We start from the raw sequence: 286131 nt of genomic DNA, 5'->3' as shown, positions 1-286131 counted from the left end.
AGATGGGCACAACGTCCTGCCGGGAGGCGTTTGGCAGGAGCCGTGTCACCCCGGCCCAGGCACAGCCCTGCCTCTGTGTCCCCGCTCCGAGCTGCCCCCAGCTCCGCTCCCAAGCCCTCCCACCCGCAGGTGGCCCCGGCACCGAAAGCCACCCGCCACCTCACCGGCGGGGCCGCAGGGACACCCGCGCACTCCGCGCACTCCCGGTCGGCGCTGACAGCCAGCCCCTTGTCCTGGCTGCCACTTCAACGGGGACAGTGGCTAATGCAGGGGCAGTGGCTGATGCCACCGCGGCAACGGCAGGGACAGTGGCCGATGCCACCGTGGCAACGGCAGGGGCAGTGGCCGATGCCACCGTGGCAACGGCAGGGACGCGGAGAGGCACAGCAGAGGGCTGCAGGGATGCTCAGCACCCAGCCGGCTCCCACCCAGCCTCTGCCAGCCCAGGGGGACCCACAAACAGGAGCCCAGCTGTGCCCAGCTACCACACCAGCTCACGGCTTCAGCAGGGAGCTCCCACTTACCCCTGCCCCAGGGCAACTGGAACCAGCCGCGCTTCCCTGCACTTGCTGGGCACAGGCACTGCAGGTGCCTGGCTAGCACAGCCTGCTCTCCAAGCACCAACAGCAGCTCAGGGAACGCGTGCAACGCCCACAGCAAGCATGCAGCCACACTGCCTCCAACACACCCTCCCAGCTTCAGCACAGCCACAGCCCTGCCCGTCTCAGCACAAAACACGGCGGCAGCCCTTAGAGAAATTCATGGCAGGACCCACAGGGTTTCCCCCGGGGCTAAGAAAGCAAGCCAGCACTCCAGACTCATCATCCAAGAGCCACACGCCATCTGGAAACACCCACTATGACAACAGATCCTAAAAATCAAGCCACACAACCCACAGAGGTGCCAGCACTGCCCTCAGAAGGGACCAGCTGCTCTTCTGGCCTGCTCACTTTGGGATAACTTGGAGCCCAGCTCAAGCAGCTCACCTGCTGCGCTGCCACCGCGCCCCTCGCAGCCTGCCTGCGGCAGGGCTCTCGGCGCAGGCTCACACCCGGGCACAAACCAGCACAACTGACCTGTCCTCGGGGAAGCACCGCAGCCAGCAAACCCTGCTAAGCACAGCATCACACACAGCTCTCAACTCTTGACAGAGCCCACAGGTGCCCTTACGCCCTCGCTGAGGAGCTCGGGCACCAGGCACACCGGTGGTCCATTCAGACAGATGCACTTCACCTGGGCGCCTCTGCCCTGCCCTTGTGCAGGGTCTGACACAGGGCTCGAGGGAGGTCACTGCTTGCTGAGTGTTGTTTGAATCCCTCACGTTCCTTTCAAGGACACAGAGGCTCCTCCAGCTAGGAGGACAGAACTGCTTCTTTGGCTGGTGAGACCACAGGGGAAACATGGAGCTGCGTAAGATGGCAAATGAGAGCACTTCCAAATCAGACAGCTGGAGACTTATTCCCACTTCAGAGTGAGCATCGCTGGTATTTCATCAAGAAGCCAAGCAGGACACCTCAAAGCCTGAGCCTTGGGCATATGCCATGGGATCGCAGAGTGTGAAATAATCATCCAAAAAGAATTTGTGTTGTATATTAGTCTTCCCCATACTTCCTTCTCAAAAAGGCTTCTGCCCAAGTAACTGGACCTCAGAAGGCCCACAGCCATTATCGCACTGCACCTGGGAACACGAGCATTGCAATCCTGGGTAACTGCAGCCCTTCAGGCAAGGCTCAGCCTGGCACAGGAAAGGGACACGGGGCCACGTCTGATCCTCAGCACAGTCTTTTCCAAGGACTGAGCAACAAAACACGAAGGCATGCAATAAAAAGGCACCCCGATGTGCAGCACATCACCCTCCGGTGCCTTGCACAGCCAGGGCTCACCCTCCTCCCTCCGGACTTTGATCTCAGAGTTACACGCTACCCGTGGGCCACTTCACTTTTAGCCTGTGCTCCCTGCACTGCCACCGAGATGAGCCAGTCATTACTTGGCAGAGGCAAACGCAGGGCAGGGAAGCAGGGAAGGCAGGACCCACCATTCTTCCCAGCCAGCGCCTTCCTTCGTCAGCCTCCGATCACAGGTCAGCTTGCTCACCCCCATTTTACCACGTGGACATTGCAATAGGGTTAGTTCACTCTGTTTTCTCGTATAGGTTAAGACCCATCGGGATCTTAGAGTTTTCTGCACAAAGTTTAGCCAGTTTATTTTTTTTTCTTAGACAGGTTCAACCTAAAGTAAAGCAGAGTTCACAGTACAAGAGAAGCCTGGGACAGGGGAGTTCAAGCGTGCTGGACAGAGAGAAACATGCTCAGTTTTGGGGGGCTTTTTTTTTGTTTGTTTGTTTTTTTAATGCATACACCTTGACTTCAAAGCCTTTTTCTCCTTTGCTCCTCTTCCCACATCCCAACTCTCACATGTAATGGAGGCAAATCTATCTGCTGTTGCCAGACCCTGGGCTGGACATACCCACGCCCATCAACTGGAGGGCAACTACACCAGCGCACCCACAGCAGCACAGCTTGTCGCTGTGGAAATCCCAACTTACAGCACTGAAGAGGTCATCGCTCGGCAAGAGCACGCCAAGATGGTCTGCAGGAGCTACTTCCAGCCACCCAGGCTAGAGAAGCACAGCACCCAGAGGGCCCCAGCTCAGACAGGCTCTTCAGCCTCCCTGCAGTGCCTGTCACTGGAGGGAGAGCGTGGGTCCCCCTTGCACAACCCGCTCCCAGCCCCACGGGAGGCAAACTCCCTTTGCCAGGGCCTTTAAACACCCAGACAAAAACCCTGGCAGGCAGCAGGGAAGAGATGATGCAGCCCCGTGCAAGGGGAGCTGCAGAGACCCTGGTGATCCAGCAGAAGGGGACCCACGCTCTCTGCTAAAGGCAGCTTGATTTGATTCGCTCGTGTTTTGCACGCAAAGCCCTTGGGGTGCTCCAGCATTTTGCAAAACACGCACGTTCTGCCAAAGCTGCTTCATTTCTGAGGGCAGGGAAGGTGAACAGTGCAGACTATTCTTTTTTTCTAGCTCACGGGGACTTTGAGGGATAGGAATACACTGCATTCCCAGAGAGCAGGCTGGGGAGATGGCACGGCTGGTGTGTGCTGTCAGCCAGCCTGCTGGCAGACGACAAGAGGGAGGCCACAGCCAGCTGGTCTTGCAGCTTTTTCACCAGAGCCACGGCTCCTGATGGCTACAGACACCAGACAGCCCTGCCAAGCTGCCATTTTCGAGCAGCCACGGACCTGAAGTTACAGTCGGTATGGGTGCCCACACTTGGCGAGCCTACACACATGGTTCAGGATGCCCTGCAGGATGTAGAAGACTGCAGCCACCGCTTTCTGACCCAGTTCTGGGCTTCGCCATGCTTGGAGATGGAAATGTAAGGCAGACCACCCCTGTCACAGAGCTGGACGCCCAGACACACAGGCGGAGCTGAGACAGGGAAGGGGAAGGACAACCAAGTCTCTTCCAGGCTTCTTCCCCGGGACAGGGCTTAGCCACCTCCCCTGGGGGAGACGCACACTTTCAGGAAGAGCCCAGAGGCTGAAAATCACAGCACCATCCAAGCTCACGACCATGGACTTGGGGGTACAGGGTTTATATCACTGCCCCCTCTCCGTTCTGTTCCTGGGGTCCTACACAGCCAGCTCTGCTCCCGCAGGGACCAAGCCCCTCCTCCCCTGCCAACACCCCCCCTGCCCCAGCAGCTCACCTCTGCTCTCCTTCACAGCATCCAGCTGCCACCATCCAGTTCAGCTGGGAGCCATCCCTCCCGGTTCACACTTGGCTCCCAGCTGGCTGCCTGCGCTCCTGACAGACACATGCCCAGCAGCACAGGCTGCAGCTAGTCCCAAGGAAGCAGACAGGGGATCACACTCGTGCACAGCGCAGCGCACAAGCGAGCCACCCTGCTCCATCCTAGCGGGGTCTGACCAAACCAGGCTGGTGGCCCTGCTCTCTTTTAGAGGCACAGAGAACTTGGTTCATGCAGGGAGCTGCTCCACCCAGGCTGAAAATCCTTCCCCCCAGCCCCGGGGAAACACTGTTTACACAGCTCTTCTCCTCCTGCAGAAACAAAGGAGCCTACAGCCGCGGGCAAGAGCAGGCACCTTGCATTATTAACCTCTCCTTTGCTGCAGCGTTAGAAGGACACAGAGCACCGTCAGCCAGCACCCCCCAGAAGCCCTGCTGCGGGCTCCGAGGTCAACCCTGACAGCACAGGCACTCTCCAGCTTCTGAACACCAAAACCCCTGCACAGGGTCTGAAACAGGCACATCAGAAGCACCTTTCCTGTCATCATTGCTGCACCCACGCCATCAAACCCACAGAATAACTGGACACGGCTGCTGTCTTGCAGAGGACACAGAGCTGCAGCAAAGGCAAAGAGCTGCAGTGAGGATCCAGGGAGGGGGGGGAAGTGCTGCCACAGGCAGCTTATACGAGGGGGTGCAGAAGGAGCCTTCACTACCCCCATTTTAACCCATGGAGGAAGAACTCCAGCGCTCGGTTCAAGAAAGGACTGACTGCAACACTCAATCATTTTAGATGCTATCAAAACATCCTCTAACAAATAACTGCAGTCAGATCACTTACCCACTGACACCTGATGAAGTCCCAAATAGGCAGCTCAGTCTTCTTGAGCCAGAACAGGCTTCGTATTTGTTTCCCGATGAGAAAGAAGGAAAATCAAGGTGGCTCCTTTTGTCCGTGTTTCCCCTGCCGCGTTCTGAGCAATGCAGCCCCCCACTGTAGGGGAGAACAACGATTTCATTTTGGTTTTGGTAGCACAGACCTGAACGCACAACCCTGGCTTTGCTGTCCCCCTTTTTATACCCATGCTGGGAACCCATTTCGTTTTCTCACTTTGTTTAGTTTACATCTCACTTCCAAACTCTGAACTGCTTCTCTACTTCTTCTCTGAAGCAAGACAGCATTTCAAATGCCTGCATTTTTGAGACATTAACTGTGCAGTTACTTGCAGAGTAAGTTGTTCTCCTCCCATTGCTTTTTTAAAACAAAGCAAAATCTTTGGCCCTAACAAGTGTGATGCCTCCTAGCTTTTCTTTTTCCTTAATACTATGACACCCTTTAATGCAGACAGCTGTCTCTGTGTACATGCAGAAGAAAATTTACAAGCCTCAAGAAGTTAATCACAGTTCAAGGGGAATCTCTGACATGGAAGTCAACAAGGCAGTATCCAAGGCTGCGACTGCCAGAAGACAGTGCCACAGGGATGGATAGATTCCGGATAGAGGTTCAGACCTGACTCTGCAAGGTATCGGCACAACATCTCAACCTAGACAAGAAAGGGTACAGCTGTCAAGGACACCCATATCTATGCAGTTACAGGATCGGTCAAGTAGTTGTTCCTGGGGCTGACGCTGCCTTAACCCCAGCCCTCTTGGCCTCCTGTTTCCTCTGGGCAGCTAAGAGCCATCTAAGCCCCCACGACACCGAGGACAGAACCATGCTGCAGTACCACCACGCTGTAGGAGCGGGGCTTAGTGGTCTGTCACAGATGCAGAGCAGGAGCAGTCCCTCCTCCCTCACACCCAGCTCTTTTCCTCAGCTAGCAGGGTCCTGCCAGGGCATCTCCCATCCCGCCCCATACTGCGGGGCACCACAGGCTGGGGACTACCAGCCCCTCCTCTCCTCCACCCGACATACCCGACCTCCCTCAGAGCCTAAGCACATGGCAGCTCTCTACTGCTTGGCATCACGTGCATTTAAAACCATGGCAATACCCAAGCACCCACGGCCCAGCAAGATCCTCCCACGGTCGGCTCCAGAGACCACGTTAAACGCCACAGACGGTCCTTCCTCCAACTTCTCCAGGCCAAGAAAAAACCCACACGGCCTTAACCCAGTCCACAACAGCTGGGTTGGCATTTGCAGCTTCTGGCACCACTTGGCAGTTCCATTTGCAGTAGGACTGCTCTCCTCGGCTTCACAGCAAGCTGGTCATCCACAGCCCCAGCCGATCCTAACCTCTCCTGCAAGGCACTTTCAAACACCAGCATCTGCTTCTGTGATCTGAAGCAAGCGAGAGGGAAAAATCAGACAACACAGTGGGACACAGGGAAGGGACAATCCCAGCCCATGACACATGTTTCAGCCTGAGCCCACAGGAGCACCTGGCACCATCACAGCAGCTACAAAGCACCATCGGGTGTTCAGAAGCGGTGCTGTGAAAGGAGTAGCTTCTTTTATTTGTCACTTGTGAAGCGCTGAAGGGACAAGCTCATCTCCTGGCTGCTGCCGGGCCAGCTGGCGCAGCTCCCTGCAGCACACAGGGCTGCGCTAAGAGGTGCTGGGGCACTCGGCAGGCGCCACCGCTGCTGTGCAAGGAAGTTAACCTGAAGCAGGCACCAAGGAAATAAAAGCAAAGCTGAATGTGGCCTCACCTGCTCTGGGCAGTTGCCTTCACAGGCCCAACACAACCACAAAGGCACACTTTGAACTCAAGCAAAATCCCAAAGCAATTGCCGGTTTGCTCAGGGAGGGACTGCTGGGTTACCTTTTGCTTAGACAAATATTTGACTGCATTTGTAGCGGAAAGTCTTTTGCCAAAAAGACACAGTTTTGTTAACGAGCAGCCACGCAGAGGCTGCCCTGCGCTGGAACCCGGGCCAGGGCTTTCTGATTTTTAAACAGGGCACCTAGTGCATCCCTTAAAAGAGCCTCTGGTCTCTGCCACGGAGGCGCTGTCAGACTCTACAGCTTTTAGGGGATCAAGGTCTCCGTGCCGACTCCCAGCACATCACGTTTTGGCAGTGGCAGCACAAGGGCAGGTTTTCATTTTCCATATAGAGACTGTTGAAGCTGAACTGCTGAAATGAGCTCCCCGGGTTCTTCCTTTGAACCTCTTCCCACCCTTCACACGTCCCAAGAGCTCTCATGAACCGAAGAGCCAGCAGCAAAAGCAGCCCCTGCAGATCTGCAGGAGCGGGCTGGAAACTAGGACCACGCGTGGCAATCAGTTAGCTGAGGGGAATGTGCTGGGGCTTGTCTAGACAACAATTAACATGATGAGGCATGTTTGCAGAGCACAGGGGAGTGGGAGACGGAAGGCGCCAAGGAAAGGTAACACCTTGTGGTTAATTGCTGGTAGTTAACCACCAATCAGGGATTGCCTAGTATGCAATGCTTAGCTTCAAGAACCAATTAGTTTAAAACGCGCAGCTTCTGAAAGTGTATAAAAACGCGTGCTTCTGTACAATAAATTGACATTTGCTTGCATCAAGCTGTGTCCCGTCTCTTCATTCGCCGCAGAGCAACCTCAAAACCATTTGTGGGTCTCTAAGACCAGGAAAGACCGACTGAGTCAGCTACTAGTAAGCAACAAGTTACAGGGTTTTTTCCGCACCACCTCACACTGCATTGTGCCCTGGGAAGCAAAGACACCATTCCGAAAAGCAAACCCCCACCTGCCTCCTGCTCAACTCGTGCCTGAGACAGGCTTCAGGGGGTGACCTTGGGCAAGGCCAACTGCACAGAGCTGTTCCGAGTGATGGTGGCATTACTCCCCTCTCTTCCGAGAGGGAATGCATCTGTCGGAGCCCGACGATGCTGCCACGGCCTCAAGCTGCAGCCAGGCCTGTGCTGGGCCTTCACTGCTCTCAGCCCTGACCCTCACCCATGGACGTGACGGCCCAGTAGAACTGCAGACCTGCCCATCCCTATGGACCGGCCTGGTGATCTGCACTCTTGGCGCACTCTGCTTACTGTCCCCAGAACTGTCCCCAGAACTCTTCTGCTCTTCTTGGTGAGGGCCTGTGGGGCTGATCCCTGGCCTGTGTGGTCACAGACCCTGCCAGCCTTGCTGTGGCTCTTGCTTTGCCCTTCCTCTGCAGGACAGCCTACCCCTGATGTGCCCTCGCAGATACTGCTGTGTACGTAACACTTCCATCTTTACCCCTAAGAGCTACATCAGTATTACAGTCGCCTACTACTGTGACCATAGAAGGAACATCAAAACCCAGCCAAATAATTTCAGAAATACAGCCAAGAAAAAAGTAGTCAAAATCAACAACATGAAAAGAAGTATAAAGAAAGAACAAAGGTTACAAAAGAAAAACCACCACAATAACCTAAACAAAATAAAGCTCACCTTTGTTCTTAATCTGCCGATTTCATTGACCATTTCAGAATACCTGTTCTTCACTTCTCCCTGCAAATTAGGCTGGGACAGTCCCCCTCTCTCCTCATACACCCTTAGTTCCTTCGTAGCTCTGCTCAGCAGCCTCTTCAACCTGCACTGCAAACTAGTCATGAAAACAATGAAGCAAAGGAACAAAACTGGACTTTTTCACATACTCTCATGTAAACAGCACAGACACCGCTTGCTTTATCTTTAATGTACTTGACACACCAGGAATCACCAGGAAAAAACAGTATTCCTGTGCCACATACACTTGGAGAGTCCAGATTTCACCTGAAAAGAGGAATGAAAGACTCCCTTCTTCCCAGGAGAACTGCAGGGCAACCTGCATCTGCAGTTGTTTTGGCAGCTATTGAAAACTAGGGGCTGGTGTACAGAAGTACCTTGCAAGAACTAACACGAGGCTGGCATCTGCTCACAGTTAGGTACACCTATTTTTACACTAAAGTTTAATAAAACATGACTTCTACGCAGGGATACCTCTTCACCACGCTAAAAAGCCGTACCTCTTACAGTCTTTCTGCAGCGGAGGTTTATTTTCTTTTCTTGGTCCAGACATAGTTCAGCTGGGCGTTTCAACTCTACCAGCTTCTTCACTTCCTTTCTTTCACTCTCACACTTTCAAAAGAGAAAAGAAAGATGTATCACACACACAGAGCACGGGAAAAATACCTACGTACAGTCTGTGCATCTAGCGCTCTCCACAGAGAAGCTGCTGGACGTCTCTATCTGTTAGCCACGTCCCACAGAATGCCATGGGACGGAATTCCTGAGGATATTCCATCCCTTCAGGTTTCACATCAAACAGACCAATATGTAACTACAGAAACAGATGCCCTCGCTGAAGCAAAGGCCATCCTCTTCTAGACATAACAGGTGGAAAAGATGCTGGAGAACACTTTTGGCAGTGCCTCTGCTCATAGTAGGGATTACGTAGGTATGCACTTCATGGGAGAACACGGATTCATCCAAAGCTTTCATGGGATCTTCCAGCAACCAGCAGGCAGGGGCTTGTGGAGGAATCTGATCTTTTGGAGTTCTTCAACATTTTATTCCCCTCAGCCATTACCTCCACCTCTTCTGTGTGGGCATTTACTTAGCCACATGCTGGTTTTCCTCCTCTTGGTGTTTTCTCAGCCACACCAGAGGAGAGCCGGCAGCTGTTTTGACTTTGTACTTCCATTTTCCCTCTACAGAAAAGGAGAAAAGGGGAAGGCTGTCCCTTGGCAACTGGCAGGCGCTGCTTGTTTCCCAAGCACTCGTTCATTTACCCAGCATTCCTTCAGTATGTTTTCCTGCAAGGCTTTTAAGCTCCCGCTACGCTGAAAACATACAGCAGCTCCTCCACACACGCACTGGAAACATCACGCATTTTAAACCTGCCCAGAAACCAAGGGGTCAGAAGATGACCACACAAAATCCAAGGAAGAACTGGGAACTGTGGCCTTGCTCGATGTGCTCAACTGATAGCAAACCACACTGGGAACTCTTCCCAACAGAGCCACTCCAGAACTTACACAAAGACACCCATCTAGCTTTTATTTGCTTCCTCCATGACCCCCAAACGATAAGGTACTCGCAGCCTGAATGGCAGGGATAACAGAAAATGATATGTAAGAACCTGACCAGAAGGTGCATGTGGTTCTCCTGGGTATTGGCTCGGTGCCTGGAGAATTTTCTGGGCTCACCTGTTGCAACAGTTCAGCCTTCTCCTCGTCCAGCTGAGCAACGCGCTCTTCAAGGTGGGATCTTGACTTCAAGTGCTCCTCCCATGTGCTGTGCAAGTCCTTGGATGTCAGAGCCAGCATGTTCTGCTTCTGCGTCTGTGAAAGCAACAGTGGCAGAAGAAAAAGTAAGGTGGCCGGAAAAGACAAGAGCGCAGGAGAATGCAGTAACTTACACAGAAACAGGCCTAAGCTCTCTTCTCCCCGTCCAAGACCTATGGCCAAGGTTGATGTGGAGTGTAAAACACACCTTAGGAACCATAACCAAGAACAGCAGCTGGAGCTGGTGGGAAGAAGGAATACTCTAGAAGCGACAGGATGAGGTTACAACTTTGGGGGATAAGATGACATGCACACACACACAGAATCACCCTACAGCTTTCCTGCAAAGCTCCTCTGGTTCCCTCTATACTTCAGTTTTCGTAAGAACACTGCAAAAGGTGGTGCAAAAGGACAACATTCGCTCCTACTTTCAACAGCTACACTCAGATTTATTCATATAGTTACAGACATTAAGTACCTTAGTTTTCAACTTTTTTTCCAACTCCTTTTGCAAGCGCAGCTTGTCTCTCTCCAGGTCACTGTGGTAGCGCGTAGTAACTTCAAGTGAAGCTTCTGGCATAGATTGCTTTTTAAGTGCATCAGCAAGCTCCTGCTGCAGTTGTCCAAACATGCCCTAACGAAACAGTTAAATGAGCATGAAGAAAGTTCTAAGAACATGAAATACGCCTTTAACTTATTTTGTTATACAGTTAGACCTGTCTAGATTGAACCCAAAAGTATGAAATTTTGCCTGCCACCAGCAGGCATCTGCACAGATGATGACCTCTCATCATCTTTCTCAGCTGAGCACCTTTGACTATCAGCAGCTGTTCATGAGGATTTCTGTTTCCTAACACATAAAAAAGGCTCAGGTATTGTTCTTCCTTGAACAATACACAGGAACACACTGCAATCGGGTATTTTTTCCTAACAAAACCCAAAGAAATCTGTTGTGATCCAAGAGCCACAGTTTGACTGCAAATATTACTCCGGTGACTGAAGGCAGGACTTTGTGTTAGATTGTTCTTTGTTCTGTTTCTTCACTATACAAATACAATTAAATGAATACAAATATCTGAAAGCTCCTTTGAGATACACTTTAAGGGTATGTTGAATCACATCCTCTTGTAGTCTTCTTACTCAGCTCGTTTTAGAAATACTGATAGATTAGGTTTACAAAAATCTGGATAGCTCATATATATATATAGCTATATACATATACACACACACACTCTCTCACATGATCTTCAAAAGGAACCCATTATTTTGGTAGTAAGAATACAAAGCAAGTCACAGTTCACAATGATTGACAGTACTGCTGGAGTGTGGCTACACATCATAAAAGAGAAAGCTTAAGGTCACCGTCTGACATGAACTTTGAGGAACAGGCAGGCCCCTCAGAACCCTCAAAACACATACAGAAATCAACAGCTGGACATTACTAATACTCTTCAATCTTGATAGCAGCTTACAGAGAACCTATTTTTTCCCCTCTATAGAAGCTTCATATAAATCTATCCCCAACCACTTCACTTCTCTGTATCTTCATTTCTCAGCCCTCGTGTATTGGATGGTTCCTCCTTTTATACCACTCTCATTCATGTCATCAGTGCAATACTTACATCAAAACCATCCAATACTTAAGACTATTCTATAGGGCATAACATGGACTAAGGAAAATAGATGGAAAAAAGTTCTAGAGAAGAATCACCTTTCTTGATCAAAGCTTAGACTTGGATACCTTTTTTCTGTTCTCTGCTTAGATCTGAGGACTAATATCCCCGCTGCCAAAACTTTCCGCAATTCCGAGGGAAACATAACAAACCAGAACAAATCAGTATTCTTTGGTCCCATGCATGTAACTTGCACCGGATACATTGTAGGAACAAACTGATTTCAAGAACGGACAAACTTTAAATTGTTCTTTCTACGCATATACTTTACCTGTCTTTCTACTACGTCAGTCTCATATTTAAAGACTTGTTCCCTTAAATCAGTACACTTGGCATTTAAATCCTTGTTTCACTCTTCTATTAGATAAACTTGCTTTTCTGTATCAGCTCTAAGTTTGTTGAAAATGTCATTAAAACGGTCCTGCCCATAATCCACTATTTTTTCTTTCATGATCCTCTTGTTCTGCATCTCTTCCCATTGCTGATGGAGTAAAAAGGTTTTCACTCTGGAGCTGGGCCAATCGCTCCTGCAAGGACTCCTGTTTTATTACAGGTTCGCTTACTGGATCTTTCTCAAGTTGTCGAGCATGATCACATTCCTGTGCCCGACACTGGCCTTGACTTAATTCTTTTTTGTCATTTCTAAAAGCAAAGCTTTTTCTCTGAGCATTTGCTTCAACTGGTGAAGCTCATTTTCTAGCCTGTTAGCTTTGCTTTTAGCTTTACACAGCTGCAGAGACAAGCTCTTGTTGGTTTCTTGCACGTCAGAGAGGTCACGATGGAGCTCGACTTGCAAGCAAAGGCATTCATCACGTTCTCTGGGAAATCTTCGTTCAGCATTGCTTTTTGATGACAAATGAAGTTCAAGTTCTTGAACTGCAGCGTTCAGGGAGGAACGAAATGATTCAATTTCTGTCTCTAGTCTGTCTTTGCTTTTGTTTGTCTGCTCAAGTTTGGAAGTCAGCACTGCAGATTCTGTCTTTACTAAGTCCAGCTCCGCGTTGAACTGAAAAAACATTTGTCTTAATGCTTCCTTGTTCAGTTTAAGTTCCTTTTTGAGAGCTTCATTTTTTTCTTTCAAGGTCTCATTTTCCTTTAAATATTTTCCTTGTTCCTCCTGGTGCCTAAGTCTTACTTGAGTGAGTTCTAGCCTTAGCATAGCAATCTCATCTTGTAGTAACTGATTCTTGTACAACAGATCCTGTTCTCTATCAGTGCTGGATTCCTGAATGACAGGGAAAATGAATAAAGAGCCAATTGGGAAATGAATCTACAAAAAACCTGCAGCAATAAACTGCATTTTAACATTTCTAGTACTGAAGCATGACTTCAAAGATGAAGTTTCAGGCAATAAGCTACTCTGTGAACCCATGCACATGTACAATGTACGTACACAACGGAAGTGCAACATATCCTTAAAACCTAAATGAACATCCCAAATACACAGTTTCGTTTTTTTCCCCCCCTTAAACCAGCAACCAAAGCTTTTAAAATGACAGCGCTTTCTTGTATGTGCATGCCTTTATAATACTGCCTTTAAGGTTGAATTAGTTGTGCTACAGATCTGGTAAAAACAAGGCTAGAAAGGGTAATTTCCTTCTCAAATGTCTTCTGAACACTTATCCTTTTGTATTACTGAAAGTTAGCTATAAGACTCAATCACCCCCGGAATGCAATAGTCCTGTATATTTCCTCTTTATTGTATGTATAACTTTTTTCCACTTAAACACATTCACCCTACATTTATTGGGCAGCACAGCCAAGAACAAAAAGGCTTCCAGGCACTGCACATTCTTTAGGAAATTCAGTAAACTCTTTTCAAGATCTTTTTTAATACAGTGTTTATGATTGCTTTTTCTCCTCCAGTTACTCTGACTCTTACAGAGAGTTGAATTCATTGCTGATAGTCGATCATAAAATTTTAGTTATGTGGAGGTGGCAAAGAAAGGCATACTTGAAGTAAGTTCAATAAGGGAATAACTAATTTAAAAAAAAAAAGCAATGGAAACACAAACACTGTCAAACAACTTTCTTCCTGGTCAACCTTGCCATAGGTAGCTAGGTGTTTCACTGCTAGAAAGCCTAAAAAGCGATGACAAAATGTCTATGAAATGGAAAATAACAGATAGGTTAAGAAACGGGGTAAATAGTGTCTTCTATTAGTTTCCTACTTGCACAAGTAATTCAGGTACATACAGGAGTGATGCTGCTTTCCAGAACTTTTAGACATAAGAGAAAACAAGAAAGGTATTTACCCAGGTAAGTTACACGGGTAAACAGTAAATAAACCATCAAGAAACAGAAAAAGCTATGTAAGATTTATTATGACTTTAAAACAAACATGGTGAAATTTGATTTATTAGAAAAAAAATCTGCTTACCTCTGATTTTTTTCCTATAGATCTTCTTGTCTCTTCTTCTAGTTCCGTTTGTCTCCCAAGGTGGTTGTTCAAAATTCCTTCTTGAAGGGCTCTGGCCCTCTTTTCCTGAGAGAGCTGTCTCTGTGTTTCATCACGTTCCTCTTCAGCCTACAGTAATACAATAAAACTGCTTGCATCTTAAGAAAAAACAGAGCTAGCAATACATCTTCCCATTCTCCCTTGCATACTTGAAAACATTTTTGATTCCCCACCGTTATGATAATCCACCTATAAATAAAAAAATTTAAATTTTCTTAGGAAAATTTAAGAAGGCAAAATACAGGATGTTTTGTAGTAATTCAAAAAAAGGTCAGGCTTTGCCTGAAATACAAATGAAACCTAAATTTTGAAAAAGGAAAAAAGGAATAATAAACTGCAAAGCAAAAAAAAAAAAAGAACAACCCAATTGTGAACCAACTGTACTCTACTGTTCTCAAAATTTGACAATTGTTATCCAGCGCCTCTTCCGTGAACAAAGCGCCTCCTTCTCTAGGCATACTGGAATACAATTGAAAAGAAGCAGAAAATAAGACAAAGAGTTTAATTCATTATTTAATATACCTGTTTCAAGAGCTTTCTCAGTGTTCTTAACTCCATTTCTGAATTCCTAGACTGTAACTCAAGTTTCTGTTTCTCCTCCATCTCTTTACAATATTGATCTTCTTTCCTTCGGAGGTCTTCTCTCCTTTTCTCACACAGCACTTCTACTCTGAGCCTCTTTTCTTCTTCTTGTTTCAAAGAACATCTGGGATTTAACGGAGTATTTGAGAAACAAAAGCACTGATATAAAAGTAGATATTCCACATGATGGAGTTGCAGAGACAACTCAAACCATAAAAAATGTTAAACGTTTTCAGAGTTCATATTTTTACTGTACTTTTCAACTTTTTAAAGAATTCTAACTTTATTCCATTGTGCATGGTATCAGTTGTACAAGATACAGAAAAAAAACTTTGAGTGATTTATCAGTTATTTGTAAGTTTGTATAGGGAAACACACACCAGTGTGCACACTTCTATAATAAAATTAAAAAAACCCATCTTCATATTACAGCCATTTTGCTGAAAAAGGAGTTTGTTGTCTCATCAGATCAAAGCATCGCAAACTTTTACTATGGTTAGTATACATTTTCTTAGTATACTGAGCATTGCCTACACATTACGGATTCAGTGACCAGAAGCAACACTGGTGAATCAGCACGCCACTTATCTGTGGCAGACCCAACAATTTTTCAGCAAGCCTTCTGTAAGTCTAAAACAACTGCTGACCACAGGCAGAACAAGCAGCTTCTGTTTACTCCAGAAGGATGTCAGTGTTCAAAACCAGATTCAGAAATGCATGGGGTTTAAGCTGAATACGATTAAAAACAGTTTTAAACCTCAGTTGGATCTACCTCTGGGAGAAACTACAGCAATTCCATTTTGAAGCTGACTTACAAGGAAAGCCTTATGGAAGGTCAGCTTCTTTACCAACTGAAACAATCAGCAATAAGCACTGACATGGTAAAAAACGGTCCATGGTGTGCCCACGGTACCCAAACAAGCAAGCAGCTTTGTGTTTGATCATTATTTTGACTATTTTTTCCCATATACTCGCAACAGTGAACAAAAAAATAAATTTAAAAAAATCGTCAACGTAAGGGAAGAACTGCCAATTGAAAGCCTGCTTTAGAAATTCTGCAAAACAAGAATCAACCACCACTAAAATTACTTGAAAGACTGACAGAAGCATTTGTATTTGAATGGTGTATATTGCAAGGAAAAAGCTTTACATGTAATTTCTAGTGTAATTTCGCAAAAAGTTGCGAATTAAAAATAAATTTAACGCTGCTTGGAGAATTCACTTAGAATGAAAATACTACTTCTTTATACTTGACAGATGCTTGAGGATTTTGAACACCTGCTGAAGTCAAACCCAGGCCAAGCTGGGACCGGCCTCGTCTTCCTCGTACTCCCCTCCCCCGCGCTGGGAGGCCCAACTCCCCCAGGCCCAGCTCCCACAGCCTCCCCTCACAGGGCTGGTGCTCCTGCCCCCGGGCCAGCCCGGCATCTCCCTGCCGACCTCACACGGGCTGGGCAAGATCTCCTGGGCTGGGCGGCCAAAAACCGGACCCCGGGCTCGAGACACAGCTCAGCAAGCCCTGAGGAGGGGTGGGCACTCACTGCCCCCAGTGCCCTGGCACTGCTGCCCCCCAGACAGCCCAGGCCGCTGCGGGCCGCCCCAGCTGCCAGCTCACGGTGGCTCCTGCTGAGCTCGCTCTCTGCCTGGGCCGCCTGGCCCTGCTGGGCCAGCTCCCCAGCCACGCCATCCCACCGGGGATCACCACAAGGAGATCTCCCCTCCCAGGCCAGGGCTCTGCAGTTGTCCTTGCTCAACTGCCTACGGTGCCTGCTGGCCACCCCTGTCGGACGTGATGTCAACAGCGATGAGAAACCTCACGCCTCCGGGTCTAGCTCAGGAGTGTGGGGAAAGGGGCAATCCCAAACTTGACCCTTCCAACAAACAAACAGGTAAGCAAACAAATGCTCTAAGCTCTGGTTTGACTTGCACTGGGTGGAGTTACCAGAAATCCTAGTATTATAGGCCAACTGAAGCTGCAAGGACAAAATGAAAAAAAACCAAACACCCAACCATCTCTCAAATCTCTCTTATAAATCTGATTTCCCTGTATACACTCTCTTGCTCTTTTCTTGCTAGAAAACAAAGTTAGAACAACATCCAGAAGACTGTACATGGAGCTGGTATCCGGACGTTTTTCCCCTCTCACATTATGTACTTCATAGCATAACTGGCCCACGGGATTCAAAAAACCCAAACCCAAAAGCCTGGAAACTTCTCATCCTGTTGCCTGCACCATCAGTGTCTTTCGGAACAAAACCACTACCAAGATAATACATTATCAGACCACAATTTACATACTTAAGGCTTTGGATATCCCTTTTCCATTCTGCTTCTTGGTGAGCCAACACGGATTTCAAATCTTGAGTCTTCTCCGCTCTGAACTGTGACTCCTCCCTTTCGTCTTCCAATTTCCTTACTTCTCTTGAGAGCGCTTTATACTGATTTTTCTGACGTTCTATTCTCCGTTCATATTCAAGAAGTATGTTTTGCATTTTCAACAAAGTAGCAGAACCTGTTTTGAGACAGAAAAGACACAAAGCTGCACAAATACTGCCCAATGTATAAGCTGTTCAGTGCTTTGCTGTATTAGGTGCAGGTGGCAGGTTAGTGGGAAGGTCCCTGTGAGAAGCCAGGGGTCGCCCCGTGCTGGACATGGACGGTTTCAATGGACCCACCGCAGGGCACAGCTGAGCCTCTCAGCCGTGCTGGCAGCTCCTCGGGAAAAACAAATGTAGGAAAGGGCAAAACCACCACACGGGCAGAGAAGGGGAAAAGCATGTGAAAACCAGCCCTGCAAACGAACACCCAGGTCAGCGAAGGAGGAGGGAGAGGTGCTGCTCCAGGTGCCAGAGCAGAGATTCCCCTGCAGCCCCGGAGAGAACCATGCTGGAGCAGATACCCACAGCGCAGTGCTGCGGAGGACCCCGTGCCAGAGCAGGCGGATCCTTCCCGAAGGACCTGCGACCCATGGAGGGCCCAGGCTGGAGGAGATTTTCCCCAAAGGACTGCAGCCTGGGGGAGGACTCACACTGGAGCAGGGAAAAGGGACGAGGAAGGAGCAGCAGAGAAACTGCTACGTCCCGACTGCCGACCGCAGCCTCCCCGCGCTGCCTGGGGAGGTGGCAGGGAAGGAGCGCGGCAGAGCTTGAGCAGGGGGGGTGCCGACGTGTCCTTCTCAGGTTTGGGGTCTTTGTTTCTCACTATCCAAATGTATTTTAATCGGTGGAGTCTGTTTTGCCAGTGACAGTCCCTGGGAAGTGACAGCCCTGCCTTCACACTGACCCACAAGCTTTTTCACCCCATTTTGTCAAGGACGGGCAGTGGCAGCACTGGGGGGGGAGTTTGGCCTTCGGCCAAGGTTAACACTTGCCTAATGAAATTTTAGCATAGTTTAAGAGCCCTAGTAAGTGATGCTTATGTTTATATAATGCCTTGTGCATATATGCAAGCATCTTATGACAGTTGAAATTTGTTATATATATGTACTTACTATTTTTAAGCAAAGCCATTATTTTGCTGTACTCTTTGTCATTAGCTGTTGAGGGGTGTGCTGGTTGTGGCTGGGATAGTGTTAATTTTCTTCGCAGTCGCTGGTACGGGGCCATGTTTTGCAGTTGTGCCGCAAACAGGGTTGGTAGCACGGGGATGTGTTCGTTACGGCCCAGCAGCGCTCACACAGAGCCAAGGCCTTTCCTGCTCCTCACCCCACCCCACCAGCGAGCAGGCTGGGGGTACGCAAGGAGCCGGGCCGGGACACGGCTGGGACAGCTGACCCCAGCTGACCCAAGGGATGTGCCATGCCATGCGGCATCATGCTCAGCATATAAAGCTGGGGGAGGACGAAGGAAGGGAGGGACATCCAGAGTGATGGCACTTTGTCTTCCCAAGTATTTGTTATGCGTGACGGAGCCCTGCTGTCCTGGAGATGGCTGAACACCCGCCTGCCCATGGGATGTGCTGGATGAATTCCTTGCTTTGCTTTGCTTGCGTGCGTGGCTTTTGCTATTAACCTGTTTTCATGCCGACCCATGAGTTTTCTCACTTTTCCCTTTCCGATGCTCTCCCCCACCCCACTGGGGTGGAACAAGTGAGTGGCTGTGTGGTGCTTAGGTGTTTAGGTGTGGCTGGGCGTAAACCACATCAAGGGGATATAAAGAAGAAAAAGCTCTTGCTGACTTTTGATGACCGCATTAGAAGGAGCTGAACTGTACTTTGCAAGAAACTGCTTCTCCAGCTCTGACTAGACAGAGAACCAATGATAACGTAAGGCACATCGGCTGGTAATGCAGGCAACATCTCAGGTCAGGTGACAGTTTCACAGCTTTTGAGGGGGATCTCTAGTCACAAAGAGATACTATATCAAAATATGAAATTAAAATACTTAGGAGCGCATACAAAGAAATCATGTTTTAAGGGGAACTTGTAACAGCTGAAGACAGAGACTTGAAAACATACCCATATGAACCACACCAAGCTCTTCCAACAGCAGCATAGTCTCCTTGTAGGTTGAAGCTTCCAACCGGACATCCTCTGAAGTTGGGTCAGATGAGTGAGTTAAACCAGGGCCATCAGTTACTTCCATTGGTATGCTGACCTACAAAAAATACAGTACTTTCTGTAATTCCACTGTCTAGTATTACAGACCATTACAAATGCATGAATGATTCATTCTCTCCTTCACAGCCCACAGATTTGTCTCAAATACAATAAAGCTGCATACCAGCAGCAATTTGTACATCTGGTTGATCACTACATAAACACTGCTCCCATCTACGTGATTAAAAGCTGATAGAGACTGTTTACCAAGAAACTAGTTTTACAGTACCTCGTTCCTTTCACTCCTGGGTGTTGCTGCAGGTCTAGAAAACAGAAATATATTTCAGTACTGAAATGCTTACTTTGCATTATGAATAATACCTACAGTAGCTTTGAAAACTTAATTGCAGAACTGAATTAAACTAAAATCTGGTATAGTAACTTTGCTAGATATAGTTCAAGACTGAAACAATTATTGTGTACTATTAATGTCTACTGGAAGGCTAATTTTTCCGCAAGATATTAAGCAAATAGTTGAAATAACTGTTCCCTAAACTTCACGCAAAGTGACAGAAATCTTACAGCTACAGACATGTAGCTATACGGTTATGTGCATTCCCTGTTTAATACCAGGGGTTTAGCTCTCTTCAGTACCGAGAATCCTTCTCCTACAGGTCAAAGAACTGTAATTTTGGATTCTCTGGTGTCCTGGGTCTGGCTGGGATGCAGTTTATTTTCTTCACAGCAGCCCACACAGGGCTGTGTGTTAGACTTCTGACCAAAACAGTGTTGATAACACACCAGATTTTTAGCTAGGGCTGAACAGTGTCAACAACTTGCTCTTTCTCACTTTGCCACAACCCACACAAGTAAGTTCAGGGTGGGCAAGAAGTCGGGAGGGTACGCAGCTGCAAGAGAAAAGGTGGAGTGGGGAGCAGGGCAAAAAATCCTGAGATACCTGCCGTGAAAAAACCTGAGATACCTCACCCTTTTTAAACACATGAAATACTTCTATGCCTGTGCACACACACTCATGTAATGAATCAGAATTTGTGCACGTGACCTTATTGTTAACTTGGCCAGCATGTTCAAAAGCACTCTAAACAAAAGTGAACTGTTTGTCAACACAAAGCGCATCAGGTGGTCACAGGAAAGAACAAGAAAGAACATCAGGCAGTCACATGAAAGAACAAGAATCTTCATATGCATCAGGTTTACAAAAAACCAAAACACACAACAAAAACCCAAACTTGCCTCTAGCTCTCAGGCCAATTTTTATCATTAAGTAAGTTTTATTTTCAACATTCCTTACATGCATACCTTCCTTCATCCTCAGATGTTTCACTGGAAGTGCTCTCATCCGGTACTTGACCATGATTGCCACTGGAAGAGCTCATCTGCTGATGAGCCCTCTGCTTTGAAGGCTGTCTTTTACCTTTCTTTGCAACTTTGGCATTCAGGGCAATTTTACTGCATTACACAGAAAGAAAGAAAGAAATCACCAAGTTACTAGGTTTATAAAAAATATTTCTGTGAAACAGACATTAAGATGATGTCCAGAAACAACTGAGACAAAAAATATCTATGATAAAATCACAGACTTGACTGTAAAGATCATGGAATACGCCCAAGTATTTAAAACCCTTCCCCTAGGAGTGCAGGGGACACGTGGAATCTGAGCTAGATCCAGGTTAAGCTGGACTATATCCAATAGCCACGTTACAGAAAGCACCTAGAGCAGAGATTCCTTTGAAGGACAGACAGAAAAAGCTCCTGCTTAGGTCTGCATAAAAATACGTGTGCCTTCTTTAGACTTTTGAGATTGGTTTGGTAATATCATCTTTTCCCCTCTCCTGACAAAGGGCATATTAACTTAATGAAAAGGAAAACACCAACTGCACGGAGATCACTAAAATCACCTAGAAAAGGGAGTAGTAGCAAACCCCAAGTTCCTACTTTTCTTTTCTAGGTGGCCATTTCCTACAAAAATAACTGCTTTTTCCAGTCTTCAGTTCTGGTTTTGAAGATGCATTTTACCTCAGTGTTAACATGGAAATCACAGGAATTTAGGTGGGGGTTTTCTTTTGGTTTCCCCTTTTCTTTTTTTAGAGCAGGCCATAAATTTGAACCTCCATCGTGCGCTTCATTTTGTCAAAAAAGAATTTTTCTTCATTTTTTGAGAAGCAGTGGACTACTCACTATGGCTTTCACCACTGAGGAAACTACTTCAACTACCACAGTATCAGAAAACCTAAGACACTTACATAGTACTACAAATAAGAATTAGAGATTATTTCCTTAGCTTACCCTTTCATTGGCACTTTACTCAATTTTGAGCTCTCCCCAGATGAAAAACTTTTTGTCTTTTTCTTCTATCATGTTTTCATTCTCCATTTTCAAACAGTCATTATTCCTTACAGTAATCTTTTGTTTCATTTGCCGATTAGTGATGTTAATTAATTTATCCACACATTTTTGTTTTGCCACGGTCTGCACTTTTGAACATCTTTGTTTGCTTTTTTCCTTCTTAACCTATAAAAACAAAGTTAAGCTTCACGTATTTCTAGAGGACAGAAACACCACATCCAAGATTGATTAATTCAGGGTTTACCCCTGAAATAATCTAAAAAGATATTTTTAATTCATAGAGAAGCATTTTCACAAAATTACACTACAAAGTGTATTATGCCATTGAAAGTACTTCGAATTCACTCATGATGCAAGACATAACAAAAATACAACCCTTAGAAAGAAAACAATAGTGTATCTCTAAAACAGGAACAAGGAAAAAGTGAAAACATTACTGATGGACAAAGCGTTAGGAGGACTGCACAATGTTCGTTGTAACACCACCAGAAAAAAATCAAGTGGAACTGCGAACAAGGAGAGGAAAGAAAAAAAGATCCCAAACCCACAAACACAACTGGTTTCACAGGAAAGAGGAATTTTAGTGAAAGGCAATGAAGACACACCATGCAGATACCACAGCACATGAATTAGTAGTCAAGACCCTGTTCAGAAGCTATTTTCATTCTTTGATTCAGAATCAGAACTGATAGAATTGTATGGATTTCTTTTTATGGCAATGAAGAGATAACTACTTGCACTGGAACCAAGTGCCACCTGCTGTTAAACTGGAACAATAATGCCTTCCGTTTTGCAAAAATGGGGAAAAAAGACAACTCTCCACTGCCCTCTTTCTTCACCAGTCACCTATTTCCATTAGAACAAACCCCAGTTTGTAGGAAGCATCTTCCCTTCGTGACCAATAGCTCAAGTGAACAGGAAATATTCTGCCTGGCTCCAGAAGGCTGCGGGTCTCCCCAGGCTCTTTTACACACGCTCCATCGCTGCTATCGCTTCAGCAGCGGTTTTACCTCCCAACAGAGACCTCCTTAAAAACATGTTCTGACTTTCCTGAACAGTGGATTGTATCTCACAGTTTCATTGATTTGCGCAGCAGAATCCTGCAGTTTCCGTTGAAGCTAACGAAGACTGTGTGCTTTCAAACCCAAGCACGTTCAGCACCTCCACCATAACTCTGAATTAGAGCTATTGCCTAAACCACTACATGCTGCACACGCTGCCCGTGCCAGCCCTGGCTAGCCCAGCCCTGTTTTACCGATTCATCCAGGCACTTGCATCAGTGCCTCTGACTTGGTGAATTTACACATGAGAAACCAGGCATTTCTGACCAACACCCATGCTCTTTAACCGCACCGGTTATTTTTAAATTAATGACACATTACTAATTAAAGTGACCAAGACAAGTCAGAATTACAGCTTGGTTGTAGTCAAAATCACATGCGCCACAGATTTTCCCTGAATTTCTTCACAGCATCACCTATGATTGCTGTTGTCAAATACATGACTGCTTCTTTCTTTACCTGCAGAAAGCTTGGCACAACACGTACAATAGTGTACAACATACAGCTCCATCTGACAGTCAGACCAGAATGACCTTCCTGCAGTGCAGGCGGGCTGCATGTCTCCAGTAGCACCCACAGCCCCAGCCTGCACTGCTTTAGAGACAGCAAAGATCCACGCTGATGAGAAACGCTCTCACGCACATGGCATTTCACCTTGTCCACGGATTTGAAACACGGGTTGCTTCGCGAAATTTAATTGTATGGTTTCGTTCCAAGGCAAAACAGACTGTCCAACAACTTTTCACTTACACTAAAAACCATAAATATTCACCTTCCATATGAACGGATACATGCCAGGATATGTACGGCTGATGAATTTTTTCGCATGTTGCTGGGGAGCAATACCTGCACGTGTTCATCTTTTTGTCCACCTCTACTGGGATTCCTTCTAGCTGGGTACGTTGCATCTCAGGGTTGTATGGAGGGGATTACCTCCAAGCAGCGGGACAGATCACCCCTGTCGCTCCTAAACTGCCTCTGCTGAGCACCTCAGTGCCTCCCACAGTGGTGGCTTGCTCAGGAAGAGGTGGCCTGTGATGGCTCCTCTCCGGTGCACATGCCCACAGGACCACCGAGCAAAGGACTATCCCACACCATCTTTCCCCTCTCTGAGAAAGAAAGCACGTACGCATCTATGGCTGATCTCCCTTCTGAAGCAGTACAGCTCAGCTGAGACCTCAGACCGCTTTTCTGCAGCACCTGGGATTCTTACCAACACTGTCTCCGTGGACTCTACCCGGACTCAGTTTTGTGCAGAGGAGGTGTTTACTGCCGCATGCGCAACAGCAACGGCAAGGGCAGGCAGCGCAGCGATCTCCTGTTACCGAACGTGCTGCTCTGGGACTCCCAAACAGGCGGTCAGTTATATCCCTGGCAGAGTTCTCCAGCAAAGCCACCCCCGATTTGTACCCACCTCAGCTGTACAAACACGGTGTAAACAGACGCGCAGCGGCTCTTTACCTCCAGCACTGTATGTCCCTTTCCTTCCCATGTCACCACCACCTGCAAAAGCGCTCACGGAAATGAGCAAACCCCACCCGCGAGAAAGAGGCAGGGCTTTCAAAGGGAAGGAGGGTATTCAATGGAAGCTGCAGATGTGCCCTGCCTGGAGAAGGCACCACTGGCAACCCCTCCTCTGTGAGAGCTGGGGAGATGCAGAGGGGGAGGAAGGCAGGCGTCGGGGAGTAACTAGAAGCCCTGGTTTGCTACTGCTGCAGTAGCCCTGGCTGGGGGGACAATAGAGCTCGCCATGAAATGACGATCAACCAAAATATTTCAGAGGCGCACAGCAGGGAGCACAAGCTGCTGGCATCAGCAAAGGGCTGTGCTCAGCTTTTCTGCAGCACGTTGTCACAGGCAAGGTGAACACGAAGCACAGGGAGGATCTGCAGTTCTACCTGCCTTGCAGGGGCTTGGCCTGAGCTCCCCCTTTGCAAACCAAGTCACCCTCCCGCCACACCGCACAATCTCTGCTTAATGTATGTCCCAGCAACTGGGGTACCACATGCAGAGAAATCTGAGAGGTCCCCCCTGGTCACAGCTCTAGTCATCAGTGGTTCCAACAACTTCTGATGCTCAGGGTGTCCCCTGCGCCAGTGGTCCTCCCTCCAGGCGCCCCTCCTCCTCTCCATTTGCCCTGGAGTAGACAACTCAACATCACACCCATTCTGGGGAGATTTAAGCCCCAAAGAGCTCAGAACTGGCTGAAGCCAGCACAAAAGCCTATCTTCTCTCTGAGAGTTGCAATGTCCTTACACCCTCCCTGTCCTTCCCGTCTCGATCAGAAACCAAACAGGGGAAGCGGTGCACGCAGATACACAGAGAATACTGAATGGGACACACTGGCTCCTCTTCCAACTCCTTTATTGTCTCAAAGGTGTTTTCATTCTGTTGGAGGAAAAAAGAGAGAAATATGTAGAGTCCCCAGGTTTATCCCTGGTAAGCACTTTCACATGTTCATTTAGTAAAGCAGATTAGATTGATTCCTCAGATTTATTTTTTTTTGGGGGGGTGGGGTGGGAAGGCGGGGAGGGGGATTATAATGAACTCATTCAGTTTTTAAATCAGGCTTAGGAGCCATGACTCACTGGCTACGAATACATGTACACACATGCATGTACAGGACAGCACAGAATACTCTATTTACTCATATGCCTCTGAAAAGACTTTTTTTTTTCTATTATTTGTTGTTCTCGGCATCATTTATGGCTGGACTGCATGGACAAGATGGTTTTCTTAATTCTGTGAAAACACTTGCATCTATTGATGCCTGCACCTCTAAACATAGTGATATGGTCATACAGCCAAATCTGCAAAGCGGATTACTGTTCTTACACCATTCTGGGCATGGCAGGCATACCCATAGAAACACCCCTGATGGCCTAATGGTCATGCCTATTTACACATTTATTTCTGCTATTTCATCCTCTGTAAAGAACAAGTGCTCCTTTCCTCGACCTGTCTCAGAACAAACCTGAATACTTAAGGAATTAAAACAGATGAGTCGGCCAAAGGAAAATTTAAACAGACTTAATTTAACAATGCCAAGGTGTTATTACTAAAATGCAAGCACTTTGACAGCAGGTATCTTATGAGCGCTGTGCAAAGTGACACAGAAAAGCCTCAAGAAAAATCTACTAGAGTTTGGGTCAATACACTAAATCCCAGCACAATGGTTCAAGGGTAAGGGCACTTTAAAACAGAATGTGTCCCGAATCATGTTAGGAAGAAGACAAAGAACATATCCTGCTGGGAAGATCATTAACGATTAGGAAAACTCGAGCAGGCTACTATAAATTTGTCCCAGGTTAGAAAAGGCCAAGAATCTTTCAAAGGACACCACAAAAAAATAACATTTAAGACAAAAGGCAGTGTAGAAGCAAATGGAATTAAAAGGAGTCCTAGAAAGTAAATCTTTCAGTAATAAGCAAGCAAGGCTAATAACAATCTAGGGCATAGAAAAGATTAGCTCAGCACCAGGATGCACAGCAGATAGGAGAGCAAATTAGTTCTGTCTTACCAAAATGTAAATGGGGGGGGGAATTCAGTACTTAGTGTTTCTCTTTATTTTTCCTGCACCTAATTTTTAACTGTTAAGAGAAATAACACAAAAGCTTTATTTTTGCTAATGCCAGGCAACCAGAATCTGGAATTTAAATTAATCCTTCACACACTGCCATTTGGGGATCATTTCTACCAGATCCAACAAGGATACAAGGGATAGGACAAGAGGAAATGGCCTCAGGTTGCCCCAGGGGAGGTTTAGATTGGACATTAGGAAAAAATTCTTCATTGAAAGGGTTGTCAAGGACTGGAACCAGCTGCCCAGGGAAGTTTCAGGGTGGCCTCACCATCCCTGGAGGCATTTCAAAGATGTGTAGATGTGGTGCTCAGGGACACAGTTTAGTGATGGACTTGGCAGTGTTAGGTTAATGGCTGGACTCAATGATCTTAAAGGACTTTTCCAACCTAAATGATTCTATGATTCTATGCTGTTCAAAATGACCTACAGTCTTCCTTCAAAAAAGAGGGGCTATATTGCTGTTTCAATTGTACTGGTTATCGGGTAATCCAGCCTCATAGCACTCTTTAAATTAAAGCTTACAAGCACCGAGATATTCCCCAGTGACTGCACTTTAGCTAGTTTGATATTAAGCTATACATTTTTCTTAACGTGATTAGCAGCATACCTCAAGCTATGTTTGAACATATATTCTTAGGTGAATGGGAGATACTACCAGCTTTTCATTAGACAGAACATACGAGTATTTTAAAAAGCCAAACTCTAACAGAATACACAGCACAAGCATGTGTTTCTGCCAAGATATTTTCTATTAAGTAAATCAAATGCATATGTTCGTTCTCTCCCTCTTCTGTCCATGCTTAAAATCCAGGCAAATTTGCAGAAGAACAGCGCAGAGAGCAAGGTGTTAGAACTTAGAGAGAAGACCCACAACTTCTCTCGCACATGCTCTTCTGCTACCTGTAGCTACGTGCTTACCTTTGCACTCACATTTGTTACACAGCACACTTTGGTGCCCGGGAATTTGATTGATTTAGATTCGCCCTGACAGAAGGAAACCTTTTTTTTTAACCGTTTGACCTTGTTTCACTTCTAACTGGAAGATCAGTCCTGCCAGGAAGGAGAGCTGAAACCTCACGACAGCTGGAGGGTGAATAATCTCTCTTCAAACTCTAAAACTCTGCGTATGAAGTTTCCTTTACAATTTGTACTCCACCGGGCTATTAAAAATGTACGAAAAGCACAGCAAGAAATCAAGCCGCCCGCCAGTACAGAAGGTGCCAGCAGCTCCTCCTCGTTTCGCGAAAATCCAGCCCTCACCCTGAGGCTGCGAGACAAAATCCTGTGCAGCTGGAAGCGGCAGCGAGCCCTGGCCCCGGGGAAGGGCAGCTCAGCACCCTGCAAGGACGAGGCGCATCGCTCCGCTCCCCGCCACCCCGGGATGCCACACAGCCCCGGCGCCGGGCAGCGGCGGCAGCACGGGCTCGCTGACGGTAACGGCGACCCTCCTGCCTCCCCCGAACGCGTAACGAGAGGCGAAAGCACCGTCCGGGCCGGCGGCCAAAGCACCTGGAGCCGCATCTCCCACCCCGGCAGGCCCGCCACTCGCCGGGCCGCCACCCCCCTCGCACCCAGACGGGGGGCGAGCCCCGGGAAGGGACATGTCGCACCGGGACGTCGCGCAGCCCCTCCGAGCGCCGAGGCCGGCAGCGACCGTCTCCTCGGGACCTGATGCTGCCGGCCAACGGCCGGATCCCATCGCCCGCCGCGCAACGGATCGAGCACCCGCACGGCCGAGGGACCAGCTACGCGTGTCTGCGGGGACGGGAGCTGGGGGGCAAACCCACAAAGCTAGCACAGCTCTTCGCGACAGGAAAATACTTTATACACCTGGAAAAACCGTTTACGATGACCTTTAGTCACACTTAACCCTCACTGGGTCTTACGAGCCTCGTCCCCATTTAAAGGCACAGCGGTCTTTACTTTCACTCAAGTGTTCATGCACAGTTCAAGTAATTTCTGTTTGGTCCCATTAACCAACTGGTTCTCCTTGAGCTTACCTTGTGCCCCAGCTTGCCCCATGGCGTCTGTTCCCCCTCCCGAGGCCGTGTGCTGCCCAGCGCCTGCGACACGCGCTGTCCCCCGGACCCGCTCCGCTGCTTCGCTGCAGACACATCTTTCCTCTACGCTGCCACTTAAGGCGCAGAGCTGCCTTCTGCTGACCACCGACGTGCAAGCCGTCGGTCCGCAACGCTTCCCGGGGCGCCGGGGGCTGCCTGCGGCGCGGCGCGGTGCGGGGCCGGGGGCGGCTCTGCGGGGGCTGCCGGCGGCTGAGGCGGAGCCGCGAGTGCGGAGCCGCGGCGCAGCCCCCGGGTTCGCCCCCTGCGCAGGGCTGCCCGCTCCCTTCCCTGCGCGCTCCCCGGCGCTCGCCGCCTCGCTCCGGCCTCTCCCGGAGAAGGGGTCCGCTCTCCGGCTGGCCAACGCCTGCCCCGAGCCGGGCACGGCCAGCGCCGCCGTCGCAGGAGCGTGTCGGGCCGAGGGGCGGCGGCGAAACGTCTCGAACCTCGGCAGCGACAGCCCCGACCGCGCGGAGACCCGGCAGCGAGCCCGGGCCCCCCGCGGGAGGCGGCTCCGGCTGACCGGCACCTTCACGCCGCACTCGCGGCCTCTGCCGCGGTCGTGCCCGTCCTCCGCAGCCGCTCGGGGGGCGCCCGTCACCCGCAGCTCCCCCGGCTCGCCCGCGCCGCTCCCGCAGCCGCCCCCGGGCAGGGCGGGGGGGGACGGCGGAGCCCTCCCCGGCTGCCGTGCGGGCTCTGCGGCCCGGGCACAGCGGCCCCGCCGGCGCACCCCGCAGCGAGCGCACCGCGGCGCGGGGGGGCGGGGGGCGGCCACCGGCTTCCAGCCGCCGGCTGGCCCCGACGGAGGGGCGGGCGGGGTCGCTCCAGCCCGCGGCACCGGTGCCGGACCGCCCGCCGGCCGGGAGGGGTGTCCCCCCGCCCCGGGTGGCCCCGCGCCCCCCGAGCCGCCCCCCTCTCGCAGCCCGGGCTGCTGCCGAGCTCCGCTGCCGAGAGCCCGAGCGAGATCGCTGCCCCCCGGGCCCCGGTGCCCACCCGGCGCTGGAAAAGCGCAGCCCCCTGCGGCGTGCTTACAGGCACCAGGGGCTGGGGGCTGCCTCTGCCTGCCTGTGCGGGTGTGTACACCGCATAACCCAGCGCTGACCCTACCTGCATGCACACGTGTGTGTGGCGGGCATGCCCGCTCGGCACGCGTGTGCCCACTGGAACACACTTCCTTGGCCGGAGCCGGGGGGGGCTGCAGCAGCCTCCCCTCTCTCCTGGGCTGGTACTGTAATAAGTAACTAAAGGTAATTTGCTGATCAACCAAGGTAAGCAAGAGGAAGGAACCCATCGTGGTGGCCTTAAGAACGTCCTGTTTAACAAGAAGAGACGTTTCCACAATGTTATCTTGCTGCACCAAACATGGGAACGTCCTGTCTGACGAGAAACCACGATAACAGAAGCAGCAGAGGGGCTACTGAAGGTGTCAGAAGCGACCTCGGGGAAGAGAAAAAGAGCTGCTCAGCTTGCTTGAATTTGCGCGCCGCTGGTGGAGCAGGAGACTCCCCAGCCGCCCAGCGCTGTTTTGCTTACTTGTCGCTTGCTTTAATAAATCACATTTTCTAATTGGCCAGTCTCTGTCATTTCATTGGACAGGTAAACTCTAACAATTTTGGTGCCGGGACTCGGATAAGGGCAGTCTGGCCTGAGGTCCGTGGCAGGGGAGGCGCCCCGCTGGATAAGCGGCCCTTGTCAGGGTGCTTCTACGCCAAACCCTTTACCGACGAACCTCAAATGTGACAGTAAGCAAATAAAACCGGTTACCCCATAACCTCTGTGCACGAAGCCCGAATGAAGACGCAGGACGCGTGAGTATAGGCCGGTTAACCATTCGGTTGGGGTTGGGTATCCTGAAGCGTGCTTGTGTGCGACGCCCAGGGAGGGCGAAGTGAGTGCGGACCCTCAGTAGTGCGGTTTCCAGACCCCGCGAGGGGCTGCGCCATGAACCAGGGGAAGCGACTGCGCGAGTGAAAGAAGGCGCCTCGGAAGATGGGACAGAGGAAAAGCAAGCCATCTGATCCCATGGGTGGTTCTGGGGTCCAGATTAGGCTCCCACAGATACCACCGGAGAGTCTGCTAGGACTCATGGTAAAATTTTGGGATGCGTACCCTTCTAGGCAGGGTAAGAGTAAAGTAAGATTGATACACTACTGTATGGAAGTTTGGGGTGGGAAACAAATCAGGGGCGACCACCTCTACCGACCAGTCTTCGGGGCACCTGAAGACTGGATATGCCAGGCTTTGAATAGATATGTGAATTCAAAAGACCCCTTTTGCCCGGAGGAAAGTGAGTATGCTTCCTTATGGGCAGGGTCTGAAACTAGGGCCCTTTTGTTCCCGTTAAAAGAAAACAAAGGGGGGAAAAGAAGAAGAATAGAAGTGAGGATGAGATCCCTACCTCTCCCCCTGCGTATATACCTCCACCGCCCCCCCCTGCCCCCCCCCCCCCCGCAGCAGCCCTTACCACCTCCCTCCCTCCCCTCCCACCGCTATCTAGACCCTGTGAAAGTGTTAAAGTATCGGGGTGAGTTTGTACAAAGCCCCGTCGCCCCTCGAAGGTGCGGCTGAGTCCTGCGGGACGCATGGCAGGGTGTTTGCTGTTTGCCTGCGAAGGCGTGGTATGTAAGAACGCAGACTTAAAGCAACAAGGAGCAGATTTGCATTCAGGGTCAGAAAGAGTCAAAACAGAAGTGCTGTAGCAGAGGCAGGCTTGTGTAACCTGCAGAGCAGGAAGAGCATCTCCTGCCCCGAACCCTTCTGATGGTGGGGAGGAGGGGGTTGCTGTTGCTGACACTTGAGCAGAAGGACCTGACAATGTCACCCCGATTGCTGCAGCATTTGCAGCACAACGGGACCGGTAACGGCCCCTCTAGGGCAGGCAGCGGGTCTGAGGAGAGTGAAGGTGAATCTCGGATGGGGAAATTTAGATGTTGGAAAGTTGGTTGTGAATAGGCCTGGATAAAGGTTTGAGTTGATTTTTACTAAGGTAATCGTGATGTAGAAAAGTTGATAGAAGGAACAGGGGACGTGTACAGAAGGTGAGAGAAGAAGAGCTGGGTCGTGCTAAACTGGTAGAGGAGATGAAGCAGAGACCGAGGAGGAATATCAGGCAGAAGCGAATGAGCATATTGTAGGGAAAGTGGACACTGGAAGCGAGATGGCCCTGAGCTAAAGAACCAACAAGGGGTTCTGGTGAACTAGGGACTAGGAAAAATGAGGTGGAATTTTTAGTGAATACAAAACCAACTTATTTGGTGTTAAACTTCAGTGAAAAGAATTTGTTACAGTTGTGGGAGCTGCTGGCCACCAGGAAAACATCCTGAAACCTTTAAAGTACAAACTAAGAAAACAAGTAAGACTGCCAAATTCACCAAAATCTTTAAGTGGAAAAGAAATCTTTAACCAGGTATATCTGGAAATAAATTCCAGGTAAGGAAAAAATGCTTTACCTGTTACAGTAAAAATGATAAGGGGAAGGCCTGCCTAGTTCAGGTAAAACAATATCCCTTGCTCAGCAAGGCTATGGGGAATATTGGCAGAAAAACTGAAATAAAATACACTCTGTAGTAGTTCTACTAATGTAAATCTGTGTGTTTTACCATGACAGTGACTTGTTATGGGATGTGCAGGTGAAACTCTGCAGCAGCAGAGGAGCTAGGAAAGGAGGAATTATCCTTAATACCAGATGGTAAAATCCAAACTGTAAGTACAGATCAGGAGCCAAACTATTCTAATGATTCTCGATTACCTGCTAGCCGAAGAAGGAAGTGTTTGTGGTAAATGAAATGTTTCCAATTGTTATTTGAAAATTGATGGCAATGGTGAGGGAGTTAAACAAATCACATCAGAGACAGGGAGGTTAGCCCATGTTCCCGTCCGAACTTGGAAAGACTGGAATATTGACTTGTTTTCCTGGCTTCTCGGGAGCCCCTGGGTAAAACGAATCCTATTTTATTTGTTATGTGGATTAGCCACCTTATTGTTTTTGCCATGTGCTGTTCCATGTTTTATAAGATTAATTCAACACGTTATAACTAACATGCAATTTGCTACTATGATTTCACCCAATGGCGTTAAACAAATTCGAGTAGTACGCCGAAATGTACAGTCGACAATACAGATTAGATAGTTAACACAATAACAATTTAATAGCAAACAGGAATCTGGGAATAATTAACTATTAACAATTCATACAACAATGTAGGCTGATGAAGAATACAAGTAGAATACCAAAGAAAACAACCATCAGGAACGCACAGACGAGGATGTGGTAACATCTTTTATACTTTTCCACCTCCACCATAAGTTCTTGATGTGTGACAGCAGAAAAACTCACCCTCTGCCTAACCAACGAGAAAAAAAAAAAAAAGGGGGGGTTTGATTCCCCTTTATAATGAACCATACAGGTTAGACCATCCAGAGCCTTCCTCCCTGGCAGGTGACGTGGCGGTCTGATGGTGAGAAAACATTGCACTGAAAGCAAGGACCTGTCATTTGGCCATAGTGCCATAAATGTTACCATTAACAAACTTACCGGAGTGGTAAGCTCGGGAAATGGGTCCAGGACTTCATCTGGACACCCAGCAGCCATCTTTTATCGTGTATGCCTTTGAACATGCGCATGCGCAATTTTAAACCCCACAGAATGTACTGGAACAATCTGGAAAGACCGCGCATGCGAAATCCCTATAGTCTAGCCATGATAGTGACGCATATGTATTAAAAAAAAAAAAGAATGTTTAAAGAAACTATAGTATTTATAGTTCATTTATTACTTAACTGGAATGTAGAGTTATCAGTGTTGTTTTTAGGTTTTGTTTTTGTAGGTTATTATATGTATTACCCAACCCTTTTGATTTATTTTGAAAACCGTGTGTTAGATGTAAAGTAAATTCAATGAATCATTTGACAACCAGTAAACAACAAATAACAATTTCTTAACAAACATGAACTAGAAGTTGAATAACAGAATGACAGTCCAGCAAAGTCTCATGTGAGGTGGAAAACAGGCTTCTTCACTCGTGAGTCCAGCACGGTCCTGAATAATGTCGGGGTGGTAACTCCATCTGTTCCCTCCACGATAGTCTGTCTGGTCCTTGGTATTTTTCTTCACGAGGTAACGAAAATGAACAGAAACAAATAACAAGTCACATGGTAACTGCTGGAGATCAACAGTTTTCTTTTGTTTATGTAACAGTCTCTCGCACTCTGCTTTGGTATCCCATGGGTTCCACTACTCGGGGCGGATTGCGAGGAAGAGATCCCACTCTTCTGTACCGGCGTGACCAAAAACACTCACAAAAGCACATGCTGATGGTTACTGTAGTCACGATGAGACAAAGGCTGAACAGCAAAACCGTACAGAGTGTGTCGTCTCCTGCTCCCATCTTTTCCAAAATGATAAGGATTGTTTGTGGCGAGACAAACAAATTGGTCCGTGACCCTCCTGGTCAAGATTCAGGCTAATGCCCTGACCAAAACTGCACAATGAAAACGCATGCGCAGCCTAACCTTAAAGGGGCATGAAAATTTACCCCTTTAAATGCCCACCTCTTGGCTCTTGATTCTTAACCCCCACAAACAAACCTTATATATGCTAAGAAATGTTGTATTGTGTTTTGTTATGTAATCCTGTTATGATAATGTTTTGAAATTAGCTTATGACATGTTTGAGTTTTGAGTTGTTAGCTAACGTTTGTTAGGGATTTGTAGTTCTTGTTAGTCATTTGTAGTTATTGCCTGTTACTGTTTATTGATAATGGTAAATGGGTTTAATGCTTAGATAAAGATTGTTAACCTCCTTTGTATAGTTGGCAGAATCTTTTCTCTATCTCTATCTATGCCACCCACGGAGCAGCAATGTTGAGCCACGGGGCGGTGTGAAGGACGTTATTGGGACATCGCTATCTGTCTCACCATTGCTGGCTGACCGCAAAACAACACAGAGACGGAGATACCCGAATCACCCAGAAGAGGAGATCTCCGGGGAATACCCTGCTTAAAACACCCCACTTCCGGACATTCATGTTGGGTTGTTTGCCGATGTCTAAATTGTGATAGGGATTGGTCCTGTGTTTCATTTAAGAGACAACCTTACTGTATGAAATGTCACAATGATTCGATACGTACCAGGGGACCAGAGGATCAAGTGGAAATTTGTAAATTATTTTGTGGATGGGAACTGTCAGTACCTGAACTTTGGGAAGTACATGAAACAGACTGGTGCAGAGTTTTAAGACTGTACTATAAGATTCGCCTGGAAACGGACACAGCAACCAAACAGGTGGAAATATATTTAAGAGATAACTAACTCTTTAGACCTTGGAAATTATTGACAGGATAACAGCAAAATTCCCCTGAAGACTACCTGCTGCTGCCAAGAAGATATTGATATCCCGTTGTTCTCTGCAAAAGAGTGGACGAGGAAGGCAGAGAGGTACTGAACAGTGGGGAAATGAAAGCTAGTATCCTATTAATGGTATTGGTTACCATGACTTTAAAAAAAAAAAAAAAAAAAGAGCATTACCCTTCAATTGGACCTTAGGTTGATGGGAAGATTCAATAGAAGTTCGGTATAACGATATATTTGATCCCCAAAATTCCAAGTTAAATTGGAAGATTTAGTCTTTTATGAACTAGACCTACCCGGTCGACGAGAAAGAACAATAAAACCTTTTTATCTCTGCCCCAGTTCGAATCCAGGGAAAAGCTATTGCAATTTCCCTAATCACTATTACTGTGCATATTGGGGATGTGAAACCATAGCTTCAAACTGGGACGTAGCCATTAAAAATAGATTCTTAAATATAACATGGGGACCCAGAGGATGCAATCCACCAGCTCCTAGCTGGGATAGACACACAGAGGACCCCCATCTTGGCAGCTGTAAGCACGTTATGTACTAGAAATCCTGCAGCCTAATGACCACGGATGGCTATTAGGACGAACCTGGGGAATAAGATATTGGGAACCTGGAGCTGATAGAGGGGTCTTAATATTTATTCAGAAACATGAACTAAAAACGCCACAAGCAGCGGGACCCAACAGAGTTATTAAAGAGCAAAAAGGTAAAAAGGAAAAGAGAGTCATTAAGAGAGTTCAGCCAGCACAGCCATTGCCCTCTATCCATTTTCATGACAGTTAAAGCCTGTACACCTTTTTGTTCAGGAATGCTATTATCTTACAGATTCTTCCATTCATGTAAAGGGGCTCTCAGCTGGGCAGTAGGCAGTAGGTACTATCACAAAATAAGAGATTCATAGGAGCAACGGCCACAAATACCTGACTTTCTAGTATAAAAATCTTGGGTTGTTGAGGCAGCATGGTGATGTTACAACAAAAGGCATAGGGAGAAGCGTAAAGGGAAGCTCTTAAAATCAGTCCAGTTTTAATGAAAACAGAATCCCATCAGGTTGCTTTGTCTTTCTAGCTTTCCTGTTCACTGGAACACTTGAAGCACACATCTCTGTGTTGTCCTCATCAGTATTATAAGCTGTCCTTGTAAATGAAATTGTGCTATTCTCCTCAGGGATGAATCTGAATTTCTCAGTTCATTTGGGTCTGAAAAGAGCTTACTAAGCTTACTCTGCCATTCGTGTCTCCCTTCTGTTGCTCTGCACAAAACAGGGTATGTATTAATGATGCTGGCCCTGATCCTGAATGTCCTTTTTGCTGATGGTGGGACCAGGGGGGAGACCTCGTGTATGCTGAAATAATCACCAAACCCCTTTGATCCACTTCAAAACTCCCAGGTCTTTTTTATCTACTTGTGTTTGAACTAGGAGACATGACAAGTATATACTCACAATTAACACAGTCCATGAGGATTTAGATGGGGAATGCAATTCGTTTGCCTTTTAACTGTCCAATTTTGGACATTTTCATAAGGGAAGTGAGAGAATTACTTTCAGAGGACTGATAACAAGCAATCTGTAGAGTGACAGATGTCAGAAACAGACAGCACCATCCTAAAATGGAGTGGATACAGAGCACCTGCATCTATGTACACCTGTTCCTATACACATATTTCAGGAATGGGATTGCATCAATAGATAAAATAGATATCGCTATGAGACTCTGCATCTCAAAACTCCTTGCAAGTCTGCAGGAGGACTGACCAAAAGTCTAAAGATCAGATTCAAGGCTAAAAAAAATTTGCATGACAGTCAAAGACCAGCACTGATTTAAAAGAACTGCATGTGAGGAGGCCAGTAACAGAGGGAACACAACCTAGAGACAGCACTCCAAGTTTTACAGCCTGTTTCATGGCCACATGTAGGTGTGGCAGTTACCTGGAGGACACGTGCTCTCCTATCACAAAGAGTAAATGCCTCACAAGTTTGTGATCCTGATGGAGGAAAGGCTGTGCTACTGCCCCTTAGCCCCAGCTACCCTTATGCCTTGTCCTGTTTAATGGCTGCTTTGACTGTGTTTTGGAATTGTTAAATAGGTGAAAACATTGTCTGTTTGTTATTTCTGTTATTGCTGTTGTCATTTCATAGAATGCTAAAGGCTACTCTCAAAAATAAAGATGAGGTTTACCTTCCTATTTGATCCTTACACTGATAAACAATTTTAGGTTGCCATAATTTCAGACAACCAAGCTTAAGAAATCCTAAATCAGTCTGTGCAGTGGGAGAGAGGGCACTTACTCAGCCTCTCATGACAATGAAGCAACATTTGAGGACTTACGAATTGGATATGCCAAAAATTTCAGCCTTGAAAACCATTAAGTGACCTGTGGAAATGCAGGCCTCCTTAGGACAACAGAAATACCTCTGTTTCATTTTGCTTTCCAGTTCTAGTGGAAGCAAATCAGCTGTTCTGTAACATGCTGCTACCACCACAATCAGTTCTGGTGCTTAAACTGGAGTCCCACTGTTATAAATGCTGGTGAGCTGCTGGTCAGGCACTCTGCACAACACATTTTTCTTTGGATCTCTCTTGGTGATCTCACCAGTTAACAGCCTAAAAATTGTATGGTTCAGAAGACAGTGGTAAGTTCATGTTTTACCCTAGTAGCTTTGTGAGGAGAAGAATTCTGAATCCTGTTGGTGCTGGGAAGATTAAATTTAACCTCCCATTTTCTGGATTTTGTTGGGTGTGAAGGAGGAAGAAGAGTTTGAGTTTAGTAAACATGAAGAGACTCTTGATGAATGTTCTAGAAGCCAAAGAGCTGTTCTACATTTTTTTTACTTTACCATCAAATGAAGAAACATGGGGTTCTGCTCCCCATAATAACAACTCAAGCATCATATAGCTGTAGAGATGGCATTTGAAGTATTTAAGTAGAGTCTAAAAACTGAGGCAACAGAACAGGAGATAAACTGCAAGCACAAAGAAATCATTGGGACCATGCCCACGCATTTCAGAAGCGTTATCAGCCAAAGGCCAGCCTTAGAAAAGCCTTTAGGTACCTTATACATCTGTTGATGTACACGTAGGAAACATAAATAGAAATAAATTCCCTTCATCTTAGTAAATAAGCAAAGGTATTCTTCAGAAATGCTAAACCCATGTGTTTGTACGCAATGTTGAGGGCTAAGCTGACAATGCCCCAATAGCACTCCGAAGGTTAATTCTATAGATAACCCCTTTTCCAGTCATGCACGGAAACAGCCCAGGAAATTCAGCGCCTCTGCAAACAGTAAGAGTAGATCCCAGGCAATATACAATATACTCTCATTCCAGGTAGCTGAGGTGTCTTTTATTTCACTATACCTATCTGTTCTCTTGTTACATAAGAAAATTGTAATGATAAACCTAAATGTTCCTGTGACCTTAAAGATGTAATAGCAACAACTCTTTGTTTTGACAGAGAGATGACTTCGTGGTTGTAACAAAGAAAACAAAAGTCTGTTCAGCTCATGCGTTGGTATGATAAAGCCTGCTGTACTCAGAGCCAGCTTAATGAACCTTGGACACAATCAGTCTTCACTTAATAGCAGGTCTCCCTTTAGTGTGTTGACAAGAGATGCAAAGTCAACAAGTTTAAATCTTCCCTGAGCAGTGGGTTTTGGTTCATAATTACCTGGTGAATGGAGCCTGGTGGCTGTTACCACTGATCTCTTAGGGGGTGAGACAACAGGCCTGTTAGCATCCTGATCTTTTTGTACTTCTTTCTCCACACCTTTAGGGAAAAAAAAAAAAAAAGGTAGAAAGAAACCTGTTTTATAATTCTGTTTGCAACTGTGCAGAACTATGTCACTAAGATACATACCAGAATGGCGAAATACCAGTATTTCATCCATGCACACCCTGGGCTTTGCACAGAATGATACTACACAGTACTTCTGTGTTGGATGTCAACCTGCCCCTTCTGCAAGCATGACTGTGTGCATGTGGCTGAGCTGACACGCACAGCACTAAAGAAGGTCAGAAGGTGCCTTACACACTATCTGGGTTCTTCAGCCACCTGCACGGTGGCAAATGCCATTAAGGCACAAACAGCTACATAGGTAGCCCATCCTATCTGTTCTGAGCTCTGTGTTCTCTCTCTTTACCTTGCTGTGCATCCTCACCCTGGGCTGGAGGAGAAGCTGAGTAGGACTATGCAAAGCTGACTGAAGTTACCTGCAGGGCCCTGCTCTATCAGCTTCTTCCCCAGGTTGGGAAACGGCCTTTTCTGGTGGCCAGCTTTCCCAAGAGGGTCTCACACAGGCAAGAGACGGGCTTCTGCAGAACCAGAAGCAGGCAGGCTGTGTCGGGGCTGTGCTGGATGTGGCGTGCCAGACAGGAGAGGGGGTCTCTGCCTGTGCACTAACTCAGCCAGGGCCAGAGAGGTGCAGCACAGGCAACGCACAAAACCGACAACACGCTGTGCCAATGCAGGATACAACAGGGCCACATCATTTCCTTGATGTCCACAAGGCCGAACCAAAACCTGGTTCATGCTCATCTATGACCCAGGCATGTTCCAGGCTGTCTGCCCTCCCTCCTCTCCGCTCTGTGTGTGTAGCTCTCCACATTACTCTTGACCTCTGCATTGATCCCTTTTTTCTGCAGCCACTAATTCTTCCCACTGACAGCAGGATGCCCCAGAGCTCTTGGATTATGACCTCCAGAAACTTTGCGCTAGCCTTTCCTCTTCCTTTAGTTTTCCAGAGGGAGGCAACTGGGTGTCTGTTATTATCCCTCCCATGGCTGGAGCTCTCTGGTTAGGGGGCTCAGGGTGGTCTGTCAGTTGTCCAGGCTCTGCAGCCGCCGACTGCCTCTTGTACCAGGGAGATCCAGCTTCATCTGGAAGCCAGAGCGGCCACCCAGGCTCAGCTCACCCCTCCCGCCCACCCACAATTCTCATCAAAATAGCTGTGGGGACCATGCTGAGTGCAGGAACGTGAAAGACTGGCCCTGCTTGTTTTTCCATGGTGTGACAGTCAAGCCACGGGATTTCATGTGGAAAACGCTGAGGAAGTAAGAAGAAAGAGCAAGGAAAAGCAAATCTCCGAGACGGTAAGGGATTTTTCTGTATACTTTCCTTTTTTATCGTTAGTGTTTGTTGGGGGTTGCATTTTGGTCTGCAGGACTGTGTCACAGCCCCCGGACACACAGGAGAAACAGACACTTAAGGCAAACAATGTTTGCCTCATTAGCTTGCCCTTCTCTTGAGTAAGTTCACAGACAGCTTGTAAGAAAATGTCAACGTCCCACAGAATCTGTAGTATCTGAAGCAGGAAAACACACTCCTATTTTCTTGCTGGTGCTTAAAGATGGTGACAGTCCAAAAACTAATGCTCTCTTCCATTTGGCTTAATGCATATGTGGTACGTCTCTTTCAATAGTGGAGAAAAGTGATAATTTTATAGGGAGATCAAAGCTTCAGGCACACTTACTGCATGACTAGTTTTCTGCTCTTTCCAAAGCCACAGCTAGTCACAGCTGCAGTATCAGATGCATCATTCACCCTGCCACTTCCGTCTGCATCGGGACCTGCAAGCAGTGAGCTGCAGACACAGCATTTGCCGAGCACCGAGCTTCATGTCTTCTAGCACCACATCTCAGCATTCGCTTGCAGAGTTCTGCGAAGAACACGTGCACACCCACCAGCCCCGAGCCCAGCCATCTGCAGGAGGATAGCACAAGAGGAAGTCTAAGACCCTCTCTGACTCCCTTCCACCACTCAGAGGCAAATCACACCATCAGTCTTCAGGGGCTGGTAAAGACTGAACTTTTCTTCATACCTTTACTTTGGTCCATCTCCATTTTCTCTGCTGTTTATAAATTTGACATGTTGAGGCTACTGCTCTCATTTGTCATTAATACCTTTCACAGTGAAGTGACTAAGAATATAAATTTCTTGTGTCTGCCACCTACTGCACTGTGCTTTACTACAGAGCAGGACATAAAACAAGTTTATGGTGCCGTTTTATCACTAAGGACCAAGTGAAAGCAACCTGAGATGGGAGCTGTGAGAGAAAAGCAGAGCTTGTTTTATAAGGTATGGTTTATATTCTTACAGATTTGAGCATTACTTTTTCATGGCAATGAGACTTTGGGTTTTTTGTGGTTTCCAAATTAAAAATACGATGCACAAATGGGCCATACACCAAAGTCCTCTGTAAATTTTGCTATGGCAAATGTCAAACAGGGACAATGGTAGGGAAAGTGTGTTTTCCTTTTGCTTTCAGGAGTAACAAGGGGCATATAAATACTTAACTACTTTTGGGTTTGGGACATTTTCAATAAGGAACACCTGGAGAACTAGTTCAGCTTCTTAACCTTAAGCACAAAGCAAGGAACAATTCCCCAGTTAGAGCTCAGGCAGAAGAAAACAGAGCAGAGGCAAAGAAGCCCAGCAAGCCCCACTGTTCCGCAGGGGGCAAGGTGAGGTCTGCGGAGAGCAGCAGGAGCCACAGGCAGGTGCAGGCAGTGGTGCCTGGCAGGGGCGGCTGCATGGGCGACATCGGCCCTGGAAGGTGGGAGATCAGCAGGGCGAAGGTGGAAATAGTATCTCGACAAGGACAGAGGAGCAGGATTAATAGCAAGAGTGGGAAATGAGGATAGCCACCCTCCTTCAGTTTACAACATCAGGAGAGCTCCCAAGGTCTGGTAGGGGCAGTAATGCAGCAACTGGGGAAGCGAGGAGGGGCTGCGTAGCAAGGGAAGAGCCAGCGCACCTGCTGGGAAGGGTACGGAGAGAGGGGCACATGCAGCTAGCAATTACTCAACTTCTCCTTCACAACTAGAAGGGTCCTGGTGGCCTCTCTGTGGCCCTCATTAGCAGGGAGGGATTTGGGAAGCACGCAGCTAGCAAAAGAAAGGACAGTCCGCAGGAGCAAACCGTTCCCGTTCTGCTGAGCTCAGCAGCCACAGGGAAATCTTAGCTGCTGCCAAAGCTTTCAGTGAGCAGGAGCGTGCTGCGGCTGGACTAAGGCTTATAAACAGAAATGACCTTACGTGTTTAAAACCTGTGTCTCAGCCTGAACTTTCTTGGCCTCAATATACAGCTGACGGGTCTTTTTGTAACTTTGCTGACTGGGATATCATCAGTTAGGCACAACATCTGCTGTCGCTTAAGAAGAGAAGCTGTTCCAAGTGTCCTGAGGGGAGCAGACCATAAGAAATGGCTGCACCGTGTCTAACCCTGTGTCCTGTCGCCAGTCGTGGCCACCAGCAGGTGCCTGGGGATGCAAAGCCTCCAGTGACACCTCCTGGTATGCACTCTTCCAAGAATGTGCAGCTTATGGACCTCTCCAGAGGGATTCAGGAAAATCTTTGCATTTAATAGCTCAACAGAATTTCCTGTCCAGGCTTTTACACAGTGTCCTCTTGAGATCGTGTAAATGCTATCATTCATAGCATCCTACAGCAAGGCTTTCCACCAGTTTAACTACATATTGTATAAAGATTCACCCTGTTTTGTTCAGTGTGAACTTGCCTCCTGCGAGCTTCATTGGCTGAACCCTAATTGTCCCACAGGGAAAGAAAATAAACAATAAACTTCTCTGGCTATTTATGGTTTTATATGCCTCTGTCACATATTGGAGCTTTTCTGGGCTGAAGAGTCCTGGTCTGCACAGTCTTCCTTCACATGGAAGATACTCCATACCCGTGATCTTTGCTGTTCTTCTATGAGCTTTTTCCCACTCTGTCTTTATGAGATGAGGCAAATAAAGCAACACATTTAATAACTGGGTGCAAAATACATCTAAACAGTTACTCAGTTTTGTTAGCAGCTTCTTCAGTCCTTGACAGTTGCTGCATCCTGAATAACTTCATACTATTTGTAAAGACTGATACCTCATCTGTCGTTGATACCTACTCCTAAGTTGCTCGTGAAGGCGAAAAACAGCCTTCTGACCACTTATTGAACGTTTACCCTTCTCTTCTGTTCCCTGTCTTTTACCCAGTTATTTAACCATGCAGCTGCCTTCCTCCTTATAATGTCTGAATTTCCGTAAGAGCCTTTGGTGAAGGACCTTGCCAAAAGCCTTCTGGAAAACCAGCAGTCAAGCCCGTATCAATATGCTTGTCAACTCCTAGAACCTGCAGGTTGGTGAGACAGGACTGCTCATCACAAAAGCCACACGACTCTGGCTCAGTATCTTATATAATGGTCCAAATCTGCATTAGATACAAATTAAACTTCTAATACAAAACCAAAAAGTCCCAGACATTTGATGTGCGAAAGGAAGAAGACAGAAACAGTGCAGTCAGTAATACTATTGGAGAAGAGTGCTTCAGCAGAGATGGTGTAAAATTATGGAGGATTAAGAAATATTTCAGAGGGAAATAGAAGTAGCAGTGATGAAATTTAACTTGAAGTAAATAAACACACATTAGCCTGAAATAATCCCATACTTCAATTACTGAGCACAATTACTGTGCTCTGAGTAGGCAGAACCTCTTCATAGGAGCAAACATAAATAGCAATATCAATTTCTGCCCCCCCTCCACCAGAAGTTAACAATACAGATAATGTATTTTTTAAATGAGCAGCGGAAAATCAAACATATGGCATCTTTATATTCTTCAATGCTACTGTTGTATTTGAAATTATTTGCTAAAACAAAGATTTTAAGACAAAGGGACTAGCTGAAATGGTAGCAGGCAGCAGGAAAAACAAGCTTTTACTGTAATATTTAGCAGTGTGAATGGAGAGAAAGAAAAGGAAAGAAGCGGTGTGGTTTACAATTATTGGGAAATATATTTAACATGTGTAAGTAAACTGTGGGATTCACTGCTGCAGGAGGCAAAATGTCTGTGATGACCTTGAATGATTAAATGATACATCCCAAAATATTGTGAAGGAAATCATATGGGCAAGGCCACAAACAGGAGTCAGAAAAAGATATTCCACATTAATCTGTAATATTAGAGAACTGACTAACAACAATAGGAATTATTTGAATTTGAATTTGAAGAACTTTTCACTGGATGGATCAGGACATGGTGGGGGGGTGATTTTCCTTTTGAAGATTGCAAAGTAATAAATATGAAATGTAAAAAAGTTTCTAGTTTTCAAATGCTAACTTAATCCCCCCTAAATTATAGAAGCAGCTAAGCCAAGCAATGTGTGATCAGCCAGCTAGCTGTCTGCAATATTTATGGGTGTCATGGGAATAACAGTAAATGTCAGAACTGAATGTATGCTGTCATGGCCACTAATGCAAAGTCACAGCAACTTAATTCTTCCGGTCTTCTTTTTAGTGATACAAGGCTTAAAATGGTTTTAAATGCATTTAGAGAGTTCTTTGTTAAAAACCATATAAATGTCCAAATGCTGGCATGTTTAAAAGATTTTGGAATAATGTATTATGCTAAACTGTTTGAGAATGGCTATGCATCGTTGTAAGTATCAGTCTGGCTTATTCATCTCCCAGACACTGTGAATTTGGACAATGAAGCCAAATCCAGAATTCTCATTTTGTTGTACCTGCCCTGACTTCAGTGGAGGACCTTCTTGAGCATGATCGCAGGATTAACTGAATATAGGAACTTAAGAACACATTCTGCGTGATGGTGAATGCCTTTAACTTGGATTGATTTCAGAGGAAATTAACTTTAGGAAGAGCTAAGAATCCTCTAGGGATGACCTCTTTAAAAAAAACAACCACCAAACCAACCACGACCCCCTACTCCCCCAAATACAAAATCAGACAAAATTCCTGACAATACGAGTATAGAAGTCCTGATTCGGTCATTCTACAACCTTGGCGAAGAGTGGGCTACCAACTCTTCCTTGAAGATGATCATACTCTGATCTCATAGCCATTGATACATGAGAGTTTCAAAGATGTGTAAAGAGAGCAATGAATTTCACTGCAACAATGATGTAGCCAGGAGATAGCTTTTAAGGACCAGATTATATGAGCATGTAACAAAGCCACTGACTTCCCTATTGTCATATTTTGTTTGCCATTTTACATGTAGTCATATTACAATAACGATAATTTTTCATTTCTGTGATTGATTTGTGAGGAACAAAACTTTGGGTTTATCTTGCCTGAGGTAGTTCAGATATTTACCCACCTGGATCTGAAATATCTATGCTCTTACGATCCAGCCACTTGTCCTACATCTTGGGAACACTTCAAAATTTTGCCAAAGTATGTCAAAAAAGATGATCTGTGTGAATGGATAATTACAAGAGACAGTCATGTAAGGCTTGTCCTACCCTTAAAACTTTTTGTATCCGAAGATGCTTATCTAGCCAAATTGCTTTGCAACTCAGGCTGACCAGAACACACCCGTTGCTGCTGTAGCTCAGCTGACAGATAGTACTTTATTAAGATGCATTAGCTGGGTGGATTAGGACCACCGACTAAATTCCTGCGCTCTGCACCCAAAAATCATGATAGTAGTGCATGAATTTTTGGGAGCATGAATTTATAGAGCACTCATCTTGATAAACATCAAAGTCATAAACCTCTTTCCTCCACAGACAATGGAGTAGAGCCCTATGCTGGGAGCCCTCACCAGCATCTTCTGTTCTGGTTCTCAAATGCTGACTTAGGGGGGCTGCCTGTCCTTGGAGCGAGTGTGCCCTGGGCTTGGGGGGTGTCACCTCGGTACCCTTCCTGCCCGCCCCCCCGCAGACTGCTCACCCACCAGACCCCAATTCACAGCACAGAAGGGTGCTGTCTGCATCCTGCTGACCCCACACCAGGGAACAGCAGGGAGTGAAATGAAACCGGTTTTATAGAGGGTGCAATTAAAGGAAGCAAGGGGCAGAAGTTCATCATCCCCCTTTAACAGGTGCTGAGTTTAGGTAAGCTGCTCTGATGACAGGACTGCTGTGCAGTGGGATAGCCACAGACTTCTGAACTTTGTGGAAGATAGGTCTTTGGTTTACATTTTGGTCACAAAGGATTTTTCTTCCCACTGAAAAAACACCTCAGTTACTTGTAATATTATTTAAATGCAGTCATTTTAGTACTGGCGAACACTGCAACAGACTGACAGCATGATAGTCTTAACAGGTCTATCCTGTAGAAATCTTTCTAATGTCTCAGAACACATTTTACAGTATTTCTTAGTGTAAAAATATCATCTTAAACCTCAGCTTTTAAAAAGGGGTTTTTTTTTGAAAGAAAAAAATTAAAAGAAAAAAAAAATCCTGCCACAAAAATAGAGAATTCTAACATGTTTTATGGCAACGGTTTTAAATTAAACTGTTTCAGAATTAAAAATCCATTAATAGTGGAACAAAACCTCCCAGCATAAAGACATCTATCTAGGGATTCAATTACTGAAACTGCTTGCAATCAACTTACTTCAGTGGAATATCCTTTTTTCAAGCTTACAAGAAAAAAAAAAAATTGAAATAAATCAGAGAAGTCAACACCAAAGTTTCTCTACGTCACAAAGCAATAAGGCAATTTAATGTGGTATTAACACATGAAACAGAAGTTAACTATGCTTTTCAAAGATCACTTAAAACAGAACTGAGAAAAATGGGCTGATGACATGTTCTTAGGCTCCCGTTCTAAAATTGTCATGTTCCATAGTTTCAGATGAGTCAGCTGAGTAGGAAAGTTGGTTGTCTTGTACTATGCTCGTGCTTCCAGACCTAATCCCATCCATAATTAAAAATAGAGATTATTTGTCAAAATTTGTCAAATCTGAAAACAGTTTTGAGTTTCGCCTTATCTGACTTATTAGCAAAGCATCTAGGTCCTTCTTTCCTTCCTAATTAAGATGACATGGATAGAAATATTCAATGTTTACTTATGTTGATTCAGAACAAATTAAAATGTAGTAGTAGGAGACTCTGCCTTAGCTGTGTTACAAGAGGTCTGGAGCTCAAAGATTTGTACTGCTATACATCAATAAGAAAATAATATCCATCCTTCTGCACTAGCTAATTATTTCTTTAACTAGAAAAAAAAATGTAAGAAAAATCACTTTTCTTCCAAAATGTTAATTCTCTAGGGAATGTTTTTCAACTGTTCTTTGTTACCTTCCTAACAAAACTGAAACTAATTACAGCAACACTTCTTACCACTCACAGATCTAACAAGCATATAATCATGGTAAGAACAGTTATTTTCCAGCTTTATAGTATATATGTACATTCCTCTTATGCATTTAGAGGTGGACTTTTTCAGCCCAGGAAGGGTGACTGTACGTAGCGTGTCTGGCCTTCTTCAAATTACAGGCTTGATAACGTAAACTGGTCACTTCCTCAACTAACTGGTAGCTGAACAAAAGCACACATTGATTTAAATTTTCCAGGTGATGAAAATTCCTCCACTTAACCTGGTAAGACCTTCCAGGGATTAAGTGCTGCCTTTACTAACAGTAGTATGTCCTTGGATGGTAGTCAGGGTCAGCACACCGCATGGAAATGCAGCTGTCCTTGCCCTGACATACAGTAGACAAGCTAACAATACCATTTTTGTTCAGCTCTGCAGAATCAGTTTGCAAAATGTGTAATTTACATCGTTCAGTTGGTAGGGGTTTTTACTATATATATATATGTATAAGCAAGGGAAACACAGAAAACTAGGAGGTTATTACAAAAGGTTGGAATGGAGATTAAGCACTGGCAGGAGAAGAGGATTATGAATTTCTGGCAAAGGCCCACCTTCTCGTGTGTAAAATAGGGACATCTCTGGTGTCCCGCAGCAGGGAAGGAGGAAGAAAGCTAGCTGCAGAGAAAGGCACAGCTGTGAGAGAGGCAGACACCAGGGAGTAACTGCCATGGTACATGGCAAATAGGGGCGTGCAGGCTAACAGCAATTTGAGTTCACATGGGTGAAAAAGAAGGAAAGCACTGAGTCCATAACACAAATTAGTAATAAGCTATTTCTTCTTGCAGCTCCCATCACCTTTGGCTAATAACAATCTTTGACAGCAAAGTAACGATTAAAGTCCTCAGGACCAAATTTAACCCACTGACCATGAAGTGGCAAATGAATCCGCTCTTGTGGCTGAAGTCAAGAATGGCCAGTGGTACCAAAGGGACCGCTGTTTCTGTGTGTTAGTTCTAGGGAATCATGCTCTGCATTTCAGTTATGGACTACGTATTGCTGGCTCTGCCCTGAGTTACGGATGATACACTAAAAACCTCACCTGTCCCACCATCAGGTAGTCATGGTCTTCTGGCACTCTCGCTGCACAGGGGGAGAGAAACCCAGATTCATTTCACTGAAGTAATGCAAAAGACAACCTCAGGAATGCCGAGAAGAATTTTTTGTGAAGTGGACATTTTTCTGGATTTTTCAGATTTGCATTCAGTATGCTTTACTTAAGTTTTAGCTGTTTACACTGAGCAACATAATTCTTAATAAATTATTACCGAGGGGAAAAAAAATGCAAAGCCTCTTGGGAAGACGACAGCATGAGGTTACTAGAATCGCAGGCCGTTAATTCCTTGGGTAAAGCAACATCCTTCTGTGGTGCTGGATTTAGCTTTGATGACAACATTGACAAAATTTCTGCTTCTGGTTTAATTTGAAGTGTGAAACTCTGTTAGCCACCCCGCCCAAACACCATTTTCCTCACTTCAGCTATGCGGAAGAGCAGAGGGGTATTACTTTCAGTTTAAAAATAGGAACGGTTTCCCATCAGTTTATTCAATTTTGCCCCCTTTCTGGAACTTACTGCGCTTTTACTTGCCTTGGTGGTTAGGGGCTGTGCTGTAAACCAAAGCAATAAGGACGACTTTAGTTAAAGAAGAGGTTTGGGTTTGTACCTTCTTGCTAAGAAATTTTACGACAACTCCAAGATAATGTATTTGAGGTCACGAAACACACAGGTGCTCAGTCTTCTCGCTACTGTCTTGCTTTGAGGGCAGCCAAGAGAGAGGAATGTCATTTTCTTCCGCCACTGCTGGTGACCTGTGGGCAAGATGCAAGCAGAGAGAGAGATCACCGCACTCTTCCTTCCCCGGCTCCCTGCTCTTCTTTGCCTGTTGGTTCGTAGCAGATTCCTGTTCTGCAGCGGTAAGGATGGTTCTGCTGGTTCCTGCAGTCTGCCTGCAGTCACAGCTGGCAGCACAAGGCTGAGGAGAGGGCAGATCTGCACCAGTGCAGCTCAGGCACCGCCTCAGAGCTGTGCCAGCGCTCAGTGCAAGCACTCGCAGTGACAAAGGTGCCGCTTAAGAGTTCTGGCCTTTGTGAATATAGCTAATCTTGTTCTTTTTCTTTTTTCCTCTCTTTTTTCTTCACACACACGCACACCCCCACACCCTCCCTTAGCCAAGTAACATTGTGGTACCCAAAACATCCTGTGGCAATTAGTTCCCCGGTTTCCCTGTGATTAAGTACCTGATTTGATTTCTCCTATTTGAAAACCTCCAGTAGTCGTGCTTGCCTCCTTTACACTAACTACAACTTTACTACCTATGTTTTTATACAATAACCGCCCCTCTGAAGATTCCTTCTTCAGTATTTCCTTCCGCTGAAGCTAGCTCTTACCCTCGCTGCTGATTTTCTCTGCCCCATTTTAACCCCACCTGATCTGTTCTGGCGTGGGGATCAGAGCTGCACAGGTCTGGGGGGGTTTAGGGCAAATGTGACACAATTCCCGATTTGTTCCGCGTTCCTCTGCGCTCCTCATAAATTTGCTTTTCCTTTTGTGAACTGCCAGTGGTTTTTAAGCCGACACTTTGCAACACCTGCTCTGCCGGCAGCATTCCTCCCGGCGGGGTAAGCACCAGCCCGGTGCACCCCCGGCACATGGAGCAGCTCCCCAGCCCCCCGCTGCCCGCGTCCCCCTCTGTCCCCCCCGTCCCCTCCGTCCCCGCCACCCGCGCCCCCCTCCGTCCCCTCCGTCCCCGCCGCCCGCACCCCGCGACAGCGCAGCGGCCCGGGCAGGTCCGGCTGCTCAGCAGAACCCGCCCCCGCCCCGCCCCTCCCTGGGATGCGAGGTGTCACGTGGCCCTGCGGCCCCGCCCCCTTTCCCGCGCGCGGTCCCGGTGCGGCGGGCAGCCATGGCGGGGCGCGGGGCTGCGGAACGCGTGCTCCCCGCTCTGCCCCGCCTGCAGCCGCTTTCCACGGCCCGGCGCCCGCCCGCGCCGTGGTTCGAGGACCTCCAGGCTGCCGCCGGGACGGCTCCGGGCTGGCGGCGGGGCCGCCCCGAGCGGCAACTTTCGGCCCCGGGCCTCAGCCGCCCGGTCGCTCACGGAAGCTAGGGGAGATGCTGGTGGCAGCGGAGCTGAGGGGCCGGCGGGGTGAGGGGACCGGCGGGGCGGAGGGGGTGGCCGAGGGGACCGGCGGGGCGGAGGGGGATGGCTGAGGGACATGGCCCGGCTGAGGGGACTTGGGGAGCTGAATGGACGGCGGGAGCTGAGGGGGATGGCGGGGCTGAGGGGGGCGGCGGGGCTGAGGGCACCGGCGAGCTGAGGGGCGGCCGGGCTGCGGCCGTGCCGTGCCGAGGGACCGGGGCGCTGCGCGGACCAGCGCCGCGGCGGGGCTGAGGGCCGGGGGCCGCGCGCGGCGGGCGGCGCCTCGCAGGCGGGGCACGTGCCGTTCGGCGCGTGGCGGGGGAAGCGGAGGAGCGGGGCGGCGGTTGAGCGCGGCGTTGGCGCCACCTACCGACACGGACGCGTCGCAGCAGCCCGGCCCCGTCAGTGCCGACACCTTCCCCGCCAGGCTGCGGCGGCTGGTCAACAGCCCGCGCTGCCGCTCCGTTCGCTGGGGCGCCTCCGGCCGGGGGCTGGTCATCAACCGGCCGCGCTGTGAGTGCGAGCTGCTGGGCGCCGGGCCGGCCGTCGCCGCGCAGCCGGGTGGCCGTGGGGCAGCGGCAGCCGCCGGTTTCTTCAAGACCACGAACTTCAGCAGCTTCATGCGACAGCTCAGTCTCTATGGCTTCCGCAAGGTGGGGGTGTTGCCGGGGAGCGGTGTGCTGGGGCCGGGCCCAGAGGGTGGACAAGGCAACGGTGGCAACGGCACCGGGCCCCTGCATCGCTTCCGCAGCCCCCACTTTCGCCGCGACCGCCACGACCTCCTCGTCCACCTGAAGCGCCTGACGAAAGGCAACAAGGCGAAGATGGCAGCGGGCCTGGATGTGACCAGCCGCCCACCCAACCGCTTCCAGCGCTTGCTTGGCACGCCACTGGCCGGGCAACCGCTGCTTCCGCCCTCGACGCTCAGCAATGCCAACAGGCCTGGTGAGTCGGAGTGGGCCGTGTGGGGCCTTGGTGGGTTTTTGAGAAGCGCTGGGTGGCATGGGATTTGGAAATCAGCACTCCCCTGAGGGAGAAGGGTTACCTGTCCTTGCCGGTGGCATCTCAGTTCACCTGGTGTAGGGAAGCTGTCGTTGTTTATGCAGGTAGATCTGCTGCCAGTAAGCATGAGTAGCATGGTTCACATGTATTTCAGGCTGCCTGTAGACTATAGCACAGTCTCCATTGCGTACTACACTAAGAACACCCTTGCCCGATCTCTGTGGAGCTGGCACAGCTCTACCAGATGAACGTTACCGCTTCTTGCCCGTCGGTAAGGATGCCCATCAGTAGGGGTGCTTAATAAGCTGTCATTAATTGTGTGCGAAACAGTGAGTCTTGTGAAGTGATAATTAGAGCATCGTGTTAGTTTTGTGCAAAGGAGGCAAGACCTGGTAGTAAGATTTTTGTCGGTTGTCTCCTGAAAAAGAATTCACAAGCTATGCAGTTTTTAAAACGGATTGCATGAGTAGGTGAGAGCTAATTAGAAAATAATACTGCTGAAAAGCTCTAGAACGTGTTTTCTTTTTTCTAATGCTCTTTGAGAGGATCTGAGTTTTCCCAAGACAAGTCTGAGCCCTCAGGATTATTCCACACGTTTTGTATCGGCCCGAAAGCTTTGTAGCTGGCGCTGTGTAAGGCAGATGTGAATATCTTGCTTTGCAGTGCTCTTGGGCTGCTCTAACTGTGGGCTGCTGCCAGAAGAGCACTCCTGCTTCCCATTCCTTTGGTGGCGTGTTAACTGTCATCTTCCTTGCAGCTGATACAGCAACATGTTGGTTCAGCGCAACGATCGGAGAAGACTTCAACAGCCTTTTTGTGGCTGGCTCCTGGACCCGGGTGATGCACCCCGTGGGTGCAGAGCTGTAAGGCGCGGTGTAGGAGGAGCGGCAGGACTGTAAGGCGCGGTGTAGGAGGAGCGGCAGGACTGTGCGACCAGGGGAAGGGGAGAAGCAGTTGACGGTACTGCTCTCTGCAGCACCGGCTGGCATTTAGAGCAGAGTAGGGTATCACCATGCTCGTGGTTACTGTGTCAGGGTAGGAACTGTCATCTAATTCAAGTGGTGTTTTCCGTGATGTGTGTGGAACTGCACGTGCAATACCAAGAAAACAAAATGAAGCATCGGAGAAGGGATGGAACTTATTTCGGTAGGGAGGCTAGGAAGCATTTAAAGTAATGACTTGATGTTAACGTTGTTAAGGCTAAGGTGAGTCATTGCAGACTTCAGTGACATGTGGTTTGATGTAATGCAGACCATTGGTAAAGGAAATTATTAGAAAGAGATGACCTGTTCATTTTTTGTCCTCTGTTTTGCTGGCTGCAGTTTCAGAGTTTTTGCTCTAGGAGTCTCATTTTCTAGAAAGACGAACAAGGAAAACACTGGGGTTTCTATGCAGTCAAGTTCTGACAGGCTGACAATGCACTGTTGCGCTCTGTACTGACTATTTAGGGACACGTCTTTGCTGTAAATGTGAGGTAATTTGATAGATAAGAGATACTTGTGTTTGCAAAGCGTCAGTCTGTTCCCAATGTCTTGCAGCGTGTAACGCTGTGTTAAACATTCAGGAACAATTCCTGGACAGCAACGGGAGGTGGGTAACTTGGCATCCTGTGGTGTCTTGTGTATGTGTTAGAACTAGATAATCTTCATGTCCCTATCCAAAGGTAAAATATAAACAAAAGGATTTTCATACCCCTGTTCCTTCTCTGTTTATAAATGGTGAAAGTACTGAACAGGAAATAAACGGTCCTATACGTTAAGTCTTAGCAAATCTTCAGGGTCAGCTGGTATTTATTTAGTGATTCTTAATGGTTAAATGTGAACTTGCAGAATAATGACTGTATGTTACTGATTTCTTGAATTAGCTTCCGTCAGAGGAGTGCCAGAGGTAAATGTGAGGCTATTTTTAAAAAAAAATCCTTTTGAGTGAGAATTGGAAACTACAGGTCTGAGAAAGCCTGGCTTCTAGATCAACCCTATTGATGTGAACCATCCTGAAACTTGTAATTCTCATGGCTAAATGCAATCCTGCAGGGGAGTCACAAATGCAGTAGTTCTTAGAGAAATCAATGAGCGCAGGCGTTCGGGGTGTTACTGTCAGTGTTTCAAGAAAGCCACCGAAACAGAAATTGGGCTGTCATGGTATAAAAGCAAATACCATTTCATGAAACAGTACCTGTCTGAGAGAGGAAACTGTAAAATAATAGAGAAGAATAAAAGGACTATCTAGGAAATAACAAAATGGCAAAGTCTGGCATATTTTAGTCTGCACTGAACTAGTTGAGCTGACTGAGGAAAAACTGGCTTTGAATTTTTTTTCTTGACCAAATAAATGACTTGTCATAAAGTACTTGCAAAGTCCTTTGGAGGATTTTGACATTGCCCTTCCCTTAGCTGTTTGTGAGCTGTCAGTAGTGGAGTTTGGTCAAATCTTGCTTTATGATGTCCCTTTTTTAAAATGTATTGTCTGATTTAACACACAGTACTTTCAAATTGCTTTTGTTTGGTTTAGTAAGTTACTACACTTTCCGATGTATGGCACATTTCTAAATATGGGTAACTCGTTACTGCCAGTTTAAGGAGGTTGAATGCTACGCAGACACCTGTGTTGGCGCTTCACTCGTGTGCCGCACAGCAGTTACTGCATGCTCGGGTCTAAGAGTACAGTCTCCTTTCTGGGTTAAGTATGCTGGAGCAAAGGCAGTCTTCCCAAATCATGTTGTAGAGCCTTGGCTCCTCATATTGCCTTTCTTTGCCTGTGAAAACTCCTTTCCTTAACACTTGTTTCGCTTTATTTTGTACCCACTGCAGGACTGCTGACTGTAGGACAGTTTCATCAACTTTACGGTCAAGGTGTTTTCCCTCCTTACTCCTACATGGCAACCTCGTGCCGAGCCCCCAGCACTTCACCAGCACAAAGATTAGGTCCGACTCCAGTCCCTTCCACTTGGATCCAGCAGGGACCACTTGGGTTGCTGCCAGGGCAAGGGGCTTCCCCAGCTTTTCCAGATAAAGGGGCTGCCTTTCCGGTACTCCAGACGCTTCCAACGGGAGCCACGTACACACTCCAGCCTGTGGCTTCTCTTCCGCCACTTCAGCAAGGGACTCAAAGCGTTGCCGCATCCATTGCAAATTGTAGCAGCTCTGCATCTTCAGTGCCGTACTCACAAACCTGCTGTCCAACAGGTATGGAAAAAAATTTCTGCATTTGCTTTTCGAAAATAGATTTTAAAGTGAGACTTTCAAATATTTTTCTATAATACTCTGCCATGTGTATATCTCAAGTGAGAATTAGAAAGTGTCAAGTCTAAAAGGAAGATGGACCTTTAAAGCAAAAGGAGTTTCTGTTTGCTATTCGTGTCCTTCCTCCAGATTTTGCGTGTCCCCTGGTGATTTTCTGGATAGCCTTTCTGTTGAGGTGAAAGGGCGAGGAGAAAAACATTTGTCCAAAACTAGTCGGTGTGAGGCTAACTTTCATTTTTGTTTTTTCAATTAAGCAAAACTTGGACAATGATATTAAAGCACTGAGACCTTGTTAAGAAGTAGTATCCTAGGCCTTGGTCTCATGTTTTTCCAGGTTAAGGTTTTAAACCTTAAAGATCAGTCAAACGTATTGTGTAGAACAGGGGTCCTCAAACTTTCTAAACAGGGGGCCGGCGCGCGGATTAGGTGGCCGGAAGTCATCTGCGGCTGCTTGGTTTCCCCCTCCCACCCCCCGGCAGGGTGGTGGTGGTGTGGGGGTTCTGTAAATACGGGGGGGCGGATTGAGGACCCTGGGGGGCCATATCTGGCCCACGGGTCGTAGTTTGAGGACTCCTGTTGTAGAATATTTCATTCTGCTCGTACTGTTTTTGTATCTAAATTTTTTTTTCTTGCTTAGCTTCTTTATGTTGTATTTTTTTATGCACTGAAGACTAGAAAGTACAAAAGTCTTGGCTCCTTTCTTTTTTCGAAATTATTTCTGCCACAATTGTCAGTCTCACTTAATCACTTGATTACAAAATAAATCAGTCTCACTTCAGTGTTTTTATTCTTCAGAAGAGGAGTTGAAGCAAATTACTGTTCTTTTCCTTGCCCTTACCTTGAATTGGAAAAATCACATGATAGGTTATTTTCTGGGGAGTGGTGGTCTGTTTGTTGTTGTTTTGTGGTGTGTTTGTTTAATTTCCCTAAAACTTCTGAAATTCAGAACAGTGACCCTTTCCTTGAACAAACTAAAGCTCAGTTATTATTCTTTCCTTCTGCCTGCTCCTCCTTTGGCAGCCGCACCTTCACAAAGACAGCTATCTGTCCCTGTTCAGAAATCCTACACAGTGAAATCATTACATCTTTTGTGCATCTCTTCTGAGACCTCTGCTGAGAACATTTCAGGCAATAATCGCTAGTTTCCATAACGTCATTTTTGTCAAGGAAGGGTTCTGAGGAGCTGGGCATTTCTTGTAGACACACTTAAATGTTTAAGAGACAGGCAACTTCTGCCACGTGCTCCTTGCCTTGTGCCCCTTATGCAGAGATTACTGTGGTGGCCAAAGTGTGGAGCCTGCCTTACCAGCTGCTAACTATTAAGTCTTCTCCCAGGAGCAGGTGTCCTGAGAATCACAGAATGGTTTGGGTTGGAAGGGACCTTAAAGATCAGCAAGTTCCCACCCCCCTGCCGTGGGCAGGGACACCTTCTATTAGTTCAGGTTGCTCCAAGCCTCATCCAGAATACTTGCTTCATTAAGGTGGGAGGTGGGAGGTGGTCCCCGCTTTGCGTTTCTATGGTTACAGAGCATAGGCTGAAACTCATCATGATGAATTGTAGTTGTCTCTATCTCAGCTAAGGCCCCAGCCCTCTTCCGTAGTCAAGGGAAGGAAAGGGGCGTCTCGGGTGCGATTCACGTTGCTCGGTTTAGAGTTTGTCTTGGGGTAAGATTCCTGGTGTCCTGGAAGTGCCTGTTTTGAAGTACTGCCTGTAGGGGAGCTGAGGGAGACCAGCGTAGATTTAGACATGAATATGGAGATCTCTCTCACTGGGTGACGCTCGTTGCTTTAAGTTTAAAGGATAACTTGGCTATGTTGCTCAGGTAGAATCTTCTGGGGTGGGAGGTGGGTGTGAGAATGCGGTGAAAACATACCAAATTTTGCAAGGTGTAATCAAAACTAAAATGCAGAAACTTAGGGAATCTGAGGCGTTTGAAACCTCCAGTGAATTAATTAGCGTTTCTGAGAGTGTAAGTGACATTTCACTGGAGTATGATAAATCTTTTAATTTTCACTGTCACTCTAGGACTGTCTCAGCGGTTTTACTTCTGTGCCTGTGTATCTCTTAATCTCTCCGCTATCCTTTCTTCTGTATATTATAACATACAGCATGCTGAAAGCGTGTTTCTTCATATGTCCACATGAAAAAGTCTGGTTTCCTTCATCATGAGAGCACAGCAGCAAGATTAGTTTGTTTGGAAAGTGATAGTTAACCTTAAGATACGTATTTAAAAAGTGAGAGAACTGAAGAATGTATGTTCAATCTTATTCTTGACTCTTCATTTCACTTTTGAAGTCCCATTAAATGAAATCAAAGTAGAACTTTCTGAAAAGATTTCTTTTTATGTGTATTCAAACTTGTTTGTTAACTTCCGTGACAAAAAAATTCCTTGGTTTTTCATTATGATTCTTATTGAAAAGTCAGTAAAATAAAATATGCTCGTCTAAGTCTCTTTTTCCCCACTAGCCTTAGACCATAATTATTGTAAGGATTTAGTTCTGTTTACTTTCGGCTATCTGCAAAACCTTTGACAGTAGTAGAATCGGGTGAAAGAAATGCGTTGAAGCTTCATTATCTGAGAGTGTCTAATAATGAAAAATCAGTCATGGAGACCATGTGAGACATGTTAGTTATTGGTGCCACCTGACAGTGCAAGTCCAATCGCGCCTTTGGCATACATCTGTGCCTGTAGGGTTCATTTACATATGAAAACCTTTCTGGTGAGTGGTAGTTCAGGAGTAGTCATGATATTCTTCGGAATGACACACTCTGGGTTAAGATAATTCATTTTCTTTGTAAGTCTTAAAATTCACATGGTCACAAGTGTGTATGTGTGTATGAACACCTAGGCTCAGCTATGTGAATGCACTTTGTGGTGTATTGTGACAAGAAACTCAAGCAGCCAAGTCAAAAAGGTGATATTAAGACAGAAAAGACTGATGATGAAGTTTCTGCATGTATGTGTGTGTTTTATCAATTTTACAATATATATTTTTAATATATCTATACATATCTTAAAATAAGTATTTTTAAGATTAAGAAATTGGTCTTAAAATGACTTGGGAGGTAACAATAAATTTCTGGAATTTCGCTTACTGTGTGATTATTGAAATGTTTAATCGAAGTAAGCAATAGAACTGCACACCAGACACAAGTTCCGGCAGTCTGATAGCTGTGTTTGAATTCTTGCAGCCACACCAGAGCTGTTCAGCAGCAGCCCACACAGATCCTCTGGCTGGCTGTGCTGGTCCTACTGCTTCAGCGTGCACCCACGACAGCTTTCTCCAGGTGAGCGTAGCCTACTGAAAGGAGGTGAAAGCGAAGGAGACTGTATGAATGAGCTGCAGGTTTATACACTTGTGAAATTAAGGATATAAATTTGAAAATTGATCTGCTTGATAAAGTGAAAGTGATGTGGTTTACAAATACCTATTTCAAAGAACCACTGAATGTTAAACGGGTAGTTTTGTAATTCAGGTTAGGTTTCAGGGTAGCAGCATAGTGGGTGTCCTCATCAGCGGAGTGTTTTTTTGCTTGACTTCACCAGAATCACTTTTAGTTAATGAGCCTGCATTTGTATTGGAAGAATGTTCTTGCCTGGACAAAAAGAGATTCTTTAATATTATGAAAATACTGAGAAGCAGCTCCAGTTCTTTGTCCCGGACAGCTTCCTGCAGTCCTGAGTTTCATTTGTTGAACGAGAAAAACTAAGGTGACTTTGTGGAATGGGCCCCGCCTCAGAGATCTCTTATTAAAGATAACTCCAGTACTTCCTGTAAATGCGTTATGTAATTCTAGTGGAAACTGCACCTTATTTGGAGGGCCTGGCTTATCAGATATCAGAAGATCTTTAGTAAGAATGCAAGGGCTTCCTTTTCTATTACAGCGTAACACATATACTTTTTTCCCCCCTCACAGAGGACAAGCGAAGCAAGTTATGCTTATGTGTGTTGAAAAAGGGTTGACCTACCCAAGCTTGATCATCCGGTTTCCTATCTTGCAAATATCAACCTTTGTCTTTTATTCATGAGTTTTTTTAAAAAATAAGCTTATCCAAGATGGGCAGGTTATGGCCTGGATAACTCCAGCTTCTTGCCAGCAAAGATCAGCCGCTGCTGGTCGGGGGGAATGCCTTCCTTGTCCTGGATCTTGGCCTTCACATTCTCAATGGTGTCACTGGGCTCGACCTCAAGGGTGATGGTCTTGCCAGTCAGGGTCTTCACAAAGATCTGCATGCCGCCCCTCAGACGGAGCACAAGATGGAGGGATGTCCCTGTTCGGGCGCCACATTGACGAGCGAGGGGAAGCACGCAGCCGACTCAATATGAGTGATAGAGCAAGCTTCGATTTATTACGGCGCGATTATGTCATATATACAGTTCCAGTTAATTATGCCTACTAGTCATCTGCTGATTGGCTAAGCTCTAAAGGGTTACATTTTCATACGTCCTCCTACTTGCGGTTTCTGCGGATAGCTAGCTACATATTTTTTTTTCCTCTCTTGTCTACGCGAATTCCTCAAAGTTATTTACAACATTAGGCACAAGGTCAGTGTTTTTCTCAGCTTCCTTATCAGCATGCCTCAGCATAGCTGCAAGGCCTGCTTCAGCTAACTTACGCTAACTTTGTTTCACAAAGATCTTTAAGGGAGTCATGGCCATGATCACACAGCCATTCTGCAACAGATAACACGTTAGTGTAAGGCTATAAATAGCCAACAGCCAGTCATGCCGTCGATATTGTAGTATTTATTTTTCGCGCAGTGCATCTTTGTCCTCTCACTTTGATCGTGAGCTGCTTTTTTCATCCAGGACGCGAGGATCCATCTGAGCGATGGGAAGTCACAATTAAATAGCTTATCTCGGAAGGCCGAGATCAATGGGATAGTAAATCATTCCAAAGGAGTTGTCAAAGGTGGTGTTGTGGCTAGATTGAAGGGTAATATACAGTGTCCAAAGGGTCTAGTAAAACTCAGTTGTTTGGAGAAGCAAGTCCGTGGGCAGTGTGTGGAGTCAGAAGAGCTTTAGGCCACTTGCTAGTGGTTGCTTTGTTTCCTGGAAACCCCCAGCAAAAAGCTGCCGAGCATCTGGGCAGAGACTGTGGGAAGGCGATCCTCTGCGTGAGAAGGCCAAAGGGGAGCAGTGCCCTGTATCAGTTCCACCAGGTCAGTAACCGGCTGTCTCTGAGCAGGGTAACACAGCTATCGTACCGCGTGGATCAACGGGACTTCTAGAGATTTCTGAGTCTTAGCATAGCCTAGGTCATTTCTCCTGGAACGTGGTGACAGGCTGTGCAGGTAGTACAGAAGACAGCAGTTTGCCTGCGGTTCTTGCTGAGCTGTGGGGAATAATCAGTTTGCCTTTTGTGTGTTCTGGGGCATATACTTCCCCAAACTTCTGCTGGGGGATGTGGCAAGCTGCAGTATTGAGCATCCTGCCCGGCTGGCGTATTGATCATCCATCAGTAACCACTTGCACAAATCCTCAAAAGCGGTAAAATTCATCAGCCCTGGCTGACTAAGCATTTTTATTGTTCCTCACAAAAAATAGAACTATTGCATGGTATATTTCCTATCGTTCCACTCAATACCTTCCACCAGTTGCAGGAATTCAGTGCAATGCTGTTGAAGCGTGGTTTGCGGGGCGTTTTAGGCTGTTTGGTCCCGCTGTGCGCTGCTAGATAGGAGTGGCAAAGCCTATACGAAACTGCCGGGCCAGTCCCGAAGACAGCGAACCGTATCGGCGCACTAGCAGTCAGCAAGCTGGTTACCAGCCCCGTTTCTGTTGGATCCAGACGGTGCTTTGTGGTCTCAGAAGGAAAAGCTGGCACTCTCGGACAAGGAAGCTTAAACCTTGTGCTGTTCTTACTGGGTCTTGCAGAGAGCATCACTTTTTAAGTTTAGGAGAGATTAAGACAGGTGGAGTTTCTGGGTCTTGGAGGCCAGCTGCTGGGCTTGTACAGTACGCACCTGAGCTGCTGAAAGTGTTAGGTGACCCTGCCTGGAACACGGGCAGACCAGGCCGGTAACTAACTGGTTGGTTGGCTGCAGTTTGCTCTCCAGGAAAAGCTGCAGAGAATTACTGCGTGGAATGGCAAGGGGGCAGAGGTGGTTATACCCAGACATGGTGGCTGATGATGGTGTATCTCACCAGGTTTCTGAAATCGGGGTTTCAGAGGTTTGTATTACACTCTCATCACGGTTGGTTACAAAACAGGGAGCTCGGGTACAACTTCTTACCCGTTTTCCATTAGGGTTCTCTTAAGCGGGGTTTGGATTAGTGTGATGAATCGGTATCCTTGGGTAGGAATGAGTCTTTTGAGAGACCTCCTGCTATCTTCTGCAGCAGCAGTGCTGGCAGCTCACAACCATTAGCTCAATACTTCCCCACTGCTTTATCATAGATGTGAACTGAGGCTACATGTTGGATTTCAGCGATTATTTTTTTTTTCCTGCCCTCACCTCATTTTTATTTTTTTTTTTTAATAGCAGCCCTGCTGTTTGATTATTGCTATTACCATGGTTATTAAGCTGTCAGTATTTCCTTGTGGAACTGAAGCAAGAGGTAACAGGAAATGGAAGAAATAAACGTGCAAGAAAAAAGAAGAAAAACTTTCTATTTGTAGTAAGGAATGATAATCAGCCATGTTATTTCAAAAAGAAATCAAGTCTGAATTCCGATTGCCCAAGCACTCAAGCCAGATTTGTGTAGTGCTAGCAGTCCCTGAAAAGGTGTGGTTGTGCTTTAATTCCTGCTCACGCTATGCTAATCTTATAGGTGAAATGCCCATCTTCTCTTTCACCACTTTTGCTAAGTCAGACCATTTTTCCTCTTGAGCTTGCATGACCAGCAAGCTATTAGTCTTTCAAGCCCTGACTTCTCAATCTTTTATTGGTTTTCCTTGTTTCATTGCTGCCCCCCCCCCCATCCTCGTCTGTCATATCTTTTCCAGGTGAACTAAAAGGATTTAAATTGTACCTTTGTGTGGCTCCTTTCTCCTGTTGGAAATACATACGAGATCCTGTAGTGCATCCAAGAGGACAATATGTGCTATAACAGCTTCAAGCTGAGGTCCCCTAAGCAGAGGCAGAAAAAGATTCAGTATGGGTGGGTTGGTTGGTCGGTTTTTGGCAGGGATGATCTTATTCCTGGACGGTTTGGTAACCCAGATCTTAATTAAAATCCTGACTACTTACGACAGTAAACAAGCAATGCAACAGAAATGAAACACCTTGTTAACATTTTTAAAAAATAGAACTGAAAAAAAAAATCAAATGAGAGGCATAATGTTTGAACCTATCTCATAAAAACATAAAGGTGGCTTAGCCTTTAATGAAAAGATTTTGCTTAACTTAACCTAAATTTCTCAAATTCCAGGTTTTATTTTCCCCTCTGTTTCCCCCCACCCTCCACAGTTTGTGGCTATCTACAAACTGGCACATCTACACAAATCCACACTAGGACTTGACTTCACACACCCAGAAGACGGGATCTCATCTCTTTGTGGTATCTCCTTCAGGGAGAGACCAAGTCCTTCACTGGCATTTGATCTGATACGGCTTTTCTAGTAGGTGATCCTGTAGCTTCCTGTTTCTAATTGACTCGTCTCTGGAAGTAGCTTTTCATTAACCATGACCTCAGCTAGAAGGTCTAAGGATAGTCAGGCACTAAGGACTAATCCTTCATGCTGGATCTCTTCCAAAAGAAGGCTGTATTTTAAATAGACCTGAGTTTCTGTTCAACATCGTTGTATGACTTGTATTTGTCAGAAGAAATGACCCTTCTAGTGTCCTTTGAGTCACCTCCAGAAGAAGTAGCAGTACAGACACTGGCTGTTAAAATGTCATCTATTATTTCACTTGGGTAGGACTTGATGCTTTGGAAAAACTCTGTCATTGTCTTCGTTCTGTTTTAAAGGTTATTCGATATATATGAATTCTACTAAAAAAATCATCACTGGATTGCTGATTGTGTCCTGTCGTCCTGTGATGTCATTACAGTGAAAAATTTTAGTAGTGTTCAGACCTGATCTGTGATGGCAAAGGCAGTCTCTGTAGGTTCTACAAGAAGGGTTTCTGACCTGAAATTCTGTCGGGTTTTTACGCAGATTGATGCAGACTTCGAGTTGTGCCTCTGTGGGACCCTGTCATGACAGGAGAGTCCAGATGTGAGGCTGTGACAGGCAGGGCAGTTTTACAGTATTTGCTGTCATCGGTATTTGAACTCCCACTCCTCCTGGGACTGGGGCATCCCTGGGGGGCACCCCTTGTGTAGATGTGCCTATGGACAGTCGCTTGAGGAGGAAAATGATATTATTGGTTAAGAAGCGGTGAGTTCCTCAAGTTGTGTTGTCCATATGCACATTTACAGCATATGGACCTTTTTCTTTTGCTTAAAAATGTTGTGGTTTATACTGGGTTTATACACAACAGGAATGCTTGAGTTTTAGAAGGAACTGAAGGCGGGTGGATTTTCTCTCTCATTTTCTATTACATATGTGGCACGTGAAGAGGGTGGTTCTAGTGTACCCCCACAGGTCCTACTAAGACCAGAAGTCTCTGATTTGAATGCTTGGGTATATTTAACACCTGCGGTGCAAAGGGTGTGCAGACAATGCATCTGCAGGCATACACCAGCTCCTCTCCAGGATAGACCATGAATAGAAGAAAGGAAGCGTGCCAAGAGTAAGGTGGTTAATGAAAACCAAGACAAAGCAGTAGCTTTTTTTTTTTTTTCTTCTGGTTAAACTTGCTATTTTAACTGAGAATAACAGACAATCTTTCAAGCTTTTGGATAAATGGATAAACAGAATCAATACACATCCTGTCATGGTAATTTTTTATACAAAAGTTCACTGTATTTTGTTTTTTCCAGAATCCTCCAATGCAGTCATCTTATGAAGCTGAACTGATGCCATCTGACTGGCTATGTAATATATCTGAAGAAAACAAGAAGGCAGAAGTCGGTCTTGAAGCCATGTTTCAGGTTGCCGATGAGGTGCATTCATCATGCAAAGCTGAAAAGTGGAAGTGGCACCTGTAGAGAGCCAGAGTTCAATCCTGGAGCTTAATGGAAATCAGGCACTGCCTGTTAATAGTTACACACCTTCTTCAACTGAGGAAAGCCAGCTGGAACGTCTCACTCCTGTAACTTCAGACACGTAATTTCTGGTGGCAGCAGATCGAACACTGAATTTGTCTCCATTACAGCCTTCTGACATTCTTTGTGCTGCCGATCCCACTCTGTCTATAGAAACTGCTGCTGCTGCTAAAATACTACAAGAACTTCTGACCACACAGGAAGCAGATGAAGAACGGAGCAAAGAACCAGATGACCGCCCAGCTGAGTTCTCCCTCATGATTTTTCAGGAAGAATTGTTCAGTCCAGAGCAGGTAAGGGGTAAAGGGAGGTAAACCAACATCTTTCTTGAGCTAACTATATTTGATAGTAATACTAGGGTCTGGACCGATAGCTTTTTCAATATTCTTGCCTGCTCAAGAACCGAAGGCTTCTTTAATTAAGCTGTTAATGGACAGTGAAGGGTTTGCTTGGTAAAGCAAGATATAAAAAGAAGACGGAATGAAAAAGTATCCCATGTTAATGAGCATGACATGTGTCAGCCTGTTGGCCAAGTTAGGGTGTTCATTTGCATGGGAAACATGTGTAGTGCAGGTGTATTCGTGGTGATGAAGTGGATGCTTTTTTAGGTTGTAACATACCGTCTTTTAATCTCCAACAAAGAAGAGTATTTTGAGAATTGCCACTGGAGGCAGATTTTTGCTTAAATTTAGATAAACGGTTAGATTGTTTCTGATAAATAGTTATTAAGTTCTGTTTTCAGTGGAAAGTATAGTCTTTTGACATTTGAATGGTATAAAGCATCTTCATTGGTTTATACTTTGTGGTGTACAACAAGTTGTAATTGTACTTCAGTCTACCTGGAGCTGGTCTTCCCTGTATGTAAAATTGTAAGTCTCATGAGGGGTGAGGGGCATTCTAGATGTCACTCTGTTAAGGCAGCAAATGCATGCTCTGCGCTTTTTTTGGTTTGTTTTGAAAACAAAGTAAGCTCAGGAGATTGACTGCATCTGTTTCTCCTGCATGAGACCTACCTTGCATGTAGGCACTCAAAATCTCATTTTTGTGTATGCATTGAAGCTACTGTTTTATTGTTCTGTCGGTAGCTTGATGCCTTCACTGAAGTTTCTAGATCGGAAATCATCAGCTGGTGCAAACCTCCCATTGTTGCTTTCAGCCAGCGTTATAAAGATTAGTCATCTTCCTCTTGGGTATCTTTCTAGAAAGGGCTGTGTATTCTGATCAAGCCTCTGCATAGCTCAAGCCTAGACTAGACTGTTCTGCTCCGTACTGTGTAGGGAAGAGCACATCCCTGTGCTAGTGCATAGAGTCGGCAGTACTCCTTAATTGGTGCCCACTCAATATATTAAGCGTTGACCGCACTTTAAATGTTGTCAGTTTCGAGAATTTTTGAACTGCGTTTTTAGAATGATAGGTTGTCCCTTGTTGAAGGCCTTTGGAGTCCGTGACCTGAAATTCCTTGTCAAGAACTGGGGGAATTAAGCGCATGAACCACGTAGTTGTTTGGGAGGGAGGTTTTGTATATTTGTGAGAATCCTGATGTTGGTCCTGGACCGTAACTGGTTAAATAACTGGCCTCATTTTTTGAGCAATTGAAAAGCAATTCAGGGACTGTTCAGCGTTTTGTTTGACAGATTCCCTCTTTCTGTTAGAACTACTCTTTAACTAGTCTCCTCCTCCCAAACTCAGGAGAGGGAAGGTTAACTTAACACCCTGCTTGTCCAGAGCCTGCGGTCATGGCAGGTGCCGAACTCTCCAGAGGAGGCTTCTGTGCCTGTACTCCTCACATCAGGCTCCAGCACAGTTTTCTTCCTCATCCCTGAGTCTGGAAGCACTCAGGCTTTCAGCGGCTGTTGGTACCATGTGTTTTAGAGCAAGCTTGTGACAGAATAGTGGGCGTGCACAGAAGACCGCTCTGTTCCTCTCTATACGAGCAGAGGGGGAGCAAATTCCTCCACTGTTCGTACAAGAGCATCAGAACAGCTCTGCTGGGTCAGATCAAAGGTTTGTCTTGCCCAGTGTCAAGTCTCAAAACAACAGCTGTAATCTGATGTGTAGGGAAGAGCAAGAACAAGGCCCGCAAACAGAGCAGGGCATTCCTGCTTATACTTTCCAGCTACTTTCAGCCCGAGGACTTGCGATGATGCTGTGTACTTCATCTTGGGTTTCTGCTCTGTGGACTGAAGTCAGCCCTTGAAACTGTCGGTTTTAGCCTACGGGACCTTTTGACCAAGCTGGTACTTTGCTCACGGGCTATTCCTGCACGAAGAGCTTCCTTTTGTGCGTGGCTGTTAGTAGTTTCATGTGATGCTTCCCCATTTCCGTCTCAGAAGGGACATTCAGCTGTCATCCCTGGCTGCTTACTGCATGTCACTTGTGACTTTCCGCATCGCTTATCACAGCCGCCTCAGTAGTCGCCTTTCCTGACTGTACAGCCCTGCTGTAGCTTCCTCTGCGTGGCAGCTGCTCTGCACCTCTGGTTAGCATTGGAATTGTTCTCAACTTGTTCTAGTACATCCTCTTCTGAAATGAAGAGAACATTTTTACAGTGACACAAAGATGTTTGCTGTTTTGTTTTCTGTTTCGTTCAGGTATTTCCCAGCATTTAATTACTCTTGTGACCAGCACTGAGCCTTGAACTGTCTTCCTCATAGAAGTAACAGTTTAGTAGAAACCTGCTTTATTCTGCTTTCCCGATTTCCTAAAAGACAGCAAATTAAAGAGCAGTTCTTTACATGAAAAGAGTTAGTACATTCAACAGTTCAGATCCAGTGTTGCCCTCTCAGCCTCAGTGAATTTCTGTCCTAGACTTTTACAGGCTTTGGCCTTTAATGGGCATATTTTATTCCACTCCTACTCCTAAGAAATGTTTTATTTGCTTCTTAAAGTGGAAATAGAACATGTCTGTAATGCTTGATCAAGAGGAATTTGCCTCTATTTCGTTCAGTCTCCTTGGCCGCATACCTATGTGAAGGCTGAAACGCTTGCTTTCTTTGGGGAAGGTGAATCCAGCAAACCCCGTTCATGCGAGTTGCTAGTTTTAGTACCTCAGCTTCCCATCATGGTTCCAGCTGGGTATAGGTATAGTCCAGTCAGTGTCTCGTAAGTCGTGTAAGTAGTGAGTGAGATGAAGCAGTTTTGGCGTTTTTCAGTAACTGAGGTGAAAAGGCAAAACTTTCACGTCTGTCAGCTTTGGTAGCTTTGATTCTCCGCCAAACAATGTTTCGGACTCTGAAGCTGCAGAAGTATCAGACCTGAGTGGAGGGCCTGTCCACAGGTGCGGTGAATCCATGGTCAGAAACATGTTCGCTTAAAAGACCAAACAATAAAAAAAAGGGATAGCTTGGGAACCAGACTTGTGTGGGCTAGGCTGATGCTGTTTGGATGAAAATATTATTACCTATTATATTAGATTACTGAAGAGTTGGTGTGTAAGATTCTATGAACACAGTGATAAAAAGGAATCTGAAAGGGGTGCTGTGCAGTGTGACTGCTCTTCAGTTTCCACACACGCAGCTGTAAGGGTTAAAATTGGACACAGCATTGGAAGTACAGGTTCACCAGTGAGGGGGAATGAAATTTCCCCAGTTTGCTGGCCACGCTCGTCCTGGTGTAGCCCAAGGTGTCATTAGCCTTACTGGGCACTGCAGCACCCCCAGGTCCTTTGCAGAACTGCTAGTTAGAGTGTCAAGACTTCTTTCACCACGTCGGCTAGTAACAGTTTCTTGATAATGGTTATCCCAATATGCATGTTACTTGTTTTTTCTTTATCAAACACTGCAATTTGGTTTTTACATCCCCCACCTGGTATTGCTCTTCATTATTCTCTTCTTTCTGCAAATTTCATTATTTAAAATTGTTTCTAGAGCAGTTGTTCGCTGGAATATCCAGTTTAGAACGCTTACTTGAGAAATCTTCCCTTCTCTCACTGCTTGATTAAGGCTGCTCACTAATTTTCCTGGAAATTTATTATTATGTAAATGTCACCAGGAATAAAGAGGTCATCATCACTCGTGAGACTTGGATTCTAGCTGGTGTAGGTAGTGACCTACAGCCTGCCTGCCGCCTTTGTTTTTGTGCCTGGGAAGGAGTTGTGGTTCAGACATCAGACAAAAGGCACTGCTAGCCACGTGTTTTTCACGTCGCCTTGTTAATAGTACTGAAGCAGTACATCCAGACAGCGCATTTCAAAGATGGAAAAAAGAGTCAAGTGGGTGTCCAGCAAGTGCAGGAGGTGTGTTGGAGGGAACTAGTTCTCCCTGGAGTACTCCATTACTGTATTTGCACAGGTCTTTTTGAATGATATTATACAACTTTGTCAAGTTTCAAAACTAGGTTTTAGGTCACGAATGGCTTGCAACTTTTTTCTACAGTAAATCAGGCATATATTTTTAGTTTTCGTTTTAGGAATGTGTAAGGCATTTTGGTAAGGTGACGGTAAGGTCTAGGTCACAGACTCGTCAGACTGAAGTCCCTTCCTTCAAACTGTCCTCTTCCCCCTGGAGAAGGAAAAGAGAGGTGGGTTACTCAACTGGCTCTCAACCTTATCCTCGTGGCAGCTCAAGCATCAAAGCGTTTCACAGATGGGCCAGGTCCTGCCTTTTGAGAAGGGAGAACCATGGCCACCATCTCCTGTGCTCCCAGAGCTTCCCAAAAGCCACCCAGATGGTTTCTGGCAGCAAGTGCCACCTTGTCTCCGGTTTTCAACCACTGCCTGACACGCGCTTCCCCCTGCCCTCCACCAGCACCAAGGGGAGGGATGGCTGCGGCCACCACAAGTACCGTTTCCTGAAGCTGTTCTTTACACTTCTTCAGTCTCCCTTTGGCCAGTTGGTCCTGGGTAACCTTCAGTCGCTCCTGTAGTTCGCTTGCTGCCTGGCCCCGGTTCTTTCTTTTTTTTTTTTTTCCTAGTTTTTCCTACATGGGAGTCAAAAGAAGGCGTCTGCCTGAGTCTCCCTTGGCCGTCTGGCGACACTCCCCCCTCCAAAACATCTCGGGTCACCTCAGGTCTCCACTGAGCTGCCTCGGCGGCCACAAGCCAGCGATGCGCCACTGCTCCAGCGGCGTGCTCAGAGGCTCTACCTGGGAGGTGTCCTTTAAACACCCCTAAACCCCCAAATCCAGCCACACCCCGGTGACAATAACAAAGCCACAAGCTCTACCTCCTGCACCAAGGGCTTCAGAGTCGAGAGGGAGCACCCACGTCCTCGTGAGCACCCGCTGGCAGGGGCCACTGGGTTTCCTCTCTCACCTGAGGCTACCACCCAGCACGGTGCACCACCTAGGCTTCCCCCCCCACCCTCACACCCGGCGGGAGCAGGTTTGCAGGCGCTTGCCTGACCTGCAGCTGCTCCATCTGCCTCTCCAAGGCCGCCACTTTCATCTTCCAGCTCTTCCTCAGCTGCTCCTCTTGCCGCAGCACCTCTGACTTCTCAGACAGCTCGTTCATCAGCTTGCCGCACCACTCCTGTAACCTGGCCACCTCAGCGTTTTGCCTGCACCAACAGAAGCAGCGTTATTCCAGCCCGCAGGCCAGTCAAGCATCCCTGGCGTTACCCGGGGGGAACACATCCTCCTGGTGGGCCTGGTAACAGGGCTTGAAACATCTCAACGGTTGTGTTGGCCTGTTTCTCGGACACGCCTGGTCCTTCAGGGATGGGGTGGAAGGAGCTGACACATCAATTTCAAAAGCTCCGTTTCCATCACAGGAGACATTTCTTTCTCATGAAGTAGAAGACGCAAGGATCTGTGTTCCCAGACACAGGAGAAAGCACTCTAAGCAGCTGGCGTCTGCTCTGTAATTAACTGACCACTGTTAATCACCAGCCATTTCAGACTTTCTACAAAAAGGAGCGCCAAATTCTTCTCCCTAGCTCCTGGTTGTTCTGTATGCACCAGGCAGGTCTCGCTTCTCTGCAGCACCGCTCCCATCAAAGAGCCAGCGACATTTCTTCTGAAGTTGGTGAGCACAAGCTCTCCGAAGTGTGGAGAAATGCTGCAGTGCCTTCCGGTCCCCTCTGCCCCCTCCGCTAGCATCAGCACAGGTGACTCCAAAGCAGAGAGGGCTTCCCCTGCCCTTCCACTTGGGAAAAGCATCCTTGTTTCCCCTGCCAGGCCCACAGAAGCCATTTGGCAATCTCTTCCTCACTCCCTCCTCTACCTCCAGCTAGCTGGGGCGTCTGTAGAAGCACCCTCCAGAAAGGGGGTGGCCAATCATGATGGACAGCCCCCCCCAGGGCTTGCCAGAGGGCGGCCCCAGGCTCTGCCCCCACCCCCACCCCTAGTCTTACTTGCTCTCCATCTGACTTCTGATCTGGCAGAAGGCATCGCTCAGGATGGAGTTCTCCTGCTGCAGGCGAGCCAGCTGCGTGTCGGGGCCATTCTCCAGCTGCTCCTGCAGGGTGCGGATCTAGGGAGAGACCAACAGGGGTTGATGCCGCTGCTGCCAGCCCCTCGGCTCTCCCCTGAGGAGCCCACTCCATGGGCAAGAGGGACTGGCAAGGAAGCCACAGCGAGGTGTCTGCTGCTGCTGACAGCCCCTGCGGCTGCTGCATCCCGTGAGGATGCTCCCACATCCCTCTTCTAGCGTGAGCACCACGGCTCAGGAGCACTGCGGGGCTCTCGCCCCTCCCCGAGGCTCTGGCCCCCTCGCCCACCTCGGTCTTCTCCAAAAGACCAGGCAGCTGCCACCGAGGGCCAGCCGGCAGCCAGCGGAGGAAGCTGCAGAGCACCGCGTGGGGCTCACCTTGCCCTGCAGCTGCTGCGTTTCGCTGACATGGTCCTGGTAGCTGGCCTGCACGCGTGCCTGCACCGCTGCCATCTCCTGCTCGCGGGCCAGCAGCTGCTCCTTCAGCTTGCCCTCCACGGCCGTCGCCTTGGCCCGCTCGGCCGCCAGCTCCTTCGAGGAGAGAAGCCACCCGGTCAGTTTCAGCGCAGGAACTCCCCTGCTTTAAGGGGACTCGAAACAAGTGGCCTCCTGGCTCAGAAGACTTTAAGAAGTGTAACCCTTTCGGCGCTGCCCCCAGGCCCAGCTACACCCTTCCGCACTTCCATTTCCTCCTGCATTAAGCTTTGGGCTCAGTGGCCACTGGATGCCACTGTTGTTCCACACTGGGCCAGCTAAGAGACAGGAGTGACAGCCTGGAATTTTATTCCCCTCCCCGGCCCCAGGATCAATATCATCACATCAAGTTTGGGGCAAAGCAGGAAAACAAAAAAAAGAAAACACCCCCACAAACCAAACACCCCCCCCCTCCGCCCCCTGCCAAGGCAGGGGTGCTCTCTTGGCCGGCTGGGTGATGCCGTGCCGCTGCCCTGGGCTGCCTGCACAGGCCGGGGCTTAGCACAGCACTCAGTGCACAGGGTGGCTTCGCCCTCTCCTCTCCTGCCTGCAGGCAGATGGACCTGCTGCAGCAGGGTCCTGGCGGCTGCGGGGCAGGAGGTGCTGAGCACGACGCGCCGGGGGTCCCTTCTGACTTCAACACCCAACGAGAGGTGGAGGCAAGGGGCTGAGCCAGGCAAGGGGGCTGTAAATAGCACCAGGCTCCTTAAAAAGGGACTGATCAACACCTTCTCAGCTCAGGGGCTCTGCCAAGAGATGAGAAGGGCTTTACTGTCCTCCGGAAAGCAGCAGAAAGCTGCAGTCTCTTACGGGCACGGCTTTAGCCCCCTCCAGCTGCGGCTGCCCAACAGGGCACGTGCCTCCCCGGGCTGGATCAGGCCCAGGAGAGGAGCTCAGGTGGGCATCTCCTCCCCTTTTGGGGGAGAAAACAGCAAATGGATGAAGGGCCCAGAGAACCCCTGGGCTTCACCTCCAAGGGCGGGTAAGACGCGGGGAGAGGGAGGCACACGGCGAGCCGTGAGGCGCAGAGCCCGTGCCAGGGGTGCCGGGAGGGCTGCGCGGCACTTACCTGGCTCAGCTCCTCCACCTTGTTTCTGGCAGCGGCTGCAGCCTCCTGCTTGGTGGCGAGCTGCTTCTCCTTCTCCTCCAGCTGGCGTTTCAGGACAGTGACAGGGTCACCCTTCTGCTTGGCCTGCCGGCGCAGGGTGGCACATCAGCGGGGACCACCACCTCCGCATCCAACCCCTCCACCCCACACGCACAGGGTCCTGCCCTCTGCCCCAGGGAAAATTCAGCTCCTGTCTCTAAGGCTGCCCCTCGGGGGACAGCCTGCCCGAAAACGGGCTGCCTTCACCCCTCCGCACCCCCGGAGGCTTGGCCCAGCCCTGGTGGACGCGACGCTGCTGGCAGCCCTACCGCGTGCCAGGTGTCCTGGACGATGCCCGCTTTCTCCGTCAGGATCTCGATGAGCCGCTGGGCCTCCCCCTCGCCGAACACCGTGCTGCTGACCGTGGACACGAGCGTCTTGTAGGGCAGGTAGAGGGGCCCATCCGAGTCCGCAGGTGCTGGGGAGGAGAGAGGAGGGGTTGGGAGCGCTCGAGCCAACGGCAGGGCTGAGTAGCATCGCCTCAGTTGACTTCAACCCCATAACTGCCATTTCACGCCAGCAACCGCCCAGATGTCCACAGCCAAGTTTGATACCTCTCTAACTGAAAGCAATGTGACGAGCGCTGGGGACGGCGCTCACCACAGACAAACGTTCCCTGAGCCAGCTGCCACCTCTGCCTGGCTCTGCTACTGCTCCTGCCGCCCTGCCACCGCCCTCCATCACACTGATCGATTCCAGACGGAGCTGGGCACGCTTTGCTAAAGCCAGGGAGCAGAGACGTGGTGGGCATCAGAAGCTGGACTCCATTGTGACACAGCCTCGCTGGGGGACTGTCGCTCCACGCAGCGGTGCCAGTGATGCAGAGCAGCAAGGTCGTCTCCTGCCTTTCACCAGGCAGGTTCGTTCCAGCTCTTTGCTAAGGGAACGAGATGACTCCAGCCCTTCTCTGATCCCTCTGCCGGCTTACCCGACGGGGATATATGCAGAGGAACTTGGCCTTACCTGGCTCGCTCTTCTTCTTGGATGCAGCCACCTTCTTGACAGGTCCATTATGCTTCTGCTCCTCATGGGCTGGAAGAACATTGCTTTTCTTTATGGTGACAGAGCTGACCACTGGAGCACTTTGGTGCGCCTCTGGGACCTGTCCATTAGGTTTCTCTTGATGTTTCTTTCCTTTTCCTTTTTTCTCAACAGCTTCCTCTTTCTTCTTTTTCTCTTTTTCCTTCTGCTGAGTCTTCTTAAGCCCTTTGCCTTGCTTGGCCAAGGCTTCCTCAGAAGGACGGAGGACCTTCTCCATGAAGGTGAACACCAGGAAGATCCCGATGGCTGATACCACCATCAGACCTCCAAAGAGCACGACATTCGGCATCTGAGGGTCATAGACATCCATCCTGCCTTATTCTTCTGTGCCTGCAAGACACCACAACAACAGTTAGTGGGGAAAACAAAGAGGCGCAACAGCCTCTCTGTGAGCAGCGAGTTTCCCATGTCCATCTGTGTTGTGTGGGCAACCTGCTGACACCCCCCGCCCCCTCCCAGGTTTGCGCTCCTCCGCTGCGCTGCCTGCGCACGGTGCTCCAGCCACACCGCAGGGGCTGCTTGCGCTGGCTGCAGCAAGCTCCAGAAGAACCAAAGAGGGGGAAGAAAAAACCAGGGATGCAATCAGAGACAGCCACGAGCAAAGTGCCCATGCCATGTCCAATGGGACGCTTTTGCACGACCCTGGGCAATCCCTGCAGCCCTGCGGCAGTAAGAGAGCCCGTTTCCAGACTGCCTGGTGCAGTTTGGCCAAGACCTGGGCTCTCCCTGGGCCACCTGGCCTTATCTCTGCGCCCAGGCGCAGGTGGAAGTGCATCCAGGGTCTCAGCTCTGGAATAGAACACCCCCCTGGAAGGGGAAAGCATGCACGGGAGAGCTTTCCCCAGCTTTGCAGCAGCCCTGGCCGCCTCCCTTTGCCAGCCGCACCCTGCGGCACTGCTGGCCTCTGCCCAGCCTGGCAGGGAGGACACGCAGTGACCACATCCCACTGGGTCGCTGCTCCCAGCCTCCAGTGACGAGAACCACCCCAGCAATGATGCTACAGACGCCACACAGAGAACCAAGACGCTACCATCTCCTTGCAACGCAAACACCAGGAAAAGGCCCAAGTTCAAGCCAAAAAAAAGCAAAAGCATGGTCATTAACCATCTCATCTCCCCAGCAGATGCCCACAGGAAGAAACGAAACTTGCAAAGGGAGCACTGGATGTGGTGCTTCTCTTTCCACCTCTGCTGTTAACTGGCGGGCATCCGTTCCCACCCTCCTCTCCACGCTCAGGTTCTCCACCCATAACACACGGAGCCGCAAGGGAGACTGTACTGCCTGGTCTGAGACCTGGCCGGCAGGGTGCAGCCCCGCGCGGAGGAAGATGCTGCTGCCTCCACTCTTCTTAATCGCTAACCGAACCCCGTCCCGAGTCTGGAAGCCAGGCTCTTCCCCGCTGTCCCACTCGTGCGTTTCCCCCATGGGCACCACCTCCACGTGGCTCACACCACCCACCCCCCCACCCCCCCGATGCTGCAGCCAGGCAGTTCATCTGCGCAGGGGCACTCCCCAGGAGGTGCCAGGCTGCGCTTTCTCGTGATCAGTGCATCAAGCCCTCAGCTATCAGAAGTTCCCATCCCCGCCCTTAACTGTCAACATCATTGAATTTCCTCTTTAAGAGGTTGTGGGCTGGGGACGGAGGGAGTGGCTGGAAAGGGAGGAGGCAAAAATAAGAATAAAACTAAGGAGATCAGCATCTTTTCAAAACCTCAGTGCTCACAGGGAGAGACCTCAGAGCCTTTCCCTTTCTCACAGCCGACAGCGGCGAACTCACTCCCAGCCGAATCCGCACTGGTGCAGCGAGGGGGTGACAGGGCAATGAAAACGTCGCCTCCAACCCCCAGGGGGGTTGTTGAGGGCTGTTTCAACCAGCAGCCCAGCTCTCCCTGCCCGCCTCGCCAAGCATCCCAGACAAAGCAGCAGAGAGCCGGCAGGCGGGCAGGCTGCCAACGCCAGCTGGAACCAGCCTTCCCCCCGGCAGGACCAACTTTCTACACCAGGGCACCGCGCGAGATCCCAGCTGATACTACAGGCATCGCTATCCCGGCCCGTCCCAGTCGTTTGGGATTTCAGCGGCCTCAGCCGGCTCCATCCCAGCACAGCTGGTGCCAGCCCCCTCCCTCCTGACAGCGCAGCATCACTTTGGGATGGTCCCCATCGGGACAGAGGGATTACTCCTAACCTGCAGGGTGAAAAGGGATGGATTTCCTCTTCCTGGCAGGAAACAGAAACGAGGGTCCAGAGAACATGTACCCACGTCCTTCTGCTGGCTTTAGGGCCAGACCAATGTGCCCCGGAGCTGACCGGGGCGGAGCTGAGCGCCCTGCATTCCTCACCTGGCAACCCCAACAATGCGCTGGTACCAACAGAGCTGCTGACCTCACAGTGCCACCGCGTCAGACTTAGATCAAAATTCGCCACTCCAGCTTAGGGCAAGGGCATCACTGACTGCTGGCAAATGCTCTCCAGCCCCGTCAGCTGCTCCCGCCACCTCCCAGAGCAGCTGGATGCTGGATTGGTTTTTGGTTGTGGATGGCTGGGTTTTTTGAGATACTAGTGAGAGATGAGAACTTCACAAGTGAAATGCCCTGTGATGCAGCTCAAGTGAGCTCTGGCTAAAACTTACACCGTCTGACTGAATTTTAGAGGCACTAGAACTGTGCGCAGGACAAGAGCAGGTTTTGCAGTGTCTGTGACACCACAGCTGTGCCATGCAGAGCAGCACATCTGCACCATACAGGCTAGAAACCATTAGCTTCCTTCTAGAGCTGCTGCTGTGGCAGAGGACGTTCAAGCCTGTGTCTGTTGAAAGACACGATCTCAAACACCCTGTGCAACAGTAGGAATTAACAATGCGCTTGATCTAGAGATGTGGTTGTCATTACTCATTTCAAAAGGCATTGCATCTCCACGTGGAGAAGCAAAGCTCTGTTCAGCCTGTCAGACACCGTTAACCAAGGAGTAAACATCTTGCTGCAGCATTCAGAGATTTCATGCTCAGTCGGCCTGGCTTGTAGCCAGAGAGCGCCGACCCCCTTCAGTTCCTCCTGCTGCACTGGGCCAAAATCTTGCAGCCTGCAAGACAGACAGGATCGTTGTGCAGCAGTGCCAGCCTTCACACGACAGCTGGCCAGTGGACTGCAACTAGCCAGGGAGGCTGTGCTGCACAGGTGGAAGTTAAAAAAAAAAAAGAAAGAAAGAAATCCTGAAGAAATTCAGCTTTTCTCCACATCAGACGGCTTGGGTTGGGCTCCCTGATCTCCAAAAAAAGAATCCATTGTTGATTCCTTGGAGCAGCAAAGCCTTTCTGGTCTCTACAGCCCAGATGCTCACTCTGATTCTTTCACCCACCTCTCCAGAGCCAGCGGGAGCCGAGTCAGCCATTGGAGCCTGCCTGCGTGTAGCTTCCTCACCCGCCATACCCAGGGTAGCCCTAGAAAGGAGAGGTGCGCTCCTGAGAGAGCCTGCAGCGAAAAGGGGAACAGTCTGAGCACGGATGGAGTGAAAACGTTCTCCCCGGTATTTCTGCATTGCTATTTGGCATGTAGCCAGATGTCTGCTCTGACACACGTCAGAGAAAACCATCCAAATGCCTAAGCTAAGGCAGGGCTTACCTGCTTGGTGACCCGATTGCCTCTTCTAATGTTACTACCAAGTACATTTGATTGATTACTAGCATGCTGGAATACCTTCATTAGTATGGATGGAAACGGAGCTTTTGAAATTGATGTGTCAGCTCCTTCCACCCCATCCCTGAAGGACCAGGCGTGTCCGAGAAACAGGCCAACACAACCGTTGAGATGTTTCAAGCCCTGTTACCAGGCCCACCAGGAGGATGTGTTCCCCCTGGGTAACGCCAGGGATGCTTGACTGGCCTGCGGGCTGGAATAACGCTGCTTCTGTTGGTGCAGGCAAAACGCTGAGGTGGCCAGGTTACAGGAGTGGTGCGGCAAGCTGATGAACGAGCTGTCTGAGAAGTCAGAGGTGCTGCGGCAAGAGGAGCAGCTGAGGAAGAGCTGGAAGATGAAAGTGGCGGCCTTGGAGAGGCAGATGGAGCAGCTGCAGGTCAGGCAAGCGCCTGCAAACCTGCTCCCGCCGGGTGTGAGGGTGGGGGGGGAAGCCTAGGTGGTGCACCGTGCTGGGTGGTAGCCTCAGGTGAGAGAGGAAACCCAGTGGCCCCTGCCAGCGGGTGCTCACGAGGACGTGGGTGCTCCCTCTCGACTCTGAAGCCCTTGGTGCAGGAGGTAGAGCTTGTGGCTTTGTTATTGTCACCGGGGTGTGGCTGGATTTGGGGGTTTAGGGGTGTTTAAAGGACACCTCCCAGGTAGAGCCTCTGAGCACGCCGCTGGAGCAGTGGCGCATCGCTGGCTTGTGGCCGCCGAGGCAGCTCAGTGGAGACCTGAGGTGACCCCAGATGTTTTGGAGGGGGGAGTCGCCAGATGGCCAAGGGAGACTCAGGCAGATGCCTTCTTTTGACTCCCATGTAGGAAAAACTAGGAAAAAAAAAAAAAAGAAAGAACCGGGGCCAGGCAGCAAGCGAACTACAGGAGCGACTGAAGGTTACCCAGGACCAACTGGCCAAAGGGAGACTGAAGAAGTGTAAAGAACAGCTTCAGGAAACGGTACTTGTGGTGGCCGCAGCCATCCCTCCCCTTGGTGCTGGTGGAGGGCAGGGGGAAGCGCGTGTCAGGCAGTGGTTGAAAACCGGAGACAAGGTGGCACTTGCTGCCAGAAACCATCTGGGTGGCTTTTGGGAAGCTCTGGGAGCACAGGAGATGGTGGCCATGGTTCTCCCTTCTCAAAAGGCAGGACCTGGCCCATCTGTGAAACGCTTTGATGCTTGAGCTGCCACGAGGATAAGGTTGAGAGCCAGTTGAGTAACCCACCTCTCTTTTCCTTCTCCAGGGGGAAGAGGACAGTTTGAAGGAAGGGACTTCAGTCTGACGAGTCTGTGACCTAGACCTTACCGTCACCTTACCAAAATGCCTTACACATTCCTAAAACGAAAACTAAAAATATATGCCTGATTTACTGTAGAAAAAAGTTGCAAGCCATTCGTGACCTAAAACCTAGTTTTGAAACTTAGAAAAAACCCCAAACACAAAAACCCAACCAGTAAACACTGCAGGCATATGTTTGTAAGAAAATCTTCATACTGTTTTGTACAACTACCGTTTGTTCCCAAGGGCACCGCACCGACCACATCGGGGCAGGCAGAACCCACAAATCTGTGAAAAGGGAAGACTCTGTTTGTACATCAACTGGTGATTTTTTTTTTCCTTTCTTTTTTACTTTTTTTGTTTTGGTTTGGGTTTTTTTGTTTGTTGGAGTGGAAGAAGTGTGAAAGTGAGACCCAGCATGGAAGGAAGCCTCTCTTTGATGGGTGGCTCTTGGCGCGTATCCTTTTGTGTATTTCTGGGTGTCGATGCATTTACAATGATGTAGTGAAAAGAGCTTATTCTTGCTTCATTTTCCGGGTTATTATTTACTAATTTTTTATTAAGTTTGCAAGCCAGCCAGGTGTTTGGGGTCACTGAAGAAGGACCCTGCTGTGGCCGGGAGCAGATCCTTTACTCCCCCGCCTTGCTTGCTGTGCTGCAAACAGCCATCCCCTCTGTTTTTTCTCCAAGATACGCAAAGGAGAGAAGCCTTCCCTTCCAGCCACGAGTGTTCTCACACTGGCGGTGCACCCCGAGGTCCCCTGCCACGGGGTCAGGCTGAGCGTGGGGACAGGGCAGAGCAGCGTGAGCGTGGGGACAGGGCGCAGCAGCACAGCCTCGCCAGCCCAGCGCAGGCTGCTCCTGCTCTCTTAAGCCTCAGCGCACCCCAGAAATTCTGTCCCTGCGGGTGCTGCGTGGTGGTGGTCCTTGGGCACTGCCAGGCTCTTCAGCCTTCTCTCTCCCCTTCTTGTGGCTTTCCTGTTGAAACTCCACACAAACCCACCCTTTTTCCCCCCGAGTTTTCTTCTTTTTAAATAATTTTTCTTTTTTTATTTCAAGTTGGTTTATTGGGAAATGGCAGAGACCACGTCACAGCTTGGTGCCTGCCTCCTCACAATAAAGCTGCTGAGCCCGGCGCTGACATCAGTGGGATTTGAGGAGCTGGTGGGGGGAAAAGGCCCCCAGAGTACTTGGTACCTCTGGGGGGTGTGAAGAACCAAGGCCAGGAAGGGGGATGAAGGCCAGACCCGCCTCCCTTTTGTTCCCAGAGAAGTCTGCGTGTGCTCAGCCTCTATATTAGACACACCAGAGATTCCACGCAGGCAGGACTGGGTAGACACGTGTCCTGTCCCCCCAGCACTGCAGCTTTGGGGGTCACGATGGAGAAGGGATGTGCAAATCACACTTGGGCTCTGGGGTATGTGCGTGACCTGTCTCTGATCAGGCAAGAAAAAGGGGTCCTGCTGAATTCTGGCTGAGGGAATGGCAAGCTGAGAGCCCACCCCCCACCCCCACCCCCACTGCCTGGTGATTAACAGTGGTCAATTCATTACAGAGCAGACTCCAGCTGCTTAGAGTGCTTTCTCCTGTGTCTGGGAACACAGATCCTTGCGTCTTCTACTTCATGAGAAAGGAATGCCTCCTGTGTCTTTGGCTGTACCCTGTTTCATAATAATGCCAATGAAAGTGCCTGAGGCCACTTTAGACTGGTTTCTTGACAAATTCTACTTATTTGTCGTTTTAATGTTTGATTCATCCTTTCCACTTTCCCACTAGATTGTGGCCTCCAAGACGCATGCAAATACCAATTAATACCCAATACTTTGCTAACACTTTGGACTACTTCAGCAACAAAGTGTGGACCTCTGTCAGAGGAAATTCCAATAGGAACTCCAAATCTCGGAATTATTTCTTGTAATAACCACTTCACAACCTCTTTTTGCTTGTGTGGTGCGACAGGGAAGGGCTTCTGGCCATCCTGTAAAAGTATCAACCCTTACCAGGATATACTGGTACCCATTTTGTCTAGGCAGCTCTGAAAAATCTACTTGCCAATAATCTCCAGGTTCTGTACCAGATTTCAGTCTGCCCATTTGAACCTTTTTCTTAATCACTGGATTGGTTTTCAAACGTACTTCACACTTTGCAGTTACCGTATTAGCTATTCCCAACATCTTAACTGATATTACTTGCTTTCCCAAAGATGTTACTAAGGCTTCTGCTCCCCAGTGACATTCTTGATGTCTCGTTTGAATTATCTCTCTCATCACAGGAGGTGGAATTACTACCTGTCCATTAGGAGTTATCCACCATCCCGCTAAGTTTTTCTTAGCATTTAATAACTGACCCGATTTGTCATCTTCCTCTGAATATCTCGGTTTCCCCTGGGAAGGGTTACTGTTTTAGAAGGAATTATTGCCATTTGCAATGCTTGTTTCTTTGCTACCCTTTTTGCTGTTCTATCAGCTAAATTATTCCCAGCTATTATTTTTGTATTGCCAGTCTGGTGTGCCGTACAGTGCATGATTGCTACTTGATCTGGCTTTTGAACTGCTTGTAATAATCGTAAAATCTCTGTTTGATGCTTAATGTTTGATCCTTGAGAGGACAATAACCCCCTCTCTTTCCACAAAGCTCCATGGACATGCACTACCCCAAAGGCATATTTTGAATCAGTCCAGATATTTACTCTCTTGTCGTTGCTTAATTCTAAGGCTCGAATTAAAGCGATGAGTTCCGCCTTTTGGGCTGATGTGGTACCCGCCAATGCTCCTGCTTCTATGACTGTAGTCTCTGTTGTTACCGCATATCTGGCATATCGGACTCCTTGTTCCATAAAGCTGCTTCCATCAGTATACAGTTCCCAGTCTGGTCTCTCCAATGGCACATCCTTCAGATCTTCACGACTGGAATAAACATACTCGATGGTAGCCAAGCAATCATGTTCCAGTCGTCCTTCTTCCTGTATGGAACTTAAAAACACTGCAGGATTTACCAGGTTAGTTGTCTTTAGAATCACATCATCCTGTTCAGTCAATACCACCTGGTACTTCATCATTCGGCTGGGAGACAGCCAGTGTCCCCCCTTCTGTTCTAGGACAGTTATCACCATGTGTGGCACATAGACTGTTATTGTTCTTCCCAAAGTCAATTTCCGAGCTTCTTGTATGAGCATCACTGTTGCGGCCACTGCTCGCAGGCAGTTTGGCCACCCTTTACTCACTGTGTCCAGTTGTTTAGAGAAATATCCGACTGGTCGTTTCCAGCTTCCTATCCTCTGGGTTAACACGCCCGGTGCAAGGTGTTGCCTTTCATGTACAAACAGCTGGAAATCTTTGGTTAGATCCGGCAGTCCCAAGGCAGGTGCAGACATTAAGGCACGCTTCAACTCTACAAAAGCCTTTTGTTGTTGTGGGCCCCATACAAAGGAAGGGTTCTTTTGGGCCTCGTACAGCGGTTTAGCTATTAGCCCATAGTTCATGATCCAAAGGCGACACCACCCAGTCATTCCCCAAAATGCTCTGAGTTCATGAATATTTCTCGGCTCAGGTATACCACAAATAGCTTCTTTGCGATTTTTTCCTAATTGTCGTTGTCCTTTTGAAATCTCAAAGCCCAGATATATCACAGTCTGGCAGGCTATCTGGGCTTTCTTCCTGGATACCTTATACCCATTTAGTCCCAGGAAATTCAAGAGGTCAATAGTCACCTGTATGCAGGTAGGTCTTTCTTCTGTAGCTATCAATATGTCATCCACATATTGTAGGAGTAAATGCCCAGGTCTTGGTTTGTCCTGTTTCCAGATTTCAAGTTCCTTTGCTAAATGATTTCCAAAAATAGTTGGACTGTTTTTAAATCCTTGGGGTAATCTAGTCCATGTCAGCTGCATCTTTTGCCCAGTTTGAGGATTTTCCCATTCGAAAGCAAACAGTTTTCTGCTTTTCTTTTCCAAAGGTATACAAAAGAAAGCATCGTTTAAATCAAGCACTGTAAACCACTGATAATTCTCCCTCAATGCTGTTAACAGTGTATAAGGGTTTGCTACTACAGGATAAATATCCTCAACTATTTGATTTACTGCTCTCAAGTCTTGTACCAGTCTATATTCACCCGAAGGTTTTCTGACTGGTAAAATAGGAGTATTATACTCAGATTCACATTCTTCCAAAATTTTATACTCCAAAAATTTACCAATCAATTTCTTCAATTCCTGTCTCACTTCTGGTTTGATTGAATATTGTTTAATTCTCACTGTTCCTGCGCCTTCCTTCAAATCTATTTTAACCGGTTCTGCTAGCTTCAATTTACCAGGAATATTTGTTTCCCATACAGTAGGGATCACTGCCAAATCCACCTCCGGTGGAATTTCTTGTTCCTTTACCTTTTCTTGTATCATCAGGATTTCTCCCGTTTTTGACTCAGGTATTTTCAAGAAAAGTTCTCCTTCGTCAAAAACAATCTGTGCATTTAATTTAGATAACAAATCTCTTCCTAACAAGGGTACCGGACATACTGGTACATACAAAAAATCATGTGTAATTATCTTATTTCCAAATTTCAAATCCAGGGGTTGCAGGAATGGCCTGTTTTTGTTCCAGTTTTTCCTTTACAGGTATTTAATAAAAAATGTCGCTCCTGTATCCACTCCCAACCTCACAATTTAAACAACATTTTTTCCACTTTCTTATTATCAGAAGTTATAGCCATTACTAAATTATCTCTAATAGTTAGCTTACATTCACCCTGCCAATCCTTTTTTTGTCTTAAGTAAAAGAACAAATCCACATATGGCATTTTATTCCATTTCCCTTCTCTTTTACAATACAGCATTAACTGCAAAATAGTGTTATAATTCAGTGTCCCATTCGTGGGCCACTTTTCCTGATTTTCTAATATATATATAGTGGCCACCAATTATTACAATATTCAATCATCTGGCTCTTTGGCAAATCCTCATATAAATCCCCCCAATGCGCCAGTAAACATCCCAATGGAGAATTTTTCGGGATTTTATCATTTAACACAAGATTACCCAAGCTTTTACTTTTAAACAACCGAGTTAACTTAGTTGCCATGGTGTAATTACCCACAGTACAATACACAATTATTCAACTCTGTCACTCCGATCCGCGGATCCACACTCCACAGTCTCACCCTTACAGCCACGCTCACACTTTCCCACAGTTACTTTAAACAAACATATAACACAATATTATACCTCTTAATTTTCTTCTTAATACACAAACTCACAGAACAACAAAGAAAACAAACATATAACACAATATTATACCTCTTAATTTTCTTCTTAGTACACAAACTCACAAAACAACAAAGAACACCAAAAACTTCTTCTAACTTCTTGTTAGAGGCACTACCTTAGAGAACACTATAGCATATAGTTTCTCTTGTCTCCACTTTTGTCCAACCCTGCAATAGCTTTCGCTTATGTCTTACGGGCAGACGCCTAGGCTTCCACTTCCACAAGGATCCTTTTAGTCCAACCCTGCAATAGCTTTCGCTTATGTCTTACGGGCAGACTCCTAGTCCTACCCTGCGCAGCTCTTTCACCGCGTCTGACAGGCAGACTTACTCAGTGGGGCTCCAACCCACTGGTGGGACTTCCTCCCACTCTTTCCCACACAATTATTACAGTGGGACTCCCCCCCACTTTCTCCAGTGCACTTACTTACTTACTTACTTACTTACTTACTTTAGCGGGACTCCCACCCACTTACTACAATTAAAAAAAGAAGTGTCTTACCAAATATCCAGGGAACGTCGCGAAGAGCCTTATGGATCGGGGATCGATGGGTGTCCCTGAGAAATCCTCGGTGCCGGCCGGAACCGATCAAGTCCCCAACTCCTCCGGTCTCCTTCAGCGAGGTCCCATCTGGGTCGCCAAAACTGTTACCGAAATCTCGGACTGAAGAACTTATCGACACCAATGTGATGTAGATAAGCAGACACTTCTTTATTGACGGCCGGGTGCGTGAGCGAGTCCTCTCACAATCAACGCACACCAGGTCCCAAAATCAGATTCCATAGATATAACTTATTCATACATATTCATTAATTATTCATACATAATCATAACATTTCCCGTAAATCATTTACATATTCTCCTCCTATATCCGATTGTGCGCAGTAAAGCTTAGAAAGGTCTAGAAATGGGTCTGGGGTACGATTTGGGTAGGTGGTGTATGAGTCGGTGGTCGCGATCTCCCCCTGCCGGAATTACCTTTTACTAAAGTTCACAGTTTCTTGGCAGGTAACCACAAGCTGTTCCAGTCGACTCTCCCCAGTTCCCGTTCATCTCATATTCTGACATTTCAATACACCTCTGCGTACAGAAGACTGGTCAAATACAATGGAACCTTCCAACCCTAGAGTTATTACAATAGTTCCAGGCCCTTCTTCTAGCCTTGGTACAAGACGTACAAAAGATTCCATAACGTCTCTTATTGCGTAGATGCAAGTTTCCTATAATTTTTTTTTTCTTAACCTTCTACATTTTAATTCTATTAAATGATTTTATAAAATCAATTAATTAATCAAATAGAATCAATCAATTTTAACTTATTAACTAATCGGTAACACCTGGGGAAACTTATATTCACCATCTATGTTCAAGGTTAATCATAGATTAATAGCAGTATTGTCTAGGTTAAAGTAGCAAGATTAGTTGTTAGCAGCAGTGAAAACACAGGTGCAGCAATAACAATATAACCACATCCGTTGTACAATTCTTTCCGTGATTGATTTAGTCTTCAACTGAATTAATCAGTAGATAAAAATAAATGGGTATGTTAAACAGTAAGTAATAATCAAATAAGCCTGTCAGATGATTATGATTGGATATAAATGACTTTTATGATTTTGAGTCAAGAAGAGAACAGCATGACCTACACGGTCAACAACTGGATTGAATGACGAGGATCAGCTGATGGATGAGAATTCAAAGTACTTTCCGGCTGACCAAGAAGAACAGAACAATCGAAAAGATGATGAAACTTTAAGTGGACTCTTATGACTGGACTTCAGGGATTATGTAATTGCTTTAAGAAATCTACGATGCAAAATGAAAAATTTCAAGTTGCCACTCACTGAGGTGATGCCCAACTCTGTATTGTGATTAAAAGCAAACCTAGAGAAACCCATTCGGCTTGTGGAAATTCTTTAATAATCCATCTATGAAAGCTGAATTCATACCTCTTGCATATACATTCAGTGGCTGATGTTAAACGGCATGAATACTCAGCCAGAGGCTTCTGGTAGTTAAAACTCACAGATATTCAATAGAGGGGGTCAACAGAAACATCTTGTTTTTATAGGAAATACTAAAAACTTTGAATGGTCATTGAACAGAGTTAGAAGCAGAACAATTTCCAGTCCTACTGAAACAGACAAAAATAGGTGTGAAAGTTCACTGAGAAAGATCTATGGACATCTTTAATGACTGTGAGCTAGAGAAAAGAAAATTTCACATTCAGAATTCCAGGCTTCCCTTGAATATGGAAGGGCTTTGCAACATTGCCATGTAACCTCTGTATTTCACCCCAAGAGAAACAATTATTACTAGGAGTGTTCATGTCTTTGTTACATAAATGCCAAGGTAAAAACCCTAAAAGGTTCAGTAACACCAGAAGCGCCCCACAACCCTACCCATTTTGTTGGGCAGTTCTTTCTATTGTGGCCAGGTTTTCCACAACGAAAGCAAATGTTCGATGGTGGAGGTGGATCCCAGGGGTCTTTCATGTAACTAGAAGTTTTTTGAAAAAGAAAAAAAAAAAGGAAAACGTATGCATGTATCTTTCCTCTTAAAACAAACATCTCTACAATGTTCCCATAACCTTCAAAGAACATACCTGACACTTCCTTGACTGGGTTGTATTCACAGCAAGACTGTACCATCATAGCCTGTACTTTATCCTCTTTGGTAGCATTGTCTTCAGCCAGGTTGTCAGTCTGTTTAACAGGTAATGATTATTTGACACTCATGTTAGGCTACAAATAGGCTCCCTTTGTACCTTACATAAAGACTTGTTTAACCAATCCAATTTTCTTCCAAGTGGACTGAAGCTATGTTTAGAAAAAAGTACACCAGCCGGCATTTTGAAGCTGAACTTTAAGCTCCAGACTGGTTGAAGAAGCTAGCCACGGTACATTTAACTGAGATGCATGCAAGTAGCATTAGTTATGTTTTGCAGCATTAAAAGGACACACAGCTTAAGAGTTGTTGCAGATGCTTTTGCTTGCTGAAATTCAGCTTCAGACCCAGAAGCACTAAAAGGAAATCAGCTTTTGATAATCCCTTAGCATGGGATTTAAGAATTTTCTGTTGGTACTGGATTTTCTGTTGGTTTTTGTCTGCCCACAAGCTCTGCTTCTGGCCAGGAAAAGGAGTCCTTAACAGCAGCTATTGCCAAGTGCAGTGGAACTGCAGGTCCAACACATACTCAGAAGCTGCTCTTTGTTGATCTTAAATGATTCCAAAACCATCCTCAGCACTCCTTTTCAAAACAATCGCCCTTTGGCACCCAAAAGGAAACCTTTGGGATCAACATGTCCCCAGGGAGGGCTCGACACAAAACCTCTGCCCAGACCTGCTGCCCTGTGATGCCTGCCAGCAGAGCTGGTGACGCGAGTGCTCCTTCCCTGTCTCCGTTGAGGATACTAAGGTTAGCAAAGCCCTCCTGTTTGTCTTGTTGACAGGCATGCTCAGCCTGAAAGGCGGTGAGGGAGCGCTAACCGGCAGCCCTGCCAGCCAGCCTGAAGGGCAGGGGGGATGTGAAAAGCAGCTTGGGGCCGCCTGAGAACTAGCACAGGCATTTACGGAGGGGAACGCGCGGGAGCAGGGTGTTCTCTCGCTTTCACTCGCTGGGAATGTGCAATCCATTCCTTCCCTCGGAATCTCTCATCTCTAAGTGAGAGACAGTCAACGTTTTAACTAATGTTTTACAAAATGCCTCTTTGTAAATACCTACACATACATACACATACACGTTCTGTTAAAGTAGCAAAGAGTATGTTTCCCAGAAAAGATGTAGCTGAATTTTGAGAAATTTTGAAGACTCTTTGATGGCCATCTGAGTTGTGGATCGCATCATCTGATTTGTGGACCCCATTTTAAACTCTATTTAAGGAAAAGGAGGTATGGGAATGATACCACTATGGAAATAGACAGGCATTTCACAGGAGTCAGAAAATGGTGCGTCAGCCACAGCTGGTGACTACCAGCTCCAATATTTTGAAGATTAGGAAACTATTTCAAAAACTTGTTGACAACTCTTTCCTAGAATTGTAATGCTCTTTCTAAGAAATCATTCGCGCAGTGCATTGCAAGAGTTGAAAAGCCCCTCATTCTTCTTCCTTGCAAAAAAAAAGAAAAAAACTGTTTATAGTTCTCTTCCTCTTCATTGTACTCCTCATTGTCATCTTCACCACTGTAGATGACAGTGGTGAAGACGTTAATCAGTGCAGAGTGTGTTGGTCTTAAAATATTCTCTTGAATTCTGCATGATTGTTTATGATGGGCTGGATGCAGAATCCCTTCCTGGAGACCCCGTTGCAATGGGGCATCTACACCAAAGAACATTCTATTTATTTTGTTAGGAGGGAACTAGAACATGAAATCCAGGTTCAGACCAGCAGGCACAGTTTTTAAATCATTATCAGGCTGATGGAATACTTAAATGGACAGATTGAGCCTTTTAGGAAAACTTGTCTGTGGTGGCTGGCAAAAACACTTCTTCCAGCTACAGAAAATCTGAAAAAAGATGGACATGACCTCCTCTGAACGGACAGGGGAGGCACTGCTGATTAAAGCCTTTAGATAGCATGAAAAGCATGACTAACACCTGATTTCTCAGTTTTTATAAAAAAAGGAGTAATCTAAGGAGTTCTATAAAAAAGAAAGAAATGTTGTGGTTTATCTGTTTTTAAGCTTTTTGTGAGCTTTCCCAATCTTAATGGCTGTCCATTGCACGTTTAGTTAGAGCTCACAAAACAGAAGCCACTCTGTGTAGCTGTACCCTCAGCCCTCTGCACTACTGGCTTCTGCAGAAGCAGCAAAGGTACAAAGAAAAAACCCAAAACTCCATTGGTGAGGGGTGTATGTATTTACTTGACACAATGTTATTATTGTCCAAGGAATTGCATTTTAAAGACCGATCTCCAGTTTTTGAAAATCACAGGCTGTCTTTACACTGCAGGACAGTGAAAATGTCACAGAGGTACCTTGGTGCCAAGAACCCAGCTCAGCAGAGTGGTGGGCTTCTCCTCTGCTTCATTTAACCTGCTACCTCACAGACCTTGGGCTGGCCAAGTTCCGTGGTTCCCAGTGATGATCCCAGATTGACCAGAGCCAGATCAGGAGCTTCCACCCTTTAGGGCTTAGGGTTGAATATTAGGGTTAAGTCTTAAGGTTAGGTCTTTAGGTTAAGACTTATGGTTATGTCTCACGGTTAAGTCTTAGAGATAAGTCTTAGAGACACGCTGTAACTCGCCAGTACACTTTATGTATTGAGAACTAACATCAGAAAGACATGGCAAAACCACAAGTCAATAATATCTACTAATGGTGGAGGAGAGGTCTGTCTTGAAGAAGCCTTGAAAACATGACCATTCAAACCATGCTGATGCAGCTGATACAGAACTGGACTGGACGAATACATCGATGACGGCGATAATGCTGTAGTCAGGCTTACATTTGAGTATCTGCAATTGTAATCAGATTCTCTGTCCTCCATAAATCTGAGGAATACAGCAGTAATACCTGGAGCACAGAGAGCAGCTTAGGCTGAAAACAAACTTAGAAAGGTAACTACTAACATTTGGGAATGTGCTCAACTGCTTTCTGAGCTTCAGGTTTGGAAAAGATCAACTGTTCCTTCACCGTCCTGGCACAAAAGGCAATACGCTTTAGGATGTTGTTCTTTTTCTCTTGCCCGACATAGACATTGTCTTTAGGAATCTAATAGGAAGCACTTAAGAATGAAACTTCTTGTTTGCATGGTTTGCCAGCTGGCCACTCTCAGTCCTTCCTCTGGAGACAGCATGCAGCCCCCACACACACACCCCCCCCTTTGGGGTGTAAGAATACCCTGCCCCCCTCCCCCAGACAAAGGAAGCAGTCAAACACGGAGACTCGGACTGCTGGCAGATGGGAACAAATCACCGGTTCACACTGCAATGGTCTCTCCGTTTACTCTAGAAGCACTAAAAGCAAAAGCATACAATAAGGAATCTCTCTGCATAGAGGAAACAGGATGGAGAACTTGACTCTCAGAAAAACCAAGCCCAAGAACAAACCCAATTCAAACGTCTGAACAGCTACCACTGTTGGACTTTGAATGCCACGTCCCAGCAGGCTGAAAAATCTAAGTCTGCTTTGGGACAGATACCTTCAAATCTGCCCTGTCACAACACAATTTAACAGCAGCTTTAACAAGAAAGATACAACCGGAATGCCTCCGTAAACTAACCGCCACAAAGAAGGTGAACGCACTGAAACCCCTCCCACAGAACACAACGTGTTATGGCTACTTACCCAAGGTCTGTTTTGCCGGTAGCTTTAACTCCTCTGACGGGGACGCCCCTAACAGTTACCGATGAGTTCCCCGGAATCAGGGCATTATCATCTGTGTATTCTGGAAACAACATCAATACAGAGAAAGCATCAGTCAGTTCGTAAGAGTGATATTGACATGTCGTGACGTAGCACTTCAGGGAATCCCTTTACAGATACAAACCCAACATTTGACACACAGCGTCATGCTTTTATCATCTCACGGTACCTTTCCAGAAATCTTCAGGTCTGATAGTCAAACACAAGCAGCAAAATCTTTTCCATTTTTTTGGAATCGTTTCAATGCCAACAGCAAAATGGTCTCTAAAGTCACTAAAGCAGAGTCTGCTAAAGCATGAGGCTCTTTCCTGATCTCACTTACATTGCTTTTGCTCCTGTTAGCTTACAAAACCCTAGAACATGTCTCTATAACAGCGAGCATGGAAGAGGACACCCCCACCCTGCCTCCCACCTTTTCAAACACATCCCAACCATCCATTTTGCCTTCCCACCATCTTCAAAGAGAGTCCACCATCTCTTTCTTTTTTTTCCCCCAGTGATGTTTAAAATCCTGTTTACTTTTAGCTTCTATTAGCATTGCTGCTATTACGAGATTTCCGCGATCACGCGGCCCCGAAAAATCTGAACAAGTTGGCCATCTTCACTCAAGGTTCACTGAAGGGTCTTTCCAAGATCACGTCACCATTTAGTCAGGACTCCTGCACCAAGTTATAAAACCCACGACCGTATCTCCACAGGTAAGATCTCCGAGAACCCCCTTTAGGCAGAACATCCTGGCCGAGTTCTTTCCTTCATCTTCTGAAGGTGACTTTAAGCACGTAGAGGCTGTTCAATAAAAACGGAAATTCACGGTTATGTGTAAAACCCCAAAATCTGGCATACATGTGTATGACACTGAAATGTATTCCTTAGCTTTGCTCTGACAACCACTGGGGGATTTTTGCATTTTCACAGGGAAGACACCCTTACAGAAGTTCCACTAAGTATCTGTGTCACAACCTGTACATCTGCCTCTACCTGCATGTCTATCTCTACCGCCGTATGACACGCGATCCCGTAACACCCCCAAGACCCCTAACACCGTGCTGTTAAGTCTCCTCACAGATACTCTCCTGAACATACTTTACCTATCTGCAGGTAAACAGCGTGCTTAGGTCCAACCACTTGAAAGGCTAGGGCCAAAGTTACAGTTACCGCAGCAGACATGTTATTCTGTTTAAGTTTTAATACATCAAACAGGAAGAGGGAAAAAACCTATGAGTACACATTGTAAAGAAAAGACTGTTGTGAGAATGTCACAGAACCACAGGAAAAAAAAAAGAAAAAAACCAAAACAAAACACCCGATAAAATTTGAATGTTTAAGGAATGGCAACGGTTTCCAAGTCTTTTTATTTCTGTCATATCCCAAAGTCTTTAATCACATGCAAGCTTTGCCAGATGGTAGATTACCAAACTGAAACAGCACGCTAAGTAATACGAAACCATTACCGTCTCTGAGAATCAAGCACCATTTCTGAGATTCAAAAGAACTTAGGGCTTCTCGAAGAACATTTCTAGGTATATTCACCATAAGTGATCTGCCATAAAACTTCAGTATTGCCCTGACACCGTTTAACACGCAGTACCAGGAAAAAAATGCACCGTTTGAAAGAAACGAAGAAATGATGCTCAATAACATCTGAATGAAAATGTCTTTGGTGTAGCAAAGAAGCTGTATTAGCAAGAAATGCCAAGTATACTTGAGACAGAACACCCGTCTACAAGATGGCTTTCCAGGGTCTGCATAGATTCTCACTCACAGATACACTCTTGATCCAAAACGTTGCTACTGAGCAGTTTCTGCAGCAGCCAAGCGCCACTTTTGCAATGCGGTGGAGTAAAAGTAGTTGAAGACAAATTTCAGTCACCAAACCCACTTTTTTCCCCTTCCGATTAGCCATCCACTCCTTTTCTATCACGTTCAGCCTTCTCTGCCGGGTTTCAAAGAAATCTGGCAGGTTTGTGATTACAAGGCATTGTCCCACATTTCCTTATCGTTTTACCTAGAAGGGTTCCCAGAAACCAAACCTCTTCCACGCGCGGTGCCGCACATCGACCCCGTACGCTGCTGTGCCTGGCTGCGCACACAGCCCTCACGCCAGCTGCCAGCGCACAACCACGGAAGAGCAGCTCTGAGGCCCCAGCACGAGTCACCGCTGCCGGCCACGGCCCAATCGCCTCACTGGCCACCTGCGCCACCGCCAGCCGGCCGGTCCCCGCATCCCGCGCCCGCCGCCCCCACGCGCCTTCCATGGTCTAGGCGTTGGTGACCTGCAGGTCGCAGTGAGTCGCCTTCAGCCTCTCGCGGCCTGATCTGGCGCCTGAGGTCCTGTCACCGCCAGGCTTTCAATACCTGCTCTCCCCTCCTGTCACCCCCCAGGCTGTCCCCAACAGCTGTCCTCTCCTGTACCCCCCCCCCAGGCCTGTCCCCACCTACTGTCCCCTCCTGTCACCCTCCAGGCTGCCATTGCCTGCTGTCCCCTCCTGTCACCCCCGGGCTGTCACTACCTGGTGGCATAAGCTACATAAGATAACAAGACAATAAGAAAAAAAAACCAAACCCAAACCGAAAACCTGCTTTGGTGAACACCAAAACACCCATGTCTTTCTCAGGCTCTTCACTACCCCACATGTGAGTCAAGGGACAGGGTCTCCCACAGGCTCTTTTGCGGGCACTTCCTGAAGACACCCCCATCCCCCAACCCCCACCCCACCCTGCTTTTCTACAAGTGCACAAAGAGGTTAAGAAGAGTTTCATGTCTAAGTTAAAGGAGGCAGTTTCTGAAATTAGCTTAGGTGAAAAAAGCAAGGTGGTGTATTCATGGATTTTCTCCTCTGCAAAGCCATGAAGAAAACATGAACCGCACTCCCCAAAGGCAAAGGAGCAAACTGAGGGAGAGCAGCTCACTGGCGCCTTTCAGAGCTTCAACAGTCTGGAGAAATGGGAAAAAAACCCATGCAAAGATAAAGAGCAGCCAAGATGCACTTTTATAAAATGCACATTGGGGCCTGTTCCAGATCTCAGAATGACTTTCAGTATTGCTTTGCATGACTATTAGACCAAGGCCTAAAGTGGCGTGATAGCTTCTGCTTGCCGGGGCACGGTAAGATCACTCAAACGAGCGACAAGGTAACAAGTAAACACCAGAGGCAATAGCGGAGCTTACCGTTTCCCTCCACTGGTGACCAGCTGTACATAAACCAGCTTAACCAGCCTCCCTAAGGGTGGCTCTAAAGTCGCTGAAAAGGAAAAAAAAGAAGGTAAGTGCTTAGCCTGAAATGCAAAGGCACCATCTTGGCTCCCAGGCAGGTGGCACTGATGGCCCAGCAGGGTCATGTCCCCACCTTCCAGGGAAGATAAAAAAAGCGCAGGACGTCTTAGTGGGGTGGGTTTGTTGCATCCTTTCCGTTTGCTGAAAGCCTGAGGAAGGATGTATTCCACGGTAGGACCGGTGGCACTTTAGACCTGAGGTTAAAAAAGTGCTGCACTTCAGTGACGCTCCCCAAGCTGCTTTCACCACCAAACAGAAAAAGATTTGCTTTCTCCAGTATGGTGGGAATGATGCCATAAAGTCGGTCAGGGAGAAAAACCCTCTAAGCCTTGCTTGCAAGTTTCAGAAGGCCGGCATTCTTTATGGCAGTGCTGGGAGCACGGGGGAATGTTTCCTCTGAGCGTGCTCACCCAGTTCCTCGAGGGTACGCACTATGGACAGCAGAGCACTTGCACACTCAGCGCATTACACATGCATTTTCAGTCAGGCACGGGATGGGTTACAAGTTGCTTGCTTTAATGCAAACGAGCACACACCCTCAGACAGCACTGCTGAGGTTTTTTACTAGCTCCCCGTGCTCCCCAAGCGGGGCCTTGCCCTCTCTCGGGGGGCTATCTGAGTCAGAGGTCACGATCTCCCCCCACAACAATTACCTTTGTCCGAATTCCAACCAACATTCTGCGGATCGCAGCGCTCTTATCGGCTTGTCTCCTCCTGCGACCACAACGTCCTCACCCAGAGGCTCTTTCTGCATCACTGAAGAGAACGCCGATCTTTTCCCCATCCATTCTTTGTTCCCCATCCTTCCCAAGGCTGACTCCCTGGATGAGAGGTCCCTTAATTCGTCACTTCTAACAGCTTTAGAGAGTCAGCTTGGCCTAACCTTTGTGCGCAGGTGTGTTTAACGTAGAGCTACACAGCAAATCAGAGCGTGGTAACTGGGGAGCTCAGACATCTTGTCCCTTTGCCGAGCCAGCAGCCTTCCCTTAACAGAATCCCTGGACATAAATGTATATACGGTGGAATCTATACAGTGGCATCAAACGTCCCACCAGACACCACATCCGTCCCTAAAATCCTTCCCCCCAAACAACCCTGAAAGACTTCCCTTGACCCCCTCCTCCACCCCAGGCTGTTCCTGAAATCATCCCCCACCTCCACCTCCCCGCCCTGGCCCTAAAACATTTCCCCCAGACCCTGGTCCAGCCCTAAAGTCCCTCCCCCAACCTCGGTCCAGCCCTAAAGTCCTTCCCCCAACCCCCTGGTCCTTCCCTAAAGGCCTCCATCAAACCATCCCTAAAACCCTTCCCCCAGACTCCCCACTCTGTTCTCTAAATAACACACACACCCCCACCCTACCCCACCCCGATTTATCAATACACACCCCCCCACCTGCCTCCACCTCCCCCACCCCCCATACACCCACTCCCACAAACACACATCCTTGCCCCACCCCCCACCCCCACACACCCTGGTCCATCCCCACCCGTCCCTCCCTAAACCCCTTCCCCCGCCCCCTCCCCTACTCCCGTCCCTCTGTCCCTGGCATGGCCCAACTGCCCAGCACCACCAGACCACTCTGGCCCAAACACCATAAGGCAATGGTTCCCACCTGCCAATAGCCAGTCGAGGAACATTTTTTTTTCCTAAATAAAGACATTTTTGCTTCATATGCTGCCCACTATGCCAAATTATGTCTTGCTGACTGACTGGATACCCAGCAAAGATGAACTCCACATCAAATCGATCAAACATATCAATCATTGAAACATATCCAAGGCAGTTTCTTGTATTATAATACAGGAAAATAGCATGCAATATGATAAAAGGAAACAGCAGTAGCTATTGTGAGCGATATGACAAAAGAGCAATAGGAGCGAAGCACCAAATTGTCACTGCAAAGCCTTAACGTGACTAAGGAAAGGAGACATCACCAATTCCAACCCCAACATCACACAGGACCACCCTTTATCTGGGAGCGCCCTTGCAGCCGGCACCAGCAGTCTCTCGGGACCTGGGAACTTCCCCTGGAGAAGGTGCCAGAAAGGAATCCTCTTGCTGCTTCTCAATCTGCCCTGGCAGACATATGACGCACATCATAAAAGTTCTGCTCCCTGCTTTCTGTGGTGAAAAATTGACCAAAACCTTTTGCGCTCATGCAGAGCCAAAAAGATACATTTTAGGAAAGGGCAGCACTGCTCCCCTGGAGAAGGTGGCAGGAAGGAATTCTCTTGCTGCTTCTCACCCTGCCCTGGCACCCATGTGAGGAACAGCACAGCACAAAAATTCTGCTCCCTGATTTCTGTGGTGAGCAAAATTGACCCTTTAGAGTTGCAATCATTAAGAGCCCCAAAAAATCATCTTGGGAAAGTGCAGCACAGCTCCCCTGGAGAAGGTGCCAGGAAGGAATTCTCTTGCTGCTTCTCAACCTGCCCTGGCAGACGTGTGAGGCACAGCACAAAAGTTCTGCTCCCTGATTTCTGTGGTGAGCAAAATTGACACGGCACATTTGCAATAATACACAGACCCAAGAAGTCACCTTGGAAAAGTAAAAGCGCAACACTGCTCCCCTGGAGAAGGTGCAAGGAAGGAGTTCTCTTGCTGTTTCTCACCCTCCCCTTGCAGCCATGTAAGGAACAGCACAAAAGTGCTGCTCCCTGCTTTCTGCTCTGAGAAAAAGAAAATTGACCTCTCATACCTGGAATCATTCACATTCCAAAAGAAGCCACCTTGGGAACGTGCAGCGCTGCTCCCCTGGAGAAGGTGCCAGGAAGGAATTCTCCTGCTGCTTTTCACCCTGCCCTGGTAGCCCTGTCAGGCACAGAGCATAAATTCTGCTCCCTGATTTCTGTGGTGAGCAAAATTGGCCTCTTTTCATTGGCAATCATGCACAGCCCAAAGAAACTCACCTTGACAAAGTGCAGCAGTGCTCCCTGGAGAAGGTGCCAGGAAGGAATCCTCTTGCTGTTTCTCTCCCTGCCCTTGCAACCATGTGGGGAGAAGCACAAAAGTTCTTCTCCCTGCTTTCTGTGGTGAGAAAATTGACTCGAACCTTTTGCACTCATGCAGAACCAGAGCTCACCCGGTGAAAGTGCAGCACTGCTCCCCTGGAGAAGGTGACAGGGAGGAATTCTCTTGCTGCTTCTCACCATGCCCTGGCAGCCATGTGAGGCACAGCACAAAAATTCTGCTCCCTGCTTTCTGTGGTGAATGAAATTGACCGGTTTAGTTGTACTCATGCAGAGACAAGACTTTTCTTACTCGAAAGCAAAACCAGAAAGCCACACAGGCTTGGGAATCCTCTTGTTCTTCTGCGTGGCTGGTGACTTCCCATGGCTATTCCTCAAGGCAGGAGAAACAACCATGAATTTGGAAGCCCACGTAAATTCAAGTACACTTAGTCCTCTGACAGTCACTACTTATGGGCCAGCAGTCCTCTCACCCCTCCACAGATCTGCCTCTTAGTCCTCTAGCAGTCATCCTCCATGGAGGGACCACAAGTCCTCCACACCTACCTACCAACTCACCAGAAATGAGTCAGACCACACCAGAAGTGACACTGCCTGACCTGCAGGAGATATAGAAACCATCATTACTGGTCGACAAGACAGAAAAAACACCACCATCCACCAGACAGCAGAAAAACAACCAGAAGAAACATTGTATACAAACCAAAGGCCCCCATCCAAACCCTGCAAAGGCCAAAAACATGAAAAAAGGCACTCTCCACATAAAAAAACCAAACCAAAACCACACAAAGAACACATAATAAGATCACACTACCATAACCCCAGGAACTCAGAGCCAACAAACCCAGATTCTGTCCATAACAATAACACGCTTTAACGCTTCACTCGCTTAACCTCTGGCATACCACAACCTTGTCGCCCCCAAACCCCAACACGCTGTAGCCCTAAGGCAACACAAAATGGAACACAAAGTCCCTGGAGATCTCTGTCAGGGCCTTCAGGTGGACCCTGACCTCAGGCATCGCAACCTTGAAGTGGGAGCCAGGTGGAGGCACCAGAACATCACCGGCACCCATCTTCACACCCTGAAACAGTGCCTGGGATAAACGCTCCTGGGCAGAAAGACTGAGGCACTCGGAGGCTTTGAACCGGCTGGCCACAGTCACAGGGCTTGAGCTCATCATTTCTGTGTCAGAGCCACCAGGCAGGTGGCCCCATCCTCCCTGAGAGACCGCTCAGGGCACCTGTACCCAGCTCCAGGGGGCTGGACACACAGCCTCGGATCCATGGGGGGAGGGGTGCTTTAATCCTGGGAGCAGGATTTGTAACAGTGCCCCTGAGGAGGAAAGCCTCCTCAGGCCTGGAAGCCTGAGAGACATCCCTGCGCTGCTCCACACGTCACCAAAAGCAGGGGCTGAGGAAGGCTGCTTTGGGGCCCGTCGAGGGAACCAGCTCCCCTGGGCTGCTCTGCGGCCACCGGCTGCCGTTGCTGTCGCGCAGGTCTCAGTGCTGCTCTGCAGTCGGCCGTCACCTCCCCGCGGGACACTCCCCAGCGCAGCACACGTCTGCACTGGCTCTCCCTGGGCACAAAGATCACAAGCGAGGGACGGGCTTGGCTTTGCCCCCAGTCCCAGGCTGCCCCCAGAGAGACCTGCCACCCCCGCCCCAGCTGTGCGATGTGGGCACCACGTGCAGCTGCAGCTGTGGGTCAGGGCAGCTGTGGGCAGGGGGCAAGCCCCGTGGCGGTGCCCCCGGCGCTGGCAGCAGGCAGAGCTGGGGGAGCGAGGGGCAGCCCAGGGCAGCCGGCAGCCGGCGGCGGGGCCCGGCAGGGTGCAGCACCCTCAGCAATGCCCGGCTCCTTGCGCCTCGGCCCCAGGGCTGCAGCGCAGGGCTGGCCCCAGCCGGGGCTGGGCTGGGAACAGCCAGGCAGGGCCCCTGGCACCCCGGCACGCACCTGCTCCCTGCGTGGGGCGGCCTGGTCCTTTGCAATCGACCCCGTGGCACCCAGAGAAGGGCCCTGCCCTGGGCCTGAGCCATCTCTGCAGGGGTGAGGCCTTCCTTGGCGTCCGTCCCTCAAATCCCTCCCTCCGGCCCCCACGATCCATCCCTAAAACACTTCCCCTCGCCCCCAGTCCCTGCGAGCGGGGAATCCGCCTCCCCAGCTTTGAGCCCGGGCGGCGCAAGCCCCCCCAGGGCTCACCCTGCCATCCATGTGGTTCCTGGAAGAAACACCATCCCGCCATGCCCGCAGGCAAACCGCTATCCCTACGGACACAATGGGGGCAGCCGGCACGGGGCGGGGGGGGGGGGGGTGTCACTCTCGGGGCTATTCTAGTGAGCAACACTCAGAGAGGCCAAAAACTGGAGTGCAGGGGTGATGCCGGCATTACAGCCGGCTGCAAGCGAAAGGCACTCAATGGGCATGGGCGCTGCTGGGAGGGAAAGCGCCACGTCAGGACGGTCGGCAATCTCGGCTGGCTGGGAGGGAGCTCCATCGAGCGCTCAGAGTCGAGGCTTGAGATCCTTGCAGCCACGGAGGTTTTTGCACGGAGAGCTGCGCTAAGCAAGGCTGGTTTATCACTTTGGCTGCAACACGAGCGTGCTGCACCCATGCATGTGTGCTTCCCCTGAGCCGACAGAGAACTTTCTCTCCTGGGCTCTGTTCCCTCTGGGACAGCGGCTGTGAGCGAGGCAGGGCTGTCAGATATGCACAGCAGGGGTCGAGGGGCTCAGAACGGATAAACCCCCCGGCCTGCGCCCGGCCCTGCCCCTCTCTTACAGCCTCCATGGCAGTTCCCCTGCAGCTGAGTAGAACCATCAACGCTCTGTCTTCAGTGCAGTTTCTTGTACATAGAAAAAGGGGACAGCACAAAGCGTGAAGCAGAGCCAAGAAGGTGGCACCTGATTTTAAAAAGAATACATTCAGTACATCACAAAAAAATGCGGTGGAACTCACTCTTCCAATTGGGTTAGGCAGGAGGAAAATGGATTTGGAAAGCTCACTTCAAGCTATAAGGTGGCTACTGAACACAGACTCTCCCGTGCATGTCCTGCACATTGGTTCCGCGCCTTGGACATGCCTGCGGTTTCCCTGAAGCACCCTCTCTGGGTTACTCTTCCAAAGGGGTTCCTGGGACATCTGCATAGGGAAGCTGCCTGAAGCAATCACCGTTTGTTATCCTGTCAGGTTTCAGCCAGGGCAGATAGCCTGTGCATGCAGGGACTACAGACTTTTTCTGTAACTACAGACTTTTTCTGTTAACACACTGATCTTGCAGAGAAGTCATGCACTGTGCAATTAAAAACAGAGAACAGTGCGAAACTAGTTTTGGCCTTCAAGGCATTTCTGACCTAATTACATTGAACTTTATTTGCTCAGAAGCCCTTAAAAAGTGCTCCAGTTGAAGGCAGTTTCCTGATCAGCTCTGGGTTCAGACTAACTCCTATACACCTACAGCCGTCCAACTCTGAAAAGTCACACAAGGACCCCCCTACATCACCCCAGCTTTGAAGTGTCACTTCCAGTGCCTCCCCCTGGGCTAGAAGCATTTCCTTGCTGCCCCAAACGGAATTTCAAAGCTTCAGAGACACCCTTTGGAGAGCCTGCCCCACCTCTCAGCACCACGAAGACACAGGTGCTGACGCCCAAAGGCACTTCCAAGTCCTGTCCCTGCCTTCCCCGCAGAACCCTCCACCTCCGAACTCTCCCCAGCCCCGGAGAAGGGGCAGGGATACCTCGCTGTGCTGGAAGCCGGGACAGCGCGAGGCAATTCAGCATCCTACAGCCGGATGGCCTCAACGTTCGGGGCCAGCAAAGCACCCTGCCCTGCGCACTACTGCAAAAGCAGGCTGAAGAAGGTTGCCATCCTACCAGAGCTGGAGGGGAAGAAACTGCAGTGAATATCACAGCAGGTACGCTGCCTGCAGCTGTTAGGTGCTACCGCTCAACGCCGTCCCAGGTAAGGAGTGCCGACACTTTCCTCAGCCTCACAGACCCCCTGCGAGCCCAGGGACCTGGCCTCACTGATTTAGGGCTCCCACAGACGGGAATTTGCTCTCCGAGGAAATGCAGTCATTGCAATCAACCTTTCCTCCCCAAAACATCAGCTGGAATGTGGATAACTGGCTAGCTGAAAAGGGTCACATAGACATAGTCCAGCTGGCTGGACAAAAATGCACATGGCTCTCAGCTTACCTGAAGTAAAGCAAAATACACTGTCCTTGGCTGTTCTTGTTACACAATAACAGGAAGATTGCGGTGGGAAAAGAATGTTGCAGGTGGGAACAGAAAACTACAGAAGAGAAACAAGGGGCGGGCTTGGTATTTAGGCAACTAACCAATAATGAGCTTAACTTTTGTAATATGTATAAGCTAATTATAGCAAGGTATAAAAGGTGACTGTGAGAAACAATAAACGAAGTCTGCTGATCACTCATATTGAGTGACTGTGTCTTCCCTCCGTCGCGACAAATGGCGCCCGAACATTCAATTGCTGAAGTTCAGCATAAAAATCGTATCAAGCAGGATTCAACACACGCTGGATCACTCAACAGAAGAGTTGGCAAGGACATTGCCAAGAGATGCCAGACACGACTGGGTATCTGTTTTGGTGGTGACGACTAGATCTGGAAATCCCAGAGGGAAGCTGTACAGGGATTTACAAGGTCCTGCCTACGTATTTCCACAGTGAAAAGCAGCAGCCTGCTTGAATAGCATCCTGGAAGCTTCCATAGCCTTGCCAGGCTTTGGTAGGAGCCTCTTGGACCTTCACGCTTCCCAGGAGAAAGAGCAAAGAGCCTTCTCTTGACCCCTGTTTTCCTGGGGAAGAAACTGAAGCAACTCAGGTGCACTAAGGCAGATGGCAGGTCTTTGCTGCGTTCTGGACCTCAGCTCCTGCACCAAGACCTCTGGGACCAAGCAACTCCGAGCTAACTACCAGCCAGCTGAACTGGTTTCCTTGCAGGTGCAGTGTCCAAAATGCATTACCTTCTCCAGTTCAGCAAACTGGAAAAACAGTGACTGTCTTCTCAGACCAACAGGAACAGTACAGGCTGTCCACGACACAGCACACATCGGGCGCTTGACCAGGAGACTGCCCAAATACCACGTGCTTGTGGCCTCCCAGGGAATGGGTATATTTGGCCAACAGGGCCACATAACCATTTCAGAAGGTGCTGAGGATTAAGGAGGTTGCTGGTAGCTACTACAGCATGCTAGAGCACTTTCCAGGAGATCTGAGAGAGACAAAGCTCTAGAAAAGGCTCCCAACCCACGCACCAGGTATTTGCTACATCTTTTGCCGGTGCGCCCATTGGCATTCTGGTTTGGGGCTAAAGTGTAGTTTTGAAGCCGCTGCCAGCTCATCTCCACTTAAGAGCTCATTCTAATGAAGAATATTTGATCCCAGGGACCAGATCAAACCTACTGGAGAACCAGGTCCTGGACCACACCCTGTTTTTCTCAGGGTCTCGATACCAATTGCTTTGATCTACAATCTCTGATTGCACTTGCTACTCTAGACAAACTGCTGATAAAGCTGCTGATAAATTCTTAAATGTCTCTTCCACCAGCTCAGAGCTTGCCCATTTCTTAACACTGCTCTTGGTCTGCAGGAACTGAGCTCCTAGAGCTGTCGTCTGCCCCGCAGGATCTTCCACAGCCCGAGGGCAGTCCAGCTGCCTTCTTACAATTGCTCCTTCAGTCTAACAGAATCAGTCTTGCACGACTGTGCTCTGAAGACACCGTTGCACTATAAAACTCCACTCTGCAGCTTGCAGGGTTTTAGCAGAGGTTGCGCCATGCTTCAAACACTATAATCAACAGCAAAACCCACGTGCCCTGCCCATTTCCAGCCATGGCAGCAGCACGGCAGCTCAGGTGCTCCGGTTCCTTTTTGTCGCTGTTTCCCAACTATATTATCACGCCACAGTGTTTTGCACAAAAAAAGATGAGCTCCCTACCTCTGCGTGCTGATGCAGTAGCGGGCCTCCCGGTTACCAACATTGCGAACCAGCAGCGTTTTCTGGGTGCTGTACTTGACTGGACAGGCTGAGAAGTTCACCTGGTCGGGGAAGTCCAGGATAGCTCGGGCACCTATAGCTCGGAGAGGCACAACAAACTTCTCCCCTTTCTGTGATGCAGATGAGCTCGTGCAAATAATCCTGCAGGGAAAGAAACAATCTCAGCACAATGCATTTAGCACCATTCCCACGGCAGAAGAAAAACTGCTGTTTTCTAGGACTGTAGCAGTATCATTCAGTAACGCAACAGTACTTTTTACCTTCATGACCTTTCATTCCAGTAGCATGACTTGCACAGGGTTGTTAACTTGCAAAGAAGAAACAAGCCCACTGATTCACCCGCTTTCGCAGCAAGCTGGCAGCACCACAATTATCTGATGCTTTGATTCCGAGGCACCAAAACAGAGTCGCTTCACGCAAGGGATCACAGCACTAATGGAACCTGCTTCGATCGCCACCGCAGACTGTTGGAAGCACCACTGAGAACCCAGCTGTGCCACAGCACTAACTCCAATGCCAGCAACGCGGCGACCTCGTTGAAGCTTGGCAGGGGATGCTCAGGTACACTTTCAAAAGGACTTCAGCACATACGTGATCAACGGTCAGTCGCTGGGGAAATGCTTCACAAGCTGGACACGGTAATTGCGGCAGCGTCAGGGCAGTGCAGGGTACGGCTGTATTTCCTGCCCCTTCTCACAGCGTTATAGGGCCAAGGCTGGGGACATGCACCCTTCAAAAGCCACCTGATCTATCTCCCCACACCAGAGCCGGCTCAGCTCCAGACCCAAACTGTTTTTGCAAGAGGTTTCACAGGTACTTCAAAGCACTAACAGTTCCACCCCTGCCCTCAGCAGCCTACGCCAGCTCTGCACTGCAATTCAAGAGAGTTCTTCCTCTGCCTCATCTCAGTTTCCCTTTACATCTCACCCAGCCCCAGGGGACACAGAGACAGCTCTGGCTGATGCCTTAATCGAACCCCTCTGTAAGGTCTGTCCTAGAGGAGTAAGTGACGGGGTGCCTGGTTAGCACACCCACCCCAGGCAGGCGGCATCGGGAGCTGCACACGGGGGACACTCAGACACCCCACCAGAGCAAAGCCGGCTGTGCATTCCCAGCCACTGGCTCGTTCAGAACAGAGCCAGGCAATCCCCCCCGCGCCCCGGCTGCCTGGCGTTTAGCAGCAGGAAGGCAAATCAAATTACCAAAAGCATTTTACTGTAGGGATGAGCAGAGCAGTCTCCAGATGTATGGCATGGCGTCGCTGCGCTGGAACTATCACCTTGCCCCCACTGAAATCAGTGGTAAAGCTGCTGCCACAGGGCCAGGAGCCATTACCCCCAGCAGCGCTCTTGTTGATGAGCTGATCAAAGCTCTGCTTCTCATCACTCACTGGCTGCCCTGGTTTTTTCCTCAGTGCTTTTAATTAATTTGATATTTTCATCATTGTTGAAGCAGCAGGTGCTTTGATTTAGGAATTGCATACAGCAGCAAACTCCCTTCAGCAGAACTGATCCAGACTCCTCCACGGCTGGGATTTCCGCTCCCATCCCCATCCCCTCCTGGAAGGGCCCTAAGGCAGCCAGCCCAGGCACAGACACGTACCTATTGCTCTAACGTAAGCGCTGACAGCCAGCGCCTCACCCACCACCCAGCACCTTGCCTACCACCTGCTCAGCTGGGGTTTAAGGTTGTCAACACAGATGCTGCCCCATCCAAGACAAAAAGAATAATCTCTTTTTCTAGACATCTCAAATATTCACCCTAGAAACTGCAGAAGGGCTTTTGCTTTTCCTATTTGGAAGGTAAAATACTAGGAAGGGAACTGCAGCAAGCAACCTGCATGATTTAATACCGCATTTCAGGAAAGCGTTTCATCTTCAGCAAGTCGTTCTGAATTAGCAAGTTTGTACTCAATCTTGCAGCTAAGCCCTCTAAAATAAAAGCTATGGGCAGCCCATATGAATTTAAAGCACCTGTTATCTGGGTACTTCACGTCCTGCACTGTTTAGATCCTCAGAAACTCATTAGCAAATGAAGAATGTTATTTGCTTTTGTTGTTGTTCTTTTGGCCACACTACTGTAACAAAGGCATTGCAAAGCCAATTGAAAGCTACCTGCCTTATTAAGTCTTGGCATGCCATATTTACTTAGCTCCCTCTTCCAGGTGCCAGGTAGGCAGGGGAGGATGCAAGTTCAGATCAGCAGGAGGATAAAGAAAAAAGGAACTTCAACAACTGGAGCTACTTGAAGGAAGTAAAAGGAAGTAATTGTCAAGTCGTTGTCATTGCTAAGGAGCAAACGGATCAACAGCAATGCAATTAAGAGCCCAAGAAATAAATCCCCCCCTCCCCCAAAAGCAAGCACAGGCAGCCTTCCCAGCTCCATTGCTGGTGAGGGGCACTGGGACCACCTGCACAGCAATGCACAAGGGATTTCTCCAGGGACCTGAGGGCAAGGCTAAAGCAGCAAGGATTTGGTTTCACAGAGACAACCACGACCTTGGGAGAGAAAGCTGCCTCTCACCATTCATGCAGATGCACATCATGTCCCAAGCCCCCTCTCCAGGGACACCGTGGAACATGGCATCCCGTGCAAGGCTTGACTCAGCACTTCAGAGCAGGCTGACCCTTCAGCCACGCTCTACCACCCCACCAAAGTGGGACCTTGCACCAGGCTGAATGCAGCGTCAGCCCAAACAGGGCGAAACCCAAGGCAGGAGGGGTGCTAGGCAGAAGCTGGCTGTTTGTGTCGCTGTGGACCCATGGTCCCTTAAGCTTTTGAAAGCTGAATTGCCCTCCCTTGGGGGCAACAGGTTGCAAAGTCTCTACTGCAGCACTGCCTCGTGCTGCGAGGGCACTAACCCTGCTACACACTTGCTTGCAGCCTAGGGGCACAGTTGGGACCAGTGCAAAATGTTGTTCTGCTTCGCAACTGCAAACCCTTAGCAGACTGTTTAAGACCAGGTTTCTAAATAAACGTGCCTGGATGACAGAGGGGTTGCATCCCATCTATGCTCTAAAGTTTGTTGTGTTTAGACACAGCTTCAGGCTATAGGTTTTCATGCAAATATGACTTCATCCTGCATACAACTCCCCTCTCAGTTTCAAGGAAGATACAGACAGTTGTACGATGGTTCCCCTTCTCGTGCTCCCCTGTGACAAGCAGTAAATTACAAGCTCTGGCCTTCCAGGTTTCACCACTGGCAGCTGAACTGGCACCCACTGAGACTGAAGCAGCTGCTCATCTTGGGTGTTGTTTCAGGCTCTTTGTAAACTCAGGCTAACAGTAATTACTGTCACAGCAATATTAACCCTAACTGCCCAGAACCCCAAACTCAGATGTCAGTTTCCCTGCATAACCTATCCCAAATGCTTCACTGAATTCCTTGCAGCAGACGACTTGCACAGAAAAGATCCTTGTAGCATGAGGTCACACGGCAAGCCAAGCAGGGAAAGCTCCCGCTGAAACCCTGATACCAGAAAGTCTGGAAAATAAGGGCCGTGACAACAGAGGAGAGACCGGAGGATGAAGATCCGTTCGCAGCAGAGGGGGTGCCCCTGCGCCTGCCCCCCTCAGCCGCCGGTTCGCAGGAGTCTTTGAAATGAGTCACTTGGCTTCACGTTCATGTGGCACCGGGCCATTTGCCTTGGTCTTCTGCCCCTTTCCTCCCCACACGAGTCATCTTGAAAGTATACTTGGAATAGCTTCTGGGCGCTACAAAGCATCTAACAGGGCTGCGCTGAATTGTAAAGGACTTCATTTCAGTAATGCAGTAACTCGCTGTCCTGTCGTATTTCATAGTAATCAATGTGCATTAATTCAGTCTCCACTGAGCATCAGTAATGAATTTCACAAACCTCACAGACTGAACTTGCATTGCCTGAAAACAGTGCACTGCTACAGTGAAAAGAGCAAGACGACAACACGGAATAAGCTGTGCTATGTTTTTATGTGCTTCTTACTTCCTTCTTCCTTTACAATAAACTATTAATAAGCCTGTAGGACGCACAAATGGAAGTATTTCTGTCTGTTGTTTATCTGCCAGTCAGTGCCACAATGGTTTCCAGTTCAGCAGAGGCCGTCAGACCGTAATGCAAGAACACGTGGGAACAGGGGCTGGCACAAGAACACCCACGCTGTACAACTGGAGCCATAAAACAGAAAACGTGCAAATCAGAAGCAGCAAGAGTAACAAATTGGAAATGTTGCCCAGCAGAAAAATTAGCAGTTCATTTATAACACAAGTGTCAATAAACCAAGAGGCACACCAGCTGTTTATTTATTTTCTGACAGTCCAATCACATGGCACATTCCCAAATGACTGCCAGACAGCAGGGAACTGCTCATTTTCCAAGAAAGGGCTACGTGGCACACAGCATTTCAGCCACCAACAGCTCACATGGCCCTAGTACTTAAGGCTTGGCCACAACTGTACTCCTTTGATTCAGGAGTGACTTCACTGAAGTCAGACTTACCCCAGGGAAGAACAGATTCAAAGCAAGAGAATTATACAAACCAACTCCCCATCAGGAAGACCCGCATCCCAGTTCACTGGGTTACCCACAGTCCCTGTGGATCGTGCAGCATCAGGGATGTAGAGGTTGTTCAAAGGCAGCACTCCTGAGCCTTCCACAATTAACACACAGATACTCTGCAGGCAAGCAACTGCAAGCCCAGCACAGGTGGCTTTACGGAACCATTTCCCGAAGCCTGCCTCTTGGCTAAGGGCTTTGCAAGGTGCTCTGCACCTCCTGACCACGCTGTGGATGCATTTCTAGCTCAGCTACAGCACTCTGGCACTCCGCTGACTCACGCTCCATCAAGTATGAGCCAAAACATTCCGTTTGTACAACATTCTGGTTCTGCTGTACAATCCCCTTGTGCTCCTCACCAAGCAGCCCACATCCCTCCCCCAATGCCCTGCGAGGAGCACAAAACCCAGGTCAGCAGAAACTGCCGTGGTGTCGCTGAAGCTGTGCAGAGGACCTCGCTGGCACAGCTCCCTAATGCCACACACTCACCAGTTCAAGGGCAAGACAAGGGACAAAGTACTGGACATGAGTGCTCCTGGGGGTTCTCTCACCCTACTTCTATTTGGGGTGATGTTCATGTGTTGCTCTGCTGCTTCTCTCTAGCTGAAGAGCAGCAATTTGCCCTTCATGGGAACCGATTTACTTCCACCCCAAAAATGAATGCTCATGAATACTAATAAATCACATTTTAAAGGAAGCAGCGTCCTCTGCAAAGCCTACCTCGGTGAGGTTAAGCTCTTATGTCACTTGGGCAGTATGGAGAACTGCCCTAGGCCAAGGTCATTTTAACCTTCCATACGAATGATGTAAAACCATTTCTCAGTCCCTCCCCAAAGCAACAGATCATTTCACAAGCTCAGGGAGCCAGGGGCCACAGGGCATTTCCTCTTTAGTTTGCTACAGCCACGCTGTTTGAGGATAGGACAGGGCATTAAACTAAATCTAAGCAGCAAACAGAAGATGAGAGAACAGCTGTGCCCAAAGGGATCCTGCGCCTCTGGCCTGGCGCAGAAGCATCAGCTGGCTCAGAGCTATCCCCTAACCTCGCCTCGCCCACACAGCCACACAAAGAACCCTGCCAAGAGGCAGCAGAGTGCTGGTGCAAAGAATCAGCCTGTCTGTCTGTGTTCCCCTGTAGGACAAGGCCTCAAGGACAAGAGTCCAAGTACTGATCGCCTGATGAATAGACACTTGTTAGAACTTGCAGGGCACAAGCCCTGGGAACCAAGGAACAAGCTAACTGCAGACCCCTGAGCCGTCACAGTTGAGGAGGCAACCAGACGGACAGAGAAACAAGTAGCCAGAGAAGGGAACGGATGGCGCCGATATGTAACTTTGTTAATCAAGAAAGCCGCGTAGAAAGAAACCCCCTAATTTGGGAATAGAAATTGTTGCTATGTCAAGGTAAACTAATAAGTTCCTATTGTTCTAACGGTGTGCCTTAAGTATCAACCGATCAGTGTTTTTACGCTTAAGATTTAACCAATCAGTGTGTAATATGTAGAAGGTAGAAACGTATAATTGTAAGAAAATCACTAATAAACCAACAACTTGCTTGCATCAAGCTGTGTCCCGTCTCTTCATTTGCCGCAAATTGGTGACCCCGACGTGATCCAGTGAAGGATCTGACGTGAAGGGCTCTCGAATTGCCTAACTGAGCGACATGCAGCGAATCCCACAGAACTTTGAATGATCTGCTGAAAGGAAGCGGGAGCCGGCCAGAAATCCCTCCGGAGTTGAGAGGTGAGCTGTGGGAAATCCGTAATGGGGAATCAGGCTTCGTCCCCAGAAAGAGACGTTTATGAGCTTATGAAAGGTCTCCCTAACAAACATGAGAAAAGTATTTCTGGGCATGACCTTAAAGCAATGCTTAAGTGGGTGCAAGTAAATATGCCTGCAGTGACTGCAACTACAATTTTCACGCGGGAACTTTGGGACGACACAGGGGTGAAATTGTGGGATTCTGCGACAAAAGGCGATACTGAGTCCCACCATCTGCTCTCTTCGTGGAGAGTTATTTTTGAGACTATGAAAGCACAAAAAGAAAAGGCAGAGGAAGGAGAGGAGGAGTCGCAAGCTCATATAGCCCTGTCCTTATCAGCCTCTAAATCACAGTGCTCTAAACCCCTGGGTGTCAATGCAGTGGGGTATCCGCCAGAAGACGACCCCTTTGACCCGGGACCGGTAGACCCTGAACAAGAGCCTGATTTATACCCTCCTGATCTGCGTGATGTGTGGGCAAAAATAAAGAAACAAGCCTTAAAGGAGGGGGATCTAGAAATGGCTAAAACTATAGTTGCTCCGGTCTTGTATTCTCAGGGTCGGGCAGGGGGAGCACGATGGGAGGCTCTTTCCTTTTTGGTTGTTAAAGAACTGCGCCGCACTGTTACGGTACGTGGCATTTCTTCTCCCTATTTTATAAGCCTGTTATCTTCTGTGTTTGATACTTATATCATGCTCCTCATGATTTGAAACCTTTAGCACGATTGCTGCTAACCCCGACTCAGTACACGTTGTGGGAGTCGCACTGGAGAGGGGGACTGCAAGCACTCCTGCTCACGTACGTTAACCGTAATGATGCTGCATTAGCTGCACTGACAATAGAGCATCGTACGGGCACCGGGGCACGTGCTGATCCGGTAGCGCGGGCTCAACACTGCCCCCGTGCGGCTCTCGAGGCAATTAGAGAAGAGGCGAAAAAGGCTTTTTTCCAGGTTCCTGATGTACAAAAGCCACAAAAAGCTTTTACTAACATCACTCAGGAGTCTCGAGAACCTTATATGCAGTTTATTGATAGACTAAAACAGGCTTTGGAACATCAAGTAGATAATGCGGAAGCTTGGGATATATTGCTAACAAAACTAGCTGTTGAAAATGCTAATGCCGATTGTAAAAGGCTACTGAAGTCTCTTCCCAACCCGAACCCCACTCTGGTGGAAATGGTGGAAGCATGTAACCGAATCGGTACGGTTGACCACAAGTTTGAAGCTATGGCTGCTGCTTTTGCAACGATGCATGGTGTGGGGAATTGCTATGGTTGTGGTAAGCCTGGTCATCTAAAAAGAAATTGTCTTGCTCGGGCTGTGGGGAATAAACAACAACCTCCTGGTCCTGGATTTTGTCCGAAATGTCAGAAAGGGCGTCATTATGCTAATCGATGTCGATCTAAGTATGACTTCCAGGGACAACCGACACAGGGAAACCGACCGCGGAGCGCGGGGCAGCGATGCGCGCAGACACAAGTGCCACAGCTGACATTTCAACAAGCTCGGAGAGAAGCACCGACACCTCAAGTCCCTGTCCAGCAACCTCAGGCAGCGCCGGATTGGACCTGGCAACCTCACACACAGTAACACTGCTCGATTCCTCGGTTCATTTATTATCAACAAATGTCAAAGGACCATTACCCCCCGATACACAAGCTCTGTTAATTGGTAGATCTTCCACAACATTTTTTGGTCTATTTGTTTTACCAGGTGTTATTGACTATGACAGTGTGGACGAAAGCAAAATTATGGCACGGACTCCATTTCCACCTTGTACGATAGCTCAGGGTAGTAGAATAGCGCAATTGATTCTGATTCCAGCAACGGTAAACTCTCTTATCACTGATCATCCTCCGCAGAGGAGGGGAGGTTTTGGATCTACAGGGTTACCTCACATTTTGTGGGTACAATCCATTTCTCCACAGCGACCTATGTATCAGTGTACCCTTATTTACAATGACCAACAAATAGCACTAAATGGGATCATTGACACTGGAGCTGATGTCACCGTAATTTCTCAAGCCAAATGGCCTCCGCAATGGCCGCTGACTAATGTCTCTCAGGCACTGGCTGGGATAGGGGGGACCGGTAATAGTCGTCAGAGTTTGGAACTAATTTGAATTCAAGGACCAGAGGGACATGTGGCTTCTGTTAAACCTTTTGTGCTGCCTGTCCCTATGGTTTTGTGGGGACGTGATGTATTGTCACAATGGGGAATGTCTATCCGCACACATTTTTAGATGGGGTCACTGAAGTGCACGACACCCTAAAAATAACCTGGAAATCTGATGTTCCTATTTGGGTGGATCAATGGCCCTTCCTTTGGAAAAACTTCGCGCACTTCAAAACTTAGTCTCAGAACAACTGTCCCAAGGACACATTGTACCTTCTACTAGCCCATGGAATTGACCTGTTTTTGTTATTAAAAAACAAACTGGCAAGTGGCGCTTGCTCCATGATCTCAGAAAAATTAATGATGCTATGGAAGATATGGGAGCCCTCCAACCCGGGCTCCCGTCCCCAGCTATGATCCCTCGACATTGGCATCTGACTGTCATAGATCTTAAAGATTGCTTTTTCAGTATCCCGTTACATCCAGATGATGCCCCGAAATTTGCCTTTTCATTTCCAAGCATCACCATGCAAGCTCCGTTGCAGAGATATCAGTGGGTTGTACTGCCACAAGGTATGAAAAATAGCCCTACAATGTGTCAATGGTACGTTGCAAAAATACTCAGTCCTGTCCAAAATGCTATGCCTACTGTGTTATTGTATCATTATATGGATGACCTTTTAGTGGCAGCACAACATCACGAAGTCATGGAGAAAGCTGTAGCCCTTGTCACAGATGCCGTGAATTCGGCAGGTCTCTGTATAGCAACAGAAAAGGTCCAGAAGTTTCCCCCTTGGAAATATCTGGGCTGGCGAATAAGAGCACAAACTATTGTTCCTCAACCATTGCAGATCAATACCAATGTAAGAAACCTGCATGATGCACAAAAATTACTGGGAACAATAAATTGGGTTCGACCACTATTGGGAATTTCTAATACAGACTTGGGTCCTCTGTTTGAACTACTAAAAGGGGACACTAATCTTTGTTCTCCACGTAATCTTAACCCTGAAGCAGATACATCTTTACAAAAGGTTGCCTCAGCTATCGCTTCTCGACAGGCCCACCGATGGGCTCCTGAACTACCTTTTTACTTGATTATTTTAAACCCTGCTCGACAGCCTCATGCCCTGATATTTCAATGGGACCTTCAGAACTCAGACCCCTTGTTAATTATTGAATGGATCTTTTTACCTAACCAGCCTACAAAAACTATTTTGACACAACATGAAATGCTTGCCTCCCTGATTGTTAAAGCTAGATCACGCCTGTTAACCTTATCAGGGAAGGATTTTGTCTGTATTTGTCTACCAATAACAACAGTATACTTACAATGGCTTTATCAGCAATCAGACACCTTTGTTATGGCACTTGCCGACTATACAGGCCAAATAACTTCCCATCCACCTTCACACAAACTGTTTAACATTGACTTTCGTCTGATGTTAAAACCCAGAAGAAGCGAGCAACCCCTACAGGCACTTACTGTGTTTACAGATGGATCAGGCAAATCACATAAATCTGTTCTCCTATGGTGGGATGATCAACGGAGACGATGGGACTCGGACATAGAGACAGTCTCCGGTTCACCTCAAACAGGAGAACTGAATGCAGTTGTTCGTGTTTTCCGAAAATGGAACGTACCACTCAACCTTGTTACTGATTCCGCTTATGTTGCAGGTATTGTTAGACGAGCTGGAGCTTCTGTGCTGCGGAATGTTTCACATTCACAACTCTTTACCCTGTTACAGGAACTTGTTTTCCTTTTGGACGCTCGATCTGCACCTTGTTATGCATATTAGGTCTCACACCTCACTACCTGGTTTTCTTGCAGAAGGCAATCGACGAGCTGATCTATTGACGTTACCAGTTCAAGTACTGCCAGACCGTATTGCACAAGCTAAACGAAGTCACTCTTTTTTCCATCAAAATGCTGGAGCTCTTAAACGACAGTTTGACCTTCCTTCTCAACAAGCATCAAATATTATTGCTGTCTGTCCTGATTGTCAAAAACATTCTTTCCCATCAGTTGCTGCAGGAGTTAATCCTAGAGGATTACAAAGCCTACCGTTATGGCAAACAGATGTCACACAGTATTCTGAATTTGGTAACCTTAAATATATCCACTCCTCCATTGATACATTTTCAGGTGCCTTGTTTGCCTCGTGTCACACAGGAGAAAAGGCACGAGCTGTTCGTAGACATTTAATGCGTGCTTTTGCTACTTTGGGTATTCCCTCAGAGATCAAGACAGATAATGGTCCAGCTTATGTTTCAACAACTATAAAAACCTTTTTTGCCCTATGGGGTATAACTCATATTACTGGCATTCCTCATTCCCCCACCGGTCAATCTCTCATTGAAGGGTCTCATCAGTCTCTAAAACGTCTATTACAACAACAAAAAGGGGGAATGGGAATGGCTATTCCAGAGGAACGGTTACAGAAAGCGTTGTATGTTTTTAATTTTTTAAATTGTTCTTTAATAGATAACAACCCACCGATAGTTCGACATTTCACTGCAAATACATCTTTTGAGGCACAGGTTAAAGCCCCAGTGTTGGTCCGAGATCCAGAAACAGGTAAAATTATGGGACCATATCCTCTTGTTACATGGGGAAAAGGTTATGCTTGTGTCTCCACAGAAAAAGGACCCAGATGGATCCCAGCAAAGAATGTACGACCTTTCCGTGAACCTTTACCGCAGACAACTGATACCAACACCGACCCTACAGAATGAAATAAAAACTGCGTGAGGATTTCTGTTTTGCATTAATGTCAGGTAAACAAATTCAGGATATAGCATCTAGGTTTCGCTTTTTACAGCGCTTGGAACGGACAATATCACCCTGGATTAAACCACTTAACAAAGGTAATACGTTTGGACCAGACCAGATCCCCAGCGCACTGACGGCACCACTAGCAGATATTATCTTCCCTTACATCGACTTTCAACGACACCGTCATGAACCAGATTGGACAGCGTCTCGATTTCTACAGTTATGTTGCTATGAACACGGACCATCTTGTCGACCGTGGATCAAGATCCATTGTGAACTCTGTGATCACGATCGCTGGCGAGTTGTAAGACTAAGGGACAGATGGGGTCATTGGATGTGTTCTGAGTGTAATAATCAAATATTAAGGTTTAATCAGATACAGTGGGCTGAATGTTTTATGGGAAAACCTCTTTTGGAATTAGAGGGAGTTACAGGGTTAGGTTCTGAGATTTTGCCAAACTTAGTTTTTGCAAATTTTTTATCATTGATTGAAAGCCTAGAAGTACGGGCTATTGCACGGTTGTTGTTTCAATATATTGCATTAACAAGCAGAATTTATATTATTAACAAGAACATTATTGTAGGATTAGAGTGTGGACAATCAATTGCAGTGCCTCGGTCGTGGACAGTACGACCAGAAGAATGGCTGGTTGTAAAACGACAATGGAAAAAGAAAAAGAGAAACAAGCATTGTCAGTAATATGGATAATGATGTTCATACCTGGACCTTGGCCTATTGAAGGTAGCTCTTATCCCCCTTTTCTACCAAAGGTAAATGTTTGGGTCACATTGGCGAACTTGACTGGACAGGATACTCTGTGTCTTGCTATGGCCTCTCCGGATCAGCCTTTTTCCACCTGTCTTGTGGGCTTACCATTAGATGAATGGCCTATACTAGGGACCTTCAAAGTCTTTTTCCACCCAAAAACGTATCAAAAAATGTGACAGACAATTAGGATGTATGGATACCCCATCTCCCACTGGCCACTTTGGAACCACAAGAAATTGAACTCCTTGGTTCTGTAAAAATGGATTTTTGCATAAAATTTAACTACATGGGAAAGAATCAATCTAGGGAATGGGACGTTTCCCCTATTCATCCTGTTTTTAGAAATGCAAGTATCTGGTGTAATTACACTGCTAACAACTTGTCTAAATCTAGCAATGCTCCGCTCTTACTACCTACTGGAGTATTTTTTACTTGTGGTGATCGAGCATGGCCTGTCATTCCTTCTCATATAAAAGGAGGTCCGTGTAGCTTAGGGTGACTTTCCGTCCTGACTCCTAACACATCTATGATTTTACAACATCGCTACTCTCGAAGGACAAAGCGTGGCGTTCATGCATTTGCCTCCGATTGTGATGATAACATGCAATTTTGGTCCTTTGGCCAACGCTTTATTGCATCTCTTCTGTTGCCTGGAGCTGCTGCAGGAAAGGCTCTAGCGACATTAGATAAGCTTGGCTGTTGGCTTGCCAAACAAACTAATGCCACAAGCAGTGCCCTGTCTGGTCTTTTATTAGATGTTGATAGTGTTCGCCACGCGACATTACAAAATAGAGCTGCAACAACAGATTTTTTGCTTCTGGCACAAGGTCACGGTTGTGAAGAGTTTGAAGGGATGTGTTGCATGAACCTTTCAGATCATTCGGAATCAATTCATGCTAGCATCCAAAGATTGAAGGATGGAGTTTCTCATCTTCAACAAAGTGATACTTGGGATTGGTTAGATATTAGTGGTTGGGGCATTTCAGAATGGTTAAGTTTAGTGAAGATGATTATATATGCTTTAGTTGCGTTTTTGTTTGTTTTATTACTTACACCTTGTCTTTTACAATGCTTACAAAAATTAATAACTCATTCGATTTCAGGGTTCTTTTTGTGCAACAGGAAGGGGGAGATGTAGGACAAGGCCTCAAGGACAAGAGTCCAAGTACTGATAGCCTGATGAGTAGAGACTTGTTAGAACTTGTAGGGCACAAGCCCTGGGAACCAAGGAACAAGCTAACTGCAGACCCTTGAGCCGTCACAGTTGAGGAGGCAACCAGACGGACAGAGAAACAAGTAGCCAGAGAAGGGAACGGATGGCGCCGATATGTAACTTTGTTAATCAAGAAAGCCGCGTAGAAAGAAACCCCCTAATTTGGGTATAGAAATTGTTGCTATGTCAAGGTAAACTAATAAGTTCCTATTGTTCTAACGGTGTGCCTTAAATATCAACCAATCCGTGTTTTTTACACTAAGATTTAACCAATCAGTGTGTAATATGTAGAAGGTAGAAACATATGTAATTGTAAGAAAATCACTAATAAATGGACAACTTGCTTGCATCAAGCTGTGTCCCGTCTCTTCATTTGCTGCAGCACCTTACCATCCAGACTGGGTGGAAGCAGCTCCCCAGTGTGGCTCAGTGCCCTTTCGTCCTCCACAGCCGCCATCCGGTTGTATTCCAGGGCCACATTGCCCGTGTTGGACAGTATGGAACTGAAAAGCAAGAAGGAGGAGTGAAAAGACAATGACCAATAAATACAAAGCAAGTAGAAAAGTAACACTGTATGGTGAGCTTCTGGTACCCCTTCCTTGATGCTCAGGAGTATCTTTGTCCCCAGGCAACTCTGCCACGTCTAGACCACTGCCCTGGGCTGCCCCGAGACAAAGTGTTTCAAAGTTTGGAGGTTAAAGAGGAAAGGGCAGGCATGGTGCCCAGGAGACTTAATCCAAGGGTCTTATTCAGTTTGACATTATTTTGACTGCAAACTTGCCCTCGAGCAGATGAGGACAGGCAACACGCAATGGAAGCAAACCCATGGTTGTTGTCAGCAGAAAGGCATGGCAGAATCGAACCTTTCCTGGCACGTCTTGGCAGGATGGTGGCCACCATCTCCTGCTTGGCTTTACGTGCAGATACGCAGGCCCCAGCACCCTGCCAGGACTTGGACAGGATGAAACAATACATGACTTGTTTAAAGAGAAGAACAGCAGGTGAGACTGAACACAAAGCCCTAGAAGGGACTCGAGTCCACATGTGAGGCATCTCCAGGCGCCCAGGATGTGTGGAAGCTGAAACCTCAGAACCAGCAGGCAGCAGCACACACCCCCCTGCCCCCACCCCCCGCCAGGCCTAATCACCCAGTTAGAAATTAGAAGAGGTTTATTAAGTGGCCAAGCAATAAACACGTCAGTGGGGTTTTTTTGCCTTTATTGGCACTTTATTGCCTTTATTTTCGCCAGACCACGAGTAGAAGGAGAAGCAGAGGCCACCAGAGAGCACGGCACGGCTCCGGCGAAGCAGGCACCAGGTCAGCCCTGGGCAAAGGCAGCTCCCACGCACGGGTCCCTGCCTGGCCTCTGGCTCTCACGTGAATGTCCTCATCTGGAAGAGCAAGGTCTCCTTGAACTTCCTTGAATCGTGTCCGTATCCAGCTTGAGCTCAGCGTAGTCGACAACAGCACTGAGGCAAAGCTCCACCTCACGGCTGCTCTCCTCCAGGACAGTGTGAGCTGGTTCTGGGTCTGTCTCGATCACCTCCAAACAGGAAAGGGAAGAATCACTGAGCAGAGCCTAGAAAGCCCGGCTGAGCAAGAGGAGGCTTTTGGCCTCCAAGATCAGCCACGTACAGGGGCTAGAAAGGACCATTCCCATTTATTTCCCCGGGAAGGTGATAAAATTTAACCCTTCCATTACAGTGTTTGTTTCTACCGACTGAACACCATAATCACCACCACGACTGAGAGTACACCCATGGGGACAATGACCGGGTCATAGGTACCTGTCCCTGTGTTTCAACCCTGTAGAGTGTCAGACCTTTTTCATGGCCCGCTACAGATCCAGCAGGCCTCTAAATTAGGATTAAGTTCCCCTGTGGGAGGTCTGTGGATGGAGAACCCCAAGACTGAACAAAACCAGAAAGCACCTTTTCCCTCTTGTCTTAGCGGGAGGTGCTTTCCAGACACCATGTGTGGGGCAACAGCCACGCTGGTGAGGGCTGGGGACGGGCATTTTGGAATGGGGACGAACTCACTAGGAAAGCCTCCGAGTGCTGCTGCTGACGGGGAAGAAGTGTGGTTTACAGGTCTTAAAAAGGCTCAGAAACTAGGGAGGAACCGTCACTCCAGGTACGTGTGTGTGGCAGTTTCTGGAGCGATGCTTCTCCAGACTGCTGCACGACTGCCACGCAGCGCCCGGGCTGCTCCACAATGAGACATCCCACACAACATGGGCACCACCACCAAAATCTCTGCTATCGGTGTAGGCAGAGCTGACAGCTCACCCACCATGTGCCGGTGGGCTGGCCAGCGCACACACAAGAGCACTAGTGTGGCTCTCCACTCCAAAACAAGAGTCAGAGTGCAGCGTCTTAAACTCCCTGTTGGTGACAAGGCACTGAATTTGATGAAGAAATTTTAACACCACAAAACGTGATAAAATCGTAAAATGTGCCCTCCCGTTCAAACAGGTTGCAACACTTCAGCTTTTGGCAGAGACCGGTAGTTTGCATGTGGCTAAACGTGTCTTGTCAAAAGACCTCCCCATTTTGTGTTGGTGTCACAGGTCACTGCATCTGCCTCTCCCCCAAAACGCACTGCGGGTGAACCTCACGGATGGATTAAATGTCAGGAGGATGCAGGAGCTGCTCAGCCAGCAGAGATGGTGGCCTGCCAGGGTTTTTTTGTAGCAGCTCCGTTAGCTTTTCCTGTTTGCGTTTCTTACCTTCTTCTTCACAGGCCACGTGGCTCCTGGGCCCCTCATGGTGGTATCCACCCACTTGATGGTGCGCAGGCAGTCATCCCAGTCTTTAATCTGCTCCGGCGGCAGCGCGAAGGTGATCCTAGCCACCTTGCACTTCACAGGGTGCATTTTGAAGGTGACCGCGACATCCGATTTCAAGGTCACTGTGATGGCCTTAGCACAGCCAGCATGGAGGTGTCCCACCTAGGGAGAACCAGAGAGCCAAGACCAAACTGGAATCACTAGCAAGGGCAGGACTGACAGCAAAGAGATCGATGTGGTGAGCAGCTGTGCCAGGAATCTGCCTCTTACCGTGTATTCATCTGAGGTTTGACAGAGGAAAATACAAAAGATGCCACCTCCCGTAACACTGAGCCTTTTCTGTGGGGTTGACAGCCCCGCGCCAGCTAAGCCAGGGATTGCAGCTCCTTTGTGGCACTGAAACAGGCTCTCACCAGTACGTGGTGACTCCCTGCCAGCTCCTGGGAACCCGCCGGGCAGGGCTGGAGCAATGGGAAAAGGCAGAGCCATCCAAACTCACCTTGGGGGAGAAGTGAAATGGGGTGTCTGCCAGCCACTCAAACCGCATCGCCTCCGTCCTGCTGCGGTTGGTGATGGTGAAGGTCACGCTGTAGGGTTTCCCAATGTGACAGTCCCCAAACGGGATGTGATTCACTCTGGCAGCTGCTAGGAATGAGAGCAGGAGGTCTCAGTGTGCCTGAGGTCCATCCACCCCCCTCACATCCACAGAGACAGGCGTGGCCAACTCTTCCTTGCTCCAAGCCTTCCTCCCTGGGGAGACGCAGTTCCCCATCCTCCCGCTTCCATGGAAGCGCCCTGCCACATGCCTAAACCCGTGGCTGTGGCTGTGCAGAGCCACGCAGCACAGCATGCACTGCCCCTCTGCACAGAGCCAGCACGCTCCCAGACCGCCAGGTCAGGGGGTGACAGCACAGGCTGCGTATATCGAGGGCACAAATCATTAGGCACAGGCTTCATCTCCATAGCATACCATGGGCTGGCAGCCCTCCTTTTGGAGATACCCAGCTGAACGTGGGTATCTCTGACCCTTCCCTGCTAGCCTGCAAGCTTCTCCCTTGACAGAAGATCTTCTCTTCTGCTCTCAAGCTGCCTCTTAAGCCTCTGCAGGCTACAAAAGGCAGCAGGATCTGGCTGCTGAAGCTGGACCGCAGGTGCGCGGCACAGGGTGAGCAGAAACGTCTGTTTTCCTGTTCCTTGATCCACCTGGGCAGCCTTTCCTCTCTTACCCTCAATTACGTCTTCCTCTAGATTGCCCTCAGCATTCTCCTCCTCCTCACTGTCTGCCACCAGTCCGTGGATGTTATCTAGCGTGAAGTCATCCTCGTAGCCTTCGCCCACCAGCTGAATGTCGGTCTCCTCATACGGGTTGTTCACCACTGACAGGTGGATCCTGCCTTCCACACGTTGGGCCAGGGTGGGTTTGAAAAGCACGTCAAACTCTGCTAATTCCCCACGGAGCAGGACCAGGAGAGCGGTGTGAGGCTTTCTCTCTGCACAGCAATGGAATCAGCGACAAGTGATACAGCTGTACCGCTGAAATATTTCCGTGGGGCGTAAGGGGCTGAAACCCAGCTGCCTCCAAGCACAGGTTCTCCCACCAATGGTGCCAGACCCTCCTCCTATGTTCACAAGGCTACGACAGCACCACGCGTATCACTGCTGAAGTGTCTTAAACACAGGTTAACACCCAGCGCTCACTCAAACTGCAGTCAGTCAGCTCCTGGCACACGTAAAGCTGAGCCAAAGAATGGGTTTGGCTTCTGTTGGCTGGCTGTGGGCTCAGGGGCTGCCTCCATTCAGGCTGCTACTCTCACACGCAGCAAAGACCTCAGATAGTCCGCTGAAGTGGTGATAGGCCCCCGCAACTCAACCCACCATGTCCAGAGGAACAGAAAAAACTTCCAACCACTTTCTAGGAGGAAGCCCTGCGCAGAGTCCACATGAGAAGCTGGGGGTACAGAGAGCCCCAGCAAAGAAACAACATCTAACATTTGGCGGCTGCTTGGCCAAGCCAAGAGCAGGGCACACATTTCTCCCCTGTGTGGATGACCGCGCTTCACGCTTACTGGATTTACGTCCTGCAGGAGAGTCCTCCTTCACGCCCCCAGCTTGGTAGACGCACTGTGTGGTGGGCCTGGCTTTCAAGAAGAAAACTCCCGCTTCATCCAACAGGTCTATCGTCAACTGAGAAAAAGGAACACAGAGCACAACCACACTGGTGTGGGTACAGGGTGACACGTGGGTTTGGCACCGTACTGGTGCTGGTCCAGCACGGGGCATCCAGCATGCTTCTCCGCTTCAAACACAGCTCGTAGCTAAACTTACAAAGTTCAAGTAAAACTAGACAGAAAAAAGAAGTGTTCAGAGGCGCTGGGATACAAAAGTAATGAACAGAATTTTTCATTAAAGTGTAGTAAAATGGGATCAAATACAATCTAATGCAACTAGGACATCACACGTGCCCACCCGAGAATCAAAGCGTGAGAAGAGAGATGGGGGGAAAACACCCCACCAACTTTCTTGCGTTGCATTTAACTGAAAAGGATAGGCTAGTCAGAAAAATCGCATTTCCAAGAGGAACTCTCTTCCTGGAAATTACAAGTCATTCATTTGCTTAAAAAGAATTTGAGAGCTGTTTCCAGGTCTGCCATGCTTCCTGGGACCTCTTCTCCACGAGACAAGCACTTGTTCCCAGACCAGAGCATTTCCTGAGCAGGTCCTCACCTGGACAGGTAGGGTGCCACCATTACGAAGGACCAGAGGGAGTTTTTGTGAATCACCCAGCAACAGCTTCTTAAAGACCAGCAGAGGGTTCCCTCTCTTACTGTGAAGTACCGGGCGCAGGACTGTCACCCGAGGCAGAGTCCCATCTCCACTGACACGGAAGGTCAGGCTTTGCGCTTTAATTGCTGCAGGGCTGCAGGAAAGGCAGAGGAGAAATCATGACGGCTGGCACTAACCAATTTCCCACCTGGCAAGCAACAAAGCAGGGGCCACCCACTGCATTTCCCCTGGCTGGTGCTCCTGTACCCCACGACACAGGTCTCCTCCACCCCCCTCCTCCCAGTCCGATCAGGGCCATTCACAAGAGCTCTGAAGAGCCAGAGCCTTCCAGAGTAGCAGTTAAAGAACATGTCACTGAATCGAATCGTGCAGCACAGCAGGTAAATAATGAGGCGACAGGTGAGACATGGCAAATTCACTGGCTGCGATGATATGAGACACATGCAAAAAGCACGAGCGCAGCATGGAAATAGTATAAAAGCAAGAAGGGAAAAATAAATAGCACCATCAGTAATGATTATTTCCAAGGACGCTAAAAAAGGAATTGCGTACTAGAGCAGAAAGCTGACTTGTCCTGACTCAGCCACTAAACGGCTGGGGAAGAGCCGGTCAGGGCCCTGGTACACACGTCCCAGGACAGGGGAACTGGGCTCCTCTTTTAGAAGGGCTCCAGTCGCTCCTTTGACAGAGAATAGCTTAACATACCCCAGGTAATCACATACAATCATCTCATTTTAACAGAAACAAGGAGGAAATAACGCACGCTGGCTGGCTGGCACAGAAACGGCTTCATCTAAACCTTTGTCCTTGGAAAGCCCCAGCTCAACTGTTGCACATCTCCATTTCTTTCAGATTCACTAACTCCCAGTTGGCTGCCAAATGCTGCACTGTCTTCACAGTCACTCGAGGCTAAGCTATAACCCCTTCTCCTTCTACTCTGTCTAGTAGTTACCGCCTCCTCTATTCTCTAATGCTAAGCACTCTGCCTAAGGCTACTGAGAGCATCAGGGTTAACAAGAGGTCGGGGTCCTCCCAGAGGAGGGGCAGCCATCAGGCAGGTCCCCCCGCCCAGATTTCACAGGGGGAGTTACCTCGCCAGGACATCGAGGGAAGCCTCAAAAGTGCACTGGTAGCTCCGCATCATCTGTGGAGTGAAGGTCACCGTAGCAAAGGCGTGGGAGCAGCTGGGCACGCACATCCGAACGGGATCCACCTTGAAAATGTCCCTGATGGGGCTGTGAAACTTGGGGGAACCCACAGAGCCCTGTTAGGAGGAAACATCCTTCGGTGTTTCTTACGCAGTCTTATTCTTATATGCGTCAGCGGGAACAGCCCCAGACAGCGTGTCTCCCTTCCTGCTTGCCCTGGGCAGGCTCCTTCCATCGCAGGGGGTGACTCCAAAGCGGTGCTGACCTTGCACAGGGAGCCCAGGAGCGCAAAAGCTGGCTTTGAGCACTGGGCAGCCACCCCAGCACACAAGGGAGGGGGGCACTGCACGGAAACCCCGCGACTAACCTCAAACTGGCCTTTAAAGAGAAGGAAAAGGCCAGGGAGCCTGAGGGAATGGTCTGCTTTGAGCCCAGGCACGTCAGGCCAGTAAAGGCCCCCTCCGAGCGGGCTTCCAAGAGATGTGCAGAAGGGTTTGGGTCTCCCACCAAAGACCCAGAGCGGCGAGCCAAAGCCTTGCTCGAGACGTGCCAAATTCAGAACTGCCACCCTGGCACTGCTGCTCCCCCCTGCAGCCTGACCTGCACGGAGCTGGACTAGTGCGGGCAAGAGGAAGCAGCGAGTCTGGAGAACAAGGCAGCGCAGCCTGTAAAGAGCAACGGTCACCCTGGCCTCTTGTTCTTACCTCACCGGCGATGGGTTTGATGGAAAGGACCACATTGCAGGGGACTTTGTTGACGTTGTGGATCTTGAAGCGAGCTGTGGCCCGGTGCCCAACCCGAACATCGGTGAAGATAAACTTGTTCTCATCTCTGACATACACACCCTTGTCTCGCACCGTCTGCGGGGTCTGGCAGAGGTTGATGTTGCTGCAGATTCGGTGCTCCTCAAAGATGGACTCGATGTCATCAACCACAAATGCTGCGAGCAGAGCAGAGGGAGGGCTGAATGCTGAATTCCTGATGAATTTCTCGGGACCCTGCTGGCCTCTCGGAAGGCTTGATAAACCCTTTTTGCCCAGGTCACTGCAAAACCCAGCCTTGGGCAGGGAGTCGGCTGCGAGGATGGAGCTCAGTCCCAGTCAAGGAGTATTGCTTTCCTTTTATCCTTCCATGCATCCCTCCCAGCCTCTCCCCGCTGGCTGACTTGAAAAGAACTGGAACCTCTGAGGATTTTAGGGTTTAGCTTCAAGGTCAGGGCGCCTCTCTAACCAAGCAGTAAGTTCAGGTGCTGACCAGCAGCAGGTCTGGCTGCGGGAACCTGTGGACGGGGCGTACCTGGGAGGCAGGACTCAGCCAGCAGGGTATAGGGGATGCCGAGGGGATTGTCCTGGGGGTCTCTGTCACTGATATCGATGCGCAGGTGCTCCTCGCACGTCCCCAGTGATTCCGCAGAGCAATCCACCGTGATCATCTGCTGGCCCCCAGGAGGGATGGAACCAAAGCCAGGGTACACCGTGAACATGCCTAGAGTGATGCGAGCCTGCAGAAAGAGTCCCAGGAGAAGGCTGATGTCCAGCAGCCCAGCCTTGAGCATCCCCAGCAAGGAGTACGCCACTCCTCAACCTCCAGCCAGGCCGAGCCCCCAGTCCCAGGGCAGGGAGGGATGACTGCACGGCCCAGAGGCAGCCCCAGGACGAGAGGGACAAGCCAGGAGGAGAGGAACAAGCAAGCCAGGAGGAGAGGGACAAGCCAGGAGGAGAGGGACAAGCCAGGAGGAGCTGCAGGCCTGTCCTGGCTGGCACACAGGAAGGAGTTTGGGTGTAAAAGGTGAAGGTGCTAGCTGGGATCCTCCAGCCTCAGGGGTAAAACAGGAGAGCAGAAATAACTGTGAGAAGTGACGGGAGGGAAGAGAGGGGACTGGGAAGACGAAAACACAAGGTCAGCTGGTATCTATGGAGTGGGACTTCAAACAGGAACGTGCCCACATCTGTGGTATTCACAGACCTATTTTGGCTAGCAGCCACCAAACACGGGACCTGCTCCTCTCTCTTGACCCCACAACTCCAAGTCTGAGCCGGAGCACGGGACTGTCAGTGCAACTGAACAGCTCCTGTCTCTGCTTGTGGCTGGGAGATGACGGACCTCCATCGTGCAGACCATGTCCCATCCCACGGTGATGAGTCCCCATCAGCGTCCTCCCACAGCACCCGCAGCAGTGTGTCTTGGGGAGCGGGAGCCACCCACCTGCATGAAGGGGCTGGCAACCTTCTGCAGCGAGCGCTTGCTTTTCTTGGCTGAGGAAGTCCTTTGGTGTAAGTTCTCACTCTTGCCAGAGTGGGCAGATTTCATTTGACATCCACTAAGAGGAGAAAGCAGAAACATCCATCATGCTGAGCCCCCACCCCGTCTTCTCTGAAGCCAAAGCTGACCTTCCCCTCCCCACCGAGGAAAGCCTCCCTGCCCCTCGCAGCCCCCGGCGGCACCTCCTGCAGCTTACGGACAGCTCAGCTGTATCACCAGCTTTGCCCGACACACGGGGACACTGAGGCATTTTTCCACTCCCTGTTCACAAGCAGGTGACGTGAACTGGACAATAACCCAGGTGTCTGGGCTGCCTGTCACACACCAGCCATGCTGTCGTGCCTCCTCAGGCAGGGCAGGTGGTGCAGGTCTTCTCTCACCTTTTCTCTTGCAATCGGGATGCGTCCTGGTCTGCTCGGTAGATGAGGAATTTAAAGTCAAGGCTGCCTTTGTTCTCCAGCATGAAGGTGCAGGTTTTCCTGCTGCCCTTCACCATGGCACCGAAGCTGATGAGCGAGGCGGGGTGAATGCTGTACTTGCTGAACACAGCTTTCGCCGACACCCTCACTGGGATGACGGCGACGGTCTCGCCTCCTCCGCAGATGCTGGGCTCCATCACCTGCAGCCAGAGGAGGGCTTGGTAAAACCAGCAAAGAGGCCAGCCTCTGACTCTGTTCCCTGATCCCACCCCAGGTCCCCACCAGCTCATCCTCCCTGTTTCAACGCCTCCTCCGGAGCCAGACTTTCAGCTCCGCTTAGGAAGCATCACAAATGTTTTCTGAGACATTGCTGTCACCTACGAGAATTACCCAGCTAAAGCCCTCCTTCCAGAAGGCACCTGTCCTGCTCACGCTCCCAAGACGTGCTGTGCCACCACTGCCTGGCTGGGGCAGCTCACCTGGTAGTGCAGGATGGGTTTGTCCTCGATATTCACTTCCGTCTTGGGGTGGAAGAACACCTGGACCTGCACAGGGCGCCCGGAGGCAGCCAGCAGGCCCTTCTGCGGCTGGATAGTGAAGTGGCTTGCCAGGTCTGGTATGGTGGTGCCTGCAGCTTTCAGCTGGAAACTGGGGAGAAAGGGAAGGAACAAAGACCTCTGCAGTTAAAAGTACAAGTGCCACCAGCACAGCCAGGACTTGACATAAGACCATAAAAAAATTAAAAGGGAATGAGTCCAGCTCTGCTTGGGGAATCTCAGATCTTGACAGAGTGCAGACCATCATGAGTGTTGCAAACTAACCTCGACACCCAATTTTCTCATCCCCTCCTTTAAAGAGTCATAAAGAGAAAGGAGCTGCCCCTCAGAGGAAGGCAATGGATCTCAGCAGTGAGTGGCTTCAATTTCAGGGCCTCTCCTTCTGGTTCCTGCTCAGCTGTGAAGGACTGCTGGTGTGGGGCTGCATTCTCCCTTAAAGTCTTTGAGATTAGGGAGCCCGGGCTTTTTATTTAACCAGACCACGAGGCAGCCAGCACGGGAAGCGGTTCTAGCCATGGGCAGGAGGAGAAGGCAGGCCTGGGCAGATGGTGGCACCACGCGTTCACAGACCAGGCAGCTGGACCCACCTGTACGCAATCTCGTACTTCCCCTTGTTCCTCAGAGTCAGCACTTGCTTTGCATCATCCAGGACTTTCAGGACTCCAAAATCCACGGTGCCACCTGCACCTGCAGAAAACCCGCAGAGCCAGGCAAGAAACGGGGAGTATTAGTGAGCTGCTACAGACCACACCAAGTGACAAGACAGATATTTCAACACTTCCAGGCCAATTTCAATTGGCCTCTCAATACTGAAATGGGGCTTATAAGAAAGGTGGGGACAGGTGTTTCCGGGGGGGCTGTAGTGACAGGACAGGGGGCAATGGCTTTGAACTGGAGGGGAGAATTACATTAGCTGTTGGGAAGAAATTCTTCACTGTGAGGGTGGCGAGGCACTGGCAGAGGCTGCCCGAGCAGCTGTGGCTGCCCCATTCAAGGCCAGGTTGGACGGGGCTTGGGGCAACCTGGACTAGTGGAAGGTGTTCCTGCCCATGGCAGGGGGGTTGGGACAAGACAATCTTTGAGGTCCTTTCCAACCCAAACTGTTCTATGACACTTGGAGTTCTCAGGCAGCCCAAAACCCTTCTCAGCAAGTCTCCATTCTTGGAAATTTTCTTTAGCTACTTTGCTGCCCTTGCTCTTCTTACTCGGAGGGTATCTGCAGGGTTTAGCAGGTGAGGAGCTGCGTTTCTGTCTTCTTGCTTCCAAGCACTGATCCGACAACTTTGTGTGCCCTGCTGAGCCCTCAGGAGCTGCCAATTGCTCGCTCACATCGCTGTTGTTTCTAAGCCCCCAGACCAACCTGCACACTGCAAAGCTCAGGGGCGAGAGACTCGAGGCTGGCTGTGCCCTGACAGCCCTTCACTCCACTCAACTTGCAGGATACGCGCTTTATGTGACTGGGCCACGCTTGCATGCTACCCCATCCCAAGCGCTTTGGTTGCTCACCTGCCAAGGCAAGGCAACACACCCAGACTGCTTTGTTTTGGGGCATCCACTGACCTTTAGGAATGCTGATGATTGGAGCAACGTCATAGCCCTCTGCAGAAATGAGGATATTTTCAGTCTGGACAATCCCCAGGATGTTTTCTGCATCTGAAACCTGAGGCAGCGAGAAACGAACACTGCTTAGACCGTTCTCTTAAATTCTTTTGGTAGACAACGTACGAGTCCTTGTCTCTGCTGGCTGCTTCCACCATGGCCTCCCCTGCTTGACAAGCACTTGTGGATTCCCAAACTCTCCCAACCTGCTCATCTCACGGGCTGACCCAGCGAGATGCTGCTGCAGTAAGAAGCCCTACCAGCCCAGCTCGGCACTCCTTCAGCAGGGAGTGCTGCCGCGGAAGCACCCGGGGAGACACAGCGATGGAAAAACAACCTCAAGAATTGTGAGGTGTCCCAGAGCAGGTGGCACTGACCGTCAACCCTCTCCTCTTCAATCACCCAGCATCCTCACTGAAGTGCAGCCCCCAAACCACGGGGAACAAAACCCCAGGGTGACAGCTTGTTGCTCTCCGTTAAGAGCCCCGGACAGGCTCCAGCATGGGCGCAGGGAGCACGCCGAGGTCTGGACAACCAAACAGCAGCATTCAACCACGCACAGCGGCAAGGTGGCTGTAACGTGCGCTCAGGACACAGCGCCTGGTTGTCTGGGCTGACGCAGATGCTCAGGGATGCACCATGTGCTCTGGTGAACCCAGGCTGAGGCAGCAGAAGTTGGGGTCACAGCAGCCTTGTGTCCCTCAGGTGCAGCTCTTCCTGGCCCAGCAGCACACATGCCCCCTGAAGCTCAGCTATAAGAGCAAGTTCCTTGCTGCTAAGGGCCTGCCCCCCCGGCGATGCGGGTAGAAAGGAACCTCAGGAAGGCTCATCCTTTGTCCCCCTCTTTGCAGGGAACCCTTCAAGCACAGCCTCCACCCCGAAGATCTCGTTGCCCTGCCAGGGAGGGCACAGTCCCCCCCTCACCTCCAGTCGGATCTTCTTCTCAATGTTGAGAGCCTTTGTGGGCTTGAAATACAGATGCACGTCAAACTCCGTGCGCGGAGCCACGATGCCCTCGCGTTGTGACACGGAGAAGTCCTCGCCCAGGTTTTCCAGCCCACAGAGCTGCCAGGCCACAGGCAGCAGGGTGCTGTTTTGCAGGACCAGGGTCTTGCTGTCCTCCCTGCAGAGGCAGAAAGACACCCTGCACCAGCTGCTCGATGGTCAGGATAGGCCTTGCAACTGAATGCATCTTGGAGCAGCCCTATGCATTAGTTTATATATCTATCTTTATCTATACACATCCAGTATTTATAGTATCCATAACATTAGTTAAATGTTTTCTCTGTGTCACAAGTCTCAGAGGTGAGGTCCTGGGGAAGGGCTGGGTGCTAACGGTGTATCCAACAGAAGGGACATAAGGAGGAGCAACTGCACTGCTCTCCGAACCAGCAGACGAGATACAAATGAATCAAGATGCCCATTGCACCACGTTGCTGGGGGCTACAGAGCTTGCGGCTGTCCTGGGAGAACCAAGCCAGCAAGGAACGGTGAGCAAGAGACCGGGAACTGCTGGCAGAAAGAGGGACGCCAGCCCAACATCCAGCCTGAAGGGCCATGCAGCCAGCCAGAGAGGCTGAAGGGGAGCTCACCGACAGCACCCGTCCCCAGCAGAGGGGCCGTGAGATGACTGACCTGTGCAGAAGCAGCCTGTTGAAATGCACGTGCTTGGGGCTGACCCTCAGCTCCACCTTCACCCCCTGGCAGCACAGGGGGAAGACCACCGGCTCTGGGTTCTCCTTAACGCGGCAGACGAGCTTGTCTTCCACCAGACCAGCTGAAGTGGGGTACGCCCAAATGCTCAGCTTCTAGCCCCGTCCCCGAAACAAGAAATACAGAAGAGCACTCAGTGAGCAGGAGGAATGGCTCCTGGGCACTTACACCAGTGCCTGCCCTACCTGCTGTCCCCTACCTGCTTCTCGTTCGGTTTCAGCCTCAGGCTGGGAGGTTCTACAAGGAACGTGTCCGCCTTGAGATCGCGCTCAAAGGAGAAACGCGCCTCTACTTCCAAGGGGGTGACGTTGAGGATGGTTATCGTCTCACAGTTGCTGGGACAGTCCAGTGCCTTGTACCTGTCCACAAAAGGGGAAAAGGCTGCAGAGGAGACCGTCGCCTTCATCCCACACCAAGGAAAGCGCCATGTCCTGGCAGCGGGAGGCTGCACTGCAAGACCATGTACCAACAAGCAGGCCAAGAAAAAGCATCATTTTCAGGGGCACACTGGATGCTATGTGTGTCCATCCTTGCGTTACTTTGATGTCCACCCCTGTACTTGGTGCCTCCAGCCCAGACGCGTGATGATGCACAGGCCACTTAAAGAGCATTTTACAAATTAGAAATTCAAAGATGCCTGGAAAAACAGAGGTACTGCAGGCACGTGGGTTCTCCCCCTTTCTTTGTTGGGTTTCCTTCCCTGCAGGGTACAAAGAAATGCTCTTGGAAAGAGCTTTTAAAAATAGTTTAGCTTTTGTCTTCCAAAACAGTCACGAGATTGCCTTGTATTTCACAGGTTAGCTCAAAGTCTGAGGGAAGGAAATAGAGAGGATTCATTCCCAAGAGGAATGCTGAATTTAAAAAACGTCCCTTCCCTCGGGTATGGAGCAGATTTGGGAGTTAAAGGGTTAAAAAGCACAAACAGAAACCCAAGGCCATGCAGCAGCCTGGCTAAAGATCCTCTTTTGGGTTTTGAACTGTTTTGATTTCATTTGCTTGGGTTGTCAAAATACCACTGGCTCTCCAGAGCTCCCATGAAGAGGAGAACTTAATTTCTAATATTTAAAAAAAAAGCTATGTTAAAAATAGAAATGCGCCAGCAGCTACAATGGCAACTTTTTCCGGCAGACTTTGTCCAGCATTGAGGACGGGGAAACAATTTCCATTTTCATTCCTCTGCAGATCCCCCACGCCCCCATATCGGCAGGTCGAATCATAAGGCCTTACTAATATTACAAACGGATGAATGTTTTATAAAACCATCAGCAAAATAATTGCTTGTTCAGTCCACCTGTAGAGCTCAAAGCACTTTTAAAAAACACCATAAAGTTCATTTCTTAGGTGGCGAAGCTGAGATGTGGCGGGGAGACACAAGCTGCTCCAAGTGACCTTCAGGCTGGAAGCAGCACATGGCTCTGGCCACCAAGGCACCCACCAGGGAGGAAGATCAGCTCCGTCTCTCCCCTGCTCCTCCAGGACTCACTTGCCCATCATCTGCTCAAGTTCACACATCTGTGGCCCTTCAGCCCCCTGCATCTCCCAGGCAGGTCTCCACCTGGGCCTGCCCTGAATTGTGCCTCTGGGACGGCTCGTCCCCAGACGTGTCCGTGACAGCACGAGGCCCTGGAGGTGCCATCCCAACGTCCCATGCTGCGCAGGCAGCGCATCAGGATGCTCGCTCAGGGCGGGAAGCACGTACCAGTTTCTTGACTTCCCACACAGCAGCGGTCCAAAGTGGAAGACACCCGTCTCCGTGACATACTGCTTGAAGACAATGTCGTCGTCTGCCTTGCTCTTCCTTCGGTGGGGAAACACCAGCCTGGGCAGAGAAAACAGGGAATGAAGAGCTGTGAGATGCTCCAAGTAGAAAACCTGGTCAGAAAGCCGTAACCCTTACTGGTGGCTGCGGTACCAGTACTCCCAGCTCCAGGCATGGGACAAGATGCTGGGCGGCTCAGGCAGCACGCTCTGCCCGAGCCAGAAGGTCACCGGGGTACAAGGGGCAGCCCTGGCTCTGAGCCCAGGGGGGAGCAGCGTGGGAGGCTCCCAGGGGCAAGCCTTACCGTGGGTCTTGGCTGATGGTGGGGTACAGGCAGGTGCCCCTGCAGGGCAGCTGGTACAGTCGCTTTGTCCCCAGGATCTCGAAACGCAGCGTCTGCTCAAACTGGCCCAGCACCGTGGAGCTGAAGTGGACCTTCAGTTCCACCTCACCGCGGGCAGGCACTATCCACCGGCAGCTGCTCAGCCTGGCAGTTAAAGAGAGGGCTTCAGACACGGCTAATGAGCAAACAAGACGAGGAGGAGGGCTGTGGACTCGCCATCCCACGGAGGCACCAACAGAGGGGCCCTGAGGAGCTGGGGATGACAGACCTCACTTGACAGGGTGGCCATGGAGCAGAGCGATCTCCTCAGCCCTCAGCTCACCTGACATGTCTCGGCGGGGATGGGACCATGTCCTCGCCGCTTTGGTGCGCCCCAGGAGAAGATACGGGTGCTTCCCTGTCCAGCCCCTGGAGACATCTCCTGCCCTGACCGGAGCTCTGCTTCTCCCTCGCAGCCTCCCAGCTGCCCGCAGCTTTCTCCTCACTCGACTGGCTCCTCACAGGGGCGACCTGCTCCTCTGGGGTCTGAGCCACAAGGGGAGGGAGAAAACAGAGAGGTGAGACCTGCCCCGAGACATCCCCCTCCTGGAAAGCAAGCTGTGGGTTTGTTAACAATTAGGGGAAGCACTAAATAAACAACCACATCTGCCCAGGGACTTGGTCTTCCTCATCAGGTCTAGTTTTGCCTACAACACTCTCCTTGCCCAGGACCTGAAGGCAAGGCGAGGGTTTGAGGTGTTTTTTTAAACCGTTATTCTCATCTTACAGACATCACAGTGATCCTTCCCCACCCACCCCCCTGCCCTGGCACCTTCACTTCGGGCACAACGGGGGCATCCACGAGACTTACGGCAGCATTCTTGTCTTCTTCTGCAGTGGCGCCTTCTGGCACAACAAAGACAAAGTGCTTGAGGGCTTCTGCTGCAGGGGCCATCCGCTCTGCCGGGTAGTGGATCACGGAGTAGAAAGCAGTAGGGGGGATGGGAAGCCCGGAGGGACCCAGTCCAAGGCTATCCAGGACCTAAAGCGTAAGAGAAAACCCTGTTTGTACTCCTGTCACCTTCATCCTCACACTCACTCCTTAAAGGCACGGAGCTTTCGGCAATGTGGTGGGGGTTTATTTATATCGGGCACCGTGCTTCTTCATGCCCAGTGGAGTGGGCAGGCTCCAGAGCAGTGCCAGGACCTACAAGTGGGACCTAGAGAGAAACCTCTCCCTGCAGTGACTCAGCTGAAGGAAACCTGAGCTGCCCTGCCCTGGGACCATTTGCAATGATTTCCAGGCTGGGAAATTCTCTCAACAGACGGGATGCTTGTACAGAGAGCACTCCTGCTTCCCACCCACCTGAGGGATGGTGAGAACCTCCCGCAGCCATGGGGCTGCTGCGGAGCCATTGTAGAACATCATCGGTGGCCCGGACAAGGCTCTGTGCCATTGTCACCTGGTGGGACACGATGCACCGGGGCCCAGGAGCACGGCAGGCTCAGCCTCCGAGCCTCACAGGGCTTTACCTGCTCTGCCGCTGGCAGCTCGCTGCTCTCCAGGATCTTCCTAGTCACATCTTCTGAGCCCAGCACCTGGATGTCCAAGCAGGGCACCCCGACACCCTGGCCTCTGGCTGACCCTTTTGCACCTTCCCCTTCCAGCTGAGGTATTCTGGCATCCTCAAGAGCCTTCATTTCTGCCAGATGCTCTTTCTCCAGCCTCCCCTGATGCTCCTTCTCTCTGTCCCTCCGGCTCCTGGGGCTGGATGTGTGCTGGGGCTGCTCTTCTGCTGGGTGCCGTGCGTCCTCGTGGTTCAGGGGGAACAGCAGGATACCCTGAACCCTGTCCCAGGATGACAAAATATGCGCAACATCCTTCTGCGACGTCTCGTAGATATTAAACCTCAGGGCTAAGTTCTCGCTGTCACTCTGGGCCTCATTTTTGGTTTCCCCCTCTTCCAGGTCTGTGGGGTGTGCAGCCGCTGCCAGGTGGGCATCCATCAGGGTGACCTTGCTCTGCTTTTGCTCATCTTCCTTTGTGCAACGTGCAACAGAGCCCGGGTGCTTCCTTACAGATCGTGTCTTGACCACCCCCTTGGCGACCTCCGACCTCCGGCTGTTGGATGTGTTGGTGTTGCTGGTGGGACTGTTCATGCCCTGGGCAGGAAGAGCAAAAAAAGCAGTGAGCATTTCAAAGCACTGACTCAGGTGCTGTAGGGCAGCAATGATCTTTACAATAGCACCCCAAACCTCGCTCGAGACCTGTGCTAGGCACCCTACAAATCCCAGTTCAGAACATAGCTGGTACCCAGTTTAGCTCAACAAACCAAACTCTTCAGTGTCAGACTGATGAGGAGTCCTGCAAACCAGCTGAGGAACAGAACAGGTTCCCAACCCAAGCAGAGAACTTAAGACACCTCCTTACTCCCGTGCAGTCCTCTGGGTTCATTTCTGGTGCGCTGAGCATCCCTGTGGCTGGCTGATCCTTTGCAAAGTCTGCCTGCTAATGAATACCTAAGGCCTGGGGGCATCTCCTGCCAGACATGTAGGAAAAGACCCCACATCCCAGACAGATCATGGCTCACAGGTGTAAGTCACAGGCAGAGTGGGAAGAAACGCTGGACTAAAACTACCTAGGGCTTCAGTAGTCAGTATGTGGAGTTACATGAAGCCAGGACTCAAAGGCGGCATGACCTTAGTAGAGCAGCTCTAGCAGCAAACCCATGGGAAGACACCCCGGTGCAGCAGCAGCACGATCAGACCCCGGTGGTTGTTTCCCAGCACAGCCCCACATGTTGCTCCTGACAGGTGCTCGTCCCCAGCACTGCGTGGGGCTCCCTGGGGCACGGCGCAGCTCCGTAGGAAGGTCCCCAGGGCTTTCAGTCATTTCTGTAAACAACCACGCACCTGCTTGCCACCAGGCCAGCTTTTCCTCCTCAAAGCATTCTCTTGGTCTTTTCCAGCCTTTCTCTTCCCCTGCTCAGAATTCTTCAGCTCTTCCTCCTTCAAGCGTTCCAGCTCCTGCCGACGCTTTTCCTCCAGCTCTCGAGCTAGCTGCTCCATCTCCCTTCAGCAAGCCAAACAGAAAACATGCCCGAGAGTCACCACCAGAAGCCTGGGCTTGCCGCCATCCCAGCTGGTCCTGCACTTCGTTCCCTGACCCTGAGGCCAGGCAGAACCGTTAGGCCATCTCTGTGGACCTCCCTCAGCCTGGGGAGGCTGGGAATATCCCATGTGAGGAGAGGTGGGAGGGGACCTCCAGGGCCAGCCAAACCTCAGCCTTGCTTCGTAAGGTCAGCCTGGGCTGAACGAAGTGCGGAAACACACGCTCGCTTTAAACAGGTCCCCCTCCCAGTTTCAGACTTAGCCTGTGCATCCTCCTCAACCCCTGCGGCCTCCCCTCCTGGGCTGCTTTGCTGGATCAGAGCTTCTCCCAGGCTGACCTGCTGCTGCAGCTGAGGGTTAGCCCAAGAGCCACCGGCTTCTATGGCCAGTGTCGCTCAGGAAGGAAAAACCTAGGAGATCAGCAAGGACTTCCCCTACGGCAGGACTGGCATCTAAACCAAGCCAGCACAGCTGCGCCTCACACCAAGCCACACCACAACCCCTCTGGTGTGGGGAAGAAGGGGGGTGAAGATGAGAACCAACGTAATTAACTTAGAGACACTTCTAAGAGCAGCGGTCAGGCAAGCCCAGAGCCCAGGTCCCGGCAGCCACCGTCTAAACCCGCGGGCTCTCCGCTCAGCTGGAGAGAAGATGTTCTCTCCCGGGAGGAAGGGCCTTCCTCTGCTGGGAACCTGGGGGGTGGAACTGCCCGCTTGGAACAGACACTTTCGGGCCTTCGCCCCGTGACCCCTCTGAGCTCAACCGAGGTCTCCGGAGCAGGAAAACCCTGCAGGGGCACCCTCCTGGGGAGTTACAGGCGCACAGACCTCTGCCTCCTCTCGCGCTGGACTTGGCGTATCTTGTTATGAAGCTGAATTTTCTGCTCCGCACTGAGGGCATCATACTCATCCTCGTCCATCTCCCAGAGACGTTCTCTCTCCCTGCGGGCAGCTTCTTCCTGCTCCCGTCCTTCAGCCAAGGCCAGAGGAGAAACCATTAGCAGAGCTTGCTGTTGGGGGTGAGCTGCCAGGATTCACAGCTGTGTCCCGAGCCAGCCGATCATCCTGCCAGGAGATGCTGGGGAGCTCACAGCCCTGCTCCAAAATTCAGATCAGCCCCTGAACTGTCAACAGTTCACGGCGAGTTCCCGCGCCTTGCCTGGCTCCTGCGCACCAGCGTGGCAGGCAGCTGCTGCTGCTGCTTCGGTACTGAGCCACAACAGCTGGCACTTGTGCCCAGGCTTTCACGGTAGAGACCAAGGGAAGTCTTCCCAGCCTCAGCTCTGCTCTGCTGCATTTTAAGCGACTGTGAGCTGAGCGCTGGCTACACCCAGGCAGAAGGTGGAAGGATTAATAAGACCACTTCTTACAAGCTCTGCTGGTAACCCAGATACACACAGATAAGGCTGAGTGCTTGACAGGGAAGATTTGAGAGGTGCGGAGATGAAAAGTCTCACCTTCCTGCTCTTTTGCAGCTGTCTCCCTGGCTTTAAAGGACACATAATCCTGGAACAGGTTCACGACGTAGATGTGAGGCCGATTTCCAACAGCTTTGAGCAGGCAGAGGAGAGCAGATGCCATGTTGTGCGCAAAGAGGGTTTCCAGGCCATCAAACACCACGCCCTGGTAGCAGTCACTCAGCTGCGAATAAAGTTGAAAAGGAACAGCTTTTCTAGTCAGCTGTGGCACACACGGGGCTCTCAGCCAGTCAGTAAATGTCCACTGTCAGCAGATGTCAAAGGACACCAGCCATCGTTGTGTCCAGCGCATCAGCCCAGACGAGCTCTGATCTTTCCCCACGTTCTGCCACCTTGGGGCATCTGCAGCTTCCCCCAAGGATCCCTGCGTGCAGCTCGGGGCTCCTCTGAGAGCAGATACAGACCTCCTCTCCAAACTGCCTCGCTGCCTGTCTCTCTGGAGCAGGAACGCAGCATCTGCCCCCACCCCACCCACGTACCTGGAGCCTTTCGGAGAGGATGGCCACCAGCAAGTCCTCGGGCAGCACGCAGCTCAGACAGCCCAGCCCTCCCTCTGTGCTGCCACCGATGCTCAGCCGTCGCTGCGCAGGGACGCAGGGAAGGGGAGGGTGGAGATGAGAAATGGAGGAGCCCTGCAATGTTGAACGCCACAAGAAAAGTAAACCACTTGGGTAACCCCTGAACAGTTCCAACTGCTGGGCTTGCAGCCAGGGTTTTCCACTAGCGGGAGGCTCGAACCAACCCTGCAGGCCAGCAGCTCCAGGGGACAACCCTGGAGGACACATCCCGTGGCTTGCAAGCCCCCAGCGCAGCATCCCGCAGCTTTGCCCACTGCCTGCGGCCACATTAGCCAGGACTGCACTTTGCCAACAAACTGTTGAGGCCCAGTCGAGATTTCTGCCAGAGCACAGGGGTTTGTTCCCACCCCAAGCATGCCCAGCTGGCGCTCTGCACCACACACCCACACACCAGCCCCCACTCTAAGCAGCCCCTTCGCTTCTCAGAGGCAACAGAAAGGACCCAGGCATTAACCAGCGCAGATCACGCTTCACCTGGCAGCTTGTCGAATCCCTTCGATGCTGTTCCCGGGATTGGGATGCACGGCCATCCGCCTTGCTCTTGCTTGCTGCAGTGCTCACCGGCCTTTGGGAACTCGGGGACTGCAGGCTGCCGTCCTCCCCAGAGCTGGACTGGCGCAGCACTGAGCTGTGCCCGGCCTTGGCGTGGCACTGCACGCTGAGAGAGACATCTGCATTGTGACCTGCAGAGGGGACAGATGGCTCAGCGGGGCTGGCGATGGGTGCTGCGGGGAGCAAGCGGGCACCTTCCACCCCTGGCAGGGACACAGCACTTGTCCCCCAGCCTGCTGGGCACTAGCAGCGCTGCTCTCCAGAAGCAGCTCCTGCCCTGCTTCCCTTACTAGCACGATAAAGCTGAGAGAGGACGGAAAAGCCAGAGAGTTTGTCGTGCACAGCCCCGTGTCCCTCCTTAATAAACATGCACACAGGTGACACTTTGCACAGCAGCTCCCCTATGGATCAAGCCAAAGATTCGTCCCCCAGCACCATCATTTTCCTACCTTGCACCCATCCTGCCTTCTCCCGTGGAGACTGTAACGGGCAGCCCTGCCCCAGCGGCATCACCCATCTCCACGGAAGCTAAACCCTCTGCCTGGGATAACCCCACCCGGCACCCAGAGCCTTTTCCCTTCCACCAGCTCCCAACCACCCAGGTTCAAAGCTGAGCAATGTAAAACGTCCCCCGCCAAGGCCAGCGTCTGGCCTCACCCTGCAGAGCTCAGGGCAACAACTGCCCAAGAAAGTTTCCCCAAAGTCTCCAGTCTCACATGGAGCACAGCACAGCACGCGCCAGCTCCGCAACCTGGCAGTGTCAGTATAGGGGGAAAAAAAATACATTTCCAGAGAAAAAGAGCTCATCTGCAGTGAGTCTCATCCAAAATTCCTCCAGGAGGTTATTCTTCCCTTCCTCTCATGTCTGTGAAGCTACACTCACAGTCAGTCACCTAGAGCTTAATGAGCCACTTCAGAGGGTTATTCCTTGTTCAAGTGGGCAGCAGTTCTGCCTGATGGCCACAGGGAGCAAGCTGGATTCAGCTCTGAGAAAATGTTTTTATAAAGCTCTGAGAAAGGTACGGGTGTGCTTCACCACTCCCAGAAAAAGGGACGTGTGTCAAGAAGCCCAGAGGCAGTAAAAATGCCTTTGTCTGACCCCTCAAAACAGAGCTGCTTAATCACCCGAGCTGTGTTATGAAATGGCTCTGCATTTCTACACGCTTGCACCCGTGCTCCCCAAGAGACCCAAGGGCTGCCAAACTCCTCTGGAGCAAGCAGAAGCAGGTGGCCGTGGTGGGTTTCCAAAGCGCCGCTCTGCGCCCAGTGTTCCTCCTTACCCTCATCCTCTGTCTCCTTGTGGCTCTGCTCAGCGGCAGCCCTGACGCACAGCTCCCGGGCACGGAGCCCTGCCGCGCTGCTCCCGTCAGAGATGGCTTCTGTCACCATGGCGTCGATGGACAAGCAGGCAGCGCCGTAATATTTGGACAGGGCGACCGCTGCCGCTGTCTTTCCTTGAGAGAGAGAGGAAGGCGGCTTGGTGACATTTGCAGGTGAAGCATTCTCAGGGACAGGCTCTGGAAAGCCCCCCCAGAGGCTTTGCAGGTTTCAAGGACAGTCAGAAAGCACATGTCCCTTTAGGGGACACCACGAGGGAGGCAGCTTCAGCACGGTCAGAAGCGCTGAACTCCAGAGGCAGGTGGATCGCCTCCACCTCCGGTTCAGCCCAGGACTCTGTCCCTTGTGGTGTGACCTCAGCCCTGGGCCAGGACATTGTTTCGAGCCCTGTCCCACCACCACCGTTCGCTACCCTGTGCTGGTGGGTGCCAGCTGGGCACAGTCTGGGGGTCAGCACGGGCTAGGGGCTGCTCCCATGAGGAAACACGGGCACTAGGCAATGTGGTCCCATGCAGCAAGAGGGACGTGGCCACCCCGTCTGGGGGGACAAGAGCCTAGCTATACGGACACAAGATGAGCCACACCACTGGCACCAGCTAGGCAAAGGCCTGGGACTGTTTCACGGACCAGCAGAGCTGTGGCTTGCCTCGCTTCGCTTCAACTGGCCGACCAAGCACCACGGCCCACCAGGATAAGTCTCTCCTGCTTCCCGCTCTCCTTGCAGCCAACAGCTCACGTACCTGTCCGAGGTGCCCCATGGACGATGATGACGATCCCTCTGCGGTTTCCGCCTGTGCGCCCTTCTGCAGGGATATCGATGCCCAGGTGGCGGGCGATGGCCCTATGGACAGGGCTGTCGGCCAGCTCTCCCGCAGCCTCCTTGCTGCTGCTGGTGCTCTGCTGGTGCTCTGCTGTGTAGAACCAGGTAGAAAAGTCAGCCTCCTGCCTCCCTGTGACCCTGATCGCCCTCCCCATCCCCTCAGATCCTGCGAGAGGAGACTGCTGAAACCAATGTCACAGCCCAGATCTCATCGTGCCTGTCCTCGAGGCTCGCGCAGATCCAGCTGCTGGTGAAGGGGCCTGTTCAGAGCACAGTAAGTGGGGTGGCAGGAGGAGGAAAGAGCATCTGGCAACACCCAAGAGGCCCGGGCCACATCTTCCATGAACCCTCCCCACGGTCCTCATGGGAGTTTGGTCCCGGGTCCTGGTGCCTAAGGGGGGTGACAGGTGCAACTGGGCATTGGGAACAGTCCCGAGGGAGATGGCACCAGGCTGCAGTGAAGCAATGGAGGTGGCACTGAAGTCCACCACTGGGGCTCTTTTGCTACAATGGACAAAATAGGTGAAGAGCTTCGGGTTACCAGCCGTCCCGCGTCTTTCCTTAACACCTTCCTCCTCCTCTTCCCCACATTCGGATTCTGAATTCACCCTGTTGGACTGGCTTTCATCGAAAAGGGAGGGGGGAACGACCGAGCTACGGGGTGAGGTGCTGCAAACAACCCCAGCGGAGTGCTTTCTGCCCCCATCTGACAGGTGCCAGGCACCTTCAGAGCTGGCCGAGGAGGAAGGACGTGGGGAAGGAATGGCAACCTGCTCTTGGCCATTCCCACTTTGCAGGGCCACAAGCAAAAGCAAAAATCTCCTAAGGAGGGAGACTCCCAAGGCACCGAGGAGCCTGTCCAGGGGTATTCTGAGCTTGTGCTTGTGTTGCCGCGAAGGAACAAATCTAAACCAGCTCGTTAGATTAGACTTGGTCCTACAGGCTGAAGAACTCATCTGAGCCTGCTCTTTGCGGCTGAGGGACACAAGGGGACACCCTGATGATTTCCCCAGTGTGTGGCAGTAAGATATGAGCTTGCTTTAGCTGCACTCAGGGCTGCGAGAGGATGCGTCTCACAAGCCACAGGTTTTCACCTGGCAATTCCTCCACCAAGCTGGGGAACAGGCGGCTGCTAAAAGCACGGGCTTTCCGTGGAGAATGAGGTCATGGAGAACTCAGGGTACGCAGCCTGGACTCCCTGCTGTGTCCACACTCAGGACAGACCATGCCAAACCCTCACCCTTGTCCTGGTCCGCTGGGTCCCCGGTCTTGGGCTTTGCTTGATCATCCTGCAGCCTCTTCTGGTCCTGAGAGTACTCCAGCACCTCTGGGGGCAGCTTCTCACCCGGGCCACGCAGAGGCAGCAACAAGGTGTTGCGGCTGTCGTAGTCCTTCAGCATGCGCAGGACCTGTGCGCGGAGGGAAGAGAAACCACGTACAGGAGGGGTTTCTTGACCACACAAACACACTGCCCAGCCAACCAGTCTTCTCCCTCATGCCTTCCTCCCAACACGGACTACCCAAGCACCCCCCTCCGCCTGCCAGCAGAGCTGGCTGCCCCTCAAGTGCCGCCAGGCTGTGCCCTGGGGACTGCCTCCATCTCCCTGGCGCAAGCCCGGGAATGCCACCACAGCGCTGTGAAGCTACGGCAGCACGCACACGGGGACCAGACCTTCCCGCTCACCTGCTCCTCCTCAAGGTACTGCTGGTCAAACTCCAGCGAGTAAAACTCGATGGGAAACTCACACGGGTTCTTCACCACCACTGTCCCCTCCGCCCCACGGCTGTATGGCAGCACCGGTCCCAGCTCAAGCACTGGGGGGCTGAACTCCAGCTGCGGCTCCAGACCTTGTCCCGAGACCTGCAGCTGGAGGTGCTGGCTGCTCTGGCAAATGTTAATCTTCAGCCTCCTTCTGTAGGACTTCTGAAAAGAGAGAAGCACAGAAAGGTCCTGCACTAAGTCCCAGGTGACAAGGGCCTGGAATTCAACCCTTGCCCCAAGGTCAGCGGTGTCATCAGTACCTCTAAGGTGAATGGAAAACAGGTATTTAATTATAGCAGAGGCTGCAGCACCTGCATGCTGGCTCCGGGTAACTGGGATGGATCCTGGGTGAGGTGTAACTGGCTGTTTGGTGTCAGATCTGAAACAGTCTGTCACACGTTTTCACCCAGTCACGAGGGAGCGCAGTGCTCGTGAGAAAGGTCCTCGGGGTTACGCTGCCCAGACACAGCTGTGGCACTGCTGCATCAGGCAAACACCAGCCACGCAAGAGGCAGATGAGCTCCCGCTGGCTAGAAATAAGGGTCATCTTCTCTGCTCAGCGTTTGGCTCTGGCCAAAGCCCAACACAAGCTGGTTGCATCCCTACTAGCAATTCTACCGTCCCTGGGACTGTTCCCAGGCATGGAAGCACTTGTGTCCATGCTGTCACACACTGCCAGCTTCCAAGTCACTGTGGCCACATGCAAACTGCCTTTGGGAATGCTCCATCGCTTAAGCTGACTCCCAGACCGCGTGGGAACACGCAGGCAGGTTGGGCCAGAGCCACAGGGACTGCTGGCAGCGTACCGCTACAGGTGACAGTCCCGCCGTGCCCAGGAAGGTGTCTGGCGGCTGTTTTGTCTGCTGGTACCGGCAGCAGGATTAGCCCAGGTTGGCCCTTCCAGGGTTGTCCCCTGCGAGCATGCCAGCTGCTCTGCGCCGGGGCGTTGCAGCCTGCAGATATGCCCACACCAGGTGGAAGATGAGGGGAAACAGGTGGATCTCCTCCACGTGCCGAGAGGGAGCCACACCGCCGAGCCTGGATGCTCCCTGTGCAACTCCCCGTGGGGATTCCAAAGCGCTTCTCAGAAGTGCGCGCTACAGGGGAAACTGGGGCACAGTGGGTACGGGGCTGGCAGAAAGCTCCATGCGGAGGCCAGACCTCATCCCCTGCGCTGGGCTCTCATTTCCACACTGCCCTGTCAGACCTCCGCGGGGTGACACCTGCCAATCTCACCTCTTCCACGGGTGAAAACCTGACTCGCATGTTGCATCGCTGTCCGGGAGCGAGGGTTCCGGCCGAGGGCAGTGCCTCAAAGACACGGGGCTTGGCTTCCAACTCCTGCAGCAGCTTCCGACGCATGCTCGCTGACAAGCATTTGTCCACCTGGGCACAGAAACCAGGCGTGTGAGGTGGCCTTTGTGGGGACAGACTCTTGGTTCCTGCCGTGCTCTGAGATACTGTTACGGTGCAGAGAGCACCCACGTCCAAACCAGACGTGGCCACCATAACCTGGTGGCACCATAAATGGGAGCAAAGATGTGTAGGCAGGGCAGGCAGATGGGGAGGCACTGTCCTCAGAGGAGGAGGAATGGGTGAAGATGGCAGAGAAGTGAAGCATCAGCTAACGAACAGGTCCAGGTGAAGCAGCCTTGCTCCGTACCCTCAGAAGCTTCCTCAGCCCAGCTGTAGTCCAAGCGCCCAGGCAGCCACGGGGGCAGAAAGGGCAAGAGAGGCAAAGAAAACCCAACCAAGAAGTTACGTGTCACACGTTGTCTGTGCTTTACCTTAACAGGCTCGTGCACGGTGACGAACCATTGACAGGGGACCTGGAGCTGATTGTGGAGCTGGACAGTTTCTTCCCGGCACTGCCCACACTGGACAGCGGAGAACTCCAGCCTGTCCCTGGAGAGGCAGAGGGACGGCACAGTCACGTCGGCACGGAGGCGGACATGGAACGTGGGGCCACCTGCTACCTAGTGAAGGACAGAACATCCAGCTGAGAGACCAGGTGACATCTGCGGCTGTGTCCAGCCTGCTGCCTGCCCCAAAAGGTGGTACCTTGATGGGCAGGAGCACGTCCACCTCTCCCAGTGGCAGGTTGGCGCTTTGTGGGTCAAAGCGCACTCTGAATGTCTTAGTCCTGCAGCAGGGCAGGCACTTCACATGGTCCAGATCCACGCTGAAACCTTGAACAGATGAAAATAAAGCAGCTGAGATACATCTCATGCCGCTTGTGTGTCACAAGCACGTTAAGGCCACGCGGGTGTCCTGGCTGGCAGCTCTGCGAAAGACCCCCTTGTATCCCCGGAGAAGCCTGCTGCTCTTTCTCCCTTGTCACCGCCCAAGGAGAAAGCGTTTTTGCAGCCAGAATCCAAGGTCCACATGGTAAAAATGAAACCCATCAGCTGAGCTTCAGCAATTCCTTCCTTGGGCATCTCAGGGAAGGAGGCACAGACCTCCCCAAAGGAGAATTTCCAACGAAGGTTCCCCCATGCTGCGGTGTTCCCTGGACAACAACTTAGAGAAGACACCTGACCACCCCTCAGACACAGCAAGTCACCGTTTGATGGGACACAGCCTTGCCTCAGGGCCTGTCGTGGAAGCCTGTTTTGATACACCAGAGGATCTCACAGGCTCTTTTCTCAATAAAGGCTCAACTGAAGGGCTATGACATCATGAAGTCTAAACAAAGCACTTCCAAACCACAAAGGGTCCCGTCCGTTTGCAACATGAGCCCACAGAGAGCACAAAACCTCGGCTGTCACTCATGGTAGCCAAGAGCAGAAGATGATGAGAGGTGACCAAGGTGATCAGCCCACCTAGTCCCTGAAATGAGGTGTCAGGGCAGTCCCAGGCAGACCAGGTCTCTGGGCACTGCTGGCCAGGAGAATTCAGGCTCTAAAGCACCGAGCAGGGGGCAGTCAGGAAGAAAAAAGCTGTACAAACAGGCACTCAACCCCCCCACACACCCAGTGACTTAAGCTCATCTGTCAAGCCCACGGGAAGTCCCTCCAGCACTGGTTACCTGTGCCACACAAGACACGTCTATCGGCGAGGAAGGACACAGGCAACCGCCCGGGGTTGGTGATCTTCACAAGGTGTGTGCGGACGGTACCAGGAATGACACAGCCAAAGTCCAGGATGTACTCAGGCAGCTGAACTCTGAAAGGAATAGAGACATTCCTTAAACCACAGCTCGGCTACATTTCCAGGTGGACAGAAGACACAAATAAAGTGGGTATTTGCTGCTGTAAAAACCCAGCTCAAGCCTGTGAAAGCCAAGGCCTGACCACCTGGTAGTAACACTTTGGTAAGTCACGGAGGGTGCAGGTCCTAGGTTTTATCAGCTACCAACGGGACCTCAACATAAAATTGTGTTTAACTGGTCGCAGCTCCTCGGCTACAAAGAGCCACTGTGGCTAAGTCCACCAGACCTCCACTGGCCTCAGTGGAACTGCTAACCTGGTGTACAGCCCAAGCCTGAAATCGCTTCAGGACCTTGCAATGAGATTTGCCTGCACAGGCAATCTTCCCTGCTCTGCAGCCAGGTCTGTCCCCAGAGCAGCCCCGGGAAAGGCAGGAATCGACACCTACAGCGTTCAAGGGCAGCTCCTTTTCCAGAGCAATCCCACTCGGGAAAGCGCATAAGTGGTCTGTTTTGCAGAGCATTTTCTTCCTGAACCGGAGCCTACCGTGCCCCTGCCTCATCAGGAAGGAGCAGAGGGAAGGACCAAGGCACCCAGGCAAGCCCTACGGTCCCACCAGCATCTACACCCCCTGCTTTAGGGTTTCTCAGCCCGTGCGATTCCCTGCTGGCTTTGCTTAGCGTGGCCTGTCAGTTGGAACAAAGATGCCAGCTTTGAGCTGCCTCTTTCAGAGCTGGTCAGCAGGGACGGTGTCTGTGCTGTCTGGAGGGGCTGGATGGTCTGCACTGCACCCCCTCAGCACTAAGAGCAGAACCCAGCATCTGTGGGGAGCTGAGCACCCCAGGGTGGCACTATGAAGTGAGGACACTCGGCTGCTCACAGGGAGCACGTCAGAGCTACCAGGGTCAGACCCTTTCTGCAGTGCCCAGCTACTGCCAGCTCTGCAGACACCAGGAGCTCTCGGGAGCAGGGGTGCACTGCTGGGTGTCACCCTTGGGGCACCTGGAGTCTCTACTAACTTGAGAAGCCTCCGACGAGCACGCTGGTCAAAGGCCACTTCCTCTGGGGGACCGGAGCTGAGAGCTTTCTGCTGCTCCAGGGCATGTTCCTCTATCAGCAACTGCTCCATCTGCAGCTGCAGCTGCGTGTCCCACTGAGGAAAGGAAAGAGAGCGGCTGGTTAGCAAAGGTCCTGCCCAAGGCACAGGCTTGTCTCTGAGAGAGGATCCCACCCTGATCTTGTTGAGAGGGGCGATGGAGTCCCTCTGCCTCGCTGCTCAGCGTCTGTGACACCTCCTGCTCCCTTAGGCAAGACCTGATCTCAAGGGAAACGAACTCCAGCACCTTCGCCTGCCCAGTCACTGTCACAAAAGCTGATCTGGCCAGACAGACAGACAGACAAGCCAGGAACCTTCCAGAGCTCCGAGTATTTGCCTGCCCCCAACCAGTGCCAGAGCAGCTTGGACAGCAGCTCTCTTGGAAAGGGAACCACGAGAAAGCTGACGCCTCTTGGAGATGACCGCTGACAGCACAGCCCCAGGGCGCAGTCAGGCTGCTGCTGGTAAGCTGGGTCGTGAGCAACAAACCCCTCAGCCACGACCCGCAGCTCCTTCAAAGTGCCAGGAACTCAGTCACTTGAGCACGGCCTTCAGGAGCTCTCCCTGAGGCAGTCGGGGAGCTGGTGCATCTGCTGGAGGGACAACAGCCAGAGCTGGGCAGCCCCTGGGGCAACGCTGAGCTGACACATGGTCGTGGCCAGGTGCGGGCAGGGAGGTCCCAAGTGCCAGCAGGGCCCCAGGAAGCCTGCTGCGGGGTGCCCAGGGCTCGAGTGACACAGGGGCAGGGTGGCACATGCCAAATGGGGCTTCTCACCGCGGTGTCCGCATCGTCCCTGGGTGGCTCCGCGGCCGCAGCCTCCCCCAAAGCAACTGCTTCAGCTCGCTGGCTGTCCTTTGCCATCTTTTCTTTGGCCTCTTTGAGGACCTTCTCATATTTTGCATTTCCTGGAGGAAGAAGAGATCCACAAATAGAAGCGTGGACGCCGTGCCAATCCCACTTAAGCTGGGAAGCCCCACTCCCCTGATGCTGGCCTCTCCCAGAAACAAACTCCTTGAGCAATCTATGGGAAGTGGATGCTGCTGCTCCTCTCTGAATCCTGACGTTCACTACCACCCACCTTCCCCTCTACAGAGGAGCATCCCATCCCCTGCAACGCCATGGCAAATCCAACCCTGCCAACATCCCTGCCAGCCCGCGTTACAGCTTCCCCAAGCTTTTCTGCCCAGCCGCCACCTTCCCAGGCCTCCGACAGATATGCTGGCAAGCTCTGCAGGGTGGTTCCTGGGGCAAAGCCCACATGGACTCACCTACTAGAGACTCAGGAAGCAACCCGAGGGTTGAGTGTTGCTCTGACAGCCCTGAAACCTCCAGGCTCAGTGGGGGTGGGGGTGAGCTGCCCTGTGGGCATATGACATGGGGAAAAAGCCAGGGGACCTTCCTGCGGAGCAGAGAGGCAGTGCTCACCGCTGATGTTCCTGGGCAGGTCCAAGCAGATCCTGGGAAGGGTCCCTTCTCCTCTCAGGGTGATGCTTGCTGGTTCCAGGTGACCCACTTGAATCTGCAAAGCCCTGCAGAAGACTCCAGGCACTCCTGGCAGGTAACAGACTTTGAGCACTTGCTCCTTGCCAGGTCCAATGTAACCCTGCAGGGCACGGGAGACAAGAGAGGGAATGCACCAAAGAGCGTTTGGTGGGGGGACGGCTCAGGCGACAGACACACTGAGAAGAGAAAACAGCTTCTCCTATGGAAGAAAACGTCAGACAACATGGCCTTCTGGCTTTCTCGTATCCTAAAAGCTCGAGTCTCCTACACCAGGGTGCAGTACGTCCTTCAGAGGGCTCGCAAGGCTGCATTCCCACAGTACAGACCGCCCTTTGCTCAGCAGGAGCGCAGCTCTGCTGCTCACAGCGCTTACCCTCTGCTAGCAAGAGCCAGACTGAATAAAGAAAAGCTCTTTTACCAGCTGCTGTGGAAGACGAGCTAAAGCCCATGCCCTCAGCAGGGCCAGCAGCTCCTCACACTGCACGTCAGTGGTTCCCAGGCTGCTGCTGAAGGGCCTGACTCATTCATCATCCCAACCAAACATCTCCTGCCTGCGTGGTTACACCAGGGGTGCGTGAGCCCATCCAGACTCACAGTGACCTGCAAACATACATCTCTGGAAATGCAGGAGCAGACTAGGACAAATTCTAGGGAAGAAGGTGTTGCTGGGAAGGACATCTCCTCTCTGGGCTTCCAGAAAGGCTCTCCAAGCCTCAGGCTGGGCTCACGCCAGCCACATCGAGAGCAAATGGAAGCAGACAGCAGCATGGCTCTGGGTGACCGGGCACAGACGCAGACGCCTTTGGCTCGCCCTCTGCACGCTGGGCTGGACCCTCGGCTCCCCGCTCCCCTTCACGCTGCAGGGGAAGCCGCTGAGTGGGACAGCTCCTGCCACTTGGTCCCCTGAGCCCGTACTCCAGCGCACAGCGCAGCTGCAGCAAAGGTGAGCCCTGCCAAGCTGCCAGCACCCACGCTGCTGCTGCAGCAGCTGGCTGCACGGGTCCAAGCAGAGCTGCATCTTCGGAAGCCCGCGGGAAGAGGGCATCAGTGTGTCATCCCTTGTAGGAGACGGGCACGAAAACAATGTGAAAGCCATTTGGCTTCCTCTTCCCCTTGCAAAAAGAGACAAAGGTAAGAACGCTGCTTCAGCTCAAAGACATCCACGCGGGACTAAGAAGCTGGGGCGCCGGGATGCTGCAAACTCCTCTCCTGGCTGTTCCAGCCCCGATCCTCCCTGACCCCCTCGCTGCCCCACAAAACTGCTGCAAAGCAGCAAAGCTGGAGGAGGGACCAATACAGGGGCTGCTAAAATTTCTGGCAAAGCAGCTTCATGCCCAGGCAAGACAGTATTTCAGTCCTGCTTAGTGCTGGCAGGGGGCAGGTGGGGTTTCTTACAGGCAGGGACAGGGAGTACGCCCTGCTTGACCACACAACCTGGGGAAGGTGACCCTCACAAGAGCCTGCACCATCTGGCTCCAGTGTCGGCACAACCACAGAGCTCAGCACTCGGGGTCCAAAGAGCTACCGAAGCCCTCGTGCCTCCCGCCGGCGGCTGCTGCAGGATGCCAGAGCCACCCACCAGCAAAGGCCATGAAGGGGCTCTAGTAGGACCGCGCTTGCTCGACCTTCTCTGCCACCCAGCAGCAGCTGCTTACAGCCCTGGCTCTCCGTGCTGGTTTTGTGGCTCTGTCTTCCTTTTCTTTTTTTCCACCCACCCCACCACCTTTTTTCCCTATAACCCTCTCCTGGGCAGCCTGGCCAGGGTGAATCACTCATGCTACTCACCGTGCTGGGCACGGCCAGGGGCACGCCGAGCGGAGGGCTGTCCGCAGCGGCTGCGCTGGAGCCGAGCACCACGTAGGTGAATCCCATCTTCCCTCTGTTCTGCAGGGTGACCTCCGCTTCCCTGACTTTGTTAAACAGCTGGAGAGAAGACAGAGGAGCGGGAAGTTACAGACGCAGGTCTGCTGCTGGGAGTGTCCTTCCCTTTTCCCTGGCTTGAAAGCACATGAACACAGCGCAGAAGCAGGGAGCGCAGAGGAGGTACAGGCACTGCGGTGTCCTGGGTTAACCTGGGCAACCCCCAGCCACAGGGTACCTCTTAGCCCTACGCAGGAACACTATCGACGGCAGCACGTAGAGGTGCAGTAATAAATAAACCAGGGGATACAAGCCCCCTGCTCTTTAAGGTGTCACCTAACAGCCAGCTGAAACAAAAGAGGAGGCATCGAGGCATTTCAGAACAAGAGGCACCTGCATACAAGTATTTGCAGGCAAAACAGAAGCAAAAGTAGAGACAGACAGGGCAACAGCCAAACAGGGCCAACAGCTGGAAGGGTCTGTGGGGATTTTAACTGAAAAGGAGTGCCAATTGTTCTGGGACATTCTCGCCAGATGCAGTGACTGGAAGCCCAAGTTAACTTCCTCCCTGGTTTATTTTGTTGATTAATCAAGAGCATTAAAAGAAAGCATCTCCTTGGACCTCAGGCTTTAGGAACGGATGGGCGGATGAGGGTCCTGGGGACATGTCCCTTTGGAGATCACCACGGGGTCCCTGCCTGTCCCGGGAGGCAGCGCTCGTTACCTTGAAGAGGAGGAAATCCCAAATACGGGGGGGTAGAGATGGCCATTAAAAAACAACTCTGATGCAGAATGTATCACCCAAAGGCAGTACTTCCAAGCGACAGAGCCAACAGAGTAGCTGGGAAGGGAAGAGCGCCCTAGACCTCGGTGGGCAGCAACGCGCCGGCGACAGTTCCAAGACAAGGACCTCTGCCAAGAGAAGCGTGCGGTACCTGCAGCCCGCAGTCGATCTCCGTCACGTCAAGGAAGTAGTTGATGAGCGAAGCCTCCCCACTCAGCGCAATCTCGTAGGTCGGGCCTCCCTCCACACTGCACAGCGCCGTGACATGGGCAGCAATGTTTGTGCGGCCAACGAAGGTGAATGTGACGCGCTGGCTCTTGCCCGGCGGCAGCACGCCGTACAGTGGCAGGACATCAAAAACCTGGAGGCAGGGGAGGAGAGACAGAGATGTCGAGCGTGGAAATTGATGCAGAAGAGCAGCCGTGGCTTGGAGCAAAGTACAGATGTGGCTGGAGGGGCCTCTTCATCACAGGCGAGATCACCCTAATCTCATTCTGCATCCATTCCACTTACCGGTGGGAGAGACCCTGGGAAAAATCTTCTCCCATACTAATTAATGTATTAATACACTAAATTAATTTGGGATGTCTCCTGGCAGCAAGACATTCTCTCAGCTGAAGAACTTGCCTTGAAAAACACTTTTTACTGCCTTCAGAAACACACGAGACTTGGAGATGAGAGCCCTTGGAGCTGGGGGTGGACTCCAGCCCAGCTTGTCTGATTCCTGACACTTTTCACTCTCTCTCCGACCCACACACTGCTCTCGCAAAAGCTACTGCAAAAGCTACTGCAAAAATTTCCTACCGAGCACCTGATGAGCAACAAGATGAATACACCCTCCACAGGCGCTGCACAGGCAGGACCCTCGGTCAGCCCTACATGGCCGGTTGCTTCAGCAGCGCTGCGCAACGTGCTGGGAGGGATGCGAGGCCACTCCGTGAGCAGCACCGAGGGCCACCAGTGGCAGCAGGGGCTACGTAACTGTTTGCCACGCTGGGAACGGGGAAGTGAGACAGATGCCCACTTACCTCCTCCGCTCCCGAGGGGAGGGGCTCCACCTCCACAAACCGCATCCTTTCCTGGGTCCTCACCGGCCTCCGACTTTCCAGATCCACAGCAGCGGACGGCAGCAGCTGGAAAACAAGCACCATGGGCTACAGGAGGCAGCTGGCTGGGCTGAGGGGGATCACTGTGCTGCAGGCTCCACCGCCTCATCGAGCCAAGAGCAGCTAAGATGGGACACAGGCACACACCAAGTACGGGGACGCCTGTGCCATTAGCCGAGTGTGGGTCCAAGACCCGTGCGGATGAGACACGAGGTGCAGGTGGAGCCCGTGTCACACCGGCAGGTGGGCTCGGACCCACCGGCTTGCACGAGGAAGCGGGGTGCTCCCAGCACCCTGTCCTGGCAGGGACCTCGAGGGCACGTTGCACCCTCATGACACCCCAGCTTTGCTCACTCCTGCCCAAGAAACGCACCAAACACCCCACCCCTGGACAGCTCAGGTTCTCCATGACAACAATAGGAATGCAGCTGCAAGCGAGAAGTGTCAAAAAGGGGAAATAAGGACTTCAGAAGTCCTTGGCACAGCTGTCCCATTTCAGGTGGTGCTTAGCTTTCCCCTTGTGCACTCGTCAGTGCCGGAGGGCTGAGGATCGCCATTTCTCTTGAATAACACCATCCTGGAAAAGGCAGCTGAGATGTTTTTCTGCCTTGCAGCAGCTGAGGGCTGGTGTTTAACCTCAGAGGTGCCATCCTTTAAATGGAACCTCGTCCCTGGGCTTCTGACCCCTATTTATAAGCAAGGGCTTTGTGATTGCTCTTGAAGTTTAAGAATACCTGCTGCTTCGGTAACATGAAGGAGGGCTTTGCGCTGGGGCTCTGACATGGGCAGGGTATGTACAGCACATCCTCAGGCCTAACCAGAGGCTACATCTCTCCAAGGAGATATAAAGCACTGGGGAGGCTGAGCCTTCTCACATCTCAGTGCTCTTTCTGTTGTCTCCACATCTTCCAGCCTGCAAAGCTTTGCCAAGGGCATATTCCCAAAGACGCTAACCCACATCTTTCCCAGGCTTATGGTCTCCCACCTCCCCAGGAAGGCTACATGGACATTGCCTTGATACAGTGACACAAGCAGAAGACAACGCTGCAACCCAGATGTATCCTTTGAAGCAATTTTGGATCCTACCTAGCCATATCCCCTTGAATTTCCCTGCTTTATCTGCGCATACATGGCAACAAAGCAGGGCACAAAAATGATTTCATGCTTCTATCTGAAAACATTCAGCCGCGCTGTTCTTTATGCCTACCAGGTATCCTTTTTCCTGATTCAGAAAACACGTGCAGAGCTACAACATTAAAACCACTGATATTTAGATGTCAGCAGGTGCGACCCCCCTCCTTGAACTTGACACCAACTCCGGCACTTTCAGAACCTCCTGTGCTCTCCTATATCCTTTTTTATTGCCCCAGGAGCAGCCTCTGTCCCACGCGAAGCAAAAGGTGCCATCAGCTCCCACTAGCACCGAGGCCAAGCCCCAAAGCACCGAGGCTCACCAGGAAGGTCAGCAGACCAAAGGCTGTTTCCCATACTAAGAGGAAAAGACAGCAACTTTGTCAAGTCTCCATTTATAAAAAGGCAGCTCTGTGGCCATCGCTGCAATACCGGGGCTCGGGCGAAGGCAGAGACGTGACAACGGGTGGCTCTAGCTGGGGCTGAGAAGGTGGTACATGGAGACCAGTACTGGGCAGGGCTTGACAGAGGAAGGGAACTGGAAGCCTCCACATCACGGTGCAGGTAAAACCCCTCCTTTCACAGTGCAAAAAAAACCCAGCCAAAAAACCCCAACCTCACCACAGGTCAGGAGGACCTGAATGGGCTTCTCCAAACAACACTACCCTACTTGTCCCTCCCCATAAGCCCCGTGTCCAGCTGCTGGCCCTGCTGCCCAGCCCACTCTCAGGGCACATGGCAGCAGGGCAGCAAAAAAGGGACGCTACGCTGGCACCAGCACGGCTTTTTGGTGGCAAGCTGGGGGAGGCAACGCAAAACAGTGAGCGTACAAGAAAATCTACCTTTGCTTCCAGGGAGTCCTCTGCATCTGCTGGCTCTTGGGCAGGATCCCCCACTGCTCCCAGGGCTTCAGCTGGCTCCTCTACGCATCCATCACTGACACTGCTCTCTGCAGATGCTGAGTGCTCCGAGCAGGCTCCCTCCTCCTTCGGTGGCTGGGGTTTGATGAACAGTTTAGGTGCTGGAGGGCTGAACCTGGAAGAAACCGTAACTTCCATCATGAAGCTGCAGTAGGAGGGAGGAAGACCTGGACAAGCAGCTCCTTGGCAGGACGTGGCCCCTGGGTGGGCACTGGTGCCGCCAGCCCAGGAATGGATCCGACCTGGCAGCTCCAGAACCAGGATGCAGCAGGTCAATGCTGGGGGCTGCCCAGGGACAACGCTGGTCCAGCAGTGGCAACTGCTTGCCATGAGGAACTGCAGATATCAGAGGTGAACACCTTGCAGGGAGACAAAAGGACAAACTGCACAAAAAGGTGGGACTGAGACACAAAGGGGCAGATCTGGATGGCGATGCGCCAGCACAGACCCAGCGCCGCAAGGAGGTTTTCAGCTCTTCTAGGTATTTACCCTGAATTCTCCCCTGGGCGGTTACGCACAGCTGCGGGTCAGGACCAGCAGCGGCGATGGCAGGAGCAGGGACGGAGCCCGCCGCCTGCTGTGCCTGAACCCCGACAGAGCCGGCACGAGCCCAGCACGGGACACCTTCGCACACGCAAGGAACACGGGAAGACACGTCAAGCGGCTCCAGGCAGAGACTCACAATTAAACAGCCCATTGATCCCCGATGAGCACCAAAGCAGCCGCGATTAGTACTTTGGGGAAGGAAACGCTGGTCATTTTTAATCAATCTATTCCAATCGCGACACCGAGATTCAGCTCCCTGCCGTGCCACAGGTACTCCTTGGCTGCAAAACAGCAGCTCGAACCGCACCTCGCGCCACAAAGGCTGCAGCTCTGCTGAAACGAGCTTATAACCGGTGTGGCACGTCCTGATGCCATCATTACCTCCCCAGCAGTTTCTAAACACAAACTGTTGGAGGACAAATTTGGCAAATGGTTCAGCAAAGCAGTTCAACCGCTCGTTTTGCAAACAGAGCCGAGTTTACCCTTTGAGCAACAGCAGCCAGTAAAAAGCATATGAGTTAACGTTTTCAGAATTCCCAAGTGACTCTGACTATGGTCCCTGTATGAAATTGCAGCAGGTGCTCACAGTAGCTCTGCTTGGATTTCCAACGCCACGTGGAGGGACGCGCTCAGGCCATGCCTACCTGCCGCTGTGCCTAGTCGTAAGCGTTCCCCCCGCCGTCAAACACGGCACATTTTTTACAGCTGGGAATTCAGTGCCTTGAACCACGGGCTCCAAACAAAGATTTGTCTTTAGTATCTAAGGCTGGTTTTCATTTCTGGATTACAGGCTCTGCTCTTCATAACCCGGAAGAGATCCCGCCTGACTTGCCCTCCCTACAGCGACATGCAAGAACACGGCTTGGCCCAGGTGAGCCCCTGACAGCCCTCCCTCCGCCTGCTGCTGGGACGCCACGGGGACCCCGAGCAACAGCTCGGCACCGTCCGTGGGGAAGAACAAACCAGGGCTGGAGGGGATGAAGGTGCTCGCTCAGCCCTGCAGCGCATCGCCCACCTACGGTCCCACCCACGCAACCTCTGCTCCTCTCAGCCCAGGCACCCGGGTGCATGTTGGGGGGCCCTGATGGGCGACCAAACTGCCCGACACCTCCAGCGGCCTCTGACTTGGGCAGCTCTGTAAGGATGAGATAAATCCAGCTCAGCTGGGACAGTGGTGCTTTTGGGCAGCCTGCAGCTGCACGCTACCTTTCCCTGGTGGCAGGGGAGATGCCCGCAGTGTCAGGCCACCAAGAGGAGCACCTCAACACCCTCCAGCCACGCACCAGCCCACGCACCCGTTGGGCGCCTGGGTCCGGCCGTCATCGCAGCAGCTGTCCCAGAACCGCTCGCTACGATGCACATGGTGAGGAAATGAAACCGCAGCTCTTAGAGTGGCTCGTGATAAATACTGCGGCTGAGTAACAGCTCCCGAGGAGAGGGAAACCCCCGAGATGGAAAATCCATAATCATTTATTAAGGTACCTCTAGTTCTACAGAACGGTTTGAGGCAACTTCACCAGACCGTGGTGCCTAGACAACAACAGTATTTTTCCCTCTAAAGTAGAAGCCCTCTGGGACCCAGCGCTGGGAGATGATGCGATTAGCAAGTCCTGCTGCGGCGAAGCGTGAAGCAGCACAGCCAGGGACTCTTTCCAGTGGGGGAAAGTCAAAACGAACAACAATGAGCATCACATGAAAAGGAAGGGAGTGAGGAACCCGAGGTGTCAACAGAAAGCTGATCTCTATGACACGACATCTTCCTGGCACTGAAGGAAAGGGGGTTGGTCCTGGGAAAGAAGGGCAAGATGATGAGATGTTTGGCATCAGCCCAGGCTTGAGGTAACCCTTTCTCAGAATCAGGACCTTCTGGGCAGCCTCCAGCACTTTCAGAGCAAGGCTGTGAACGCAGGGATGAAGGCAAGGAGCAGAGAGCGGCTCCTCCACCTGCAGAAGGGACCAGCCCCAAAGCAGAGGGGCCAAAGGGCTGCGGAAGTGCCTCCACCAGCACGCTGGAGCAGAGATGAGGAGCCTCCTGACATAAGCAGGTCAGCCTGGGGCTGGAGGGGCTGACAGCAAGGTGTTAACCCCCCTGTGTCCGTCTCACCCAACCTGACCACCCGTCAGATGAGACAAAATGGATCCAGGTATTAACAGGGGGGATTCAATGGCAGCACAGGCACACTGACAGCAGGGAGAGAAGAGTCCTTCCTGCTAGGGCCAGGACAGCCTTGTGCCACCCACCATCCGAACCGCTGAGACATTAGGAAAAAAATCATCTCAGCCTGTCTCTTGGTTTCTGAGCCTCCTAAGGACACAGCTTCACACCACTTCCCACACCCACCTCCCAAAATAGAGGAGCTAGAAATCACAACGCTTCTGCAAACTGCGCGTGAAGATTCAGGCAGGATGACGTGACCTTGCCAGCTCAGGCTGTGTGAGAGCCACCACCAGCAGGACAGACACCCCAGAACGGTGATCTGAAGACCCGAGGTCCCTGCAGGTCCTGCCAGCACCAAGGACACGTGCCAGGAGCCACCACCCCTTTGCATTAAATGCAGGAGTTTTAACAGCGCTGAGGCTGCTGCCCTGGTGCGTGGCACCCACACGCCCGGCATCCTTGCCCAGGCCCCCAGGGACCACACGCTGGTGCATCCCTTCGGCACAGCCAAAGCACCGGGGGAAAACAAGCCCCCCAACAAAGCCCGAGCTCTGTCACAGGGCAAAGCACCAGAGACCACGCGCCCCTGAGGCATCTAAACAGGCTTACGGACCCCGACGATGCACTTTGATTTGTCCTGCAGGCCAACAGACGCAGATTAAAAAGGGACTTTGGAACAAGCAAGACAACTCAAGGGTGTTTGCAACTGAAAACAAAACAATGTGATACAGAAGTAAACTCAAAACCTGCCCAGTGCACCCTGTGGGAACACGCAGCTTGAGCTGGGCCACATGGCCAGCAGCTGGGGAAGGTGGTGGTGATGGTCTGCCCTCGCCAAGAGCAAAAACTAGAAACTGCATTTTGTCCCAATGCCCTGATGACTATTTCTTTGCTAGGATAAATTCCTCTGCTGAGCTAAGATTTGTGCATTTACTGAACCACCCATTGACATTCAGACCAGGCAGCGCAGAGACAGAGAAGCAACATCACTACAGTGAGATCCGACAGCTCCAACTGTCACTGTGCACGCCCTGGAAATGACTAACCGCACAGCAATGGCTGGACTGTGTTGCTGATACGATTGCTCAAAGTAGCAGCAGTGACTAAAGAGTAAGGAGGAAAAAATGGGTTGAACAATTAGAAGAAACAAAAAAACCAAACCCACTTTAAGCACAAATAGTCTTGTCCAGGCAGAGAAACAACATTTTTCTCTCCTGGCCAAAATAAATGTGTGTGTCTGATTGATGCTGGGAGTCTCTGGCGATCAGCTCCAGCAAGGTTAGAAGTGTGGACGCTTCAATTCTATCGATCTCGCCTTCACAAGACCTGATGTTTGATTCCCTCGATGTCAGACCAAGTTAGTTTGATCTGATAATTTAGAATAGCAACAGTGCTTAATGTAGACCAGAAATAATATCTGACATGCTGCCCTTCTGCTGGGCTCTTAATGAGCCATCTGAGGTGTTAATAGCCTGGAGACCATCTTCATTTCCAGCCCTGACATGGAGAATCACATGGTGTCTGCTGAGGGACCCAGAGCGAGCACATTACTGCTGAATTAACATGCAGAGCAGAAAAGGGAGCTGTCCTAACGTCCACAGCACTAACGAGCCAGCAAAGGGGCTATGCCAAACCCTCTGGAGCAGGGGCTGCTATCCTGCCAGATGCTCAGCTATCCTGCCAGATGCTCAGGACCCTCAGCTGCTACCAACTCAGAGCTGGGTAACTCAGCGTCTGCCGGAAGAACCTGCAGGCTCAGGTCCAGCAAAGCTAGTTTAAGTGGAGATGGGGGAATTAAAAGCTGAAAACTGATTCAGCAGTCACATTTCCAAAACCCTAAAAAAAAAAAAAACATAAAAAAAACCCACCCAAACAGGCAACTGGCCAATAAGTGGCCCCAGAGGAAATTAATTCCACACAGGCTTTGCTCCAATGTGTGTGTTTCTCTGTTATCATAAAATATATGCATTGTTCTACCATCAACATTAGATTTTTCCCTTAGCTTGTAATTAAACCCTAATCTAATTTACCAGGAGATGACAGGGGCTTCCGAGCAAAGCTTACAGCCCTGTTACTCTTTCCCTGTCCACCTCCTTGCACCTGCTTTTGCAGACTTTCCCCTGCATTTTAGGGTCTGTTCTTGAAGGTGCCGCGCATGAAGGGCCACACCAGACTGGCCGTTCCCTGGTAAGACCCCGCTGTGAACGGGCTACCCCAGTGTCCACAGCTTCTCCCCCAAGCCCTCCTCACCGCCATAGCTAATGCCAGTGCCCAGTCTCCTCTAAGCCAAATTCCAACTCCCTAAACAAAACTGTTTATTTATGATCTCTGTTATTTGCAATAGCAGCACTTCAACGCGCAGTGGTTAACTTTGCTTGGTTTCCCAGGGCATTATGGAAAAACCAGTTGCTACTGCCATTAAAACCGCCCAGACTAGACTTCTGTACTACGCAGAGAGGCCACAGCGGGAGGAACTGCTAGAAATGTGTTTATAGACGTGCTGCAGCACCACTGCAAGAGTGCTCTTGGGCTTGGAAACCACTGACCAGGGCTGGATGCCCTGCCTCCCAGGGATGCTCAGACAAGCGCTCCCACTGACACCTGCAGCTGGACCTACAGCCCCAGCAGAACCTGCCGTTTTGGTGAAAAATGCTGAATCAACTGCACATCGCATTCACAAAACAGCTAACAGACAAAAACTCCCTTCTCCAGGGTGGTGTTTGCCTCAGGCCACCAGGGTCTGCGAGCACAGCTCTCCACAGCAGCTTTCCTTCCCGGGGAACCAGTACGGGGGCTACAGCAAAGCAGCAGCAAGGGACCGGGGCAGCAGCAGGTCCTTCTGGTGGCAGCGCCTATGTAGGCTCTTAGGATGAAATGACAACGTACAGGGTCGGCAGGGATGGAAAACCGGTGATGTTACCGTCCACGTGCCTAAGCGTGGCTTTGTAGCTCCAGAGGCACAGCAGGACTCCAGGGTATGGGCTAAGCAAAAAGCGTTAGTAGTGTCATACAGCCCCAGCTTGGCTGGAGAACATGGTCTCCCCTGCAGCGTCCAACCGGCAGAGATCACCTTTTCCCTGAGCACTAGCCTGACCACGGCTGGCAGGTGTTATTCCCACCAGGGAGAGTTGAAAGCTGCTTGCCAGATCCCAGGCAAACAGCCTGGGTCTTTGCCAGGTACAGACAGGACACTAGGAAGAGGAGCTTCAAGGAGAGGGCAACGGTGCACATACCTCAGCTGGCTCGCGTGGCCGCCCGTCAGGAATGACCAGTGGTACCGGACGAGAAGCGGGCTGCAGTTGGTCATCTCAATGTAACGCTCCACCTCAGTGTCATTCAAGATGCACCCAAAGTCCACGGCCATGGTCTGGAACTGGAGATTTGGGAAGAAGACTTCTCCCCGAACAGTGACCTGCTCCTCGTGAGGATGCTCGAGCAGCTGTATCTTCAGAGCCTTCTCTGCCACCCAGCTATTCAGACGCTCCTCGTGAGCAGGGTTAAATCCGATGAAGAAATGACGTTCCTCCCCTACCTCCAGCTTCATTGGCTGCAAGGAGATTAAAAAGATCAAACACCAGCGTAATGAAGTCCAAGGCTGGATAGCATGGAACACGTCAATGTCTTAAAGCATGACCTCAGCGTGGGCTTCTCAGCCCACCCTGCACGTTCTTTACAGCGAGTGCCTGACTGCAAGCACCACGCTCTCGTCAGACTATTGCAGGCTCACGTTTCTGCGCTTTGCATCGATACCAGGGGGAAATAAATATTGTCCTACTGAATTCTGGACCCACAGAGGCTCTGTGCTAAACACACAGCCGAACCAGCACTCCGGCAAGCCAGGGCTGCTGCCCTGACTCCAGAGAAACTCCTTTATCCTCACAGCACAAGTGCACCGGCACGGCAGCCTCAGCCTCGCAGGGGCCAGTCACCGGCGCGGCACAGGAACGGTGCCCGCACCTCCACCAGCGCGTGTCCAGCAGAGCCCATGTCCAGCGCCTTCCACCACCGACAGGGCAGGTGCCAGGCGACAGTGGGAGGAGCATCCTCAGCCTTCCCGAAGGCAGAGCTGCCCTCACAGAGAGCAAGCTGCTCTTGAGGTTGGCTGAGGACGGCTGCTGCAAGTCCCAGGAGATACCTCTACTCCATGGCTTGCCCAGCCCTAGGTGCCTGCTCCCTTCTCCTCATGGCTTTGAGCCACGAAGTATCTTCCCAACTCGGGTATTTTTGTTTCTTCCAGCAGCTCGCTTCAGATCTGATTGAGTTGGGGCCAGGCTACTGCTGACTCTACAGGAGACCCTGCCAGAGGACCTCCCAACAGGAACGCACCGCCACATCCCTCCTCCTCAAAGCCCACCGCGGGAAGGTCCTGCTCACCTGGACATCTGCAGGGAGGGGCTGCCGGGCCGCATCACAGACTCGGAAGGGTTGGTCTAAGGCCAGGACGACGCCCAGCGGCAGGGAGGACATGTTTTTTAAAGAAAGAGGCTTATGCTGTAGGCTGAGGACGTCACTGGGTAGCTACAGAAAGAGGAGACAAGAAAAAAACAACCTGAAGTGGCCACGCACCTCCCTTCCCTTCCGACGCATTTCAGAGTTTTCAACCCCAAAATTGCACACATCTCTTATTCACTGTCTGTATTAGTTTCTACCCTTCTACAAGGTTTTTCTTTCAGAACGTCAGGTGCTTTTCACGTTTAGAAACCACAGCATCCCCCAGGGGGCCGGGAAACAGTCTCACATACAGACGAGGGAACAGCACCTCGAGAGGAGGCAGCTGCTTGACCAAGGTCAAAAGCAGAAAGTGAACCCAGAGCGCTTGTCTCCAGTTTACCCTCTCTTGGGCAGAATGGCACAAGACGATTTTCACCCCCAGTCATTTCGTACAGCCTTAGTGGCTCCAGGAGCCTCATAAAAGCAGGGATGGCTAGTCAGAAGAGAAAAGCAAGCAGGATTTGGCCTGGAGGAGAGAGCCTGCAGTAGCCTAAGGTTAGCTTGGAACATTTACACGCACAAACAGCCAGCTAGAAACCTCAACGGTCTGGTTGCAACGTGTGTCCTGCTGTCCCTGCTCCAGTGACAAAGTGTCTGTAGCCTCACAGTCAAGCTCAGCCTAAGCTATTTCTTCCTGCTTATGCATCGCTCTGGCCTTCCTGCAGGGTTCACATCAACTAGGCAGCGGTTGGGAAACTAGTTCTGGATGTATCGATATCCAACAGCTGCAGTGTCATAGCACTCGATAAACCAGAGCACGGGGCATCAAGCAGAACACAGGCAGACATCAGGAACAGCTGAAAAGCTTCTCATTAAGTGAACCGCCCGCTCACAGGATTTTGTGCTTCTCTGGAAGCCTGGGAACCAGAGGAGAGGCCTGAAAATACAGAAACTAAATAATGGACAATCTTCTCTGTTTCAGACACCGCATTGGAGAGGGAAAGATGATGGAGGAGTCAGGACCCAGAGACTAAAGGGCTCCTGTTTTGCATCGGTGTTGTCATCACTGCAGCTGAGGGATGACTGCAGGTCCTTTGAAGGAGGTGAGGCTGAGGGAAACGCAAAGAGCATCCATGCCAAGAGCAGGGAAGGCAGAGAGAGACAAAAGATGACAGTTTTCCTTCACCAGCCTGAGGAATTGGCAGGAAGCTCCATTTTTCTCAGCTTCCCTGCAGGATCGGCGTTCAGACATCCCCATGCCTTGGAGGAGCCTCAAAAACCTCCCTTCATCTTGACTACACAAATGCGTGTCTCTCTACAAGTGGCTACGATCCCCCCTCAGCGCAGCAGCTGCAATCTCAGCTTTACTTCGCTGAAGTCAGAAAACCATCTCATCACTAAGAATACCCTCACTTACTTCACAAAGCACCTCAGGAAGGGTGAGGAGGGGTTTAGCATCGCTCAGCTGCAGCGATCGGCTCTTCCCCCAGCAGCCCCAGCGCACAAGGCAGCTGTGCAACGGCCACGCTGCGCTCGCGGGTCCCACTGCCTCACCTGTGCCCTTGGCGCAGCAGCTCGATCCTGCCTCCACCTCGAGAAGGGCAGAGCTGTGACTGTCCCCGACCCCAGGGCAGCAAAATCACCATCTCTGTGGTAGAACCATCTCGTGGTAACGGCCAAAGCTTGCTCTGGCTCGAATCGATAGCCGAAGCCCCGTGGACCTGGGGAAGCGGTTTAACAATCCCCGTCCCCCCCCCGTGTTTAACAGGCACACACACCCTGCAGGCTTTCGGCCATCAGCCACGCTCTTCAATGCCAGGATGCAATCCTGAGACTTACCTTCTCCACCCGGAATGCGATTTCTCTGGTAGACACTTGCAGAACGGGATCAACGAACTCACACGTGACGTCCATCTGCATTATCTGTGCCTTCCCCGCCTTGCTCCCCACCACAGCGTGACACAGCAGCCGCTCCTTCACCACCTGCATGCAAGAGTCACGCGTCACCCAAGCAGGTGCTGGCAGGGCATCCACAAAACACGCTGCAGTTGCTAGCCACCCAACCACGGACCCTATTCCTGCCGCAACTTACAGCCACTGCTCTCCTCAATAGCCCCCTCCTCTTGTTATGCTGCATCCTATTTATGAGGGCACTCAGCTAGGCGAGCAATCAAGCCTTCTGCAAGCTGCCACTGAGGCAACCCTTGCAAGCACCTTTCAGATCATTAGGAACAGCAGGAGCTTCATGAAGATTCATTCCACATTTGCTTAAACACCTGGGCCCAGCGGTCCCAGAGCCAAGGAATGTACACCAGGGTTAGCTGGCAGCTCCTCTGCAGAGTTGGATTTCCCCTGGCCTGGAAAGAAGGGCCCGGGGGGGGAGAACACCCCGTGACCCTGCTGAGCTGCCACCCAAGGGTGCTGCCAGACCCGGCTGCCCTTGGGACACCAAGGCTGGCTGAGAGTCTGGGGTGAGCTGGTATGGAAATACCGACAACAAGTCAAGCTGTCAATTATAACGGTCCCTGGGAACACTTTCCCACGTGGATGAACGTCACTCTGACCATCAGGGCTGGCACGCACTGTTTTTTCTCCTCCAGGACTCAGCGCTAGACAAGCCTCTGCCCATGTTTGTCTACAGAGGAAAAATGATGCTGTTCTCAGACTCTCCCTCTCTTCACAGGTTTGGTGCTTGGGTTTTTTTAACTCACTCTTTTCACCAGATCTATGACCTCACATGTTTTCATTTATTTACAGCCTCTGCTCCTAGCCTAAGCGTAACTTATTTTCTCCGCCCTTCCTTTCTGCCTCAGCACACGACACCCTGTAACCTGCCCTCTGCTTCTGAAGCAGCAACATTCCCTTCAGCCCGCATTTTGGTACCAGCGAGCTGGGTTTATGGTGGCTATGGAAACACTGATGGCGGCCAGCAAGGAAAGCAGCCGGTGCTGCCATGGCAACTTGTGGCATTAAAACAGTTTCTGGAAAGCGCTTGCTCCTCTTCCCAAGGCAAATGTCAAGGGGTCGGAAGAAGCCCCAGCGGAGGTGACCTGGTGGGGAGGGCGCAGCCCTCGTGGGGCACCTCACCTGGGGAGTGCTGGAGGAGCCTTCCAGCACCATCTCCACAGTCTTGCCCGGCATCAGCTCTGTCCTCAGCGGTTGAAGCTTAAACACAGGGCAGGCAGGTTTGGGGCTCTGGGAGGAATCTGTGCCCTTGGTGTTACTGACGGCACGGAGACGGTCACGATGGCTGAACGTGGGGAAGCCTTCTGTTGACCAATACAGCTGGTGGGTGCGTCGTCCTCTGTTTGTCATCTTGAAACGGTAACAGCAGCGATCAAAGCTAGAAGACAAGCAGAGATGGAAAACGTTATGGGAGCTGCTATTTCCCAGCGGTCACCCAGCTTCAGCACCCCGATGGCGTTATCTGACCACACGCCCAGCAACAAAACCACCTCTGAAAAGGCTGACCTAGCTCAAAGCTTCAGCCAAAGCCAGACCTCGGCTGGCCCGAAGTTCAGCATCCAGCAGCTCGTCAGTTTGTGTACAGCAAGGAAAAGCTTCGCAAAGATCCATCACCTCAGGTACTCGCGAGCAGAGCATCACCCTTTGGTGCTCAGCACTCAGAGGGTTTTCCCAAGGTGCGTCCTGCAGGTCTCCCTGCACCAGGCACGAAGCTGGTCTGCCCTGGCTGCAGGTGGGTGGACGAACAGCTCTGCTGCCATTTCACCTGCCCCTGGGGAGCTGCTGCCTCAGGTGGCTTCCTCTGAAGATGCTACTGGGGAGCTGGCAGGGTGCAGAGACTCATCTGGAGATCTGGGCACCAGTTATCCCACCGTCGGGGCCCATCTTACCCCCCTCACTCCCCCATCTCTTAGGGAGCATCCAACTCTCCCTGCCCCCAACGCATCAGCTGAACAGGGCAGATGGTTTTGTGTCTTCGGAAGGTAAACGCACTGTGAGAACGCAGGATCAGCATAAGCTTCGCCCAAGACAAACACAGCAACAAGACCCGGTCTACCAGCTGAGGGAATGGAGTGACAACAAGAGATTGACCACTACAGCTAGATATAAACCAAAACGAATATTCCATGGAAATTGGTTCCATTATGTAAAGAAACACTAACTGCAGGCCAGCGTGGAATAATTATTCTACCCTCTATAAATCTGAGCACCACCAGGAACAGAATTGTTCCTACAACAGTTATTGGGTTTTTGAAAGGTACAGAACACGTGGCTTGCAAAACGCACGTCTGCCACAAGCAGCTAAACACCAACACAGAAGTGACAGATTAGAACAAACGAGTCTTTGAAACACACTTCACAAATGATGTGTACAAGGCTTAGTATGAACCGGTTTTCTGTTGTGGACAGCGGCAGATGAAGGCTAGGGGAAGCTCTGGGTAGATGCCTGATTTGTGGCTCTGGGAAAGCCCACCTCATCTGGGATGTCACCTGGGTCCCCCCAGCTCACCTGGTGGCAGCTCTGCACCCGCTGCCAACGGCGGCTCCCAACTAGCTTGCGGGCAAAGACACGAAGGGGGGCAGAGGACAACGACAGCAATCCCACCCACACTCTCCCCTCCGCAGTGCAGCCCATCTGTGGCTGCACAGAGCACAGGGCACGCTGGCCAAGTGCCAATCTCCCTGTAATGTCCCTGCTTACCTGGGGGGCTTGTGGGTGCACATTTAACACACCCCAACACCCCACCCCACCCCACTAATCTAGCCTAAATGCTTAAGGCAGCATCAACCTCCTCTTTCTAGCCCAAAATTTAGGTATCAGAGCACTGTGGAGCCTCTTTGCAGCCAGCAAAAGGAACAGGCACTTGGAGAAGAGTATTATTCTCGTCTCAAGAGGACTCCGACAGCAACAGCGCTTTGAAAAGGCTTATTTTCTCTCCCATTTATAAGAATGTAGCCAGTTTCAGACACACGCACTAGGATCCGCGAATGCCCCCTCCCGAGCTAAGCTCTTTCAGGTAGCACACGCAATTTATCCCACCCAACCTCAGCCAACCTCTCCTCCTCTCCCGCTCAGAGCTGCTCCTGCAGGCACCCTCGCTCGCTTCTGCCTCGGGCTGCCGCCGCCGCAGTGCTGGCAGACCGCAAGGAAAGCGGGCGGGGGAAACGAGGGAAGAGCAAGCGCCTCTAAAGAGCGGCCCAGCCGGGGAACCGGGGAAGACGAGCAAACTGATGGATGATACAGGGCAAAGAAACTCGGCAGCTCCTGCAGGACTCCCAGGCAGAAGGGAAATAAACCAGCACCATTAATTCAGTCGAGGAGTTGCTAACAAGCTACCACCAAGGTTTTCCACTCTTGCGAGAGAATAGACCATAGCGACTGGAAAGGTAAGCAACGTTATTGCAAACAGAAATATGTTTATACTTGTAATGTAGCATTTTCCAGCAGGAGGCTTCTGGGACCTGCTGTTTTCCTCCAGCTCATTCTTTGATAAAGTATGGAAATAAACATATTCCAACTAAAGACAAGTCAGGGACAACCTAGCAACTGGTTTCCATTTTGGTAGCTTCTGAGGGTATCTAACGACTTTGAAATGGCCATAGAACATTCCTAAAGGAGTTCCTGTGGCTTCGGTGAAGCAGAGCCAGGACCTCGAGCACTGAAGAACAACTAGCCTGAAGGACTACAGCAAAACTCCTTGCCGAGCCCACGTGGGAAGTGGGAGCCGAGAGATCCCTACCTGAAGCGGAGGCCCAAGTTGAGCTCCGGAGCAATGGGTTTGTCGGTGACAATCGTTGTGCCCGTGCCGACAGCCTGGACGGGGATGACGTAGGTGTGGCTGTTCTCTATGGACACCTTCACCTCATCCTCAAATCTCTCGGTGTCGTCCAAGTTTGCTATGATGGCCACAGACACCTCGCTCTCGGGGGGGATCACTCCTTTACTGGGTTCAATCCTCCAGCGCGAGCGTTTGCCAGCCTGTAAGATGAGCCAAACAGTAACTTAGGATGGAAACCATGGACCCTGGTCTCCTGCGGGATGCAGAAAAGGATTAAAGACATGAGGGTAAAAACCATGAAGGCTTCGTTTCCCCAACTCTGAGCTACAGTGCCTGGAAACAGCACCCGTGCAGGAGCTCATACAACCTCTGTTTTACCCTCCCTTAACAGACTCACTTTGTTAACCCAGCTTTGTCTGACCCAAGGGATGCTCACCCTCAGGAGAATGCTACTGTCCCTCCAGCCTCCCTCTTGGAGGGCACACCCAGGGAAGCCACTTGATATCTCCTGGCTTCCCGACAACGGTGGCCAGCTCTGCCATAAAGGCTCCAGGCCAGAGGAAGCCAGGACTGCTCCAGTCCCCCCGCCGCAGCCACACGGCTGGGGGATACTGCTGAGACCCCAAAGAATAACTTTGCAAAAGCGGTTGATGAAACCCCAAAGTCTTCTTTCCCAAGAGTCAGGCTTCTCAACAGCCCCTCAAGGGCTGCAGCCCTCTGTTCCCATGAATCATCACCTGCAGTGAGGTGCCCCAAGGCCCTCTGCTTTGGCAAAGTCAGCTCTAAGTGTTTATAGCAGGGCAGCGAAACAAGAAGCAGAAAGAAAACCACAAGACATGTGCCCTGTGGGCATGGCCTGGGCTTCCCAAGCACTCTTTTCCTCTGGGTCCTCACGGGCCTCCCTCTACGGATGGGGCAACAGAGGCGCTGGACCCCTCCAGCCCACCTAAAGCCACATTCACAAGGAGCAAGCTCGCAGAAGAGAAATGCACGCAGTGCTCCCGGGCCAGCAGGAAATGCACTGGGATGCAGACACGTGGCTTTCAAGTGTCCGTCACAGCATCAGTGCTACATGCATCACAGTTCAGCGCTGTGTTTGGGATGACAGGCACCACTCATCCAAAACTCTACAGTATTGTCGAGGAGAGGGTTACTTTCCTTTTCTTTTTTTTTTTTTTTTCCTTTAAATAGAAAACAACGGTGTGCTCAGAGGCCTGACATGATAAAAGCAAGTGCTCGATCCAGGTGAAGTTAGCTCGAGTTTCTGTCCGGCGGGCTGGCAGCTCTGAGCTCTAACAGGACACCAGCCAGCCCAAGGGAGAAGAGCAGCAGAAAACCAAGCAGCACTTTGAAGTCACAGAAACATTTAAAATAACACCCCAAAATGACCTCTGCTGACAAGGTGAAGGCTAGCTGGAGGCCAGGGAAGCGGTAACTTGCTGAGCATTCAGGGTCCCAGCAGCAAGCGTAGGTGCTCCCGCTACGCTAACTCCTTAGGCTGGCTGTGCCCTCCACGTAGAGCAGGTCAGGGCTGCATGCCTGCATCCCATAACGGAGCGTGCCAAAGGCATCAAAACGATTCCAGGCACCAGCAACATTTATACACTCAGCTCCATTTAATTTGTCCTCTAGGGCTTCAAAAAAAGAGTCTTGAAAAAAATTTTTAAAAAAGCAAGACGAGACTGGGATGGAGGCAGGTGGCTGCCACGGGGTAAACACTGGGACCTCACTGACCACGGAGGATTCCCACCAACCCTCCCCTGTGGTCCCTGCAGCTGGTCGCCGGCCTCGGAGGCATCGGCTGCGCTGCCGCCAGCCAAGGGCTACCCAGCCAGCTCATTCACACCGAGCCAGTGGGCGTTAGGTTTTCACTGACGTTAATGTACAACTTCTCCTCCGATTCACGCTGACACCGAGCAGCTTGCTTGAAAAGGAGACCCGATAGCTCTGCTCCAGAGGTGAATCTGCAAGTCTGCTATCTGACAAAGCTCATTTATCACAGCTTGGCAACAAGCCGCGCAGTAAGTTGTACCCAAGGAACTATTACTGAGGAACAATGACAGGCTGTCTCGATGGAGCCAGACTCGCAGTGTCCCAGGGTGACCCAGCGCAGACCCACCGTGCCCTGCCAGGCCAACAGCCCACTCCGGAGGAGCACGATTTGCATCGCATCCTCATCCTTTCCGTTAGCATCTGGTGTGGGTCCCAGGGGCAGCACAGTGCACCGCTGAACAGGAGACCTGCCAGGACCAAAAGGCTCTGCCGGACCAGCTCCGCTCAGGTTTTTAGGTCAGCTTCTGCCTACACCGGTCCAGGTTGTGTCCCAGAGACAAGAAATCCCTTGGGAACACGCTAAAAGCATCCATCCCCCTGCTCTGAAGGCAAAAATCTAACTTCTGACAAGATCCCTGCTCCTTGCTTAGGCGTGAATGCTCCAGGACACGATGCAATAGCTGCACGTGCTGGGCAGACAAAGACAGCAGCTATTTCTGTCCCTGCAGGAGCCTGCACCACTGGACGCCAGAGTCAGAGTGCCAGGCAAGGGCTGGCATCAACCGCTTCGAGAAGCTCAGCGCTGAGATCGTTAGCTTCTCCTGGGACAGATTTCATTGGGAATAAGAGCTGCCAACGTTTGCTTCTAGCGGGCATCAGCGCGCATCAGAGATGGACGGCTGGATGGCTGCCCCAAGGGATGGCCGAGGACCCACCACGCTGCCCTCTGCAAGTTACTTTGAGCCCGTTAATTGAAGCCATCTGGTCATTCCAGCCTTGCACGAGTGGAAGAAGCAGCGGAACTCAACACGAAAAATGCAGCTGTACTTTACCAAGCCATAGCTCTGGCGAGAGAGCGCTCACACCTCGTCAGCCGGATCCACCGCCCCCAGTGGGGGTCACGCACGAAGGGGAAATAACCCCCCACCACATCAGCTGCGCACGGAGCCTTGTCCCAGGGGCTTTAGCTGTCCTAAGGGGCGGGAGCCTGTGCTCTTCATAGCAGAGTGACTCCTCACCCGCACAAACTGCCAGTGGCAGAAAGAGCCCAGAAGCACCCTAAGGCCCACAGGGTGGGGATCAGAGCACAAGGCTGGCCGGATGCTCCCACCAGCCACCAGCCTCCTCCTGGCACCTCGGCACCAGCATCTCCTCGGCAAAAGCAGGGGGACCGCTTTGGTTGAGCCTCTGCCCCAGAGCACCAGCAAGGAGAAGTTTTGTGAAATCGAGGCAGAGCTTCTAAAGCCAGTGGAAAAAAAAAAAAGAAAAGAAAAAAGAATTAAAGTGTGGCACTCACTGCCACCGACAACGGAGCCCAATTTGTCACACTTGCTTCAGCTAACAGCAGCTGCTGAGTGAGCCAGCAAAGCTTGTCTCCATTTGTGTCCCCTGGCCATTGCTCAGCCCTCCAGGTCCCATCTGCCCTCCCCGCTGGGCTGGGGAGACCAGTGCCACCACTCTGCACATTGGGGCTCTCCAGCCAGGACATGGACACGGCTTGGCCAGCTGCTGCCAAGCACAGGATTGAACAACCAAAATCCTCCGGCTTTTCCCTTGGGAAGAGAGCTCAGCTGAGTCACTCTGGCCTGTAGCAGCGTAACTGCCTTGAAGACTTCTACCCTTCTTGAACCCTGTTGGCCAGCGGGTGCAGCACAATGCGACAAGTTCCCTTCTCCTAGATGAGCAGAGTAACAATTTCTTCCATTACTGAAACACAGCAATTTTGAAAGACCATGAACCCATAGAAGATAGCGGATGCCATAAAATCCAAACTCTTCCCTGAGGCCAGGTTTCAGGCACCTTTTCCAAGGTCTCCTCCAAACCTTTGCTCCCCCTTTTAAGGCCCACGTGCCCCAGACCTAAGCCTGAGTGACACTGGGAGGGAAACAGCCTTCTACCTTCCTCAGCTTTTGGTACAACCCCTCACCAGCATGAGACTGGACGCTCCTGGCCACGAGCCCTGTTCACAACTGATGCTGTGTGTTTCCAGGCCCTGTCAGCTACAACAAAGGGCTCCGGCAAAACCAAACTGGGTGGAAATGCACAAACTGGTACCGCTGTGTATAAGCAAAACACAGCCTTTAAAGCCAAACCAAGGGTTTCACTCTAAAGGTGAGCTTTTGGAGCACCATGAGGCTCTGGTGGGACAGCTCAGGAAAGAGTTAAGCCTATCCATCTTCAAAACTTCTGCTCACCTTGGAAGAGGCCACATATGCAGGGCTAGTGCTGCCCGTACCCTGGAAAGTTAATTTAACCCTAATTTCTAAACAGCACTGCAGATATCATGAGAAGGGCGCAGCACTGTCTGCCTCTGTCTCACTATGAGCAAACACTGACAGGCTGGCCAATTATTCAGCTGCTTTGGGGGCAGGGGGAGTGATTTACAGTAGATTTGAAAACCATCCTCTTGCTGATTGAAGTCTGCTCCGACTTCAGCGAGAGTAGCTGGGGAGAACTGCAGACAATGCTGATGTGCTCTTCAAAGCCTTCACTGCCCGCAACCTGCACGGTTTGCTCAGAGAGCAACAGAATCGCCCATCAGCCAGACCCAGAAACAGAGTCACTAAAGCAGCATCAGCACTGTTTGGAAGTTTATCTCCGTGTTTTGCGGTCTTTCCATATGGCCATTTCATTAATAAAAGCAATGTCATCAAAAGCTTGAGGGAATAAGCAATGAAATTAGTAAATGAAACAAATCCTGCACTACAGGGGAGCAGAGAGTATGGGAACTGCGTGTTCTGCCCTTGCTTACACCGCACCTGACCAAGAGCCTTTATACGCTGCCTGAAAAATCCATGGAGTTATCCACAGCGAATCCCAGTGACAAGATAACCAGGTACAGCTTCTTTTTTTTTTTTTTTTTTAAAAAAAAAACCAACCAACCAACGAAATCTTGGTCTATGCTGCAAGGTCAGCTCCAGTTGAATGTGGCAGCAGCTCATCCCCGGGAACGCAGACGGGGATCTGCACTGAGCCACCAGGCACCCTCCTGAAGACAACCCAGCTGGCTGTACAAGCACTGCTGGAAACCAGGCAGCAGCAAGCTTCACCTGGAGCACAGGGCTCTGGATCCGGGAGCTCAGGGCTCAGGCTGAAGGAGACAGGACCCCGCATTACGACTGTCATGAGAAGAGGAAACCCCAAGGAAGCTTTTCTGTCTCCTCCTCGTTACAAGGCACTGGGAAACCATTTGCCACCCTGCGGTAGCACGTAACAGACCCAGCACGGGGGTTATGCAGGCAGAAGAAAGCTGCCACTGATTAAGAAAAATTACACCCTAGGCCTGTCTTTTCTTTCCTGATCACAGAGACGTGATACGCAGCTGCCTTCTGTGATGCCAAGAGATGTCAACCTTAGCAGTCACACAAAAGATCCCTGAGAAGACAGCATGACAAAGAACAAGTAGGAAATGATCTAAGAACGATGCTTTTTCCTTTCTGCAGGGAGAGCAAACACTTCCATCAATCCATAACAAGCCTTTGGCACTTGTCAATATGGCAAAAATCAGGCACTTAGGGAGGCAGGAAAAGAAGATGACAGCGGAGCAAGGAGGAGAAACAGCCACTTTTATCAGCAGGTTACATCAGCCCCCAGCTAAGCTGCAACAGCTCCTTCATGTTGACCCATTGCTCCAGTCTTTTTTTACCCAAGACAGACACAAATCCCCCCCTCGCTGGATCCAGAGGATTCCCTAGCAGGCTGGGCTGCCTGGTAGCTGGGAAAGCAATCTGACAGGGAAAAGCACACCCGACAGACACAGGATTCACTGGGTGAGCACAGGATGACACACTGGTCCCAAGGGTCGCAGATCTGCAGACACCCTGGCAAGCAGGGATAAGCCAACCGAGGACGCAGGTATGCAGTCCCTACAACCCTCTTCCCACCCAAAAAGCCCCATCTCAACACACAGATTTGGCGGGGGTTTATTTATTTTCTTCTGGTGGCAGAGATGCTCCCTGCTGCTCCCTGCAACTGAGAACAGAACAGACACAACTCACCCAGCAGAGAGGAGAGGGGTACAGGGAAGCTGGTGCCTGAGGGGAACTGCAAGTAATTCCTGAAGTCACTGTCCCAAAGTGAAGTTCACCACAAATCATCCTGGCTTGCTCAGGTAATGATCTTGTCTCCCCCAAAGCGAGCAGCAAGCTTGCCTTAACAGGAAGAGCAATTATCACTCGACGGTTAAGAGTACCATCGGGGTGGCAGCACGGCCATCTGCATTACAGCATCTTCCTTTTCTGTTTCAAACAAGACACCAGCCTTTCGTTTGCCCTGTTGCTGCCCCTCAAATTAACCTCATTCAGTTCGTCAAGCTGCCGGTCAGTGCGCATAACATTCCCGATGCAACGCTCCTGTGAAAATTTCAGTCAATAACTCGCTCTTTCAAGTGGAGACCATGATCTCTGAGCCTCACAGCCACCGTTTGCAGATTGGCCAACAAATGGGAGACAGGGAAATCACGGCTCACCCCCCTGCAGCAACCTCCAAGCAGGAATCAAAGCAGTGGCTTTGGCGCTTTACAGGACACAAGGCTTGGGTTCAGGGACACGGGGGAATGAAGGATGCCCGTGTCACCCATCAGCTGGGCTAAGGCACAGCCCAGCCTGCTCCGCTCTCAGGTGGACACGTGCGCGTCACCCTGACGCCCGACTGCATCCCAGGCTTTATCTCCACAATTATTCAGTCCCCTCTGCTTCCCGTCAAGGAGCTGCCAGGCAGCGTAAGGCAGCCAAGGGCAAAACTTCAACTGGGGCAGCAAAAGAGCAGCAGAGCAGGCAGCTGCTGAGGGCCAGGGCGCAGCTCGGGCACATCTCGCCCACGCCCGCGCTGCTCCCATCAGGCAGCCTCAGCAGCACCGTGCCCGGAGTCTGTCTGAAGAGCCCTTGGTGAAGCGGCTGATGGAGCAGGTTCCCAGGACCTGCCTCCTGGCACGTCTCCATGAGAGCAGCAGCTGCCCTGAAAAGCAGAGATGCTCACCATGGGGGAACTCGGCCCCGCGGAGTCAGCAGGGGGGATCATCACACACACAGAGTCACAGAGCGGCTGGGGCTGGCGAGACCTCTGGAGATCATCTGGTCCAAGCCACTGCTCAAGCAGAGCCCGTCTTTATTGCAGGCAAAGAAACCGTCCCTGAGCCGCCTCGTGTTACTGCTCTAGTGACTGATCAGCCCCAGGACTGGCAGAGATGGCGGTGAAGCACGACAGGCTTTATTGCCCAGTCCCATGGGTTAGGGCCCTGAGGCAACGGAGGGGCAGATGTACCCTGCAAGCCCCCCGGCTACACCGCGAGCTGCCCGGGGAGGAGGGAGGCATTGCACCGGGGCAGCAGGACCCAAACAGCTCTGCGGGTCACTGCCTGCGACAGGCATGCAAACCCATCATTTCAACACCAGTACCAGCCATCCCTGGTGGCTTGCTCTCGCCACAGATGGAAAGTGGGTTTTCATGGTGGATTCAGAGAAAGCTGCCCTGGGAATCCCTCCCCCACTTGGAGGTTACCTTTGTCCCCCAAACAGCTGGAAAAGCAGCAAGGAGGAAATTCGTCCCCCTCCTCCTTGGCCCAGGAGGCTGAGCCTGGCCTCTCGCACGCTGCCTGATGCTTTACCCGCAGACCCAACCAAGCCCACAGAGCCAGGCCTGGGTGAACCAGCTCCACAAATCCAGCCCACCTAGCATGGAGCAGAACAAACCTCCCCCCAACCCTGTTTTTAAGCCCCTCACAGATCCCACCTCCAGTGAGCGGCACATCCCACCCAGCCTCCGCACAGAGCCCTCCCTGGCTGCACCAGCCCTGCCCCCCCCGCAAGGGCAGCAACCCAACCGCCTCCTGCCACCTGCCACGCAGCTTGTCAGCTGCGGCCTCCATCAGTTCAACGGCCTTTCCCTGCGGCTGGCCCCCGGAGATGCTCTGCAACGCGACGGAGCCCACAGACCCTGTAGCTACACAACCCTTACCGTTACATGTTTGTGCAACACCACAGCTGGTTGGGCCCCCAGCAGGTGTGAAACTCACCTCACCACAAGCAGGCTGAGGACAAACTTCACACCCCAGACTGTCACAAACAGCAGTCTGACACAAAGCAAACGCAGACCTAATGGGGAAAGTGTCGGGAAATCCATGCCCTTCCAGGAGCAAAGGGCCACAGGGGCCTCTTGATCTCAGAGTTCCAAAGACACGACTCTCCGTTAAATACCCTCCAGAAAACAAAGGGAAAACTTGTAAAGATGATCCAGACTCCTTTCTGCACAAGCGTCTATGCAAGCTGTCTACTTTACTGAGGGGTGCCCCAGCTAAAACTGCCCCCAGAGCCAGGCTTCTCTCGCTGCGTTGGGACGGAATGCCTTGCTTTCTCTCCGAGACAGCAATATGGAAACGGTGCATGTAAAAATCAAGCCACAGGCTGCTACAGACCAGTCAATTTTCATTGGGAAACAGCCCCACAGATACTTACCATCTCTACACAGAAGGATGCAGGGATGACAGCCTGATTGGAGAGGTGGAGACTTTTGGACGCATCTTGTAGAACTTGAATACTGCCAAAATTTATCTCCCTCGGATGCACATAGACAACCGGTTCTTCTCCAATGCTCACTAAAGACACATTCTGCTCCAGGAAGCAGGTAGGAAAGAAAAAAGAAAAGCAGGGGAAGTTAAAAAATATGAGACAGCTCTAAGGTTCCTCCTCGACGGGGCGATAAGTACGGCTGTTGGAAGTTTTCAGTGTTGCAAGGCTGAAACAGAAGGCCTGGGGCAAGTGCAGGCTCGGGAGCGATCCCATCTGAAAGCCACAAGCTCCCGTTCTCAGGGGACAGAGAAACCCTGGGTCCCACGCTCTCCTTTCCAGACCTCCTCCACAGTTAGCTCTCCTTTCTCTGCCTTGTGCCTGCTCCCGCTCCTTCTGCTGCTCAGCCGAGCCCCAAACCTCCCTGACCGCTGCTGCTGCACAGTGACACTTGGACAGTTACTTCTCTGACATTCCCAAAAATGCACCTCTGAAAACCAGCACAAGCCAGAAGCGAAGCAGGCTCTTCAGAGCAGAGATCGTGCAAGTTACTGCACACATCTGATGTGTGCCTAGGTGCATTGCCGGTATGACATGAATAACAGGCATTAATTATTCATTACATCATTCAAGCCGTGTTTTTCCTCTTGACAGTCAGACCCAAAAAGCTTTCTCCTTGCAGAACTGGCACAGACTACTGGAGGAGGAACACGGATCCCTTTGCTAAACCACCTTCCCACATCATTAAAAACAAGGAGAATTTGTCCAGTCTTGCTGTGGATTTTACTGGTTCCAAACACCTCAACACTTCAACAGGATCTGAATGCATAAAACTCCCAATGCTGACCAGATGCTGTATGATTCACTGGAGGGCACAGAGTACGATTTAACCGAAAAAGAAACCAGCCTCCACCGTGTACAACCTTAAATGATGTCTGGCTCAAGGAAGTGGCATTGACAGCTGTCAGAATCACCAGCCCAACTCAGCCAGAAGCAGCAGCATCCAGAAATGCTCATCCCTTGACAGGCCACTGATGCATGCAACTAAGCACCAAAAAAAATCACCTACCAAGGCTGGGGCCTCAAAAATAAGGAACTGAAGCCACGCACGACGATGCATGTCTGGGCGATGCTGCCCAAAGCTCCCAGGAAGGAGGAGCTGCAGGGAAGAGCTGCGCCTCGCCAGCCAGCTCAGCTTCCTGGTGACAGCAGGACAGCAGCAGCAAAGGCAGGGCAGAGCTCTTTGGGAATGAGCAGAACAACATCTGGAGGATGCCCAGGCAAGCTGGCTTCTGTCAGCCTGTGTACTAACACGACGCATCCTCACCACCAAGGAGAGGGCTTCAAAAACCCCAACCCCTTCGTCTACAGGGTTCTTAAAAGGGACAAGAAAAATGCCATGCAACAGCGTTACAGGCAACATGGCACAGGGAAAGGCAGCAAGAAGAGATGGCAGCTCTGCCATCAGCAATATTGCCACAGCTACAGAAACAGCCACCAGCCACCGCCCCACCCCACCCCACCCCCCAGCACCTCTGGCTTTGTCAACAGGTAGGTCATGTCACATTTGATCACTTAGGAACGAAGAGCATCTGACCCTGGTGGACAGCTGTGCTCGAGTGCCCGCTTATTCTGACAGCGGTCAGCTGCCAAACCCCCTGCCCGCGGCACACGAGGCTGCCTTGCCACCAGTAACGCCAGGGCTGGGATTTACCAGCTCCTTCATGCAGATGACACACACCAGACTGAAGCTGGCACGCGGTCACCTGCAAACAAAATACCCGACAACAGAGCTGTGGAGGGACTCTGCACAACCTGGATGAAAGATCTGTACCACGTTCCGCCTGAAATGGCGGTAAAGACCAGGCATCGACACTGGGCACCCCAGCCGAAGGCAAGAACGAGCTTTGAAGTTCTATTGGAACACGCTGCAGCGATTCCCAAGGTCAGACTTGCAGCCGTACGGGTAGGATCTGCCACCAGCGCAGGACATGTAACAAGACAGCCAGCTCTTCTGCCAGCCCAGAAAGCTTTGGGTGCGTCAGCTACCAGGGAACTACTGGAACTGCACTGCAACCAGAAGACAGACCTATAGAAAACGCAATGCATCTAGTCCTTTCTTTAGGGACAGCTACGATTCTCCAGCTGAAATGCTCGCCCTTTGGGCAAAACATCGACACGTTCACGGCCAAATAGAAAAGATTAAGGTAAGGTCAACTTTCAATTTATAAATTGTTAGCCCAAGGGTAAAAGCTTTTCAAGGGACCTGCAGCTCAAAAACCAGGTGACATTTAAACAACTGGCTATTCCAGTGGGGTGAAACCCTCCTCTTCCAGGGAAGCATGCCTTCTATCTGCGAGCAACTGTTTTGTCAAACGTGAGACTTCCCTGCAAAGCCTGCATTGCCTGGCCTTGCTGTTGACTGGTTTACATGCACATCCCCAGCAGCCGGGGTTGAGATGATCAGTGGCATCCAGGGGATTTGGCATCATCGTTTCAATTCATTTTATAAAAAGTTTATAGCCCTGCATTTGCTTTCAAAATGTCAGCCTTCCTTTCCGTTACAGAAAGCTTCAGGTTCTCAGGAATCCTCTGATATCCCCTTCTGTGCTCAGAGAGAGGACAAGACATTTTAAAACAGCTGCTTCAAAAGTTAATCTCCTTTTAAATTAAAAAGGTTCTAAAATTAAATTATTAACTAAATTTGTTCTCTGTTTCAGCCAGTGGAAGCCAGGACACCACATACAACATTCTCTTGCCTACACTTTGTTGTTGCTGCTGTACATGCCTGAATGCCAATGTCTTGTAGGAGGCTTTAGTCCAGGAATGCTTCGCCTCACCCCTTTCCAAGCTTGGTAGGGAAAAAAAAAAACCAAACCAGTCTGTGCTCCAGATGCAAGCAGCGTGGAGTCTCATGCATCTTTGGATGGGGCTTTTGGCAAAGAGATATGATGGATATTTCTCAGGCGGGATGGACCTGACTTTCATGAAAGCTTAAATCCAGCTTTACAGAAATCATCATTTCAGCACGGCCTCCTACACCGCCCTTGCTTTAGCGGCATGCAGCAATGTCCCTGTGTGCTCCTGAACAAAAGTTCTAATGAAGCAGCAGTTGCTGCTCATCTAATGATGCAGGAGAGCGAGAGACCCAGGAATTGTTCTGGGTTTCAGGCTGGGCTTGTTATCCCGCTTCACACGCCCATAATTAAACACCATCTCAGACGCCTACGAGGACACCACCCTTCTCTAGGCATTAGCTGTTACTTATGCCACGAACCCCTTCTTTCCTTGTCCACACCAGCCACATATTATGACCTTCTCCTTTTCCCTGGCAGAACCCCAGCACACTTTATGCCCCACCAAGATGAGTCACACAAAGGCACGCATCTCGCCTAGCACTCACCAGCGGGGATCTTTCATTCCCAAACACTGAGACACTAGCAATAGTGTCCTGCCTTCCCATCGCCTGGGCTTCCAGCGTAAACGGGATCTCCACCGAGCTGTGAGGCTGGATAATCCCACACGGCACAGGGCTGGAGTACCACACAGCAGCATCCTCCTTGTGCTCCTATAAGGGACAGAATCAAAGAAGACAATTGTCAGAATTTGACAGAACCTCAGAATCTGAGGAAACTTCAAGCTCCTTAACATCTACTACAATGGAAATTCACCCGCATTTTTAAAAATCCCTAGGAGAAAGCAGAGAAGCGCAACGCAAGGTGCAAGATTTATATGGGGCTAAGTAGCATCCTCACAGGGTCCAAAAGCTGCTGCACCCACAAACACCCACTCCGGTGCTGGCGGCCTCCTTGCAGCTGCTTTTCACAACCCTCAAAGTTCTCCTGCATGAAAGCACCCCAAAGACTAGAACCAAAACTGCTTCCTAAAGAGTTCAAACCGCTCCTGAAGTTCATATTCAGGTAGCTTCCCGTTCTCTGCAAAACTTTAGGTTTGAACACTAAACAGCAAGGTCTTCTCCAAACCCCCTTTTTTCCTAACGACGTTGGAGGGCAGGAGGCGAACGCAATGCCAAACCTGAGGAAGGACTCCATAGCAGCCTGGAAGATCACTGTCATTCACAAGGGTCAGTGTCCGCTCGTAAGGGAATTTCAGAAAGCACCGTCCGAATCTCAGAACAGGGCTGAGCACGTGCAGCGGAGGAACCACACATCTGGGTGAAGAGATGACCAAAAGGAATTAGAGACACAGAGAATGTAGAAGTTGTTCACTCCCCAAACAGCATGAAATAGACACAAGGCATTTGTCTCTGCCAGATAGACGTTTCCTACCTCTACGGCAATCGATCACCTCTAACTTCTTTTTTATCAACAGACTCTTGTAAAGGAGGGGCAGCCCCAGACTCCCGTGGCAGAGGCTGCCCAGTGCCCTGCCCCAGTGCTCTCTCATCAAGCTTTGCCCCTCCTTTGCCCCAGGAGGCCGGCAAGGACCCTCCCACAGTCCCAGCAAGGCACGAGCTCTGCGGGAGCCTTCCCGCTGAGGACCAGCGCTCCCCAAAGCTCAAGAAAAACAAGACTCCAGCATCTCCGTAAAAGCAACTCCCTCCTCTCCCGTACCGCTCTCGCCCTGCCTGAAACCTCAGCCGCTTGCCCCCGCGATGGAGGGCACCGGCACCGCCTGCCTCTCGCAGTGGGTGACCAGCCTCTCCCAGCTCCTGCAGCTGCCTGGGTCCTCCACACACCAGCCCACACACTGACTTCTCCCATTCCCACTCGTTTTACAAAATTGCAGCCCAGGCACCGCCTGGCTGACTGCCTGGGAGAGGGAACAGCACCAGCGAACTGCGTCCCTCTCGTCATTAAACTGGCACCCGCTGCGGCGCAACGCCATTGAGCGTGGCTGCAGCAAGAGCAGCTTTTGGCTTAAGTCTGGGAACGTTCATGCTCAAGAGAACCAGAGAGAGCTGAGCTCACCTGCCACACCAAGGACGAGTTTCCCCTTTAGTTTCCCCCCACCAGTCCTGCCGTAAGCCCCTTTCCCATTTGCACACGCCTTCATTAACTGAGCCAGACCCCAGCTTTCAGCAGGCTGCTCGCCGCCTTCCAAACAAATGTTGCATTTTGGGCCAACCCAACACAAGCCCACCGCTTGCAGGGAGAAGCAGGGCAGCCCTTTGCAGATTCGTTACTCCTCAAGTCCCAGACGACAGGCCAACAAGGAATATAAGCACTGTTGCCTTCAAAACAGAGCAAGAAAGGCATGGCCCTGAGCACGGAGCACAGGTGCTTCTCAACAGGGCCGCTGGCAAAGCACGGCTGTGCTCACAGCGAGCTGGGCAGAACCAGCTCATGAAGCACCATTTCTCCTTTGGGGCGGCAGCCAGCACACCACACGCCAGGCAGCGTGCTGGGCCTGGCTACGCGGGGAAAGGTGGCCAGCTGCAAGGAAAGCGCCGGTACCTGGCTGTGAGAGGCAGCGCCAACACCTCCTGGCCAACACCATCCACGTCCAGCACCAGCGCCAGCTCGTATTGCCTCACCGTGTTGGAACACAGGGTGACCTGGTAGAGGAGAAGAGCGGCGTCAAATACTTCAGCACTCCCAGAAGCCATCAGCCACGCACGTGTGGTGTCCTGCCCTTCTCCTTCCACGCTAAGGAAAGGGAGTGTTTTGCCTTGCTTCTGCTGCTGCTCCACGTGTGGACCACTGCCTTTCCCAGTAACAAAACTCTGCTGACAAACCCCACCTGTGAAATACACCTTGCACACCAGGGCACGTGTAAGCTAAATCAAAGCACAACTCATGGTCTACTCACCACTGTATTAAGGGACCAATTTTTCATCTCAACTACAATAGCGGGAACCCAGGGGAGATCTGTTGACTTTCCCAGAACGAGTTCAGCTTTACACTGGGAAGCTGAGGGCAAAACGTGGCCCAGCAAAAGCTGTGCAGTTTGTTCATGGCTGCTGGAGCTTTCTCAGCCCCCGCTGCAGTGAATGCAACTCATCCTGCTCAACAGGAGAGGAAAAATAAGACCGGGAAGAAAAGCAAACTGCTTTAGGCAATGGCATCTCTCTTTTCAACAGCCACCTTCCGTCCTCGCCCTTCCTCGGCCCCCTTCAAATCAAACAAATCGCTCTAAGCAGCTCAGAAACACACGCACGGCTTCTGTGCTTGACCACACGATACGTGATCCTTGGCTTACGACTCTGGAAACAAAACGCTGCTCCATCCCAGAGTCCCCCAGCTAACAAAAGCCCATCTCTTACTCGGTTATGCCCAAAGCCAGCAGCGCTGCAGCTCCACCTGTTGAAGCACGTATGGCCGGGCTCATCCCATACCTGGATATCCAGGGCTCCTTGGGAGCGGATGGTGCCTTTGCAAGGCATTATGGTAAATTCCATTGGCTCGACGTGATGTTGGGCTCCCTTCCTCCAGGACAGGCAAGCGTTGTCTGAAATCTGAGTAAAACTGGTGATGCTGCGCTGTCCTGAGCCATCGCCAGGAATGCGAAGGTTGAAAGTCACAGGCACCAAGGAGGTGTTAGTGAGGCGACACGACAGGGTGTGAGGAAAGCCTGGAAAGGTGAGACAAATACCAGTTAAGTCCCCAGTTACGCTGCGATTCCTGCTGCGACTCTCCTGTTAGGATAAAACCCTGCTTGGAGTTGAGCTCTTGTCAATGTGCACGGCAGGTAACTGAGAAGCTCAGGGAGGAGCGAGTTGTGACTGAAGTTGCCTTTTCTCTCGACGGCCGAGCTTGCTTCCTTGGCAATGGGCAGCGGTGTTGGTGCTGAAGAGCAGAAGTCTCCCTCTAACTGTGAGGAGCCCTCTCACCTGCCCCCAAACCAGCCCCAACTCTTTCTCACTGACGAGCGTGCATCCAGACAGACCATTTATCCTGAAAATTCAGCCTGTAAAATTCCCCATTAACTCCATGAACATTCCCCTGGTTTTCAATATATGAAAGTAGCAGATTTTCCTTGCTGTAGCTTCTCTTCAATAACAAGGAAGGACGAAACTGGGCACTACAACATGATGCACAGCACTCTGATGCAGCTTCCCTAGGCAGGATCCCTAAGGCAGCTCCTGTTTCGGGGCAACCAGACTGAGCACAGGACGACTGAGCACAGGACAACTCAGCCCACCCCACTGCAGGAAACCTGACGCTTCCTTAGAAACGAGCAGGAACGTGTCTCGCCTTACCTAACAAATGGGGACATCACATCCTCGCTGCCTTTGATTACTGCCCGCAACGCCTGACATCACTTTAGCTCTGACACTTGCTTTCCCTAATGGAAAACCAGTGATACAACCACACTGGGTGGCAGGGGATGTGCTGCAGAGGCAGGACACCAGCCCGCAGCTTGCTCTGGAGCGGACACCAGCTCTGCCAGAAGGAGACACCTCCCATGCCCTGCTTACCAAGCGCTATTTGCATACAGACAGGGAGGAAAACCACCTGCAGGCACAGCAGATGTTTCTCCGTGCCCATCAGCAGTGAGCATTGCCCACCGCCAGCAATTACTCCGGCCGGGGGGTGGGGGGGGCACAGAAAGGACACACACAGACTGCACAGCCCCAAATGGGACCGAAGTCACCAGAGGCAGACAACAGTCAGCAGCACAGTTACAAGAAGCAAAAATACAATAGCTGCCTTCAGCTGAAAAGGCCTTGTTAACGAAATCAGATTAAGTAGGATGAATCTCCTATTACACAACCGTTTTCCTGCCTGGTGCATTTCTTGTGGGTTTATTTATTCAAAAGGAAACACAGCAGTGGCAGAGCGGTGATGCAGGGAGAGGGGGAAGCGGCTCGGGGAAGGTAATGAGTTTACTTTAAAAAGCCCACAAACATCATGAAAACACAGAGGCATCCAGGGTGCAGAATGGTAACGGCCCTTCAATCAATCCGCAATTGATTTCACATTTAAACTTTAGATCATCTCAGTAAAAAGCCTTTTGTGAGACTCGAGATGGAGAATCAGAATCTGCATTTCAATGGAGACACTGGGGCTCAGCCACCCGCTCCGTCAGCGCTTCAGCTGGGGAAGGAGAAGGAGCCCACATCTCTGGGGACATCAGTGCCCAACACAGAGCTACTGCCTGGGCTTAGATAACCAGGAGCCCTCACGGCACAAATCAACATCTCACACTAAAGGTCAAGTGGGTAAGTGGTGTCCTCGCCTTGCAGCAGGAGCGTTCGCCCTGAGCAGCCACAGGCTAGCGTGTGGCTCCAACGCCCTTCTCCTGCAGCCCCAACCCCTGGGCCCTTCTGGGACAAAGGCTTTCACCATCATTCTGTCGCCAAGGTATGGGAGGCTGGGGCTGAGCAGGCTCTGAGGGCACCAGAAAAATACTGGCTTGCTATTCCTTTGGCCCTATTTGCTCTCACGACAGTAAAACACCACCTGAGCAAGCGGCAGCCCTGCTTTTAACACCCTGAAGGCTGCTGTGGAGGAACACAAGCGACAGACGCTCTTCAAGTGCTTCATTTCAGTAAGGCACAGACCTCCCGACCTGCGGTCCAAGCCCAGGGCACACTCACCAAAGGAGACATCACCGAAGTGGAGGGAAGGTACATTGAAATGGAGAGTTGGTCCAATGACACAGCCCCTGTAAGGACAAAGGCAGAGGAGGAACTGGCTTGGTTAAAAAGAACTGCAAAGCATTCAGCTTTTGTTACCACCGGGACAGGGAAAAGCTGGTCTCAGCACCACAGTGGGTTTCAAACCAACCCGTCACCCTCGTGCTCGACTAAGACATTAGACGACACCCTTTTTTCTCTGCTCCATCACCAAATGAGGTAGGTGGGAGATGATTACCCAGAGATGGCTACAGATGTGCCCACCAGGCTCCTAGAACCCTCCTCACCTGACAGTCAAGGTCACAGGCTCAGGGGACCCACCCACACTGAACCAGAATTCTTCTGTGAATGGCCCCAGGATGGTGGAACTGAAGGAGATCCGGAGGACTTGGAGGCCATCTGGTGAAATGATGCCCTCCTGGGGGTGGAAGGAGAAGCAGGAGCCCAGAGCCGTCCCTGGAGGGACCAAGCTGAAGGGGGCATCGATGACTCCTTTGTTAAACAGGATCGCCTGCAGCAGCAAGAAATCAAAATGGAAATACATGAGGAATCTTCCTTCCTTACAGAAGGCTGATTTCTTCTCTAATTAGACATCTATAAAAGGCAGAAGATGCCACGTGTTGCTGCTTGGCTGAAGCTAAAGAACACACAACGGGACAGGTTCTGCCTTTGGGCTTTTGCATGCAGAACAGCGATAACTTCACAGAAACTGAGTCACCCTGGGCTTATTCCACTGACACAGAGCAGTCCGCTTGGACTTGCATCACCAAGGCGATGCAGACCTGCCCCAAAGAGCAGCAAAGGGCGGTCACAGCATTACTAGCGCATCGCCACCTAACTGCTTCTGCTCCAGACGAGCCCAGTCCCGCCAAGGGCAAACACATTCAGCTCCCATTGCCGCCAACAAGCTCATCTGATGTGGAAAATACCTCGGGACAGCCCTATAACCAGCTTCAGCAGCACTCCCCGACTCTGCTAGGGTACGTCAGTGAGGCTCATTTTATTCTTTTCTTTCATCCGAGAGTCTCTCTGTCTTTGCTCAACCAGACACGTCAAGAAAGGGCGAGAGTGAGGTGCATAGCAGCTCCTCCTAGTCTAAAGAATTTCTCTTTCACAAATATTCACAGCCATCATCTGCCAATTTACCATTATTTACTGTTCCAACAAGCGACGCAATCCTGCGGCGCTTGGTGAGATTCAGCTCTCTTCACGTTCAGCAAGGAGCGCCCACACCTGCCTGTGAGTACCAGCACGCTGTTGGTCACCAGACCTACCCAAAAGCAAAGCTCTACAGTTTCCGATGGCTGCAGGTGACATCCTGCCATTTCTGCGCTCCCAACTACCTGCTCTGGAGGTTTTTTCCCTAATTTCTGTCCCCGCAAAACCTGTCAGAAAAACTGAGACAGAAGCAGACATACAGCCCTTATTTTCCAGTTTTGCAGCTGCTGTTGAAAACATTCACCTATTCCAACTCTGCACTGGTAACTGGAAAACTACTCATGTGTTTTACACCTTAGTTACAAATTGCACTTAGGGATCCTGCGCTGAGGTTCACCTCCAGTCTGGCTGCTCAATACAGCACCTACAGTATCATCTACTCATTCACATTTTCTCAAGTAATGAAAAAAAATAATTTATATAAATAGACTCCATAAAGTATCAGCATTAAAAATGCGTAGAGCGCACAAGATTTTGGTAAGAAAACCCCTTAACATGTCCTTCCCTGCCACAGTCAAGCTTTTGAAAGCGTCTGGCACGACGTATTGCCTCATTTTCTACCTCTTTCAGTTGCTGTATTTTTTTTGGGGGGGTAGATTTTTGGGGTTTTGGGGGTTTGTTTTTTGGGGGGGTTTTGGTTTTTTTGGGTTGTTTTTTTTCTTTGTGTGGGTTTTGGTGGTTTGTTTTTTTTGACAGAAAACTTGCCATCATGGGTGGGGGGAGGGAAACATGTAGAAAGCTCCTCTGCTTCATTTCCAGAACTGCTCTGCTCTGTTCACAGAGCCAGAGGTGCACCAGGTCTGAAGGGTGGCAGGAGGCTGGTCAGCAGGGAAAGCGCTCCCGGTGCCTGCGCGGGCAGCTCTGCGCGGGGAGGCTGGCCGGCTTCCCTCCGGCGCCAGGAGCCAGGAGGATGCGCTTCACTGAAAGGTGTTTGCAACGGACTCGAGTTGGAACACAACACGTTTGTTCCAGCTGCTTTTTAACCGCCAGGGTACCAGGGTGCAGTGATTCTAGGGCTGAAACAAAAGCCTCTGGATCCTGACCTTTTTGACCCGGTGGTGCTTTCATGTGTCAAGGGCTGGTTTTTCTGCATGAAGCCTCCCAGCTGGTCTCAAAGGGAGGTTGCCAAAAAGCAGGGATCGGGGCTTTGGGAACAACAGACACACCCTTCAGACCCCATCAAAACTATCCAGATTCTGCAAAACCTCCCACATTTCACTCACGTCAAATATTCCGTGCTCACAACTGCCGGCATTGCCAGAAATCCCGCAGGCCCACAAAGCTCACCGCTGCCCCAGGAGCCATCAGGATCCACCCCAACCCCAGAAAACCCCACTGCTCACCTCATAGCTCTGGGCTGATCCAACAAAAACCTTCCCGATGTCCAGCTGGTCAAAGCTGAAGCGCAGCTGGGGCCCTATGCTGCTCCCTTTGATGCGCAGGGGCAGCCTGGTCTCACGGCCTGGGGAGAGATTGCCATGTCAGTACAGAATTCCTTCGGTTCGCCTGGATTTTCCAGGCAGCCTCGGAGCCAGTCCCTGACTCCGGGCTGGGTGGCACCAGCACTAGGTGCTCCGCGAGAAGATACAGGACCCCTCTCTTCCCTCAGGAGATATACTTCGGGGCTGGCTTCTCATTTCTAACTGAGCCCTCGGGCTGCTTTATAACTTAGCAATCACTTTGCACCCTGAAGAAGATATGCTGCGCATAAAAGACGATTTCGGAATTCCTTCCCATGCACTTAGACAAGCTTTGAAATCCGTTCAGTGAAGGCACAAAGCTCACAAAACAGAACCAAAGATAAAAACCTGCTGTCTGTATCGCTGCCATCAGAGATGACCGCACAGGAGCTGAGAAGGAAGAGCCCAAGCAAGGCCCAGCAGCCGGCTGACAGCCGCACCCCAGCAGCCTGCTGAACCCTGCGCAGTTACCGTATCAATAAAAAGCTGTTTCATGGCCTTTGCATCCGTCAGCTTGGAGCAGTAAGGACGGGATCAAAGCAGCTGGGTTAGTGATCTCAGCACCCTCCAGAACGGGAGCCTGGCTGCTGGGGACCACTGGCCTCGCACCTCCTTCCTCTTAGATGGGGAAAATCATTTCCCTGGATGGAAATCTGACAGGGACCTCCCGCTCTTGAAAACCACCTCAAGCAGCACCACACAGACGGAGAGGAAGGACAAGGTAACCTGAACCACGGAGCTTGCTGCAAGCATTCCCTGCCCCGTGCCAGCACAGCAAAGCCGTCACACCTCTGTAAGGGCAAAGGCAGCGTAACGCGGTGGGTCAGTGATAACCGCTCCCAGCAAAAGCCGTGACAGCACTTCTGTCAGCCAGGAGGAGCATAAAGCTTGTCTAGCAGACTGCTCGCACTGTGCTTCCTGGGCAGGGAGCTCACCCTGCTGAGGGCAGCGAGCCCTGTACAACACTACGCAGATGCAGCACGGACTTCGAGCCACGAGGTGACTGGTCCCACGCAGGGAGAGCGGCACACGCCTGGTACTTTCACAGACACCCTGCGCTCAGCGGGGCTCAGCCACCTACGGTCTGGCAGCGCCTGGAGAGCGGGAGGTGACCCAGGGGCAGGGGGCACGTTTCACTCAGCTCCTACCGCCTCAGGAGCCTGACAGTGCATCCATGGATCCAAGGCTCATCTTGCAGGTCTACAGGGGCTCAGTGCTCGTCCACCAAAGCTCTTCTGCGGTGTAGCTCTCTGGCCTTTACAAACACCTTGCAGCAGAGCAAATGCCTGGTAGGAAGGCTTATCCCCTCGCTGCTTTGGCTGCTCTAGAGCCATCAGTGGTCAGAGCCAGGCATCCTAAGCCCTGGCTCTGCACAGACCAGCTGGAAGCCACAGGGACAGCAGGAAGGTGCCGGCGCTGCCCTGCTGACCACCGGCCCTTCCTAGCAAGTCCACGGGGACCAAGGGGGCTGGAAGAGTATTTGTGCCCTGCCTTTGCGGTGGGTGGCAGGAGGAGGAGAAAGGAGCCGTACCTGAGATGTCGCAGTAGGCTGTTTGTTGATAGACTCGGGCTTCTCGGGGTTTGAAGATCACCTTAATTTCAATTGAAGAATTTGGCCAGACATCTCCCTCCTAAAACAGAAGCAGACAACAAACCATTTATCCTCAAACACTACATTTCTTGTTTTCAACCACAGCCCTGTAAGCCTTTATTTAGAGCACCAATGAAGAGCAAGAAGCAAACAGCACTTATCCAGGTTTGTAAGACTTTGGAAGCAGCTGCAAAAAATGTCAGTCCCTTACCTTTACTAGCACCTGGTAAAGGCTTTTTTTTTTTTTCTTAATTAGGGTTCTAATAAAGGAACCCAACTGGCTGGCTTCAGCAAATCAAGCATTTCTTCAGAAGTACCAGCTGATCTAAGCACAAGGCACCTTTTCCTCCAACCCTTCCCTTGCATCCCTGTCTCCCTATGGCCATGGGAATGTTTTACCCAGATCAGAAGAGAGTCAGCAAGTCAAAGGGATTTTTCCATTCTTCGTTACAAACGTGCTGCCTCTTATACCCTCAACCTGTACGTGCATGTAACTCTTTAATGGATTCTGGTGAGTCAGGGCACTCGGCACCAAGCAGAACAAGCCCTCCTGGGGAGCAGTGAAGACCAGGCTCCTCCTGCCCTGTGCCGCCAGCACTGAGCCAGCTCGCAGGCTCTTCCAGCTGATGGATGACCTGAGAAGGGAGCTGAGAGTCACATGCAGCCCGGTTCTCTCTGCAAGGTGCGTACATCCCTGTTTCCCTGAACACAGGCTCAAACAAGAAGAGATGGCATTTGCTTACAGCTCCACACCTACTGCAACCAGCAAGCTCTTTTCCTTGCCAGGCTCTTGCTCCGGGATTTAACTCCGGCCCATGGTACCAGTGTGTGCGCAACCGCTGCTTCCTCAGCGTCTTCATTCTCTCCCCCTCTCTCAGAGTCCTGGCACTGATGCTCAGTCCCAGGGAGCCTCGTCATGTGTTTTCAGAGACATCCCTGGCTTCTAAAGGCTCTTGCTTCTTGCAACCGGTTTCAACAAAGGCACCACTAATATTCCCCTCAGTCCCCAGCACTACAAATGCTTCTTCATCCATTTGTTGGCATAAATATATGCATCTCTGACAACTGTAATAATATTTTAAAGCAATGAAAAAAATTGGGAAGACCACAAAAAGAACAGTTATTTTTCTATGCACAAAGCTTGATTCTGCTTGCTGCTGGGTATTCTCCGTGCTTTGTCCAGAGGAATCTTGAACTGACTGGAGCCTCCAGCACTGCCACAGCATAAATATTAAACAACTATAATACTTCCCATCAACTTAGCACATAGAGCTCAGAGGCCAGCCCCCACAAAAATTAAAGAGCTATGACATGCTGAGTTACTGGGCTGCAGCTACAATGATTCCCTAATGCACAGCCTGCTCAGAGGGAAGAACAGGTAGAGAGAACCGTTTCCAACTCCAACAAACCAAGCGTAAGAACACAGAAGAAACAATAAAGTCACCTGGATTTTTCTCAAAACCTAGAGAAAACACTTTGCCAGATCAAACGGACTTTGTGTTTCTACCCAGCAAGCAACTGGAGGAAGATGAAGCATTACTAGATGATAACACACTCGCTTGAGGAAGCAAACTGGGGACACCAGCCTGCAACCCACAGTCAGCGTACGAGATAGCAGATCCCTCGGGTCCTGCTGGGATGCTGCACAGACTCAAAAGCGTCCAGAGAGTAATCTTGAATTTACAGGAATAAAAGCCTTTGGGGTGCTGCTCCGAACAACATAAGCCCTGCTACGACACCTGGAGCTTGCCTAAGCCGAGCCACTGAGAAGAAACACTCAGATGACGGATTTCCCTGGCTTGGCTAATTAGAGTCTAATAACTCACCAGCGCTCCTCACCCAGCTGCTCGCTGTATGTTTAACAGACTGAATTCAGTGGTCTCACCCTGGGCAGGCAGTCCCTGGGGGGGCGGGGGGGGGGGGGGGGCGTGCATTAGGCAGCTGCTTGCATTTGCTTCCAGCCTGACAGCTGCGGCTGAACACACACCCCGGCTCACCGGCGTTCTGCGCTCCTCCTTAAAGGGCGCTGCGTGGGCTGAGCTGCCCAGTGGTGCCCTTAGATCCTCCAGCTGCTGGGGCCCTCTGCCCAGAGAGCTGCTGACAGCCCTCGCTCGGCTCCTGCGCGACAAACTGTGCCTTGCCAGGCTTACCAGCACCACCCGCCACACAAACCATCGCTGCTGCTGTGCTGAGGAAGGACGTTAATGAAATGCTGAGAGTAGTGACGATGCTTGAGGTCTTCATCTTAGAGGGGCACCAAGCGGGGAAGGAGAGCGCATCCTGAGCCTTCAAACCAAATCTCTCCTTCCACTGAGGCCAGAAAACAAGCTTCTGGCAGCCTAAGGCAGCAGTATCAGTCTTTCAGGTCAACTATCTAACAAAGTACTCTTTTGCTGCTCGTCTCTGCTGGATCACAAGCCAGTGGTACTCACTGGTCTATTTTATGTGCCGCCATCAGATATATTGGCCCTGTGGACGCTTCGGGGCAGTTTGGTTATTACTCAGAGGCTGACAGAGGCAATACATCTCCCGTTAATGGAAGCAAGTGTAACACAATTCATAAGCAAAAACGAAGCTAAGCGGGAAAGGAAGAAAATTAAAAAGAACCGTTGGCCTGGTGAATATGTATCTGCTAACAACAGCGCGCTTTTCCAGCTGAGTGAGTTTAGCTGACTTTGGGATTCGATGAACTCCAAGGCCAGCACATCTGTGACAGAAATACAGCCGACATCTCCGATAAATCAAATCGGAGACACGCTCAGAAAGCCAGACTTACACAACAGCTTGTCTCCCACAGGCTTGGATGGCTGCTCGGAATGTTCATGGTCACATGCTAATTCCAAAATCACTGCCTCCTTTTTTGTTATTATTTTCATCCACAAGTTAACCCCATACAGGCTGAAATAACCCGCTGCAGCTTCCACAGAGAGCAACACCTGGCAGCTACCGGCCCGCTTACACAGCAAAGCTGCTGCACAAACCCTGCAAAGCCACCCTGCCCAGAGAGCCTTTCCAAGGCTATCGTCCCTCCAGCGGCCTCCTAACCTCTGGGAACCTCCAGCCGCTTCTTCCAAGGGTTTGATTCTTTCTATAGGGTGCTCCCAGGGTGATAGGTGGGAAGAGCAGCAGCCGCTTTTGGCCAGAAGGTCCGAGGCAGCAAGGTCCAGGCTCTGGTGGGGCCCCTCCAGCAGATTTACACGGCGCTGCCAGAAGGGGCCTGCCCAAGCTAAAAGTTACAGGGCTGTCACCGGGGAGAAAGTTGTGGAAGTCGGCGGCAGTGCATTCTTAGATTTTACACTTGATAAAGAGGAAAAAATACTAACATTTGATGTGAAGACACCCATATGCCGGGGGGGAAGACAGACACGAGCAAAACTCTGAATGTGAAACTCATTGTTCCATAGATCATGGAATTAATGGGAATCACAAGATTGATAATGCTGGACAGGACAGAAGGGGAGAGACTCCTGCAGCAGCCCACTTACGCTCAGTCCTAGAGCAAACTATAACATCAACACAGCCATTTAGGAAAGGTTTCCACTCAAGGCGTGAGGCCAGGCTACACTCTGGGTCCGTACAGCGCTACAGGGAGCACCAGGACTCAGTGGGCAGCCAGGCTGCTGGACCTCACCCTAATGCACTTCAGGAGCCCAAGAGCAGGTTAAGCTCGTTATGGAGGTATAGTCGGCTGTACCGCAGCAGGAGCCCTGGGACACGCTCCAAAACCAGCTGACACACTGCAGGATGCTCTTCATGTTCAGCTGATCAGCTCCCACTCCCTGCTACAGCCCTGCTGCTCCGACACAGGCTCTTGGTCACATCACGCTGCTCTCAGCTGCGGCGGTGTGAAACTGCAGCTGTGCTGACATGGGGGGCTCTCAGCCTTGTACGGGCTATAGGAGCAACCAAGAAGAGAACACGATCCCCTTCCTTAAAAATAAATAATAAAACAATAGTTTCACCTATTTTACAAGAAAGAAGAGGCTAAGATTATTCTAGGGTTTGCTCCAAGATGAGAAGGGATTTTACACTGCTCAGACAGCAGGCACTCGTCATCTCAGACCACACAAATACTCAGAATCAGGGCTCTAGTTAATTGAAGGACATGAGGTTTTGTTTGCATAAATACAAAAGCAAAAAGTTTTCTCTAAGCGTGCAACAGAACTCAAAAAAGTCTGTTTAAACCCGCCAGCCTTGCGTGCAGGTCACAGACGATGCTGGGAGGGAGATTCAGGCACGGTCTAAGTCCAGATTATATGAAGGGATTGGTCTTGCCGCAATTAAACTTGGGCTGAACTTGCCCTCCTTTCCATAGAGGACCTTTTCATTCTTCAGTATGTGAACTAATACTCATGGTTAATCCCCATACGCTACGTGTAAGGAGTGCCCTTATATATAATCATCGATACCTCGGAACACTGTCAGGACACTTAGGAAGTGCCCTTAATTTACAGCCCTTGCAGCAGAGCTCAGCTTTAGGCAGGCTCTCAGCGCCTGCCCGGAGCTCGCAGTTTAGAAATGCTTTTTGCAACAATCTCTCCCAGCCTCACTACAAACATCATGTCTTCCCTCTCGGCACATCAAGACACTGATGTGGGGATCTGCCAAGCAACCTCATTCAGGGAGGAGGAAGAGGAGGAGGAGGAGGAGGAGGAGGAAGGGAGGTTCCCAGCTACCACTTACCACTGGCTCAATGGCAAAAATATCATCAGAGAAAAGCATAGAGTCTTCCTGCACCTTTGCCCTCTGGTTCTGGAAGGCACGGGAGAGAAGGGCAAGGCGTTCTTGGAGCGTGGGGTCCACCGCGCGCTGCTTGAGAAAAGAATTCCTCTCATTCTCCTCCTGCTTCTGCAGCCTGCGACAGCGCCTGCAGCCATGGGGAGACACAAACCAAGCAGATCATTTAACAAACAACATATTTGCAGAGACTGTCATGTAAGTGCAGGAGCAGCAACGCACTGGGGGAGGAAGAGCAGCAGCAGCTCAGCAAGGGGCTGACCCCAAGCCACGGGGTCCCAAGCAGATCAGGTTATCACTCCTGCACTGGCACGGCAGGTACTTTTACGCCACACTCACAAGCTAAGAAGAGGGGTTTGAAAGCTAGCAGCCCTCAGGGGAGCCTCCTGGCTCAAAGCTACAGCCACGACTAATGGACAACCCCACCAACACCCTCAGATGGCTTTGTTGCCCGTAGAGGTGCTCGGGGGAGACGGATGGAGATGAAGGAGCACCCACTGCAGTGCTTCGCTGGGAAGCGGAGAAGCAGCCGGGCTTCAGCTGCAGGTTACCAGCATCACTTGTTTATCTTCCCTTTTGCACCGGCAGGGATAAGCAAACTGGCTGCTCCGTTGCCTACACTGCCATCCAGCAGAGGATCCCAGAGCACTTGCAAAGCAAGCTAATGCATTCGGGCATCGCATCACTTCAGTGAAATTAATGGGTTTAGGTGCATGAAGACAGAGGCCCTGAGAGCTTTGCCTGGCATTGAAACAGAGCAAGGTCTTAAAAAGATTAGTCAGGATGTGTTTGGTACTGTGCTCTGGGTGATGCTCTCTTTGTGTTGAGGTAAGAGAGAGATGGCAGGGCCTATTCCCTCCCACTGACCACGTTAAAGTAGAGGAATGTGCTCTGAATGATTAGAAAAGGTAAAGGCGTGTACTCTGAATAATTAGGAAAGGTTCCACTGAGGATGTTAAAGGAAAACCATGAGTCAGAAGATCATTGAACAAAGAAAGTTGAAAGGTTTACTCCACCTAGATCCCACCTATTATGAATAGAATGATTAGATGTCAAAATCAAATGAATATGTATGTAAAGATGTTGTAACCTCTCACAAAAACTGTATAAATTACCCGACTTTTCACCGAAAACTTCGGAGCTAGTTTGTCCGGTGCAAATCGGTAGCTCCCCAGTGTTGCACGAAATAAATACCTTTGCTGCTTAAAGACAAAATTAGTCTCTGAGCTGTTACTCTGTGCCGTTTTGGCATCAGCATTAGCCAATAAAGAAGTCAGCACCAGCACCTCTGAATCCAAACCCTTACATCCAGCCTTGAACCACTTCACCTTTTTCCTCTTTTGGGCCTTCTCCACAGAGCTTTGACACAGGTCACCTCTCCCTTACTTGGTAGTTGTAGCAGCGATCATTGCAGCATTGAAAGCTCACAACCGAGAGGTGAGAAGGGAGCACTGCTGCAGAGCACTTGCTTCCCAGCTGGCACGTTGCTGTGCCCCCTTCACGCTCCAGTCCCCCGGCCACCAAGAACCAGCAGGTGACTACTCGAGGGGGATGAGGGGAAGGCTCCGTACACAGAAAATCGAGGCAACACGCTATAAACAGGACAGCAGTCACCACCCAGCTGAATTCCAATACAATCAGCAAGGAAACACAGTCACGGACGTTCCTAGCGGCACATAGACAGAGCCTCGGGCAGATGCTGTCACCGGTGCCAAAAATACTTTCTTTGGCTCGCTCCCAGTGGAGTGTCGTGGGAAATGTTTCTCCATGGCTGACCTACAGCGCTGTGCATGAGGAGGGCTTCCAGCCACCGACATGAGCAACCCTCAACTCAGCCTTCAGCAACGGACAAGAATCCCACCGCTACATCCCAGAAAGTCCTGCAGGAGGGAGACAGAGCAAACCCCTGGGTAGACCTTGTGAGAGCCAGGTCTTTCTGGGTGACAGCCAAGCACAGGCTGCTGCACTGCCTCCTCCCATTGTCAAAGTCCTCTCTGCTCTCAAAAGATCTCAAAAGCTGCTCCGACAGCAGCACAGTGGCCTCGGAGCCATGACCACCCCTAAGACTGCAAGTAAGGAAGAACAAAGCGCCCTGGTCACAGTAAAGAACACAGGCTGGCACGAGATCAAGCGTCACTGCAAAAAAATTGGGGAAACACGTTAACTGTGGCGAAAGCTGGTCGCTTCTGAGGGGAGAGAGGATCGCTCAGGGTCCCATCTGTGACGGGCAGCTGGGGAGAGATGCGAAAAGAATGGTGCAGGGAAGTACCAAGACAAGGTCATGAGATTTTTTCCTTTAGCACACTGCGCTTGCACCAAAGTCATGCACTGTGTAATTAAAAACAGAGAACACTGGAAAACTAGTTTTGGCCTTCAAGGCTTTTCTGACCTAATTACATTGAACTTTATTTGCTCAGAAGCCCTTAAAAAGTGCTCCAGTTGAAGGCAGTTTCCTGATCAGCTCTGGGTTCAGACTAACTCCTATACACCTACAGCCGTCCAACTCTGAAAAGTCACACAAGGACCCCCCTACATCACCCCAGCTTTGAAGTGTCACTTCCAGTGCCTCCCCCTGGGCTAGAAGCATTTCCTTGCTGCCCCAAACGGAATTTCAAAGCTTCAGAGACACCCTTTGGAGAGCCTGCCCCACCTCTCAGCACCATGAAGACACAGGTGCTGACGCCCAAAGGCACTTCCAAGTCCTGTCCCTGCCTTCCCCGCAGAACCCTCCACCTCCGAACTCTCCCCAGCCCCGGAGAAGGGGCAGGGATACCTCGCTGTGCTGGAAGCCGGGACAGCGCGAGGCAATTCAGCATCCTACAGCCGGATGGCCTCAACGTTCGGGGCCAGCAAAGCACCCTGCCCTGCGCACTACTGCAAAAGCAGGCTGAAGAAGGTTGCCATCCTACCAGAGCTGGAGGGGAAGAAACTGCAGTGAATATCACAGCAGGTACGCTGCCTGCAGCTGTTAGGTGCTACCGCTCAACGCCGTCCCAGGTAAGGAGTGCCGACACTTTCCTCAGCCTCACAGACCCCCTGCGAGCCCAGGGACCTGGCCTCACTGATTTAGGGCTCCCACAGATGGGAATTTGCTCTCCGAGGAAATGCAGTCATTGCAATCAACCTTTCCTCCCCAAAACATCAGCTGGAACATGGATGGAACCAGAATGGGAAGCACCGAGCTCCATTACCCTGAAGCCCATGGACACAGACCCGGATGCGGTGGATGCTTTATTTCTCCTACACCATCCAAAAAAGCACCAACATCCCTCTGAGGCCGTATGGTAGTTTCACTCCTGGGCAGTGTGTCTTACTGAAAGGAATCTTTCCAACGAACCTCAGCTTCTCCTGATCCTCCTCCTCTTGAGTAAGAAAAGCCTTCCACTGGAAGTGGGCTATGATTTTACTCCGGTTGTGGATGACCACACATCTGTGATTTGACAGCGTGATGTAGGTCTTCCCAACTGCCAAGGAGTTTCTGTCCAGCCTGATGTTGACATCTTCAGCGGCTCCATGAAGGCTTGTGTGCGTATCTTCACCTAGAACGAAGCAAAAGGCAGACATTGCTCATCGCCCTTGCTGATGGGAGTACAAGGAACGGAGGAAACCACAGGGAACAGAAGTGTCACAGCTTTTAGCTGTGTGAGCAGTTCCACAGATCAATATATTTATTGCACCCCAAGAGCTGCAGGTGTACAGCATGAGGATGTCCTGGGCACCACCTTAAGCACCTTATTTCTGGGTGGGCTTGTAGACATTTATCCCCAAGGCAACACTATCTACAGGGAGACGTTTTCAGTGTGCCCAGGTGGCCTTTGGGTTGCCATCCCACCTGGGTCACAGGGAATTCTGCATCCAAAGTCATTCAGGTGACTCTGAGGAGGCCCCACCTCGGTCACGGCTCGCCCAGAGTCTCCTGCAAGCACGCCACCAGGGTTGTGTCTCTCCTGATCCCTTGTTGCCAACATGACAAGATGCCTGGGGCATGCAGGCAGAAGAGGGAGGTGAAGAGAAACAGGCAAAGTGACAGCCCACGGCAGGATGGGACGCGGATGAGAACGTCACCGTGTTGGAGCAGCAGTGCCCTCACTTGCTGTGGGTCTGTGAAGATATGTCAGAATGAGACCGGTGGGGCACGGCCCACACCAACCTGCCCATCACAGCCCTGCAAGCCCATTTCTTCTGCCTGGAGCCTGCTGGTGCCTATGCCTGAGCGTGCAAGTCTACACCGAGTATTCCCAAGCTGTCCCACAACCAGAGCGAGCACACCTTTGCTTTCCGCCTCAGACCGAGCTGAAGAGGAGAGAGTCCCTGGCTGCGCACAGCAGCCGATTAACGCCTGGAGTCTTGCTGGAGCACCTGCCAGCACTTCACCCTCCAGAAGAGACCCCCACCAAAGCGTCCCTCACTGCCAGAGCTTCCAAACCTTCATTCTTCCTACCAAGCAACTCCCAGGAGTCAACTAAGCACAAACTTGAGCACCGAGCCTACTCTGCCTGTTGCAGGTGAGGGCCTCCCAGGTGAGAAGCAAACCCCAAACACGAGACATTCTCCATCGAAATGGCACTTCTGTGGAGCGTGTTTAAAGCCTCAGAGCCAGCCCCAGCTGAGAAGGGCAGCGACCCGGCCATCCCTGGAGAGCATCCCTCTGCCGAGGCAGAGCCTTCCCCTCGCTGCACGGGTTACAGCAAGGCAGCCAGGGGATGGACCTGCCTTTCCAAGGCTGCCACACAAAAGCACAAGGGGAGAGCTGGCTGCCTACTGGATGGACTCCTTAAACCCTAAGCCAGACACAATCTGGCAGTATCACAGTCGTGCCGGCAAAAAGAGCCCCCCCTCTCTTGGAGGGAGGTTGGAGAACGACTCACCCTTCAAACAGATCTCTGCAGCCATTCATTCATCTCCACACATGGAGAGTTCAGCCTTCGTGCCTGTATAACCTCGACTTCTCTGCTCTTAAGGGAGCCGAGGAGGAGTGGGAGGGATTCGTGGCCAGACACGAGTTATGTTGCGAGAAACAGCAACGTCTCCAGTGACTGGACAGCCTGCTTTCTGTAACAGACAACTCAGCGTACAAAAATAACCGAGGTTCAGAAGCGTTACAGAGGCAGGCGTGCTTTATAAGCTTGCCTTCCCCCTCCGCTGAATCCTCGGCATACGTTGGCAAGCAGAGGAAGCAGGACCCAAGAACTGGGAGACATGCACAGTGCTTCGAGCATGCACAACTCCGGTTCATGGAAACATGACCTCATGCTCTACGAGACAACTAACTACTGCAAAATAAACTCCACGAAAACTATCATGGTCTCACTGTCTAAACCCATGGCCACGTGGGTCTCGAAATAATGGGTATAGTTTTGATCTTCAAAGCCAAGCTGAAGCCTTTGAAATGTAATCATTCTTTCTGCCCTTCTCCAAAGTACAGAGCAGCTTCTATATGAAGACTGAACAGGATTCCTTAACCTAGGAATCACAGAAGAGATAGGTAGGTTTGTAAGAGCACAAACGGCCTGGGAAAATCCGAAGGAGGAAAAATTTGTCACCATTTGTCGTAAAACAGGAACCCAAGGGCCTGAAATAGTATTAGTCAGAAATTACAGAAGTGTAGTACCAGCACTTTCCCAAGGAATATTCCTTCCTTTGGAACGTACTGCCATGGGAGCCTACAGACGCTCATAGCTACAAACCCACAAAGCAACTGGACAAAGGCTTGGAAGGTAAAACCATCAGAAGTGATTAAACAAAGATGAGAATAAAGCCTCTAGCACAGAAAAATGCTAACTCCAGGGCCCACGAGGCAGAAAGCACATGCACTGCCTGCTTCTACACGCTTTGCTGAGCATCCCCTACTGCTGCTCTCCTGGAGAGGAGCCGGGGACACAGACACACTTACGCTCCCGGCTGACACCAGCGTCCCCCAGGGAGAGACCAGCACGCAGCCACACAGAACAAGGGCACACTCAGCCTTTGCCCCTTACCTGCTCACTTGAAGCACCAAAACATGCAGAGGTTTTGAAAGAAAAGGGTTTAGAAAGAAAAGGGTTTAGAAGAGTCTGCAAAGCAAGTTTAACAGTCTTCTGCTTTGAAGGACGCAGAGCGTGGGCACCATGCAGTGTCCCGCACTTACCTGTGTCGTAGTGTACTGTCAGGGACCCGGAATAATCACCCGCCTTCTGTGGGTGGAAGTCCACTGTTACTTGCACGGCATCACCAATCCCAAGAGTCCCAGCAGAGGGATCGACAGAGAAAGGGCTGCAACACAGAGAGGCACATCAGGATTACTGTGGGACATTTGGGGACTATGTGGCTGTCTCGTTCACTCCAGCTCACCTGCGCAAGCAAGAAGCAAACAAACCACAGTCAGCAGAAGAAAAAGAGAACAGACAGTATCAGAAACTGAGCCACCAACTCAACTCCTGAAGAGCTCCAGCCCTCAGAACATCCTATGCTATAAAACGACCTCGTCTCCCCCATACCCTGCATCCAGTTCTCTGCAGCAAGGCTCAAGAGTCTGACTGCTAGCAATACGATCGGAGGAGGGTTTTTGAAGAGCACGGAGATGGTGAGGGTTATTTGCATGCACAGCTTGACACAGACTTCCTCAGGAATCCGTCTTTTCCTGCCACCTATACACCTCAAGAGATACAAATGTCAAGGCAGTGAGATTGCAGCCTGGAAATCAGACAGGGAGAAGAGAATTTCTTCTTGAAGACCAGAGAATAACTGGAGTTTAATTTGCAGAATTCAACTCTTTTTTTTTTTTTTTTTTACCTTGAAAGCATCCTGGTTTTGCCTAAGAAAGGGCACATTTTAACAGTGTTTCAGTGAAAGCTGCTCTAAGCAAAGAAAAATCTCTATGAGTGCAAAGGCACATTAGAGTGATACAATAACAAGGGAACAAGACACAAAAGGAGTACCCATTTACAACCTGAACAATTAGATCTCTGGCTAAATGAAGCACCATCAGCAGGAGCGTATCGAGGCAAGTTTAACAGGAGCTTTTCGGTGTATTCACAAGCAATGCAATCTGGGGCTCCGGGTTGTAATCCAAGCTTGGTAACTGTTTGCTTGGCCCGCTGGGGGAATTCTGTGCAATGTGTTGGAAATAATTATGAAAACGTGTTGGTGTACTTTAGATTTAACACGAGCAATTATGATTTGTGGCCAGGTAAACAGCTCTCGGCTGACAGACACATAATTCAGTTCTTTAACGCTCAGGGAAAAGTCAGGTGCAACATGCTCCTGCACAACAGCAGCTGGGCTTTGTGACTCCTGTACAGCCTCACTTAGAAAGCAAAAGTTACTGGCTTTAGTGCTTTGCTGGTGGTCAATTTGTCACCTCAAAAACACCTTCCAGAGAGTTTCCCAGTGATTAGGGAATGCAGCACACAAAAATAATGAGAAAATCTGGAGCCATGCACGAGCTGAGCTTCATTCATGGAAGTAGTGACAGCTGATGACATTGCTGGAGTTCCTGCTCATTAAGGAGATATTGCTGCAATTAGGGGCCTGACCTGCTCCCCTGACAACAGCAAGAACATTGGCAGTGACTAATGGGGAAGCACTGGGCCTGCAATGTTCACGTGCTGGACCTGAGACACCTGGGAGGGAGGAGGAAAGCCAAGGCCCCGCCAGCCTCAGAACTGGATTGTTCTACATGGCCCTGCACCTGCACTGGGGGTTGTGCTTGGTTATACTGGGCAGGGCTCTGCTGGTGCTTGGCTAGCATCACTGCCTGCTGGAGGAAAGGCACAGAAAAATTCCCCCAACTTTTTTTTTTTTTTTCCCTCCCCCCCCCCCCCCCCCCCCGCCCCCCGAAACATGGCCAGAACAGAAAAGCTGCTGGTTAAGGGCCACACTTCAGCACCACCTCCCATCCCATCCCCTTGTCTGCATACCCCTGCCCTCAGATAGCTGGGATGGGCATAACACTCCTGAGGATGACTTCAGGGGATGCCCGAGAAAGAAGGTATCTTCCCATCTTCAAATTATCAGAAGAAGAGGATCCCACCAAGGTCAGGACTCATTCTCAGGACTGAGAAACAGAGCACAAGTCAGACACCGCACCTCCTGCCTCCCACCCCACGCTGTACCCACGGGACAACTTTGTTACTGCTGTCGCGGGAGCTTGGTATCCCTCACGTAGACCTGGTTCTCCAAGACCCAGAGGGATGCAAGGTCCATGCTTAACCTGAACTCTGAATTTCAGTCCACATCACTAAGCTGTTCCCTGCAGCCTACAGATAAGAGATGCTAAGGAAACGTCCCTGACACACTAATAGCCACATGAAAGCCACTGCCAAGAGATGAAGCTGGCAGGCTAAACTCTGGCCTTCTCTCCATTAATTGTGAGCTGTTCTTTAGGATAATTCTTGTCCTGTTAGATCTACCCTGTTAGTGAATCACTACTGCTCCTGAAAAAACAGGAAACATAAGGTTTGGAGGTTTTTTAACAGCTTCTTTTCTGACATCCTTTTTAACTATGTCCATTTGTACGTTTGCTTTGTTGTACAACATCTAAACTGTCACAGGTCCAGATCTCCCAGCGGTGCCTTGCAATCCCCAGCTTGTATAAACTCCTCTAGCCACACCAGCCTGAGGGAGACCTTCCCGTCAGAACCTGCTGAGATCTTGCCCGTTACTGCCCTGCAGAAAGGGAGCAACACCAGACTAGTAAGCAATTTCATAGGGATCTGTTCTGGCATCTGTTGTCCTGTCCTTGTACATCCTGTGGTAACTCTCCAATCCCACACCTCGATGTCGTATATGGGTACTACAGGGGGCTCCTAGCACTGCACCTTGTAGCATCATTTCCTGAGCTTTCAGAGCCTGATGGGCCATTCCTTAATGTATCTTCTCAGTCGGATCCTCTCTGGCGCCATAGCACAGCGTAGCACAAGGTCTGTAACGTCAGGAAAAGGCAGTGCTGCGCTGAGATCTGCTTCCAGACGCCATTTTCAACTGAAACGTACTGGAATGACATTTATCTCCCTGAATGCCATGGAGAAGAAACTCGTTATCCAGCCTTAACAACGAGAACGACAGGAAGAGACTTTCTATATTTACACTAGTACTGCTCTGACTCTCCAGCCTACTTGTCACGCCAGCTGGGAGGCCACTTCTTTTCTGCTGGGGTTGCTGGAGCCACTGAGCTCACCTGGGACCTCGGGGCAGGTACCTGAGCAACTTCTCACAGCACAAGCAGCAGGGAACCCACTGTCACACAGTGCAGTCCCCAGCACTGGCTGGAAGAACCGCTCCTGGCACACCATGGCCTCATCGCACAGGGAGAAAGAACGTGGGGGTTCTGCTCTCGGGCTGCAAGGGGATGTGCTGACCTGGTCAAGAGGGGGGAACACTTGGATTCTGAGTGGAGGATACAAGCTTGGGGCACTACGGTCCAGATACTGGAGGGCTGGGCTGCCATTCACTGGGACACAGCAGAACTGCATGCAGCCGAGGGATGGGAAATGCAGCCACCTGTATTTGGGGTGGAAGAATCCCTGGCAGTACAGGCTGGAGGGCACAAAAGCCTTTCTACGGAAAGGGAGCTTAGAGGCTGCAGCACAGGACATACAGGGAGATGCTGGGATAAAGGGCTTTGCACAGCCTGGAGGAGGACAGAGCAAGGCTGGTATTACCCGATCTTACTTCTCATGTTGTGTGCACACCCGACTGAACTTTGACACTGGTCTTGCTTTGAGCGCCGTGTTTGGTCAGATGATCTCCAGAGGTCCCTTCCAAAGTTATTCTGAGTTTCTCTTCTCCATCAGCCCAATTCCATTTCACATATAGCCCCCAAATTTCTCATATTTCCTATACATTTGTGCATATATCCAAGCAGATGGTAGACAGACAGGCATTGGAGGAACTCAACCTCTAAGAAAGTTCCCAATGAAGAATCCATTATGACATTTTGCTGAACACTTAAAGCAAAAAAAATAAAAACAGCAGAAACACAGGAACTTCAGAGTATTTAAAAAGAAATCTGAATGAAAGTGGAGGCGACTTCATTAGAATAAAACGCTGCTTATACTCAAAGATTTAAATCATCAGTTTGAAATTTCAAACTGGCTTTCAAAAATTCGTAATGAAATGGAAGAGATGACTGATGCCTTCAGCTGACATGGGAAATCTTACCAGCTTTTGATCTCTGCACACACACAATCCAGTTATTCAGAATTGTACTTTTTTGTGTGTCATATGAAATAAAGCTTTTGTAACACTTCCCATCTCTCTGTTGCAAATCAGGACTGAAAAATTTAATGGCTGAAGTTCAGCATAAAATCCGTATCAAGCAGGATTCAACACACGCTGGATCACTCAACAGAATAGTTGGCAAGGACATTGCCAAGAGATGCCAGACACGACTGGGTATCTGTTTTGGTGGTGACGACTAGATCTGGAAATCCCAGAGGGAAGCTGTACAGGGATTTACAAGGTCCTGCCTACGTATTTCCACAGTGAAAAGCAGCAGCCTGCTTGAATAGCATCCTGGAAGCTTCCATAGCCTTGCCAGGCTTTGGTAGGAGCCTCTTGGACCCTCATGTTTCCCAGGAGAAAGAGCAAAGAGCCTTCTCTTGACCCCTGTTTTCCTGGGGAAGAAACTGAAGCAACTCAGGTGCACTAAGGCAGATGGCAGGTCTTTGCTGTGTTCTGGACCTCAGCTCCTGCACCAAGACCTCTGGGACCAAGCAACTCGGAGCTAACTACCAGCCAGCTGAACTGGTTTCCTTGCAGGTGCAGTTCAGCAAACTGGAAAAACAGTGACTGTCTTCTCAGACCAACAGGAACAGTACAGGCTGTCCACGACACAGCACACATCAGGCACTTGACCAGGAGACTGCCCAAATACCACGTGCTTGTGGCCTCCCAAGGAACGCGTATATTTGGCCAACAGGGCCACATAACCATTTCAGAAGGTACTGAGGATCAAGGAGGTTGGTGGTGGCTACTACAGCATGCTAGAGCACTTTCCAGGAGATCTGAGAGAGACAAAGCTCTAGAAAAGGCTCCCAACCCACGCACCAGGTATTTGCTGCATCTTTGGCCTGTGGCCCCGCTGTAAGGCATTCCTCTTTGGGGCTGTAGTGCAGCTTTGAAACCACTGCCAGCTCGTCTCCACTTACAAGCTCATTCTGCTGAAGAATATTGGATCCCAGGGACCAGATCAAACCTACTGGAAAACCAGGTCCTGGACCACACCCTGTTTTTGTCAGGGTCTCGATACCAATTGCTTTGATCTGCAATCTCTGATTGCACTTGCTACTCTAGACAAACTGCTGATAAATTCTTAAATGTCTCTTCCACCAGCTCAGAGCTTGCCCATTTCTTAACACTGCCCTTGGTCTGCAGGAACTGAGCTCCTAGAGCTGTCGTCTGCCCCGCAGGATCTTCCACAGCCCAAGGGCAGTCCAGCTGCCTTCTTACAATTGCTCCTTCAGTCTAACAGAATCAGTCTTGCACGACTGTGCTCTGAAGACACCGTTGCACTATAAAACTCCACTCTGCAGCTTGCAAGGTTTTAGCAGAGGTTGCGCCATGCTTCAAACACTATAATCAACAGCAAAACCCACGTGCCCTGCCCATCTCCAGCCACGACAGCAGCATGGCAGCTCAGGTGCTCCGGTTCCTTTTTGTTGCTGTTTTCCAACTATATTATCACGCCACAGTGTTTTGCACAAAAAAAGATGAGCTCCCTACCTCTGCGTGCTGATGCAGTAGCGGGCCTCCCGGTTACCAACATTGCGAACCAGCAGCGTTTTCTGGGTGCTGTACTTGACTGGACAGGCTGAGAAGTTCACCTGGTCGGGGAAGTCCAGGATAGCTCGGGCACCTATAGCTCGGATTGGCACAACAAACTTCTCCCTTTCTGTGATGCAGATGAGCTCGTGGAAATAATCCTGCAGGGAAAGAAACAATCTCAGCACAATGCATTTAGCACCATTCCCACGGCAGAAGAAAAACTGCTGTTTTCTAGGACTGTTGCAGTAGCGTTCAATAACGGAATAATAGTACCTTTTACCTTCATGACCTTTCATTCCAGCATGACTTGCACAGGGTTGTTAACTTGCAAAGAAGAAACAAGCCCACTGATTCACCCGCTTTCGCAGCAAGCTGGCAGCACCACAATTATCTGATGCTTTGATTCCGAGGCACCAAAACAGAGTCGCTTCACGCAAGGGATCACAGCACTAATGGAACCTGCTTCAATCGCCACCGCAGACTATTGGAAGCACCACTGAGAACCCAGCTGTGCCACAGCACTAACTTCAAAGCCAGCAACGCGGAGACCTTGTTGAAGCTTGGCAGGGGATGCTCAGGTACACTTTCAAAAGGACTTCAGCACATACGTGATCAACGGTCAGTCGCTGGGGAAATGCTTCACAAGCTGGACACGGTAATTGCTGCGATGCCAGCTGAGTGTAGGGTACAGCTGTATTTCTCACCCGCTCCCACAGCCTTACAGGGCCAAGGCTGGGGACACGCACCCTTCAAAAGCCACCTGACCCATCTCCCCACACCAGAGCCGGCTCAGCTCCAGACCCAAACTGTTTTTGCAAGAGGTTTCACAGGTACTTCAAAGCACTAACAGTTCCACCCCTGCCCTCAGCAGCCTACGCCAGCTCTGCACTGCAATTCAAGAGAGTTCTTCCTCTGCCTCATCTCAGTTTCCCTTTACATCTCACCCAGCCCCAGGGGACACAGAGACAGCTCTGGCTGATGCCTTAATCGAACCCCTCTGTAAGGTCTGTTCTAGAGGAGTAAGTGACGGCGTGCCTGGTTAGCACACCCACCCCAGGCAGGCGGCATCGGGAGCTGCACACGGGGGACACTCAGACACCCCACCAGAGCAAAGCCGGCTGTGCATTCCCAGCCACTGGCTCGTTCAGAACAGAGCCAGGCAATCCCCCCCGCGCCCCGGCTGCCTGGCGTTTAGCAGCAGGAAGGCAAATCAAATTACCAAAAGCATTTTACTGTAGGGATGAGCAGAGCAGTCTCCAGATGTATGGCATGGCGTCGCTGCGCTGGAACTATCACCTTGCCCCCACTGAAATCAGTGGTAAAGCTGCTGCCATAGGGCCAGGAGCCATTACCCCCAGCAGCGCTCTTGTTGATGAGCTGATCAAAGCTCTGCTTCTCATCACTCACTCGCTGCCCTGATTTTTGCCCCGGTGCTTTTAACTCATTTGATATTCTTGTAATTGTTGAAGCAGCAAGCACTTTGATTTAGGAACCGCACACAGCAGCAAACTCCCTTCAGCAGAACTGATCCGGATTCCTCCGCGGTTGGGATTTCCTGCTCCCATCCCCATCCCCTCCTGGAAGGGCCCTAAGGCAGCCAGCCGTGGCACAGACACGTACCCAGTGCTCCAACACAACAGCTGACACCCAGCGCCTCACCCACCACCCAGCGCCTCACCCACCACTAAGGTTGACAAAACAGATGCTGCCCCATCCAAGGCACAAAGAATAAAGAAGGATCTCTTCTTCTAGACATCTCAAACAGTCACCCTACAAACTGCACAAGGGCTTTTGCTTTTCCTATTTGGAAGGTAAAATACTAGCAAGGGAACTGCAGCAAGCAACCTGCAGGATTTAACATCATATTCCAGGCAAGGGTTTCATCTTCAGCAAGTCTTTCTGAATTAGCAAGTTTGTACTCAATCTTGCAGCCCAAGCCCTCTAAAATAAAAGCTACGGGCAGCCCATATGACTTTAAAGCACCCATTACCTCCTGGGTACTTCACCTCCCAGACTGTTCAGATGCTCAGAAACTGCATTAGCAAATGGAGAGTGCCATTTGCTTTTGCTGTTGTTGTTATTTCGGCCACATTACTGTAACAAAGGCAAATCCAATTGAAAGCTACCTGCCTTAGTCTTGGCATGCCATATTTACTTATCTCTCTCTTCCAGATGCCAGGTAGACAGAGGAGGATGCAAGTTCAGATCAGCAGGGAGATAAAAAAAAAGGAACTTAAAACAACTGGAGGTATTTGAGGGAAGTAAAAGGAAGTAATTGTCAAGTCGTTGTCATTGCTAAGGAGCAAATGGATGACAGCAAGGCAATTAAGAGCCCAAGAAATAAATCCCCCCCTCCCCCAAAAGCAAGCACAGGCAACCTTCCCAGCTCTATTGCTGGTGAGGGGCACCGGGACAACCTGCACAGCAACGCACAAGGAAAGGGAATTCTTTCTCCAGGGACCTGAGGGCAAGGCTAAAGAAGCAAGGATTTGGTTTCACAGAGACAACCACGACCTTGGGAGAGAAAGCTGCCTCTCACCATTCATGCAGATGCACATCATGTCCCAAGCCCCCTCTCCAGGGACACCGTGGAACATGGCATCCCGTGCAAGGCTTGACTCAGCACTTCAGAGCAGGCTGACCCTTCAGCCACGCTCTACCACCCCACCAAAGCGGGACCTTGCACCAGGCTGAATGCAGCGTCAGCCCAAACAGGGCGAAACCCAAGGCAGGAGGGGTGCTAGGCAGAAGCTGGCTGTTTGTGTCGCTGTGGACCCACGGTCCCTTAAGCTTTTGAAAGCTGAATTGCCCCCCTGGGTGGGGAACGGGTTGCAGTCTCCACTGCAGCACTGCCTCGTGCTACCTGGACACTAACTCTGCTACACACTTGCTTACAGCCTGGGCAACTGTTGAGACCAGTTCAAAATCTTGTTCTGCTTCGCAACTACAAACCCTTAGCAGACTGTTTAAGACCACGTTTCTAAATAAACGTGCCTGGATGACAGAGGGGTTGCATCCCATCTATGCTCTAAAGTTTGTTGTGTTTAGACACAGCTTCAGGCTACAGATTTTCATGAAAACATGACTACATCCTTCATACAACTCCCCTCTCCATTGCAAGGATGGCAGACAGTTGTACGATGGTTCCCCTTCTCTCACACCCCTTTGACAAGCAGTAAATTACAAGCTCTGGCCTTCCAGGTATCGCCACTGGCATCTGAACTGGCACCCGCTGGAACTGAAGCAGCTGCTCGTCTCTGATGCTGTTTCAGGCTCTCTGCAAACTCAGGGGCTAACGGTAATACTGCCACAGTGATATCAACCTTAGCTGCCCACAACACCACACTCGGATGTCAGATTTCCTGCATAACCCATCCTAAATCCTTCACTGAATTCCTTGCAGCAGACGACTTGCACAGAAAAGATCCTTGTAGCATGAGGTCACACGGCAAGCCAAGCAGGGAAAGCTCCCGCTGAAACCCTGATATCAAAGGCTGGAAAATAAGGGCCATGACCAGAGAGGAGGGACCGGAGGATGAAGATACAGTCGCAGGAGAAGGGGGTGCCCCTGCACCTGCCCCCCTCAGCTGCCGGTTCGCAGCACTCTGAAATGAGTCGCTTAGCTCCAGGTTCATTTATCACCGGGCCATTTGCCTTGGTCTTCTGCCCCTTTCCTCCCCACACGAGTCATCTTGAAAGTATACTTGGAACAGCTTCTGGGCGCTACAAAGCATCTAACAGGGCTGCGCTGAATTGTAAAGGACTTTATTTCAGTAATGCAGTAACTCGCTGTCCTGTCGTATTTCATAGTAATCAATGTGCATTAATTCAGTCTCCACCGAGCATCAGTAATGAATTTCACAAACCTCACAGACTGAACTTGCATTGCCTGAAAACAGTGCACTGCTACAGTGAAAAGAGCAAGACGACAACACGGAATAAGCTGTGCTATGTTTTTATGTGCTTCTTACTTCCTTCTTCCTTTACAATAAACTATTAATAAGCCTGTAGGACGTACAAATGGAAGTATTTCTGTCTGTTGTTTATCTGCCAGTCAGTGCCACAATGGTTTCCAATTCAGCAGAGGCCGTCAGACCATAACGCAAGAACATGTGGGAACAGGGGCTGGCACGAGAACACCCACGCTGTACAACTGGAGCCATAAAACAGAAACGTGCAAATCAGAAGCAGCAAGAGTAACAAATTGGAAATGTTGCCCAGCAGAAAAATTAGCAGTTCATTTATAACACAAGTGCCAATAAACCAAGAGGCACGCCAGCTGTTTATTTATTTTCTGACAGTCCAATCACATGGCACATTCCCAAATGACTGCCAGACAGTAGGAAACTGCTCATTTTCCAAGAAAGGGCTACGTGGCACACAGCATTTCAGCCACCAACAGCTCACATGGCCCTAGTACTTAAGGCTTGGCCACAACTGTACTCCTTTGATTCAGGAGTGACTTCACTGAAGTCAGACTTACCCCAGGGAAGAACAGATTCAAAGCAAGAGAATTATACAAACCAACTCCCCATCAGGAAGACCCGCATCCCAGTTCACTGGGTTACCCACAGTCCCTGTGGATCGTGCAGCATCAGGGATGTAGAGGTTGTTCAAAGGCAGCACTCCTGAGCCTTCCACAATTAACACACAGATACTCTGCAGGCAAGCAACTGCAAGCCCAGCACAGGTGGCTTTACGGAACCATTTCCCAAAGCCTGCCTCTTGGCTAAGGGCTTTGCAAGGTGCTCTGCACCTCCTGACCATGCTACTGATGCATTTCTAGCTCAGCTACAGCACTCTGGCACTCCGCTGACTCACGCTCCATCAAGTATGAGCCAAAACATTCCGTTTGTACAACATTCTGGTTCTGCTGTACAATCCCCTTGTGCTCCTCACCAAGCAGCCCACATCCCTCCCCCAATGCCCTGCAAGGAGCACAAAACCCAGGTCAGCAGAAACTGCCGTGGTGTCGCTGAAGCTGTGCAGAGGACCTCGCTGGCACAGCTCCCTAATGCCACACACTCACCAGTTCAAGGGCAAGACAAGGGACAAAGTACTGGACATGAGTGCTCCTGGGGGTTCTCTCACCCTACTTCTATTTGGGGTGATGTTCATGTGTTGCTCTGCTGCTTCTCTCTAGTTGAAGAGCAGCAATTTGCCCTTCATGGGAACCGATTTACTTCCACCCCAAAAATGAATGCTCATGAATACTAATAAATCACATTTTAAAGGAAGCAGTGTCCTCTGCAAAGCCTGCCTCGGTGAGGTTAAGCTCTTATGTCACTTGGGCAGTATGGAGAACTGCCCTAGGCCAAGGTCATTTTAACCTTCCATACGAATGATGTAAAACCATTTCTCAGTCCCTCCCCAAAGCAACAGATCCTTTCACAAGCTCAGGGAGCCAGGGGCCGCAGGGCATTTCCTCTTTAGTTTGCTACAGCCACGCTGTTTGAGGATAGGACAGGGCATTAAACTAAATCTAAGCAGCAAACAGAAGATGAGAGAACAGCTGTGCCCAAAGGGATCCTGCGCCTCTGGCCTGGCGCAGAAGCATCAGCTGGCTCAGAGCTATCCCCTAACCTCGCCTCGCCCACACAGCCACACAAAGAACCCTGCCAAGAGGCAGCAGAGTGCTGCTGGAAAGAGTCAGCCTGGCTGTATGCCCCTGCAATGCTTCCTCCCTTCCATGCCGTGTGCTAAACCCTTCTGCATTAAGAAGCCTCCAGACAACACTGTCACCCCTTCACATCACGGCACCGTGCCAGGCTTGCCAGAGCCACAGCACCGATGTTCCAACCTCCAAGCAAAAGCATGGCACATGGGGCAGGGAATAGGTGCCAGCTGACACAGCAGCCACAGCCACATGCACACAGCCACAGCCACACCAGCGTGACTGCCCAAAGGCTCCGGGGTAAGTGTCTGCCTGCAGATTCTACCTGCCCCTTCAATGCCTGGGTGTGCTCCAGATGTCTCTGTCATCTGCAGCACACCGGCCCCCTGCTGATTAAAGACATCTAGAGCTCAGTGCGGCTGTGCCAGGCTGGCTCCCCGCCACGAGCACATCTTCTCCCCTAGAATCACAGCTGGAGCACAGGCAGGCAAGTATCCTCAGGGGCAGCACAGCGGCAAGGCTGGAACACAGAGGGTATGAAAAAGCATCACCTTCGCTCCAGCCCTGGGTGAGGCAGGGAACTGGTTGCCAGATGGGAAAGAGGAAAGCTCTCTGCATCTATTCACTCCTCTAGTATTTTCTATCATAATTAAGCCCCTAACACTGAGTAGAGAGGTGGGATGGCTAAACATCAACACTCCTCCCGGCCATCTTCCTACTGTCCCACGTGCACCTTCCCCTGCAAACGCCCAGGAAAACACGGGGAGGGAATGCACAGCCCGTCAGTCCCTGCTGCGGTGGCATCGCATGGTGCTGCCAGCCAGGATGTGACCAGCCGCAGGCTGCCTGACCACAGCCTAGAGCAAACCTTGCAGCACGGCACGGGCTATAACCAGTGCGCAAGGAAAGTGCCGGCTTCAGACAGAACGTTCCACTGTCTCACTGCTGTGTCCAACGTGATACGCATCCCAGTGACTCCAGTTTTCAAAAGTGGTGGTCCTCACTCTGATCAGGCTCAACTTCGCGTCCTCCAAACAACAGGTCAATTTTAAATAGGCTTTTGTATTTATAATTATCAGAGCAAACCCATAACCATACAGCAACGGACAGATATTAGCAGTGCCGCAAACCCCACAGCAGACGCCCTGTTCTGAACCCAGCCCCGCAGGTTCGCCTCCCGCTGAAGGCACCTGTCTCTTGGGACCTCCAGTCTCACCTTGTTCTCATTGGGGGTGAAAACGATGTGGAAAGTCACAAGCATGCCAGGCGGTACTTTGCGGCACACGGCATGGTGGCTGATCAACTTGAAATAAGGTGACCTCTCCAAGGTGACCTTCAGCAGCTGAGGAACCTGCAGAAAAGGTAAGAAAGTATGATTTTGCAGCTTGTGGAAACAGGAGCAGAAGAGACCTGCCAATAGCCTTCCTTAACCACCTTTCCAAAGCACTTTTAGCTCTGGAGGTACGTGCACATAATACACAAGAGTCAACATTAATCCCTTCTGCCTGGGCAAAATAGCTCAAGGCCAGAGGCAGCAGGGCAATGAAGGAAGGGCCAAGCAGGGAAGACACCAGCAGCACCGAGATATAATATCTGAATCAAGCCACCCGTGTATTCAACAGGCCCAAAGAACCTGCCGGCTTCTGCCTGTACACACCCAGGCAGTCATGCCCCTAGAAGGGGACTGTGTTATCTGAAAGCCAAACAGTACGTGTTAATCCTGGGGGAAGGAAGAAATGCACTTTAACATGCTAGGTTTGAGCAGGGCTAGAGTCATGCATGCAGACCAGCAAGAGGAGGAGACCACACATACTGTGGCCTCACTGGTAATAAAAGCAAGCCTGAAGAGCAAAAGGAGGAACATGGGAAGACAAAGCGACAACCCCACAAACAGAGGATGGCTAGGAAAATTCACAGGGAGCTGTAAAGAAGCAAGGGAGAAGCACAATACGCTACAAGGAAAGGCTGATGCAGAGGATGAGAGCCAGCAACTTGGCAAAGTGATGGAAAGCCAGGCGACCCCCCCCAGGCTGTGGCTATCAACTATGGGCTCCAAAGGCATCTTCTGCCTCGAGATACATGACCGGCACTGACTGCCGCTGGAGTCTCAGTTTTAAAAGCCAACCTCTGCTCTCCGGAGGCTCCTGCTGCCTGTGACCGTAGCCAGGCAGCTGCCAGCGCAGGCAAGCCAGATCCCTGGGGATCCCTGCCCACCCCCAGCAGTCCCTGCAGGCACCCTGCTGCACGGTTCTGCCCTCTGGGACACCACCAGCACACAGACAGCACGCAGGCATTTCTCGACCCCTGAGCACCAAATCTCAAAGTCTAAAGCAGGTGATTTGGACTCACGGGCAGCTTCACTGACAAACAACAACCCCACAGGAGGCTTGGAAAAAATGGAGGCTTGTTCTGCACCACCCACCCGAGCCTGGTAACCCATGGCCCAGGCAGTCCTGAACTCTCCAAACGCCCTTGGAACCCAGCAATGTCCTGGGGCAGCGGGTTCCAGGAGCCAGTTTCACAGCGCACACAAGCAGTTTGGTCACCAAGTCCCTTAGGAGAGGAGCACGTGTGGCTAAGACCTTCAGCAAAAGCCACCCAGAACACCTGAGGGTGCTGAGGAACAGCCTGAAGACAGAAAAGCAATTGTACAACACAGGTGAGAGCAGTAAGTATATAGCGAAGCACTTCTGTAGTTGCACCATTACAGAGCCTCTATTTGGAATACATTTTGCTGTCAGCTGGATTTTTAGGGGGCAAACAACTTCAGGCTGCCATGCAGTATAAGATTCAGAAGAATCTGGGAAACCAGCGCGAAAACTCTGAGACAGAGCACAACACTGCTCTTCTCCAGGACATTGCCAAAAGCCAACAAAATTAGAATAGAACACCCTCTCAGGATTATCATCTCTACCTTTCTGTATTTAGAACATACCAAGGATTTTCCTTAGAGCTAATCCTACTTTTACACCCACGCTCTCCAATGGCTGAGGTCTTACCGGCTTCAAAACTAGTTCGGTTTGGAAAAATCCCACATTCACACACTGCCTCCCCCTTTACAGGGCACGTAAACCCCAAGGTGCAGCTGGACAAGTTTATTATTCCTTACTGGGAAGGGCAGAAATGTTATGCAGATGTTCTTTTCCACCTGAGGAAGCATGAACAGAGCAAATCAACTGTTTGCCTGTTGGCTGGTACTTGGCAAAGATAACCATTTTGAGGTGCTGCATGGATAATGGAGCAGCTGAAGCCAAAAGACTCAGTGGGAACGAAGCAGAGAGTAGGAAGAGAGAAACTGAGGCACATTTTAATTGGGAAGAAGATACCTACAGCAAGGGGTGCCCAAACCCCAGTGTAGACCACACCAGTGGCATTCCCTGGGTGCAGGCACCCATGCCACACCTTATCCACGTTCCCAAGTTAAATGCCAGACCAGGAATGGTGCAGTACTCTCCAGGAATAACTGAGGGACCACACACGCATCCTTCCCAGCCAAAGGGTCTTCCCTTTTCACCCACATCCCTGTCAAAACCTGTTCTCTCAGGAAATACTTGGACTTCTCCCGCTGTCCTTCCACTCGCTGCCTTGGCAGCTTTTTTTTGTTGTCCACCTGTTTGTCCCCCCCAGCAGGTAAATCTGGAAATCTGGGCGGAATTCACCGGCTCTTGCGCACACTTCCATCTTCCCATCCCACCCTCCCCTCACACATACCTCTTATTCCTCATTACAAAAGAGTATCCTTAATTACACCTCTCTTCCTGACCTTTCTCTGCTGCCAGTGCACTTACTGCTACAGATCAAGAGAAACCCTTGCGTGTAGGAAAGTGCGCAGTGAGAGAACACTGAGCTCAGCTCCTTTCCTCCCTCTGCCTTTTCCCACCAGCTTGCTCTTGGCACATGCCTCATTCCAGCAAATGTTTCCCCAACTGAAATTCAAAAGGTCTCAATTTCCCTCTTTACAGTGGAACAAAACTGCTGACATTTTCCAACTTTTCCATTTGCAGCTTTCTTCGGAAATCTCAAAATGATCAGGTTTTTCAAGCAAAGGTGGAGACCTCCGAGGGCACTTGACTCTGAACGTGCTGTGGCTCTCCAAAGGGGAAGCAGAGCGTCACATTGCCTCAGAAAAACCTGAGCAGAACCCAATTAAGCTTAGCAGGAGCCTGAAGCGGCACCTAAAGGCCTCCCACTGCTTCTGCTACATCAGTCTGTTTCCACTGCTGTTTCAAACCACCTTTCCTGAAGCGCTGTTACCACTAATTATAACTTACTCCAGCATAAAGCGGAGAAGACTCAACCCCCGAGCTCCGACAGCCCGTTCAGCTCTCTGTGCAGCTCACCCAGAGGCAGAGCTGCCCTGTGGAAACCAAGATTAACCACGGAGCCACCAGGACGCGGTGCACACTCGAGGGAAAGCACGAGGGCAGGGAAGAACTGTACAGCCCTCAACATTCCCAGCCATCCAGGGCTTTCAGGGGGAAGGATGCTGACTAGAAAAGCTCCTTTCGGTTAGGGACTACCAACACACAGCCAAAACCAGGGCGAGAAACCTCAGCATGGCAAGATTTCCACCATCTTGCAAAATAAAGGTGGCGAGACATTTTACTCCGGATGTGCTGTGCTGCAGCAGGTGACTGGCTGTGCTGTGCACCGCGCGGATGACACTGCTCTCCAGTTCCAGCACAGGGTTAAACTTCCACATCCCAGCACTTACCTTGTCCTCGTTCCTCAGAGTCAGTGGCACTTCATAGACCTCATAGGGGACGTAGCTCTGGAATACCACCTCTGACGGGAAAGGCTGGAACGAGCGCTGTCTCGGGGAAGGTGCCGAGAACTGCAGATGCAAAACAGAGTTTCAGCCGCTGGGAGAAAGATTCATCAATCAGAGAATACTACATCGGTCCCCAGTGAAGTACAGTCTCCCGGTGAGTACGCCTGCCCAGCTCACGCCAGGGGAACGGCAGCTCACCCACCTGTGCTCTGAGCAGATCAAATGTTTCTGGGCCACACTGAGCAGGCTCAAGCGAGCAGCTCTTTTGCTGGCCGTTTCTCCAGGTTTCCTGCTCCAAAAGGCAAGGCAGCGCTTACCTCCGGCAGAGCCCTGGGCTAACACGGTCACACCGCTCCAGAGCACTTACTGCGAGAGCCGTAAGCACTCGTGCAGCAAGTGAAAGCCAAGCATTTACAGGAGACTCCACGGGAAACAGTTTGGGGATTATCTTTACCCTGAGACAGTGACCAAGTCCAACCCATCCTCAAATCTCTTTTTTGAAACACAGCCTAGAAACCATGAGGAAGAGAAGACAGGCCAAAAAGGAACACCGCCGTTAAGAAAGCAACAGATGAGGTGATAAGGTTCAGCTCCTTCCCCAGCACTACTGCGCAACTTGAATAGGGCTGGACTTGGCATCTCCTTTTCCCATGAGCTTTCAACGGATGCTTCATTACAGTCCATTATTGCCACGTCAGTTAATACCACTACAGAAGCGCGCCTGACGACACACAGAAACAGCAAACGCTTACGGCGCAGAGGCATTACTTGGAGAAAATCCCTCCCTGCTTTGTCTCCCCCCTTCCAGCTGAACTCTTCGCACTCACAAGACACAGGCACGTCTCCTGCTTCTGCACAGGAGTCAGGGTCGTGCTGAAGCCAGCAGCCACAGCACACGGCCAGTTCTGTGTGCGCTCGTCCGAGGCGTTCCCAACCTCACGTGCTGTCTAAGGCAATCTCCAACCAATTTTTTACAGGTCTCTTGCTGGCACTTTTCCACTCAACAGCCTACCTCAGTCATCTACCCACTTGGAACGTGCGTTCTACTAAGCAGATGTGTAAGAAGAGCAGCTTTCAACATACATGTAAGCAAACACTGATCCAGATAAAGCACACCCGCTCCCCTCTGCCCAGCGCCATTCCCCTGTGTACCTGGCAGCCTGAAAAATCTAACACCCTGTAAGGGTCCCACTCGTCGTTCCAACCCAAAGCATTCATGCAATTGCTTGAGCTACACCTTGAAGAGTTACCGTAGGCCCTCAGCCCTCAAAGACCAACGCTGCCACCATTGAGGCCATCCGATGACCCCAAGCGTTTGACAGAGACTACACCAGACCAAGGGCTGCCTATTTCAGCAGGAGGGTGGGAAATTGCAAACTTGCATCCTTGTGTCCCCCCCCAGCCTTTCTCCAGGATCATGCTTTAGCCACAGTAGCTCGTCTCCAGCAAAAGCCACCAACTTCAGCAGAGGTGATTTATATGGGCTTAGTGCAGGCCAGGACTTCAACAGCTCACTGGGGGAAAACATTTCACCTTTCCCCCAGCAGAAGGAACGCCACCACCACCAGCAGCAGTTTGAAACGACAAACTGCCACCACCAAAGTATTTAGATAAGCTGGAGGCAAGCCTGTCACAAGCATAGGCCCACTTCAAATGTCACGTCAAACAGCAAGGAAAAGGGCAAGAAAAGGCTACCTTATGACGGGAGGCTTCGCTCACGTCGAGAAGCTGGGTAATCTGGGGCTGCCGCATCTCCCGAGTGCTGGCCAGCCTCTGCTTGGTGCTAAGAGTCATCTCCTTCAGGAAGGCAGAGGGAGTCAGCTGAAATGCAAAACACCAGCAAGAGCTACAGAAATGCCTTCATTCAGAAAGGCTTTTCTTGTGCAAGAGCCACTGATGAATAATTTGTGATCACAGCCACTAGGATAGTCCTGGAAGTCCCATAATTACCCACTGAAATATTTAACATCAGTAAATTAATGACAGAGAGCGGAATGCACACGCTCCAACCAAGTGGCTCTGTCCCAGTAGCTTCTCCTTTGTGATTTGATGTGACATGTTGGGGGATTTGGCTCTTCAGGCATTTGTTTCCTCTTCAGATTTGCTGGATTGAGCCAGTGACCTTTGAAGAAGGTCGGGAGGAGTTACCAGCAACCCCCTAACTCCATCCTTGCACAACGCTTACAACCACCACACATGTGGAGACGTCACTGCTGGGTGAGTCAGAGGAAAGCAGAGAAGCAGTGTTGTGCCAAAACTGAGGTGGAGAGGAATGGCTCCAGGTTTTAGTTATCTCTTTTGAATTAGCACTTGTTTTCTCTGTTCTGGCCTCCGAGACCTCTCCACAGAAGTATGCAGAGAGATCTCCTCGACAGAGCCTCAGCGCCAGGTCGCCTTCAGTCAGGTGAGCTCTGGTCAGCAAAGGACATCTGAGGATGGGGAGGAGGAACTGCCCTGACTCCGCTGCTGTCTGCAGCGCTGGGTCTGTGCTCCACAGGGGATACGGGACAGAACAACTGTTTTGGAACCTGTTCCATCTGGGACCAGCCATACCTCTCGAAACCTTCAGGCAGAGTTTGAGCAGCCCACCACGTGCCCAGCTGCCTGGAGGGCAGGTATGGTCAGAGCAGCGCTGGCAAGCATCCCGACGTGACAAAACATTGCTGCCCACACAAAGGGGACAGAACGAAGCACACGCTCATGCTTCAGCTATTCCGGTGCAATGCCCGGTACGTCCATTTAAATTGGCTCCGGTGGCACATCCAGACAGACTCTGGGCTTGCCCTGAAGCAGCACACAGTCCATCCCCTACTGCACCATGATCGCCACCTCCGACAGAAGCACGGCAGCAGAGAGACGGGGAGGTGGTGTCCAGCTTCACAGTGCGGCCAGACAACAGGAGGGGCAGGTAGAGGAAGGACGTGGGGGCAGTTTCCAGCCTTACACAGCTCCTACCTGGCCGCAGCAGGTACTTACAGCTGCAGGCTTCTCCGTCTCTCTGACTAGCTTCGGATTACGAGGCACTACCACTTGCCTCGGGAATCCACCAGCCATCCTGGAGGACACCGTGAACCAGCAGGGCTTTCCAGTGGCCATGCCTCAGTTGACCTGCAAGGAACAACAACAGGACTTTGAAAATCCAGAATCCCCTTCATGGCAGACCCAAAGGAGACAGCTGTGTCTCCGGGTTGTGGCATCCTTCATAACTGCGGCCTCCCCACCCTGTCTCATAATTAGACCATGTTGAAGCAGAAGAGTGAAGATTGACAGAAGTAAAACCCCACAACAAACATTCCCTGAGCCAAAACAGCCTTTCACAAGCCACACGCACACATCAGAGCCTGCTGGCATTTCTCACCTTCTCCCTCCAACTTCCACCTATTTTGGAACTATTTACTGGAATTTTTATCCAAATCTCGATTAATACCCAAACTGTCCTTTATTACTCTTCAAAAGTTTTTCGGTGGGAACAAAAGAGAAATGTCACTTCACTGCTTCATTTTGCAAAAGCAGCTGACCCGATGCGACTCTGCGCCTGACCCTACTAAGTGCTCAGAGTATTAGGAACAACCTTAAAGCCGGGGATCGCTGCTGCCCCGAGCATCAAAATCAGACCGCTCTCCTACTTTGCAAACTGAATGCCCACCCTTTGTGCAAGGAGGTTGGTGATGGTTTTAACTAATGGAGCACAGAGCTCAGTACTCTGATTATCAACTATGGTTTCTCAAAGCTAATTTGGTTAACTTGCAAAAATGATCCAGCAAACAGGACTCCTTCCAGGCATGAAATTGCCACAGTGACCAAGAGCCTTTCTCCATGGAGAACGAGGGCCCCTTTTTTCACTTATTAACACCCAAACTCAAGGCTCCCTACAGGCGTTCGAAGGTGTAACAGCAGAAAGAAAAGCATGAAACCATTCAAGCTGCATGAGCAATTAGCTCAAATATAAATGCAACGTTAGTGAAAGCAGGGCCACTTAAGGCTATCCTCACGGCAGCTCTTCTCCAGCATCCTCATCCTGCAGGCCGCATGGGTCAACAGGTCCATGGGCCATTCTTTTTCTACCACCAGCCTGCTGACGACCTCTCCATCTGCATCTCAAAAAGTGCGGGTGCAAGAAAGGGAAAGAGGAGAAAACACCCCCAGAAAGCAGGTCTCAAGCATCGACAAAAATCAAAGAGAGGTATGTACAGCACTTACTAAGCACTACTTTGGACTAGAAATCATTTCCCCTCCCTTTCTGGCTAACTGGACCAAGGGACGGATGGATTTGCCCACTTCTTATTTTATGGGACTTGAAAGACCCAGCTCTACCCTAACACTTTTTGACATCCCGAAATTAAGCAAAAACTCACAGATCCCAGCTTCAGGTAAATTCATCCAGACACTGCAGACAAGCTACTCATTTCTTTAAGGAGTACAGAAAAACCTCCATGCTGACTTACAAAGCAAGAACTTAATTCCTATTTTGCTTGCCTGGGGAGGACCCCAAGCACATCAACGCAAAAGAGAACAGGCAAATCACCGTGTTGCCACAGCTCCAACAATGCCTTTGGGGTGTCCTCTGTTGTTGCACCTGGTGAGTAGCCACCTAATGAGCTTGTTCCAATTAACCGTGCACACATCTACACACACGCCAGCTGAGGACATCCAACTTACAAGGCCATCTCGGCTGCCAGGGAGCTTCACGCATTTTCAGCGCAGCATACGGCATAAACAAACGCTTCCCATGAGACTCACGGCCACAAGCAAACCAAATCAGCACATCTGCTCAGCAGGGAACCAGGAACCCTCCGCTGGAAAACCAGCATACATTATCTGGGGCTTTACAGTCCGGTCAGGGAAGATAAAAGCTGGCTCTCCAGCCAGCTAGCTTGCGGCAACTCACTCCAACACGTCTCCCACATGGTGTCCAGCCACAAATCTGAGCAGGAACTGCAGAGCTCAGATATGACACCCCGGTGCGCTCCAGGCTCCAAGACAGAAGCGCTCTAAAGAAAGGGAACCAGACGCTGGGTGATGCTTCCTGCCTCAGAAGGCAGAACTCCAAGACAGACGTCAAGGTGAGACCCATCAGGGCTCTCATGCTTGGCCCCAGATGCACCCACAGGTCTGCCACCACGTGCTCCTGCCCACCGCTCCCCCACCTCAGAAGCAATGCCAGAGCCTCCCCGGCTCGGCACAGAAGTGACTCCTGCCTGCTGCAGGCAAGCAGCACAGCTGGAGCCAGGCTTCACACTCAGAGGACTTGACAAAGCAGCCACAGGTGCTTAGCAAGGGAAACCACTAGCTGCAAAGTGCCTTCATGGAGCTGCATGGCAGAAGCCACATGGAACCTGTGCAAAGCCTGCAAGCACCGCAGCATCCAACGCTGGCATCTCAGCCTGCTCTCAAACCCAAGCACCCTGCTCCCACACTCAGCTGCGTCCCTGCCATTGAACTCCTCTGGTTTTCCAGCCCAAACCTTTCCGCCCTCCCAGGGAGATGGAGAGGGCCAAATCCATTCCTCAGCCCTGCTCGTCAGCCCAGACAAGATTGTTATCGATTTGTTAATAAGTTAAGATTGATTGATTTTATTTGATTGATTAATTGATTTTATAAAATCATTTAATAAAATTAAAATATAGAAGGATAAGAAAAAAAATCTTATAAGAAACTTATAGCTGCACAGTAAAAGTTGTTATGGGATCTTCCGTACGTCCTGTACCAAGGCTAGAAGAAGGGGCTGGAACCATTGTTAAAACTTAGGTAATAACTTTAGGGTTGAAAGGTTTCTTTGTATTTAACCAGTCTTCTGTATGCAGAGGTGTACTGAAATGTCAGAATATGAGATGAATGGGAACTGGGGAGAGTCGACTGGAACAGCTTGTGGTTACCTGCCAAGAAACCGTGAACTTCAGTAAAAGGTAATTCCGGCAGGGGGAGATCGCGACCACCGACTCATACACCACCTACCCAAATTGCACCCCAGACCCATTTCTAGACCTTTCTAAGCTCTACTGCACAGAATCGGATATGGGAGGAGAGTATGTTAATGATTTACGGGAAATGTTATGATTATGCATGAATAATTAATGAATATGTATGAATAAGTTCTATATATGGAATCTGATTTTGGGACCTGGCGTGCGTTGATCGTGAGAGGACTCGCTCACACACCCGGCCATTAATAAAGAAGTGTCTGCTTATCTACATCACATTGGTGTCGATAAGTTCTTCATTCCGAGATTTCGGTAACAAGATCACTTCCAGATCTCCTAGCAATGCTGCCTCCAGAAAGCAAGTGAGAAAAAGCTTGATCTGCAGGCTAGCAGCTAGGATGCTTGAGAGCTAAGGAAAACCCTTGGCTGGGGGGGCTCTGCTCCCTGGGTTACAAAGTCTTTTAGCTAATGACTCATGTGCAGCACATAAGGAGCCTCTGGAGAAAAAAATCAAAAAGATCAGGACAATCTTCAAGGTGACAGAAAAGGATCTGTTTCATGATGTGGGCTCACAGCTACTACAGAGATTCCTTGAGTCAGGTTAGGCAGAAAAGAAGGGTCTGCACAGGATCATCCTGCTCCCAGGCGAGTGTTTTGGCCATGAGCTACATTAAGGATAAATAAAAGCACCTCTTCTCCTTAGGGCAGCAGTATTAACCTCTGAACACTGCCTGGCTCACGATACGGGCTAGGGCCGTACAGCCAAAGTATCTGCAGGCACAAGGCAGGGCTTCACGTCTTGAAAAGTCAGAAAGCTCAACCAACGCAGGCACAGAGTGGCCCTTCAGCACCCGTGAGCTTGGCAAAAGCTGTGCTGAGGAACACTTTGACGAGAGCACTTAGATGTGGCCCTAAAGCATCCAAATCCCTTTGTGTGCATGTCCAACAGCTTCCCTCTATAAATGAAACTGAACCGCTCTCTGATGGTACTGTGCTCAAACAAGACAGGAAATTAAGAACAAACAGCAAAATCCTTAATGCCCACTAGGAGAAAAAGGGCAGTTTGACGGAAAGGCACAGCTCTGTCCATACAGATCCTGCAGCTGTCACCATGCCATGTGCCAGTGCTCCTGTTTCGAAGGACCCCACGTCACTCGTGCTGCAGCACCAGCACCAGCCTCTGAGCCGGTCTGACACCAGCCGATTGCTCTCCAGGCAGAGGCTGGGGATGGACCCGCACACTGCGCTGCAACACACTACACCCAGCTTTTCTGGTAGGAGCACAGACTGGTGGCTCAGTCTTGCTTTGGCATACACAATAAATCCTCTTCTTGCTTCCGCAAAGATAAACCATCTCTCTCTGGAGCAACTGCTTAATTTGCTTTTCTATTACACTTTGCTGGAAGAGCAAGACAAGGAGATCCGTTAAAAGTGAGAATCAGGATGCTATTGAACAATTTTGTTCAGTTAGACCGTCTTGCCCTGTTCAGGCTTCAGTAGCATCATCACATCTCTTGCTTAGAAATCACCTGCTTACCTATAATTACCATATCAACAGCATCTCAAGGAAGCCAGGAAAGGAGAAGCAGATTTTCCAAGACTACTCTTTTGCCCCTCCAGCCCGCTGCTAAGTGGTTGAGTGCTTTCTAAATCAAGCCTTGCTACGCAGGAAGCCTCACCTGTCACCTTTATATTCCAGTCCACCTCTAATTTATCACTTTGATTCTGCCATCCTGCAATTTATTACAAAAGCTCTACCATAGCCGAGATAATTAATAGGAGCCTCATGTTATACCTTCCTGTTAATTTCTTTCAATAAACTTCAGCTGCCAGCTGACAGTGACAGCAACCAAGCTCACTTCCAAGGGTCTGCTTGGAGATTCCCTAGCCTCACGTACCATCATTTACAGTAACTCTGGTTCCTGCCTAAGTATTTACAGTACTATTGTCCCTTTCCAGGCTGCCTCACCCAGCATTTGATCTCGGCTACCCTAGCTTTGCAGATTTGCAACTCCCTCTTTATTTACTCTTTTCCTGGCACCTGGATCGCATTTCATAGAATCATTTAGGTTGGAAAAGACCCTTCGGATTGAGCCCAACTATAAACCTAACATTGCCAAGTCCACCACTAAACCATGTCCCTAAGCACCACGTCTATGTGCCTTTTCAATACTTCCAGGAACAGTGACTCAACCGCTTCCCTGGGCAGCATGAAAAAGCATAAGACCAGTAATCTCCATTCTGATGATCTGCAAGAATTTGTTAATCCACCCTTTAAGTGCACACCAAGATGGAACAAGGGACACTGCCAGCAGCCCTAAACACCACTCACTCCCCTTGTTTCTGCACCATCTCTTAGTTTCTGCACCATCAACTCGCAGCGCACAGCACAGGCTGCACGGTGTTCACGTATACCCACCAGCTGCCTTCACCTGCCAGGACCCTGAGAGCTCGGGCATCAGCCCAGTTGTCCAAAATGCTCCTACGAGCCTTAATCCAACCCAAAGTGTTAGAACCTCAGTCTTCAAAACTTCCTCAGTGAAAAGTTACGTATATTCATGCCCAGTTGTCACACAGGAGTTTCTACCTCTGGCAGAGCATAAACATTAAGTCAGTTTGAAGACACCAGAGTGGAGGCAGGGAAACAACCAAAAGCAGAAACACAACCCCCCAAGCCGGCCTGGGCTGGCTCCAGCCTTCTGCCTGCTTCTCCAGCACACACACACACATTACTGGCTGCCAGAAGAGTAAATATTCTGCATTTTCTGGATTGCTGCTGTAATACTACAGCACTGGCTGCAACCCCAAGGTGTTACAGAGGAAGCTTTGGCTTCACCACCAAGTTACTGCTCATCCTTCAGTGAAGGGGTGAGGCTGGACAGCCTGTTAAGAATCATCTGCTCCCTCCTGGAGCACTCTAGCCTCTGCATTTTCTCTAGATGTATACACAAATTGCTTTTTCTCAGAAAGTCACCTATGGATTTAAAATGCAAGGAAAGCAGTGAGCTTTGCAGTCACTTCTACCTGGGCCATCTGTCCGATTTTTCATCGCGAGCCTTCACAGCATTTTGTAGACAGAGCAAGAACAACTCATCTCACCCCTCATTTACAGACGGGGCAACACAGGGAGAAAGCAAGATGAGGAGGGCGAGAGCAGCAGCAGCTAAGCAGGCAGCTTCCACCCCCTCCACGGTTAACCCAGTCCGGATGCAGGCACACCGACACCCCGTGGGAATGGGAAGCAAGGAAGAACCGAGTTTTCTTTCGGGGAGCAAAGCTCGCTCCCTGTCCGGCTCGGGAGGGGAGGAGAAGGGGCTCCAACTGCCGGTGCCTGACAAGGGATGTCTGCAGCCTCCAGGTGCCTCAGGAGCCCCCCCCTCCCTCCACAGGCAGCCACATCCCCCAAACCCTCCCCCCCACAAGCAGCTTCCTTGCAGGGACACAGACCCCGCCGGAAGATGGGCACAACGTCCTGCCGGGAGGCGTTTGGCAGGAGCCGTGTCACCCCGGCCCAGGCACAGCCCTGCCTCTGTGTCCCCGCTCCGAGCTGCCCCCAGCCCCGCTCCCAAGCCCTCCCACCCGCAGGTGGCCCCGGCACCGAAAGCCACCCGCCACCTCACCGGCGGGGCCGCAGGGACACCCGCGCACTCCGCGCACTCCCGGTCGGCGCTGACAGCCAGCCCCTTGTCCTGGCTGCCACTTCAACGGGGACAGTGGCTAATGCAGGGGCAGTGGCCGATGCCACCGCGGCAACGGCAGGGACAGTGGCCGATGCCACCGCGGCAACGGCAGGGACAGTGGCCGATGCCACCGTGGCAACGGCAGGGACAGTGGCCGATGCCACCGCGGCAACGGCAGGGACAGTGGCCGATGCCACCGTGGCAACGGCAGGGACGCGGAGAGGCACAGCAGAGGGCTGCAGGGATGCTCAGCACCCAGCCGGCTCCCACCCAGCCTCTGCCAGCCCAGGGGGACCCACAAACAGGAGCCCAGCTGTGCCCAGCTACCACACCAGCTCACGGCTTCAGCAGGGAGCTCCCACTTACCCCTGCCCCAGGGCAACTGGAACCAGCCGCGCTTCCCTGCACTTGCTGGGCACAGGCACTGCAGGTGCCTGGCTAGCACAGCCTGCTCTCCAAGCACCAACAGCAGCTCAGGGAACGCGTGCAACGCCCACAGCAAGCATGCAGCCACACTGCCTCCAACACACCCTCCCAGCTTCAGCACAGCCACAGCCCTGCCCGTCTCAGCACAAAACACGGCGGCAGCCCTTAGAGAAATTCATGGCAGGACCCACAGGGTTTCCCCCGGGGCTAAGAAAGCAAGCCAGCACTCCAGACTCATCATCCAAGAGCCACACGCCATCTGGAAACACCCACTATGACAACAGATCCTAAAAATCAAGCCACACAACCCACAGAGGTGCCAGCACTGCCCTCAGAAGGGACCAGCTGCTCTTCTGGCCTGCTCACTTTGGGATAACTTGGAGCCCAGCTCAAGCAGCTCACCTGCTGCGCTGCCACCGCGCCCCTCGCAGCCTGCCTGCGGCAGGGCTCTCGGCGCAGGCTCACACCCGGGCACAAACCAGCACAACTGACCTGTCCTCGGGGAAGCACCGCAGCCAGCAAACCCTGCTAAGCACAGCATCACACACAGCTCTCAACTCTTGACAGAGCCCACAGGTGCCCTTACGCCCTCGCTGAGGAGCTCGGGCACCAGGCACACCGGTGGTCCATTCAGACAGATGCACTTACCTGGGCGCCTCTGCCCTGCCCTTGTGCAGGGTCTGACACAGGGCTCGAGGGAGGTCACTGCTTGCTGAGTGTTGTTTGAATCCCTCACGTTCCTTTCAAGGACACAGAGGCTCCTCCAGCTAGGAGGACAGAACTGCTTCTTTGGCTGGTGAGACCACAGGGGAAACACGGAGCTGCGTAAGATGGCAAACGAGAGCACTTCCAAATCAGACAGCTGGAGACTTATTCCCACTTCAGAGTGAGCATCGCTGGTATTTCATCAAGAAGCCAAGCAGGACACCTCAAAGCCTGAGCCTTGGGCATATGCCATGGGATCGCAGAGTGTGAAATAATCATCCAAAAAGAATTTGTGTTGTATATTAGTCTTCCCCATACTTCCTTCTCAAAAAGGCTTCTGCCCAAGTAACTGGACCTCAGAAGGCCCACAGCCATTATCGCACTGCACCTGGGAACACGAGCATTGCAATCCTGGGTAACTGCAGCCCTTCAGGCAAGGCTCAGCCTGGCACAGGAAAGGGACACGGGGCCACGTCTGATCCTCAGCACAGTCTTTTCCAAGGACTGAGCAACAAAACACGAAGGCATGCAATAAAAAGGCACCCCGATGTGCAGCACATCACCCTCCGGTGCCTTGCACAGCCAGGGCTCACCCTCCTCCCTCCAGACTTTGATCTCAGAGTTACACGCTACCGGTGGGCCACTTCACTTTTAGCCTGTGCTCCCTGCACTGCCACCGAGATGAGCCAGTCATTACTTGGCAGAGGCAAACGCAGGGCAGGGAAGCAGGGAAGGCAGGACCCACCATTCTTCCCAGCCAGCGCCTTCCTTCGTCAGCCTCCGATCACAGGTCAGCTTGCTCACCCCCATTTTACCACGTGGACATTGCAATAGGGTTAGTTCACTCTGTTTTCTCGTATAGGTTAAGACCCATCGGGATCTTAGAGTTTTCTGCACAAAGTTTAGCCAGTTTATTTTTTTTTCTTAGACAGGTTCAACCTAAAGTAAAGCAGAGTTCACAGTACAAGAGAAGCCTGGGACAGGGGAGTTCAAGCATGCTGGACAGAGAGAAACATGCTCAGTTTTGGGGGGCTTTTTTTTTGTTTGTTTGTTTTTTTAATGCATACACCTTGACTTCAAAGCCTTTTTCTCCTTTGCTCCTCTTCCCACATCCCAACTCTCACATGTAATGGAGGCAAATCTATCTGCTGTTGCCAGACCCTGGGCTGGACATACCCACGCCCATCAACTGGAGGGCAACTACACCAGCGCACACACAGCAGCACAGCTTGTCGCTGTGGAAATCCCAACTTACAGCACTGAAGAGGTCATCGCTCGGCAAGAGCACGCCAAGATGGTCTGCAGGAGCTACTTCCAGCCACCCAGGCTAGAGAAGCACAGCACCCAGAGGGCCCCAGCTCAGACAGGCTCTTCAGCCTCCCTGCAGTGCCTGTCACTGGAGGGAGAGCGTGGGTCCCCCTTGCACAACCCGCTCCCAGCCCCACGGGAGGCAAACTCCCTTTGCCAGGGCCTTTAAACACCCAGACAAAAACCCTGGCAGGCAGCAGGGAAGAGATGATGCAGCCCCGTGCAAGGGGAGCTGCAGAGACCCTGGTGATCCAGCAGAAGGGGACCCACGCTCTCTGCAAAAGGCAGCTTGATTTGATTCGCTCGTGTTTTGCACGCAAAGCCCTTGGGGTGCTCCAACATTTTGCAAAACACGCACATTCTGCCAAAGCTGCTTCATTTCTGGGGGCAGGGAAGGTGAACAGTGCAGACTATTCTTTTTTTCTAGCTCACGGGGACTTTGAGGGATAGGAATACACTGCATTCCCAGAGAGCAGGCTGGGGAGATGGCACGGCTGGTGTGTGCTGTCAGCCAGCCTGCTGGCAGACGACAAGAGGGAGGCCACAGCCAGCTGGTCTTGCAGCTTTTTCACCAGAGCCACGGCTCCTGATGGCTACAGACACCAGACAGCCCTGCCAAGCTGCCATTTTCGAGCAGCCACGGACCTGAAGTTACAGTCGGTATGGGTGCCCACACTTGGCAAGCCTACACACATGGTTCAGGATGCCCTGCAGGATGTAGAGGACTGCAGCCACCGCTTTCTGACCCAGTTCTGGGCTTCGCCATGCTTGGAGATGGAAATGTAAGGCAGACCACCCCTGTCACAGAGCTGGACGCCCAGACACACAGGCGGAGCTGAGACAGGGAAGGGGAAGGACAACCAAGTCTCTTCCAGGCTTCTTCCCCGGGACAGGGCTTAGCCACCTCCCCTGGGGGAGACGCACACTTTCAGAAAGAGCCCAGAGGCTGAAAATCACAGCACCATCCAAGCTCACGACCATGGACTTGGGGGTACAGGGTTTATATCACTGCCCCCTCTCCGTTCTGTTCCTGGGGTCCTACACAGCCAGCTCTGCTCCCGCAGGGACCAAGCCCCTCCTCCCCTGCCAACACCCCCCCTGCCCCAGCAGCTCACCTCTGCTCTCCTTCACAGCATCCAGCTGCCACCATCCAGTTCAGCTGGGAGCCATCCCTCCCGGTTCACACTTGGCTCCCAGCTGGCTGCCTGCGCTCCTGACAGACACATGCCCAGCAGCACAGGCTGCAGCTAGTCCCAAGGAAGCAGACAGGGGATCACACTCGTGCACAGCGCAGCGCACAAGCGAGCCACCCTGCTCCATCCTAGCGGGGTCTGACCAAACCAGGCTGGTGGCCCTGCTCTCTTTTAGAGGCACAGAGAACTTGGTTCATGCAGGGAGCTGCTCCACCCAGGCTGAAAATCCTTCCCCCCAGCCCCGGGGAAACACTGTTTACACAGCTCTTCTCCTCCTGCAGAAACAAAGGAGCCTACAGCCGCGGGCAAGAGCAGGCACCTTGCATTATTAACCTCTCCTTTGCTGCAGCGTTAGAAGGACACAGAGCACCGTCAGCCAGCACCCCCCAGAAGCCCTGCTGCGGGCTCCGAGGTCAACCCTGACAGCACAGGCACTCTCCAGCTTCTGAACACCAAAACCCCTGCACAGGGTCTGAAACAGGCACATCAGAAGCACCTTTCCTGTCATCATTGCTGCACCCACGCCATCAAACCCACAGAATAACTGGACACGGCTGCTGTCTTGCAGAGGACACAGAGCTGCAGCAAAGGCAAAGAGCTGCAGTGAGGATCCAGGGAGGGGGGGGAAGTGCTGCCACAGGCAGCTTATACGAGGGGGTGCAGAAGGAGCCTTCACTACCCCCATTTTAACCCATGGAGGAAGAACTCCAGCGCTCGGTTCAAGAAAGGACTGACTGCAACACTCAATCATTTTAGATGCTACCAAAACATCCTCTAACAAATAACTGCAGTCAGATCACTTACCCACTGACACCTGATGAAGTCCCAAATAGGCAGCTCAGTCTTCTTGAGCCAGAACAGGCTTCGTATTTGTTTCCCGATGAGAAAGAAGGAAAATCAAGGTGGCTCCTTTTGTCCGTGTTTCCCCTGCCGCGTTCTGAGCAATGCAGCCCCACACTGTAGGGGAGAACAACGATTTCATTTTGGTTTTGGTAGCACAGACCTGAACGCACAACCCTGGCTTTGCTGTCCCCCTTTTTATACCCATGCTGGGAACCCATTTCGTTTTCTCACTTTGTTTAGTTTACATCTCACTTCCAAACTCTGAACTGCTTCTCTACTTCTTCTCTGAAGCAAGACAGCATTTCAAATGCCTGCATTTTTGAGACATTAACTGTGCAGTTACTTGCAGAGTAAGTTGTTCTCCTCCCATTGCTTTTTTAAAACAAAGCAAAATCTTTGGCCCTAACAAGTGTGATGCCTCCTAGCTTTTCTTTTTCCTTAATACTATGATACCCTTTAATGCAGACAGCTGTCTCTGTGTACATGCAGAAGAAAATTTACAAGCCTCAAGAAGTTAATCACAGTTCAAGGGGAATCTCTGACATGGAAGTCAACAAGGCAGTATCCAAGGCTGCGACTGCCAGAAGACAGTGCCACAGAAGGATGGATAGATTCCGGATAGAGGTTCAGACCTGACTCTGCAAGGTATCGGCACAACATCCCAACCTAGACAAGAAAGGGTACAGCTGTCAAGGACACCCATATCTATGCAGTTACAGGATCGGTCAAGTAGTTGTTCCTGGGGCTGACGCTGCCTTAACCCCAGCCCTCTTGGCCTCCTGTTTCCTCTGGCAGCTAAGAGCCATCTAAGCCCCCACGACACCGAGGACAGAACCATGCTGCAGTACCACCACGCTGTAGGAGCGGGGCTTAGTGGTCTGTCACAGATGCAGAGCAGGAGCAGTCCCTCCTCCCTCACACCCAGCTCTTCTCCTCAGCTAGCAGGGTCCTGCCAGGGCATCTCCCATCCCGCCCCATACTGCGGGGCACCACAGGCTGGGGACTACCAGCCCCTCCTCTCCTCCACCCGACATACCCGACCTCCCTCAGAGCCTAAGCACATGGCAGCTCTCTACTGCTTGGCATCACGTGCATTTAAAACCATGGCAATACCCAAGCACCCACGGCCCAGCAAGATCCTCCCACGGTCGGCTCCAGAGACCACGTTAAACGCCACAGACGGTCCTTCCTCCAACTTCTCCAGGCCAAGAAAAAACCCACACGGCCTTAACCCAGTCCACAACAGCTGGGTTGGCATTTGCAGCTTCTGGCACCACTTGGCAGTTCCATTTGCAGTAGGACTGCTCTCCTCGGCTTCACAGCAAGCTGGTCATCCACAGCCCCAGCCGATCCTAACCTCTCCTGCAAGGCACTTTCAAACACCAGCATCTGCTTCTGTGATCTGAAGCAAGCGAGAGGGAAAAATCAGACAACACAGTGGGACACAGGGAAGGGACAATCCCAGCCCATGACACATGTTTCAGCCTGAGCCCACAGGAGCACCTGGCACCATCACAGCAGCTACAAAGCACCATCGGGTGTTCAGAAGCGGTGCTGTGAAAGGAGCAGCTTCTTTTATTTGTCACTTGTGAAGCACTGAAGGGACAAGCTCATCTCCTGGCTGCTGCCGGGCCAGCTGGCGCAGCTCCCTGCAGCACACAGGGCTGCGCTAAGAGGTGCTGGGGCACTCGGCAGGCGCCACCGCTGCTGTGCAAGGAAGTTAACCTGAAGCAGGCACCAAGGAAATAAAAGCAAAGCTGAATGTGGCCTCACCTGCTCTGGGCAGTTGCCTTCACAGGCCCAACACAACCACAAAGGCACACTTTGAACTCAAGCAAAATCCCAAAGCAATTGCCGGTTTGCTCAGGGAGGGACTGCTGGGTTACCTTTTGCTTAGACAAATATTTGACTGCATTTGTAGCGGAAAGTCTTTTGCCAAAAAGACACAGTTTTGTTAACGAGCAGCCACGCAGAGGCTGCCCTGCGCTGGAACCCGGGCCAGGGCTTTCTGATTTTTAAACAGGGCACCTAGTGCATCCCTTAAAAGAGCCTCTGGTCTCTGCCACGGAGGCGCTGTCAGACTCTACAGCTTTTAGGGGATCAAGGTCTCCGTGCTGACTCCCAGCACATCACGTTTTGGCAGTGGCAGCACAAGGGCGGGTTTTCATTTTCCATATAGAGACTGTTGAAGCTGAACTGCTGAAATGAGCCCCCCGGGTTCTTCCTTTGAACCTCTTCCCACCCTTCACACGTCCCAAGAGCTCTCATGAACCGAAGAGCCAGCAGCAAAAGCAGCCCCTGCAGATCTGCAGGAGCGGGCTGGAAACTAGGACCACGCGTGGCAATCAGTTAGCTGAGGGGAATGTGCTGGGGCTTGTCTAGACAACAATTAACATGATGAGGCATGTTTGCAGAGCACAGGGGAGTGGGAGACGGAAGGCGCCAAGGAAAGGTAACACCTTGTGGTTAATTGCTGGTAGTTAACCACCAATCAGGGATTGCCTAGTATACAATGCTTAGCTTCAAGAACCAATTAGTTTAAAACGCGCAGCTTCCGAAAGTGTATAAAAACGCGTGCTTCTGTACAATAAATTGACATTTGCTTGCATCAAGCTGTGTCCCGTCTCTTCATTCGCCGCAGAGCAACCTCAAAACCATTTGTGGGTCTCTAAGACCAGGAAAGACCGACTGAGTCAGCTACTAGTAAGCAACAAGTTACAGGGTTTTTTCCGCACCACCTCACACTGCATTGTGCCCTGGGAAGCAAAGACACCATTCCGAAAAGCAAACCCCCACCTGCCTCCTGCTCAACTCGTGCCTGAGACAGGCTTCAGGGGGTGACCTTGGGCAAGGCCAACTGCACAGAGCTGTTCCGAGTGATGGTGGCATTACTCCCCTCTCTTCCGAGAGGGAATGCATCCGTCGGAGCCCGACGATGCTGCCACGGCCTCAAGCTGCAGCCAGGCCTGTGCTGGGCCTTCACTGCTCTCAGCCCTGACCCTCACCCATGGACGTGACGGCCCAGTAGAACTGCAGACCTGCCCATCCCTATGGACCGGCCTGGTGATCTGCACTCTTGGCGCACTCTGCTTACTGTCCCCAGAACTGTCCCCAGAACTCTTCTGCTCTTCTTGGTGAGGGCCTGTGGGGCTGATCCCTGGCCTGTGTGGTCACAGACCCTGCCAGCCTTGCTGTGGCTCTTGCTTTGCCCTTCCTCTGCAGGACAGCCTACCCCTGATGTGCCCTCGCAGATACTGCTGTGTACGTAACACTTCCATCTTTACCCCTAAGAGCTACATCAGTATTACAGTCGCCTACTACTGTGACCATAGAAGGAACATCAAAAACCAGCCAAATAATTTCAGAAATACAGCCAAGAAAAAAGTAGTCAAAATCAACAACATGAAAAGAAGTATAAAGAAAGAACAAAGGTTACAAAAGAAAAACCACCACAATAACCTAAACAAAATAAAGCTCACCTTTGTTCTTAATCTGCCGATTTCATTGACCATTTCAGAATACCTGTTCTTCACTTCTCCCTGCAAATTAAGCTGGGACAGTCCCCCTCTCTCCTCATACACCCTTAGTTCCTTCGTAGCTCTGCTCAGCAGCCTCTTCAACCTGCACTGCAAACTAGTCATGAAAACAATGAAGCAAAGGAACAAAATGGACTTTTTCACATACTCTCATGTAAACAGCACAGACACCGCTTGCTTTATCTTTAATGTACTTGACACACCAGGAATCACCAGGAAAAAACAGTATTCCTGTGCCACATACACTTGGAGAGTCCAGATTTCACCTGAAAAGAGGAATGAAAGACTCCCTTCTTCCCAGGAGAACTGCAGGGCAACCTGCATCTGCAGTTGTTTTGGCAGCTATTGAAAACTAGGGGCTGGTGTACAGAAGTACCTTGCAAGAACTAACACGAGGCTGGCATCTGCTCACAGTTAGGTACACCTATTTTTACACTAAAGTTTAATAAAACATGACTTCTACGCAGGGATACCTCTTCACCACGCTAAAAAGCCGTACCTCTTACAGTCTTTCTGCAGCGGAGGTTTATTTTCTTTTCTTGGTCCAGACATAGTTCAGCTGGGCGTTTCAACTCTACCAGCTTCTTCACTTCCTTTCATTCACTCTCACACTTTCAAAAGAGAAAAGAAAGATGTATCACACAGAGCACGGGAAAAATACCTACGTACAGTCTGTGCATCTAGCGCTCTCCACAGAGAAGCTGCTGGACGTCTCTATCTGTTAGCCACGTCCCACAGAATGCCATGGGACGGAATTCCCGAGGATATTCCATCCCTTCAGGTTTCACATCAAACAGACCAATATGTAACTACAGAAACAGATGCCCTCGCTGAAGCAAAGGCCATCCTCTTCTAGACATAACAGGTGGAAAAGATGCTGGAGAACACTTTTGGCAGTGCCTCTGCTCATAGTAGGGATTACGTAGGTATGCACTTCATGGGAGAACACGGATTCATCCAAAGCTTTCATGGGATCTTCCAGCAACCAGCAGGCAGGGGCTTGTGGAGGAATCTGATCTTTTGGAGTTCTTCAACATTTTATTCCCCTCAGCCATTACCTCCACCTCTTCTGTGTGGGCATTTACTTAGCCACATGCTGGTTTTCCTCCTCTTGGTGTTTTCTCAGCCACACCAGAGGAGAGCCGGCAGCTGTTTTGACTTTGTACTTCCATTTTCCCTCTACAGAAAAGGAGAAAAGGGGAAGGCTGTCCCTTGGCAACTGGCAGGCGCTGCTTGTTTCCCAAGCACTCGTTCATTTACCCAGCATTCCTTCAGTATGTTTTCCTGCAAGGCTTTTAAGCTCCCGCTACGCTGAAAACATACAGCAGCTCCTCCATACACGCACTGGAAACATCACGCATTTTAAACCTGCCCAGAAACCAAGGGGTCAGAAGATGACCACACAAAATCCAAGGAAGAACTGGGAACTGTGGCCTTGCTCGATGTGCTCAACTGATAGCAAACCACACTGGGAACTCTTCCCAACAGAGCCACTCCAGAACTTACACAAAGACACCCATCTAGCTTTTATTTGCTTCCTCCATGACCCCCAAACGATAAGGTACTCGCAGCCTGAATGGCAGGGATAACAGAAAATGATATGTAAGAACCTGACCAGAAGGTGCATGTGGTTCTCCTGGGTATTGGCTCGGTGCCTGGAGAATTTTCTGGGCTCACCTGTTGCAACAGTTCAGCCTTCTCCTCGTCCAGCTGAGCAACGCGCTCTTCAAGGTGGGATCTTGACTTCAAGTGCTCCTCCCACGTGCTGTGCAAGTCCTTGGATGTCAGAGCCAGCATGTTCTGCTTCTGCGTCTGTGAAAGCAACAGTGGCAGAAGAAAAAGTAAGGTGGCCGGAAAAGACAAGAGCGCAGGAGAATGCAGTAACTTACACAGAAACAGGCCTAAGCTCTCCTCCACCCATCCAAGACCTATGGCCAAGGTTGATGTGGAGTGTAAAACACACCTTAGGAACCATAACCAAGAACAGCAGCTGGAGCTGGTGGGAAGAAGGAATACTCTAGAAGCGACAGGATGAGGTTACAACTTTGGGGGATAAGATGACATGCACACACACACAGAATCACCCTACAGCTTTTCTGCAAAGCTCCTCTGGTTCCCTCTATACTTCAGTTTTCGTAAGAACACTGCAAAAGGTGGTGCAAAAGGACAACATTCGCTCCTACTTTCAACAGCTACACTCAGATTTATTCATATAGTTACAGACATTAAGTACCTTAGTTTTCAACTTTTTTTCCAACTCCTTTTGCAAGCGCAGCTTGTCTCTCTCCAGGTCACTGTGGTAGCGTGTAGTAACTTCAAGTGAAGCTTCTGGCATAGATTGCTTTTTAAGTGCATCAGCAAGCTCCTGCTGCAGTTGTCCAAACATGCCCTAACGAAACAGTTAAATGAGCATGAAGAAAGTTCTAAGAACATGAAATACGCCTTTAACTTATTTTGTTATACAATTAGACCTGTCTAGATTGAACCCAAAAGTATGAAATTTTGCCTGCCACCAGCAGGCATCTGCACAGATGATGACCTCTCATCATCTTTCTCAGCTGAGCACCTTTGACTATCAGCAGCTGTTCATGAGGATTTCTGTTTCCTAACACATAAAAAAGGCTCAGGTATTGTTCTTCCTTGAACAATACACAGGAACACACTGCAATCGGGTATTTTTTCCTAACAAAACCCAAAGAAATCTGTTGTGATCCAAGAGCCACAGTTTGACTGCAAATATTACTCCGGTGACTGAAGGCAGGACTTTGTGTTAGATTGTTCTTTGTTCTGTTTCTTCACTATACAAATACAATTAAATGAATACAAATATCTGAAAGCTCCTTTGAGATACACTTTAAGGGTATGTTGAATCACATCCTCTTGTAGTCTTCTTACTCAGCTCGTTTTAGAAATACTGATAGATTAGGTTTACAAAAATCTGGATAGCTCATATATATATATAGCTATATACATATACACACACACACTCTCTCACATGACCTTCAAAAGGAACCCATTATTTTGGTAGTAAGAATACAAAGCAAGTCACAGTTCACAATGATTGACAGTACTGCTGGAGTGTGGCTACACATCATAAAAGAGAAAGCTTAAGGTCACCGTCTGACATGAACTTTGAGGAACAGGCAGGCCCCTCAGAACCCTCAAAACACATACAGAAATCAACAGCTGGACATTACTAATACTCTTCAATCTTGATAGCAGCTTACAGAGAACCTATTTTTTCCCCTCTATAGAAGCTTCATATAAATCTATCCCCAACCACTTCACTTCTCTGTATCTTCATTTCTCAGCCCTCGTGTATTGGATGGTTCCTCCTTTTATACCACTCTCATTCATGTCATCAGTGCAATACTTACATCAAAACCATCCAATACTTAAGACTATTCTATAGGGCATAACATGGACTAAGGAAAATAGATGGAAAAAAGTTCTAGAGAAGAATCACCTTTCTTGATCAAAGCTTAGACTTGGATACCTTTTTTCTGTTCTCTGCTTAGATCTGAGGACTAATATCCCCGTTGCCAAAACTTTCCGCAATTCCGAGGGAAACATAACAAACCAGAACAAATCAGTATTCTTTGGTCCCATGCATGTAATTTGCACCGGATACATTGTAGGAACAAACTGATTTCAAGAATGGACAAACTTTAAATTGTTCTTTCTACGCATATACTTTACCTGTCTTTCTACTACGTCAGTCTCATATTTAAAGACTTGTTCCCTTAAATCAGTACACTTGGCATTTAAATCCTTGTTTCACTCTTCTGTTAGATAAACTTGCTTTTCTGTATCAGCTCTAAGTTTGTTGAAAATGTCATTAAAACGGTCCTGCCCATAATCCACTATTTTTTCTTTCATGATCCTCTTGTTCTGCATCTCTTCCCATTGCTGATGGAGTAAAAAGGTTTTCACTCTGGAGCTGGGCCAATCGCTCCTGCAAGGACTCCTGTTTTATTACAGGTTCGCTTACTGGATCTTTCTCAAGTTGTCGAGCATGATCACATTCCTGTGCCCGACACTGGCCTTGACTTAATTCTTTTTTGTCATTTCTAAAAGCAAAGCTTTTTCTCTGAGCATTTGCTTCAACTGGTGAAGCTCATTTTCTAGCCTGTTAGCTTTGCTTTTAGCTTTACACAGCTGCAGAGACAAGCTCTTGTTGGTTTCTTGCACGTCAGAGAGGTCACGATGGAGCTCGACTTGCAAGCAAAGGCATTCATCACGTTCTCTGGGAAATCTTCGTTCAGCATTGCTTTTTGATGACAAATGAAGTTCAAGTTCTTGAACTGCAGCGTTCAGGGAGGAACGAAATGATTCAATTTCTGTCTCTAGTCTGTCTTTGCTTTTGTTTGTCTGCTCAAGTTTGGAAGTCAGCACTGCAGATTCTGTCTTTACTAAGTCCAGCTCCGCGTTGAACTGAAAAAACATTTGTCTTAATGCTTCCTTGTTCAGTTTAAGTTCCTTTTTGAGAGCTTCATTTTTTTCTTTCAAGGTCTCATTTTCCTTTAAATATTTTCCTTGTTCCTCCTGGTGCCTAAGTCTTACTTGAGTGAGTTCTAGCCTTAGCACAGCAATCTCATCTTGTAGTAACTGATTCTTGTACAACAGATCCTGTTCTCTATCAGTGCTGGATTCCTGAATGACAGGGAAAATGAATAAAGAGCCAATTGGGAAATGAATCTACAAAAAACCTGCAGCAATAAACTGCATTTTAACATTTCTAGTACTGAAGCATGACTTCAAAGATGAAGTTTCAGGCAATAAGCTACTCTGTGAACCCATGCACATGTACAATGTACGTACACAACAGAAGTGCAACATATCCTTAAAACCTAAATGAACATCCCAAATACACAGTTTCGTTTTTTTCCCCCCTTAAACCAGCAACCAAAGCTTTTAAAATGACAGCGCTTTCTTGTATGTGCATGCCTTTATAATACTGCCTTTAAGGTTGAATTAGTTGTGCTACAGATCTGGTAAAAACAAGGCTAGAAAGGGTAATTTCCTTCTCAAATGTCTTCTGAACACTTATCCTTTTGTATTACTGAAAGTTAGCTATAAGACTCAATCACCCCCGGAATGCAATAGTCCTGTATATTTCCTCTTTATTGTATGTATAACTTTTTTCCACTTAAACACATTCACCCTACATTTATTGGGCAGCACAGCCAAGAACAAAAAGGCTTCCAGGCACTGCACATTCTTTAGGAAATTCAGTAAACTCTTTTCAAGATCTTTTTTAATACAGTGTTTATGATTGCTTTTTCTCCTCCAGTTACTCTGACTCTTACAGAGAGTTGAATTCATTGCTGATAGTCGATCATAAAATTTTAGTTATGTGGAGGTGGCAAAGAAAGGCATACTTGAAGTAAGTTCAATAAGGGAATAACTAATTTAAAAAAAAAAAGCAATGGAAACACAAACACTGTCAAACAACTTTCTTCCTGGTCAACCTTGCCATAGGTAGCTAGGTGTTTCACTGCTAGAAAGCCTAAAAAGCGATGACAAAATGTCTATGAAATGGAAAATAACAGATAGGTTAAGAAACGGGGTAAATAGTGTCTTCTATTAGTTTCCTACTTGCACAAGTAATTCAGGTACATACAGGAGTGATGCTGCTTTCCAGAACTTTTAGACATAAGAGAAAACAAGAAAGGTATTTACCCAGGTAAGTTACACGGGTAAACAGTAAATAAACCATCAAGAAACAGAAAAAGCTATGTAAGATTTATTATGACTTTAAAACAAACATGGTGAAATTTGATTTATTAGAAAAAAAATCTGCTTACCTCTGATTTTTTTCCTATAGATCTTCTTGTCTCTTCTTCTAGTTCCGTTTGTCTCCCAAGGTGGTTGTTCAAAATTCCTTCTTGAAGGGCTCTGGCCCTCTTTTCCTGAGAGAGCTGTCTCTGTGTTTCATCACGTTCCTCTTCAGCCTACAGTAATACAATAAAACTGCTTGCATCTTAAGAAAAAACAGAGCTAGCAATACATCTTCCCATTCTCCCTTGCATACTTGAAAACATTTTTGATTCCCCACCGTTATGATAATCCACCTATAAATAAAAAAATTTAAATTTTCTTAGGAAAATTTAAGAAGGCAAAATACAGGATGTTTTGTAGTAATTCAAAAAAAGGTCAGGCTTTGCCTGAAATACAAATGAAACCTAAATTTTGAAAAAGGAAAAAAGGAATAATAAACTGCAAAGCAAAAAAAAAAAGAACAACCCAATTGTGAACCAACTGTACTCTACTGTTCTCAAAATTTGACAATTGTTATCCAGCGCCTCTTCCGTGAACAAAGCGCCTCCTTCTCTAGGCATACCGGAATACAATTGAAAAGAAGCAGAAAATAAGACAAAGAGTTTAATTCATTATTTAATATACCTGTTTCAAGAGCTTTCTCAGTGTTCTTAACTCCATTTCTGAATTCCTAGACTGTAACTCAAGTTTCTGTTTCTCCTCCATCTCTTTACAATATTGATCTTCTTTCCTTCGGAGGTCTTCTCTCCTTTTCTCACACAGCACTTCTACTCTGAGCCTCTTTTCTTCTTCTTGTTTCAAAGAACATCTGGGATTTAACGGAGTATTTGAGAAACAAAAGCACTGATATAAAAGTAGATATTCCACATGATGGAGTTGCAGAGACAACTCAAACCATAAAAAATGTTAAACGTTTTCAGAGTTCATATTTTTACTGTACTTTTCAACTTTTTAAAGAATTCTAACTTCATTCCATTGTGCATGGTATCAGTTGTACAAGATACAGAAAAAAAACTTTGAGTGATTTATCAGTTATTTGTAAGTTTGTATAGGGAAACACACACCAGTGTGCACACTTCTATAATAAAATTAAAAAAAAACATCTTCATATTACAGCCATTTTGTTGAAAAAGGAGTTTGTTGTCTCATCAGATCAAAGCATCGCAAACTTTTACTATGGTTAGTATACATTTTCTTAGTATACTGAGCATTGCCTACACATTACGGATTCAGTGACCAGAAGCAACACTGGTGAATCAGCACGCCACTTATCTGTGGCAGACCCAACAATTTTTCAGCAAGCCTTCTGTAAGTCTAAAACAACTGCTGACCACAGGCAGAACAAGCAGCTTCTGTTTACTCCAGAAGGATGTCAGTGTTCAAAACCAGATTCAGAAATGCATGGGGTTTAAGCTGAATACGATTAAAAACAGTTTTAAACCTCAGTTGGATCTACCTCTGGGAGAAACTACAGCAATTCCATTTTGAAGCTGACTTACAAGGAAAGCCTTATGGAAGGTCAGCTTCTTTACCAACTGAAACAATCAGCAATAAGCACTGACATGGTAAAAAACGGTCCATGGTGTGCCCACGGTACCCAAACAAGCAAGCAGCTTTGTGTTTGATCATTATTTTGACTATTTTTTCCCATATACTCGCAACAGTGAACAAAAAAATAAATTAAAAAAAATCGTCAACGTAAGGGAAGAACTGCCAATTGAAAGCCTGCTTTAGAAATTCTGCAAAACAAGAATCAACCACCACTAAAATTACTTGAAAGACTGACAGAAGCATTTGTATTTGAATGGTGTATATTGCAAGGAAAAAGCTTTACATGTAATTTCTAGTGTAATTTCGCAAAAAGTTGCGAATTAAAAATAAATTTAACGCTGCTTGGAGAATTCACTTAGAATGAAAATACTACTTCTTTATACTTGACAGATGCTTGAGGATTTTGAACACCTGCTGAAGTCAAACCCAGGCCAAGCTGGGACCGGCCTCGTCTTCCTCATACTCCCCTCCCCCGCGCTGGGAGGCCCAACTCCCCCAGGCCCAGCTCCCGCAGCCTCCCCTCACAGGGCTGGTGCTCCTGCCCCCGCGCCAGCCCGGCATCTCCCTGCCGACCTCACACGGGCTGGGCAAGATCTCCTGGGCTGGGCGGCCAAAAACCGGACCCCGGGCTCGAGACACAGCTCAGCAAGCCCTGAGGAGGGGTGGGCACTCACTGCCCCCAGTGCCCTGGCACTGCTGCCCCCCAGACAGCCCAGGCCGCTGCGGGCCGCCCCAGCTGCCAGCTCACGGTGGCTCCTGCTGAGCTCGCTCTCTGCCTGGGCCGCCTGGCCCTGCTGGGCCAGCTCCCCAGCCACGCCATCCCACCGGGGATCACCACGAGGAGATCTCCCCTCCCAGGCCAGGGCTCTGCAGTTGTCCTTGCTCAACTGCCTACGGTGCCTGCTGGCCACCCCTGTCGGACGTGATGTCAACAGCGATGAGAAACCTCACGCCTCCGGGTCTAGCTCAGGAGTGTGGGGAAAGGGGCAATCCCAAACTTGACCCTTCCAACAAACAAACAGGTAAGCAAACAAATGCTCTAAGCTCTGGTTTGACTTGCACTGGGTGGAGTTACCAGAAATCCTAGTATTATAGGCCAACTGAAGCTGCAAGGACAAAATGAAAAAAAAACAAACACCCAACCATCTCTCAAATCTCTCTTATAAATCTGATTTCCCCGTACACACTCTCTTGCTCTTTTCTTGCTAGAAAACAAAGTTAGAACAACATCCAGAAGACTGTACATGGAGCTGGTATCCGGACGTTTTTCCCCTCTCACATTATGTACTTCATAGCATAACTGGCCCACGGGATTCAAAAAACCCAAACCCAAAAGCCTGGAAACTTCTCATCCTGTTGCCTGCACCATCAGTGTCTTTCGGAACAAAACCACTACCAAGATAATACATTATCAGACCACAATTTACATACTTAAGGCTTTGGATATCCCTTTTCCATTCTGCTTCTTGGTGAGCCAACACGGATTTCAAATCTTGAGTCTTCTCCGCTCTGAACTGTGACTCCTCCCTTTCGTCTTCCAATTTCCTTACTTCTCTTGAGAGCGCTTTATACTGATTTTTCTGACGTTCTATTCTCCGTTCATATTCAAGAAGTATGTTTTGCATTTTCAACAAAGTAGCAGAACCTGTTTTGAGACAGAAAAGACACAAAGCTGCACAAATACTGCCCAATGTATAAGCTGTTCAGTGCTTTGCTGTATTAGGTGCAGGTGGCAGGTTAGTGGGAAGGTCCCTGTGAGAAGAAGCCAGGGGTCGCCCCGTGCTGTACATGGACGGTTTCAATGGACCCACCGCAGGGCACAGCTGAGCCTCTCAGCCGTGCTGGCAGCTCCTCAGGAAAAACAAATGTAGGAAAGGGCGAAACCACCACACGGGCAGAGAAGGGGAAAAGCATGTGAAAACCAGCCCTGCAAACGAACACCCAGGTCAGCGAAGGAGGAGGGAGAGGTGCTGCTCCAGGTGCCAGAGCAGAGATTCCCCTGCAGCCCCGGAGAGAACCATGCTGGAGCAGATACCCACAGCGCAGTGCTGCGGAGGACCCCATGCCAGAGCAGGCGGATCCTTCCCGAAGGACCTGCGACCCATGGAGGGCCCAGGCTGGAGGAGATTTTCCCCAAAGGACTGCAGCCTGGGGGAGGACTCACACTGGAGCAGGGAAAAGGGACGAGGAAGGAGCAGCAGAGAAACTGCTACGTCCTGACTGCCGACCGCAGCCTCCCCGCGCTGCCTGGGGAGGTGGCAGGGAAGGAGCGCGGCAGAGCTTGAGCAGGGGGGGTGCCGACGTGTCCTTCTCAGGTTTGGGGTCTTTGTTTCTCACTATCCAAATGTATTTTAATCGGTGGAGTCTGTTTTGCCAGTGACAGTCCCTGGGAAGTGACAGCCCTGCCTTCACACTGACCCACAAGCTTTTTCACCCCATTTTGTCAAGGACGGGCAGTGGCAGCACTGGGGGGGGAGTTTGGCCTTCCGCCAAGGTTAACACTTGCCTAATGAAATTTTAGCATAGTTTAAGAGCCCTAGTAAGTGATGCTTATGTTTATATAATGCCTTGTGCATATATGCAAGCATCTTATGACAGTTGAAATTTGTTATATATATGTACTTACTATTTTTAAGCAAAGCCATTATTTTGCTGTACTCTTTGTCATTAGCTGTTGAGGGGTGTGCTGGTTGTGGCTGGGATAGTGTTAATTTTCTTCGCAGTCGCTGGTACGGGGCCATGTTTTGCAGTTGTGCCGCAAACAGGGTTGGTAGCACGGGGATGTGTTCGTTACGGCCCAGCAGCGCTCACACAGAGCCAAGGCCTTTCCTGCTCCTCACCCCACCCCACCAGCGAGCAGGCTGGGGGTACGCAAGGAGCCGGGCCGGGACACGGCTGGGACAGCTGACCCCAGCTGACCCAAGGGATGTGCCATGCCATGCGGCATCATGCTCAGCATATAAAGCTGGGGGAGGACGAAGGAAGGGAGGGACATCCAGAGTGATGGCACTTTGTCTTCCCAAGTATTTGTTATGCGTGACGGAGCCCTGCTGTCCTGGAGGTGGCTGAACACCCGCCTGCCCATGGGACGTGCTGGATGAATTCCTTGCTTTGCTTTGCTTGCGTGCGTGGCTTTTGCTATTAACCTGTTTTCATGCCGACCCATGAGTTTTCTCACTTTTCCCTTTCCGATGCTCTCCCCCACCCCACTGGGGTGGAACAAGTGAGTGGCTGTGTGGTGCTTAGGTGTTTAGGTGTGGCTGGGCGTAAACCACATCAAGGGGATATAAAGAAGAAAAAGCTCTTGCTGACTTTTGATGACCGCATTAGAAGGAGCTGAACTGTACTTTGCAAGAAACTGCTTCTCCAGCTCTGACTAGACAGAGAACCAATGATAACGTAAGGCACATCGGCTGGTAATGCAGGCAACGTCTCAGGTCAGGTGACAGTTTCACAGCTTTTGAGGGGGATCTCTAGTCACAAAGAGATACTATATCAAAATATGAAATTAAAATACTTAGGAGCGCATACAAAGAAATCATGTTTTAAGGGGAACTTGTAACAGCTGAAGACAGAGACTTGAAAACATACCCATATGAACCACACCAAGCTCTTCCAACAGCAGCATAGTCTCCTTGTAGGTTGAAGCTTCCAACCGGACATCCTCTGAAGTTGGGTCAGATGAGTGAGTTAAACCAGGGCCATCAGTTACTTCCATTGGTATGCTGACCTACAAAAAATACAGTACTTTCTGTAATTCCACTGTCTAGTATTACAGACCATTACAAATGCATGAATGATTCATTCTCTCCTTCACAGCCCACAGATTTGTATCAAATACAATAAAGCTGCATACCAGCAGCAATTTGTACATCTGGTTGATCACTACATAAACACTGCTCCCATCTACGTGATTAAAAGCTGATAGAGACTGTTTACCAAGAAACTAGTTTTACAGTACCTCGTTCCTTTCACTCCTGGGTGTTGCTGCAGGTCTAGAAAACAGAAATATATTTCAGTACTGAAATGCTTACTTTGCATTATGAATAATACCTACAGTAGCTTTGAAAACTTAATTGCAGAACTGAATTAAACTAAAATCTGGTATAGTAACTTTGCTAGATATAGTTCAAGACTGAAACAATTATTGTGTACTATTAATGTCTACTGGAAGGCTAATTTTTCCGCAAGATATTAAGCAAATAGTTGAAATAACTGTTCCCTAAACTTCACGCAAAGTGACAGAAATCTTACAGCTACAGACATGTAGCTGTACGGTTACGTGCATTCCCTGTTTAATACCAGGGGTTTAGCTCTCTTCAGTACCGAGAATCCTTCTCCTACAGGTCAAAGAACTGTAATTTTGGATTCTCTGGTGTCCTGGGTCTGGCTGGGATGCAGTTTATTTTCTTCACAGCAGCCCACACAGGGCTGTGTGTTAGACTTCTGACCAAAACAGTGTTGATAACACACCAGATTTTTAGCTAGGGCTGAACAGTGTCAACAACTTGCTCTTTCTCACTTTGCCACAACCCACACAAGTAAGTTCAGGGTGGGCAAGAAGTCGGGAGGGTACGCAGCTGCAAGAGAAAAGGTGGAGTGGGGAGCAGGGCAAAAAATCCTGAGATACCTGCCGTGAAAAAAACTGAGATACCTCACCCTTTTTAAACACATGAAATACTTCTATGCCTGTGCACACACACTCATGTAATGAATCAGAATTTGTGCACGTGACCTTATTGTTAACTTGGCCAGCATGTTCAAAAGCACTCTAAACAAAAGTGAACTGTTTGTCAACACAAAGCGCATCAGGTAGTCACAGGAAAGAACAAGAAAGAACAAGAAAGAACATCAGGCGGTCACATGAAAGAACAAGAATCTTCATATGCATCAGGTTTACAAAAAACCTAAACACACAACAAAAACCCAAACTTGCCTCTAGCTCTCAGGCCAATTTTTATCATTAAGTAAGTTTTATTTTCAACATTCCTTACATGCATACCTTCCTTCATCCTCAGATGTTTCACTGGAAGTGCTCTCATCCGGTACTTGACCATGATTGCCACTGGAAGAGCTCATCTGCTGATGAGCCCTCTGCTTTGAAGGCTGTCTTTTACCTTTCTTTGCAACTTTGGCATTCAGGGCAATTTTACTGCATTACACAGAAAGAAAGAAAGAAATCACCAAGTTACTAGGTTTATAAAAAATATTTCTGTGAAACAGACATTAAGATGATGTCCAGAAACAACTGAGACAAAAAATATCTATGATAAAATCACAGACTTGACTGTAAAGATCATGGAATATGCCCAAGTATTTAAAACCCTTCCCCTAGGAGTGCGGGGGACACGTGGAATCTGAGCTAGATCCAGGTTAAGCTGGACTATACCCAATAGCCACGTTACAGAAAGCACCTAGAGCAGAGATTCCTTTGAAGGACAGACAGAAAAAGCTCCTGCTTAGGTCTGCATAAAAATACGTGTGCCTTCTTTAGACTTTTGAGATTGGTTTGGTAATATCATCTTTTCCCCTCTCCTGACAAAGGGCATATTAACTTAATGAAAAGGAAAACACCAACTGCACGGAGATCACTAAAATCACCTAGAAAAGGGAGTAGTAGCAAACCCCAAGTTCCTACTTTTCTTTTCTAGGTGGCCATTTCCTACAAAAATAACTGCTTTTTCCAGTCTTCAGTTCTGGTTTTGAAGATGCATTTTACCTCAGTGTTGACATGGAAATCACAGGAATTTAGGTGGGGGTTTTCTTTTGGTTTCCCCTTTTCTTTTTTTAGAGCAGGCAATAAATTTGAACCTCCATCGTGCGCTTCATTTTGTCAAAAAAGAATTTTTCTTCATTTTTTGAGAAGCAGTGGACTACTCACTATGGCTTTCACCACTGAGGAAACTACTTCAACTACCACAGTATCAGAAAACCTAAGACACTTACATAGTACTACAAATAAGAATTAGAGATTATTTCCTTAGCTTACCCTTTCATTGGCACTTTAATCAATTTTGAGCTCTCCCCAGATGAAAAACTTTTTGTCTTTTTCTTCTATCGTGTTTTCATTCTCCATTTTCAAACAGTCATTATTCCTTACAGTAATCTTTTGTTTCATTTGCCGATTAGTGATGTTAATTAATTTATCCACACATTTTTGTTTTGCCACGGTCTGCACTTTTGAACATCTTTGTTTGCTTTTTTCCTTCTTAACCTATAAAAACAAAGTTAAGCTTCACGTATTTCTAGAGGACAGAAACACCACATCCAAGATTGATTAATTCAGGGTTTACCCCTGAAATAATCTAAAAAGATATTTTTAATTCATAGAGAAGCATTTTCACAAAATTACACTACAAAGTGTATTATGCCATTGAAAGTACTTCGAATTCACTCATGATGCAAGACATAACAAAAATACAGCCCTTAGAAAGAAAACAATAGTGTATCTTAAAACAGGAACAAGGAAAAAGTGAAAACATTACTGATGGACAAAGCGTTAGGAGGACTGCACAATGTTCGTTGTAACACCACCAGAAAAAAATCAAGTGGAACTGCGAACAAGGAGAGGAAAGAAAAAAAGATCTCAAACCCACAAACACAACTGGTTTCACAGGAAAGAGGAATTTTAGTGAAAGGCAATGAAGACACACCATGCAGATACCACAGCACATGAATTAGTAGTCAAGACCCTGTTCAGAAGCTATTTTCATTCTTTGATTCAGAATCAGAACTGATAGAATTGTATGGATTTCTTTTTATGGCAATGAAGAGATAACTACTTGCACTGGAACCAAGTGCCACCTGCTGTTAAACTGGAACAATAATGCCTTCCGTTTTGCAAAAATGGGGAAAAAAGACAACTCTCCACTGCCCTCTTTCTTCACCAGTCACCTATTTCCATTAGAACAAACCCCAGTTTGTAGGAAGCATCTTCCCGTCGTGACCAATAGCTCAAGTGAACAGGAAATATTCTGCCTGGCTCCAGAAGGCTGCAGGTCTCCCCAGGCTCTTTTACACACGCTCCATCACTGCTATCGCTTCAGCAGCGGTTTTACCTCCCAACAGAGACTTCCTTAAAAACATGTTCTGACTTTCCTGAACAGTGGATTGTATCTCACAGTTTCATTGATTTGCACAGCAGAATCCTGCAGTTTCCGCTGAAGCTAACGAAGACTGTGTGCTTTCAAACCCAAGCACGTTCAGCACCTCCACCATAACTCTGAATTAGAGCTATTGCCTAAACCACTACATGCTGCACACGCTGCCCGTGCCAGCCCTGGCTAGCCCAGCCCTGTTTTACCGATTCATCCAGGCACTTGCATCAGTGCGTCTGACTTGGTGAATTTACACATGAGAAACCAGGCATTTCTGACCAACACCCATGCTCTTTAACTGCACCGGTTATTTTTAAATTAATGACACATTACTAATTAAAGTGACCAAGACAAGTCAGAATTACAGCTTGGTTGTAGTCAAAATCACATGCGCCGCAGATTTTCCCTGAATTTCTTCACAGCATCACCTATGATTGCTGTTGTCAAATACATGACTGCTTCTTTCTTTACCTGCAGAAAGCTTGGCACAACACGTACAATAGTGTACAACATACAGCTCCAGCTGACAGTCAGACCAGAATGACCTTCCTGCAGTGCAGACGGGCTGCATGTCTCCAGTAGCACCCACAGCCCCAGCCTGCACTGCTTTAGAGACAGCAAAGATCCGCGCTGATGAGAAACGCTCTCACGCACATGGCATTTCACCTTGTCCACGGATGTGAAACACGGGTTGCTTCGCGAAATTTAATTGTATGGTTTCGTTCCAAGGCAAAACAGACTGTCCAACAACTTTTGACTTACACTAAAAACCATAAACACCTTCCATATGAACGGATACATGCCAGGATATGTACGGCTGATGAATTTTTTCGCATGTTGCTGGGGAGCAATACCTGCACGTGTTCATCTTTTTGTCCACCTCTACTGGGATTCCTTCTAGCTGGGTACGTTGCATCTCAGGGTTGTATGGAGGGGATTACCTCCAAGCAGCGGGACAGATCACCCCTGTCGCTCCTAAACTGCCTCTGCTGAGCACCTCAGTGCCTCCCACAGTGGTGGCTTGCTCAGGAAGAGGTGGCCTGTGATGGCTCCTCTCCGGTGCACATGCCCACAGGACCACCGAGCAAAGGACTATCCCACACCATCTTTCCCCTCTCTGAGAAAGAAAGCACGTACGCATCTATGGCTGATCTCCCTTCTGAAGCAGTACAGCTCAGCTGAGACCTCAGACTGCTTTTCTGCAGCACCTGGGATTCTTACCAAAACTGTCTCCGTGGACTCTACCCGGACTCAGTTTTGTGCAGAGGAGGTGTTTACTGCCGCATGCGCAACAGCAATGGCAAGGGCAGGCAGCGCAGCGATCTCCTGTTACCGAACGTGCTGCTCTGGGACTCCCAAACAGGCGGTCAGTTATAGCCCTGGCAGAGTTCTCCAGCAAAGCCACCCCCGATTTGTACCCACCTCAGCTGTACAAACACGGTGTAAACAGACGCGCAGCGGCTCTTTACCTCCAGCACTGTATGTCCCTTTCCTTCCCATGTCACCACCACCTGCAAAAGCGCTCACGGAAATGAGCAAACCCCACCCGCCAGAAAGAGGCAGGGCTTTCAAAGGGAAGGAGGGTATTCAACGGAAGCTGCAGATGTGCCCTGCCTGGAGAAGGCACCACTGGCAACCCTTCCTCTGTGAGAGCTGGGGAGATGCAGAGGGGGAGGAAGGCAGGCGTCGGGGAGTAACTAGAAGCCCTGGTTTGCTACTGCTGCAGTAGCCCTGGCTGGGGGGACAATAGAGCTCGCCATGAAATGACGATCAACCAAAATATTTCAGAGGCGCACAGCAGGGAGCACAAGCTGCTGGGCGTCAGCAAAGGGCTGTGCTCAGCTTTTCTGCGGCACGTTGTCACAGGCAAGGTGAACACGAAGCACAGGGAGGATCTGCAGTTCTACCTGCCTTGCAGGGGCTTGGCCTGAGCTCCCCCTTTGCAAACCAAGTCACCCTCCCGCCACACCGCACAATCTCTGCTTCATGTATGTCCCAGCAACTGGGGTACCACATGCAGAGAAATCTGAGAGGTCCCCCCTGGTCACAGCTCTAGTCATCACTGGTTCCAACAACTTCTGATGCTCAGGGTGTCCCCTGCGCCAGTGGTCCTCCCTCCAGGCGCCCCTCCTCCTCTCCATTTGCCCTGGAGTAGACAACATCACACCCATTCTGGGGAGATTTAAGCCCCAAAGAGCTCAGAACTGGCTGAAGCCAGCACAAAAGCCTATCTTCTCTCTGAGAGTTGCAATGTCCTTACACCCTCCCTGTCCTTCCCGTCTCGATCAGAAACCAAACAGGGGAAGCGGTGCACGCAGATACACAGAGAATACTGAATGGGACACACTGGCTCCTCTTCCAACTCCTTTATTGTCTCAAAGGTGTTTTCATTCTGTTGGAGGAAAAAAGAGAGAAATATGTAGAGTCCCCAGGTTTATCCCTGGTAAGCACTTTCACATGTTCATTTAGTAAAGCAGATTAGATTGATTCCTCAGATTTATTTTTTTTGGGGGGGGTGGGGTGGGAAGGCGGGGAGGGGGATTATAATGAACTCATTCAGTTTTTAAATCAGGCTTAGGAGCCATGACTCACTGGCTACGAATACATGTACACACATGCATGTACAGGACAGCACAGAATACTCTATTTACTCATATGCCTCTGAAAAGACTTTTTTTTTTCTATTATTTGTTGTTCTCGGCATCATTTATGGCTGGACTGCATGGACAAGATGGTTTTCTTAATTCTGTGAAAACACTTGCATCTATTGATGCCTGCACCTCTAAACATAGTGATATGGTCATACAGCCAAATCTGCAAAGCGGATTACTGTTCTTACACCATTCTGGGCATGGCAGGCATACCCATAGAAACACCCCTGATGGCCTAATGGTCATGCCTATTTACACATTTATTTCTGCTATTTCATCCTCTGTAAAGAACAAGTGCTCCTTTCCTCGACCTGTCTCAGAACAAACCTGAATACTTAAGGAATTAAAACAGATGAGTCGGCCAAAGGAAAATTTAAACAGACTTAATTTAACAATGCCAAGGTGTTATTACTAAAATGCAAGCACTTTGACAGCAGGTATCTTATGAGCGCTGTGCAAAGTGACACAGAAAAGCCTCAAGAAAAATCTACTAGAGTTTGGGTCAATACACTAAATCCCAGCACAATGGTTCAAGGGTAAGGGCACTTTAAAACAGAATGTGTCCCGAATCATGTTAGGAAGAAGACAAAGAACATATCCTGCTGGGAAGATCATTAACGATTAGGAAAACTCGAGCAGGCTACTATAAATTTGTCCCAGGTTAGAAAAGGCCAAGAATCTTTCAAAGGACACCACAAAAAAATAACATTTAAGACAAAAGGCAGTGTAGAAGCAAATGGAATTAAAAGGAGTCCTAGAAAGTAAATCTTTCAGTAATAAGCAAGCAAGGCTAATAACAATCTAGGGCATAGAAAAGATTAGCTCAGCACCAGGATGCACAGCAGATAGGAGAGCAAATTAGTTCTGTCTTACCAAAATGTAAATGGGGGGGGGGAATTCAGTACTTAGTGTTTCTCTTTATTTTTCCTGCACCTAATTTTTAACTGTTAAGAGAAATAACACAAAAGCTTTATTTTTGCTAATGCCAGGCAACCAGAATCTGGAATTTAAATTAATCCTTTACACACTGCCATTTGGGGATCATTTCTACCAGATCCAACAAGGATACAAGGGATAGGACAAGAGGAAATGGCCTCAGGTTGCCCCAGGGGAGGTTTAGATTGGACATTAGGAAAAAATTCTTCATTGAAAGGGTTGTCAAGGACTGGAACCAGCTGCCCAGGGAAGTTTCAGGGTGGCCTCACCATCCCTGGAGGCATTTCAAAGATGTGTAGATGTGGTGCTCAGGGACACAGTTTAGTGATGGACTTGGCAGTGTTAGGTTAATGGCTGGACTCAATGATCTTAAAGGACTTTTCCAACCTAAATGATTCTATGATTCTATGCTGTTCAAAATGACCTACAGTCTTCCTTCAAAAAAGAGGGGCTATATTGCTGTTTCAATTGTACTGGTTATCGGGTAATCCAGCCTCATAGCACTCTTTAAATTAAAGCTTACAAGCACCGAGATATTCCCCAGTGACTGCACTTTAGCTAGTTTGATATTAAGCTATACATTTTTCTTAACGTGATTAGCAGCATACCTCAAGCTATGTTTGAACATATATTCTTAGGTGAATGGGAGATACTACCAGCTTTTCATTAGACAGAACATACGAGTATTTTAAAAAGCCAAACTCTAACAGAATACACAGCACAAGCATGTGTTTCTGCCAAGATATTTTCTATTAAGTAAATCAAATGCATATGTTCGTTCTCTCCCTCTTCTGTCCATGCTTAAAATCCAGGCAAATTTGCAGAAGAACAGCGCAGAGAGCAAGGTGTTAGAACTTAGAGAGAAGACCCACAACTTCTCTCGCACATGCTCTTCTGCTACCTGTAGCTACGTGCTTACCTTTGCACTCACATTTGTTACACAGCACACTTTGGTGCCCGGGAATTTGATTGATTTAGATTCGCCCTGACAGAAGGAAACCTTTTTTTTTAACCGTTTGACCTTGTTTCACTTCTAACTGGAAGATCAGTCCTGCCAGGAAGGAGAGGTGAAACCTCACGACAGCTGGAGGGTGAATAATCTCTCTTCAAACTCTAAAACTCTGCGTATGAAGTTTCCTTTACAATTTGTACTCCACCGGGCTATTAAAAATGTACGAAAAGCACAGCAAGAAATCAAGCCGCCCGCCAGTACAGAAGGTGCCAGCAGCTCCTCCTCGTTTCGCGAAAATCCAGCCCTCACCCTGAGGCTGCGAGACAAAATCCTGTGCAGCTGGAAGCGGCAGCGAGCCCTGGCCCCGGGGAAGGGCAGCTCAGCACCCTGCAAGGACGAGGCGCATCGCTCCGCTCCCCGCCACCCCGGGATGCCACACAGCCCCGGCGCCGGGCAGCGGCGGCAGCACGGGCTCGCTGACGGTAACGGCGACCCTCCTGCCTCCCCCGAACGCGTAACGAGAGGCGAAAGCACCGTCCGGGCCGGCGGCCAAAGCACCTGGAGCCGCATCTCCCACCCCGGCAGGCCCGCCACTCGCCGGGCCGCCACCCCCCTCGCACCCAGACGGGGGGCGAGCCCCGGGAAGGGACATGTCGCACCGGGACGTCGCGCAGCCCCTCCGAGCGCCGAGGCCGGCAGCGACCGTCTCCTCGGGACCTGATGCAGCCGTCCAACGGCCGGATCCCATCGCCCGCCGCGCAACGGATCGAGCACCCGCACGGCCGAGGGACCAGCTACGCGTGTCTGCGGGGACGGGAGCTGGGGGGCAAACCCACAAAGCTAGCACAGCTCTTCGCGACAGGAAAATACTTTATACACCTGGAAAAACCGTTTACGATGACCTTTAGTCACACTTAACCCTCACTGGGTCTTACGAGCCTCGTCCCCATTTAAAGGCACAGCGGTCTTTACTTTCACTCAAGTGTTCATGCACAGTTCAAGTAATTTCTGTTTGGTCCCATTAACCAACTGGTTCTCCTTGAGCTTACCTTGTGCCCCAGCTTGCCCCATGGCGTCTGTTCCCCCTCCCGAGGCCGTGTGCTGCCAAGCGCCTGCGACACGCCTGTCCTCCGGACCCTCTGCTGTGCTTCGCTGCAGACCCTCACATCTTTTCTCTACGTCGCCACTTAAGGCGCAGAGCTGCCTTCTGCTGACCACCTACGTGCAAGCCGTCGGTCCGCAACGCTTCCCGGGGCGCCGGGGGCTGCCTGCGGCGCGGCGCGGTGCGGGGCCGGGGCCGGCTCTGCGGGGGCTGCCGGCGGCTGAGGCGGAGCCGCGAGTGCGGAGCCGCGGCGCAGCCCCCGGGTTCGCCCCCTGCGCAGGGCTGCCCGCTCCCTTCCCTGCGCGCTCCCCGGCGCTCGCCGCCTCGCTCCGGCCTCTCCCGGAGAAGGGGTCCGCTCTCCGGCTGGCCAACGCCTGCCCCGAGCCGGGCACGGCCAGCGCCGCCGTCGCAGGAGCGTGTCGGGGCGAGGGGCGGCGGCGAAACGTCTCGAACCTCGGCAGCGACAGCCCCGACCGCGCGGAGACCCGGCAGCGAGCCCGGGCCCCCCGCGGGAGGCGGCTCCGGCTGACCGGCACCTTCACGCCGCACTCGCGGCCTCTGCCGCGGTCGTGCCCGTCCTCCGCAGCCGCTCGGGGGGCGCCCGTCACCCGCAGCTCCCCCGGCTCGCCCGCGCCGCTCCCGCAGCCGCCCCCGGGCAGGGCGGGGGGGGGACGGCGGAGCCCTCCCCGGCTGCCGTGCGGGCTCTGCGGCCCGGGCACAGCGGCCCCGCCGGCGCACCCCGCAGCGAGCGCACCGCGGCGCGGGGGGGCGGGGGGCGGCCACCGGCTTCCAGCCGCCGGCTGTCCCCGACGGAGGGGCGGGCGGGGTCGCTCCAGCCCGCGGCACCGGTGCCGGGCCGCCCGCCGGCCGGGAGGGGTGTCCCCCCGCCCCGGGTGTCCCCCCGCCCCCCGAGCCGCCCCCCTCTCGCAGCCCGGGCTGCTGCCGAGCTCCGCTGCCGAGAGCCCGAGCGAGATCGCTGCCCCCCGGGCCCCGGTGCCCACCCGGCGCTGGAAAAGCGCAGCCCCCTGCGGCGGGCTTACAGGCACCAGGGGCTGGGGGCTGCCTCTGCCTGCCTGTGCGGGTGTGTACACCGCATAACCCAGCGCTGACCCTACCTGCATGCACACGTGTGTGTGGCGGGCATGCCCGCTCGGCACGCGTGTGCCCACTGGAGCACACTTCCTTGGCCGGAGCCGGGGGGGGCTGCAGCAGCCTCCCCTCTCTCCTGGGCTGGTACTGTAATAAGTAACTAAAGGTAATTTGCTGATCAACCAAGGTAAGCAAGAGGAAGGAACCCATCGTGGTGGCCTTAAGAACTTACTGTTTAACAAGAAGAGACGTTTCCACAATGTTATCTTGCTGCACCAAACATGGGAACGTCCTGTCTGACGAGAAACCAGGATAACAGAAGCAGCAGAGGGGCTACTGAAGGTGTCAGAAGCGACCTCGGGGAAGATAAAAAGAGCTGCTCAGCTTGCTTGAATTTGCGCGCCGCTGGTGGAGCAGGAGACTCGCCGGCCGCCCAGCGCTGTTTTGCTTACTTGTCGCTTGCTTTAATAAATCACATTTTCTAATTGGCCAGTCTCTGTCATTTCATTGGACAGGTAAACTCTAACAATTTTGGTGCCGGGACTCGGATAAGGGCAGTCTGGCCTGAGGTCCGTGGCAGGGGAGGCGCCCCGCTGGATAAGCGGCCCTTGTCAGGGTGCTTCTACGCCAAACCCTTTACCGACGAACCTCAAATGTGACAGTAAGCAAATAAAACCGGTTACCCCATAACCTCTGTGCACGAAGCCCGAATGAAGACGCAGGACGCGTGAGTATAGGCCGGTTAACCATTCGGTTGGGGTTGGGTATCCTGAAGCGTGCTTGTGTGCGACGCCCAGGGAGGGCGAAGTGAGTGCGGACCCTCAGTAGTGCGGTTTCCAGACCCCGCGAGGGGCTGCGCCATGAACCAGGGGAAGCGACTGCGCGAGTGAAAGAAGGCGCCTCGGAAGATGGGACAGAGGAAAAGCAAGCCATCTGATCCCATGGGTGGTTCTGGGGTCCAGATTAGGCTCCCACAGATACCACCGGAGAGTCCGCTAGGACTCATGGTAAAATTTTGGGATGCGTACCCTTCTAGGCAGGGTAAGAGTAAAGTAAGATTGATACACTACTGTATGGAAGTTTGGGGTGGGAAACAAATCAGGGGCGACCACCTCTACCGACCAGTCTTCGGGGCACCTGAAGACTGGATATGCCAGGCTTTGAATAGATATGTGAATTCAAAAGACCCCTTTTGCCCGGAGGAAAGTGAGTATGCTTCCTTATGGGCAGGGTCTGAAACTAGGGCCCTTTTGTTCCCGTTAAAAGAAAACAAAGGGGGGAAAAGAAGAAGAATAGAAGTGAGGATGAGATCCCTACCTCTCCCCCTGCGTATATACCTCCACCGCCCCCCCCTGCCCCCCCCCCCCCGCAGCAGCCCTTACCACCTCCCTCCCTCCCCTCCCGCCGCTATCTAGACCCTGTGAAAGTGTTAAAGTATCGGGGTGAGTTTGTACAAAGCCCCGTCGCCCCTCGAAGGTGCGGCTGAGTCCTGCGGGACGCATGGCAGGGTGTTTGCTGTTTGCCTGCGAAGGCGTGGTATGTAAGAACGCAGACTTAAAGCAACAAGGAGCAGATTTGCATTCAGGGTCAGAAAGAGTCAAAACAGAAGTGCTGTAGCAGAGGCAGGCTTGTGTAACCTGCAGAGCAGGAAGAGCATCTCCTGCCCCGAACCCTTCTGATGGTGGGGAGGAGGGGGTTGCTGTTGCTGACACTTGAGCAGAAGGACCTGACAATGTCACCCCGATTGCTGCAGCATTTGCAGCACAACGGGACCGGTAACGGCCCCTCTAGGGCAGGCAGCGGGTCTGAGGAGAGTGAAGGTGAATCTCGGATGGGGAAATTTAGATGTTGGAAAGTTGGTTGTGAATAGGCCTGGATAAAGGTTTGAGTTGATTTTTACTAAGGTAATCGTGATGTAGAAAAGTTGATAGAAGGAACAGGGGACGTGTACAGAAGGTGAGAGAAGAAGAGCTGGGTCGTGCTAAACTGGTAGAGGAGATGAAGCAGAGACCGAGGAGGAATATCAGGCAGAAGCGAATGAGCATATTGTAGGGAAAGTGGACACTGGAAGCGAGAGGGCCCTGAGCTAAAGAACCAACAAGGGGTTCTGGTGAACTAGGGACTAGGAAAAATGAGGTGGAATTTTTAGTGAATACAAAACCAACTTATTTGGTGTTAAACTTCAGTGAAAAGAATTTGTTACAGTTGTGGGAGCTGCTGGCCACCAGGAAAACATCCTGAAACCTTTAAAGTACAAACTAAGAAAACAAGTAAGACTGCCAAATTCACCAAAATCTTTAAGTGGAAAAGAAATCTTTAACCAGGTATATCTGGAAATAAATTCCAGGTAAGGAAAAAATGCTTTACCTGTTACAGTAAAAATGATAAGGGGAAGGCCTGCCTAGTTCAGGTAAAACAATATCCCTTGCTCAGCAAGGCTATGGGGAATATTGGCAGAAAAACTGAAATAAAATACACTCTGTAGTAGTTCTACTAATGTAAATCTGTGTGTTTTACCATGACAGTGACTTGTTATGGGATGTGCAGGTGAAACTCTGCAGCAGCAGAGGAGCTAGGAAAGGAGGAATTATCCTTAATACCAGATGGTAAAATCCAAACTGTAAGTACAGATCAGGAGCCAAACTATTCTAATGATTCTCGATTACCTGCTAGCCGAAGAAGGAAGTGTTTGTGGTAAATGAAATGTTTCCAATTGTTATTTGAAAATTGATGGCAATGGTGAGGGAGTTAAACAAATCACATCAGAGACAGGGAGGTTAGCCCATGTTCCCGTCCGAACTTGGAAAGACTGGAATATTGACTTGTTTTCCTGGCTTCTCGGGAGCCCCTGGGTAAAACGAATCCTATTTTATTTGTTATGTGGATTAGCCACCTTATTGTTTTTGCCATGTGCTGTTCCATGTTTTATAAGATTAATTCAACACGTTATAACTAACATGCAATTTGCTACTATGATTTCACCCAATGGCGTTAAACAAATTCGAGTAGTACGCCGAAATGTACAGTCGACAATACAGATTAGATAGTTAACACAATAACAATTTAATAGCAAACAGGAATCTGGGAATAATTAACTATTAACAATTCATACAACAATGTAGGCTGATGAAGAATACAAGTAGAATACCAAAGAAAACAACCATCAGGAACGCACAGACGAGGATGTGGTAACATCTTTTATACTTTTCCACCTCCACCATAAGTTCTTGATGTGTGACAGCAGAAAAACTCACCCTCTGCCTAACCAACGAGAAAAAAAAAAAAAAGGGGGGGTTTGATTCCCCTTTATAATGAACCATACAGGTTAGACCATCCAGAGCCTTCCTCCCTGGCAGGTGACGTGGTGGTCTGATGGTGAGAAAACATTGCACTGAAAGCAAGGACCTGTCATTTGGCCATAGTGCCATAAATGTTACCATTAACAAACTTACCGGAGTGGTAAGCTCGGGAAATGGGTCCAGGACTTCATCTGGACACCCAGCAGCCATCTTTTATCGTGTATGCCTTTGAACATGCGCATGCGCAATTTTAAACCCCACAGAATGTACTGGAACAATCTGGAAAGACCGCGCATGCGAAATCCCTATAGTCTAGCCATGATAGTGACGCATATGTATTAAAAAAAAAAAAGAATGTTTAAAGAAACTATAGTATTTATAGTTCATTTATTACTTAACTGGAATGTAGAGTTATCAGTGTTGGTTTTAGGTTTTGTTTTTGTAGGTTATTATATGTATTACCCAACCCTTTTGATTTATTTTGAAAACCGTGTGTTAGATGTAAAGTAAATTCAATGAATCATTTGACAACCAGTAAACAACAAATAACAATTTCTTAACAAACATGAACTAGAAGTTGAATAACAGAATGACAGTCCAGCAAAGTCTCATGTGAGGTGGAAAACAGGCTTCTTCACTCGTGAGTCCAGCACGGTCCTGAATAATGTCAGGGTGGTAACTCCATCTGTTCCCTCCACGATAGTCTGTCTGGTCCTTGGTATTTTTCTTCACGAGGTAACGAAAATGAACAGAAACAAATAACAAGTCACATGGTAACTGCTGGAGATCAACAGTTTTCTTTTGTTTATGTAACAGTCTCTCGCACTCTGCTTTGGTATCCCATGGGTTCCACTACTCGGGGCGGATTGCGAGGAAGAGATCCCACTCTTCTGTACCGGCGTGACCAAAAACACTCACAAAAGCACATGCTGATGGTTACTGTAGTCACGATGAGACAAAGGCTGAACAGCAAAACCGTACAGAGTGTGTCGTCTCCTGCTCCCATCTTTTCCAAAATGATAAGGATTGTTTGTGGCGAGACAAACAAATTGGTCCGTGACCCTCCTGGTCAAGATTCAGGCTAATGCCCTGACCAAAACTGCACAATGAAAACGCATGCGCAGCCTAACCTTAAAGGGGCATGAAAATTTACCCCTTTAAATGCCCACCTCTTGGCTCTTGATTCTTAACCCCCACAAACAAACCTTATATATGCTAAGAAATGTTGTATTGTGTTTTGTTATGTAATCCTGTTATGATAATGTTTTGAAATTAGCTTATGACATGTTTGAGTTTTGAGTTGTTAGCTAACGTTTGTTAGGGATTTGTAGTTCTTGTTAGTCATTTGTAGTTATTGCCTGTTACTGTTTATTGATAATGGTAAATGGGTTTAATGCTTAGATAAAGATTGTTAACCTCCTTTGTATAGTTGGCAGAATCTTTTCTCTATCTCTATCTATGCCACCCACGGAGCAGCAATGTTGAGCCACGGGGCGGTGTGAAGGACGTTATTGGGACATCGCTATCTGTCTCACCATTGCTGGCTGACCGCAAAACAACACAGAGACGGAGATACCCGAATCACCCAGAAGAGGAGATCTCCGGGGAATACCCTGCTTAAAACACCCCACTTCCGGACATTCATGTTGGGTTGTTTGCCGATGTCTAAATTGTGATAGGGATTGGTCCTGTGTTTCATTTAAGAGACAACCTTACTGTATGAAATGTCACAATGATTCGATACGTACCAGGGGACCAGAGGATCAAGTGGAAATTTGTAAATTATTTTGTGGATGGGAACTGTCAGTACCTGAACTTTGGGAAGTACATGAAACAGACTGGTGCAGAGTTTTAAGACTGTACTATAAGATTCGCCTGGAAACGGACACAGCAACCAAACAGGTGGAAATATATTTAAGAGATAACTAACTCTTTAGACCTTGGAAATTATTGACAGGATAACAGCAAAATTCCCCTGAAGACTACCTGCTGCTGCCAAGAAGATATTGATATCCCGTTGTTCTCTGCAAAAGAGTGGACGAGGAAGGCAGAGAGGTACTGAACAGTGGGGAAATGAAAGCTAGTATCCTATTAATGGTATTGGTTACCATGACTTTAAAAAAAAAAAAAAAAAAAGAGCATTACCCTTCAATTGGACCTTAGGTTGATGGGAAGATTCAATAGAAGTTCGGTATAACGATATATTTGATCCCCAAAATTCCAAGTTAAATTGGAAGATTTAGTCTTTTATGAACTAGACCTACCCGGTCGACGAGAAAGAACAATAAAACCTTTTTATCTCTGCCCCAGTTCGAATCCAGGGAAAAGCTATTGCAATTTCCCTAATCACTATTACTGTGCATATTGGGGATGTGAAACCATAGCTTCAAACTGGGACGTAGCCATTAAAAATAGATTCTTAAATATAACATGGGGACCCAGAGGATGCAATCCACCAGCTCCTAGCTGGGATAGACACACAGAGGACCCCCATCTTGGCAGCTGTAAGCACGTTATGTACTAGAAATCCTGCAGCCTAATGACCACGGATGGCTATTAGGACGAACCTGGGGAATAAGATATTGGGAACCTGGAGCTGATAGAGGGGTCTTAATATTTATTCAGAAACATGAACTAAAAACGCCACAAGCAGCGGGACCCAACAGAGTTATTAAAGAGCAAAAAGGTAAAAAGGAAAAGAGAGTCATTAAGAGAGTTCAGCCAGCACAGCCATTGCCCTCTATCCATTTTCATGACAGTTAAAGCCTGTACACCTTTTTGTTCAGGAATGCTATTATCTTACAGATTCTTCCATTCATGTAAAGGGGCTCTCAGCTGGGCAGTAGGCAGTAGGTACTATCACAAAATAAGAGATTCATAGGAGCAACGGCCACAAATACCTGACTTTCTAGTATAAAAATCTTGGGTTGTTGAGGCAGCATGGTGATGTTACAACAAAAGGCATAGGGAGAAGCGTAAAGGGAAGCTCTTAAAATCAGTCCAGTTTTAATGAAAACAGAATCCCATCAGGTTGCTTTGTCTTTCTAGCTTTCCTGTTCACTGGAACACTTGAAGCACACATCTCTGTGTTGTCCTCATCAGTATTATAAGCTGTCCTTGTAAATGAAATTGTGCTATTCTCCTCAGGGATGAATCTGAATTTCTCAGTTCATTTGGGTCTGAAAAGAGCTTACTAAGCTTACTCTGCCATTCGTGTCTCCCTTCTGTTGCTCTGCACAAAACAGGGTATGTATTAATGATGCTGGCCCTGATCCTGAATGTCCTTTTTGCTGATGGTGGGACCAGGGGGGAGACCTCGTGTATGCTGAAATAATCACCAAACCCCTTTGATCCACTTCAAAACTCCCAGGTCTTTTTTATCTACTTGTGTTTGAACTAGGAGACATGACAAGTATATACTCACAATTAACACAGTCCATGAGGATTTAGATGGGGAATGCAATTCGTTTGCCTTTTAACTGTCCAATTTTGGACATTTTCATAAGGGAAGTGAGAGAATTACTTTCAGAGGACTGATAACAAGCAATCTGTAGAGTGACAGATGTCAGAAACAGACAGCACCATCCTAAAATGGAGTGGATACAGAGCACCTGCATCTATGTACACCTGTTCCTATACACATATTTCAGGAATGGGATTGCATCAATAGATAAAATAGATATCGCTATGAGACTCTGCATCTCAAAACTCCTTGCAAGTCTGCAGGAGGACTGACCAAAAGTCTAAAGATCAGATTCAAGGCTAAAAAAAATTTGCATGACAGTCAAAGACCAGCACTGATTTAAAAGAACTGCATGTGAGGAGGCCAGTAACAGAGGGAACACAACCTAGAGACAGCACTCCAAGTTTTACAGCCTGTTTCATGGCCACATGTAGGTGTGGCAGTTACCTGGAGGACACGTGCTCTCCTATCACAAAGAGTAAATGCCTCACAAGTTTGTGATCCTGATGGAGGAAAGGCTGTGCTACTGCCCCTTAGCCCCAGCTACCCTTATGCCTTGTCCTGTTTAATGGCTGCTTTGACTGTGTTTTGGAATTGTTAAATAGGTGAAAACATTGTCTGTTTGTTATTTCTGTTATTGCTGTTGTCATTTCATAGAATGCTAAAGGCTACTCTCAAAAATAAAGATGAGGTTTACCTTCCTATTTGATCCTTACACTGATAAACAATTTTAGGTTGCCATAATTTCAGACAACCAAGCTTAAGAAATCCTAAATCAGTCTGTGCAGTGGGAGAGAGGGCACTTACTCAGCCTCTCATGACAATGAAGCAACATTTGAGGACTTACGAATTGGATATGCCAAAAATTTCAGCCTTGAAAACCATTAAGTGACCTGTGGAAATGCAGGCCTCCTTAGGACAACAGAAATACCTCTGTTTCATTTTGCTTTCCAGTTCTAGTGGAAGCAAATCAGCTGTTCTGTAACATGCTGCTACCACCACAATCAGTTCTGGTGCTTAAACTGGAGTCCCACTGTTATAAATGCTGGTGAGCTGCTGGTCAGGCACTCTGCACAACACATTTTTCTTTGGATCTCTCTTGGTGATCTCACCAGTTAACAGCCTAAAAATTGTATGGTTCAGAAGACAGTGGTAAGTTCATGTTTTACCCTAGTAGCTTTGTGAGGAGAAGAATTCTGAATCCTGTTGGTGCTGGGAAGATTAAATTTAACCTCCCATTTTCTGGATTTTGTTGGGTGTGAAGGAGGAAGAAGAGTTTGAGTTTAGTAAACATGAAGAGACTCTTGATGAATGTTCTAGAAGCCAAAGAGCTGTTCTACATTTTTTTTACTTTACCATCAAATGAAGAAACATGGGGTTCTGCTCCCCATAATAACAACTCAAGCATCATATAGCTGTAGAGATGGCATTTGAAGTATTTAAGTAGAGTCTAAAAACTGAGGCAACAGAACAGGAGATAAACTGCAAGCACAAAGAAATCATTGGGACCATGCCCACGCATTTCAGAAGCGTTATCAGCCAAAGGCCAGCCTTAGAAAAGCCTTTAGGTACCTTATACATCTGTTGATGTACACGTAGGAAACATAAATAGAAATAAATTCCCTTCATCTTAGTAAATAAGCAAAGGTATTCTTCAGAAATGCTAAACCCATGTGTTTGTACGCAATGTTGAGGGCTAAGCTGACAATGCCCCAATAGCACTCCGAAGGTTAATTCTATAGATAACCCCTTTTCCAGTCATGCACGGAAACAGCCCAGGAAATTCAGCGCCTCTGCAAACAGTAAGAGTAGATCCCAGGCAATATACAATATACTCTCATTCCAGGTAGCTGAGGTGTCTTTTATTTCACTATACCTATCTGTTCTCTTGTTACATAAGAAAATTGTAATGATAAACCTAAATGTTCCTGTGACCTTAAAGATGTAATAGCAACAACTCTTTGTTTTGACAGAGAGATGACTTCGTGGTTGTAACAAAGAAAACAAAAGTCTGTTCAGCTCATGCGTTGGTATGATAAAGCCTGCTGTACTCAGAGCCAGCTTAATGAACCTTGGACACAATCAGTCTTCACTTAATAGCAGGTCTCCCTTTAGTGTGTTGACAAGAGATGCAAAGTCAACAAGTTTAAATCTTCCCTGAGCAGTGGGTTTTGGTTCATAATTACCTGGTGAATGGAGCCTGGTGGCTGTTACCGCTGATCTCTTAGGGGGTGAGACAACAGGCCTGTTAGCATCCTGATCTTTTTGTACTTCTTTCTCCACACCTTTAGGGAAAAAAAAAAAAAAAGGTAGAAAGAAACCTGTTTTATAATTCTGTTTGCAACTGTGCAGAACTATGTCACTAAGATACATACCAGAATGGCGAAATACCAGTATTTCATCCATGCACACCCTGGGCTTTGCACAGAATGATACTACACAGTACTTCTGTGTTGGATGTCAACCTGCCCCTTCTGCAAGCATGACTGTGTGCATGTGGCTGAGCTGACACGCACAGCACTAAAGAAGGTCAGAAGGTGCCTTACACACTATCTGGGTTCTTCAGCCACCTGCACGGTGGCAAATGCCATTAAGGCACAAACAGCTACATAGGTAGCCCATCCTATCTGTTCTGAGCTCTGTGTTCTCTCTCTTTACCTTGCTGTGCATCCTCACCCTGGGCTGGAGGAGAAGCTGAGTAGGACTATGCAAAGCTGACTGAAGTTACCTGCAGGGCCCTGCTCTATCAGCTTCTTCCCCAGGTTGGGAAACGGCCTTTTCTGGTGGCCAGCTTTCCCAAGAGGGTCTCACACAGGCAAGAGACGGGCTTCTGCAGAACCAGAAGCAGGCAGGCTGTGTCGGGGCTGTGCTGGATGTGGCGTGCCAGACAGGAGAGGGGGTCTCTGCCTGTGCACTAACTCAGCCAGGGCCAGAGAGGTGCAGCACAGGCAACGCACAAAACCGACAACACGCTGTGCCAATGCAGGATACAACAGGGCCACATCATTTCCTTGATGTCCACAAGGCCGAACCAAAACCTGGTTCATGCTCATCTATGACCCAGGCATGTTCCAGGCTGTCTGCCCTCCCTCCTCTCCGCTCTGTGTGTGTAGCTCTCCACATTACTCTTGACCTCTGCATTGATCCCTTTTTTCTGCAGCCACTAATTCTTCCCACTGACAGCAGGATGCCCCAGAGCTCTTGGATTATGACCTCCAGAAACTTTGCGCTAGCCTTTCCTCTTCCTTTAGTTTTCCAGAGGGAGGCAACTGGGTGTCTGTTATTATCCCTCCCATGGCTGGAGCTCTCTGGTTAGGGGGCTCAGGGTGGTCTGTCAGTTGTCCAGGCTCTGCAGCCGCCGACTGCCTCTTGTACCAGGGAGATCCAGCTTCATCTGGAAGCCAGAGCGGCCACCCAGGCTCAGCTCACCCCTCCCGCCCACCCACGATTCTCATCAAAATAGCTGTGGGGACCATGCTGAGTGCAGGAACGTGAAAGACTGGCCCTGCTTGTTTTTCCATGGTGTGACAGTCAAGCCACGGGATTTCATGTGGAAAACGCTGAGGAAGTAAGAAGAAAGAGCAAGGAAAAGCAAATCTCCGAGACGGTAAGGGATTTTTCTGTATACTTTCCTTTTTTATCGTTAGTGTTTGTTGGGGGTTGCATTTTGGTCTGCAGGACTGTGTCACAGCCCCCGGACACACAGGAGAAACAGACACTTAAGGCAAACAATGTTTGCCTCATTAGCTTGCCCTTCTCTTGAGTAAGTTCACAGACAGCTTGTAAGAAAATGTCAACGTCCCACAGAATCTGTAGTATCTGAAGCAGGAAAACACACTCCTATTTTCTTGCTGGTGCTTAAAGATGGTGACAGTCCAAAAACTAATGCTCTCTTCCATTTGGCTTAATGCATATGTGGTACGTCTCTTTCAATAGTGGAGAAAAGTGATAATTTTATAGGGAGATCAAAGCTTCAGGCACACTTACTGCATGACTAGTTTTCTGCTCTTTCCAAAGCCACAGCTAGTCACAGCTGCAGTATCAGATGCATCATTCACCCTGCCACTTCCGTCTGCATCGGGACCTGCAAGCAGTGAGCTGCAGACACAGCATTTGCCGAGCACCGAGCTTCATGTCTTCTAGCACCACATCTCAGCATTCGCTTGCAGAGTTCTGCGAAGAACACGTGCACACCCACCAGCCCCGAGCCCAGCCATCTGCAGGAGGATAGCACAAGAGGAAGTCTAAGACCCTCTCTGACTCCCTTCCACCACTCAGAGGCAAATCACACCATCAGTCTTCAGGGGCTGGTAAAGACTGAACTTTTCTTCATACCTTTACTTTGGTCCATCTCCATTTTCTCTGCTGTTTATAAATTTGACATGTTGAGGCTACTGCTCTCATTTGTCATTAATACCTTTCACAGTGAAGTGACTAAGAATATAAATTTCTTGTGTCTGCCACCTACTGCACTGTGCTTTACTACAGAGCAGGACATAAAACAAGTTTATGGTGCCGTTTTATCACTAAGGACCAAGTGAAAGCAACCTGAGATGGGAGCTGTGAGAGAAAAGCAGAGCTTGTTTTATAAGGTATGGTTTATATTCTTACAGATTTGAGCATTACTTTTTCATGGCAATGAGACTTTGGGTTTTTTGTGGTTTCCAAATTAAAAATACGATGCACAAATGGGCCATACACCAAAGTCCTCTGTAAATTTTGCTATGGCAAATGTCAAACAGGGACAATGGTAGGGAAAGTGTGTTTTCCTTTTGCTTTCAGGAGTAACAAGGGGCATATAAATACTTAACTACTTTTGGGTTTGGGACATTTTCAATAAGGAACACCTGGAGAACTAGTTCAGCTTCTTAACCTTAAGCACAAAGCAAGGAACAATTCCCCAGTTAGAGCTCAGGCAGAAGAAAACAGAGCAGAGGCAAAGAAGCCCAGCAAGCCCCACTGTTCCGCAGGGGGCAAGGTGAGGTCTGCGGAGAGCAGCAGGAGCCACAGGCAGGTGCAGGCAGTGGTGCCTGGCAGGGGCGGCTGCATGGGCGACATCGGCCCTGGAAGGTGGGAGATCAGCAGGGCGAAGGTGGAAATAGTATCTCGACAAGGACAGAGGAGCAAGATTAATAGCAAGAGTGGGAAATGAGGATAGCCACCCTCCTTCAGTTTACAACATCAGGAGAGCTCCCAAGGTCTGGTAGGGGCAGTAATGCAGCAACTGGGGAAGCGAGGAGGGGCTGCGTAGCAAGGGAAGAGCCAGCGCACCTGCTGGGAAGGGTACGGAGAGAGGGGCACATGCAGCTAGCAATTACTCAACTTCTCCTTCACAACTAGAAGGGTCCTGGTGGCCTCTCTGTGGCCCTCATTAGCAGGGAGGGATTTGGGAAGCACGCAGCTAGCAAAAGAAAGGACAGTCCGCAGGAGCAAACCGTTCCCGTTCTGCTGAGCTCAGCAGCCACAGGGAAATCTTAGCTGCTGCCAAAGCTTTCAGTGAGCAGGAGCGTGCTGCGGCTGGACTAAGGCTTATAAACAGAAATGACCTTACGTGTTTAAAACCTGTGTCTCAGCCTGAACTTTCTTGGCCTCAATATACAGCTGACGGGTCTTTTTGTAACTTTGCTGACTGGGATATCATCAGTTAGGCACAACATCTGCTGTCGCTTAAGAAGAGAAGCTGTTCCAAGTGTCCTGAGGGGAGCAGACCATAAGAAATGGCTGCACCGTGTCTAACCCTGTGTCCTGTCGCCAGTCGTGGCCACCAGCAGGTGCCTGGGGATGCAAAGCCTCCAGTGACACCTCCTGGTATGCACTCTTCCAAGAATGTGCAGCTTATGGACCTCTCCAGAGGGATTCAGGAAAATCTTTGCATTTAATAGCTCAACAGAATTTCCTGTCCAGGCTTTTACACAGTGTCCTCTTGAGATCGTGTAAATGCTATCATTCATAGCATCCTACAGCAAGGCTTTCCACCAGTTTAACTACATATTGTATAAAGATTCACCCTGTTTTGTTCAGTGTGAACTTGCCTCCTGCGAGCTTCATTGGCTGAACCCTAATTGTCCCACAGGGAAAGAAAATAAACAATAAACTTCTCTGGCTATTTATGGTTTTATATGCCTCTGTCACATATTGGAGCTTTTCTGGGCTGAAGAGTCCTGGTCTGCACAGTCTTCCTTCACATGGAAGATACTCCATACCCGTGATCTTTGCTGTTCTTCTATGAGCTTTTTCCCACTCTGTCTTTATGAGATGAGGCAAATAAAGCAACACATTTAATAACTGGGTGCAAAATACATCTAAACAGTTACTCAGTTTTGTTAGCAGCTTCTTCAGTCCTTGACAGTTGCTGCATCCTGAATAACTTCATACTATTTGTAAAGACTGATACCTCATCTGTCGTTGATACCTACTCCTAAGTTGCTCGTGAAGGCGAAAAACAGCCTTCTGACCACTTATTGAACGTTTACCCTTCTCTTCTGTTCCCTGTCTTTTACCCAGTTATTTAACCATGCAGCTGCCTTCCTCCTTATAATGTCTGAATTTCCGTAAGAGCCTTTGGTGAAGGACCTTGCCAAAAGCCTTCTGGAAAACCAGCAGTCAAGCCCGTATCAATATGCTTGTCAACTCCTAGAACCTGCAGGTTGGTGAGACAGGACTGCTCATCACAAAAGCCACACGACTCTGGCTCAGTATCTTATATAATGGTCCAAATCTGCATTAGATACAAATTAAACTTCTAATACAAAACCAAAAAGTCCCAGACATTTGATGTGCGAAAGGAAGAAGACAGAAACAGTGCAGTCAGTAATACTATTGGAGAAGAGTGCTTCAGCAGAGATGGTGTAAAATTATGGAGGATTAAGAAATATTTCAGAGGGAAATAGAAGTAGCAGTGATGAAATTTAACTTGAAGTAAATAAACACACATTAGCCTGAAATAATCCCATACTTCAATTACTGAGCACAATTACTGTGCTCTGAGTAGGCAGAACCTCTTCATAGGAGCAAACATAAATAGCAATATCAATTTCTGCCCCCCCTCCACCAGAAGTTAACAATACAGATAATGTATTTTTTAAATGAGCAGCGGAAAATCAAACATATGGCATCTTTATATTCTTCAATGCTACTGTTGTATTTGAAATTATTTGCTAAAACAAAGATTTTAAGACAAAGGGACTAGCTGAAATGGTAGCAGGCAGCAGGAAAAACAAGCTTTTACTGTAATATTTAGCAGTGTGAATGGAGAGAAAGAAAAGGAAAGAAGCGGTGTGTTTTACAATTATTGGGAAATATATTTAACATGTGTAAGTAAACTGTGGGATTCACTGCTGCAGGAGGCAAAATGTCTGTGATGACCTTGAATGATTAAATGATACATCCCAAAATATTGTGAAGGAAATCATATGGGCAAGGCCACAAACAGGAGTCAGAAAAAGATATTCCACATTAATCTGTAATATTAGAGAACTGACTAACAACAATAGGAATTATTTGAATTTGAATTTGAAGAACTTTTCACTGGATGGATCAGGACATGGTGGGGGGGTGATTTTCCTTTTGAAGATTGCAAAGTAATAAATATGAAATGTAAAAAAGTTTCTAGTTTTCAAATGCTAACTTAATCCCCCCTAAATTATAGAAGCAGCTAAGCCAAGCAATGTGTGATCAGCCAGCTAGCTGTCTGCAATATTTATGGGTGTCATGGGAATAACAGTAAATGTCAGAACTGAATGTATGCTGTCATGGCCACTAATGCAAAGTCACAGCAACTTAATTCTTCCGGTCTTCTTTTTAGTGATACAAGGCTTAAAATGGTTTTAAATGCATTTAGAGAGTTCTTTGTTAAAAACCATATAAATGTCCAAATGCTGGCATGTTTAAAAGATTTTGGAATAATGTATTATGCTAAACTGTTTGAGAATGGCTATGCATCGTTGTAAGTATCAGTCTGGCTTATTCATCTCCCAGACACTGTGAATTTGGACAATGAAGCCAAATCCAGAATTCTCATTTTGTTGTACCTGCCCTGACTTCAGTGGAGGACCTTCTTGAGCATGATCGCAGGATTAACTGAATATAGGAACTTAAGAACACATTCTGCGTGATGGTGAATGCCTTTAACTTGGATTGATTTCAGAGGAAATTAACTTTAGGAAGAGCTAAGAATCCTCTAGGGATGACCTCTTTAAAAAAAACAACCACCAAACCAACCACGACCCCCTACTCCCCCAAATACAAAATCAGACAAAATTCCTGACAATACGAGTATAGAAGTCCTGATTCGGTCATTCTACAACCTTGGCGAAGAGTGGGCTACCAACTCTTCCTTGAAGATGATCATACTCTGATCTCATAGCCATTGATACATGAGAGTTTCAAAGATGTGTAAAGAGAGCAATGAATTTCACTGCAACAATGATGTAGCCAGGAGATAGCTTTTAAGGACCAGATTATATGAGCATGTAACAAAGCCACTGACTTCCCTATTGTCATATTTTGTTTGCCATTTTACATGTAGTCATATTACAATAACGATAATTTTTCATTTCTGTGATTGATTTGTGAGGAACAAAACTTTGGGTTTATCTTGCCTGAGGTAGTTCAGATATTTACCCACCTGGATCTGAAATATCTATGCTCTTACGATCCAGCCACTTGTCCTACATCTTGGGAACACTTCAAAATTTTGCCAAAGTATGTCAAAAAAGATGATCTGTGTGAATGGATAATTACAAGAGACAGTCATGTAAGGCTTGTCCTACCCTTAAAACTTTTTGTATCCGAAGATGCTTATCTAGCCAAATTGCTTTGCAACTCAGGCTGACCAGAACACACCCGTTGCTGCTGTAGCTCAGCTGACAGATAGTACTTTATTAAGATGCATTAGCTGGGTGGATTAGGACCACCGACTAAATTCCTGCGCTCTGCACCCAAAAATCATGATAGTAGTGCATGAATTTTTGGGAGCATGAATTTATAGAGCACTCATCTTGATAAACATCAAAGTCATAAACCTCTTTCCTCCACAGACAATGGAGTAGAGCCCTATGCTGGGAGCCCTCACCAGCATCTTCTGTTCTGGTTCTCAAATGCTGACTTAGGGGGGCTGCCTGTCCTTGGAGCGAGTGTGCCCTGGGCTTGGGGGGTGTCACCTCGGTACCCTTCCTGCCCGCCCCCCCGCAGACTGCTCACCCACCAGACCCCAATTCACAGCACAGAAGGGTGCTGTCTGCATCCTGCTGACCCCACACCAGGGAACAGCAGGGAGTGAAATGAAACCGGTTTTATAGAGGGTGCAATTAAAGGAAGCAAGGGGCAGAAGTTCATCATCCCCCTTTAACAGGTGCTGAGTTTAGGTAAGCTGCTCTGATGACAGGACTGCTGTGCAGTGGGATAGCCACAGACTTCTGAACTTTGTGGAAGATAGGTCTTTGGTTTACATTTTGGTCACAAAGGATTTTTCTTCCCACTGAAAAAACACCTCAGTTACTTGTAATATTATTTAAATGCAGTCATTTTAGTACTGGCGAACACTGCAACAGACTGACAGCATGATAGTCTTAACAGGTCTATCCTGTAGAAATCTTTCTAATGTCTCAGAACACATTTTACAGTATTTCTTAGTGTAAAAATATCATCTTAAACCTCAGCTTTTAAAAAGGGGTTTTTTTTTGAAAGAAAAAAATTAAAAGAAAAAAAAAATCCTGCCACAAAAATAGAGAATTCTAACATGTTTTATGGCAACGGTTTTAAATTAAACTGTTTCAGAATTAAAAATCCATTAATAGTGGAACAAAACCTCCCAGCATAAAGACATCTATCTAGGGATTCAATTACTGAAACTGCTTGCAATCAACTTACTTCAGTGGAATATCCTTTTTTCAAGCTTACAAGAAAAAAAAAAAATTGAAATAAATCAGAGAAGTCAACACCAAAGTTTCTCTACGTCACAAAGCAATAAGGCAATTTAATGTGGTATTAACACATGAAACAGAAGTTAACTATGCTTTTCAAAGATCACTTAAAACAGAACTGAGAAAAATGGGCTGATGACATGTTCTTAGGCTCCCGTTCTAAAATTGTCATGTTCCATAGTTTCAGATGAGTCAGCTGAGTAGGAAAGTTGGTTGTCTTGTACTATGCTCGTGCTTCCAGACCTAATCCCATCCATAATTAAAAATAGAGATTATTTGTCAAAATTTGTCAAATCTGAAAACAGTTTTGAGTTTCGCCTTATCTGACTTATTAGCAAAGCATCTAGGTCCTTCTTTCCTTCCTAATTAAGATGACATGGATAGAAATATTCAATGTTTACTTATGTTGATTCAGAACAAATTAAAATGTAGTAGTAGGAGACTCTGCCTTAGCTGTGTTACAAGAGGTCTGGAGCTCAAAGATTTGTACTGCTATACATCAATAAGAAAATAATATCCATCCTTCTGCACTAGCTAATTATTTCTTTAACTAGAAAAAAAAATGTAAGAAAAATCACTTTTCTTCCAAAATGTTAATTCTCTAGGGAATGTTTTTCAACTGTTCTTTGTTACCTTCCTAACAAAACTGAAACTAATTACAGCAACACTTCTTACCACTCACAGATCTAACAAGCATATAATCATGGTAAGAACAGTTATTTTCCAGCTTTATAGTATATATGTACATTCCTCTTATGCATTTAGAGGTGGACTTTTTCAGCCCAGGAAGGGTGACTGTACGTAGCGTGTCTGGCCTTCTTCAAATTACAGGCTTGATAACGTAAACTGGTCACTTCCTCAACTAACTGGTAGCTGAACAAAAGCACACATTGATTTAAATTTTCCAGGTGATGAAAATTCCTCCACTTAACCTGGTAAGACCTTCCAGGGATTAAGTGCTGCCTTTACTAACAGTAGTATGTCCTTGGATGGTAGTCAGGGTCAGCACACCGCATGGAAATGCAGCTGTCCTTGCCCTGACATACAGTAGACAAGCTAACAATACCATTTTTGTTCAGCTCTGCAGAATCAGTTTGCAAAATGTGTAATTTACATCGTTCAGTTGGTAGGGGTTTTTACTATATATATATATGTATAAGCAAGGGAAACACAGAAAACTAGGAGGTTATTACAAAAGGTTGGAATGGAGATTAAGCACTGGCAGGAGAAGAGGATTATGAATTTCTGGCAAAGGCCCACCTTCTCGTGTGTAAAATAGGGACATCTCTGGTGTCCCGCAGCAGGGAAGGAGGAAGAAAGCTAGCTGCAGAGAAAGGCACAGCTGTGAGAGAGGCAGACACCAGGGAGTAACTGCCATGGTACATGGCAAATAGGGGCGTGCAGGCTAACAGCAATTTGAGTTCACATGGGTGAAAAAGAAGGAAAGCACTGAGTCCATAACACAAATTAGTAATAAGCTATTTATTCTTGCAGCTCCCATCACCTTTGGCTAATAACAATCTTTGACAGCAAAGTAACGATTAAAGTCCTCAGGACCAAATTTAACCCACTGACCATGAAGTGGCAAATGAATCCGCTCTTGTGGCTGAAGTCAAGAATGGCCAGTGGTACCAAAGGGACCGATGTTTCTGTGTGTTAGTTCTAGGGAATCATGCTCTGCATTTCAGTTATGGACTACGTATTGCTGGCTCTGCCCTGAGTTACGGATGATACACTAAAAACCTCACCTGTCCCACCATCAGGTAGTCATGGTCTTCTGGCACTCTCGCTGCACAGGGGGAGAGAAACCCAGATTCATTTCACTGAAGTAATGCAAAAGACAACCTCAGGAATGCCGAGAAGAATTTTTTGTGAAGTGGACATTTTTCTGGATTTTTCAGATTTGCATTCAGTATGCTTTACTTAAGTTTTAGCTGTTTACACTGAGCAACATAATTCTTAATAAATTATTACCGAGGGGAAAAAAAATGCAAAGCCTCTTGGGAAGACGACAGCATGAGGTTACTAGAATCGCAGGCCGTTAATTCCTTGGGTAAAGCAACATCCTTCTGTGGTGCTGGATTTAGCTTTGATGACAACATTGACAAAATTTCTGCTTCTGGTTTAATTTGAAGTGTGAAACTCTGTTAGCCACCCCGCCCAAACACCATTTTCCTCACTTCAGCTATGCGGAAGAGCAGAGGGGTATTACTTTCAGTTTAAAAATAGGAACGGTTTCCCATCAGTTTATTCAATTTTGCCCCCTTTCTGGAACTTACTGCGCTTTTACTTGCCTTGGTGGTTAGGGGCTGTGCTGTAAACCAAAGCAATAAGGACGACTTTAGGTAAAGAAGAGGTTTGGTTTGGTACCTTCTTGCTAAGAAATTTTACGACAACTCCAAGATAATGTATTTGAGGTCACGAAACACACAGGTGCTCAGTCTTCTCGCTACTGTCTTGCTTTGAGGGCAGCCAAGAGAGAGGAATGTCATTTTCTTCCGCCACTGCTGGTGACCTGTGGGCAAGATGCAAGCAGAGAGAGAGATCACCGCACTCTTCCTTCCCCGGCTCCCTGCTCTTCTTTGCCTGTTGGTTCGTAGCAGATTCCTGTTCTGCAGCGGTAAGGATGGTTCTGCTGGTTCCTGCAGTCTGCCTGCAGTCACAGCTGGCAGCACAAGGCTGAGGAGAGGGCAGATCTGCACCAGTGCAGCTCAGGCACCGCCTCAGAGCTGTGCCAGCGCTCAGTGCAAGCACTCGCAGTGACAAAGGTGCCGCTTAAGAGTTCTGGCCTTTGTGAATATAGCTAATCTTGTTCTTTTTCTTTTTTCCTCTCTTTTTTCTTCACACACACGCACACCCCCACACCCTCCCTTAGCCAAGTAACATTGTGGTACCCAAAACATCCTGTGGCAATTAGTTCCCCGGTTTCCCTGTGATTAAGTACCTGATTTGATTTCTCCTATTTGAAAACCTCCAGTAGTCGTGCTTGCCTCCTTTACACTAACTACAACTTTACTACCTATGTTTTTATACAATAACCGCCCCTCTGAAGATTCCTTCTTCAGTATTTCCTTCCGCTGAAGCTAGCTCTTACCCTCGCTGCTGATTTTCTCTGCCCCATTTTAACCCCACCTGATCTGTTCTGGCGTGGGGATCAGAGCTGCACAGGTCTGGGGGGGTTTAGGGCAAATGTGACACAATTCCCGATTTGTTCCGCGTTCCTCTGCGCTCCTCATAAATTTGCTTTTCCTTTTGTGAACTGCCAGTGGTTTTTAAGCCGACACTTTGCAACACCTGCTCTGCCGGCAGCATTCCTCCCGGCGGGGTAAGCACCAGCCCGGTGCACCCCCGGCACATGGAGCAGCTCCCCAGCCCCCCGCTGCCCGCGTCCCCCTCTGTCCCCCCCGACCCCTCCGTCCCCGCCACCCGCGCCCCCGTCCGTCCCCTCCGTCCCCGCCGCCCGCACCCCGCGACAGCGCAGCGGCCCGGGCAGGTCCGGCTGCTCAGCAGAACCCGCCCCCGCCCCGCCCCTCCCTGGGATGCGAGGTGTCACGTGGCCCTGCGGCCCCGCCCCCTTTCCCGCGCGCGGTCCCGGTGCGGCGGGCAGCCATGGCGGGGCGCGGGGCTGCGGAACGCGTGCTCCCCGCTCTGCCCCGCCTGCAGCCGCTTTCCACGGCCCGGCGCCCGCCCGCGCCGTGGTTCGAGGACCTCCAGGCTGCCGCCGGGACGGCTCCGGGCTGGCGGCGGGGCCGCCCCGAGCGGCAACTTTCGGCCCCGGGCCTCAGCCGCCCGGTCGCTCACGGAAGCTAGGGGAGATGCTGGTGGCAGCGGAGCTGAGGGGCCGGCGGGGTGAGGGGACCGGCGGGGCGGAGGGGGTGGCCGAGGGGACCGGCGGGGCGGAGGGGGATGGCTGAGGGACATGGCCCGGCTGAGGGGACTTGGGGAGCTGAATGGACGGCGGGAGCTGAGCGGGATGGCGGGGCTGAGGGGGGCGGCGGGGCTGAGGGCACCGGCGAGCTGAGGGGGGGCCGGGCTGCGGCCGTGCCGTGCCGAGGGACCGGGGCGCTGCGCGGACCAGCGCCGCGGCGGGGCTGAGGGCCGGGGGCCGCGCGCGGCGGGCGGCGCCTCGCAGGCGGGGCACGTGCCGTTCGGCGCGTGGCGGGGGAAGCGGAGGAGCGGGGCGGCGGTTGAGCGCGGCGTTGGCGCCACCTACCGACACGGACGCGTCGCAGCAGCCCGGCCCCGTCAGTGCCGACACCTTCCCCGCCAGGCTGCGGCGGCTGGTCAACAGCCCGCGCTGCCGCTCCGTTCGCTGGGGCGCCTCCGGCCGGGGGCTGGTCATCAACCGGCCGCGCTGTGAGTGCGAGCTGCTGGGCGCCGGGCCGGCCGTCGCCGCGCAGCCGGGTGGCCGTGGGGCAGCGGCAGCCGCCGGTTTCTTCAAGACCACGAACTTCAGCAGCTTCATGCGACAGCTCAGTCTCTATGGCTTCCGCAAGGTGGGGGTGTTGCCGGGGAGCGGTGTGCTGGGGCCGGGCCCAGAGGGTGGACAAGGCAACGGTGGCAACGGCACCGGGCCCCTGCATCGCTTCCGCAGCCCCCACTTTTGCCGCGACCGCCACGACCTCCTCGTCCACCTGAAGCGCCTGACGAAAGGCAACAAGGCGAAGATGGCAGCGGGCCTGGATGTGACCAGCCGCCCACCCAACCGCTTCCAGCGCTTGCTTGGCACGCCACTGGCCGGGCAACCGCTGCTTCCGCCCTCGACGCTCAGCAATGCCAACAGGCCTGGTGAGTCGGAGTGGGCCGTGTGGGGCCTTGGTGGGTTTTTGAGAAGCGCTGGGTGGCATGGGATTTGGAAATCAGCACTCCCCTGAGGGAGAAGGGTTACCTGTCCTTGCCGGTGGCATCTCAGTTCACCTGGTGTAGGGAAGCTGTCGTTGTTTATGCAGGTAGATCTGCTGCCAGTAAGCATGAGTAGCATGGTTCACATGTATTTCAGGCTGCCTGTAGACTATAGTACAGTCTCCATTGCGTACTACACTAAGAACACCCTTGCCCGATCTCTGTGGAGCTGGCACAGCTCTACCAGATGAACGTTACCGCTTCTTGCCCGTCGGTAAGGATGCCCATCAGTAGGGGTGCTTAATAAGCTGTCATTAATTGTGTGCGAAACAGTGAGTCTTGTGAAGTGATAATTAGAGCATCGTGTTAGTTTTGTGCAAAGGAGGCAAGACCTGGTAGTAAGATTTTTGTCGGTTGTCTCCTGAAAAAGAATTCACAAGCTATGCAGTTTTTAAAACGGATTGCATGAGTAGGTGAGAGCTAATTAGAAAATAATACTGCTGAAAAGCTCTAGAACGTGTTTTCTTTTTTCTAATGCTCTTTGAGAGGATCTGAGTTTTCCCAAGACAAGTCTGAGCCCTCAGGATTATTCCACACGTTTTGTATCGGCCCGAAAGCTTTGTAGCTGGCGCTGTGTAAGGCAGATGTGAATATCTTGCTTTGCAGTGCTCTTGGGCTGCTCTAACTGTGGGCTGCTGCCAGAAGAGCACTCCTGCTTCCCATTCCTTTGGTGGCGTGTTAACTGTCATCTTCCTTGCAGCTGATACAGCAACATGTTGGTTCAGCGCAACGATCGGAGAAGACTTCAACAGCCTTTTTGTGGCTGGCTCCTGGACCCGGGTGATGCACCCCGTGGGTGCAGAGCTGTAAGGCGCGGTGTAGGAGGAGCGGCAGGACTGTGCGACCAGGGGAAGGGGAGAAGCAGTTGACGGTACTGCTCTCTGCAGCACCGGCTGGCATTTAGAGCAGAGTAGGGTATCACCATGCTCGTGGTTACTGTGTCAGGGTAGGAACTGTCATCTAATTCAAGTGGTGTTTTCCGTGATGTGTGTGGAACTGCACGTGCAATACCAAGAAAACAAAATGAAGCATCGGAGAAGGGATGGAACTTATTTCGGTAGGGAGGCTAGGAAGCATTTAAAGTAATGACTTGATGTTAACGTTGTTAAGGCTAAGGTGAGTCATTGCAGACTTCAGTGACATGTGGTTTGATGTAATGCAGACCATTGGTAAAGGAAATTATTAGAAAGAGATGACCTGTTCATTTTTTGTCCTCTGTTTTGCTGGCTGCAGTTTCAGAGTTTTTGCTCTAGGAGTCTCATTTTCTAGAAAGACGAACAAGGAAAACACTGGGGTTTCTATGCAGTCAAGTTCTGACAGGCTGACAATGCACTGTTGCGCTCTGTACTGACTATTTAGGGACACGTCTTTGCTGTAAATGTGAGGTAATTTGATAGATAAGAGATACTTGTGTTTGCAAAGCGTCAGTCTGTTCCCAGTGTCTTGCAGCATGTAACGCTGTGTTAAACATTCAGGAACAATTCCTGGACAGCAACGGGAGGTGGGTAACTTGGCATCCTGTGGTGTCTTGTGTATGTGTTAGAACTAGATAATCTTCATGTCCCTATCCAAAGGTAAAATATAAACAAAAGGATTTTCATACCCCTGTTCCTTCTCTGTTTATAAATGGTGAAAGTACTGAACAGGAAATAAACGGTCCTATACGTTAAGTCTTAGCAAATCTTCAGGGTCAGCTGGTATTTATTTAGTGATTCTTAATGGTTAAATGTGAACTTGCAGAATAATGACTGTATGTTACTGATTTCTTGAATTAGCGTCCGTCAGAGGAGTGCCAGAGGTAAATGTGAGGCTATTTTTTTTAAAAAACCTTTTGAGTGAGAATTGGAAACTACAGGTCTGAGAAAGCCTGGCTTCTAGATCAACCCTATTGATGTGAACCATCCTGAAACTTGTAATTCTCATGGCTAAATGCAATCCTGCAGGGGAGTCACAAATGCAGTAGTTCTTAGAGAAATCAATGAGCGCAGGCGTTCGGGGTGTTACTGTCAGTGTTTCAAGAAAGGCCCTGAAACAGAAATTGGGCTGTCATGGTATAAAAGCAAATACCATTTCATGAAACAGTACCTGTCTGAGAGAGGAAACTGTAAAATAATAGAGAAGAATAAAAGGACTATCTAGGAAATAACAAAATGGCAAAGTCTGGCATATTTTAGTCTGCACTGAACTAGTTGAGCTGACTGAGGAAAAACTGGCTTTGAATTTTTTTTCTTGACCAAATAAATGACTTGTCATAAAGTACTTGCAAAGTCCTTTGGAGGATTTTGACATTGCCCTTCCCTTAGCTGTTTGTGAGCTGTCAGTAGTGGAGTTTGGTCAAATCTTGCTTTATGATGTCCCTTTTTTAAAATGTATTGTCTGATTTAACACACAGTACTTTCAAAATTGCTTTTGTTTGGTTTAGTAAGTTACTACACTTTCCGATGTATGGCCCATTTCTAAATATGGGTAACTCGTTACTGCCAGTTTAAGGAGGTTGAATGCTACGCAGACACCTGTGTTGGCGCTTCACTCGTGTGCCGCACAGCAGTTACTGCATGCTCGGGTCTAAGAGTACAGTCTCCTTTCTGGGTTAAGTATGCTGGAGCAAAGGCAGTCTTCCCAAATCATGTTGTAGAGCCTTGGCTCCTCATATTGCCTTTCTTTGCCTGTGAAAACTCCTTTCCTTAACACTTGTTTCGCTTTATTTTGTACCCACTGCAGGACTGCTGACTGGAGGACAGTTTCATCAACTTTACGGTCAAGGTGTTTTCCCTCCTTACTCCTACACGGCAACCTCGTGCCGAGCCCCCAGCACTTCACCAGCACAAAGATTAGGTCCGACTCCAGTCCCTTCCACTTGGATCCAGCAGGGACCACTTGGGTTGCTGCCAGGGCAAGGGGCTTCCCCAGCTTTTCCAGATAAAGGGGCTGCCTTTCCGGTACTCCAGACGCTTCCAACGGGAGCCACGTACACACTCCAGCCTGTGGCTTCTCTTCTGCCACTTCAGCAAGGGACTCAAAGCGTTGCCGCATCCATTGCAAATTGTAGCAGCTCTGCATCTTCAGTGCCGTACTCACAAACCTGCTATCCAACAGGTATGGAAAAAAATTTCTGCATTTGCTTTTCAAAAAGAGATTTTAAAGTGAGACTTTCAAATATTTTTCTATAATACTCTGCCATGTGTATATCTCAAGTGAGAATTAGAAAGTGTCAAGTCTAAAAGGAAGATGGACCTTTAAAGCAAAAGGAGTTTCTGTTTGCTATTCGTGTCCTTCCTCCAGATTTTGCGTGTCCCCTGGTGATTTTCTGGATAGCCTTTCTGTTGAGGTGAAAGGGCGAGGAGAAAGACATTTGTCCAAAACTAGTCGGTGTGAGGCTAACTTTCATTTTTGTTTTTTCAATTAAGCAAAACTTGGACAATGATATTAAAGCACTGAGACCTTGTTAAGAAGTAGTATCCTAGGCCTTGGTCTCATGTTTTTCCAGGTTAAGGTTTTAAACCTTAAAGATCAGTCAAACGTATTGTGTAGAACAGGGGTCCTCAAACTTTCTAAACAGGGGGCCGGCGCGCGGATTAGGTGGCCGGAAGTCATCTGCGGCTGCTTGGTTTCCCCCTCCCACCCCCGGCAGGGTGGTGGTGGTGTGGGGGTTCTGTAAATACGGGGGGGCGGATTGAGGACCCTGGGGGGCCATATCTGGCCCACGGGTCGTAGTTTGAGGACTCCTGGTGTAGAATATTTCATTCTGCTCGTACTGTTTTTGTATCTAATTTTTTTTTCTTGCTTAGCTTCTTTATGTTGTATTTTTTTATGCACTGAAGACTAGAAAGTACAAAAGTCTTGGCTCCTTTCTTTTTTCGAAATTATTTCTGCCACAATTGTCAGTCTCACTTAATCACTTGATTACAAAATAAATCAGTCTCACTTCAGTGTTTTTATTCTTCAGAAGAGGAGTTGAAGCAAATTACTGTTCTTTTCCTTGCCCTTACCTTGAATTGGAAAAATCACATGATAGGTTATTTTCTGGGGAGTGGTGGTCTGTTTGTTGTTGTTTTGTGGTGTGTTTGTTTAATTTCCCTAAAACTTCTGAAATTCAGAACAGTGACCCTTTCCTTGAACAAACTAAAGCTCAGTTATTATTCTTTCCTTCTGCCTGCTCCTCCTTTGGCAGCCGCACCTTCACAAAGACAGCTATCTGTCCCTGTTTAGAAATCCTACACAGTGAAATCATTACATCTTTTGTGCATCTCTTCTGAGACCTCTGCTGAGAACATTTCAGGCAATAATCGCTAGTTTCCATAACGTCATTTTTGTCAAGGAAGGGTTCTGAGGAGCTGGGCATTTCTTGTAGACACACTTAAATGTTTAAGAGACAGGCAACTTCTGCCACGTGCTCCTTGCCTTGTGCCCCTTATGCAGAGATTACTGTGGTGGCCAAAGTGTGGAGCCTGCCTTACCAGCTGCTAACTATTAAGTCTTCTCCCAGGAGCAGGTGTCCTGAGAATCACAGAATGGTTTGGGTTGGAAGGGACCTTAAAGATCAGCAAGTTCCCACCCCCCTGCCGTGGGCAGGGACACCTTCTATTAGTTCAGGTTGCTCCAAGCCTCATCCAGAATACTTGCTTCATTAGGGTGGGAGGTGGTCCCCGCTTTGCGTTTCTATGGTTACAGAGCATAGGCTGAAACTCATCATGATGAATTGTAGTTGTCTCTGTCTCAGCTAAGGCCCCAGCCCTCTTCCGTAGTCAAGGGAAGGAAAGGGGCGTCTCGGGCGCGGTTCACGTTGCTCGGTTTAGAGTTTGTCTTGGGGTAGGATTACTGGTGTCCTGGAAGTGCCTGTTTTGAAGTACTGCCTGTAGGGGAGCTGAGGGAGACCAGCGTAGATTTAGACATGAATATGGAGATCTCTCTCGCTGGGTGACGCTCGTTGCTTTAAGTTTAAAGGATAACTTGGCTATGTTGCTCAGGTAGAATCTTCTGGGGTGGGAGGTGGGTGTGAGAATGCGGTGAAAACATACCAAATTTTGCAAGGTGTAATCAAAACTAAAATGCAGAAACTTAGGGAATCTGAGGCGTTTGAAACCTCCAGTGAATTAATTAGCGTTTCTGAGAGTGTAAGTGACATTTCACTGGAGTATGATAAATCTTTTAATTTTCACTGTCGCTCTAGGACTGTCTCAGCGGTTTTACTTCTGTGCCTGTGTATCTCTTAATCTCTCCGCTATCCTTTCTTCTGTATATTATAACATACAGCATGCTGAAAGCGTGTTTCTTCATATGTCCACATGAAAAAGTCTGGTTTCCTTCATCATGAGAGCACAGCAGCAAGATTAGTTTGTTTGGAAAGTGATAGTTAACCTTAAGATACGTATTTAATAAGTGAGAGAACTGAAGAATGTATGTTCAATCTTATTCTTGACTCTCCATTTCACTTTTGAAGTCCCATTAAATGAAATCAAAGTAGAACTTTCTGAAAAGATTTCTTTTTATGTGTATTCAAACTTGTTTGTTAACTTCCGTGACAAAAAAATTCCCTGGTTTTTCATTATGATTCTTATTGAAAAGTCAGTAAAATAAAATATGCTCGTCTAAGTCTCTTTTTCCCCACTAGCCTTAGACCATAATTATTGTAAGGATTTAGTTCTGTTTACTTTCGGCTATCTGCAAAACCTTTGACAGTAGTAGAATCGGGTGAAAGAAATGCGTTGAAGCTTCATTATCTGAGAGTGTCTAATAATGAAAAATCAGTCATGGAGACCATGTGAGACACATTAGTTATTGGTGCCACCTGACAGTGCAAGTCCAATCGCGCCTTTGGCATACATCTGTGCCTGTAGGGTTCATTTACATATGAAAACCTTTCTGGTGAGTGGTAGTTCAGGAGTAGTCATGATATTCTTCGGAATGACACACTCTGGGTTAAGATAATTCATTTTCTTTGTAAGTCTTAAAATTCACATGGTCACAAGTGTGTATGTGTGTATGAACACCTAGGCTCAGCTATGTGAATGCACTTTGTGGTGTATTGTGACAAGAAACTCAAGCAGCCAAGTCAAAAAGGTGATATTAAGACAGAAAAGACTGATGATGAAGTTTCTGCATGTATGTGTGTGTTTTATCAATTTTACAATATATATTTTTAATATATCTATACATATCTTAAAATAAGTATTTTTAAGATTAAGAAATTGGTCTTAAAATGACTTGGGAGGTAACAATAAATTTCTGGAATTTCGCTTACTGTGTGATTATTGAAATGTTTAATCGAAGTAAGCAATAGAACTGCACACCAGACACAAGTTCCGGCAGTCTGATAGCTGTGTTTGAATTCTTGCAGCCACACCAGAGCTGTTCAGCAGCAGCCCACACAGATCCTCTGGCTGGCTGTGCTGGTCCTACTGCTTCAGCGTGCACCCACGACAGCTTTCTCCAGGTGAGCGTAGCCTACTGAAAGGAGGTGAAAGCGAAGGAGACTGTATGAATGAGCTGCAGGTTTATACACTTGTGAAATTAAGGATATAAATTTGAAAATTGATCTGCTTGATAAAGTGAAAGTGATGTGGTTTACAAATACCTATTTCAAAGAACCACTGAATGTTAAACGGGTAGTTTTGTAATTCAGGTTAGGTTTCAGGGTAGCAGCATAGTGGGTGTCCTCATCAGCGGAGTGTTTTTTTGCTTGACTTCACCAGAATCACTTTTAGTTAATGAGCCTGCATTTGTATTGGAAGAATGTTCTTGCCTGGACAAAAAGAGATTCTTTAATATTATGAAAATACTGAGAAGCAGCTCCAGTTCTTTGTCCCGGACAGCTTCCTGCAGTCCTGAGTTTCATTTGTTGAACGAGAAAAACTAAGGTGACTTTGTGGAATGGGCCCCGCCTCAGAGATCTCTTATTAAAGATAACTCCAGTACTTCCTGTAAATGCGTTATGTAATTCTAGTGGAAACTGCACCTTATTTGGAGGGCCTGGCTTATCAGATATCAGAAGATCTTTAGTAAGAATGCAAGGGCTTCCTTTTCTATTACAGCGTAACACATATACTTTTTTCCCCCCTCACAGAGGACAAGCGAAGCAAGTTATGCTTATGTGTGTTGAAAAAGGGTTGACCTACCCAAGCTTGATCATCCGGTTTCCTATCTTGCAAATATCAACCTTTGTCTTTTATTCATGAGTTTTTTTAAAAAATAAGCTTATCCAAGATGGGCAGGTTATGGCCTGGATAACTCCAGCTTCTTGCCAGCAAAGATCAGCCGCTGCTGGTCGGGGGGAATGCCTTCCTTGTCCTGGATCTTGGCCTTCACATTCTCAATGGTGTCACTGGGCTCGACCTCAAGGGTGATGGTCTTGCCAGTCAGGGTCTTCACAAAGATCTGCATGCCGCCCCTCAGACGGAGCACAAGATGGAGGGATGTCCCTGTTCGGGCGCCACATTGACGAGCGAGGGGAAGCACGCAGCCGACTCAATATGAGTGATAGAGCAAGCTTCGATTTATTACGGCGCGATTATGTCATATATACAGTTCCAGTTAATTATGCCTACTAGTCATCTGCTGATTGGCTAAGCTCTAAAGGGTTACATTTTCATACGTCCTCCTACTTGCGGTTTCTGCGGATAGCTAGCTACATATTTTTTTTTCCTCTCTTGTCTACGCGAATTCCTCAAAGTTATTTACAACATTAGGCACAAGGTCAGTGTTTTTCTCAGCTTCCTTATCAGCATGCCTCAGCATAGCTGCAAGGCCTGCTTCAGCTAACTTACGCTAACTTTGTTTCACAAAGATCTTTAAGGGAGTCATGGCCATGATCACACAGCCATTCTGCAACAGATAACACGTTAGTGTAAGGCTATAAATAGCCAACAGCCAGTCATGCCGTCGATATTGTAGTATTTATTTTTCGCGCAGTGCATCTTTGTCCTCTCACTTTGATCGTGAGCTGCTTTTTTCATCCAGGACGCGAGGATCCATCTGAGCGATGGGAAGTCACAATTAAATAGCTTATCTCGGAAGGCCGAGATCAATGGGATAGTAAATCATTCCAAAGGAGTTGTCAAAGGTGGTGTTGTGGCTAGATTGAAGGGTAATATACAGTGTCCAAAGGGTCTAGTAAAACTCAGTTGTTTGGAGAAGCAAGTCCGTGGGCAGTGTGTGGAGTCAGAAGAGCTTTAGGCCACTTGCTAGTGGTTGCTTTGTTTCCTGGAAACCCCCAGCAAAAAGCTGCCGAGCATCTGGGCAGAGACTGTGGGAAGGCGATCCTCTGCGTGAGAAGGCCAAAGGGGAGCAGTGCCCTGTATCAGTTCCACCAGGTCAGTAACCGGCTGTCTCTGAGCAGGGTAACACAGCTATCGTACCGCGTGGATCAACGGGACTTCTAGAGATTTCTGAGTCTTAGCATAGCCTAGGTCATTTCTCCTGGAACGTGGTGACAGGCTGTGCAGGTAGTACAGAAGACAGCAGTTTGCCTGCGGTTCTTGCTGAGCTGTGGGGAATAATCAGTTTGCCTTTTGTGTGTTCTGGGGCATATACTTCCCCAAACTTCTGCTGGGGGATGTGGCAAGCTGCAGTATTGAGCATCCTGCCCGGCTGGCGTATTGATCATCCATCAGTAACCACTTGCACAAATCCTCAAAAGCGGTAAAATTCATCAGCCCTGGCTGACTAAGCATTTTTATTGTTCCTCACAAAAAATAGAACTATTGCATGGTATATTTCCTATCGTTCCACTCAATACCTTCCACCAGTTGCAGGAATTCAGTGCAATGCTGTTGAAGCGTGGTTTGCGGGGCGTTTTAGGCTGTTTGGTCCCGCTGTGCGCTGCTAGATAGGAGTGGCAAAGCCTATACGAAACTGCCGGGCCAGTCCCGAAGACAGCGAACCGTATCGGCGCACTAGCAGTCAGCAAGCTGGTTACCAGCCCCGTTTCTGTTGGATCCAGACGGTGCTTTGTGGTCTCAGAAGGAAAAGCTGGCACTCTCGGACAAGGAAGCTTAAACCTTGTGCTGTTCTTACTGGGTCTTGCAGAGAGCATCACTTTTTAAGTTTAGGAGAGATTAAGACAGGTGGAGTTTCTGGGTCTTGGAGGCCAGCTGCTGGGCTTGTACAGTACGCACCTGAGCTGCTGAAAGTGTTAGGTGACCCTGCCTGGAACACGGGCAGACCAGGCCGGTAACTAACTGGTTGGTTGGCTGCAGTTTGCTCTCCAGGAAAAGCTACAGAGAATTACTGCGTGGAATGGCAAGGGGGCAGAGGTGGTTATACCCAGACATGGTGGCTGATGATGGTGTATCTCACCAGGTTTCTGAAATCGGGGTTTCAGAGGTTTGTATTACACTCTCATCACAGTTGGTTACAAAACAGGGAGCTCGGGTACAACTTCTTACCCATTTTTCATTAGGGTTCTCTTAAGTGGGGTTTGGATTAGTGTGATGAATCGGTATCCTTGGGTAGGAATGAGTCTTTTGAGAGACCTCCTGCTATCTTCTGCAGCAGCAGTGCTGGCAGCTCACAACCATTAGCTCAATACTTCCCCACTGCTTTATCATAGATGTGAACTGAGGCTACATGTTGGATTTCAGCGATTATTTTTTTTTTCCTGCCCTCACCTCATTTTTATTTTTTTTTTTTTAATAGCAGCCCTGCTGTTTGATTATTGCTATTACCATGGTTATTAAGCTGTCAGTATTTCCTTGTGGAACTGAAGCAAGAGGTAACAGGAAATGGAAGAAATAAACGTGCAAGAAAAAAGAAGAAAAACTTTCTGACCTTAAAAGCAAACTACTTAGGACTGCTTTTATTTGTAATAAGGAATGATAATCAGCCATGTTATTTCAAAAAGAAATCAAGTCTGAACTAATTCCAATTGCCCAAGCACTCAAGCCAGATTTGTGTAGTGCTAGCAGTCCCTGGAAGTCCCATGTAACTCTGTTAAACATTCAGGAACAATTCCTGCACAGCTTCACTTCACCCGCTTCAGCACTTCCTGGACCATGGCCTCAGCCATCTCTTGAAGCTCCTGGTCTTCTGCCACCATAGTTCAGCAGCCTAGGCGGTGTGCTCTTAGATGCTTTTTGTCCGGCAGGCTTGGAACGCTAAAATGGGGAACAGCTGATGAGTCAGTGTGTTCCTTCACCTCGATTTGCTTTCCTCTTCCTCCCAAGACCCACGTCCAGACAAGTCCCTAGCAGTCAAGCTTGAAAAAATCTGGTTTCTCTGTACGCCACCTGGCACACGCAGGTTTTGAGAGCACAGAAGGAAACGATCCTTTTCCTTGCATGACCTGGCTGTAAGCCAGGAAGTGTTCTTGGGACAGGAGGCGCTCTGAAAGTCCACCGCAGGCTGCCAGCCTCACGGAAAGTGGGGAAGAAGTCACGAGTCAAGAACAGAGCCTGGCAGCAGCCCAAAGTTGTCCTCTCCCATCAAATGCTCTTTTGCAGCTTGACAGCTTGACTGCCATGGCAGAAGGAGCCGAAGCCTTCACCCTGGCACAGATACCACCCCACACTATGCAGAAACACTTCCAGAGAGGCTCTTGCAGGGCATGGAGCCAGGCAGCTTTTAACGGGCACCCTGCTAAGGAGAACCGGGCAACAGCAGGCTCTCCACTAAGCTGATCAAAGACCTCCTTGAAGAGAAAACCAACTCACAAATGTCCCATCACCGGCACTGTCAGGTTCAGGGGTGCTGCACCTTTGGATGCAGAAGTCTTTGGATGAAAACCAGAGTTTTCACCCGCATGTGAAACCAGCACCATGGACGCTAAGCCCATTGAGTGCAGCTCACAGGTTCATGCTAAATGTGAGTCTGTGCACAGACAGGACCACTCAGAGTGCCCAGGCACGCTTTTGCATCACAAAGGGCCTAGTGCCTCATGTCCAAGACGCACAGGGGAAAAGAAATGATAGAAGGAGGGAGACGAGCTAGTCCCCGGCGAGGCAAGGAACGGGTTACAACCCAGTGGGCTGGCAGAGCAGACCCAGGATCTGACAGCCACCCTCAGGTGAGGACACATGGCACACCAGCCAGTTGCCACCTCCTCAGCAGCCAAGCACTTGTCGCAAGCCCCGAGCACCTGTGTGCATGGCAGCACCTTCTCCCAAGGCCCGGCTACCAACGCACTGCTGCACAGCAGAGGCAGCCCCCGGCATCCACCCGGCTCCTACTCACTGGCCTCCCTTTGCTGGCAGGCTTTTTGGAGCTGCTCTGGCTGCCTGGTTGTCTCCTCTTTCCCTGCTGCTGCTGTTCTTGGCCCTCAAGCTGCTGGAGGTGGCGTCGCTCTTTCTCAAGAGCCTCCAGTCCTTCAATCCGCTTCTCGATCACGGTGAGATGCCTGTCAAGAGAAAGGCAGGCGTCTGAGAAGGAGCCGCTCTGTCCGTCTTGCACAGGCCATTTTCTGCTCAGCCACTCCTGTCATCCTGCTACGTGTTGCGCTGCTCCAGCAGTCCCTGCAGCAGCTTACAGCTGCCTGTCCAAGGCTCCAAACACAGACCCCACCGATGGGTTCGCAGCCAGCACAGGCGCCTTCCACCGCTGGGCTTCGTGTGTTTACTGGAACGTGAGGCTCCCGGACTTTGATCGGGGATCACGGGCCCCCTTCAAGAGCAAGCGTTACTTGGCCTTTTCTTACCTCTGCCTCTTCTTTGCAGCTGGCAAACTCCTCCTTTGCTCCTGCAGCAACCACTCTCGCAGGCAAGAAACGTCAGTCCGTCCTGGCAGTTTGGAGGTACCCTCTAATTTGGCCAGGTCTTCCCAAAGCTTTTTCTGAAAGGTGACACCAAGTTGTGGCTTGCTGTTGCCTGGATGAGCACTCCTGCCCGCGTGTGCTAAGGCATCCCACAGGCCCAGGGCAGCGCTCTGCTCCAGCCACGCAAGGAGGGCAGAAGAGAAACGCGGCCCTCGGGGCTCTGCATGCTTGCATGTGACTTTCCTGCCTGCGCCCTGCACTAGCTCAGCCGCTGCAGAGCCCAGCCTGGCAGCACAGCCCTCACCTCTCCTGCACTGACCGCCTCCCCAAGGTGCCACAAGTAAAGCCCCAGCCCTCGGCACCGTGCCGCTGAGCGGCATCCACAAACACTCCGCTTTGCTCTACCTCCTCTCGGATGAACATCTTCTCTGCCTCCAGCTTGAGTGTGGTCAGATACTGCCTGTAATCATTGAACTCCTTCAGAGTGCAAACCACCTATGGAGAGATGAGGGGAGACATCCCTCAAGAATTTGCCAGCCAGCTATGCAGACTGCCTTCCCCAAAACAGCCCAAACCCAGCAGGAGGGGAGATGCTCCTCTGCTCACCCTCCCCTCCCCTTCCCGGCGGCAGGGCCCCTGACTCTTCCACCACGCCATGGCTGAGCGGTGCTCCTAGCTGCAGCGCCAGGCCTCGCACCGGCTGCCTCCTCAACACTCAGGCAGTGCAAGGCGGCCTGAGAAGAGCCGGAGTGGGACTTGCCAGAGGGATGCTGGCGCTGCTTCTGCTCCCAGGGAAACGAGCCCCACAGCCCTGTGCTCCCCACCAGCAACAGGCAGCTGCAGCAAGCGCTCTGGGAAGCCTGCTTGAGGAGGGCTGCTTTTATCAGCCCCATGTCCAGACCTACTTTGTTGTCACTGGTGATGTAACCCTCTCTCTTCAGCCTCTGCAGGTTGTCCTGGCGCTGGTGGTAGGCCCGCAGGTGCGGGTCATGCAGGCTCTTGTATTCTGTGCTCAGTAGGCGGCAGTACGGATCTCCCAGATTGAAATAACCAGAGGGCTGGTGAAGCTGTAGGAGAGATTTTCCAGAGTGTAAAGGAGGCAGGAGACCACAGCTAAAAGGTGCCAGGTGGTGCTTGTGAAAAGGTAAAGGTCACTTGAAGACCAGCGCTCTGCTCCATCCTTCTGAACGCACGGAGAGCACCACAGCCAGACTGTGGGGGCCAGGCTGGGCTGGGCTGGGCTGGGCTGGGGGAAAGACCTGGACACACTGCAGACAGGGCCCGGGCCACACACTTTCACAGTGCCAGAAACCGGTCCAGAAAACCCACAAGTCCTCCTCTTGATCACCACACCAGGGAGTCAGGAGCTTCCCTCTACTCTCCAGTGCTGCCACATGGAAGGGCTACAGCACTCGCTGTCGAGCAGGTGGCCACAAGGACTTCTTGGAATGGTGGGGACACCATCAAAGCGGAGAGCTTTTCTACCCCTTTCTACTTTACCTTTTCCCCCAGCCTTGTCCTGTAGAAGACAGGCCTGGAGCTAGGTGACACGGGGATCTTGACCCCAAGTGGGAGGTTCAGCAGCCTAGTAGCTCCTTCTGCCAGTGGCTGTCTCCTGTTGCCGAGCTAGAAAGAGGGAGACGCGGGCACTGAGGCACTATCTCCGTAAGCCTGCTGCACAGCGCTCGCAAGGTTCTTGGAAGACTCCAACCACGGGGAGCGCCAAGAGCAGCCCAGTCAAAAGCTGCTCTCTGCTTCCTTGCCCCCCTCCCCACAACTCCCATCCCTTCCGCAACCCATGTCTGTGTCCTTTTGCAGCAACCCCTCCCGCCTGCTTAGCCGTAAGCCACGCTGGGCAGAGAGGCAAGGCTGCCTACAGACCCTCCCTGCTTCCACCCAGCTTTCGATCCTTGTCAGCTCCCCAGGCACTTCCTGAGCCCCTGGGGCAGGCCTGCATGTTCCAGGCTCCCAGGCTGAGCCCTCCCCATCGGCTGGTTGCTCACCTCTCCCCTCTTCCTCAGTGCGCTCAGCTGTGCATCTACATTTCGCGCACCACCAGAGAGACGGTGCTCCATGGCTCCTTCCAAGAGCTCTCCTGGAGCTCTGATCCTGCGCTGGCACCCCTTGCTCCAGAGGCACCCAACTGTGGCCACCACAGCTGGTCTCCCAGCAAGATGCTATATAGAACAAGCGCACATTGTTGCATCATCACGTTGTCATGACACCACATTCTGTACACCTGCATCCTGGGAGGACCCCACGCCA

At 49.8% G+C, this 286131-nt stretch overlaps 5 protein-coding genes, 3 long non-coding RNA genes and 2 pseudogenes across 8 annotated transcripts; 2 read left to right on the top strand and 8 right to left on the bottom strand.

The window, feature by feature from the left end:
* Nucleotides 1-10443: 10443 nt before the first annotated feature.
* Nucleotides 10444-14168, bottom strand: LOC129735216 (uncharacterized). The gene is made up of 3 exons (XR_008730611.1): nucleotides 13983-14168; nucleotides 11874-12827; nucleotides 10444-10563 (listed from the first exon to the last, which is right to left on the bottom strand). It is a non-coding gene; the product is annotated as an uncharacterized LOC129735216 (long non-coding RNA).
* A 342-nt stretch (nucleotides 14169-14510) lies between these two features.
* LOC129735208 (ankyrin repeat domain-containing protein 26-like) lies at nucleotides 14511-19224 on the bottom strand. Its single transcript, XM_055700558.1, has 4 exons — nucleotides 19098-19224; nucleotides 16941-17154; nucleotides 14583-14766; nucleotides 14511-14519 (listed from the first exon to the last, which is right to left on the bottom strand). Exons 1-4 carry the CDS (start codon nucleotides 19222-19224, stop codon nucleotides 14511-14513), a joined length of 534 nt encoding a protein of 177 aa, XP_055556533.1.
* A 5729-nt stretch (nucleotides 19225-24953) lies between these two features.
* On the bottom strand, nucleotides 24954-28284 carry LOC129735214 (uncharacterized). The gene is made up of 2 exons (XR_008730609.1): nucleotides 28190-28284; nucleotides 24954-24994 (listed from the first exon to the last, which is right to left on the bottom strand). It is a non-coding gene; the product is annotated as an uncharacterized LOC129735214 (long non-coding RNA).
* Nucleotides 28285-49622: 21338 nt separating this feature from the next.
* LOC129735207 (heat shock factor protein 5-like) lies at nucleotides 49623-63423 on the top strand (annotated as a pseudogene).
* A 4113-nt stretch (nucleotides 63424-67536) lies between these two features.
* On the bottom strand, nucleotides 67537-75668 carry LOC129735217 (ribosome-binding protein 1-like). Its single transcript, XM_055700565.1, has 9 exons — nucleotides 75583-75668; nucleotides 72151-72558; nucleotides 71457-71605; nucleotides 71110-71232; nucleotides 69945-70097; nucleotides 69490-69608; nucleotides 68541-68694; nucleotides 67982-68116; nucleotides 67537-67698 (listed from the first exon to the last, which is right to left on the bottom strand). Exons 2-9 carry the CDS (start codon nucleotides 72536-72538, stop codon nucleotides 67660-67662), a joined length of 1260 nt encoding a protein of 419 aa, XP_055556540.1. The 5' UTR covers nucleotides 72539-72558; nucleotides 75583-75668; the 3' UTR covers nucleotides 67537-67659.
* Nucleotides 75669-114582: 38914 nt separating this feature from the next.
* LOC129735206 (hydrocephalus-inducing protein homolog) lies at nucleotides 114583-214645 on the bottom strand (annotated as a pseudogene).
* Nucleotides 214646-231081: 16436 nt separating this feature from the next.
* LOC129735215 (uncharacterized) lies at nucleotides 231082-233221 on the bottom strand. Its single transcript, XR_008730610.1, has 3 exons — nucleotides 233137-233221; nucleotides 231671-231826; nucleotides 231082-231249 (listed from the first exon to the last, which is right to left on the bottom strand). It is a non-coding gene; the product is annotated as an uncharacterized LOC129735215 (long non-coding RNA).
* Nucleotides 233222-233561: 340 nt separating this feature from the next.
* LOC129735204 (ankyrin repeat domain-containing protein 26-like) lies at nucleotides 233562-240487 on the bottom strand. Its single transcript, XM_055700557.1, has 5 exons — nucleotides 240361-240487; nucleotides 238201-238414; nucleotides 235843-236026; nucleotides 234001-234090; nucleotides 233562-233741 (listed from the first exon to the last, which is right to left on the bottom strand). Exons 1-5 carry the CDS (start codon nucleotides 240485-240487, stop codon nucleotides 233562-233564), a joined length of 795 nt encoding a protein of 264 aa, XP_055556532.1.
* Nucleotides 240488-246217: 5730 nt separating this feature from the next.
* LOC129735203 (collagen alpha-1(I) chain-like) lies at nucleotides 246218-250628 on the bottom strand. Its single transcript, XM_055700556.1, has 2 exons — nucleotides 249455-250628; nucleotides 246218-246258 (listed from the first exon to the last, which is right to left on the bottom strand). Exon 1 carries the CDS (start codon nucleotides 250626-250628, stop codon nucleotides 249624-249626), a length of 1005 nt encoding a protein of 334 aa, XP_055556531.1. The 3' UTR covers nucleotides 246218-246258; nucleotides 249455-249623.
* Nucleotides 250629-271641: 21013 nt separating this feature from the next.
* LOC129735219 (heat shock factor protein 5-like) lies at nucleotides 271642-276898 on the top strand. Its single transcript, XM_055700566.1, has 3 exons — nucleotides 271642-271777; nucleotides 271876-272069; nucleotides 274905-276898. The coding sequence occupies exons 1-3, from the start codon at nucleotides 271764-271766 to the stop codon at nucleotides 275351-275353; spliced, it is 657 nt and encodes a 218-aa protein (XP_055556541.1). The 5' UTR covers nucleotides 271642-271763; the 3' UTR covers nucleotides 275354-276898.
* Nucleotides 276899-286131: the final 9233 nt, after the last annotated feature.

The sequence above is a fragment of the Falco cherrug genome, unplaced genomic scaffold (genome assembly GCF_023634085.1).
Source record: "Falco cherrug isolate bFalChe1 unplaced genomic scaffold, bFalChe1.pri scaffold_58, whole genome shotgun sequence".
NCBI lineage: Eukaryota > Metazoa > Chordata > Aves > Falconiformes > Falconidae > Falco > Falco cherrug.
Note: the sequence above shows the minus strand (reverse complement) of the source record. Positions and strands in the feature narration are given on the sequence as shown.

Bases quoted from the DNA above. Each gene is read 5' to 3' on its own strand.
- LOC129735208 (XM_055700558.1), bottom strand. From the start codon at position 19,224: ATGGAAGTAACTGATGGCCCTGGTTTAACTCACTCATCTGACCCAACT. The intron at 17,155-19,097 runs GTATGTTTTCAA...GTCTCAAAACAG, and splicing joins GCTTGGTGTGGTTCATATGG to GTTCTGCTACTTTGTTGAAA. The intron at 14,767-16,940 runs GTATGTAAATTG...GTTAAATCCCAG, and splicing joins AGGGATATCCAAAGCCTTAA to ATGTTCTTTGAAACAAGAAG.
- LOC129735217 (XM_055700565.1), bottom strand. From the start codon at position 72,538: ATGGATGTCTATGACCCTCAGATGCCGAATGTCGTGCTCTTTGGAGGT. The intron at 70,098-71,109 runs GTAAGTGCCGCG...CTCTCCTCGAAG, and splicing joins AGGTGGAGGAGCTGAGCCAG to GAGCTGGCGGCCGAGCGGGC. The intron at 67,699-67,981 runs GTACTTGTGGTG...TTCCTTCTCCAG, and splicing joins AAGAACAGCTTCAGGAAACG to GGGGAAGAGGACAGTTTGAA.
- LOC129735204 (XM_055700557.1), bottom strand. From the start codon at position 240,487: ATGGAAGTAACTGATGGCCCTGGTTTAACTCACTCATCTGACCCAACT. The intron at 238,415-240,360 runs GTATGTTTTCAA...GTCTCAAAACAG, and splicing joins GCTTGGTGTGGTTCATATGG to GTTCTGCTACTTTGTTGAAA. The intron at 233,742-234,000 runs GTAAGACTTAGG...TGAACGCTGCAG, and splicing joins TAAGGCTAGAACTCACTCAA to TTCAAGAACTTGAACTTCAT.
- LOC129735203 (XM_055700556.1), bottom strand. From the start codon at position 250,628: ATGCAGGTAGGGTCAGCGCTGGGTTATGCGGTGTACACACCCGCACAG.
- LOC129735219 (XM_055700566.1), top strand. The intron at 272,070-274,904 runs GTGAGTCGGAGT...TACCCACTGCAG, and splicing joins CAGCAATGCCAACAGGCCTG to GACTGCTGACTGGAGGACAG.